The sequence below is a fragment of the Sceloporus occidentalis genome, unplaced genomic scaffold (assembly GCF_023333645.1).
Source record: "Sceloporus occidentalis isolate IW3139 unplaced genomic scaffold, rSceOcc1.0.p SCAF_3, whole genome shotgun sequence".
Classification (NCBI taxonomy): domain Eukaryota; kingdom Metazoa; phylum Chordata; class Lepidosauria; order Squamata; family Phrynosomatidae; genus Sceloporus; species Sceloporus occidentalis.
Window position 1 is genome coordinate 43,822,635 of NW_028316983.1, and position 260,517 is coordinate 44,083,151.

Sequence of the window (260,517 nt, forward strand, 5' to 3'; positions counted from 1 at the left end):
GCTCAAGGCTATGGAATTCTGGGAGTCGGAGTTTGTTGTGGGCCGCTCTGGACCCCACAACAAACCCCAACTCCCAGAATTCCATAGCCTTGAGCCAGACAAGTGCCAAACCGGGTTATTTCTCCAGTGTGGACGCAGCCTTTAACTGCACTGGCTGCCACCTGTTGCATTCTGGGACTTGCAGCCAGGGCAGCCAAAGCGGTGTGCAAACCCTACTATTTGTGCAATGCAGGTGCGTCCAAGGATGATGATGATGATGATGATGATGATGATGATGATGATGATGATGATGATGATAATAATAGGATTTATTTATATGCCGCCCAATCACTGGGAATCCTGGTTCTTACAACAGAGGGGATAATAGATGGTTCCCTGCCCTCAGGCTTACAATCTAAAAGACACGACACAAAAGGAGAAGGGAATGGTGAGGGGGAAGGGGATCAGGTCCAGCATTCTTCTCTCCCTCTGAGGCCTGGACCAAAGCAGATGGACTGGAGGGAGGGCTCTGCTTCTTCAGGCTAGCCCTGGTGGAGCTGGGCCAGCCTATTCTCTTAGTCATGCTCGGAAAGGAGGACATCTTGAAATCTCTCCCGGACGGATGACTGAAATGGACGCCTCTACATTGTACAAATAATGTAGTTTCACACTGTTTTAAGTGTGATGGCTCCAGTCAATGAAATCTTGGGATTTGTGGTTTTGTAAGGTACACTCATCCCTCCACATTTGCTGGGGTTAGGGGCACAAGACCCCCGTGAATGTGGAAAAATCACAACAAAAGCACTTTATTTTTACCTGATATAACACCTCTCTAGGAATCTCTCTGTGGTCAACATCTGCCAGTCACTGGCCACAGAATTGCACTGGAGGAACTACAGATGTGTAGTGGAGTGTTCTCTCTAGGAATCTAGGTCTTTCAGTGTGGCTTTTCGTTATAGTTGACCATATAGTTGCACTGGAGGACCTAGATGGTCCTCGAGAGAACATATTAATAAAATCTGTGAATAATCCTGCAAAAGTCAAATCAATAAATGTGGAGGGACAAGTGTAGCTTTCTCTACCAAAGTGGGCTTGTACTCTTCAAAATGTTATTCTGGAGCCCTGGTGGCACAGTGATTAAATGCCGGTGCCGCAGGCACAATGTTATAAGTTTGGCCCAGCGTTCAAAGGTTGACTCAGCCTTCCATCATTTCACAGTCAAATGAGTACCCAGCTTGTTGGGGGCAATTAGCTTAGAAACTGTAAACCATGTAGAGAGTGCAGAGTTCACTATGAAACAGTATAGAAATGTAAATGCTATTGCTACTGCTATTGCTGTATATCCCAGGATACTGTAGGATGGAGCCAGGTTTTTAAAGTGTTGTAAGACTGCATTATTTCTACAACACAGATGCACCACAAGTCGTCTTACTCAATAAACCAGGAGTGGTGCTATAGATAAGCCTTATGGGCAGAAGGAGGCACAAGACCAAATCTGTGCTTAACTCCTACCTTGAGTGAACCATTCTCAGCCTACCTCATTTAACAGGATTATTAAGAGGATAAAGGGAGATACCCTTTACACTGCCCTGAGCTTCTTAGGAGGAGGATTGGACGTTAATATACGGATCCCCTTTTATTTCTGACTTATGGCGACACTATGGTTAACTTGTTGCATGGTTTTCTTGGCAAGATTTGTTCATTCATTGTTTACCATTAAGGCGCCACCTAAGAGAGTATGACTTGCCCAGGGGGCAATTCCCCAAATCTCCCAACCAGCATTGTCAATGGATTCTTCAACTTGTAATCCCAAAAACAACTTTTCCAAGCTCTGTCCCCACCTAAGTCTTGGTTAAACTCTGTGTACCTGAAAGTACAACAATACCCAAAATCCACAGAACATCAGTACCTTTAGTGGGCTAACCAATATGCACAAAACACATGATACAAACTTTAGAAGTTCCACTGGCTTCTTCATTGTGTAAAGGTGTTAAACATCATAGAGGAGAAAGAAAAATATGACAGTGTTAGAACCACAGGGCTAAATTTTGTTAAGACAATGTTGTTCTCAGCTTGAAGGGGGAGGGTGCAAGCCCTCCCAACCTATGCCGGAAGGGTCCTTGGAGCACCCAGCAACAAAGAGAGTCAAGAGTCCAACTGTAGCTCAAAATAAGCACACCTTTATTTACCGTACGGGGTGACAGCTGCCTAGATGACAATTCCAAGACTGTCACACCCAATTGTCTTTCTTCAAACCTTTTATACACTCAAAAATGCAAGCATAGTTTTAACAACATCCTTTCTTCAAGTTACATTTTAACATTTCTTAATTTCCAGAACTAGTTCATTGACTAATTCCTATCTTCCTGCCTTCCTGGCAAGTTCCCACAGTTCTGGTTAATCTTTCACAATCCCATTGTTCCTCTCCATCTCTAGTTCGGATTGCTTGGCCATGCTATGCTGTAATCATTAAACTGCCCAACTGTCCTTTAGACTCTTTTAGGTAGTTGTTCCTCTCAAGCTAAGATAGTATGGGGTACCCAGCTTGTTGGGGGGTCAGCTGTCTGTCTGTTCTGGCCCTAAATTCTAGATGGAACCTTTTGTTGATCACTATGCAGTACTGCAGTACGTTGCTACAGGAATGAGAAAGCCTATGAAAGAGCACTGGAACCAGTGTAGGTGTAGTGGTTTGAGTGTTGGACTATGACTCTAGAAACCATGGTTTGAATCTCTACTCAGTCATGGAAACCAATTGAGTGACTTTGGGCAAGTCACACAATCTCAGCCTCTGAGGAAGGCAATGGCAAACCCCCTCTGAACAAATTTTGCCAAGAAATCCCCATGATAAGGTCACTTTAGGGTCACCATAAGTTGGAAGAAATAACTTGAAGGTGTACAACACTCACACAACATAGCTAGGAGCCTGCTGGTTTTACTGCTACTTGGACCTCTGCCTTCCAAGTGCCTTCTAAGAAGCAGAGCCCTCCCTTCAGTCCATCTGGTGCCATCCAGCCATGGAGGGAGAGATGCAGGCCCATCTCCATCGGGCCTGCCCTAGATTAAGCAAAAGAGCCCTCCATCCAATCCATCTGCCTTGGTGCAGGCCTCAGAGGGAGAGAAGAGAAGAACTGCTGGACCTGATCCCCTTCCCCACCACCATTCCCTTCTCCTTTTGTATCATGTCTTTTTAAGATTGTAAGCCTGAGGGCAGGGAACTGTCTATTTAAAAATAATAATAATTGTAACCTGCTCTGAGAGCCTTTAGGGTTGAAGGGTGCGGTATAATTACCGTAAATAGATACATAACTAAATAATACCATATAAGGAAATCTGGGACCATATTTGGGGATGCAGATAGCTTAGCAGGGGGTAGTGCAAGAGTGCGTAGCCAAGGAGAGATCGATCAAGACAGAAATCTGAATAATCTATTCACTTACGAGTGTGATTGTGGGTGATAAATCTTTTGTTTACAAGTAAACAGAAATCCAAGAAATCTGGGAACAATATTCCTTTGTCTAAGGGCATTTGTTTGACTATTCCCAACTTCCTTTCCCATTCTTCATCCCTGGAAAATCCACTCTAATCCTGAATTCTGCCCCTAGATAGATTTTACAGTATAAATACAGTATGCCTTCTTAAAGGTAAAGATAAAGGTAGTCCCTTGACATGAAACGACTGTAGGGGGTGGTGCTCATCTCCATTTCTAAGCCTAAGAGCCAGTGTTGTCCGAGGGCTACTCTGGTGGTCATGTGGCCAGCATGACTACACTGAAAGCTGTTATCTTCCCACTGAGAAGTGTTACCTATTTATCTACTTGCATTTGCATGTTTTCGAACTGCTAGGTTGGCAGAAGCAGGGACTAGCGACAGGAGCTCACCCCATCATGCAACAACTGGGCCTCCAACAGCCAACCTGCTGATCTTGCAATCAATAGAGTCAGCATCTTAACTACTTGAGCCACTGCATTCTTAGGCATCACAAATTTGTTCTTGCTTGAGGTCAAACTCTTTCATCAGCATCTCCTCTTGATTTCTTAGCTTGCTGGCCATGCTGCCATCCCTGGGCAGCTTGCTGAGCCTCCTCACTTCACGGTTTTCCTCCAGTTGGAGCCCTGCTTCTGGAATTGGTATAGCATTGCCCTCTGCAACCCCTTAATCTGCTGTCTGCTACTGCCTTCTATATTTATATATAAATTTCTGTTATCTATAAATATGACACGAGGCAGCAAGAATGGAATAGAGAACTTGAATATTCAGTTCTGACTAATCAGTGGCCATTGGTTTTAACATCTATAACTAGTATGGCTATAGATTTTTGGCTACGTCTTATAAAGCAACATATGTTGAAGAAAGGGCTTTCTAAATTAGTAAACTATTGGAGATGTAATACTGCTAATGGTTTCTTAATGAATATATTTTGGAGTTGTCCCATAGCAGTTACCTTCTATGAGGAAATAATCACAGAAGTACATTTGGTTTTGGAAGTTCCTTGATGTTTGGGATGGGCATGTTCTTTTGAATTGTTTATCCATTTCTTGGAAAAAAAATTTAAAATGACCCACAGAACTGGATGGTTTACAGTCTTTTGACTTCTAAAAGATTAATATTTTGTTACTGGAAATATCATTTTTCTCTATTTGTGATTTAAAGCATAGAAACAAAAATCTATCTGTGATATCTTTATTGGCCAACCGAAGTGCACAATATACTTGTTGCGAGCTTAGATGCACTCAACCAGATTTTTAAAAAACAAATCTGGGAAATTCTTTTCATAATCTTAGTCACTAAGTTTATCATATTTTGTGTGACATTAACAGGCTTCCTCTCATATTTCACCTTCCTCCTGCCTTGATGTTAAATTATAGCCTGCTATTTCATACAGCATAATGTATTAAATGTGTATTTATGGAAGTTGGCACTGGCTAATAATTTAGACCTGTCATCCCCCTTTCAAGTACAGCTAGAAGTCATGTGTCACAGGCAGAATAGTAAAAGCCTGGACAGATGCCACTTTTGTAGCAGCAGGTAGTCCTTCTGCAGCCAGGCTTTTGTGTAATAATTGGTAACATCTGAGAACAGTGAGCTTTTAGATTTTTATGTAGCTAATAAATTAATGCTATTTATACAAATATATAGCCCCTAGGATTTTTTTTTATCTCTGTCTCACCACCATCTCTTCAATATAGAATTACATTGCAATGTGCAGTCCTAATAGAGACCTTTAAGAAGTCAGTTCTATTTTCTCCTACGTTGGTTTTTTTTTTTTTGGACTGCAGTTGAAGAGACTTCCCATGTGAACTCTCAGAAAATCTGCATAGGAGAAATGGGTCTTTCCATACAATTAGTATTCATAATGGATATACATCACCTCCAGTATCACAGACGACAGTGTTTCTCTCAGCAGCAGCAGATGGAGAGCACAAGCGAGGGATGTTGCTGCACTTATGTCCTTGCTTGCAAGCTTTTTCAAAGCATCAATTTGGCTGGACTAAAACAGTCATGGCTTGATTTAGGTGTTTTTCCAGATTCTGGGCACCACAGTTTTAAAAGGATGTTGAAAAACTGGAGCATGTCCAAAGGAGGGCGACTAAAATGGAGAAGGGTCTGGAAACCATGAAGCCCTATGAGGAATGCCTTAGGGAGCTGGGGATGTTTAGCCTGGAGAAGAGAAGGTTAAGAGGTGATATGATAGCTCTGTTTAAATGTTTGAAATGATGTCATATTGAGGAGGGAGCAAGCTTGTTTTCTGCTGCTCCAGAGACTAGGACCCGGAACAATGGATGCAAGCTCCAGGAAAAGAGATTCCACCTCAACATTAGGAGGAACTTCCTGACAGTCAGGGCTGTTTGACAGTGGAACACACTCCCCTGGAGTGTGGTGGAGTCTCCTTCCTTAGAGGTCTTTAAACAGAGGCTGAATCGCCATCTATTGGGGATGGTTTGATTGAGAGTTCCTGCATGGCAGAATGGGGTTGGACTGGATGCCCTTGGGGTCTCTTCCAACTCTAGGATTCTATGATCCAATCCATTTTTTGTGGGTTTTTGGGGCTATGTGGCCAAGTTCTAGCCTCTGTGGCAAGCATTCTCTGAAGATGCCAGCCACAGATGCAGGCGAAATGTCAGGAATAAACTCTCCTAGAACATGGCCACATAGCCTGAAAAGCCCACAAAAAACTATGGATGCTGGCCATGAAAGCCTTTGACTTCAGTTTCTTTGACTTGTCTGTTGAATTTCCTCATAACCTTCTGCTCCCAATGGTCCCATGCCCCCTTTCCATCTTGGAGCCCCTTTCATGAAGAGTTAAACTGAAAAACGAGATAGACCCACTGTGTCTTTTGGCTGGTAATACTAGGAACCCTCCAAATGAAAGCATGGCCCCTGCCCCTTCAAAGGGCATGATTTGCAGGAAATCTGTATTTAGGAGATATTTAATGGATTTAAAAGAGCAGTGGCTGAAATGCATGTGATTGTTAAAAATAAAAGATGTGGCCCTGTGGCCTCCAGGCAACACTGTTGGAAGGAAGGTGATTTGCGGATTCGATTAGTAAGCTCTCTCTGGGAACCTCCAGGGTAACATTTGTAGGTCCTCCAGCGTCCTTTGGCCAAGGTCTGCCAGATGTTTACCATAGAGGTGCCACGGAGGACCTAGAGATTCCTAGAGGGGCTTAGGGGCGGGGCCAAGGGAGAAGAAAAACCTTGGACCCCGGATGATTACCCCAAAGAGCCCAGAGGAATGAAGGGGGCGTGGCCACGTATTTCAGGCTATATAGACAGGCAGAGAGGTAGGGGCGTGGCTTCGCGCGAGGCTGAGAAGAGAAGGCGGTAGAAGGGGCGTGGCCTCGCGCGACGCAGGGAATCTAAGCGAACCGCCTCGCCCGAGCCGAGACGGTTTGGGGCATGGCTTCGTGCGAGCCTGAGCGGGGGAGGGAAGGAGGAAACGTTAAGAGCGTGGCCTCGCGCCAGCCTAGGAGGAAAGCAATGTTTGGGAGGGCGAGGCGTTGGGACTCGGGAAGGGCGAAAGCTAGCCAAGGTGGGAAGTCGAGGCGTTGGAAAAGGCGTGGCTTCGGGTGGGAATTTGAGGCGGTTTGGGGGCGTGGCCTCGCGCGAGCCTGGGCGGTTTGGGGGCGTGGCTGGGGGGCTAAGGCCGTTTGGGGTGTTGCAAAAGGCGTGGCCTCGCGGGCCTAGGCGTTTTGGGGGTGTGGCTTCCCGCGAGCCTGGGCGGTTTGGGGGCGTGGCTTCCCGCGAGGATGAGACAGTTTGGGGGCGTGGCCTCGCTGGAGCCACTACTCCGCTGTCGCCTCAGTGGCGAGAAGCTCTTCCTCTCCCCCAGAAGCCGGTGAGTGGCGGTTGTCTCCTGAGGCTGCTGTTTTTGACGAGGCCGAGTCCTTCAGGTCGGTGGCCTCTTTTCCCTTCCCTTCCCTTCCGCACAGAAGGCAGAAGGCGAGGGGTCTGATGGGGAGGACTGGCGAGGCTGGGGCGCTTGCCGTGCCGTTACGTGCGGCTGCGGGGATGGATGGGGGTTGAGGCGGGCGAGGCGAGCGCGCCACAGGCCTCTCTCTCCCCATCTGCCCGACTTTGCCGCAGAAGCACGTCAGCCTCCCCTCTCTCTCTCCCACCCTTCCTCCTCCTCCTCCTCCTCCTCAGTTCCGTCGCCGCGGCGGCTCAGGGGCAAGTGAGGCCGAGAGCAGGCGCCTGTACCGGCTGGAGGGGGGCAGAGGAGAAGCACGTAGATGCTGCTGCCAACCTTTTGTTCCGCGAGTTCCCGCAACGCCAGGAGGGATGGATGCTGCGCCGCGGAAGGGCAGCCAGAGATGCGGGTGTGTGGCTTTGGGGAGGGTTCGCCTCGCAGCAGGCATGGATGAGGCCGGAGCCCTTGGAGCCTCGAAGGGGATCGGTGGAATGCATACATTAGGGATGCAGCTGCACTGCAGGGATAATGCAGTTTGACATCGCTTTAACTGACAGGGCTCAAGGCTATGGAATTCTGGGTATGGTAGTTTGGTGCCGCAACAAACTGCCATACCCAAAATTCCATAGCCTTGAGCCCTGTCAGTAAAAGCGATGTCAAACTGCATTATCCCTCCTTAGAGCTTGTCTTTAGTACTATGGAATATGTTCAAGGTGTTGCGTTCCAGATGCTTTTTCCTCCTGATTAATTGCGCTGGATTATCTTCTCGTAATGATGGGTTCACGTTAACAAATGTGTGAGCGATACATGTTGAAATGTGGTTAAATGTAGCAGCAATGGCTTAGCGTTTATTTGGTGGCATGCAGGCGTAATCATATTAAAAAATAAATCTCTCAAGACGAAGCAGCCTTAAATTAGTTATTACTAGGCCCAGACAGACAGGCCCAAATAAAGCTGCTTCAGGTCACTGTGGAGGTACGCTGTTTAAATGACACACGCCTCTTAAGAGGCCGGAAGCTGCGCCAAAGCTGCGCTCCGGCCTCTTAGGATGCAGGCGTCATTTAAACAGCATACCTCCAAAGTGACCCAAAGCAGCTTTATTTTGCCCTGTCTGTATGGGCTCTACTGAGGTCCAAAACCCACGGTACAAATAATCCACTTTGAGACCACTTGAACTACCATGGCTCAGTGCTAGGGAATCCTAGTTTATTGTGGCACCAGAGCTCTCTGGCAGAGAAGGCTAGATGTCTCCCAAAACTACAGTTCCCAAGATCCCCTAGCACTGCGCTGAGCCAGGGCAGTTAAAGCAGGCTTTCTGCCATCCTACTCACAGAAAACAGCATACGAACAGCAGGTTTAGACTCAGAAGAAGAAAAAGTGAAGCTAGGAGGATAAACATCAACAAGCTAAGATAGGTGGATGACACCATACTACTGTTGGTGTAATATGCCTTTAAACAACATAAAATATTTTTTGAATTCTTTGGAATTTATTATCACAACAATAAAGCAAAATAAAAGAAATCATCTCACAACTTTGTATTATGTTGCGGGTCTCCTTCTTGGGTTCTGTTCAATGTAAGTGGTCATTTTAAAACCCAGTGCTGTCTTTGTGTAAATCTAGTCCAGAATGTCTGACCAAAGGTTCAGATGAAATGGAGGTTGTCTTCTCTTGTTTGTCTTTGTTTATAAAATCAATGAGTGGGAACCATTTGTCTATGAAGGGTCCTGATTTTAGTTGTCCTGCGTAACTTGCCATTATGTCAGACAGTTTATCAAGTAGCCACAGGTCCCATACCTTTTCCCACCACTCATTTAAAGAAACCTCCCCTGTTTTCCAGCATTGGCAATTTCTATATGAGGTGCTGCAATGAAGAAATCTATAAGATTTTTATGTTTCAAATTTGAGTTTGCGTCTACATTTGTTGATAACAAAATCATTTCTGGACATAATTTTCTTCTTGTTTTGTAATCAATGAAATTTGTTCAAGTACCAATTGCCAAAATGTGTTTATTTTGGGGCAGTCTAGCCACATGTGTAGAAATGTGCCATTATCATTACAACCATGCCAACATTTGGAGGAGACATTTTTAACCATTCTGGCTAGCTTCACTGGAGTCAAGCACCACTTCTGTATAATTTTCAAGGTGTTTTCTCTAATCAATGCTGATCTGGACTTAAAAGGGGTAGAATGCTGTTGTTAGCCGCCTTGGGTCTCATTTTACAAATTACCGGCCGATTAGTTTAATCGATGTGGTGGCCAAAATTTATGCAGAATTCTTATTGTTGAAATTGGAGGATTGGGCTGAGCAAAATGTGATTTTCGTTGAAGAACAGGCAGGCTTCTGACAAGGAAAAAGTAACATGGATAACTGTTTCACCCTTTTACACCAGATTTCAAAATATTCTATAAAAGGTGGCAGATTTTACACAGCTTTCTAAGATCTAAGAGTGGCTTTTAATTCAATTAATAGGATTCTTTTGTGGGTCCCATTTTGGAAGAAAGGCAGGATATAAATAAATAAAGACCAAACTGCAGTCCATTTTGAAATGGGAATTGAAAGATTCAAATCTGTTTCCCAGATTAGTTCTATGCCATGGATGTTTTGGTAAGAGTGGTCAATCAAACAGTTTTAGATTAAAGATGTTAGTCTTATAGTGCTTTAGGAAGGGAGAACACAGCATGCCTCAAATAAGGTAAGGGCCTGTACAGACAGGCCAAAATAAAGCTGCTTCGGGTCTCTTTGGAGGCATGCTGTTTTAATGACACATGCAATGTAAGAGGCCAGAAGCTGCGCCAAAGCTACACCGCAGTCCTTAGGACTACAGCGTGGCTTTGGCGCGGCTTCCGGCTTCTTAGGACACATGCATCATTTAAATAGCATTCCTCCAAAGAGACCCGAAGCAGCTTTATTTTGGCTTGTCTGTATGAGCCCTAAGTGATCTAGGTGTTCCTCCTATTTCCTTTAATTTGTGCATAAAAGCAATTATCTGATGGAGATGAAACCAACTAGCCTTTAATGGCTCTAAATCTAAAGTTAGTTCGTTAATTGTTTTTGGTCTGCCATTACGAAAAAGGTCTCAGACAAAATATAAACCTTGTTGTTCCCATCCCTGGAAGTGATTGAATTTATCAGGGGAATAGAAAGACTTGTGGTCAAGGAAGGGGCAGATAGGAGTGGGATCTGGTGCTAGAACTTCCTTCTATAGTCTTACTGATTTAAATGACTCCACTCTGAGTATTGCTAAGTCTGGGCCCAACCTGTTTTGTTTTATGAACTGGGACTTTCCCTGTTTTCAGTGGGTCCTGCATTATTGCATAGCTGGGGAGGAGGTTTTGGTGATTTTTCTAAGCTTCTGTGAAACCTAACCATATTTCAGGGATCCATTTTTTGCTAAAAAAGGAAAATTTTGTCTATCTTCTTGCATGTATTTGAAAATGTCAACACTCTGTAATGGAATAAGTAACTGTTTACTATAGCTAAATGCAACCTTAATTATGATGCTGAGATGGAAAGTGTCTGTTTCTGAAGGTGATATGCAGGCTTGGTGTTACCCCACCCCAACTATTCCATGTCCAGAAAATTTTGAAACCATGCCTGAAATCGGAAGGAACAGATGGATGGGACAAATGGCTGAAAGAAGTGTAAGGGGACAGCATGACAGTACAGAATAAGAGAAGCAGCTGTCATAATACACCAGTTGCTAAACCACTCTCGTGTTCTCTAAGTATCATGGCTGTATTTAAACTGTACATATGCATATACACAGACTAAGGGAGGATAATTGATTGTAAATCATGAGTAAGACTAGTGAATAGAACTGTGTCTTTAAATATAAGACACAGTTCTATTCACTGGTCGTATTCTTGATTTACATGAAAAACATGTCAGGTTTGCTGCATCTCTTCAGTTCAGAAGCTCTGACTCTTGTTTAAAGCATCAGGTGTGTTTCTGTGCTTCTAAGGCTTCTAAACCATTGAGATGTATTAAGACTCCCCCTGCATAATAGTTATAGCCTTGTGTAAATGAACTATTAGGATGAATAAGCAAGGGACGTTCCAAGATAAAAAGTAGGGGAGGGCTTTTTCTCAGACCCACCACCTTTGCAGGACTTGAGAGAGAGAGCCTTCTCTGTGGTTGCTCCCAGGGTGTGGTACTCCCTCCCTGCTCTTTCCATTAGATGCTTTTATTTAGGTAGGTTTTTGAATTTTAATTATGGAGCTGTATTGTGTGAAGTTGTGCTCTCTCTCTCTCTGTCAGAATTTACATTATTCAAACTATGGACTTTATCATATGGGGGGAAATTGGGAAATCAGGGGGTTAAAAAGTGATTATCCCATGCAAAACATAATATCACAATTAAGATTTTTACACACATCGCTATTAAGCAGGCAATAATCAGGCAATAAACAGCCACAAGTCATTTTTGGGATCTCCCTGTGAATTATTTGTTGCTGTTTATTGTCTGATTCTTGCCTGTTTAATAGGAATGTAGTATGAAAATCTTAATTGTGATACTTCATTTTGCATGGGATAACCCCCGATTTCGCCTGATTTCCCCCGTGTGATAAGGTCCTTATCACATGGGGGAGATAAGGATTTCTTTTTAATTTTTATAAATTAATTTTGTTAGCTAGTCTTGAGTCCCATTTTGAGAGAAATACAAATTTTAAAAATTGTCTGCAAAAAGCTGATCACAGTACAGCAGTATTCTGCATTGGTTATATTTATCATACTTGCAGGTGAGTGTTGTAGCCATGGAGAAATGTCCAGGCCAACTCTTGGCCTCTTCTAGTCAAGGAAAGGACAGACTATGGGCTGGTACAGACAGATAAAAGACAAAGTTCCCCAGTGGCCTTGGGGCATGGGGTTCAGACAGCAGCCCGCCCCCACGCTCCTGGGAAGCCGCATGGCTGACCACATGTGTGGTGGCTTCATGGCATTTCTGCGGTGCAGCATTTACACACATTGCACTGCCAAAACCCGAAAAAAATGCCGCAGTGGCGGCAAAGGCACTTTTTCCAGATGCAAAAAGGAGTGGCTTTCTGTTGCTTCTTTTTGTGGGAAATTGTCAGATTGGGGCCGTGGCATATGGTTCCTGCAGCCCCGATCTGGCGATCAAAGGTGCGGCATCATGCTGCTCCTTTACAACCATCTGTTTCGGCCCTGTGTAACATCTAAAACATCTCTTGTGTAAAATCTATAAAGAGCAAATTTGATGTGTCTAAGGGCTCCTTAGTTGTTGAATTTGTCGCTGTGGTTCTTGAGTTTTGTTTTAAAAAAATATCCAAATGTTATTTCTTTTGCCCTGGACTATTTTCTGGCATTTCCCAGCACCAGGTGCAACATCTTATTCTAATTTTATTTTATTTATAAACATTCTATTTAATTCTAAGACAATGGGAACAAAAAAAGTATCAGTATAATTTCTGTTTTCATTTTTTTACAGCTACAGCGTACCAGTGAAGTAACACTATAGCACTACAGGTTTAAGAGTTAAAAAAATTCTAAGTGAGAAAAATTGCCCCATATCGTACCAAGTCCCAATTTTTAAAAACCTTTGGAAGAGCCCTAGGGCAGATCCAAGAAATCATTATAAACAAGTCCTCCCAAAGAATGAAGCAAGTGAATGTGGAGGCAACAAAACCTGGCAAAACTCAAGGAGCTACACTGGGAGAACTCACACTTCTTTAGACCAGTCTAAAAACTTACTTTCATTCTGATCATGATGTCAGAAAGAATAGTGAGATAAGAAGGATGCGCTGGACCCATTATAAGCTAGAATTCCAATGCCCAATGATTTGCACCTCCCACCTTCCATGAAGAATACACACAACAAAAGGTAGGGGACTGTCCTGGCTCTAGCCCTCAGCCAGAGAATAAACATGTTTCCCACCTCCCATCTCAGAAGTCTATTGCTACATGCCTGGAGAGCTGAAGAGGAAGGATCACTGATCAAAGAGCCAAACTTCTTCAAGTACTCCAAACATCTTCTCAGCAAGAGAAAAATAGTCTAGCCTTAATTGGATATAAATATTTGTTTATACTTTACACCATGTTCTGGCATTGCAAACCTTTTATCCTCTTCCTGCCCACTCTGTGTGTGTGTCATCTTTCAGACTGTGACCCTGAGAGAACAGCATATGCAACTGGTTTAATTTTGCTTAGCACTACTTAATATACGTACTTTGGAAAAAAGAAATGGAAAACAAAGTAGGAGCTGTTCTTTAAGCATGGACATTTTTTTTAAAGTACCAAATGTCAATTTTTACACAAAAATAATACAGCATGTACCAAGAAAATATTTCTGTTTTGAACTTTCTCTAATCTGTGGCTCACAACATGAATTTACTCATGTTTATTCATGAGTAAATATGGTTTCTGTCAATGTGGTGCTTTGCAGTATTGCTGGTGCTCTTAGACTGTTGCTTGTGTGTCTGTGTTCCTATACAATTTCCAAACTTTTCTATAGATCCAGCCTCCTGATTTGTACTGTGTGGGTTTCACTTATTTTCTGGCTGAAAACATTAAATTACTTGCCTTCAACTTTATGTGATGAAAAATGTCTGATCTCCTAAATTCTTGGAAATTAGTTGGACTTGGCTTCTAGCAAGGTAATCAGGGGTGTAGCTTATGATAAGGTCTCACATTCAATCTTTGGCTTTCATAGCAGGCTTGTGGAATGTGTGGCTCAACAGATATTGTTGGGCTACAACTCCTGCCAGCCTTACCTACATAGCCAACAGTGGGATGTGCAGTTCCACAATTTGTGAGATGCCATGTGTTCTCTAACCCTGATGTACACAGAAGGGTGGAAAAGATACTGTCTGAAATATTGCTGAGCCACTTTCTGGCAGTATAATGTCTACATACGTACTACTAAATTGAATGGACTAAAGGACTCAGTATAAAGCATCTTTTAATGTTTCTGCTTTAATGGTGGTGTAGCAGGAGAGTCAGCATGATGTAGTAGTTTGAGCATTGGGCTACAACTTTGGAGGCCAGGTTTTGTATCCCTGCACTGCCATGAAAATGCAGTGGGTTACCTTAGGCAAGTCTGAACAAACCTTACTACTGCTCCTTATGATAGGTTCACATTAGGGTAACCATAAGTTGGAAACAACTTGAAGGCACACAACAACAGCATAGTGTACAATATGGCTCATAAGTTTCTGATTCACAAAAACTTGACTCGGTGTGTCTGGAAGAGTAAATTTTATTGAGTTTATGGAACCTGTATAGTAAATATGCTTGGGATTCTAGCCTTAAGGTGCCATCTGAGAAACTGAAACTCATAAGTTTGGATCCATATTAAGGAGGTTGAGCTTGTTCTATTGGGCCAACTTGTTCTGTTCTCCTAAGAGACAATTCTGATCTCATTCTTAAGGGTTTAAGGAATAAAAGGAAGGCTGAGGACATAGCTCTTGGAGATAATGTAATTTTCTACCAGTAATGCTATTAGCTTGTTGTATTCTTTACTCTTAGAATAATCATTTTAAGCTAGTTGTGCAAGGGGCCAAAAACTTTAGGTGAAAGAGGCTTGTATACGGTAGCTAACTGGAGTGCAACTACTTTGTAGTGGAAAAGTAAAAGAGAGCTGTTTCATTATTATTATTAACCTTTATTTATGAAGCGCTGTAAATTTAAATTTACGCTGTAAATTCATTCTGACAGAAGTACACACAAATCTTTCCTTTATCATGTGAATATGAAGCCAGATTGATTAACTTGTTCCTAATGTTACCTCTTACTCAATTGTTCTTTCACCTCTATCCAATAGATGTTGGGTTTCTCAGAAGAAGGTGTGCGTTCTGTTTTTAAAATTAATTTTCATATTTGTTCAAAAACATAGCGACTAAAATGTTAACAGTTTAATTTGTTGTGTTACAAAGTTTGTAGTACTCCTAAGTTGTGTTATGAAGTTTGTAGTATGTACTACTATCTTTAAAAAGTATGTGTGCACAGGAAGATTGTTTATAGACTGTAAAGAGTGGAATAACATTCTCTGATCAAATTTCTTTTTTCCTAACAATTAAACTTCAGCTTGTATGAGGGCTCTTGCAATAGTATTGAAGGATGAATGTTCAAATGTTATCATAAAAGTTATTTTTTGGCATGTATTCCTTGAAGGTGGAAAGAACTGTTCTTACATCTGGTTATGAACAACAATAAATGTGTTTGCTTATTCCATGTCCTAATTGAAGATTACTGAGATTTCATACCGTGTAAGGGAAGGGTTTGATCATTTCCTGCATAAAGCTCAGAAGCTTGACCCTGATTATCCTAACCCATTATTGGAGTTCCCTTATGATTCCAGCTATGCATGTTAAGAATTAGTTTCATACATTGCACTACACTGACACCTCTCATGTTACTACCAAGGAATTGTTCATTCTTAGTACTGCCAAGAAATACTTAAATTCCATTAGACAGCAGGTATATTTGAATCAATTTTTTCTCTGAATTAGAGGAGCAATGGTAGGTCACTTTAGAGAATTATGGTTACCGTATATAGCTTTTTGTCTTTGGCATAAGGAAAGGTATCTCTGTTAATATGCCGTCTTTATGCAGCAGATTTGAAAACTCTAGGTAGGCTAGAGTCTTTTGAAATCTTTTGTTCTAAAAATCATTTGAAGTTAAGAGAATATCTTTCCATGCTTTCAGATGTATCCTTAAGGCACTTCCATACTAACCAAGAAAGGTGAAAGTAATATGTTGGAGAACTTGCAGAGAGTGAACACTCTCTTGTGTTATACAAAGCTTGTTTAGGACTATTTTTGCTCTTATGAATAAAACAGAAAAGCAAATGAAAAAACAGTAATCAAATGTCCTTGCTCACACCCAGTAGATTACATTTCCTTTTGACATTCTAGTTCAGTGATGTCCAAATTCTGGCCCTCCAGGTGTTTTGGACTTCAACCCCCAGAAACCCAAACCATTGGCCAAGGTGGCTGAGGCTTCTGGGAGCTGAAGTCCAAAACAACTGGAGGGCCAGAGTTTGGAAATCACTGTTCTAGTTGATCTCAAGGTGTTGGCACTTACGTGAAGGAACATTTCTGCCCATACTGTCCTGCCTGTGTATTAAGTTTTCCAGATACGAAATGTATTGGTGAAATCATTAATGCTTCTACTATACAAAAGTAGAGGACCTTATTTGTGGTAGTTTTGTTACTGCATGAAGACTAATGTGAATTGTTCATTATTGGTTTTTATTATTGTGCATTACCTTGAAGTGCAGCCTAGAACTCCTTGCAGTAATATTGCTGTGGGTGGATGAATCTTTTGAATAGGATGAATGCATGCATTTCCCTTATTGCTGCTGGCTGTCATAGCACCGCATTGATACTTCTTAACAATGTTTACATGGGAACTAATATAATTGAAACCAGGGGATCTTGTGTTTCACCAGTGTATCTAGAATTCATTGTAAATAATTATGTTCTGTATGAATGTTTTGACTTTATGCATCACTTCTTCCTACGTCCCTGGCTTGTCCACAGATGTGTATGTGCTAAACACTTATTAAAAAGAAGAAGAAACAGTAAAGAAACTGCTTCTCCCTAGTGGGTTACATTTGAGTTTTCTTTTGCTCTGTTATACTACTAGAAAGATCTTATTGCCCTCATTTGCTTTTGATCCTGGTTTCATTTAAGTGGTTAAGCAAGATATTGTCATTACTTTTTTTAGTCCTCCTTATGGGATGATAGAATTATGCTGATGCTGAATATTTTGTCACTGTTTGATTTCCCTAGTGTATTGTGCTGTGAAGGTTTTCTTTAGTATTAACTTTGGTGAGCAGCTCTCACCTCTCACTTCTAAAGCTTTCTGGTAGAGAGTGTTAATGAAGCATTGAGTCATATATGTAATGCTCTGCAGATGTGCATGTGCTAGATATTTTTCCCTATTTGAAAGTTTTGACTTGTGCTATTTAGGTTTGTAGAGTACTGGTATTGTGTTTGCTGGTGTTTCCATCGCAGCCACTGCATGTCGTATGGCAGGACCAATAGGAAATAATTGAGAGTATACTTAATGTGTTGTTGTCTTAATAGTGTACATGTGTGTATGTGCCTTCTAGTTGTCTATCAAATAATGGAGATCCCATGAATTTCATAGGGGTTTCTTATGCAAGGAATACTGAGAGATGGTTTTGCCAGCTCTTTCCTTGTGAAATAGAGCTTATAGCACCTGGTATTCATTAGAAGTGTCTTACCCAAATACTAACCAGAGTTGACATTGCTTAGCTATCAAGCTCAGTCAGGATCTTGTGCTCTTAGGGCAGTGGTTCTTAAACTGGGGCGGGACCCTCAGGGTGTGTGTGAGAGTTGCTCAAGGGGGGCCACAAGACTTGGATAAAATGTACACATGTGTTGAGTTAAATAATGGATTTACTTAAATAAAACTGTTCAAATTTGAACAATGTTATTTATTTATAAAATTTACTTGAGAAGACTTCCAGCTATAATTGCTTCCAAAGGTGTTTCTATCAAGAATTGATTCAGAGAGATGAATACTTATACAACCTACACGACTAACAAGTGCCAGTTTGGTTGGCTTGCTTAATATTTGTGCACAGTAAAATTATTTTGCACTTTTGCTGTGTTGAATATCTTGTGTACATCAAGCAGTAAATATGCCAATTAAACCCATTTCGTTCCTAATTTGAAAAACAACAAAATGTGGGAAAGTCAACATGGGGTAAATACTTATACAAGGCACTGTATGTATTGTCTTTGGCATCACAGCTGTTGCTGTGTACAGGTTAATTTTTTCCCCTGCCGTGGTTTCGAAACAAACAGATTCAGTAAATGTTTACTGTTGTTTTTTTTCATTCAAGTCATTTCCAGCTTATGGTGGCATCTTAAAGTAAGCTGATCTTTGGGGAGGCAGAGTTCTTGTATGGTTTATTCAGAGAAGGTTTGCCATTGAAGTTTTCTGAAACTGCGAAAGTATGACTTGCCCAAGGTCATTCAGTGGGTTTCCATGACTTGAGCAGAGATTCAACTACTGGCCTTCTAATACTAAGAAGCACTGGTTTGCTAGAAGTTAACATCTTTTTCTTCTAAAGAGGTCTGAAAATGTACTGCTATTCTTTTGCATATTTACTGAGAAATACATTCAGTTCTGTTCAGTGGCAATTATTTCTTAGTGAGGGTGCATATGTGTGCAGCCCAAAGCTGGGATGGTGTTGGTGACATTGTTGATAGAAAGCATTTGTCAATGAAATGGGGGCAGGGCAGTTTTCAGTTATGCCCTCTCTTACACTCTCCTGAGGCTAGTCTCAAAGGTGCTGCAAAATCCCTTTGTATACTGATTTCCCAGACTAACATTTTAAACTTGCCGGAAAGATGTGCAAGACCACAACAATAGATTTCTTGTGGAAGGATAAATAATAAAAAGGATCCTGCATAGGGAGAAAGGTGGGATATAAATAAATAAACTTCCCAACTATCAATGTCTTCCATTAGTAGTGGGGCCACTAGCTAGAATCCACTCCACCTTTAAAGTAAAAGATCTTGATTAGCATTCTTTCATGTTTGTGGGAAGCCAAATAAATCTGTTTTTTTTCTCAACTGATATTATAATGCAGTGTAAAAACCATGTGGGACTCATGATCAAAGAGTTTTTAAATTCTCTTCCTAGGCCATATAAAACATGTATTTAGTAGTGCATAATATGTTTGAGTACTTTTTCAGGAAACACTTTTAATTTTAAAATGGGCAATTGAAGTTAGATCAATTTACCCTTGATTCCCAAACTGAGATGTGCCTCCTCTCATCTGTAAATGGGGCATTTTATAATAATAAGATATTTTGTATTATTTCCAGATCAGTGAAAATCATATCCTGTTGAACTGTCTTTAGATTGGTAGAATAACATTTCAGTAGTTAAGCTTTGCAATATCACCCAGTGTAATTATTTCAAGTTTCACAGAATGCTTTTTTGTAATCAATAGGGCAGTGGGGAAAACTAAGATGTGTATACAGCTTGATAAAATTACAATCTTAGTGGGGACCGGGGTTATATAAGTCCAGGCCCTCAAAGAATGTGCGGCACTCTAGCTAAGCAAATATCACTGTGCCTGAAGTGTTGCCAATTCAATTATGAAATATTGCATCGTGGATGAATTGCTTTGAAATCCTAAATATTTTATTTCTTTAATAACAATAGCTGCCCTCTCTGTTGTTAAAATTTGAATTAATCATTGTTGAGATGTAAATGAACTTGGCATATAGTCCTCATTTGCAATGTGTTTACTTCTTGTATAATGTAGAGGAAAAAGTCCTGATTTGCAATGTGTTTACTTCTTGTATAATGTAGAGGAAAAAGAAAAAGAAATCTATGATTTAAGGGAAATTAAGGAATTAATAAACCAAAAAGCATAGAAATGTTAGATAATAAGGTTAGATAAGTATTATATGTTTTTAAACAATAATCAACTAATTTTATTATGAAAATTGGAACATATAACATAAAAGACAATTGCTATAAGTAAACTAGAATAAAACCTTGAATTTGAAAAAGAGATCCAGTACTGTTGGTATATAGCTATCAGGAATCAAGATGCTTCTAGTTTGTATTCTCTTTTCACTTCTGGGTCTCAGAATTATTAGACACATAGTTTTGGTTTTCACTGAGGTGGATGAAGAGAAGAATAAGATGGAGGGGAGGTGGCAGAGATTAAAAGAATGGAATGGATAAGCGTATGCTTATTAACTGGTCAGTGAGTCAAAAATCACAACAGTTGTTGGATTTGGACAGTATTATTGTAGTAAATCACTCCAGAAGGGTATCCCATATGTCATTAAATTTGTTAAATGTATTTCTTTGAATATGTGTCAGTCAAGATGCCAGTTTTAGGAGTTCTGTTATTCTGTCATCAGTGACAATGGAGAGAGATTTTGAAGCCAAAATGGTTGCTTAGCTACTGAGGCAGAAGACCAAATCCAAGCCACATGCATTTTATTTAGGGCCCATTGGAAATTAATGCATTCAAACCTAAGTGAACAAACCAATTCGAACTGTGTTTATTGTCAGACTGATTCTTTATTTGACATCTTTATGAAAATTTCATTAGTACAGTTGTTTTACTACTGAGACAGAAGACTGAATCCAAGCCACATGCATTTTATTTAGGGCCCATTGGAATTTAATGCATCCAAACCTAAATGAACAAATTAATTCAAACTGTGTTTGTTGTCAGATTGATTCTTTATTTGACATCTTTATGAAAATTTCATTAGTACAGTAGCTTTAATTTTCCGCATCTCCATAAAAGAGAACTACCAGTATAATTTAATTTGCCCAATTCTGAAGGGATCAATGAATGTCTAATAACATTATTTAAAACTGTGTACATCCAAGTTTGAGGTTGAGAATAGAGGAAACTTCTGACTTGAAAGCCTTCTTCTACTTTGTTCAGAATGTGGTATGTTCCAGTTCTCTACACATGGAATCATGGAGCTGGAAGAGACCACAAGAGTTATCCAGTCCAATCTTTTCTCTTTTGTGCTACATGGATTAATACATCATAATTAAATGAGCATAGCCACTGAAGCCAAACTATTTCTCACATCCCCCCTGAAATGCCAGACAGATGCAACAAATGAAAAGCTTATTTTCCCCAAGTGGTCACTTTCCCCAGCTGTTACATTGCAAAATTAACAGAACAAGTGAGACTGACATTACTTCACTTAGAATAATGCTTTCTACATAATAATAATAATAATAATAATAATAATAATAGGATTTATTTATATGCCGCCCAATCACTGGGAATCCGAGCGGCTTACAACAGAGGGGATAATAGACGGTTCCCTGCCCTCAGGCTTGCAATCTAAAAAGACACGACACAAAAGGAGAAGGGAATGGTGAGGGGGGGAGGGGAAGTCGAAGACTTTCACAGCCGGTGTCCATGGTTTTCTGTGAGTTTTACAGGCTGTGTGGCCACGTTCTGGAAGAGTTTACTCCTGATATTTCTCCTGCATCTCTGGCTGGCATTTTCAGAGGGTGGTGACATGGAATTGTGTGGGGTATATATACTTGTGTGACCCTTGGTTGGGAGGAAGTGATTTACATGTTAATCTGTGTGTTGGTCTGTTGTTGGATGGCAAGGTGTCAGAGTGGGAGGATATGCCGGAGGATATGTGTATCTATTTAATTAGCAATCCATTGTCTGCAGGGAAACCCCCTGACCCTAGGTCATGTTTATTTGCATGTGTTGAATCTTGATTTGGTGTTTTTCAGGAATGGCAGCCAAACTTTGTTTACTTTCAGAGTTTCTTCTTTCCTGTTGAAGTTGTCCAGGCGTTTGTGGGTTTCAGTGGCCTCCCTGTGCATTCTGACCAGGTAGTTATTGGCATGGTCCAGAATTTCAATGTTTTCAAATAGCATTCTGTGCCCAGGTTGGTTTATGACGTGTTCTGATGCTGCTAATTTTTCTGGTTGGCTCAATCTGCAGTGTCTGTCATATTCCTTGATTTATGTTTGAATGCTGCATTTGGTAGTCCCTATGTAGACTTGTCCACAGCTGTATGGCATGTAGTAAACTCCTGCTATAGTGAGAGGGTCTCTCCTGTCCTTCACTGAGCGCAGCATTTGCTGGATTTTCTTGATTGATCTGTAGATCATAACAGGAACACAATAAAAACACTGGTAGACTGTGCAAAAAGTATCTGCGAACTCCACTTCCTGGAAGATGAATGGAAAAACCTAAAGTGGGCTCTATGGGCTACCAGTTACTCCAGCTCAGACATCAGAAGAGCTGCCAGACCCAGAAAAAACCACAGGAGTTAAGACAAACAACCACCCAAATGGAAGGTATTTTTTTTACCATACATCAAATGAATCATGGACAGAATAGGGAAATTGATGAGGAAATACACCTCCAAATGCAAAGTTGAAGGCGTTCATGGCCGGCATCCATAGTTTTTTGTGGGTTTTTCGGGCTCTTTGGCCATGTTCTAGCAGAGTTTCTTTCTGAAGTTTCACCAGCATCTGTGGCTGGCATCTTCAGAGAATGCTTCGCCTGGAAAAATTGGGTGTATCTATACTGTGTGAGCCTGGGAATGCAGGAGTGATTTGCATGTGTATTGTTCTGTGCTGATGGCTGGCCTCAGCCTGGGAGGCTAATGCAAATGAGGATTAATGTCTGCTAATTGGTGATCAATTATCTGCTGGGAAAGCCCCTGGCTCTGAATGGTTTCCCATCAGGTTTGATGTGGTCTCCCTGTTCACCAAAGTCCCCATAATGGACACCATGACACTCATCCAACAGATTTTTCTAGAAGACATCACAGCCCTGTTCAAACATTGCCTCACCACAAGCTATTTCCAGTGGGACAATGGATTCTACGAACAGAGAGATGGAGTAGTAATGGGAAGCCCTCTAAGCCTGGTGATAGCAAACTTTTACATGGAACACTTTGAAAAGCAAGCCCTGGAAACAGCACCGAAAAGCCCACAACTTGGTTCCGATACGTTGATGACACTTTCACCATCTGGAGCCATGGAGAAGAAGACCTGGCTGTATTCCTGAACCATCTGAACAACATCCACCCCAACATCCAATTCACTATGGAAAAAGAAAAGGAAGGAACACTGCCATTTCTGGATGTCCTTGTCAGCCGCAAACCGAACCTACGTTTGGGTCACACACTATACCAAAAACCCACACATATAGATCAATACCTGCACAAGAACTCCAACCGTCACCCAGGACAAAAAAGAAGCACAATCAAAACACTGGTAGACTGAGCAAAACGCATCTGCGAACCCCACTTGGAAGATGAACTGAAGCACTTGGACCAGGCTGTACAGGCCAATGGTTATTCCAGCTCAGACATCAGAAGGGCTGCCAGGCCCAGGAATTCTCAGAGAAGTGAAGACAAGCAGCCACCCAAAGGGAAGGTATTTTTACCATACATCAAAGGAGTCACAGACAGAATAGGCAAAGTGGTGAGGAAGCACAACCTTCAAATGGTTTACAAACCGATGAAGAAAATCCAGCAAATGCTTCGCTCAGCCAAGGACCAGAGAGACCCTCTCACAGCCGCAGGAGTTTACCGCATACCATGCAGCTGTGGAAAAGTCTACATAGGGACCACCAAACGCAGTGTGCAAACAAGAATCAAGGAACACGAGAGACACTGCAGACTGGGCCAGCCAGAAAAATCAGCAGCAGCAGAACATGCCACAAACCATCCTGGGCATAAAATACTGTTTGAAAACACTAAAGTTCTGGACCAGACCAACCACTACCATGTCAGGATGCACAGGGAAGCCATTGAGATCCACAAACATCTGGATAATTTTAACCGGAAAGAAGAAACACTTAAAGTGAACAAAATTTGGCTACCAGTCCTGAAGAATAGCAAAATAAGGACTCAGCAAATGCAAATGGGAAACCATTCAGAGTCAGGGGCTTTCCCAGCAGATAATTGATCACCAATTAGCAGACATTAATCCTCGTTTGTATTAGCCTCCCAGGCTGAGGCCAGCCATCAGCACAGAACAATACACATGCAAATCATTCCTGCATTCCCAGGTTCACACAGTATAGATACACCCAATTTTTCCAGGCGAAGCATTCTCTGAAGATGACAGCCACAGATGCTGGTGAAACGTCAGAAAGAAACTCTGCTAGAACATGGCCACATAGCCCGAAAAACCCACCAAAAACAACCTCCACATGATCTGCAGACTGGCCAGATGACTTTTCCAAAGTAAATTTCCAAGTTCTGATTTTGAAGTACAGTTGCATTATGGTTTTATCAGTCCTTCATACATAAAGGTATTATAATCCTGTGTTTTCAGTCCGTGTTAGTCATGCAGTCAGTATACAGACTGTATAGGGTGAGGGGGAAAGAACTTGTAGTAACTTGAATGTAACCTAATTACTGTACACTTCTATGCAATTGTGGCTTTAGTGATTCTTACTTCCAGGAGAATAATTCTAGAGATAGCCTGATAATTCAGCACTTTTTAATTGTATCAAGAGTTTGACTGTTTGTTGTTGTGTCTGTTGTTGACTTTGATTTATGGTGACCCCATTGCATCCTATCATCCACAGCCCTGATCAGCTCTTGCAGATTCAGGGCTGTGGCTTCCTTGAATGAGTTGATGTATCTATAATGTGGTCTTCCTTTTTTCCTACTGCCTTCCGCCTTACCAAGTATTATTGTCCTTTCTAGTGAGTCATATCTTCTCATGATAAGTCCAAACGATAGTGGTCTCCATTTATTCATTTTAGCTTCTTGGTGTTGTCAGCACTGGCACAATAAAGTGACTTGAAACCAATATGAAGCCTACCTGTCTACATGATGTATGAGGTGAAACCGGGTGGAAATCGACATGAAACCTTGCTCCGGGGCTAAAACCCAGAACAAAAATAAGCCCTGATATTCTGCCTCAATGTGGAAAATGCACACCATTGCACATGCATATAAACAGAAAGGCACAAATGCAGAAATGTAGGAAAGCCCAGGTTGTAAATGGAAGTGGTCTGGAGCATATACTCAGGTACCAGTTAGATGCAGCTGCTAGCGCCATTGCTCACTGTATGTTTTCTCGGTTTAGTATACAGGCACTTGAGTGGCCAGCAGTACCATTGACCTGTCATACATCCCATGATGTGAAAGTACAACAAACATATCAATAATGCAGTGGATGTAATTAGAACATACATGAACCAGATAGTCCAACGGGGGACCATGGGGTGAAGGGGGGAAAGGAGGCATGTATGGGGGGCCTCCATGACTGTCCTTTGCCAAAATGTGACTGGGTGCACTGATGCACCGTTGCACCGGATGGGCAGTGTATCACTTGTGCACCTGTGTGGCAGGTCACACTGGACATCCATTGGGATGGTAGTTGGATGGAAAGAGAGAGGTAATTTCAGTCTTGGGTGGTGTGTTTATGTGATGGCATGCATGCATGGTAAACAAGCAAACCAAGAGGTGCGGCTTGATGCTGCTTGATGCAGACTGTAGGCTACAGTCCATCAGCAATGGGTTGAACAAAGATAATGATTTCCTGGCACACTGGATACATTTCAAAACTAAACCCCATTCTCATGGGAGCACCCTTGACCTGTTCATCACATCAGTCTCTGTTTCCCACATTCAGATTTTCTCTTCACCTACGGGCTAGTTTCCTCTGCCTTTGTTCACAAATGACCATAGTTAAAACTGGTCTTGCTACTTCATTTCCATAGAGAAAGAAGAAAGAATTTGAATAGACATTCCCACATACTAATGACATATATAGGTCTGTCCCTAGCTTACCACTCCACCAAATGCATCTCAGGAAGTAGACTTAAGTCTATGAAAGCTCATGCTACCAACTTCTTTCTTTCATAGAATCGTAGAAAAAGAAGAGACCACAAGGGCCATCCAGCCCAACCACCCTGCCATGCAGGAACTCTCAAGCAAAGCATCCCTGACAGATGGCCATCCGGCCTCTGTTTAAAGACTTCCACGGAAGGAGACTCCACTACACTCTGAGGGAGTGTTGAACAGCCCTTACTGTCAAGAGGTTCCTCCTAATGTTGAGGTGGAATCTCTTTTCCTGTAGCTTGCATCCATTGTTCCAGGGCCTCTTCTCTGGAGCAGCAGAAAACAAACTTGTTCCCTCCTCAGTATAACATCCCTTCAAATACTTAAACAGGGCTATCATATCACCTCTTAACCTTCTCTTCTCCAGGCTAAACATCCCCAGCTCCCTAAGTCGTTCCTTATAGGACATGGTTTCCAGACCCTTCACCATTTTATTCGCCTTCCTGTGGACACGCTCCAGTTTCTCAATGTCCTTTTTGAGTTGTGGTGCCCAGAACTGGACAGAATATTCCAGATGGGGCCTGACCAAAGCAGAATAGAGTGGCACTATTACTTCTCTTGATCTAGACACTATACTTTTATTGATGCACCCTAAAATTGCATTGGCCTTTTTAGCTGCCGCATCAGTATTAACAGGTGTTAGGTATAGTGCTACTGTTGTTGTCTCTGAAAGATCCCCTGCCATTGCTTTTGGCTGTATATTGACCAGAATGGTACTTTGAGCAAGTGGAATGATCAGTTAGGCCTTCTGGGATAGAAGATATATTTCTGCATAGTTGAAATCAGCAAGTTTAGCATGTATCACAATATTTAACAAAGGAATATTTAAAATTCTGAAGAACTTCAGACTACACTTAGTGTCAAAATGTGAAATATAAAATTGAAAACTGACATCCTGTGAAATCTGTTAGCAGGTAGGCATTGGCTAGAATGCTAGATCACTCAGGCATTGTTAATTAACGTAAAACAGCTCTAGTAGTGCAAGCATGCATGACAAGGGAGGCAGGACTGATAGTAATAACTGTACTGGACAGCCTTTTTTCTTGACAAATAACTTTCTTATTCAGGGTACTGAAACACACTCATATTCCACTGTTGATGCTGATATAGATTGGTGTAGATTTTACTGGAAGAAGCTGACTTCAACAGACTGGGAGATGAGGATTGTAGGGTAGCTTCTTTGCTCCAGTCAGTCAGTGTATGTTAAGAACGGAATTGAATTTCACTGTACACAATATGGCTGCTGGATGAAGATGCTGGATGATGGAACACAAGTGAAAGGTTGCAGCATCATGATTGACATGGGAGTGTAATCAGTCACACCATGTAGGATCTGCCCAGGATGACAAAGCAAGTGACTGATGCAAGAGGACTATTGCAGACATCTGTGTAAGGTGATCATATCATGGACAAAGTACAGTCAGCCCTCAGGTTCGTGGGGGATCTGTTCCAGACTCCCTCGCAAAAGCAAAAATGGAAACTTGCACATATTCAAGCCACATAGACTTGAATGGGAGCGAGTGGCTGCAGGCGTGCGCCTCAGGTGTGTGCCCCATTTTAATCCCTTTTGTTTGCTCCTTGTGAGTAAGTGATATGAAGTCCGCACAAACGGAGGGACAACTGTATATAAATACAGCCTATGTTCTGTGTGAGTTGCTGTATCTAGTGGATAGTTGGTTCGATAGTTGTTGGGTTGTATATTGTGCTGTAAATACTCTGTAGTAAAGATCTTGACACCCTCAATCTTACGGCATAGAGGGCTGTTCACTAGCCTCTATGCCCATTGCTGTCAGGAATGTGATTGCCGCCACTCATCGACCTTTTAACAGACACGTACTCTTATAAGTGGAGGAGGTTTCAAGACCTCTTGAACCCCCTTCACATTTTCCCTTCTGAAGCCAGTACCAGGCATGTTCTTGATGTTTTGCTCAGGTTGTTTTCTGAGGGTTAGTCTTTGTCCAGTGTTACCTCACTGCAATTTCTGTGAAATTTCACCTGCTCAGGAAGTTTTCTTGCTTCCTTAACCCTCTTGTTCAGAAATTCTTGAATGGCTACAAGAACCTCCATTCTATGTTTTGGGCCTGATGCCAAGGTGAAGCTTGGAACTTCACTTGGGCCAGCTTTGTGATAAGCCCTTCAAGCCCATTGCTGCCTGGGATCTCCGCTTGCTCTTGTGGAAGACTGTTTTTCTGATTGTGTTCATGACTGCTAGACAACTGGCAAACTCTGTATGCTCTGTGTGGAGAACTCCCTCTTGCCTCAGGTGGTGTTGACTTTCTATGTTAATGATGATATTGTTCTGTTGTCTTTCACATAAAACCTACTTCTGCATTCAAGAAGAAGCTGCATTGTCTCAACATGTCTTTTGCTTACATTGATTGGACTTTGGCTTTTCGTACTTCATAAAGAATCTTTGTGTGTTACTCTTCAGCAAATAAAGTACTGCCTGTTTTGTTGCACTCCTTCTCAAAGTGGGTATGCCAGGTATCCATCTTGCTTATTACCTGGCTTTGAAGGACCCTCCAGCTTGAATTTCAGCCCATTCCACGCTGACTGTTGCTACATTATTTTCTTTCCTGGCTACTGTTCCACTTTTTAGGGTGGCTACCTCATCACAGCTGATCACATTTATAACTCTTTACACTCTGGACTCAAGGTTTCAAACTGATTTGTATTCATGAGATCTGTATTGTATTTATTATTATTATTATTATTATTATTATTATTATTATTATTATTATCCTTTATTTATAAAGTGCTGTAAATTTACACAGTACTGTACATACAATCTTTTTAATTAGACGGTTCCCTGCCCTCAGGCTTACAGTCTAAAAAGACATGACACAAAAAGAGAAGGGAAAGGTGGTGGGGAAGGGGATGAGGTCCAGCAGTTCCTCTCTACCTCCAAGGCCTGGACCAAGGCAGATGGACTGGAGGGAGGGCTTTGCTTCATAATGGATGGTTAATCTTCTACTAGGGAGGCCTGTTGGAGATAGCCTGCCTCTCTAGTAGGATAATACATATAAAGTACATAGCAATACAGGAAATGGTTCGATAAAACAGGCACCAAAAGAACATCAAATAGCAAGCGACAATTATGCAATGCTTGGGAAAGCTTCTCTGAACAGGATGGTCTTCAACTCCGAATATTCTTCCATATTGACTGTATTTTGACATTTCAGAACAGTTCTTCTGAAGTTTTTTTTTGTGGGTTTTTCAGGCTGTGTGGCCATGTTCTAGAAGAGTTTATTCTTGACGTTTCACCAGCATCTGTGGCTGGCATTTTCAGAGAATGCTGGCATAGAAGAGAGCTGGAAATACATACACTGTGTGACGCTGGGTAGGGAGGAATTTCCATGTTAATCTGTGTATTGCTCTGTTGTTGATAGCAGGGCCTCAGGGTGGGAGGATATGCAAAAGAGGATTAGTGTCTACTAATTGGTGATCATTATCTGCTGGGAAAGCCCCTGACTCTGAGTGTTTTCTCGTTTGCATTTGCTGAGTCCTCATTTTGTTATTTTTCAGGACTTGTAGCCAAACTTTGTTCAGTTTAAGGGTTTCTTCTTTCTGGTTGAAATTATCCAGGTGTTTATGAATTTCTGTGGCTTCCCTGTTCATTTTGACCTGATAGTTGATGGCATGGTTCAGAATTTCAGTGTTATCAAACAGTATTTTATGCCCAGGATTGTTTATAACGAAATGTAAGATGGCTCTGGAAGATCCTAAAATATGGTGAAGATGGTACCATGGTACCTAGAGGGTTCTCCTTGTGTATGGAGAATTTGGAACCCCCCAGGGTCTCCTGGGGGACCAATGCAGTTGCCCACCCCTAATTTGGGACCTAAACATTAGGCCTTAAAATGAAGAACCTTTTGGTGTGCTTTGCAGTGGTGGTAGAAGCCTGAGAGACATACAAGTAAAGACAGAGAAGTGATGGTTAGAACACATGAAAGTGAGAGTTGGGGAACAATTGTGTATAAGTTGTAGAGTCTTCCCTAGGATAGTGTCTTCCAGGTGTTTGGATTAAAATGCCTAACATTCTAGCTGATTATTCCAGTGGTTAGAGATATTAGTAATTGTAGTACAAAACATCTGGAGACTCCCAGATTAGGGAAGGATAGCCAAAGGCTGTGTGCTGTTGCTTGGGAGAAATTACACCAGCGTGGGAGTTTTGGAAGCTGGAGGGGCATGGGGTAGGTGAGTAAGCCAGAACTGATTTCTCACTGATATACCTGCAAATTTCTACGATGAAGTAAAATATCATATTATGCTACATCTGGAACCAATCAGAATATAGTCCTTGAGCTGAAAAAGCAAGCTTTAGGTTTATTGTTGACTTAAAAATTAAGAATTTTGCAAAAATTAGAAATGCATGTTAACAGAAAACAACTAATATCAACATTGGCTTTTTAGCATGAGAATGTTATTAAACACAAAAGCCAAAGTGAAGCAAATCATCTTGGTGGCTTTTTAGCTATAGCTGACCCTCATAATGGTTGCCAGGTTATAGTTTGTAATGACAGTAGAAGTGAGAGTTTCCTTGCATAGTCTAAACAAGAGTGGGCAGGTACCTGAGATCTGGGAGCTATGCATGTTCTTCACCAGATCCTTGACTACTGTTGCTTCCTCTGCCCTTCCACACTTTCCTCCCTGTTTTTAAAACTTTTTTTAAAATTCAAAGTGGCCCCTTGCTACTAGAGGGTGAGAAGGGGGACAATTTTGTCATGATTTTAGTTTCTCCTTTCTTCAGCTGTATATGCTCATACTTAGGTGCGTTACAGACCGCCCCTTTGGGGCGGCCTGTAGGTGCGCCTTTCCCCAGTGTATCGGGGCCTCAGCGGTCAGAACGGCAGCCGCTGAGGCCCTGATCCGCCGCTTTCTGGGCTGCGGGGAAGCGGCAAAAGGCCGCTTCCCCGCAGCCTGGAAAGGGGTGTCCTTGGGGCTTCAAGCCCCAAGGACACCCCGCAGCGGCGGGGAGGAGGAGAAAGGGGCCACTTGGCCCCTTTCTCCCTTGCGTAGCTGGTCGCAGCCGTCTGAAGGCTGCGCCCAGTGACGCAAACCAGGAAGGAGTTCCGTTTCAGAGCTCCTTCCTGCTCCGCGGAAAGGGCGCGTTCGTTTGGAGGCGGCGCGTTCGTGACGCCATCATGGCGGCGGCCATCATTTTGTGCGCGCGGAGTGCGTACTAGGGTTAGGGGGGTGAGGAAGCACGTACTTTAATGGCAGTCTGTAACCCGCCTTACTTTCTTTTATTTTGAGACTCCACAATGGCTTCCTAACATTGCACATCCCTGACATAGGCCCGTTACAGACGGGCTAAAAAGTACACGCAGAGCGCGTACTAGGGTTAAGACGGGGCAGTGCTTCTGCACCGCCCTAACCCTAGTGCTTCAGCGGCTGCCGCTCTGGCCACTGAGGCCCCAATCTGGCAGGGAGAGGTGTGCCTACAGGCCGCCCCAAAGGGGTGGTCTGTAACGCGCCATAGTTTCCTCTTTGAGACTTTCTTGCTTCAGATGTCTCTATCTTACAGTTACACTTTCTTCAAGTTTGTCATTCAGCCTGTTCCTTACTCTCCACTCTTCCATCTTCTCATCTCTAGGCTCACTTTTGTTTATGTTCACTGTGATCCATGTCCTCTTTGTCCTTTTCTTCCTGTGTGAGAATTTAAATCCTAATCAAACTAACAACTTTCTCTTCCCTCTGAAAAGCTGGCCAGTGGGCATCTTAGTTTCTTATTTTACTTTTGTGAATATTTCTCATCAACATATTAGTATGATGTTTAGGTGTTAGATATGCTTCATTGTTACATGTGTATGCATTACTGAAAACAGATAAAAATAATAACATTGTTTATTGTTCACTGCTCCAGGAATGTTTGTGTTAGTATATCTGTTTTAGCTGTGAATGCAAATCTGTATCAGTAACACAATGTACTTTCCTAATATAGACGAGGCCCCCAGTGCTGCCTCTTCCCAGCAGCTCTTTTCAGATTTTTAATTTCTAGTTGTGTGCTTGAAAATGACATACTGTGGAGATTCTCCACAGTGTTTCTGGCTTGGAGCATTGCTGTGTTTCATATTTGCTCTTTACCAGGGCTGGGGAATAGTGGTGATTTTGGGGTTACTAATTGTCTTACTCTGGAGTAAGATATATTTTTAATGTTACTCCTACTCTTACTCCTGTAAAAACTTCTTAATCTTTTACTCCTTACTCCTACTCCCCAGCCCTGGGGAAAAGCTATGGTTACTTTGCAAGGCTGGCATCTCTCTCTCTCTCTCTCTCTCTCTCTCTCTTTCTCTCTGCCTCCCAGTCACTTCCCCAGTGCAATATAATAAAATTGTTCTTTTTGCATGTACAATATAATAATAGGAATAAGAAGTACGGTAACAAATTTTGTTTCTCCTTATTCCTACTCCTTTAAAAAAAGCTCTTACTCCTTTACTCCTTATTCCTACTCTCCATCCCTGCTGTTTACTCACTAAACATGTTTTTAATGAGCACTGAAGTCTTTTGAATTTTGTGCAGCAAGAATTGGCTATAGTAGCAGTATACTGTACTTACTTTTCTCACCTACCTTGCAGGCCCATTTCCCCTGCGTGTTTAGCATATGTTTCTTTCCTTTATCTCTGATGTAATATGCCTGGTTGTATCCACCTTGATGGTGATGAAGACCTGCAGATTGTACAGGATTCTTCCTGCAATGATCTGGGCAGAGTTCCATATGAACAGACTACTATTGTATATCATCTGTTCCTTTAGTGTGAGTAACAGAAGAGTCCAATCAGGTGCAACACTACTGAGGCCAGATCACTTCAGAGTTTGGATTCATTGTGTGCCACAAGATACCAAACGTAAAAATACTGCTAGGGGTTTCTGTTAAATAAATAGATCAACTGTTCTGCTTTCAAACCTTTAAAGCTAGCTCACTTTCTGAAGCTAATCAAAACCTGGCAAGTGCTTGGGAGGAAAGTATCATTGTTTCCTAGAAACTTTCCCAGGACTGATAATTGATGGCTTGGAGACTGGCACTAGTCCAGGGACCACCACTTTGCCCTATTCTGAATTTCTAGGAGAGGGCTAGAATATAAAGAAAACATATGAAGGATCTGAAGTGACTTATCATAGAATCATAGAATCTTAGATTTGGAAGAGACCACAAAGGCCATCGAGTCCTACCCCCTGCCATGCAGGAACTCTCACTCAAAGCATCCCTGACAGATGGCCATCCAGCCTCTGTTTAAAGACTTCCAAGGAAGGAGATTCCACCACATTCCGAGGGAGTGTGTTCCACTGACGAACAGCCCTTATGTCAGGAAGTTCCTCCTGGGAGTCAGTACATTATGTTTTTGAATGCCAGTACTGTCTGTTAACAGTTGCACAGAATTTAAGATTGTAACTTTAAGTTTGTAACATATGTATTTGTCTGTGATGCAACCTGTTAGTTCTATTTAACAGAACACTTCAGCTGTATGTTCTGAATACTGTGTGATTTATAAATATATAAGTGTCCCTTTCTTGATCCTATGTGCCTATCTTGCCCTGGATTTGCTTGTGCTTCCTCAGTACATTGGTCAGTTTTTCATTTTCTGTTGAAGCTAGAGGAAGTTTATATTTTTCTCAAAGAATATGGTTGTTGATCCCACATATTTCAAACTGTAACATTTTTTTTCTTGAATATTTAAAAACCTATGCCTTATCCTGGTGGCGCAGTGGTTAAATGCCTGTACTGCAGCCATTCACTCAAAACCACAAGGTTGCGAGTTCAAGACCAGCAAAAGGGCCCAAGCTCGACCCAGGCTTGCATCCTTCCGAGGTCGCTAAAATGAGTACCCAGACTGTTGGGGGCAAATTAGCTTACTTGCTAATTAGCTTACTTGCTGTTCACCACTATGATCTTTGGAATAGCGGTATATAAATAAAACAAATTATTATTATTAATTAGGTAACAGGGAAATAACCTTCAAGCCAGTGTTGTCCTTTCTTCAGTTCACTTGCATTTAACAAAGTGATACACAGTTGCTATCTTATATGCACGCTGTTGCCTCAAATAGTTTGTACAATAAAGAGTAGCTGTTGTTATTCCATTTATTGGTCACCTAACCTAGCAATCTTTCAGACAGTGTGTTACTGAAAGTGTCTTTATAAGCTGAATCTGTGTTACCCATTAAACAGTCGTACTGTACATGATGTTAAGAAAATGTATTGGGAATTGGTGGCATTTGATTTTGCTGATTTCTAGAAATCTAATAGTTAAATGGCATCAGCAGAAACTGGCTAGAAACACAAATGCTACCTGGTGTGTAATTAGAGCTTTGTGAATATTAAATATTTATGCCCCGCTGATTGGAGTTGATCCAATATTTCCAGCTGTTATATTTAAAAATTGTACTTAAATTGTTTATAGCTGTATTTTGTTTTAATCTATGTTCTAGATTCCTTGGATCACATATTGGCAGAAAAGCAAGATAGTAAATTAATCGGCACCACTGTTTTGCTAGAACATCCCTTTTACTAGAGGCTCTAGCTAAGCAGAATACTTCCTACCAATGCTTTGTGAATTAAAGAAGGAAGGTTCACACATCTTTTTATGCAGTTGAGATGTTTATTCAGGAGGTTGTGAATGGTGGTTGGGAGACAACAGCCAATGACTTTATGTACCTGAAGTCAGAAGAAAAGCCAGAGGATATCTATAGAAGAGATGCTATTACTAAGAACAATCTCTAACCTCAAATTTAAAGAATTTCTTTGGGCATGTTCAGCTGTTTGTTCTTAGCTGTTAAGTTAGCTTCTCCTCATGGCAGCCCTATAAATAAGAAACTTCCAAGAATCTTGGCAATCAGCAGCCCTGCTCAGGTCTTGCAAGTTCAGGGCCTTGGCTTCCTTGAACTTAGAGAATGATTACCAAGGGTTCCTGTTCATCTTGGAGAGATGTCAGTAGTGGAATGCTTCAGGGTTATGTCCTGGCCTGTTGTTCTTCAACAACTTTATAAAAGACTTGGGTGATAGAATAAAAGGCATGTATATCAAATTTGTAGATGACACCAGAGTGTAGGTGGGGGTGGTGGATACTCCAGAGAACACAATCAAAATTTAAAATTACATTGACAAATTGGAAAAGTTGGGCCAAAACTAACAATACAAATTTCTACAGGGATAAGTATAAGGTACTACATCCAGACAGGAGAAATGAAATAATAGAATTATAGAGTTGGAAGAGACTACAGCGGTTATTGAGTCCAACCCCTGCCATGTAGGAAGATATGATCAAAACACTCCCAACAGATGGCATCTAGTCTCTGTTTAAAACCCTCCCAAAAAGGAGACTCAAGCACACTTGAAGGCAACATATTCCACTGTCAAATAGCTCTTACTGACAGAAAGTTCTTCCTAACGACTGGAATCGTAGGTGGAATTCTGTCGGTAAGGGCATCATGGACTTAGGGTGTGTGTGTGACACCACTGCTCCCCAAACATCTGCCTTTTGGCAGAAACAGGCTGTGGTGTTTCCTTGCATGGGTTTAAATTGGTGAACAGATGATGTGAGTGGGATGAGGCTCAGTGGGAGAAGAAAGGAAAGCCCCCAGTTTTTAAAAATAAAATTTTAAATTTTAAAATATTTACAATTTAATTTTTAAATATCTAAAAATATTTTAATTTTTTATTTTAAAACGTCACATTTTACCAATTTTTCACGTCAATCACATGGGACTATATACATGTATATACATTTAGCCTGTGTGCATACTATTGTAATTTAAATATATATTTTAAATTTTGCTAGTTGTTTATATCACAACCATTACCATTATCTTAAGTGATATATGGGAATTATAATTTATTATTAAAACATAAGTATAAAAACATTACTAAGAGAGCTAGCGTGGTGTAGTGATTTGAGCATTGGACTATGACTCTAGAGACCAGGATCTCAATCCCGGCTCAGCAATATAAACCCACTGGGTAACATTGGACACGTCACATTGTCTCAGCCTCAGAGGATGGCAATGACATAGAATCATAGAGTTGGAAGAGACCACAAGGGCCATCCAGTCCAACCCCCTGTCAAGCAGGAAATCTAAATCAAAGCATCCCCGACAGATGGCCATCCAGCCTCTGTTTAAATACCTCCAAGGAAGGAGACTCCACTACATTCCGAGGGAGTTTGTTCCACTATCAAGCAGCCCTTACTGTCAGGAAGTTCTTTCTAATGTTGAGGTGGAATCTCTTTTCCTGGAGCTTGCATCCATTGCTCCGCGTTCTAGTCTCTGGAGCAGCAGAAAACAAGCTAGTTCCCTCCTCAGTATGACATCCCTTCAGGTATTTAAACAGGACTATCATGTCACTCCTTAACCTTCTCTTCTCCAGGCTAAACATTTCCAGCTCCCTAAGTCATTCCTCATAGGGCATGGTTTCCAGACCCTTCACCATTTTAGTCACCCTCCTTTGGACAAGCTCCAATTTCTCAACATCCTTTTAAAATTGTGGTGCCCAGAACTGGACACAATATTTCAGGTGGGGCCTGACCAGAGCAGAATAGAGTGGCACTATTACTTCCCTTGATCTAGACACTATACTTTTATTGATGCAGCCTAAAATTGCATTGGCCTTGTTAGCTGCCGCATCACACTGTGAAGAAGCTTGTCAACCCCCCCCCCCCAAAACCCATGATACGTTCACCTTAGCATCGCCATTAGTCAGAAACTATTTGAAGGCGCAGCAGTAGCAGCAAGGATTCTGTATTGTGTAGTATGGGAGAAGGTCAGTGGGTGGGGTGGCGCCAACCTTAGTTTTTTTACATTTGCATTTACAGTACATTTTGTTTTTAGCAAAATCAGTTTCTTGTAAAAAGGCATGTCTCAAGAGAGAGAAAAATGGAAAAGCAAGTTGGAAACTGTACTTTAAAACTTTGAATTCTGGAGCTGAGATGGTTTATTGTATCAACTGAAGATGACGCTGACATTGAACTCTACGATTCTACGATTCTATGAAACGGCTGTACAACTCCAGAGCAGAGCTTGAAGAGCTGGAATATATACTGGACTTGCATGAATTATTGGACTTAGCATGAGTAATTTTATTTATATAGATGTATATCATTAGTTGATATGTCTAATGTTCATCACAAGGAGCTGGTGCAAATATAATTTGATACAGGAAGTCTTTATAGTATTCTTATTGTTTCCAGTACATTGTACTTAGTGATACATAGTGTTTGGGTACTTTATTATTCTCTCCCCTTTTTGTTTTGACTATTGTGTTGTGAAACCCTCCTGGTGTATTGTTCCATTCTCAATAAAACATCAGATATTTCCAACGGCTATCACGTCACCTATTCACTGTCTTTTCTCCAGGCTAAACATACCAACCTCCTTAAGCTGCTCCTCATATAGCATGGTACAAATGTATAAATATAAGTTAGGTGACAACTGCTTTGAAAGCAGTACAAGTGAAAATAATCTATGGGCCTCAGTATATCAAAAACTAAACATGAGTCAACAGTGTGATGTGTCCAAAAAAAACATTGCAATTTTAGGCTGCATCAGCAGGAGTATAATGTCTAGCATTGAGGGAAGCAATGGTGCAACTCCAATGTGATTTGATCAGATCTCACTTTGAATTCAGTATCCAGTTTTGGCCACCATAGTTCAAGGAGAATATCAGCAAGCTGAAATTTATCCAAAGGAAACTGACCAAGATGATCCAAAGTTTGGAAATTAAGTCCTATGAGAAGTGGCTTAGTTAGCAGAGGATGTTTAGCCTGGGGAAGAGAAGACAGAATGGTGACATGATAGTAATCTTTAAATATTTGAAGTCTGTCATGTAAACAATGGAGCAGGCTTGTTTCCTGTTGCTCCAGAGACTAAAATATCAACCAGTAGATTCAAATTGCAAGAGATTCCTCTAAATACTAGGAAGAACTTGCTTAGTATCAAAGCTGTTTCCCAGTGGAGTAGACTGTCTCAGGGGGTGGTGGACTTTTGTTCTTTGGAGGTCTTTAAAAGCAGAGCTGAATGGCCATCCCTGATGAGTGCTATTCATGTATTTTCCTGCATGGCAGGGGGTTGGACTGAATGGACCTTGTGGTCTTTCCTAACTCTATGACTCTATGACCAATTGAAAGTAGAGAAATTATTTGTTGGACTTTTTTTAGAGTTCACCCATAAGATATCCTTAGGGATGTATGTGCCTATTTATTTAGTGAGTATAATTGTTTTGCTCAAGACTTTTACAGTGCGCCTGCGTCATATGCGGGCACCTTTTACTCAGCTTCCAGCTTATGCTGGAAGACCCGTGCCATTTAATGAATGGCGTGTGTGACTGCGGTGCTTGCGTCGCCGTGTACACAAGCCCCATTATCTTTGATGGGACTCAAGCATAGGCGGAACTTGCCTTACGCGGCAGGGTCCAGACGAATCCCAGTGTAAGGCAAGGGACCACTGTATATTTTAACTTTATTAACAGTCAAAGAGTAGAATTTAGCTCAGGCTTGCTAGAGAGTTTAAGAACAATTAAAAGGGCTTTTCTGGTTATGTCTGTAGCAAAAGGAAGAAGTAGGAAATAGTAGGGCCACTGTGTAGAAGACAGCAAAATGCTAACACGAGATAGAGACTTATTTACCTCAGTCTTCTTACATAAGAAAAAGGGTGCTCAACCTGAGGAAAATGGAACGGATGCTTCCGTAGAGGAAATGCAGCACAGAATAAGTAAAGAGGTAGTACAGGAATACTTGGTTAATCTAATCTAAACCAAATCTCCAGGGCCAAATGAATTACATCCAAGGGTATTAAAAGAACTGGCAGAAGTAATCTCAGAAACATTGTCAATGATCCTTGAGAATTCCTGGAGAACAGGAGATGTCCCAGTGGACTGGAGGAGGGCAAATGTCTCCCATCTTTAGAAAGCGAAAAAGAGAAGACCCAAACAAGCCTGACATCAATACCAGGAAAGATTTTAGAGCAGCTCATTACACAGAGTCTGTAAGCATTTAGAAAGGAATGCCATAAGTGTAAAATGTCAACTTGAGTTTCTCACAAACAAGTCATGCCAGCCTAATCTTACCTCCTTTTTTGATAAAAGTACCAGTTTTGTAGATGAAGAGAATGCTGTGAATGTAGCATATCTTGATTTCAGCAAGGCCTTTGACACAATATTCCCCACAATATTCTTTCAAACAAGGTAGTAAAAAGTGGGCTAGACAATTCAACTGTTAGGTGGCTTTGTAATTGGTTGAATGGCGTAACCCAGATGGTGCAGAGCAATGGCTCCTGTTCATTCTGGAAAGGTTGTGGTGGTCCATTTTGCCCATATTGTAATAGGATTTCTGTCAATATTAAGGATTTTCCACCTCCCATTGCATGGGAAAAGATGTTAAAAGTAATGTTTGTCTGTGTAAATGATAAAGAAAAAAGAGCAAGTTGCTAAATTCTGGGCTTCAAACCAACTAAACCTATATATAATGAGAAAGGAGGTAGTCAGCCTTACAGCTGTTCTTTTAGAACAAACAGAAAAAATTGAAAAGAAAAGTGAAATTGGTACATATAATGTTTGGGTGGCAGGAAATCCTGTCAGTTTTGACTTTCCAAATTAAGCTGTTTTGGGGCTCACTACATAAATTGGAGTAGAGAAATATAAGCAATCTGTGTGCAGTGTCTATGAAAGCAGAGAAAAAGTAGCAGGGAGGGGGTGATTTGCTCATAGGAAACCATGCTGAAAGAAATCATGTGTTGAATACAACCCCCAGGAAGTGTGAGAATATTTTATTTACAATAAAGTGCTAGTCTAACAGGTTTACTCTGTCTAACAATGCCTATGTTGAACTAGTGCATTATATTCAAACAAAAATCCACCAAACAGTAATATCTTTATTGGCCAACTGAAGTGCACAATATACAAGTTGCAAGCTTTCAGAGCTCCACTGGTTTCTTCATCAGGCAAGATGTTACATGCCAAAGAGAAGAAAAATTAGATGTTAGTAAGATGCCTGCATTTTGTTGTTTCTCTCCTTAGTTAAGATGGTACAGGGAGGGTGTCTTCAGCAGACTGGCCCCTCTTCCTCTGGCCATGCAGCAATTGGGCAAAATCCAGGAAATTTAAAGTCAATTGCATAACAACAAAGACTCCTTTATGCAAATGGCCAGAGGAGGGGGGGAAGCCTGCTAAAGATACCCTCCCCATACCATCTTAACTAAGGACCAAGTACAAATACCAGGTTCAGATGGTACAAATACCATATGCCTTATGACAGTTGTTCCTCATAAGGAGACAGTGTGTCATTGAGATGATTATGATATGTGATGATATTTTGGTGAGTAGTATGTAACTACATTTGTTAATTGTTTAACTTATAAAATACAAAAGAAATACAGCTGCATGTTTATTTCAAATTTTCTGAAATTCCAAAGCTTAAGAGATTCTAAGTACTAATGTTGATCTGCTTACTTGTTGTTTATAATTTTGGTTACCTGAACTCTCATGGTTGTAAATATAGCTAGATCCAATTTGACAAGGTAGGGCAATAACCTTTAATTCTTTACCCAAGAGATGCCAATGAGAGAACCATGTTTTGTTTTGTTTTGTTTTTTAAATTCTGTAAATCAACATGCCTTTGTCTGTTTGCTAATTCAGTGGCCTTTGGTAGTTCTCCATATGCTGTTTTCCTCAATGATATCTTTGGTACCATTCCTACCTATGGTTGGTTGCAAAGAACATATAACCCCCTTGTTGAAACAAGTTCACTGCCTCCTGTTTCATTTCTGGATGCAATTCAAAGTGCTGATCGTGACCTGTAAAGGCCCTATGGCTTAGGTCCAGACAATCTGAAAGACTGCATCTTTCCACAGGAGTCTGCCCAAATTAAGAGACGGTTTCTTCTTGATTCTACCACCTTCACAGACACATTGGAGAGGACGTGGGAGAATGATTTCTCAGTGGCCCCTTCCAGGCAATGGAACTTGTGGTTATTGGGGATTAGGCTGGCTCCTTCCCTGCTGTCCTTTACCTACAAGCATTTGGTGACTACATGGCTATGAGGAAACATCTTTAATGGGGTCCATGTACTGCATTTGTCCTTGTCCTTGTTATGGGTTGAAATGAAATATTGTTTGAAAGTGTTGGTGTTTTAATATGGTAGATTTATGTTTTAACTTTTTAATACTAATTTTTAATTCACATAGCTTGTTTTAATATGTTTTAATTCATTTGGGTCCCATATGTGAGAAAGGAGAGATAGTTTTATACTTCAAATAAAATAAAATAAGTATATTGAACTCCTCAGACCAACCAACAAACAAAAAACTCAGGTTGCTTACCAGTAACTTACATCTGACTCCATAACTGACCATTATTTCCTGCTTTCAGGTATATCTTGCTCTTAGGATTACAATTTTGAAGCCACTGTAAATAAACAATATTCAGTTCCCTCAAGGTAAGTTCACAATAAAAAGTCTTCCTGTGGAATGGCAGATTACTAATTTCCAGGCTAAAGCTCTGCAAGGTTCTAGAGAGTGTGTTGTTGTGTGCCTTCAAGTCATTTCTGATTTATGGAGACCCCAAGGTGAACCTATCACAGTGTTTTCTTGGCAGAATTTGTTGAGAGGGGTTTTGCCTTTGCCATCCTCTGAGGCTGAGAGACTGACTTGCCCAAGGTCACCCTGTGGGTTTCCATGGTCAAGCAGGGATTCAAACCTTGGTCTCCCAGAGTCCAAGTTCAACACTGAAACCACTATGCCACACTGACTCTGTCTTGAGACAGTGCATAGATCCTAATTCTGTATGTGTGTCTCTACAGATGGTCGCTTGAAGAATATCAGTTTATTTTTTCAAACATTTCTAGATTTCTTGACAAAGAAATTAGATGTGCAGATTTAGTCTCTTTCTCTCCCCCCCCGTGTGTGTGTGTGTGTGTGTGTGTGTGTGAGAGAGAGAGAGAGAGAGAGAGAGAGAGAGAGAGATTTTATATTGCTTCAGCCGGTTTTCTGTTTCCTGTCTTTGGTGGCCAAAAATTAAGCTGTATAATTGAGGAGGTCCCAGCAGAGTAAGCCAGTAGGGAATCTTTTAACTTCAAGATGACTTAATTAGAGTTAGTTAGTTTAAGACACCCCAAATGGGACTTCTTTAAATTCATACCCAGAAGGATTACTGTTCAGTCAGAACTTGCTTTGGTGGCAATTTCATAATTGCCTGCCAATGTCTGAATCTGGCTATGAAATACCAATTGGTTCTCTGACATTGCATCTAAACTGCCTAGCTGTCATGTTGATTTCTTTTCTTAGTTGAAATAATAACAAAGTGAAATAGCCAGTAATTTTTCAAAATGGAAAGTAATTGAAGGCTTAACTCATCCTGGGAACATGAAAGTTCTTGAAATGCGTAATTGTTTACTAATTTTATCTGCTAGTTCAGGTAAAGCACTAAAAAGCAACTGCATCAGTAAATGAGCAGAATATATATAAAGTTCTACCAGAAAGTGTAAGGCCAGTTAAGATGCAAGCAAATATCAACTTGATTTGCTTGTACGAGAGAGTATTTATTTCTTCCAGTTTTTTGCACTCTCCACTATTGTGGGCCAGGGCTTTTGAAGCTAGCTTTCAGAGATGAGTGGAACTGAACTCATGTACAGTTGGCCCTCCGTAGTCATGGATTCTGCATCCATGATTTCAGCTATCCATGGCTTGAAAATATCCCCTCCTCCCAAAAAGTAATCCAAAACGCAAACCTTGATTTTGCCATTTTATATATTTGTACATAATTGGACTTAAGCATTTCTGGATTTTTGGATCCATAAAGGGTACTGGAATCAAATCCCAGTGGATATCAAGAGCCCACTGAATATTAATAGATAAGGCTCTTCTAGTTGCCATTGAAAGTGGTAAAGCTATGTTTAAAAGAATTAGGTAAGGCCAATAGTACAGTGTAAACATAATTGTTTACATGTACTGGTCTGATGAGGAAATGTGTGGTTGGGAGAGAGATGAACATGAAGAATATATTTCCATAATCAACATCAGTTGTGGGCAACTATGGAAGGCTAGGGAGCAACATTAGGTCCCAGAAGAGCTAGGAGGGCTGCACCTCACCCACACCCCTCCTGTAAAAAGATATATCAACTTTGGGCCCCCAAATGCTCTCTGAAGGACATGCAAGCATTCTCCTCATGTTTAGGGGATTTTGGGACACCTAGAGGACATTTCATTTTGAGGCAAAAAAATAAATAATTTAGCAAACATTTGTTTAGACTGTCAGGGGTCCAGAAAAGGCTTCCAAACATGGCAGAAATGCTCTTTTTACATACCTAGAGGTCATTTGGGGGCAATTTATTTGATTGTTGTGGAGCTCTGGGGGCCACTACACTTTCCCACCCTTGATCTACATATATTCATACAGATAATATTTTTTTTACAGAACAACAACATCCTTTGTGTTGTGACAGAGCCACTAGCCCTGACCCCGTATGAGAAACCAGATCATTTATAAATATAGAGGCGAGTTAGGATCAGTCTGTCCCCTCATGTTTTCCAGTTGCGGCCGTATCTCTAACTACCATACAATTGAATGAGCTAATATTATTGATTAGATTGGTACACAGGGTGATTTTGATCTCACTTAACGTGTAAGTGGATTTGAAACCATCCTTTTATATGTGTTGAAAACAACCCAGGTTGAGAACTACAAAAATCCACAATATTGAATTCTGAGATCAGATTAATTATATATCATAAATTAAAGAAAATTGTTGCCCCCAAGATGATGTTGAACTATAATTCCTGTCATGCCTAACTGTGTTGTCTAGGGCTGATAGAAGCTTACATGGACAGTCCCAAGCTTCCCCAGTCTGGTACACCATGTAAGATAACAGCTCTGAAATATAGTCTTTGATATGATCTAACTCAAAAGACACCAGACCTTGCCTGTTATTGTAAACTAAGTAGGTTGAACTTTGCTTAGTACTTGGATGGGAGACCATCAATGAACACCAGGTGTTGTAGGCTATATTTCAGAGGAAGGAACAGGCAAAACCATCTCTGAGTATTCCTTGCCTAAGAAAACCCTATGAAATTCATGGGGTGCAATTGGTTGGCAGGCTACTTGAAGGCACATGCAGACACACGATATGTTCTTTATATATAACGGTTACACAGTTTTGGTTGCTTTCAGCTAATCGGTTACTCAAGATTTTTGACATGCTGTAATACAGAACTTTTATTATAATATTGATATTATACAGTTTAATTAATAAAGTACTCTTATTGGCACCATAGAGAGGAACAAAAGAAATACAGTGGGACCTTCCTATATGTGGGGGATCTGTTCTGTGCTTCTCACGTATGGGGAAAAATATGTACGCTCAAATCCCATTGGTTTCTATGGCGGCACGCTCCATGCGGTGCTCTGCACGTGCTTGCAGCACACACCCCATTTTGTCCTTCCGGGCTTGCTGTATGCATTAGCTCAAATCCACATACAGCAAGCCCATGTATGGTGCGGATGTGCTGTACATCAATCTCCCAAAGTCAAGACAAAGAGAGGGAGAAAAATGGAAGTTAAACAGAAAAAATCCCTTTCAGTTCAAATGTGTTAGACCTCATTACAGTAGTAGGGAATGAGCATTCAGGTTACTGAGAAAGGATGTGAAGAAAGATAGTGTCACAGGTGAATTCTGCAAGTGAGCTTTATGTATGAGGAACAGTAAAGAAGAAAGAACAGAATTGTTTTAGGAAACTGGAGCCTTGTGAGCAGTTGAAAATAATGGCCAAAGGCAGGAATATATTGCATTATTGGGAGATGGGGTGGGGGTGGGATTAGCAAGGCAATATCCTGGATGCTAAAGAGGAATTATTCCTGAACTCATGAGTGAACAGAGACCCAGTGTAAGGAATTGAGGTTTGGTGGAAGAAGACCATTGAATAGTGCTAAACATGGTATGCCAGTAGTAGCCAAGAAAAATTTCAGTTATGCAGTGTGGGAGATAATCTGAGTGTAAATAAATTTTTGTTGCATGAATTGGGGAACAGCTGAATTTTGTCATAGTGTATCAAAAGCAACGTCATGATAGCAACAGATTTAGTGTAAGAGGCAAGGGAAAATAAGACCAAAGCTTTGTGTCTGATCAAGATGGATCAAGATTGACCTGGTCTAAAGAATATGTGAGGAGAAGAAAGCTTTAGAAAAAAGATGAGAAGTTTTGCCTTGGATGTATTAATGGTTGTATACTATGGCAATGAATTCTCTGGATAGAAATATCAGGCAGTTGAAACAGAGGCAACTGCATGAAAAAGAATATAGGAAGCAGTTTTATACTTAATCAAATCTTTGGTCCATCTCTAAACCATTATTGACTGGCAGCAGCTTTCCAAGGCCTGAGGTAGTGTTCTTTTTTAGCACTACACAGAGAAATTTGTTATTCTCTGGGGTCTTTCATGCAAGTATTAAGGTGGCCTTACCCTACTTACTTTCCAAAATAAGATGAGATTGGATTTGTTCTGGTAGTATGGTGCTTCAGAAGGAAGTTCTAGTGAGAGAGACAGCTGCTGTCAGCATTTATATGGTATTGAATGCTGCAGCAGTTGTTGAGGTAACAAGCCACCAGAGAACTAGAGGGACAAGAGTAGATCCTTCTTGACCCCAGTGGGCAAAGAAAAAGTACAGTTCTCCATGTAAAAATGCTATGTGAATGATTGTGCAGTTAATCTAAAAATGAGGACAAAATCAGGTCATAGAAATAAGAATGAAGTGAACAACCATTTCAGAGTCAGTAGAAAGATATGACAAGAACAGAAAAGAGATATTTGTAGATAATTTGTTAAAGATTGATGAGAACAGCTTCAGAGGAAATAAACAGCTCAGATTGTAGGGAGGTTCAGGGAGAAATTAAAGGAGAGAAAAAATGAGTAAGTTCTGAAGTGGGTTCTGACGTAGGTTCAGAAGTAGGTTCTGAATTTTTGAGGCAAAAAAGCAACAAGGAAATAAGATTATAATAAGAGAGCAAGAGGGGTTAAGGTATGTTTCTTCAGGGAAAAATCCCAGCAAATTTACAGTGGGGAAGAAGCCAGAGAAAGCAATTACCATATATACTCAACTATAAGTCGAGCTGATGTATAAGTTGAGGGTAAAACTTGGGGGGATGTGACAAAGGATCTAAAGGATGAAGCAAGGAAAACAATGTCAAATAACTTACAAAATTCCAGCAGGCACAACTGTTTGTGCTCATACTAAAGGCTGGATGGATGAGAGAATAGAGGGGGTCAGTGTTTCCAGGACAGATTATGCTCTTGGTTCCTTGTTTAATAAGAGTTAAAGTACAGTACCTACATTAACCCTTGGATAAGTCAACTCGGTTTTTTGGGGTCAATTTTTTGACTAAAATTTCTAGACTTATACATGAGTATATACAGTATGTGATGGAGAAGAGGAATCATGACAGGGTGGATGGGAACCAGGAGTGGATTTGATCAAAACGACATGTTGAGGAATTGGACAAGATTCAGTAGGACATTAATGCTAAATAAGAGGAAAGAAGAAATATTTTTTTGGAGGGGGGAGGATAGAGGAACTAAAGCAAATAGTTTCAAGAGTCTTTATTTTGGGAGGCAAATTATAGGTGGAGTGGAAGAGCAATTTGGGAGGAGATAAGAGAAAACCTTATTAAGGCATCAGAAGAAAAGAAAAGACTCCAGAGATCATTAGAGGGGTGAATCATGATGGTATGGCAGGGAAAACTACAAAGGAGGAAGAATTTGTAATAGACAAAATTAGTTTAGCTCGCTTTTTTGTTCTCTGGAAGACATTTGTGAAGACTACAGTGCAAATGAAGAGATTAAATGGGAGGAAGAACTGTGCTGTAGATTAGAGAATAATTTTTTTAGAGAGTATGAGAAATTCATAACTTTTAGATGGAAACCGTAAAGTTCAAGGAAGTGAGCAAAAATGATAGAAGAAAGGGGGGCATTGGCTGCATGGATGGAATGCAGGTCCTAAAAAGGAACAAAGGTGGGAGGAGAGTTTGTGTAACGGAGGCAAAAGGATGGTCAGACAGGTGAAATTCCATAAGAGATAAGTTAATAACAGAATTATTTGGGTGAAGTCAAGACTGTGCCTAGGGGCTAGTCTACACAATTAAAATATTCCCCATTCCAGTCGAATAGAGTGCAATCCAGCTACCCACAATTTGTAGGAGTTTGGGCTTTTTGTGGAGGATGGGTAACCTCCTTAAACTCCTCAGAAAAAGGCTTTGCAGTTTTTACTGGAATATCCATGGAAATCTGCAGAAATAAGCTTTATTGCACGTGTGGCTGTCCGTCTGGTTCACATGAATTCAGATGGCTTCCCATTTTTGTCATAGGGAGGTTGAATAGATACAAATAGATGTGAATTTGAACAAGAAAGTGAAGACAATTAACCATTAATGCGAATGCATGAAAATCCACAGCAATATACACAATAAAAGACTAGCCTAGGGCAGTCCATGGAACAGATAGTCCAAAATCAAAGACAGGATGGGAAATAGGTTGGTGAAAGAAGATGGTAGGTAACTTTTGTTACCTACTATTTTATTGTAATATATTTTTACTGTTGTAACCTGCCAGATTCCTAGTGATTAGGCAGGTTATAAATAAATAAATAAGTTGTTGTTGTTGTTGTTAGTGAGATTTAAATAAGATATTTTAAACTGAAAAGTAAGGTGAAGATACTGTCAAAGGAAAATGACAAGCCAAGTATCAAAATACGAGATAAAAGTTGAGAAATAGGCTACAGTGGTGCTACAGGGCAGTGACAAAGAAATGAAAGCGGGAGCAGAGTCCTATAGAATGAATCCTGAAGACAAAGAATGAAAAGGCTGGGACTGGGAAGAAATGGAAAGCATCTAAACCCATCATATAAGGAAGACACAGATATATACTGGGATATAACAGTTGCATTAAAAAGGGAGAGTTACCAAATTAATTGACACTGGTGTATTTGACATTTCCAAAGAAGCCTTAATGGGAATTTAGTTGCAATAATGCTTAGTGCTGTGCTAATAAAGGCTGTGACTCATGTTTTGCTTCTAGGAAAGAAAGAGGCTCTTTTCGAATACACACGTGGCCAGCAGCCAAGTGCCAGAGTGTTATATTTCAGATTTTCTTACTCCCTCTCACTCAGGGACTTCTGAGAAATGAAATTACAGAAATCTGAAAAAGAAACAGTGTCCATGAAAAGGCAAGGACTTGTAAAAATTGGGAAATGATGCTAGATCTCAGGAGCATTCCTCCTCATCACTTAAAATGTTGTGAGCCTTCAAGTTGTTTCTGACTCATGCTGACCCTAAGGCAAACTATCACAGATTTTTTTTTACAAGATTTGTTCATAGGAGGTTTGCTATTTCATTACCCTGAGGCTGAGAGTATGTGATTTGCCCAAGGTCACCCAGTGTTTTTCATGGCTGAGCTGAGAATTAAACCCTAGTCTCCAGAGTTATAGTCCAACACTCAAACCACCACACCACACTCTTATAATATTGTTTTATCATCTCCTCTGCTCAATTGTTCTTTGGATAGTCGTATATAGTATCACATGCACGTTATCACCTTCTGCGATAGCATTTTTGAGAATTTGTTGAAAAAAATTGGTTAGACTTGCAGAGGTGGCTATCTTCCCATGTTGGAAACAAGGTTGAGTTTGTTCTCTTTTTCTTCTAGTTTCCATAAACAGAAAAGATACATTGTTCATCATAGAATATAGCTTTGTGATGTTTTGTGTTAAATTTATACTGTAGGCCTGGGCTGGTGTCAAAATCCATGGGATCCATGACACCCAATCTTGACCCTAAGAACCTATGATAGCCCAGACCTCTCATTATGGGTTTATCAAGGGTCCCCTGCCGCTTCCAATTGCTTTTATATTATTTTATTTTTTAATCCTTTAGTGCTTGCTTTTTTTGGTACCTTTGGGGCTGGAGAGGTCATAAAGAGCTTTCCTGAGCCTGTACACCTTGCCTTCCTTTGCATCATCAAAACCAGGTGCCTGCTCCATGTACTCCTCCTCATCCAGCCTTGTGTTCAAGTAAGCTGTTTCAAAGTCAAAGTGCCTCACCACTTGGCCCTTTCTTGCTGCCAATGCCAACACCAACCTGGGACTTTCTGGCTTTGCAGTTGGGGAGAATGTTTTATCATAACTCTCAAAATGCCGTTGAGAGAATCCCCTAGCTACCAACCTGGCCTTGTGGGTCCCATCTGGCATCTCCTTCCTCTTGAACACCCACTTGCAACCTACGACTTACTGGTCTCCTGGCCTTTCTACCACTTCAAACACCTCCCTTTTCACCAAGGATGAGAATTCACTCTCCATTGCATCAAACCATTTCTCCTGTTCCTCCCTGGGGTAGATGAGAAGCTCCTGGTAGCTCTCTGGATCATCAGCCACAACATGGCACACTCAGGCATTTTGCACTACAAAATGATCAGGTGGCCTTCTGACTCTCTGAGTCCTCCTGGGGATGCTGACTTTTGTGTGCCCCTTATCATCCTCACTGTCACTACTGGTCTGCACTCCTGCATCTGCAGATGGCACTGTCTCAAACTTCCTGACAGTGATGGGCAAGGTCTGTGTACCTGTAGTAACCTGGAGGTGCTAGGCTGGCCTTCTGGCTTCGCCTGTGGTGTTCCTACCCCTCCAGTTCCAGTACTGCCTCCTTGTTGCCCCACTCTCACAAACACCACCTGGTTCATGTGGATCTTCTCCTACCCAGAATTAGCAGTCCTGGACAATAGAATGTGACCATTCCCCTGGTAATAATGAAAAGAATTCCCCTCATAAACCAACAAACATCAGTCTTCCATTTGGGGTCACCAGCCTTTCTGAATTTTTGGGGAACCAAGACATTGGCATATTGCCCAAACACCCTTAAGCTAAGATTGGGTGGCCTCCCATACAACATGTAGTAGGGCGTTTGTTTTATTGCAGAGTTCCACACACGATTAGTGATGTTGCAAGCAGTCAAAATGGCCTCTCCTCAGAGTCCTTCTGGGGCCCCAGCATCCAGCAGCTTATCCAGTGACTTTGATCACATATTGTACAACCTGCAGGGGATGCCTTTTCTAGCTCTTTCCTTTTCGTCTCTTTGAAAGAAGGCCTTTAGGCCCAGAAAAAAAAGGGTTGACCTTTTGGGAATATTTTGTCTGAGTTCTTATTTGTATATTTTGCCTCTGTATTTGTATGTGAATTTTGTACCTAGGCATTGAGTGAGGGGGAATTCTTTGAGTATCACCAGTTTGCTTTCTGTTAAAATTTGTTTTGCTTGTGGGGGCAAATATGTGGTACGGTGTACATGAACAAACATAAGGTCCATCTTATGCTTAGTTTCTTAGGTAAGTTACTTGTCCTATGTGTCAAAATACACTTCCTTATTATGTGACTAGGCAGAACACATCCCTTTGACAGAAATTTTGTAATGTTGCTGACTACAGTTTTTCAGATTTTAAAAATATTTGGGAAATCTTGGTTGAGACCTACTGGAGAACTTGAGTGAGGAAAGATGGAAATATGCCTTGGCTATTCTGAAAGACCCACAAAGAATTTTAAGCAGATCCTACTTCTTTCAATCCTTTAGTCTTTAATCAGTATCCTAAAAGTGACCAGTACAGTGGCTGGCATTGATAAGCCTTTAAGGACATGTGTAACATAGGTCGCCTTTTCCATTTATCCACTCTGCAAGCCAAATGTATATTTCCCCCTTTGTTACTGCAGGGATATATAGTTGTGATGGAGCAACTGTTTTGCCTATTTTATTTATTTATTTATTTATTTATTTATTTATTTATTTCATTTCATTTCATTTCATTTCATTTCATTTCATTTCATTTTTATGCTGCCTTTCTCCCAAAAAGGGACCCAAGGTGGCTCACAAGATAAAACACCTTAAAAACAATTTTTAAAATAACACAATTAAAACAGTATAAAATTAAGATTAAAAACATACAAAAGTTAAAATACACACTCTAATACAGTTACCCCATATAAAAGCCACCCTGCCATGATTTTAAAAAGCCTGTCTGAATAAAAATGTTTTTTTACTTGCCAGCAAAAGGCCAGCAGGGAGGGGGCCACCCTAGCCTCCTGTGGAAGGGAGTTCCAGAGGGTGGGAGCATCCATCAAGAAGGCTCTCTCTCATGTCCTAAAACATGATTGGCAAATCTTTTTCTGCCTAAGGGCTGATTTAATTTCAGGGAAGTTCTTAGGCACTATGTTACAGTGGTAGACAGGGCCAAAATTGGCAGCATACTTCAGCAAGCTTTTACGGTCAGTAGTTAAGCTTTAGGAACATGGCATTTCACCCTTTTAGAATGATAATAAAGGTAAAGGTAGTCCCTTGACATGAATGACTAGTTGTAACTAACTGTAGGGGGCAGTGCTCATCTCCATTCCTAAGCTGAAGAGCCAGTGTTGTCCAAGGACTGCTCTGTTGATCGTGCGGCCAGAATAACTGCATTGAATGCTGTTATCTTCCCACCGAAGTGATATCTATTTATCTACTGGAATTTGCATGGTTTCAAACTGCTAGGTTGGCAGAAGCTGGGACTAATGACAGGAGCTCACCCCATCATGCAACACTTGGGCCTCGAACTGCAACTTTCCTATGTTCCAGTAGTCAAAATTGTCATCTTAACCACTAAGCCATTGCATTCCTGGTAGAATGGCAAAATCTGTACAAAATCTGGGAAACTGCAAAATGATGGTGTTAGAGAGAAGAGGGCATGGCCATCTGGAAAAGCCCAGAGGTCTGGATTTGGCACCAGGTCTTGAAGTTCCCAACCCCTTACCTAAGAGGTTGCTTGAAAAAATAGGAGTGGTCTGGCACAATGAAAAACGCCCTATATAAATTATGACCACATAAGCAGATTTCTGCAACACTTGTTTATTTTTTATTTAACACATTTTCATACTACATTTTCATTCTTTAGGGTATTTCAGGATGGTATATATTCATCTAGACATAAACACAGTAATAAATTAACAGATAAAACAATAATAAGAATATTGTCTTCCGAATATTGTCACCTGTCTAGAGCTGGATGTGCCTGCTGCTCATTGCCTCTCGATGTATTCTCACATCTTAACTAATGGCATACAGCTGGCAGGGCTTTCCTTCCTGTCTGTGAAGCCTCCTGGCAAATTTAGACATTAATGTGAATTGACAAACTAGAGACACTTTTGCCTGTCTTTAGGTGCAACCGGAGTATGCTCCATCTCTCTCTTGTGCTGGGAAAGGCTTGATTGCTGCTGTTTCCTGGCTTCTCTAGAAGAAATTAATTATATCTATAGGATAAATATGAGCTATGTTTTTGGTGCACAGTCACTTCTGCTTCGGTGGTTGTTAAACCAGGCAAATTTTGGCAGCTTATCTAAAAATCCTAGCCTTTGTCTGCGCCACTATGTTTTTGTGGCAAAAGTATGTCAGCACTCAACAAAAGTAAGGTAATTGAGACTGTGGTTTATTTGGTTATGTTAGAAACAGTGGTACCCTTGTGACCTCCTTTACATCTACATGCAGATGTTGCGCCCCCCTTTCCTGACATAATAGATGAATAAAAATATTTTGTTTGTTTAGTGTGTGTATTTTCATTTGCACATTGATATATATTCATATTATAACATTTTATAAGGAAATAACATTTCAAATTAGAGCAGTTTTATTTAAGGAAATTCAATTTTTAACTCAACACATTTTAATTTTACACATAAAAAGATTTGGGAAGAGGAGGTGGAATCAGGGCCTCCAAGTCTCACCCTCCCTTGACCAACTCTCGTGCAGTCTTATGGGACCCATCTCACAGTTTGAAAACCACTGGGTTAGATCCACTGGACTGGTGTGTGCAGTTGGACTTATTATGCCTTAGGTGGGTAAGGTTGATTATTTGACCAAAGTGTCTGAAGGCTTCCTTGTATGTTTTGGACTGTGTGCTCTCTCTGAGGACCCTGATCTAAGGGAGTGGGGCTTCTGTTGAGAAGAAGTGAGTCACTTTGTTGCATGTGAAGCTAGCAGCCCACTAGCTCTGTTCAGCTGCTGCTTCAGCTTCTGGAGGTCTGTCTCTAGAGAGACAGGAAAAGAAGGTAAGTTTGTGTTTTGAGGGTTAAGAGATGGGAAGGCCTGGAAAAAACCTGGAAAAAATTGGGGGGAAAAGTTTCCCCCATTTTTTTTCCTGAAGCCTTTTTGTTTTTTCCTGAAAAATTGAAAAAAGGAATAAAACTGATTATGGAATGTTTTATTTTAGCATTAGGAATGAAATCTTTAAGATTCTCCAAACAATTTCTAAAAACTATGTACGGTATCAGATTATTCCAATTTCTGTGCACTGCATTAGGACAAGCAAGCCCTAGGTTACAAACTGAACTCTCCAATGCAAGAGCAAGATGAATTTCTTCCTTTAGCAGGCACTGAAAGAATCTGGTCTATGTTTGGAAACACTAAATCAGGGGTAGGCAACCAGCGGCCCGTGGGCCGGATGTGGCCCGGCGAGGCCTTGGGACCGGCCCCAGCCCGGTCCTGCCGCCGATTGCCGCTGGGGCCTTTGGCCTCTCACGCGCAGGGGCAAGGGGGGCAATTGTCTATAGATGCCTCAGAAACATGCATTTATATTAACATTTTTAAAAAAATCAGCAATTTTTTTTGCGTGTCATCCACTTTTTTTTGAAAAAGTGTCCACCATTTGAAAATGTTGTCCTACATTTCTCCTGGTTTATTTATTTATTTAAATTTTTTTTAAATTTATTTATTTATTTTTTGGCTTCGGCCCCCCAGTTGTCTGAGGGACAGCAACCCGGCCCCCGGCTCAAAAAGATTGCCTACCCCTGCACTAAATCAAGAAATGAACTGACATGTGAAAGGATAGAGAAGCTTGCTTCAGTCTGGCAAACCTTTGTTTTTTAGAAGTCCATGATAACTGTGATGATGAGAAACATAATGAAGCAGAAGCAGAAGCAGAGACTGATACTGATAACTAGGGCTGCATCCACACTGCAGAAATAATGCAGTTTGACACCACTTTAACTGCTGTGGCTCTACTATGGAATTCTGGGAATTGAAGTTTTATGAGACATTTAGTCTTTGTGAGAGAGTTATGATGACACAAAAAACTACAATTTTCAGAATTCCATATCATTGAGCCATGACAGTGGAATATTTCTGCAGTGTGGATGCAGCCAGAGCTCAGAAAATGAGTCTGATTAAATTTCAGTCCCTTCTCCCTTCCACACACTTTCCCCACTCATTCTTTTTATGGGAATAGGTGCTTTATGTCTATTTGATACTGTGCAGAGGAAATATAAATAATTTTCTTTCTTACTCATGTTGATGATTTCTTTTGTTTGTTTCTTGAATTTTTTTTTTTTGCCTGTTCTACATAAACTAGCAAAACCAAAGTTCAGGAGATTATTACTCCATTTGTTACAAATATATTTTTTAAAAAAGTAAATTCCTTTTGTAATAATGGTTTGAATACACTATATACCAATTGTGATAATGTTATGCCAAATCAAATTGTTTATAGTCATATTTTATGTTCCTAAAGTAACAGAGTGCCTTTCAATCTTTAAAAAGTGCTAGTGTTGCATTTTTTCAATTTTTTTTAAAATTACCCCCCTCCCCAAAAAACAAACTGTTTATTTCCCCTTGGCTACAGAATTTCTGGAAAGTTTACATCTAGTCAGGAGTGGCTCAAGACTTCATATTCTCCATTACAACCATGGGTCTGTCCCAAGTGCTGTCTGGCCCTATTCATGCTACTGGGTATACTCAGTGCTGGGTGGGGTGATAGTGATCTCCGAGTGGAGGAGCCGTTTGTGATTTTTTTTTTTTTTTTTTTTTTTTTGGTCATGGACAGATCTCTACCTGGTAGGGTTTAGATGTGCTGGAACTTAGAACCTCTGCAGGGTGGAGGACTCAGTAAGATTGTGCATCCCCAGAAGTGTATGGATCCTGGGGAATTTGCTGCTGCTTTAGCAGTAATTCTTCCGAACTCTTGGTCGACCTCTGGGACAGGAGGATCTCCAGAGCAGTGGACAGGATCACTTCCAAGTGTTCTCTCTCATGACTAGAGCCAAACTATTTTCCAGGGAGCTGTTGACAGTAGAAAAGTGAGACAGTGACTACAGTAATGCATCTGAGGAGGAAGACCAAGCCTATGAAATTTTATGCTACAACTTTTTTCACACAGTCTCAAAGGTGCTACAAGATCTTTTTGAATACTGATATTTCTGAATAACATGGTTATGTCTAAATTCTAGATAATTGTTGGCAGAAAACCTGGCACTGATCTAATGCAGACAAGAGCTTATCTAAAGACCTACTGTGCAGGAATACAGGGTGTAAAGATAAATTTCTTCTCTGCATCCAGTGCATGTGCAAAGAGCTGGAGAATTCTGTCCTGCGTTTGTTGTTGTTGTTCAATGATGATGATGATGATGATGATGATGATGATGATGATAAGATTTATTTATATGCGCCCAATCACTGGGAATCCAGGCGGCTTACAACAGAGGGGCTTTTTGTGTTTGTGCCTGTGCCTTTACCATCTGGGCAGCAGCTGAGGCAAGGAACTTGGACAGGGGGCGGGGCCAAGGCCTCTGAGGCTTCTTCTGCCCTGCTGCATTACCACCAGCCAGCTCCAAGCCAAGCTGAGGCTTTTTGTGTTTGTGCCTGTGCCTTTACCATCTGGGCAGCAGCTGAGGCAAGGAACTTGGACAGGGGGCGGGGCCAAGGCCTCTGAGGCTTCTTCTGCCCTGCTGCATTACCACCAGCCAGCTCCAAGCCAAGCTGAGGCTTTTTGTGTTTGTGCCTGTGCCTTTACCATCTGGGCAGCAGCTGAGGCAAGGAACTTGGACAGGGGGCGGGGCCAAGGCCTCTGAGGCTTCTTCTGCCCTGCTGCATTACCACCAGCCAGCTCCAAGCCAAGCTGAGGCTTTTGTGTTTGTGCCTGTGCCTTTACCATCTGGGCAGCAGCTGAGGCAAGGACACGCCCCCTCTGCCCTCTCGCCGGACCACCGACGCCACCAGAGCTGCGCCTTCGGCCGGGCGGCCTCCTCCCGGGGTGTCGGAGGTGCGCATCTGCGCACCGCCCCGGGAGTGCCGCCCACGGACTGGGGAGCTCCGCGGCGGGACCCCCCTTAAGACTCTGGGCTTGGCTTCTGGCTTTGGCGTTTGGTGGCCAGGAAGCGAGTGGGCCTTTAAGGAACAACTGGGGGGAAGCAGGGAGGAGCCCGCCAGGTGAGAGCGGCGGGTACAAAAGCCGGGCAACCGGCGCCTCCTTGACACGCCCCCTCTGCCCTCTCGCCGGACCACCGACGCCACCAGAGCTGCGCCTTCGGCCGGGCGGCCTCCTCCCGGGGTGTCGGAGGTGCGCATCTGCGCACCGCCCCGGGAGTGCCGCCCACGGACTGGGGAGCTCCGCGGCGGGACCCCCTTAAGACTCTGGGCTTGGCTTCTGGCTTTGGCGTTTGGCGGCCAGGAAGCGAGTGGGCCTTTAAGGAACACCTGGGGGGAAGCAGGGAGGAGCCCGCCAGGTGAGAGTGGCGGGTACAAAAGCTGGGCAACTGGCGCCTCCTTGACACGCCCCCCTCTGCCCTCTCGCCGGACCACCGACGCAACCAGAGCTGCGCCTTCGGCCGGGCGGCCTCCTCCCGGGGTGTCGGAGGTGCGCATCTGCGCACCGCCCCAGGAGTGCCGCCCACGGACTGGGGAGCTCCGCTGCTGCGGAGCTGCGCAATTGCGCAGCTTTTATTGGGCGAAGAGGCTTTGGATTAGCCTGGGAGCAGGGGATGCCTGTGGTGGCTAACCCCTGCTCCTCTAATAGCCATAGGAGGGTGGGGGGAGGATAGGGAAGCGGGGGATGCCTGGGCCGGGGATAACATCCTTGTGAGCGGGGCTCCAATTGAGGTTGTGTGGGGCAGGGGGAGGTATGGTGGTGGGAGAAGGGACTGGCGTTCCAGGGGAAGGCGTGATAGATGCATCATATCTATCCCGCCTTCCTGTCCCCCTCCCAACCAGAAGGACCTGAGGGTCACTCCAACCGTGCCACAAACCCTGTCGCTGCTCCTGTGCAATGCCAGGTCTGTCAACAACAAGACCCACATCCTCCAGGATCTGCTGGAGGACTCTAAGTGTGACCTGGCTTGCATTACCGAGACCTGGCTGGGGCCTGATGGGGATGCGGTGTGGGCTCAGGCCCTGCCCGCTGGGTTCTCGGTGAAGGATCAGCGCAGGTTAGGTGGGCGGGGGGTGTGTGGCCTTGATACATAGGAACACCGTGTCCCTCACCAGGAACCACATCCGACAGACCTCCTATATCGAGTGTATTTACCTGACCCTGAAGGCTAGGGACAGTCTAGGGATTCTGTTAGTGTATCGGCCACCCCGTGCATTAGCGGACTCCCTTAACGAGCTGACACAGCTGGTCGCTGAGCTGATGCTGGAGACGCCCAGGCTTCTTGTCCTGGGCGACTTCAACATCTCCCTCACGGCCAGCCATGTTCCATCTGGTGCGGCTCGGGAATTCATGGAGACCATGGCGGCCATGGGCCTGTCCCAGCTGATACAGGGTCCTACGCATTGTGCGGGTAATACTCTTGATTTGGTCTTCTGTTCGGAGGCGGAGAATCCGTGGGCGGAAATAGTTAATGTTTCCCCCCTGTCATGGACGGATCATTTCCTGGTAGAGGTGAAACTCAAGGCCTCTACCCAGATCCCCCCCGGGGGTGGTGGACCTGTTAGGATGGTCCACCCTCGAAGGCTGATGGAACCTGAGAGGTTCCAAGAAGCCTTAGAGGGGCTCACGGTTGGAAATGACGGCGACTCTGTTGATGCCCTCACCGGTATCTGGAATACCGGTCTTTCTAGGGCTATACACAGGATCGCTCCCAAGCGCCCTCTCAGGCCCGCTTCCAAGCGTAAGCCCTGGTATACGGAAGATCTCCGGGCAAGGAAGCGAGCTCTGCGACGGCTAGAGTACCGTTGGCGCAAACACCTCCGCTTAGACGACAAGACTCTCCTAGACCAATTGTTAAAGGACTATGGAGAGGCAATACGAGCAACAAAGAACTCGTTCTATGGTGCTCGTATTGCGTCCGCTGAGTCGCGTCCGGCAGAGTTGTTCAGGGTGGTCAGGGAGCTAACTCAGCTCCCTCCCGCCCTGAACCAGATCCTTGAACCTTCTAAGGCCTGCTGTGACTTGTTTAACGACTTTTTTGCGGATAAAACTTTTCATATAAGCGAAGGTCTGAACGCCGACATTATAGCAGAACCTAGAGTAGAAGTGTCCAGAGCCTCCGTGGACTATGTTAAACTGGATCAGTTTGAGTTGGTGAGTACCGAGGATGTGGACAAGATCCTCGGAAGTGTCCGGAAAACAACCTGCTCTCTTGATCCCTGCCCCTCGTGGTTAGCAGCCCAGGGGGGACCGGCGGTAACATTGTTGTTACGCCGGATAATTAATACATCTCTGAGGGATGGGCTATTTCCATCGGATCTTAAATTGGCCATTGTAAAACCGATCCTAAAAAAGCCCTCCCTCGACCCCCTGGTTCATAATAATTATCGGCCTGTTTCGCTGCTACCGTTTTTGGGAAAGGTGATCGAGAGGGCGGTTGCAATCCAGCTTCAGACGGTCTTGGATGAAACGGATTATCTGGACCCATTTCAAACTGGCTTCCGGGCGGGTTACGGGGTTGAGACTGCCATGGTCGCCCTGGTCGATGATCTCCGTCTGAGCATCGATGGGGGAAGCGTGTCCCTGTTGGTGCTCTTGGACATCTCAGCGGCTTTCGATACCATAGACCATGGTATCCTTCTGGGGCGCCTGGCAGAGGTGGGGATCGGGGGCACTGCGCTCCAGTGGTTCCGTTCCTACCTCTCCGGGAGGTCCCAGATGGTGCAGCTGGGAGACGTGTGCTCTGATGAGAGGCCCCTTAAAACTGGGGTCCCTCAAGGAGCCATTCTGTCTCCCATGCTATTTAACATTTACATGAAACCGCTGGGAGAGATCATCCGGAGACATGGGGCGCGGGGTTATCAGTACGCTGACGACACCCAAATTATTTTCTCTATGTCTCCGACTGATGCAGTGACCGGGGATGGCGTCTCTCCTCTCGTGGCCTGTCTAGAGTCAGTAATGGGCTGGATGAGGGAAAACCGACTCAAATTGAATCCAGAGAAAACGGAGGTACTAGTGATAGGTTCCCCTGGTCCAGGAATGGCGGTGGTTCCACCTGTCCTGAACGGGGTCACGCTCCCTGTGAAGGACTCCGTGCGCAGTCTGGGAGTGCTCCTTGACTCGTCGCTTCACCTGACTGCTCAGGTGAATGTGACGGTCAGGAGCACCTGTTATCAGCTTCGGCTGATTCGCCAGCTGCGCCCATACCTGGCCCAGAGGGACCTAGAAACTGTTGTACATGCTCTGGTAACTTCGAGACTGGATTTCTGCAATGTACTCTACATGGGGCAACCCTTATACCAAACTCGGAAGCTGCAAATGGTGCAGAACATGGCAGCCCGGCTGGTCACTGGTGCTCCCAGGACCAGCCATATAACACCGGTTCTGAAAGACCTCCATTGGCTGCCCATTCGCTTCCGAGCCCAATATAAGGCGTTGGTAATCACCTATAAAGCCCTAAATGGCTTGGGCCCAGGATACCTGAAGGACCGCCTCTCCCCGTACATTCCGCCTCGCACCCTCAGAACGTCTGGGCAGCAATTACTGAAGGTGCCTGGGGCTAGGTTGGCCTCCACTACACGGAGGTCATTCTCCACAGCTGCCCCAGCCCTTTGGAATACGCTGCCCACCGAGCTCCGCTCGTCTACCACCCTGGCCCAATTCAGGAAGGATTTAAAGACCTTCCTGTTCCAACAGGCATTCCCCGAATAAAATCCTGTGGGCCTCCCTCCTCTTCCGTGGCCAAGAGGATGGGCTATGGGGCTTTTGTTGGTTTTTTTTTCTGTATGATTACTGTTTTGTATTTTAACTCTTGTCTTGATGTGTTTTGATTGTATTTTAACCCATGTTGTAAGCCGCCCTGATTTTTAGAAGGGCGGGATATAAATAAAAAATTTATTATTATTTATTAATAGACGGTTCCCTGCCCTCAGGCTTACAATCTTAAAATAAAATAAAAATCAAAATAACCATAACAGATTGGAAAGCTGGAGCAGAATGATCAAAATGAAATTCAAATAAATGTAAGATACTATATTCAGATAGGAAAAATGAAAGGTAGAAATAAATATAGGATGAGTGACATCTGGATTGATAATGTTGTACACTCGTCCCTCCCCGTTTGTGGACTTGGAGTCAGCAGATTTGGTCCTTTATGGATGGCAAGCAAAAAGGGACAAAATGGTGCACGCAGGAGCGCGCCACCATTATAACCAATGGGGCTTGAATATCTGCAATATTTCCAATTCGCCAGGGGGTGGGTCCGGAACAGATCCCCTGCGAATTGGGAGGGATGAGTGTATATGAAAATAATTTGGGGGTAGACCAGAAGGTAAACATGAATCAGCAATGTGATGTACTAGGCAAAAAAGCCTATGCAATTCTAGTCTGCAGGAACAGGATTATATTGTTCAGATCGAGGGAAGTAGTAGTGCCACTTGTTCAATTTGGACAGACCTCACCTGGAATATTGCACCCCACTTCAAGAAGAATATTGTTTCCCACTACTTTGAAGACTACAACAGAAATGAAAGAATTCAAATGATAAAGAAAGCAATTCCACTTAAACATTAGGGCAGACTGCTTGAAGATAGCAGCTGCTTGACAGTGGATTAGACTGCGCCGGAGGGTGTTGAGCTGCCCTCCTTTGCAGGTCTTTAAACAGAGGGTAGTTTTTTGTCGGGTTTTGGGCTATGTGGCTGTGTTCTGGAAGAGTTTATTCCTGATGTTTTGCCAGCATCTCTGGCTGGCATCTTGCTGGTGAAACATCAGGAATAAACTTTTCCAGAATACGTCCACATAGCCTGAAAACCCCACAAAAAACTATGGATTCTGGACGTGAAAGCCTTCAACTTCCAAGAGGTTAGATTCTGAGGAGTGCTTTAATTGTGTATTCCTGCATGGCAAGGGGTTGGACTAGATAACCCTTGCAGTCCTTTCCAGCTGTATGATTCCCCACTTATTTCCAAAGCAGGCTCAGAGCTCTCTTTAAATGCAGAGAGAATCAAAGCACTTGACTGAATTGAGGGAGCCATAGGAGGGAAGGAAATCTTCTAAAAGCAGGCAGAGGCATAATCTGTGAGCAAAGCTTTTCCATCCACATAAAAAAGGACCTGGTTACAACTCAATACATTTTACTGCCTTAGAATGGTGGTATTTATATTTATTTATGTATTTCACTTCTATGCCGCTTTTCTTCAAAAAAGGGATCCAAGGCAGCCCACAAGATAAAAACATTAATATGTCACAATATTTTTTTTAAAAAAAAATCATTAAAATTGTCTCGTTAAAATAGTATAAAATTAATACAAAACATGCAGAAGTTAAAAACAACTAAAACACAAACCCCATATAAAAAACCACCCTGTTCTGATTATATGTTAAAAAGCCTGCTTAAATAAAAATGTTTTTGCTTGCAAGCAAAATACAAGGAAGGAGGGGGCCAACCCAGCCTCCCATGGAAGGGAATTCCAGAGGGAGGGAGTAGCTACCAAAAAGGCTCTCCTTCATGTCCTCATCAAGTGAGCATGCAGTGATGGGACAAAGAGAAAGCTTTCCCCGGAAGATCTCAGAGCTCTAGCTGGTTCATATGGGGAGATGTGGTCTCTCAGATAGTCTGGACCGGAGCTGTAAGGACTTCATAGGTCATGACCAACACTTTGATTGTGCCTGGAAATGAACCAGCAGCCATTGAAGTTGTTCCAACAAGGGCGTTCTATGCCCCCTACAACCAGCCCTGTCATCATTCTAGCTGCAGTGTTTTGGACATGCTGAAGTTTCTGAACAGTTTTCAAAGGCAGACCCATGTAGTTCAAATGGAATGTAACCACGACGTGTCACCGTGAATCTGGATCAATATGCAAAGGGATTATGTAGCACCTTTGAGACTAATAGAGAAAAAGAAGTTGGTAGCTTTGCATTCCTGTTGCTATTCACACATACAACCAGCACATGCATAGCTATAAAGGTCTGTTCCTAGCATGACACTCCATGCATCTGGTGAAGTAAAGTCTACAAAAGCTTATGGCACGTTACTGACTGCCGGACTGCAGCGGTCTGGCTCCACCTCCACTTGCAGCATCCGGGAGCCGCAGCGGCCAAACCGCACGGCTCCCGGATGCTCCGAGGAAGGAGAGCAGAAATCACGCTCCTTCCTGGACCCCAGAAGAGACGCCACAAGGCGCTAGTCGCGCACTCGTGGCGTCACTTCCAGGGCACGACATGCGGATGCACAGCGTCTGCTACGTCAATATGGCAGCGGCCATGTGGAATGGCTGCCGCCATTTGTCACGGACTCTGTCCGTGATAGGGTTAGGGGCGTCTGGAAGAGACGCCCCTTTTCCAAACAGGGACGTCCCTAATGGCAGTCTGTAACCCGCCAATGCTACCTATCTATTTCAGTGTCAAAGGTGCTATGTACAAGCGTTTGTGACTTCACAACAGCTGGGTTTTCAGGCTTACCTAAGATCAGCACTTTGTGGGTTCATGTAAAACAGGTTATTATTTGAGGTTAAGGAGCATGTAGTTGCTGATTATTGCAGTTGCTGCAGACCAATATGTTCTATTGATGCACAGGGACAGCTAATGGTAAATGCTACTTTATTCATTTTCCAAATAAAATGAGTGGTCAGAACCCTCCTTTTCAGGAATACTGTTCTTGTCTATGTTCCAGAGGGTGAAATTACTTCCTGCCATGATTCAGGTGCTAAGGCAGGGGGCATAATGTATTAAGATTTGCAGCCAATGTGTAGCATGGCATAATTAATTGTCTCAACAAGGCTTTAGTGTGCTATAGCCTAGATTTCAGCAGTGATGCTTAGTGCCAGTGACTCTGAATAAATTACCACTTGTAGTCATTATCTGAGTAATGCAGAAGAAGAATTATGTGTTCCAGTGTTGAAAAAGTGGGTGTTGCTGTAACTTCATGGTTGTACAATTTCCATAGTGATGCTGGTAATTGCTTATTGAAACAGGAAACCCCCACATTTTGATGCTTCATTTTCGGTATCTCATTCAATCAACACTTGCAAATGACAGTCAAGTTCCATTAATTTGATGAAGGGTTCACTGTTCCATCAGTTCTTCTTGCTTATGAGGTTTGCTTGAGACCACTTGCCTATCTGTGTCCCCACAGTCCTTAAGCTTGCCTATGGAAAGAGTGGAGTTCTTCTTGTATTAATGGAAGCTGTCTGTGCAATTTTTGTTATTTTTGTTGTTGTGTATTTTGAAGTCGTTTCTGACTTATGGTGACCCAAAGGTGAACTATGATGGAGTTTTCTTTGCAAGATTTGTTCAGAGGAGGTTTGCCATTGCCTTCCTCTGAGGCTGAGAGCATGAGACTTGCAAAAGGTCACCCAGTGGGTTTAATGGCTGAGCAATTTACAAATGTGGAAGAAGTAGGCTTGCACCAGTTCTTCCTATGGAGGCTGATTTTGGAATGCTTGCATGTGCATGCTGTTTGCAAAGCGAGCAGAGAGGAGGGGAAAGGGGGCAAGCCAACTATGGAGACTTGTTGCCTTTTTCCCTCTTAGCTTGCTTTGCAAGCAGTGTGACAACAAACATGCAGTCAATCCAAGGTGAGGCTCCCTAACAGTTCAAAGAAAGCACTGCTTGGTGCCTTTTCTTTCTCCCTTTGCGTTCAGTCTTCTGGTATTTCTGTATTTAGTCCTTACTGCTTCTAAGATTGCTCCTTCAATTTGTGTTCAGTCATTCATGGTGCTTCTGAGATTGTGGGCTGTGCATTTCATATGTTATTATTGTAGTGTATTATTGTGCAGGACATTAAATATAAGCTTTAGTTCATTTTACTGTAGTGTGTGTATATATGTGTGTGTGTGTGTGTGTGTGTGTGTGTGTGTATATATATATATATTGTGTTACAGTATTTAGCTTTTCTGCACATTCAAAAGTGATATATAGTGTGTTATTTATATTTTTCAGCAACCAAAATGCAAGCTAAAAGAAACCTGGGTTCCACTTTTCAACCAGTTTCACTTTCTGATAGTGTTCTAGTCCCTAACCAGACAGATAAGCGGAAATGTCCTACATTGACACTTGCATAAGTTTGACATCTGCCTTAATGTTTTAAAAGGAAATGCAAATGTGTCAGCAGCCCTTCTCATTTCCAGAAAGAGGAACATTTACCCCTGCTTAAAGCTGAACTTTCATGTTGTGTTTTTGTTCATGGTTTATTATCCAGCATCTGTGACAGAATTTTAAGGCCATTGATCTTATTTGTATAGAGCAGCAATGTCTACTTTCTTACATCCTGTTACTTGTGTGGCACTAGCATTTATTTGACATTATTTAATTATTAAACGAATCCTTTGGATTTATGTTAAAGTGGAAGTTTAGAATCTTGCTTCTAAATAATTCCACCGCCACCCCTTCTCATTTTCTCCAATGGGTCCGATAAATTGGTGAAAGTTGGGATTGTTGATGGCTATTATTCAGGATTTTAGTTAATGTTAGAGTTGATTCTCTCCTTATGCTCCTTGTATTCCTTGGCATTTATTCTTTCGTTCTTTTAATTTAAGTGTTTGTATTACTCAACGTCTTTGTATTACACACCGTTCTTCCGACCACCGTCCCTCTGAAGGTACTTTAATTCTTGACTTAGTTGAAGTATTGTTAGTATGCTTATCTTTTACTTTTCAAAACTTAAGTTGTTCTATTGTTGTTTAAATCATTTAAACCATTTATCTTTATTTCTTATTTTTTACTTTATAACTACATAACTACTGTGTATTGCATCCATTGTCTTTTTATTTCTTCTTGATCTTGTAGTATGTTGTTCTGGTCATAGAGCATCCCAGCCCATGATCTGAATTTCCCTTTGAGTTCCCAGATCTTGTGAAAAAGGTCTCTCGTTCTTTTTTTGTTAGTGTCTTTTATTTCTCTGTAGTGATTATTATAGTAGCTCTTTTTATCTTTACACACATCCTTGCATGCATGGTTTTGGTTATATTCCTATATCTCTTTTCTTTTGCCTATTTCCTTTACTGCTTGGAGTGTTTTATCTGTTATCCATTGTTCCTTCCTTTTCTTTTTGACCACCGATAGTGTATTTCTGTATTATTCTTTGATTATGTCCTTGGCTTTTGTCCATAGTTCTTCTGTTTCCCGGTTGATTATGCTCAGTCGTGAAAATCTGTTTCAGTAAACTCTGCTGAGATATTGTTCATTTCATATTTTGTTATGATGACTGGTTTTATTGTTTCTTCAGCTTTATTCTACAGCAACTATAGGATCATAGCATTAATTTCTCATGCAAGCAAAATTATGCTCAAAGTTTTGCAGCACAGACTCTAATCATATGTGGAGAGAGAAATCCCGGAGGTACAGATGGGGTTCAGGAAAGGAAGAGGCAATTGAGATCACATTGCAAACATACACTGAATAATGGAGCACATTAAGAAATTTCAGATAAAAATCAGCATGTGTTTTATAGCTTTGATTATAGACTATAGTAAAGCCTTTGACTGCATAGATTATGAAAGGCTATACATGGTGATTTTTCTAAGCTTCTGTGAAACCTAACCATATTTCAGGGATCCATTTTTTGCTAAAAAAGGAAAATTTTATCTATCTTCTTGCATGTATTTGAAAATGTCAACACTCTGTAATGGAATAAGTAACTGTTTACTATAGCTAAATGCAACCTTAATTACGATGCTGAGATGGAAAGTGTCTGTTTCTGAAGGTGATATGCAGGCTTGGTGTTACCCCACCCCAACTATTCCATGTCCAGAAAATTTTGAAACCATGCCTGAAATCGGAAGGAACAGATGGATGGGACAAATGGCTGAAAGAAGTGTAAGGGGACAGCATGACAGTACAGAATAAGAGAAACAGCTGTCATAATACACCAGTTGCTAAACCACTCTCGTGTTCTCTAAGTATCATGGCTGCTTCTTCAATTTTAGCCTTTTTCCCCCTAATAAAGCTTTTATTCTTAGTTTTGAGTCTTCTTGTGGGAGTTTGACAAGAATTCAATTTCTTTAATCAATTCCTGGCATTTATTTTATTTAATTTTCTTTTGTTTGGAGCTCTCCTGTATAAACAGACCTCTGAGCACTGCTTTCAGTGTGTCCCACAGTAGCACTTCAGAGGTGCTTTCAGATCTATGTTCTAGATAAAAAGTTTCTATTGCTTTTTCTATGGTCTTTTTTAAAGGGTCATACATAGGCTAAACCACCAAGACTTTGAAGTCTGGGAAAGTCCTTCTGGTGCCCACTCTAGTATTATAAATGAATGGTCTGACTATAAGATTGGATTGATTGTGGAATTTAAAGTTTTGCTTAATAGGGAGTTGGAGATAAAAAGTGATCAGTTCTAGAATATGTCTTATGGACTGGTGAGTAGAAGGTGAAGTCTTTCTCTGTGGGGTGTAGAGATTTCCATGGATCAAGTAGTTCTGCATCTTTAATTATCTGCATCAACGGGGTTGGGCCTATATGTTTAGGAAGTTTTGATTTATCAAGATAGGAATGCATAACTTCATTAGAATGCCCTCCCAACGCTATGGCACCAACAGCCACTTCACTTAGATAATGTAGAAAAACTGACATAAATTGGTGCTGACCTGTATTGGGTGAATAGAAGATGCTTAGAGTGTAGGATTGGCCAAAAAATTTCCCCCATCAGTATTAGGTAGCGCCCAGCATCATCTCTAAATTCATTGTTTACCACGAAAGGGCATGATTTGTCCAGGAGAATAATTATCCCTTTGGCTTTTCCTGTGCCCCCCACTACATACTGGTTTCCAAACAATTTTTTTGGGAGGATGGGATCAGAACCTTTATGGTGTGTTTCTTGAAGGAATAAGAAATTTGGGTGTTGTTGTTTGATTTGTTTTAGTATTTTCTCTCCCTCCCTCCCTCCCTCCCTTTTTGCTGAGCCTAAGCCCTTAACATTATAGGAAATGACTCTCAGGGATGCCATGTAATACTATACTGCATTGTAAAGAGAAATTTCCAATTTGAGAGTTACAATTTGAGGATCTAAAAAGTTCAATTTTGCCACATTTGGATATCTTACAGGTTTTTCCCTAAAGATTTTAAGAATAGTCTTGGGATGTAAATAAGCATTCAATAACATAACAATATGGTTAGCTACTAACAGTGAACTAAGAACAGTATCATGACCAAGAGGAGTGGAAGACAGGCGTCTCCTGTTCTCCCGATCAGAGTCAAACTTTTTGATCTCTGGAGGGATAGGGGCAAAAAATATATTTTCGTTGTAAGATATTATTTCCTATGTTTTTGGCCCATCCAGCAATTAATTTTGTTTATAACAGTTTGCTAAGAAGCAAGGAATATCAAATTTTAATATAGCTTTGTACAGGCTTGTACAGTGTGCCTGCGTTATACGTGGAGGCGCTATATGCGCACTTGAGCGTATGTGCTCAAGCTGCGGGGAGCGTGCAGGGTGCAAGGGGTGGGCGGGTAGTGCTGTGCCGCCGCGTGCAGGAGCACCATTCAAATGAATGGGGCTCGAGCATAGGCGGAATTCGCCTTAAAGGGGGGGGGGTCCAGAATGGATCCCCAGGTAAGGCGAGTTTCCACTGTAGTATGCCAGGTAATTTAATAGCTGTGTAGATAGAAAAAAGAATAGTTTAGGCCCAGCTGAAGCCATCAGTTATTAGCTGTGAAGAAGTAGATATACCAAATTGCCCACTTGGTGTCCCCATGTGGATAGCTACCTCTCTAGAACGAATCACTGTCATTAAGTTTTTGAAGTTCAGCACCCAAAATTGTGGACAAAGGTGACAGTTGGTGATGCAGGAACACAAGCCTCAAGATGGCACCTGTGGGGGTGCTGCTAGGCTTGTTCCACAGCCAGCAAAGTTTTTCAAAGTACTGAGGATCATCACCATGTATTCCTGAGGGTTTGCAGGGTGCCTACACTGAAGCTGGAGGGTTGATTGAACTTCTTTTGTTTTTCTTTTCTGCACTGTCTGCCATTGTGTTCCTTAATTGCTATCGCCTTCTGGGGTCTCATTAGGTCTAATTGAGCAGATATTTCTTTCAAGATCTGTGGGTATTGTGATGCCAAATGTCTCAAAAATTTGCATCGTTTGGGCTTCTGTATTTTATTCCCTTGGAGAGCAAAATAGCTGTAAAAGGCTTGAGGGATTGTCTTTTTCTTAGTGTCTCCATTGAAACATCTTGGCACACTGTTACTTTATACCCCTCATAATTAACATCTGCAACTCTGGACAGATTGCTCAAAACTAAAGTTTTCTTAGGAAATCTTGCAAATCGCATGATAATATCCCTGGGGGCCTTGTTAGCCGGCCGCTGCGGCTTTAGGGAGTGATGCATGCATTCTGTCTGATGGCAATAGATTTAGCTCAAGATTTATTTTATTCATCCATACAAGTATTGAATCTTGCAGAGAGGAGGGAGTCACTGATTCTGGAATACCCTTCAGACAAAGGTTTACCCATTCTTGATTTTCCAAATCCTTCAGCTTATTTTGCAGCTGACAATTTGCTTCTTCTAAGGTGCAGATTCTCTTTTCATGAGATCCTTGTTGGAAGGCAGCGTTTGCTTTTTCCTCTATATCTTGGATTTTATTTGAAATCTCAGAGAATTTCAAACTAAATGGCTATAAAGCAAGTGAAGATCTCTGAACAAATTTAGACATAACTTTTCCAGTAATTCTGGAAAGGGAAGGTCGGAGACAATAGGAGATCCAGGGTTCCCCATTCTACTTGCCTTATTAGAGCCACACGTCATGTTGGTAGTTATCAGGCCTCTCTCTTCTAGTTGTGGTTTTCCTTCTTTTACAGGTGTGCAAAAATTTGTATTAAGTTGATCAGTTGCCATTTTTAATGTAGACATAAGTGCCTACTGCATTGTTGATTTTTAAGCTGAAATTCTTGCTTTTATTTATAATTAATAATTAGGGTTGAGGTGAGCTCTTCAGCTATGCTTCCCCCATGTTTGATGACTGGCCATGCCAACAGAAAAATATTTTGATTGACAGTTGACTGTTGACAGTTGAGAGTTGGTAGTTGGAAGGTTCAGCTGCTGCTTGTTGGCTGTGAATGACGGTTGGAGCAGCAGTGTTATTGTTGTGAGCTACTGTGGATTAGTTTGTAGTTGTGAGGCAGACTTTGAAGCTGACTGAAAGTTAGAGAGGAGTGTGTATTATACAACAATGCATGTTGTATTATATTGTACATATTACAGTTGTAGATGAAAGCCTCCAGAACTTTGGATGAGTCTGTGATTGTTTCTTTTACTTGTGAAAAGTGGTCAGTGCACTGACAATATCAATAGCTGGTTTTTTAATACTCTGTTGTGTACATTGTATTTGGCTGTAGCTGGGTGATTTTTACCCAGACTGTGCTGGGAGTTTGCCTTGTCCAAATATTATTATTAGTATCTGCGGACTTGCCATCCGCGGATTTGAGCATATGTGGATGGCAGAGGAGGCCATATGCAGAGCATATGACTTTGGCAGAGGAAGAAGGAGAAGGAGAATGAGGAAGAGTGGAGAAGAGGAGAAGGAGGAAGAAAAGGAGGACAGGGCAACAGAAGGAGGTAAGAGGAGGAGGAGAAAGTGGAGGATGTGGAGAAGAGGAAGAGACATAGGAGGAAGGAATAGGAGGAGGAACAGCAGAGAGGAGGAAGAGGAGGTAGAAGAAAAGGAGGTCGAGCAGTGGCAGCATGATGGAGGGGGAAGAGGAAGAGGAGGAGGCAGAAGAGGAAGAGACGCAGCTGCGGCAATGGGGAAGGAGAAGAAGAGGAGGAAGAAGATGAGGAAGGAGGGATGAGGAGGAGGAAGAGCTGTGACAGCAGCAACGGGGGAAGAAGAGGAGGAGGAGAAGAGGAGGAGGAGGCAGGGAAGAGGAGGAAGAAGAGGTAACTCCCTGCTGCATTTTGCAGTGAGAATGGCGAGGCTGGCATTGGAGAGGGAGTGGGGGCAAAGTGCCATTGTCCTCAGTGGTGGCACGGCCACATGGCTGCACCACCATTGAGTTCTAAGGGACTTGAACATCCATGGATTTTGGTATCCGCGGGGAGGTCTGGAACAGATGCCCCACGAATACTAAGGGCCCACTGTACTAGCTGACAATTACTAGTGGAAAATATCACAGACTTGGAATAATGACAAAGGAAGGTCAGAGAATAAAGTGCAAAGGCAGGCTTTACTGCTGAACATAAAAACTATGGAGGATCTACATAAATTCAGCCTAGAGGATGTGAAATCAAAATAGTCAAAAATTTCCCATTCTTTTGACAAAACATTTATTAGAATGGAGACTGTGGTCAAGAAATAAGATGATGATTAGGGATGGGTAAGGCAGTTATGAAAGAATTAGATAAGATCCTAAAGTGCAAAGATATACAACTGAGCACTAAAGTTAGAATTGTCCAAGCCATTGTATTCTCCATCACCATGTGAGAGCTGGACAGTGAAGAAAGCAGATAGAAAAAAAATCAATGTATTTGAGATGTGGTGCTGGAAAAAATGCTGAAGATACTGTGGACAGACAAAAAGCCCCTTTCTTCCCCCCCCCCCAAAAAAAAAAAAAAAAAAGAGCCCTTGAACAGATCAAGCCTCATCTCTCCCTGGAAGCCAAGATGATCAGCTGAGGCTGTTGCACTTTGGCCACATAACAAGGAGACATAAATCACTAGAAAAGACAATAATGCTAGGAAAGGTAGAGGGTGGTAGAAGGAGAAGAAGACTGCATGCCAGATGGGTAGACTCAATCAAGGAGGTCACAGGCCTGAACTTGCAGAACTTAAGCAGAGCAGTGGAGGGCAAGTGTGTTTGGAGATGTCTCATCCATAGGGTTCCCATGAGTTGCAGTTGACTTAAGGGCAGTTAAGAACACAACATTATTTAGGATACCTGAATATCAGCTCCAGTATCACAGGCAATATGGGTCAATATATTAGTCGTTGGAAAACATGGAATGGAGGGTTTTGTTGCATTTGCTTCCCGATGGTGAGATTCCTATTGATTTCTGGTTGGCTGCTGTGTTAACAAAATGCTCAACTGTGTAGGATTGGGTGGGCAAAGTGTGGCCAATGAGCTGAATGTGCCCCCCAGGCACTTTTCTGTGGTCCACAGAGTCCTGTAGGGGTCACAGCTTTCCTTTTCCCTTTTTTTCTTAAAAAAAAAAGGGGGGGGGATTTTGTCCCAGGATGATGCCAAAATGCCCTCTATGCATTTTGGGACATTTTGCTATGTTTTTTGCCTTCCTGGGCCATTTTAAATCCAGGAGAAGCCTCTTTTAATAACAGGGTTTGTTTAATATTTATAGTAGTGTTTTTGAAACAATATTTGCATACTAATTAATTGCTGACTATTTTCCCAGAGTATGCGTATGTATTTTCTTCTGCTGGTTACATCTGGTATCTTCATGTCAGGCAAGGTGCTACTGAAAATCTGTTCACAGAAATGCTTAGTAAATATCTTGTATGAGCAGTGGAAATCTTTCAGCCTGAATGATTGTTAAAGCATGATAAATTTTCCCTTGAGTGTAATTTCCATCAGTTTAATGGCTACATTCTCCCTGCAGCTAATGGATGTGTATGTTTGGAGATGGGTATGGAGCACTAAGTCTTTAACAAACAATTGAATCCTCAGTTGGTGACTGATATGTTTGGTGTTAAAGCATTCCATTGGACTCTTGTAACACAATGCTTGAAGTGGCTAGTTAAGGATGATTAAATCACATGGAGTACATTGCAGTATAATTCCAGTGCAATGAACTACTGTAGGTAGGTAGGTAGGTTGCCCCTCTTGTTTAGGACAGGCTGTAGCTCAGGGGTAGGCAACCTGCGGCCCGCGGGCCGGATGTGGCCCGGCGAGGCCTTGGGACCGGCCCCAGCCCGGTCCTGCCGCCGATTGCCGCTGGGGCCTTTGGGGGGCAATTGCCTATAGAAGCCTCAGAAACATGCATTTATATTAACATTTTAAAAAAATCAGCAAATTTTTCCACGTGTCCTCCATTTTTTTTTAAAAAGTGTCTTCCATTTGAAAATTTTGTCCTACATTTGTCCTGGTTTATTTATATATTTATTATTTTTAAAAATTATTTAATTATTTATTTTTTGGGTTCGGCCCCCCAGTTGTCTGAGGGACAGCAACCCGGCCCCCGGCTCAAAAAGATTGCCTACCCCTGCTGTAGCTAGTACACTAGTTGCAATTGGGCCCAGGCACTCAAGGTACATATAGTCCACTTTGGCCTCCAGTGGCAAAGATGGATCTCATGATTCTGAATGAGTGAAACTTGATGTTGTATTCACAGTTATGAGGATCAGCAATCCTCAGATCCCCTGTCTTGCTCAGATTTGGCTTCAGTTTATTGGCTCCCATAGAACACTTTAGAACTTTCATGGTCTCATTGGTCCAAAACACACTGCAGAAATAATCCAGTTTGAGACTGCTTTAACTGCCATGGCTTGATGCTAGGGAATTCTGGGAACTATAGTTTTGTGAGATATCTAGCCTACTCTGTCAGAGAGGTTTGGTGCCACAATAAACCAAAATTCCCAGGATTCCCTATCACTGAGCCAGGGCAGTTACAGTGGTCTCAAACTGGATTATTTTTGTAGTGTGTTTTGGACCATTGACTCACACAAATGCGGCCTCAATAGTGCCTCTTTTGGAACATTCTAAAGTGTTCTGACAAGGAGTAGTAGAGCTGAGTGTCATCAGAAATACTTTTATTTATTTATTTATTTATTTATTTAATTTAAATAAATGTATTTATATGGCTTCTAAGACCTATTTGTATAAGCTTTTATGTTTATTCAATAGCTCCTTCTGTTACCTCCTCCTTTCTTTCATGTTACTCTTTTGTCCTACTTTTGCTCTTTGGAATCTGCTGGTTCTTTCTGCTTTTTAAAAACATTTGCTTTTCTCTTTTACTTAGGTCATTTTCATTTTCATTTTTTAGCTGCTGTTTATGCCCACAGCATATTATTGAATTTAAAATTTCTGATTTTTTTTAAAAGATTGGTTTATTCCTAATGGTATTATATATTTTTCTTATTTTCTTTGTTTTAAAATTTTCAGTTGATTTTTTTGGGGGGTTGAGGCTTGTATTGTGCCAAGTTATTGTTTGTTCTTTCTTTTTGCCATCAACCAACGTCATTACATTTTTTAAACTGCAGACAATATCTGAAATTGAAGGAAGTCCAATAATTCAGAATAATAAAAAGAAATAATTGAAACAAAATATACTAATATTTCACTGTGAAAATGTGATGGAATGATGATAGTATGCTTGAATGAAGGTAGTCAAAATATCACTTAATTCTCAGAGAGAACACATGGAAAATGTGCAGCCAAACAAGATTCAAGTTTTAAAATATGAGGAACTGGTTCATAGAATCTATAGATCAAAATGTCATATCTCAATGAAGAGTGGTAGTGCAATAGCTAAAGTTATTTAAAGCCTATTGTGCACAATTGGCTGTTACCAGCACCCATCCCCTTCTGAATGATCTAACTGAGGGGATGGGAAATCTGTGTTTTTAAGTTTCAAGAAAGAAGAATTGTGAAGGATTATATGAACACTGTTCTAATTTGTACCGTACTATGTTCTTTCTCTACAGATGCTAGATAAAGAATGAAAGATGAAGAGTCTTTGGCAAACACGCAAATTTGTATGGAGAGTGGCTAGTTTGCCCAGCGCCACTTGAAACTTCAGAAGCTGTTGGCTGATGCAGCCAAGCTGACTTTTTATTAACATTATTAAGAAAAGGAAAATGTTTCACAGCCTTTCTAACACCTTTAAATCTCTCAAGACAGAACTGATGTTAGTGATGAAAGAAAATAATATATTTTTCTGAACAACATAGAGCTCCATGCCATGGCAGGGGGCCATCACTGAAGGGATCTGAAGAATATCTGTCAAAGGTTCTTGGAATGACTCTCACAGGACCATACTGGCAATTCACTCTGGGGATCTTGCTGGCCTTAATTACTTTATGTATTCAACATTAATAATGCTGTAATGACTTTTCAGACTTTTTAAGGTGTCATGTAAGCATAATTTGTTTGCAAAATGAAATGGGAGGTTTATGGACCTTGCCATGCAGCCTGCATATAACAGCTGCTACATCCTGCAGTGGGTTACAGTAACCATGTGACATTAACTTGCTGTTTCAACAGCATTAAGACACATTTTGAGAAGGAATTTTCTGCCAAATTCTGAGCTTTCTGTATCGCAGGGCATTTGCCAAGTCTTGCCATGATGTGTGAGGTAATGCCTACAATCAGTGAAAGTGACCCCTTGGGGTCACAGCCTGGCTCTGATTCTGATGCCAACTTTGAACAGCTGATGGTGAACATGCTTGATGAGAGAGACAAGCTGCTAGAGACACTTCGGGAAACACGTGAGACTCTGTCTGTGACTCAGGGCCGGCTACAGGAGACCTTGCATGAGCGAGACCAGTTACAGAGACAACTGAACTCTGCTCTACCTCAGGTAAGAAAATAAAGAGTTTGTGGCAAAGAGTTTGTGGCAGTTGAAAAGTATGAGGGCACCTGGCATGTAGTTTTGTATATAAATTCTAATTTATATCTAAACAGAGCTGGGAAATAGCAAATAACAAATTACTTCTAATTCCTTCCTCCAATTAATAAAGGAATAATTAAGCTACGTTATGATTGTAATGTAATGAAGGACAACTTGATTCTTTTTGCAGTATAACTGCAACCTTACTAAAAGTAAAGACTGAAGTAGCAAATAAGCCCCACTGACTTCAGTGAAACCTCTTGGTAAGCATGTTCCAGATTGCAGCCCTAATCATGGGTAATGGGAAGAGTTTTGCCATTCCTTTAGAAGTAAGGTTTTGAATAAGACTTTGCCATTTTTAAAATGTCCAGACTTTAAATGGTCTTGTTCTGATAATGTCATATTACAAATATTATCTATTAAAGCACTGAGTTCCATTACCCTGGATAATGGCATAAGATTTTAAAAAAAGATTTAAAAAACCCACCAGAAATTGTGAGCTTTTTAATACATTGAGATATCTTGAAATACTGTCACTGTAGATGAAAACAAGAATTTTAATTGTTAGAGGAATACTGTTTAATTGTTAGAGGAATACTGTGAAAACACTACTTTGTGTGTTATTGCATAATACTCTTCACTCTTAAAGCCTGGAGGTTGAATGTTGCCTGTGCTAAATGTACACGGATCGGAAGTATCATATCCTTTCCCTTACTAAGAAATATGGCCCTGAAGGCCAACAGGGCTGTTTTCCATGGGTGTGGTGGAAAAGACAACTTGAGTGTGTTGGGCTAAACCTCCCCAGCCCCAGAGAGTGTCTTTTGGAGAGTCTGTAGGGTCAGAACTGTGAGAGGTATGGCTGTTTGATTTGAGTGCTCTGGGAGAAGGCTTGTTTGCTTGTGTACTCATTGGAAGTCTCTTGAGTCTGCTGACCTAAGGCTGATGATAGTGTGAGCTGAGTGAAGGCATGATTATGTGCTCATTAACATTCTGTTGTGCTATACTGTGTAGTTCCAGGTCCCCTTCCTGAGCCCATGGCCTCAGGAAGGCATAGCTTCTGCTGAGAGGGAATAAGTCCAAGACTTGCTTGAGGAAGAAGATAGCAGCCACTAGCTCTCTCAGTAACTTCAGACCCAATTCTTGCAAACAGGTGAGGCCAACAGGGGTGTTTTGCACAGGGTTGTGCGGGGGAGGCCCAGAGTTATGTTTTAGTGCCTACTTAAGACTACTGAATACAGACTATGAGGGAACTGCTGCACTCATCTTCAACACTGTATGTTGAAGGATTTGGGTTGCTTCATCTGTAGCAAGTGCAGGTTGGTTGCCCTTTTGGTACAAAAGATTCAGTAACTTGAGGCCATTTATCCACTCTTCAGTATATTAAGGAGCGTGAGGTTGGGGTTTTTTTTTGGACAGAGCAGAACAGATGGTCCTGGTTGAGGAATGCACAGGGGATGTCTTTCAAGAGGAGGTCATTTCCCATAAACAGGATGTAGACATTTGGAGGAAGGTGACACATAGAATGGACTCTTGACTCTTGAAGCTTCCTCCCTCATCAGTATGAAGAGTGGCAGTGGCAGTCCTCAAAGAATGTCCCTGACATGAGACCTTGGAAAGTTGAGCACATGGAATGACTTCTACCAAACTTTTGTGGAAGTGTGTGGTGGTAGTAGGGGACTCTCTGCTGAGGGGAACAGAAACAGTAGTTTGCAGGCCTGACGAAGTGTCTCTAGAGGTGTGCTGTCTTCCTAGGGAAAAATGCACAAAACATGCTAAATAAGATGGTGCTTCTTGAACCATGGTGTCAAGTTTCAAGATGATGGATTTTTGGCAAGGGATGTATTGCACCTCACAGCAAGGGAGAATGGCCCATGATCTTAGATGTCTCCATACTAATAAATACTAATAAATAAAACTTTAATTTATGTCCCGCTTTTTGTTACCACAATCAAAGCGGTGTACAACCTTTAAAAAAATACAATATATACAATTCCCCCCCTTAAAAAAGGATTAAACAATTCTGTGCATTAAAATTACAAATGATAAAATCTAAAAACATACGATAATAAAATAACGGTGGATTGAGTCTTCGCTTATATATGTCTGTGGGGGGAGAATTACATGCCCAGGTTCTATTCCGGGAAGGCCTGCCAGAAGTGATCCGTCTTGACAGCTTTCTTGAAGCTCTCTAGGTTGGCAATTTGACAGATCTCGTCCGGCAGGCCATTCCATAAAGTGGGAGCAATCGAGGAAAAAGTCCTCTGGGAGGTTGCCATCAATCTGGTCTCTGTGGACTGCAACAAATTCCTCCCAGAGGATCTGAGAGTACGGGGGGGGGGGGAGTTGTACAGAAGGAGGTGATCCCTTAAATAGGTTGGGCCCAAGCCATGGAGGGCTTTAAAGGTAATGACCAACACCTTGTACTGTGCCAGGAAACGAATAGGCAGCCAGTAGAGTGATTTCAATATAGGTGTAATATGGTCACTCCTAGTTGTTCTTGTAATCAATCTGGCTGCCATATTCTGTACCAGTTGAAGTTTCTGGACTAGGCACAAGGGTAGCCCCATGTAGAGCGCATTGCAAAAGTCAAGTCTTGAGGTTACCAGTGCATGTACTACAGTTTCTAGGTCACCCTGTTCCAGGGAAGGGTGCAGCTGACGTATCAGCCGGAGCTGATAACAGGCACTTTTGACCGTTGCATTCACCTGATTTTTCATCTGAAGCGAAGAGTCGAAAAGCACCACTTAGCTGTGAACACAGTCCTTTGAGGGGAGTGTGAACCCCTCTAGGACTGGAGGTTGCTGCCCGATACCTGGTTTGGGGGCCCCTACCGTAAGTACTTCTGGTTTGTCTGGATTCAGCTTGAGCTTGTTTTCCCTCATCCAGTCCATTACTGCTGCAAGACATCGATTGAGGGGAGAAATGCCATCTGTCATCATTGCTGATGACCAAGACATGGAGATGTATATTTGGGTGTCGTCAGCATACTAATGCACAGAACATGCGAAATAACACAGCAAAACAAGTATGATATAATAGGCATAACTGAAACCTACTGGAATGAGTCTCATGATTAGAATGTAGCAATAGAGTGGTATATCTTATTTCAGAAAAATAGACTGAACAGTAAGGAAAGAAGAATAGCATTATATGTCAGGGATATTTACACTTATGAAAAGATATATGACTTATATCCTGGAAACCAAGCCATCTACCTATTAACTTCTACTAGAAGAAAGCCTGCATTCAATTAACATAACTGTTTCTCCTTTTATTCTTAATATTAAATGTCTCCCGGTATGCAGTTTTCTTTAAAAAGAAAGTGCTGAGATTGCAGATCTTGCAGTGAGTGATGGGATGGAATGCAGCTAGCATAGGAACATGAACAAACAGGAAAAAATGTTGGTATAGCTGAAGAGACTTGGTTTAGCATGAAATACAGATCCAGGTGCCAGATGCGCCTCAATGTTTTTTTAAAAATGCGGTCACAGTTTGCTGCTGGAGGTCAGCAGCAAATTGCTAAGTGTGCTCTTAATCAGTGGGAAAATTCATTATAGTAAAAGAGCTGATCAATATCATACAGTATTTCAATTTTCTAGTATATTAATTAAAATCATATTAATTAAATAATTTTAATTTTTAATTTACTTTTACAATAAAGATGAGTTTTACACAGTTATGGTTATTTTACCCTTTTAATACTAGTAAATTTTATTGTATTAATTACATATAAGTAGGTTTGGGGAATTTAAAAATATTAAGAAATAGTGAATTTAATGAATTAATGGAATAAATATAACTTAGTGGTTAGGCATTTGAGAGTACTTGATTTATTAATGTCAGAAATGTAATGAAAGTTTTAAAAGTTAAAAATGAGTATTTCTGCTGCTGTTAGATCTGTCCCAGTGATGCCTCCAACAAAAAAGCTTTTTTAAAAAGCAAGCAAACAAAAAACTAAAATTTAACCCTCAAGTATTTGGCTCGACCAAAAAGTGGCCCTGGCCCCACTATGGTTGTTGTTCATCCTCATTTAAGTCCATACTTAGCATACAGATCCAAAAGATAACATTTTCTTTGTTGTAGTAAATGTGTGAGTAGCATTTAAAATATACTGGAACATAAGCACATATATTAGACCTGTTATTCTCATGAAAGTTACCTATACCGAAGATTCTGGTACATTGTTATGGATTGGTAGTGCCTGCAGATGGTGCTAGAATCTAGGGATGATCCCAGAGCTGGTGCCAAATATAACCTTTTAGTACATTTGTATGGAGTGCCTGAAGGTGGTAGTAGAATCAAGGGAAGACTTCAAAGTAAAATTTCAGTCTATTTTTGTTGTCTTTCCATCTCTCCTCACAATTTGTTGGAATTTCCATTGTTCATTTGTAGTGGCATAAGACTTGCTTTAGGTTGACTAATGCTGAATATACCCCCCCCAAAAAAAAAAAAAAATAATAATGACCACACAAGATCTACAAGAATTCACCCTAGAAAATGAGAAAATTGAAAAAGTTAAAGCGTTCCCATACCTTGGTCAAATATTGATCAGAACTGAGACTGCAGTCAAGAAATCAGAAGAAAACTAGGGCCCGTTAGAAAGGGGCGTCTCTTCCAGATGCCCCTAACCCTAGCACGGACTGAGTCTGTAACAAATGGCGGCGGCCATTCCACACTGCCGCTGCCATCTTGACGTAACGGACGCTCTGCGTTCGCACGTTGCACCCTGGAAATGACGCCACGAGTGTGCGACTAGCGCCTCACGGCGTCTCTTCCGGGGAGCAAGAAGGAGTGCGATTTTCACGCTCCTTCTTGGCAGCGTCCAGGAACCGCGCCGTTTGGCTGCTGCGGTTCCCGGACGCTGCAACCGGCGGCAGTGCGAGACAGCCCCTTCTGGGCCGTCTGTAACGCGCCTAGGATTTGGGAGGTCTTCTATGAAAGAACTGGACAAGATCATAAAATGTAAAGAAATAACACTGAATCCTAAAGAGAGGGTCATCCAAGCCATAGTTTTTCCTGTCACCGTATACAGATGCGAGATCTAGACAGTGAAAAAAATTGATATTAAGAAAATCAATTCATTTGAAATGTAGTGTTGGAAAAGAGTACTAATAATTATCATGAACAGCCAAGAAAACCAACAAACAGATCAAGTCTAAACTCTCTCTGGATGCCAAGATGACTAAAGTGAGGATTTTGTATTTTGGCCACTTCATGAGGAAAAATAAATTATTAGAAAAGACAATGATGCTAGGAAAGATGGAGAGCAGCAAGAAAAGACGAAGACTGCATGCTATGTGGATAGACTCTATTAGGAAGGACACAGGGATGAGCCTGCAAGTCCTGAGCAGAGAGGTGGAGGACAGGGAGTCTTGGAGCTTTCTTATCCACAGGGTCGCCATGGGTTGAGGCTGACTTGAGGGCAGCTAACAACAACGACAACAACAACAACAACAAATTGCTTTATTATGTACTTTTCCATTTGATTCCTCCCAAACAGGTACAATCCTGGCTGTTAATGGATATAGAGCCCTTTTTTGGTTTTATGGTACTCCCTCTATACTGCCGATATTTAAAACATTGTGTAGCTTATCAAGGCAACTGTAATAATGTGTGTGATTTCCTTATTGTTGTTAACTGCTGTCAAGTCACAGCCCTGCTCAGATCTTGCAGTTTCTTTACTGAGTCTATCCACCTGCAAATGTAGTTTTCCTCCTTTCCTATTGCCTTCTACCTTACCATTATTGTCTTTTCTAATGAGCTCTGCCTTTTCATGATCTGGCCAAAGTATGACAGTCTCAGTTTAGTCATCTTTGCATCTAGGGAAATTTCAGACCTGCTTTATTCTAGGACACATTTGTAGGTCTTTTTAGCATTCCACAATATCCGTAGAATTCTTTTCCAGTACCACATTTCAAATGAGTTGATCTTCTTCCTATCAATTTCTTCTGTGTCTTGTTTCCCCAACCATAAATAGAGATTGGAAATATGATGGCATGGACAATCCTAACTTTAGTGTTCCTTTTTTACACATCAGGATTTTGTCTAGTTCTTTCATAGTCTTGCCAAGTCCCAGTTTTCTGATTTTTTCACTGTAGTCTCCATTCTGATAAATAAATGAAGCAACTTTATTATTCAGTGATATATTTTTGAAGCTTCTGGAACTTGTCTTGTTCCTTCATAACTGCCCTTCCAGGTCCTACTCTTCTTTTGATTTCTTGACTGCAATCTGTATTCTGATTAATGACTGAGCCAAGGCATGGAAAATATGAACTATTTCAATGTCTTCATTGTCTGCTTTAAAGTTGTGTGAGTCATTAGTGGTCATTATTTTTGTTTTTTTTAATGTTCCACTGTAAACTTGCTTTTGCACTTTCTTCTATAATCATTCCAAGTCTTTGCTTTTACACATTTCTCACTCCATATATAGTAAAAATCTTTGGTTGTAGAATTTTGAGCATCACGTTACTTGCATAGGAGATTAATGCAATGGTACAGTAGTTATCACAATCCCTGGGATTGGAATGTCTATTGAACATTTTCAGTCTGTGAGCTATTCTTTTGTTTTCCATGTTTGTTGACAGATGTTAGTTAGAAAAATCCTGTCTCTGTAGCTTGATGCAACTCTGTCGTTATGCCATCTTCTCCGGGTAATTTATTTTTCCAAGTGGGCTGAGTGCAGCTTCCACTTCAGTCTCTAAAATTATAGGTTCCTCTTCAAGTAGTCCTTCCTTGAATAGATCTGTCACCCTTTTTTATATAGTTTTTCAGTATATTGTTTCCATACTTGGTCACGTCCCATATTCTTCTGCTGGTTGTAGAACATGCCCACTCCTGGTTTAAATATCACATTGATTTATCAGATCTTGTGGAAGAGGTCTCTTCATCTTCCTTTCTGTTGTTGTCATCTTTTTCTCTGCATTGATTATGATAGCTGTTCTCTCTGTCCTTGTGCAAAAGTAACTGAACAGTTGCATTTAGGGTTATGATCCTATTTTTGTGCCCATTTACTTTTGCTTCTCATCTGCTCTAACTGCTTGAAGAGTTTTATCTGTCATCCATTGAGGCTTCTCTTTCTTTTTGTCTGCAGATAGTGTATTTTTACATTCCTGCCTGACAGTATCCCTGGCTTCAGTCCAGAGTTCTTGTGGCTCCTGGTCACCAGGGTACTATAAGAGGTGTGAAAGCACTTGGGCTTCACACAGGCCTTAGGATGATGACCGATTGATTTCCCATAAGCCATTTATTAAAAGATATTCTGCCCAGTTCTAAGTAGATAGAGCAAGCATTTAGTTATGTGCAAAAAAGATCAATAAATCTTCTGCTTTGTGTGTGTGTGTATTGTACAGTACTCCCCCCTCCCCATAGCTAATTGGTCATTGAAAAAATGCTGGGGTAGCTGTGTTGGCCATTTAGTAAATTGAAGCAAAAAACAAAACAAAACAAAACACCAGTGATACCTTTATTGGCCAGCCTAAATACACAATATACTTGTTGCAGGCTTTCGAAGGTCCACTGGCTTCTTTATCAGGCAAGAAGTTATATACCAAACAGGAGAAAAATTGGAGATGTTAGTAATATTACATACCAGACAAAAGGTTTACTGGTCTTTTTTGCACATAACTAAATGCTTGCTCTATCTATATATTACTGGGCTGTATATCTCTTAGTAAATAGCTTATGGAAAATCCATCTGTATTCATCCTAAGGGCTGTGTGAAGCCTAAGTGCTTTCACACCTCTTATAGTACCCTGGTGACCAGGAGCCAGAAGAACTCTGGACTTAAGTCAGGGATATATGTTGGCCAATAATTGGTCATTGGTTATAGTACATGGCTTCCATGCATAAGATTCAATGTTTGGTGTCTTCAATAGGTTAGAGAAGACCTCTGTGTGAGGCTTTAGATAGCTACTGCTAGGTGAAACAGAAAATTCCTGGTCTGCCTAGTGTGTTTCTTATGGAAGTATGGCAGATATCACTAGAGTATTTAAGCATCTTAGGAATCTTGGAGAGCAAGAGAAAACAGAGTGAATATTGTGGTGTAGTGGCCATGTAAACCCAGTGGGTCTTGCTAGCAGTAACACCAAGGCTCTGAGTTACACATACAGGTTGCCAGACAGAAAACTGGAGAGTCTTCCTATAACTTTAATGGTTGTGCAAAAGAGGGAATTTCAGCTGATGTTGCTTGTTATGCAATTAGGTAACACACTGGCGGAAATCCCCTCTTCTGTACAAACATTAAAAGCATAGGAACAATCTTCAGTTTTCACTCTGGCAACTCTACTCCGAAAAGTAATGAGCCCAGGATTTGGAATAACCCTGGAAGTCATGTTCTAAGGAAATAATTTAACAGGTCAGCTGTGAATTCAAAACTAGGCCTAAAGCTTGTTTTCAGAGCTTGACCAAGAAAGTGACAGTTAAGTAGCTGACTCTTAGTGAGAGTGAAGTGTTTGTATTCTTTGAAGGAAAAAAACTAATCCAGAAATATATCCTATTTTATGGTCCTAACAACCTCAGAGTACTTCATGTTCAGTTGAGCAACAACAGAAGTATGCAAGGTTTTGGCATGGCTGAGAGAGCCAAACACTCAGATAGACTGCTTACAAGCCTAGTACGAGCCCTTCCTGGCCCTGATACATTCTGGTCTTGCTGCTTTCTCTCTGAGCTGCATGACGTTTTGCCCTCTGGCAGTTCCCCAGCTGGGTCAGCCAGGTCTACTCATCTAATAAATTGCAAGCTGGTCAAATGGTGTCTTGGCCAATAAGTGGAGCTATGCTGTGGGTAATTTTTACATACACTCTTCTTTGTGGTCTCTCGTGCTCCATACCCACCTCTTGGACTGAGTGCCCCAGCTCTGGTGTCTGCAATCCGCTATGCTGAACAGCTGGGCAGAGAGCATGCCAGGTCAACTAAGGGAGGGTTACGCCTCTTGGGCTCTGCAGCCGCTTGGATTAAGGGGCTATGCGGATTTACTATCTGCTCCTGCTTCAATTCCTCTGCCTCCAACGATTTGTATAGGGAACATGCAAGCAATGCAGAGCAAACTAGGTCATTGCGAAGGGACTTTGTGCATCTGTGAGATTCTCTGGGGGGAGGCCACTGGCTCTCCTAGCTCTTTTTCCTCTCTTACCAAGCCACACTGCTGCCTCCCCTAGATCTTGAAAGGGGATGTGATTAACATAGGTGGCAGATGGGGAAATTCTGTGAGCTCCAGATGAATCCTTCTGACAAGTTTTTTGCTGACACTGTTCCAGTGCCCAGACCTCCTTCTCTTCCTGGGCAGAAAGACTCTGCAATAAGCAACTTCCTGCTGGTTTGAATCTCACACACAAAGGCCTGCAGTGGAACATGGAACCTAGGCTGCTTCTAACCTCCATCTCTGGATTTAGTTGCTACTCTCCCTTCAGCCTGGCAGAGCCATGGATTTACAGATTGAGCTGGCCATGATTCCCCAGAATGAACACAGGGAACAAATCCGTAACCATCCATCTGTCCAATGGCACTAATTTCAGCATGTTCATGTATCAGGTAAGCAGGATTTACCTTTAAGTACCTGACAATTTAAGTTCTTCATCTGCCCAGGCAAATGTAGGTACTTCAGGCCCTTTCAGTAGTTCTGGATCTCTCTGAACTTTAATGAGCAGTCTGTTTACTGTCAGTTCTACTTTTTCCTTCCAGGCATTATCTCTGGACATGGATCCATGTTGGTTTTTGTTTCTGCTGAAAAATGGAAATGGCAGTGCTTATAAGCTGCTGTAGAGGTCTTCCTAGTAAGAAGATGGTAGCTCTGTCAATGCTATCAGTTATGTCACCAACAGTTACAAAAGAGGCACTATTTTCTAGGGTTTTTGCTGTGAACAGCTCATGCTTATGAAGCGTGTCTTAATAGGATAGTTTTCATGTGCACATGAACTTTGGTGCTACTGATTGAGACTTATATCAGGTGTCATGTTCTTTGCTGTAGTTCAGTTGGATGAACAAAGAAACTGCAAATGGGAAACAGCTGAGTAAGCATGAGCACAGAGTCTTTTATTCCCCACCCCCCACTTGACAGTTTGAAGTTGCTCAGTGAATTTGCTGCTGCCTTTACAAGTACAACAACCCAACTTTACACATTGCATGGTTCATGCGAACCTGAGGCAAGAACTGACATTAGCATAGTGGCAGACCTTAGGTGATCTGCTTTATTACAACTAGTTTACCAAATGGCCCTAAGGATTCCACAAGTACACGGTCAGGCTAAAAAGATCCTAGGATGGATGATCACCCAGAGTCATAGCAATGGATAACTGATGCTTCAAAATTAAGGGGGGGGGGCTGGTGTCATACTTGATAGATATGTATGGTTGACACAAGAATTTGATCTGTCAAAAAATATGTTTAGTTTGGACATTCTTTCTCTTCTTTTCTTGTGTGCAAGTGTGTATGTACACACAGATACACATGCACACACACACACACATATATGCATACATATGTATCTCAAGCATGCAATGTACAGAAACTTTGGGACAAATTACTATTGAACTGTTCTTATTCATAGAATACATGTTTACTTTTTGAGCTTCTATAATTTGATCAAACCAATTTATCATTATCAAATTATCATTTTTTTCATAGTGTTTTCAGCTTTACCTTTTAGAAGAGGTAAAAGTAGTCTCTGAGAGGATATGCTTGCATATATTATACTGTGTTTGTGTTAGATTTGTCTAATTCGTATTGCCAACTAGATGTAACAATGTGTTAGATTTGTCTAATTCGTATTGCCAACAAGATTTAACAATATATTCTTTTCTGTCTTAAATACCTAAATAGTTTTGGAAACAAGCTGTGATGAACAACATGAGTTCTGCCTGATAAAGTCACTCTCCTTCCCCCCCCCCCCCCTGACATGCCACATATATACAAAAATGTTCACATATTTATCTAGCTTGCATTTTCTCTCTTCCTAGCCTAATCCTCTAGGGTTTTTTTCTTGACAGTAGGCAATTGTAATGGGCTTGTGGTGAAACTAATACTCAAAAGGAATTAAATTCATAGAGGATAATTTATCAATGACTGCAAGTCATGATGACTACATATTATTTTCAGTACTAAAAGTAGCATGCCTCTGAATTGGAGTTGCTATGGAACAGCAGCAGGAAAAGATACTCCTGGGTTACTCTATTTTGTTTTGTTTTTTAAAATTCATTAGCGAATTCAGTTCACTAACCCACAGTTTGGCCCTCAAATTCAATCTTTATCAGAACAAAGTAAAACCCTGACTGCCAAAATGGAAATCCAGTAACCTCTCTGTTGCCCTCATGTCTTATTGGAATTAAATCCCAAACAGTTCGGAATAGAGAAACAGTGAAATTAAAGCTGGACTGTAAAAAAAAAGATATAAAAATCCATATACAGTTGTGATTACTATATTTGACAAATTGAAATTATTTGGGCCCTTAAACCTATTGGAATTGGATGAAATATTTGTTATTCTGATAAAGAGAAATCAGTATTTCATCAAATTCCAATATGTGCTGCTTGTGGTTTTCTGTAAGCCTCTGGATAGCCACTGTAGGAAATAGGATGCTGGAGTGGTTCTACCTCTGATCCAGCAGGAAGATTTTTATGTTCTGCAGTGATAGACCTCAGACAGTTCGGATTGTTCTTATGATGAGCCTTAAGGAAAATGGGGCAGGGCTCTGATAATTTTAGAAAACGAGAAATCCACTTTCTAATTCATGTTATTAACAAGATGTTTGTTTTATGTTAATGGTGCTATAAGCCCTTTGCTTCTATGAACCAAGGGACACCATAAGAACAATAACTTAGACTTGGCATTTATGAAAAGCTTGGAAATTGCAATTCTGATTCATTTGGACATTCGGTTTTATTTTAAATTTCTCTCTATCCACATTGGGATATTTATTCTCTATGATGCCACATCAATAGCACTGATTGCTTCTGCATCTATTTTGATTCATAAAATTAGACTGGCATAAACAGTAATTCCAATTAAGTATTTAAAATGAGTTTAATATCCCAGCTGGACTCAATTCATTCCTTGAATTTATTTATTGAAATACATTTTTCTTTATTTAAGGATTTTTTTTGGGCATTTTTTAAAATGAGGCTTTTCCTTATGGAAATGAAGAATTGTCATTGGAAGTCCAATATGCTGTACACCCTCCTCTGTTATTCTGTATCATTGATAGATGTAAAGAAAACATAACTGATACTGTCAACATTTAACCTTTAATCTTAAAAATCCTCAATCAAATATAATTCTTGCTCCAAGGGGCAAGATGGGAGAAGCACTTAAAAGGTAGCCTATGATCCATAGAATTTTATAAATCAAATTTGATAAGTTCAGTTGTGCAGGAAAGCACATTAAATATAGTATAGATTTTATGGCTCAACTATGAAGTTTACCTAATAATTACTTGCTTTCTAATAATTCAGCAGACTCATTCTGCCCTATGTGAAGTTTCTGCATCTAGATTTTTTTTTTAGAGTTCTTAACTACGGCAAGATTAGGCATCCCTGTTTCACTTTCTAATCCATTTATAGGTGTCCATGCCTAATCTGGAGAGCTTATTGCTGTGCAGTTTACCATTTGAGGCCTGGGAGACCAAGGTCTGGCAAAGTCTAATCTAAAATGTCTGTTGGAAAGACTATAAGCTTATAAAGGATTTCAGTAAGTTGAGGAGGAAGAACTTGTTAAATATGTCCATATGACAAACCTCTTTGAATGATTCCAATGAGACCAGATAACAGAGTTTCAAAGAATCTCAAACTGCTTCAAGATGATGTCAGCTTCATCATCAAAGAAATTTCCCAAATCTGGTTCTGATTGTGTTAAAGCTCATAATATTATAAACAGTTAATCTCCAAAGAGCCATAGCCTTTTTGTTGCTTTGTTCCTACATGCTGCCAAGGGTGTTTATAGATACTTCCTTCCTCAAAGGGGGAAAAAAACCCTACAGCCCTGTTATTTAGGTGCAAGATTTGCTAATTAATGAAATCTCATTCCGAGATGAGGGATCATAAGAATGATTTCATTCAGATATAAGGGTTGTTGTTTTTTTTAAGGAAAGGGGAGATATATTTAAAAAAACCCTTACCTTCAGGCAGGACATGGAGAATCTAGCTGTTACTGTAGCTTCAGCTCTGAACCTGTGCAGTGTAGACTTTTTTTGTAGACTCGGGGACTATGCCCCTAAGGGGCGGCCTCAGGCATCTCAATTGTTACCAGATTGGGGCTGTGGCAACCATACGCCACGGCCCCGATCTATCCTTTCCAAGGTGCAATAGCTGCAGCACTGTGGCTTTACGGCGCTCCTTTGGCTCTGCGTTTTGCGGATGCAGCATGGGAGGAGTGCTGTGATGCCACATGTCATGCAGTGCATGGCATCATGCTACCCTGGGGGCAGAAACGGGGTGTGTGTCGTGGAGACGCTATGCCCCAACTCCATCCCCAGGCCGGCCCAAACGGCTGGTCTGCACAGTCCCTCAGTGCAGACTTCCATTCAGAAGAATTGATGTCACAGGTGGCACAAAACAGATTGAAATGTCAACAGACACTCATTTCTTTTAATTGGATGTGGTGTAAGATGCTTCTACATTTTATTTATGATAGTATAGTGTTTATAACTGTACACTGACTGGGGCAGATCTGAGTCAATGTATCTTTAGTTCATCATTCTCTATAACAGGGGTAGGCAACCTTTTTGAGCCGGGGGCCGGGTTGCTGTCCCTCAGACAACTGGGGGGGGGGCGAAGCTGGGGGGTGGAGCTTCCACCCTCTGGGGGCGGAGCTGCACACCAGGGGTGGAGCTTCCACCCTCTGGGGCGGAGCCGCACACCAGGGCGGAGCTTCCACCCTCTGGGGGTGGAGCTGCATGCTGGGGCGGAGCTTCCTCCCTCCGGGGGCGGAGCCGCATGTCAGGGGCGGAGCTTCCACCAATGTCCCGCAAGGAGAAGTAGGCATGTGCCTGGCCTCTCCTCCTCGGTCCCATCCTTCGGCCAAAGCCCAAAAATTAATAATTAAATAATTTTTTAATAAATAAATAAATAAATAAATAAATAAATAAAAATAATTCCTACATACACTGCAAACATTATATGAAGTAAAAAACAAAATGGGAACATATACAATATTCAAAATGAAGAACAAGAACAAGTAAAGTTAAATAAAAATTAGGAAATCCAGATCAAATGCATGCACACTGTCTCAATCCAGAAAGGAGCAAGCCAGCCCATGTGGAGGGATTTTGCAAAGAGAATAGCAAGGGATATAAGCATAAGAATAACAATATTTGCAGCATGCAAGCTACCTGAAAGTCAGAAAGCAGAGGGAAAGCATAGAGTTGGAAGAGACTGCAAGGGCCATCCAGTCCAACCCCCTGCCATGCAGGAAATCCAGATCAAATGCATGCACATTGTCTCAACCCAAACAGCCAGCCCATGTGGAGGGATTTTGCAAAGAGAATAGCAAGGGATGTAAGCATAAGAATAACAATATTTGCAGCATGCAAGCTACCTGAAAGTCAGAAAGCAGAGGGAAAGCATAGAGTTGGAAGAGACTGCAAGGGCCATCCAGTCCAACCCCCTGCCATGCAGGAAATCCAGATCAAATGCATGCACATTGTCTCAACCCAAACAGCCAGTCCATGTGGAGGGATTTTGCAAAGGGAATAGCAAGGGATGTAAGCATAAGAATAACAATATTTGCAGCATGCAGGCTACCTGAAAGTCAGAAAGCAGAGGGAAAGCATAGAGTTGGAAGAGACTGCAAGGGCCATCCAGTCCAACCCCCTGCCATGCAGGAAATCCAGATCAAATGCATGCACATTGTCTCAACCCAAACAGCCAGCCCATGTGGAGGGATTTTGCAAAGAGAATAGCAAGGGATGTAAGCATAAGAATAACAATATTTGCAGCATGCAAGCTACCTGAAAGTCAGAAAGCAGAGGGAAAGCATAGAGTTGGAAGAGACTGCAAGGGCCATCCAGTCCAACCCCCTGCCATGCAGGAAATCCAGATCAAATGCATGCACATTGTCTCAACCCAAACAGCCAGCCCATGTGGAGGGATTTTGCAAAGGGAATAGCAAGGGATGTAAGCATAAGAATAACAATATTTGCAGCATGCAAGCTACCTGAAAGTCAGAAAGCAGAGGGAAAGCATAGAGTTGGAAGAGACTGCAAGGGCCATCCAGTCCAACCCCCTGCCATGCAGGAAATCCAGATCAAATGCATGCACAATGTCTCAGCCCAAACAGCCAGCCCATGTGGAGGGATTTTGCAAAGAGAATACCAAGGGATGTAAGCATAAGAATAACAATATTTGTTAGCATGTGGAAGCTACCTGAAGGCCACAGAACAGGGGAAAATGCATGCACACTGTGTCACAAACCACAAAGGCACAGGTAGTAGGTGTAGCTTCCGATAACCCCCCCTCCCCCAATGAACCAACCTCTTCTCTTGGCTCTGACTCTTTCTTTCTTTCTTTCTTTCTTTCTTTCTTTCTCTTTCCTTCTCTGCCTCCTCCTCCTCCTTCCCCCCCTCCCCGCTCTTCCATGGGGAGAGGGCTGAGGGCAGAACCAGGAGAGCCAGGAGAGCCAGGAGAGCGGAGCCAGAAGGTGAAGGGCAGGGCCAGGAGGGCGGAGAGAGAAGGGAGAGCCAGGAGAGCCGAGCCTGAAGGGCGAAGGGCGGGGCCAGGAGGGCGGAGGGCGAAGGAGGAGGAGGGAGGAGGGCGTCGCCCATTCAGAGGCCTGGCACGGCCCTGGAGCCCTCAAACAGGACTCTAGGGAGCACACTGGGCCTGCTAGATGGGCGCTGCCATTTTGTTTTTAAAAATGGTGGCGAAGTCTCGCGCGACCTTTGTCGTCGCGCGAGACTTCGCCACCATTTTAAAAAACAAAATGGCAGCCAGAGCGGCGGCAATCGGCGGCAGGAGCGAGCGGGGGCCAGTCCTGGCGCCTCCGGGGGCCGGATGTGGCCCGCGGGCCGCAGGTTGCCGACCCATGCTCTATAAAGACCTAGATGTCACTTTTGTGTTTGAAAGCAAACAGTTGTAATCAGTCTTCATAAAGCCATAGGTGAAAAGGTCTTTAATCTGAAAACAGATTAATGTAAATGTTTGTTTAAAAATAACAATATTGTTTTTAGCATAGGAAAAAAGTTCTGTACACACTATTCTTTGCTCAGAAGGATATACTAGATACTTCCTGTTTTAATTACAGGATTATGGGAAGCAATTTCCTATGAACAACAACTCATTCTGAAAGTCAAGCTGTTAGTATGCTAGTTTAAGTATGTTAAAGTGTCCAGCTTTCCTCTTAACCATACAAGGCTGACAAAAATAATTGGCAAGTTGCATCAAGTAAAATTTGTGTCTTGCCTTGATTTGTTTTTATATTCAGGTAAAAGGTGTGAGCAAATTCTTTTTTATTTTACTTCTCCCCTCACACTTCACAGAGGACTTCAGAGCCTCAGAAATTAAAATTATACATGACATTTATGTGATGGAAATGAAAGAAGGATGATATTAGGGTACAGGAAGAGTAAGAAAAATAAATAATATTTCTAGGTGAGAAGAAAAGAGAGCAATGAAGGGGAAGGTGAGGTTTTTTTTTACACTCATTCTAGTGAAATTTCTTGTGAAATTTCACAGGCTTTTTGCTAGTCAGCTTTAAAACATAGCATCCATAACATCATAGGTCTGCCTACATTAGTGGTTACTATAGGGCTATAGCAATAGCAGCTTCGTTTATATACCATTTTATACCACCTAAGCAGTTTCTAAACGGTTTACAACTGTAAGCTAATTGCCCCAACAAACTGGGTATTCATTTTAACGACCTCGGAAGGATGCAAGCCTGAGCCCAAGGCGTCACCAGGGCATCTCTGGAGTAGCTTTTATTAGCAAATAAGAAAAGAGTTTTAGCATTTTAAAGAGATCTAGAATGTCTTTCAAAATATATACAGTTCCTGTTTTGTTTTGCATCTTACCTCTGCTATGCATTATTTACATAGTCTTGAGGATATATGATTGATTATCTCCTCAGAACTGGGAATAACTGCCTGGCCTTCCCTGGTGGGAGTGTGACACAACCAAGGTTGTAAAGTGCAGTGCAAAACAAACAATGATAAAAGTAAGGAGAAGACGTGTGGGTGTGCCTTCAGGTCATCTGTAGACTAATGGTGACCCCATGAATTTTGTAATATTGAACATCAAATTATCATCTACCTATTACTGAAATTAGGAAGGGGGATAAAACATGTTTGCTTCTAAAAAGGAAGCTGTATTAATAATCTCTTACAAGAATCTCTTGTGTCCCCTTAAATACTGGCAAATATTTCATGGTATATGCTTTCATAGACTAGAGTCCACTTCATTGGAAGCTTCTGTCACAATAGATTTGTTAACTTTATGGTACTGTTAAGCACTCCTGCATACCCCCCATGCTGTATTTTGTAGTCTTCATATTTTGAGATCTCTTATTTGGAGATGTGGAGCAGCATGGAGAAAGCCAGTTCTTTCCTGCTCCATTTTGGCTTTCTTTTATCTTGTGATAAGGCTGTAGCCTCAAAGGTGCCACAAGATCCCTTTTCATACCCCTTTACACGTTACTAATTTTATTGCAAACCTCCTATTACTGTAATGCATTATGTTCTGCAGTTTTTGAAAACAGTAGAAATTTCAGCTGTTCCAAAATAGGAGAGTAAGATGGAACTGTTCATTTTGATCATATGACACTAATTTTAATCTGCACTCACTGATAATCCATTAGTGAGTTCAGTTCCCAGCTCTGGTTTTAAAACTTTCCTGAAGGATCAGGTCTTTCTATATTTACCCAAATCCTAAAATGTTCTTCAGTGGCTCTAATGAGGTGCTGCAGGAACAATAAAAAACAAGATCTATTTCTGCTTATGGAACTCACTTGTATTTCTTCTTTGAAGCATGATTTTATTAAAATTAACTGGTTTTATTACTGGTTTAAAGGTAAAATGCATTCAGGAGTGGTTTAAAATAGTTGTCTTCTGCACACGACTAATGCCTTCAGTGAACAACCTTTATTGAGTTTTGTGTAGATCCAAGTAGATAGGCATTTACATTTTCCATTAATTTTTTTGAATCCTCTTACTGAGTGCAGCATTTTGTATGTATACACCCTGCTACACTCCTGGTTTCTCAGTGGGGAAAAAAAGGAATACACAGTAGGATTCCAACAACTGCTTAGAGTGTCTTGATTCTTATGCTACAGTGTCAGGCAGAGATAATGCAAGATGACTATGTAAATCTTGCCTTGTTTGCATTCTGAAGCTCAGGAATCATAGAGACAGGACCACTCATTTCCCTTTGAGGTATTTCAAATGCTCTGCCAGTAATAAAACCTCAATTCACCACCGTCTGCAGAGGAAGCTTCATCAAGTATCTCAAATGGGTAGGCTCTCAACGTGTTTCCTATTTTGGGTCCCTGTTTTGAACTTTGCTTGGTTCATCCCTGCCCTTTCTGAGGTAATCCCTGCAGCTGTCAGAAATTTTCAAATTGGCATTTAGCTTTGTAGGTCTTCTGGTGTATGGAAAAGACCATGAGGAAGGGAGCAATGGCTGGGAAGTTTCTGCCATGATTTGAATTCCTTTATCCTTCCTTACCATCTGCTTTGGTGTACAAATCCATGTACTAGTAGAGATGCTATGTGCCCCAGCATAGACATCTCCACAGCAATTTCTGTGATGTTTGGGTATCCAGCCAAGTCACTTTTCTTAAGGTAGGGCACAGTGTGAGATACAAATACTGAAGAGAGATTTTTTGAAGACTATACTGAGTTACTTTTACCCTGAGATACATCGCTTGCCCTCTTGCTAAGTTACAGATAATGAAAAACATAAATTGTTACTTAGTTATTATCACTGTTAATTTGTTGGGCATAGCAGGAAAGGCAATGAAAAATGTACTGAACATTGTTATTGTTTGCTTTCTTCATGAAGTGGCCAAAATACAAAATCCTCACTGTAGTCATCTTGGCATCCAGAGAGAGTTTAGACTTGAGCTGCTGTCAAGTTGACTGACTTACGGTGACCCTATGAATGAGAGAACTCCAAGTCACCCTGACATCAATGGACCTGCTCAGGTCTTGTAGACCAAGGGCTGTGGCTTCTTTGACTGAGCCTATCTGTAATAGTTTTCATTTTTTCTTATTGCCTTCTACCTTGCCAAGCATTATTATCTTTTCTCATGACTTTTGTCTTTTCATGATATGGCCAAGGTACAACCATCTCAGTTTAGTAATCTTGTCTTCTAGGGAAAGTTCTTATTTGATTTGCTTTAGGAACCATTTATGTGTCTTTTAAGAGTCCACAGTATCCATAGAACTCTTCTCCAATACCACATTCTTCCTATCATCTTTCTTTCCTATCCAGCTTTCACAACCATACATAGAAATTAGAAGTACAATGGCATGGACAATCCTAACTTCAGTATTCAATTATATACACTTCGCCCTTGCCTTACTTGGGGATCCATTCCAGACGCCTCTGCGTAAGGCAAATAGTTTGTATGCTTGAGTCCCATTGAAAATAATGGGGCTTCTGCATGGCGTGCGGCGCAGCGCATGCCATTCTAACTTCTGTTGTGCGGCTGGTTTGATGCAGAATTCAGAGCAGCCAAAAGAGACCTGGCCAAAAAGATAAGGGAATATTGGGGTGTAGAAAGATGTGCTGTGTCCACCACAACCACCTGCAGAGTTGAACCACGTCGCTAGGATGCCAGAGAGAAGGAATCTGAAGAGATGTCTGCAAAGGTATTCAGGCCAAGAAGGAAAATATTCCTTTACCACTGCAAACGGCCTTGAGCTCCTGGCTTGAGAAATAATGACAAGAGCACTTCAAGCCTTCACTCTACACAAGGGCTTTAATAAATAAGTTACTTTGTCAACCAAACAACCATAACAATAAAAACAGAGAGGCAGTTACTCTTACACCAACTGTCATAACTGATACTCTCTCACAGAAGGACTGACAGCATCAACATTCCATAATACAAGTGTCAACTGTCAACTGCCACTGGAACTGTAATAGGTTCCGCTACAGCTCTATCTTGTGGACACATAAATGTCATTTCCTAACAGGGAATCCCTTAAAAATCCATCTATAAAGAACATGGGAAACGTAATTAATTTCAGGCTGAAATATAAAAGTCTTTTAAAAGTTAAGAAAGCAAATTGCACAAAATCTCAGTGGCAGGAGCTGGAACTTGCAGCAACAGAACGGAAGGAAGGCAACATGGCTCGGGCCTGAGTTACTTGTGGAAGCGCTTCTCCCTACATAATCCGCCCTGCACATCTCAGAACATCTGGGAAGTTCTTATTAGAATATTATAATACCAGGTTAACGACAGCTTCACATAAGGCATTCACTGCTGCGGCCCCAAGATTATGGAATGACCTACCGAAAGAGATCCATCTCATTACTACCTTAGAGGCCTTTAAGAAGGCACTCAAAATGGATCTCTTCCGGCGGGCTTATCCACTGAATTCCATATAAAAAGGTTATGACGACTGCTCTTCCTTGACACTGGTTGTTGGTTAATGGACGAATTGTCATTTTTAGAGAACTAATAGGAATTCTTGCTAAATTCAGTGTTAGTATTTTATTTTGTATTGATTGTAAATTGTACTAAGTGTCTTTTAAGGTTGTAATCTCATCTCGATCTGTGGGAGAGGCGGGAGGTATAAATAAACTATATTATTATTATTATTCAGCAGAAACTGTTCAAAGCATAAATTGATCGTAGATCAACACATCATAGAACAAACCCAACTATTCAGATATCTGGGCATTGTTTTCAATGAGCCTCTTTCTTGGAAATGGCATAGGGAGGCAGTAAAGCTGAAAGCTGACGAAACAGTTGGAGCACTGCTGAAATTCTATTACAACCAGGGTGGTCAGCTGATTGAACCAGCTCTAAAAATCTTCAACAGTAAGGTTATTGCACAGATGCTTTATGGTGCAGAAATATGGGGCTTAGATATCCATTGGCAAAGCCTTGGAAATAATACAGAACAAATTTCTCCAAAAATTTTACGCCCTACCAACTGGAACCCCTGCAGCTTTCTTGCGTACTGAATCTGGCTGCCCATCAGTTAAAACAAGAGTAAACTGTGCACAGATAAGGTACTTCAAACAAATTGCCACCTTATCAACTAACCATCTTCCTGCATTGTGTTACATGGAAATGTGTAACAACCAGTTCTGGAAAACAAGTCTTCAAATTCTTTTACATAGTTATAACTTCTTTGAGTTGAACACTGTTTTTGGCATGGATAAGAAGCAATTAAGAGACTGGCTATTCTGGACTGATTCAAGAAGAGATTTACAGTCAATCAGGACTTCAAAATTTTCCCCATGGTTCTCCGTTTTGAAAACAGAACATTTTAGAGACAGATATTTGGCCAAACTTAAACTGCCTATTTTAAGAATTGCCTTTACTGAGCTGCGATTTCAAGTAATGCCAACTGCAGTTTTAGATGGATGCTACAACAAAGTGCCATTTGAGAACAGATTATGCATCTGCAGTCATTCTTAGGTGGAGGACATTGTCCATTACATGCTAATTTGTCTATTGTATAGTAATCCTAGAGAGAAATTCCTAACACCCCTGCTGACAAACCAAAGTGGGAGCTCTCTAGTAGATTTGGTTCAATTTCTTTTGAGTGACACCAATGACTATGTAACACACAGAGTGGCAATTTCTGCCCTGGCTGCAAAAAAGATTAGGAAGAGAGAATTAAATAAAATTGCCATAAATTGCCATGAAGACTCAAAGTATTAATTAGATTTTTATGAAGGAAGTATATCAATATTCAGAAAAGTCTTTTCCCCCTCTCTCTATCATATCAGTAACAATTTTTAACTGCACATTAAATTGATGGGATGTTTTTCTCCCTTTGTACCTTTGTGCCATTTGTTTTTAAATATTTTATGTATTTTGATAAGCTTTTTGTCATGGCCTTTGGCTAGCACAATAAACGTTTAATGAATGAATGACTGCAGTCTCTATTCTGATTAACGACTGAGCAAAGGCATGGGAAATCTTGAACTATTTCACTATTTTAATTGTCTGCTTTAATGTTAAGTGACTCATCAGCTGCCATTATTTTTGTTTTCTTAATGTTATTTTGTAAATCTGCCTTTGCACTTTCTTCCTTGTCTTTCTTCAGTAATCATGCCAAGTCTTTGCATTTTTTCTGCTAGTAGTATGATATCATTTGCATATCTTAAATTGTTGATGTTTATTCCTGCAATTTTAACTCCTCTGTCCTCTAAGTTTAAATCTGCTTTACATATGATATGTTCAGCATTGCAAGTTAAACACTGTAATAAAATGCAGCCTTTCCTGACCCTTTTGCCAAGTGGAAACCATTCAGTTTCTCTATATGCTGTTCTTTTGGCCTAAGTACAGATTACAAATCAGGACAATACTATGTTGTAGCACACGCATCTATAGCAGAGTGACCCATAGTTTTTTTTTTATGATCTACACAGTCAAAGGCTTTGCTAAAATCTATATAGCACAGGCTGTTTTTCTTCTGAAATTCATTGGTCTGTGCCATTATGCCATGTATATTTGCAGTATGATCCCTAGTGCCTCTTCCTTTCCTAAACCCAGTTTAGACATCTGGTGTTTCTTGCTCCATATATAGAAAAACCTTTTGTTGTAGAATTTTGAGCATCACTTTGCTTGCATAGGAGATTAATGCAATGGTCCTGTAATTACTGCATTGAAAATAGTGGTAGGCAAATAATATCTGCTCATAGTACCATTTCATTCTCTCTCAGAATGTTTTTAGGTTGAGTTCAACCTTAACTGCCTCTGTCAACACAAGACTCATGTTATATTGACCAGACATGAGATTAATTTGGGAGCCATAAATGTCCATGTGTTATATAAATTTGTCTTTAGAAGGTGTCCAGATTTGTGCTTTCTTCAATAGTGCCAAATGGACTCAATGCTCTTTATCAATAATATATAAACATTATTTTGCTATAAATACAGAGTTAGAAGATAAAGATAAGTCTACTACAGGCTGGGTCCCCCTTATTTGGAATTCCAAAATCTAATTCAAAAACCAAAACTTTTTTTCACAGATGACTGAGATAGCGACACCTTTGCTTTCTGGTGGTTCAGTGTACACAAACATAGTTTCATGTACAAAATTATTAAAATTATTTTATAAAATTACCTTCAGCCCATGTGCATAAGGTATATATGAAATATAAATGTATTTCATGTTAACACTTGGTCCCATCTCCAAGATGTCTCATTATTATGTAAATCTATGCAAATACAGGTATTCCAAAATACAAAACACTTCTAGTCCCTAGCCTTTTGGATACTCAACCAGTAGTATATGCCTATCTTGGATGTAACTAGTTCAAAATAAGTAGTGTGTTGTAACTAATTATCTCTCTCCTCACCAAAAAAAGAGAGACATAATCAAATTCCATTATAATTGTAACTTAATGAAGAACAACCTTATTCATTTTGTGATGTAACTGAGTTTAGTTATTCTAATTACAGATGTGTGACCTCATTTAAAAGTGTATTATTATTATTATCATGTTTATTTATAAAGTGCTATAGGTTTATACGGCGCTGTACAAAGTAGATAGTCAAAATACAGATACAAGCCTGCCTGTGGTGTACAGTCTAAAAACAATAAGGGAAGAATTTATAGAATTAACAACATGTCATTAAAATAATTATAAAGGACTATAAAACAGTGGACATCAACAGACCTACTCAACTGTGAAAGGTCAAATCACAAGTTGGAAAGCAACCTTAAACAAAAATATCTTCAATTCGGACTTAAAAGTAGATCATGAGATGGTAGTCCGCAAGTGAATGGGAAGGAGACTCCAAAAGTACGGAGCGGCACGGGAAAAGGGACAATTCTGAGACAAGGATGAGGAGATCCTTGCCTGTGTCAACAGCCCTGAGACCCTGGAACGCAAAGCACAGACAGTGCTGTAAGGGGAAACTAGTACTGACAAATAAGGGGAAGGGGCAACCTATGCAGAGCTTTAAACGTTAACAAAAGAAGCTTATAACGGACTCTGAAAGGGATTGGGAGCCAATGGAGAGATGACAACAGACGGGTAACATGATCATAATGGCAAGCTAATTTGGCCAAGAGAAGTCTGCCCACAATCTTTGTGAGAGCCGTCTCTGTGGAGTGGAGTGGATGGAAGCCAGACTGAAACTGATCCATAATAGGATTAGTAGAAGGTACTCGAGACATTGGAAATAAATGGCATGTTCCAGAACTTTGAGAGAAATGGCAGAAGTGAAATAGGGCAGTAATTAGAAAGGGAAAGTGGATCAAGTGAGGGTTTCTTCAGAATAGGGGCGACCAAAGCATGTTTAAAGGCAGAGGGAAAGAGACCAGTAGAAAGAGAAAGATTAATAGTGTAAAGAAGGGAAGGGAGAATAGAAGGGGCGACAGATATTAGAAGATGAGAAGGAATTGGATCAAGAGAACAGGTTGCTGGGTTGTCAGAATTCAACAACTTGGAAAGTTTGTCTACCGAGACGGGAGAAAAAACAGACAATTTTGTCAATGTGGAAGGATGAGAAACTAGGACAAAGGAAGGGTCAAGAACTTCAAAATTAGAATGGATAGATTCAGTCTCAGTAGTGAAATGAGTTGCAAAATCATACTGAGAAAATGAGAGAGGAATTGGTGGACAAGAAGGTTTTAACAAGGAATTCAATGTAAAGAGACGAGACGTTGAGGCCATCACTCATTAGCACTAATCAATGATACATAATAATTGTGTTTTGCCATGGGGATAGCACGCAACAAAGAAAAGAGAACAAATTTATAATGGATAAAATCAGCCCATTCCCTGTTTTTTTCCCTCCATAAACGCTCGGCTGCTCAACAACAGGAATGGAGATACCGAACAATAGGGGTGAGCCAGGGCTGTGGTTTAGTGGATGATGTTGTGTGTGTGGACAGAGGGGCAAAATGATGAATTGTTTCTGATAAGGTTGAGTAGACTAGAGAGAAAACTGGATCCGGACTTTAGGGAGGATAGGGAGGAGCCCAATACCTGTCCGAACGTCTCAGTGTTGACAGAGTCAATCTCTCAAAAGTAATGACGTACAATTCAGCAAGGTGGTGGTTTGTGAGCAAGCATGAACGAAATAAGATAGTGATCGGATAACAGAAATTCATTAGCCACATAATTAGTAGTTACACACTTTTTAGTGAGAACTAAGTCAAGGCAATGTCCAAGGGAGTGAGTGGGTGAATTAGAGCAAAGTTCAAGACCAAAAAGAAGATAATAAGGAGCTGAAACGTGTAGCTGCGGGATTATTAAGATCATGCATGTGGATATTGAAGTCACTCAAGATTGAAGTTGGGACTTCATCTGAAAGAAAAAAATGTCAACAAAGCATCAAATTCAGAGAAGAACTTGGTGGATGGTCCAGGTGAATGATAGATGACTGCAACCTGCAGCTGTAGAGACGAAAAGAGTTTGATAGTCTGAAACTCAAAGGAAGAGAAGCAGTACGTTTGAGGGGGAGACAGTAATTAAAAGTGGCATGAATTAGATAACAAAATTCTGACTCCTCCCCTCAAGATGACTTGAATGGGCCAAAGATAGTCCACCAAACAAGAGAGCAATGGAGGTTACAGTATCATGGGCAAGGAGTCAGGTTTCAGTGAGGGCAAGAAGGGGAAAGGATTTATACAGCTGATTCACAGTTCTACAGAGAGCAAGTGAAAGGAAGCTGAGAATGAGGGAGACACCTAATAGGTATCAGAAAAGATAGCAGGAGTCATGAAAGGGAGAAAATTAATAGGGTAAGAAAGAACAGTGGATAGAAGGACTACAAGGAAGGGAAGGAAACTATAACAAACAGTGAGCCGTAACATTGCTTGACTTAAATGCCATAGATAATCAGATGCTCAGATAACTCAATGGTAGCCCAACCAATAATCAATTAACTCGTTGATTAGTTCCTCTTTTTAGGTCTGCTCCTATAGCTGCATGAATCTTCAGTTCAATGATGGTGATTAATGTCGATACTTTCCAGTTCAGATTACAAAATCTGATTAATTTTCACAGGGGCTATCAGTGATGTGTATTCGCCTACTGTTATTTAAGGTAATTATAGTCCTAATGAAGTAGAGAGGTGGGGGAAGAATATCACATGGTTCAAGTGCTGGCTTATGCTGTGCCTTTTAGTCTATTGTAGGTAAGGAAGTACACAAAAGAATGTTCTCTACCACAGATCAGCAGCTTGTAGCATTCAGATTTTTTAAAAATTATGTAACTGCTGGAGTTAAGTGTGAGAAATGGGAAACAAAGAACTATTTTTAGAAATTGTAACTATGACTGCAGCTAGCTACTACTGGAATAGGGATTTGGAACTGTAACTGTAATTATTTTTAAAATAAACTCTCCCAGATGCACACCAGGATGTTTTCATCTCCATGACCAAAGTAGTGGTTTTATTATTAAATCAATATTTAACTAGCTGGGAAAGCTTAAAAACTGAAAGTATTACATCAAATTGAAATTAAAAGCTCAACTTAAAAATGTTAATCATGTTTAGTTTTACGGTGTCTGAGTTCTACTGCTGGAAAAGCAAGCACACATATTGATAGTTTTTAAAAAGTTGTTCCAAATTTTGCTAGCTATAGGAAAAAGAAAAAAAAAGGAACCATGTTTCTTCTACTGTGCTATGTATATGATAGTAGCAGCTAGCATCTGAACCTCAAACTGTTTAATGTGCAAAGTATTCAGTTGACTACCATCATGTAGTTGCTTTCTTAAGTAAATAGTTTGAAATTCTTTACCTGCTGTTATTCTTCTGTCTTTAACTATATAAAATAGATACTGTGACAAACTCTTACCTAGACAAGGAGTTTTAGTTGGACCACTTCTCCTTTTGGGCATGAATTCTGGTAGCTGTTTTTCTTTTATTTGAACCTCCAGGTAAAAGATTGGTTTCAATAATATTTCATTATACAGGACAGTAATTACTGTACAGTGAGGCCTTTGTACATCCTGAAGTGGTACAAAAACCCACTGTAGGTTTCTAGACTGAAAAGCAACCATGATTTTCCATTTAATCATGAGTATGCTTCCCTAATTATACACTTTCATTCTGGCAACTTTCATAATCTTACTGGTAACAGGTACCCCAGAACTGGCAATCAGAATTTCTTTTAATGCTCTTGGCAGTGATGCTAATGCAACCACATTTTTGTACTGCTGCTCATGTTGGGAGAGTGGGACTACCTGGTTCCAATTATCTTCCAATTGTAGAATTATGATTGCCTTGCAGGAATTTGCAACACTGACCAGGGAACTCAATGCCTGTCGAGAGCAGCTGTTGGAAAGAGAAGAGGAAATCTCAGAGCTGAAAGCAGAGCGCAATAACACAAGGGTGAGTCGAGAATGAGTTTCAGTACTGGAAATACCCAGCCTTGCTGATAGCTTGACCCAAAGAGTTCCTTTTAAGGAGCAATAGACTTAACTTCACCCCCTAGACAGAACATAGTCTGGCCTTACACAAATTTCCTTTCACTCTGTCCATTGGATGCATCCAGATAAGGCCTGCTGTTTACTCCCTTGATTAGATTTAACAGGACAGTAAGCTTTCTGTGGAATTTCCCATCCAGTCGATAGAATCTGAGAGGGGACTTGTATTCTTGATTGAATGGGAAGGTTTTATTATAATCTCTCTAAAATCCAATTTAATTTCTTTACAAGGTTGCTATTGCGTTTTGTTCTTATTACAACACATCTTGTATACATGCCTGCAGAGACTGTTCAGTCCTTTGTACCAATCATATTTACCCTGTAATTCACAAATCCTGGACCTCCAGGTTTGCTAAGAATCCCAGTGCATAAATCCAAATTTCCCTCTTACTTTTTCTTCAGCAACAGTTTTGTGGTAACTTTTAGAATGTAATATACTGATTTGTTTTTCCCTTTGTTGTGATGGTGCCTTTTTGATGGCATGCCTTAAAAGTGCAGCTGGAACCTAGTTGAGAATTTTCAGTTCTTTATAGTGGCTTTAAGTCAATGATTGTGAAAGTATAAAGAAAGGGCAAATATCTGAGCAGCACAAACTTCTTGTTGATCACTCAGATGGTCTGTTTTTGTTGTTTCCATCTCATTATATCAGCTCTTGGAGCAAACATCACATTAGGTTCTGTAAGAAAAAAAATCCTTAAATACAGTATTTAGCTAAAATATACAATATTCATTTACTCACAACTTTCTTAGATGTTATCCATCTCATGAATAACTATATTCATGAGATGAAGAGCAAAATGATGCTCTATAATTTATAAACTGCTGGTATTCAATGATGCACAACACTTACTTAGAGTGTGCATCCTGCTTAGGTTAGTTTAATAAAGCTAAATGTTGTCAACAGGTAGAGATAGACAATTATGAAAATGATTTGCGAAATCATTGCTTCCTAGTGTATGCACACACTTTTCTTTTGTCACATAGCTGGGGTTTCAGCAACCCCTGTGTCAAGCTGCCTTAAATTTTCTGAACTACCTCCAGCCATATATATTTTTTAGAATCTTACTTATGTGTTTTTTATAAAGGCCAGCAAAGTTAGCCAGGTTCAGAGGTTTATTAGAACTTGCCACCAAGAAGAAGAAGAAGTGAGCTTTACAAGTCCTGAAATAATTTTTCTCTCAGATTAAAATCTGAGCAGAAGAAGATACTTTTTAGTTTCCAGCTTTTGAGTGGAGTAGAACCTTATCACTCCATATTTGAAAAGAAATTGAGATGCTTTCTAAATTAATCTGAGCCAGTGTGACATAGTGATTTTAGTGTTGGTTCAAACCTTTGCTTGACGATGCAAAACTACTGGAAGTCACATTCTTTCAACTTCAGAGGAAGGCAAAGGCAAACCTACTCTGAACAAATCTTGCCAAGAATACCCTGTGATAGGCTTGTCTTAGGGTCATCATAAGTCAGAAATGACTTGAAGGCACAGAGCAACACAATAATTAAGGGGCAAAACAGCTGCTATTGCTATTGCTATTGCTATTGCTATTGGTGGTATAACCTGGCCACACTTTTGTAAAGGTCTGACTTCACCTAATGAAGCAGAAAAGCTGTTGTCATATTTTACATTTGCTTTGATTTAAGAATAATATGAATTATTCCTTTCCTTTCAGCTTTTGTTAGAACACCTGGAGTGCTTGGTCTCAAGGCATGAACGCTCTCTGAGAATGACTGTGGTGAAACGACAAGCCCAGTCACCATCTGGGGTCTCCAGTGAAGTTGAAGTTCTGAAAGCACTGAAATCTTTGTTTGAACATCATAAAGCACTGGATGAGAAGGTCAGGTTTGTTTTACTTACTGGTGTGATAGCGAAAGTGATACTCAGTTGCTTAACAGTGTAGCATTACAGGACTGTGATTGCCTGATGTATTGCCTTTGCACAACATTTTCCTGCAGATCTCTCTTTAGCCCTCTGATTCTTTTGATGAGTGGTGTGTGATCTGAGTCAATGGCTTGCCCTTTGAAGAGAATTCTAGATATTAGTGTTTTATATCACAGGAAGCTGAGTTGAATTTGTGCAGTTGTCCCTGTGAAGGAATATTTCATCTTTCTATTTGGCCCACATGAGCTTCAAATCCATTGGCTTCTCCAGTAGTTTTCTGCTTTAGAAACACTTTATATATTTTCTGCTACTTATCATGATACACAGTAGTCTGAAGATTCCAGATGTAAAGTTCTTTCTTCAAGAATTATAGCCTCCTTCAGTTGTATTTCTTGTACAGCTTTCTGGGATACCAGGTTCGTGGATCTGAGTGAAGTTATTCTGCACTCTTCTGAAGGACAATTTGGGACATTTGCTGTACAGTGTGCCCACGTTATAATCTGTTTTAAAGATGTGAATACAGTCTTTTTATGATTGATTATGTTACATTTTGCTCTTGGGCCAGTAAGCTGACAGAACTATCCCTGAGATTTACACATTATATTTGTTTTTTAATTTTGAAATAACAAGCATTCTTTCTCTCTTGCATGCTCTCAGGTGAGAGAGCGCCTGCGGGCAGCACTGGAACGAGTAGCTACATTGGAAGAACAGCTGTCCAGTGCCCACCAGCAGGTAAATATCGGTTTGCAGATTCCAATCCACATTTTACTGAGATGCTTCTCAAATGAACTGAGACTACTGATTGTGTCTAGCACATGCCCTCTGTCTCTTGTATCACAAGTCATGGAGAAATAATGTGCTGGCATCTTTTGGTCATGTAATATCTTAGGAGGTGAAGAAGAAGCAGAGAAGCCTGATAGGTAGATGAGTGCAAAGTATGAGGTGATTACTGCTTCTGAAACACCTAGGAGTTTATGCAGTAATAAAATAAATATTGACATTAAGAAAGATAAGCTTGAAGCTGTTGTGATGAGAGAGAATTGTAAAAGACCACTTTGTGTAAATGCACTTGTTAGCATTCTGCAAACAATAGCAATAGTACTGAAAGAGGATGGACAAATTTTTAAAATGATTATATTGCAGTAGCATTGTATTTCTATAGCCTCCTTTGCCACCTGGTGTATTCTAGATATTTTGAACTAAAATTCTCAGAAGCCCCAGTCAGCATGCTTAGTAACTCAAATAAAGTTTAAGAAGGGAAAAGATCAAAACACACTCTAGTTAGCAATGGGGTTATTAAAGATATTGAGGGAAAATATTAAAAGATTAAGAGCGAAAGGAAAATAATACACTTTAGCTACTGTTTAGCTAAACTAATTAATTCTTGATTTAACAAAAATGATGTGGCAGTTCTAGACCAAGAGCATGCACATTCCACATATTACAACCTATGTATTCTGCTATATGTATACAAGACATGCACATTTTACAAGACAAGTTATAAAGTTAATAAGGGGTTAGAGACCTAATTTCAATTGTTAGTACCATCCAAGCTAAGAATCAATTGCTAAATGGTAAGTCAGCACTTATATAATTTCCATTTATTTATTGAGTCAAAACTAGCATTTGGATTTAGACTTTAATAGGTTTTACACCTTGACAAGGTACACTTAAAGCACCATGAATATTAGAATACCCATGTCAGAATATTAACTGACCCATCACATGAAATCAAAACTCTGATATTGGTGGGAGGAGGAATGATTATTTAAATTGATATTGCGTGCTCTGCTAAAACACCTTGCTTCAGTTCAGCTACATAACTTAAGAAACAATGCTAGTTATGTATAAATATGTCATAACATAAAATCAGAGGCCTCACATTATTTTAGGGCAGTGCAGTTTCCCTCAGTTAAATGCCCTTTTCACATGTTGGGTTTTTTGTTCACTTCTTAAGGTATGTGGTTGAAATGGAACGTGTTATTGTGTCCAGGTTTCTCCAGCATCCTCATACACAAAGAGCAAACCAGCTCTCTCAGTTCCATATAGTGTAGACAGGTATGTCTTAGGGCCAATCTAGATGATATATATAATGCATGTATATGTTTAAGGTACCTGACAAACTTTGTTTTAAATAACTGTAGGAAGTCTTGTGCAGGATTAGGACACTGAAAGATAGGGAAAGGGGTTCAACCTTTTCTCCCTGCATTACAGTTCCACTGAAAATGGCTTACTCCCACTCCATGCTGCTGCTGCTACTGCTGCTGCTGACACCTATGGCTGCTTCCTTTCTGGGACAAGAGCAACTTCAGATTGGGGGAAGTTTAAGTCAGAAGAAAGATGTAAACTTTCCTCCTCATTTCTTGTGGTTCTGCCCCCTTCCTCTGGCTTCTAGAAAAGAAAAAAAGTCCTTGGAAATATAGGTGTAGTACACACGGTGCTAAAGCGCCATGCTGATGCTGTACTAAAGTTAAGGGACCACGTGGCAACTGCATGGTCCCTAACCTTAGTATGGCATAGCGCCGTAACAATGGCCTTGTGTATATGGGCACACCATTGTGATGTGACAGATGCATAGCATCCGCACGTCACACTGCTTCTGTGATGGACACACTCGCGACTTCCGCCCTGTGGGGCAAAAAGAACAGTAACCCAAGTAGAATTACATACAAGACAAGGCTTTCTAAATACTTACAAAACAAGTCAAACATCTGCCTGTGAGGAACGTGTCTCCCCAAATGTCATGTCGGGCATGTGGCAGTTTTCACAAGGGGAGGTGGAACATATTCTTTATGAGCTGTCAAATTATTCTTTTTTTCAAGTTGGATTAATTAAATAATAACATCCAATTTGATACTATAATTTTAAGGTTTTGTAAGTAGATGGAGAGTCTTGGCATGCAAACATATAATTCTCGTTCTTACTGTTATTGTATTCTCTGTTCTCTAAAGATTCTAATTACATATGTAAATTAATATGACCAGTGTTCATGTGCAGCTTCGGTATCCATTTGATTTATACCTTGTCTGTAACTCTTAATGTATGTGTTTTAATGTATTTGCAAGGCAGCCATGCAAATTCTGGCTGTAAAATGCATTTTACCTTTTGGATTAACATTAATTTTTTATGCATCATTTAGCTCTAGCTCTCTTTTATATTGGGATTTTTTTTATTTTTAATGATAGGCTGCTTTTAGAAGCATCAAAATGCTTAGTTTCAGTGAGAGAAAAGCATCAAGACAAATTTCCCAATTTCTGTTTGTCCTGCACTTTTGTTTTATGGCAAATTTAAATGTAAGTATCTATTTAAGATATATATTTTTCAGGTAAGTGCTCTTCAGCAAGGCCCCTCCCAGAGGGAGGCACCTGTGGGAGAAGATGAAAAAAAGGGTGAAGTTAAAGAATCAATGCAGAAGATACTTTGGAAGGTGAGAGACATCCTTCTGGCAAGAAGAGGGTATCTATGATGTCACTGAAATACTGTGTATCTACAGATGTGAGTCAGTTGATGAACAATATTTCATGAGATCCTTTTGCTTACAGGGAGAGTTTGTATTTACTTTACTGTTTTTGATCTTTGCAGTGATATAGAAGTTGAACAATTGCCCAACTTTTAGAGTATAACTTGTTACAAATGCCTCATTTCCAGAAAGCACCTCTGCTACAGTACAACCCCACTTGGGGCTTCTAAACACTTTTAAAAATAGCTTAAAGCTGTCGCTGAGAAAGCTGGATTGGGGCAGTGGCCACTGCACACTCCGGCCTCAGTCGGTCTTTTTGAGCCAGCCAAAGGCTGGCATTTCCTGCCCCTCCATGGCTTTACGGCACTCCTGCAGCGAGCAGAGTCTTAACTCCTCACTGCTGAAGCACCCGGAAGTCAGCCCATGTGTGGGAAACTGGGCGACATGAAGCTGGCTTCTAGGTAGCTTTACAGTGTGCGGAGCAGAGGGGCAGTCTGATTTGCCCCTTTTCAGTCAATTTATACTTATTTCAGTTTATAAATCAGAATATAATAACTATACATCTGCTCATTTGTTGTAATAAAATACCTCAATTTTCACTCCTCAAACTGTATACTCATTAAATCCCTTTCTGTTCTTTTCAGATATTCCACAAATACTGTGCGCCCGCGTTATATGCAGGCGTACTTTACGGCGGATTTGAGTGTACGTGCTCAAGCCATGGGGAGCGCAAGGGGTGGCGTGTCCCATTCAAATGAATGGGGCACGCGCCCATGGTGCCCCGCACGCTCCCGCGCTGCCGCGCACGAGCCCCAGTCAAATGAATGGGGCTTGAGCATAGGCGGAATTCGCCTTATGCTGGGGGGGGGGTCTGGAATGGATCCCCTGCGTAAAGCAAGAGCCCACTGTATATTCTGATTTCTCAAAAAAAACCAACACAACCCCCCCCAAAAAAAACCCCGCCACAAAAAACAAAAAACAAAAAAACAAACAAAAACCCTGATCTGTTCCTTAGGGGGGAATTTGGGACATGTTGTAGATATTTTAATATGTTGTGAGCCGCTTTGATTGTCTCATCACAGAAAAGTGGGATAAAAATAAATGTTTTATTTATTATTTTATTATTATTTAATAAATATGTTAATTTATCCATTTCTGCTACGTCCAATTATTTTTTTAACCACTTGGTGGACAATCAACTCTTTCCCAATATTTAGCATAAGCTATTCATGCTGCTGTCACCATATGCCATATTAACCTTATATGCTCTTTTTCTCATATAGAGCCTTAATAAAAAATCCCAAGTAAAAAGCGTTCTGGTTTTAATTCTGATTCAACTTTCAATTTTTTTTGGAAATGAAATCTAAGCATCATCCAGAATGTTTTTACTTTTTTACACTTCCACCACATATGGAAAAATGAACCAACTCTCTTCTTACATTTCCAACAATTGTTGTTCACCTCTTTCTACATTCCTGCCAGTTTAACCATGGAGAGATAGCATTCATATATCATTTTCAAAAGTAATTATTTCAGATCATAAAAAAGAGTATACTTAAGATTTTTTTTGCATATAGTGAAACCATGAAATTTTTATTCCTATAAGTGTTTCTTTTATATTTCCTTTTTCTATTCTTACATCTATCCAGTCTTCTATTCTGTCTATTTTCCTTTCCTTAACTCCTTATCTAACAATCTTCTCAAGTTCTTTGGCAATTTCTTTTCCATTATTATTGGTGTTATTATTGAGTCTTCATTCATTAAGTCCTTTTTATGTCTATAACATATTTCTATTAAATTTTTCATAAGTGGGTTTCCAATAATTTTTATTTCTTTCCTAGTAAAGTTCTTAAAAAATATTCCATATTCTCATATCTACTTCCTCTATATCTACTTCTAACCATTCTAAATCTATCCCACCAGACATACCTTCCATCACATATCTCAATTGATTAGCCTCATAATATCCTTTTATATTGGGAAGGCCTAACCCTTCCTCTCTTTGTGTTTTATACCAAAATTGTTTATTTAATCTTGTTCTTTTACCTCCATTACAGAATATATTTATTAGCTGTTGCCATTTATTCAGTTCGGTTTCCAACACTTTTAATGGTATCATTCTGAATAAAAATTTTAATTTTGGTAATATTTTCATCTTGATTAATGCAATTCTTCCAAACCAGGATAATTGGATTTTTAAAAACATTCTGCCAATTTTTCTCCACTTCTTTCCTTAGTACTACCAAATTCTTATCTTCCATTTCCTTTAAATCTTTCGTTATATTTATTCCTAAATATTTTATATTACTTCTTAATCTTATCTTTAAACTTTTTTGTTTTATAAACTCAGATTCCTCTTTTTTGTATAATTAAATATCATCATTTCTGATTTATTCAAATTAATCTGTAACCTTGTCATTTCTCCAAATATCTTTAAATGTTCTTTTATTTTTCCCAATCTGTCCAATAAATTTTTAATAGTTAATAATGTATCGTCGGCAAATAAACAAATTTTATGGTTTTTTAAAAGTCCTATTCCTTCTAAACTATTATCATTTCTTATAACATTCGCTAACAACTCTATAACCATTACAAATAATATTGGTGATAGTGGACACCCTCCATTACTACTTCTGTTGCTTTTCCTAATTGGAAAAAAATGGTTATGTAGGGAAAGACAGGCTAGTAGCACAGTGTGTTCTGACTAGGAGCTGTTTTTCGCAAACATCTTTTCTTTTATATTGTCAGTGTTCGATTTCTGCTTTCAGGTACTGGTCTTTTGGCATGTGGGAAGTTAATTTTTAGCAATATCACTTGTTGCTGTGTTGCACTGAATATTATATACTCTTTGGAACTTAGTTCTTTGTTATGTCACTTGACAGAGACTCCCAAATGGCTCTGTACACGCAGATGATGAGGCAAGCCATGCTGTGGAACTGCAAGAACTTCTAGAAAAGCAAAACTTTGAGCTAGCACAAGCTAAAGAGCGGATAGCCGCTCTGGCTGCCAGTGTTGCTGAGCTGGAAGAAGATTTAAGCACCGCCAGGAGGGATCTAATCAAATCAGAAGAAATGAGCAGCAAGTACCAGAGGGATCTACGAGAGGTTAGAGAACTATGTTCCAGCAATATAAGTTACATCACAGAGGGGAAAACTCTGAATCTGTTTTAAAATCCTTATAGATTTTGAAGGTGTGGCAAAAACAGAATAGCCTGAGTTTGTGTTTGCGGTGTAATATTGTTAGCATTTATAACACTGGGTCTTCAATGACAAGCAGTTGTGTCATAGCTAGAAATACCTCATGCCTTCTCCAGCATGCCCTGAAAATTACTTGAATTTTGAGCATTAAGGTAGGATATTTAAATCTTTGTGTACTTTAGGAAAGGGTGAAGGGATGGCAGGAGGGGCTCTTATCAGCTGCATTGTGTGGCACTAAATGGTGCACAGGCCATTATTTCTTCTTGAGAATCATGGGAACTTACCATAATAAAGCCCTTTGTATTTGACACTCCTCCTCAAGGTAAGGCATTTTAAGTAGTTAAAATTGGGAGAGGGTTTCAGGGAAGACAAATAGGTGGTGGAGGAAGGATGTGGGAGAGCTTGAAATGTTAGGATTAAATATTAATTTGTCAGTGTTGAATATTTGAAATTAGGAAGTTAATGCATTCTCACTAACACTAATAATTGAATTTATTTAATCCATTTCATTGTTGTTAATTAATTTATTACTTAATCCACTGGTTTTCAGAACAGCCTGTAGGATTTACAGAGAAATAACATGACGGTTTTCACCATTAACACACACTAGCCCTGGGCACACTTTGATATTGGCTCATTTAAAAGTGTCCTTTTTGTCTTCTCCCAAGGGAATTTTTTCTAGATGGACTATATAACACTCATAATACATTTGTTGTACGTTGATATAGAGAATCTAGCATATATGGAAACTGTCAAGCTGAGAAATACTGTCCTAGAATCATAGAACTGGAAGAGACCACAAGGGCCATACAGGCAGTATCAAAGCACCCCTGCAGATAGCCATCCAGCCACTTTAAAAAACCTCCAGAGAAAAAACCTCTTCCACACTCCAAGGGAGTGTTTTCCATTGTTGAACAGTTCTTATTGTCAGGAAGTTCTTCCTAATGTTGAGCTGGAATCTTTTTTCCTGTAGGCTGAATCCCTTGCTCCGTGTCTTATCTCCTGGAGCAGCAGAAAACAAGCTTACTCCATCCTCAATATTACATCCCTTCAAATATTTAAACAGGCCTGAAAGACGGAATTCCATCTTACAACATCTTCAATTACGTTTTGTCAAAGATGTACATTTCTCTTTTCCCCCTCCACCTATATACACACTATTTATTTGCGTTTGATGTACCTTATATATTAAATAGTAATAAGAAGTGATGCTAAAGATAGGTAAGGAGTGATATGTATATTTCATCTAGAAGACACTGATCCACTTATAAGTGCAGCACAAGTGGATGGGTGTAGATATTTGTCAGCGAATCAAGAATAGAAGATTCTTAATGAAAAATGTTTTCAGTGCTTACCTGAAAACAAACAAACAAAAAATACAATTTTTTTTACAAAAAAATCTGCACAATTGAATCATGGCATGCTTGGTTCCTGCTCACTCTCAGTCAAAAAGCAGGGTATATAAAGAACATGGTTGAACAAATATACTTATTCACATTTCTTGTATTATTAAGTTAATGAAAGAAAGTTATGCTTGTATTCATTCATTTTGTTGTCTGTCTCTGTTTCCCATGATACATGTAAAATGTTTTCAGTAAAGCTTCAGGAAATAACCAAGGTAATCCAGAGACTGGTGACTGTCGAAGCAGCCCAAAATATGCACTCTGGCAGCCTGGGCTTTTTGATCCTCTGTGTTGTTGTGTGCCTTCAAAGTCACGTCTGATTTATGGTGACTCTAAGGGATTTTCTTGGGATTTTAATTGAATTTTAATGGAATTTTCTTGGTGTGATTGTTAAAATGCACAAGATAGCCAGCAGTGAACCATATAGCAATAGCAAGTACATTTCTATACTGCTTATCAATGCACTTAAAGCACTCCCTAAGCGGTTTACAATGTGTAAGCTAATTGCCCCCAACAAGCTGAGTACTCATTTTAGCGACTTCAGAAGGATGCAAGCCTGAGTTGAACTTGAGTCCTTGGCTGGTATCAAATTCGCAACCTTGTGGTTTGTGAGTGGGTGGCTGCAGTACAGGCATTTATCCACTGTGCCACCAGGATTCCTTATATTATGCATTTCCCCTAATCCTAATTCTTCCTGTCCTTGTAAGAGCTCAGGCTCTTTTGAACTGACAAAGAGAATACCAGTCCACTGCCTAACAAATTCCAGTAACCTACATAATTAACTCATTAAAGTGTAGAATTAACAACAGTGTTAATCAGGAAATCTTTAGAGTTCAACAGAGTTAGGGGAAAAATCTAATGAAATAACAATTTTACAATTTAATTAATGTATTTTTTTCAAAGCTTCAGACCTAGGACTCTTTGAGTTAGGCCCAGCTTGAAAAGTAGTCTGATTTGGTATGGAATCAGCCTATTTATGCAGGGGAGTTTACATTTTAAGATTTCCTCTTGTTCATCTGTGCTGTACTCTAGTTATAATGGGATCCTCATTTTGCTATGAAGCACCGAATGCAGGAGCTGACTTTTATCAGTCTGTGGTATTACTTCTAGTTACCTTGTTCATATAGAGAGTTGTGACAGCTTCAGGGGCATACAGTTGCAAAGTAAGTGATTTCTTTCATGCCTTATCCTTCCAGGCTTTAGCACAAAAAGAAGATATGGAGGAGAGGATCACTACTCTGGAGAAGCGCTATCTGGCAGCCCAGAGAGAAGCCACTTCCATTCATGACCTCAATGACAAACTGGAAAATGAACTGGCCAATAAAGAGTCTCTCCATCGCCAGGTAATGGGCCTTTGCTCCCATGCCATCTAGAATACTAGGGGCAATCTGGCTAAAAGGTATACAGGATTTCTGTTTGAATACTCCTTTTGTTTCCTCAGCTGGACGTTTTGCCTAAATGCATCTTCTTTTTAACCTATGGAATTTTGTTTCAGAAGTACTACCTCTTCCTTCACTCCTGGTACCCACTGTTCAGCTGGGCAGTTGAGTTTGGCTATCCTTAAATATTTTTAAATATACTGTATGTCTCACTGAATGAAATAAATTTCCATGGCACTTTACAATACCACAAAAATAGCATAACATAAAAAATGAAAAAATAAAGCAATGTTTAAAATAGCAAAGTTGTTAAAAGAATGAGTTTATTAATTATTTTAATGAATAGAATTAAGAAAGTGAAAAAGCCTAGTGAAATAAATAAAAATCTCTTTGCCTGTTGTACTCTCTTCTTTGTGGAGAATGTTCGACAAATAGGATACTACATCTGAAAAGGCCTACCTTGGAAGTACCCAAAGAAGGCACTTCAGATGCTTATCTGATCAATGAAATTCACATGGGAGCAGGTTGCCATTAAAAAGCCCAGGTCCCAAGCCATTCATTGTGTAGGTCTTCTTGTCACGGAGACTTGACCAGCATCATCACCTCTGGGGGTTCTGTTGGTGTGCCCATCCACCCTGCTGCCCAACTGTCCCCCTGCCTGAACCATTGGAGGTGGTCCAACCTCTCTAAAAAAAGCAATTGTAAGACTTTTGTTGAAAAACAACATCACTGGACCCCACCTAGGTAACTAATGGCCATTGTCTAATCTCCTCTTTCTAAGTAAGGTTCAAGAGCAAGTAAGGTTCAAGGGCAGCACAGCACAAGTACAAGCTTTCTTGCATGGAAAAGATTACCTGGATCCATTCCAATCTGGTTATGGGATAGAAACAGCCTTGGTGGACCTACACCACGAGTTGGGCTGGGGGAGTGTGTCCTTGTTGCTCCTCCTGGATCTTTCAGTAGCACTTGGTTCCACTGACCATGGATTGTTTGGTTGATATATGACTTGGGAGCATTGTTTTGCAGTGTTTCCATTTATTCTTGGCTGAACGCTCCCAGAGAGTGATGTTGGGGCTCTGTTGTTCAGCCTTTTGGTCATTAGCATGTGGGGTCCCATACTGTCCATTGTGTTTTTTAACATCTACATGAAACCACTAGGAGAGGTCATCCACAGCTTTGTGGTTGAGTATCATCAGTATGCTGATGCTATCCAGCTGTAGCTCTCCTTTATAACTAGTGGCAATGAGGCTGTGGTAGTAATGGATCATAGCCTGGGTGCAGTAAAAGGTCTGGATATCAGTGAATAATGTGAGGATTATTCTAGACAAGATGGAAGTGCTTCTGATCTTTTGGAGGGAGTGCAACTCCATCCAGAACAAGCTGTGATCCCAATCATAGATTAGTATGATTGGGATCACAGCCTGTTCTGGATGGAGTTGCACTCCCTCCAAAAGATCAGAATTTATAGCTTGCAGGATGCTCTTGAACCCAGTGCTGCTCCTGGAAAGCCAGGTTGCTGCAGTGGAAATGGGTGCCTTTTTTCTGTTTTGGGTGGTGTGCCAACTGTGTCTTTCTTTGGGAAAGCAGATCTGGCCATAGTGGTTCATGTCTTAGACTGTTGTAATGTAGTCTATGTGGGTTTGCCCTTCACAAGTGTTTGGGAGCTGCAATTAATGCAAAGTGCAGCAGCCAGATTGGTGTCAGGTATGCATTTTAGAGACCCTATAACTCTGTTCCTGCAAGAACTGCACTGGCTTCCAATTTACTCCTGAGCAAAATTCAAGGAGCTACAAAGCCCTAAATGACTTGGGCCCAAAATATATGAAAAACCACCTCCTGCCATATGAATCGGCCAGAAATTTGAAACCTTCAAAGGAGGCCATGTTACGTGTCTCAACATGTTATGAAGTTAGGTTGATCGGCATATGTAACAGGGCTGTTTCTGAAGCAACTCTTTGACTGTGGAACTCCCTACCCAAGGAGGTTATGCTGGCTCCATTTCTTTTAAGCTTCTGGCAGGCAGCCAAAACAATGCTGTTCCTCAAGGAATTTAATATTTTAAATTACTGTTTTAACTGGATTCTGTGATTGTTTTTAGACTGATTTAGGAGTTTTTAAATAGTGTTTTAATTAGTTTTTATTTGTTCATCATCATGGGGGCTTCAGGGGCTCTTGGGAACCCTTGTGGGCTGGGAGGTGATACATAAATATTTCAAATAAATAAATACCTAAGATGGACAGGATTACAGTTCTATGAAGCATTTGTGAGAACTTACTTTTCATAGGCTATACTTTTTTATTTCTTTAAAGAACATAATATGCCAATGTTCAGTTTGTAAAACCTTTAACAAATGAAAAATAATCACAAAGTTGCACTGCAGTTTATATAATGAAAACAGTTTAAATAATTTAACAATTTAAAACAGTTTAAATAGTTGAAAACAATTTAAACAGTTGAAATTGACATGTAGTTTCCATAGTGTTAAATATATGTGCCACCACAGAAATGAGTCTCCTCTTTGACTCACACTTGAATATGTGCATTAGACAACATGGCTGTGGTACATGTTGGAGCTGTGTTTAACAGTCCCATCTCCATATATTAATTACCAACTTTCTGCATTTGTTCTGCAGTGTGAGGAAAAGGCACGTCACCTCCAGGAGCTTCTAGAACTGGCTGAGCAGAAATTGCAACAGACAATGAGGAAAGCTGAGACTTTGCCTGAGGTGGAGGCTGAATTGGCCCAAAGGATAGCTGCACTCACCAAGGCAAGTACAGCAGGAATTGGTACCCAAGTCCAGAATGCTTTTAGAGTTTAGCTTCTGTCCAGGTTTTACAACTTTCTTGGGATTGGAGAGAGTGTTAGAAGACATAGAGCTGTTAGTTATGTTTGATATGACTTTTACCTCTCTCTGTTGCATCCATTGGGTGGTTGACATGAGTTATCTTTTCGGATGATGGCTTCTGATAAGAAGATTTTTAATATTGTAATAGCTGATCATGCTGGGTTTTCTGTTTTGTGACCACAGATTATGAGGTTAAAATTTATTCCTCAAGGATAAAATAAAACAAACTGCTGTCAAAATGCACAGAATTGCTTGAGGTTAGGTGAGTTTGAGATTGAGAACCATTTATTGTGGCTGTGCCATCATAGTCAGCTATTTTCATGAGGACATGTCTTAAGATAAGAATTGTAGCATGGATTCAAACATACACAGTTTGAAAATGTTCAAAAAAAGTATAAATTTCAAATATCAAACCTTGATTTTCCATTTTTTTAATAGGGGACACCATTTTGCTGTGTCATTATATTTAATGGGACTTGAGCATACACAGATTTCGTTATATATGGGGGATCTTAGAACCAAACCCCAGCTTATAACAAGGGTCCACTGTACAATCTTGTGAGATTTATGCAAACCTTGTTAATTTGATAAATACAAACAGAACTGATATGAGTAAGGAAGATGCTAAAACAGCGTATAGCAAAATGTAGGCTTGTTCTGAAGCAGCAGGGGCACTGACAAACTGAGCTGCATGCCCAAAAGGGTTGTGGCCACATATCCAAAGTTTGGACCATGAGATAAAAGAGGAACTTGAATAAAAGGGGTGGTGCCTAAGTGAGTAGGGCTCAGAGTAAAATACCAGAAATATTGCTATGTATATTTAACATGTTTTAAATAACTAAAAATTACTATTTCTCTAACCCACTTTAGTTATTTATTTACTTTATAATTTGTGTACTGTACTTCAAAATTTATAATTTCTGTATATAATTAGTGTTTTGTCCCAAGAGCGATACTATGGACTTTGGGTGTAGCAAGACTTCTGGCTCTTAGGAACACAGCCTGAACAAAAGACTAAACACAAAAACATGAAATGATCTCCTTTTTCTCAATAGTCCTTCTTAAATACCTTGCTCTTTCTTCTTGGTGGGTTTTATCTTTCTTCTTCTGTGGACTTATCTTTGTCAAAGGAAAATACTCTCTCCAGGTCTGACTTGGCTGAAATCTTACTACACAACCAGTGTTGCCAACAAGCCTCGGAGATAATTCCCGGAAATGTTTGTCCAAAACCCGCTGAATCCCCCCAGATCACATGGAATATTCAGTCACAATTCCCGGAAAATTCCCATAATGTTAAAATGGCAAATGTTTTGCAAATAAACGTAAACATAATTGAATAAAAATAATTGTAACTTATTTCAACCCTGAAAATCACCATTGAACCAAACAAAGAATCTTTCAGTCCTTTTAAGATATTTATTTTGACATGAAGGGGGTTCAGAAAGCTTTGTGCCAAATAGAAAAGTGTTAGGCTGCAACCGCACTGCAGAAATAAATCCAGTTTGACACCCTTTTAATTGTCATGGCTCAGTGCTAGGGAATCCTGGGAATTCTAGTTTTCAGAGACATTTAACCTTCTCTCTCAGCAAACTCTGGTGTGACAACAAACTACAATTCCCAGGATTTCATAGCACTGGGCCATGGCAGTAAAAACGGTATGAAACTGGGTTGTCTCTGGAGTCTGGAGTGAAGATGCAGCCTGAGTTAGGTCCAAGACACACTGCAGAAATAATCCAGTTTGAGACTGCTTTAACTGCCCTGGCTCAGTGCTAGGGAACCCTGGGAAGTGTAGTTTTGTGAGAAAGAGCTCTGGTGCCACAATGAACTACAATTCCCATGCATCTGAGGAAGTACGCTTAAGTCTAGGAAAGCTCATGCTGCCAACTTTTCTTTCAGTGAGACTCAAAGGTGCTACAAGATCTCTCTGTCATCATCACCATTATTATCATTATTAAATCCAAATGCAGCTGAAGAACTGGACTTAAATTAGCAACACTGATATCCTGTAGACTCATTCTCTAGGGCTGTGATCTGGAAGCGTGGAGGCAATTCCCTTGTTCAACCAGGGAATCCTGGGAATTGTAGTTTGTTGTGACATGTTGAGACACTGCTTTTACCGGCAGCCAGGGCTCCATGCATGAAATTCTGGGCTTGGTGGTTTGTTGTGGCCAGAATCCCATCATCGCAGGGAGCCTTGCAGTTAGAAGCAGTGCCAAACTGGATTATTTCTGCAGTATGGATGGCAATGGAAAAGGGAACGAAAAGAGAGCCACAAAACAAAATTCTGGGAAGATAGGGCAGGGATGCCAACTTACCAGGTGCTCTGCCCATGCTCAGAGGCATATTTAACCACTAACACACACACACACACACACACACACACACACACTCTCTCTCTCTCTCTCAGGGACATCACATTCACATCACACAACCCAAATGGTCCTGACAGTACAACAACGACCCTGAGAGGTAGGCTTGGGGCACTCTGCCCAAGCTCAGGAATTCAGAAATTCAGATGTCACTCTCAGGCACACACAGAAGTCCACAACATCAAGCCATGATACCATGATCAAGTATTGCCTTTGTGTGCCTGAAAACTTATTTCTTACTTGGAAATCCAAGGCAATTGGGATTAAGCCAGCCAAGACCCCTCACTCCCTGCCTCTCTCCAGCACTGCAGCCACTGTGCTTTGCCCCTGGAGCAAAAGAGATTCCACCTCAACATTAGGAGGAACTTCCTGACAGTAAGGGCTGTTTGACAGTGGAACACAAACCCTCAGAGTGTGGTGGAGTCTCCTTCCTTGGAGGTCTTTAAACAGAGGCTGGATGGCCATCTGTCGGGGATGCTTTGATTGAGATTTCCTGCATGGCAGCGGTTTGGACTGGATGGCCCTTGTGGTCTCTTCCAACTCTGATTCTATTACTGTGGGCTGCCTGATGCTTACCTCTGCTGTATAGCAAGATTCAAATGTCCCATCCTGCACTCTTACCAGCCTCTAGTTTGGTGCAAAGTTATTTTAGATTTAAATTCAAACATCCTCTTGTGTATTCATTTATCATTACTCCAGCAACAGGTCTGAGAGCCTGTTTCCAGCATCTCACAGGTTATCAGTTTGTCATCTAAATAGGTATGCCACCCAATCTTTAATTAAAACAAATCCATCACAGTGACTTCTTACATCCCTGTATTGTAGGGACTTATGTCTGACTACTGTATACATAAGATTTTGTACAAAAACACATCTTTCTCCATCCCAAATTCCCAACACTTGTAAATATTGCTCACTACTTGGAGAATGTCTTCTCTGTAGGCAGAGGAAAGGCACGGCAGTATTGAAGAACGACTTCGGCAGCTGGAGACTCAATTGGAGGAAAAGAACCAAGAATTGTCACGGGTAGGTTGGTTTCCTTATGGTACACAATACCGGACTTCTTGTAATGTCTAACACTTCCCTTACAGCAAACCAGTTCAGGTCAGGATATTGTTGCAGAAAGTATACCTATGTCTCATTTTCAAGTGGTATCAGATACCATATTTTCAAGCATATAAGATGACTGGGCGTATAAAACGACTCCCAACTTTTCCAGTTAAAATATGGAGTTTGGTATATACACGCCGTATAAGACTACCCCTCTTCCAATGCACACCAAATAAAAATTAAAAAAACATTAGATTTGATTTCAATATGGTAATTTTACTTCAAATGCTTATGACATGCAGGTACGTAGCAGGAAAACATGTTGTCTACAAAGCCTGCTTAGATTGGTCAGCTCTCCTTGCCTGCCCAGCCCTGCCTGTCTCCAAGACTATCAGAGCGGTAGCGCAAACACAGCTCTTTTTTCCATACCCCAGGTGTCTCAGACACCTGCAGCTTGCTCCGCCCTTCACTTACACCTTCCCAGTGAGGCACCCCCTCACCTTGTCATCAGGACTGTGTTAAGTCACTTCTTTCCATGAATCCTAGTGAGTGGATTTTCTTCTACCGTACTTGTACAGTGGTTGCCGCATATGGTGGGGATGCAGCCGCAGTCGTTTGTGAGCTCCCCCACCATATGCGGCGACTGCAGATTCTCCAGTCCAGCTTGGAGGTTTCAGCACCTGCCCTATAAGACAACACCCAACGTATAAGACGACCCCTACCTTTTGAGAAGATTTTCCTGTGTTAAAAGTAGTCTTATACGCCAGAAAATACAGTAATGACTGTACTGTGAAGAGCAGCTTCTCAATTGATCTTGGCAAATTTTCAACCACATTATTGCAGCTTATTTTTTAAGGGATGGATTGTAATGTCATGTTTAAAACTGTACTATGCAGTTACACAGGAAAGTTTTTCATAGTTCAACTCTGTATATGGTATAGTTACATGGAGCCATTCAGATGGTTGCTGTATTTGTGAAGTGAATTGAACTAATAAGGTAAAAAAGAACACTCTGTAGTCCTTTTCATACTAGCAACTTGTTTCACTACAGAAGCTGGATTTGTACCATCAGTATGCTACTGGGATTGTAACACTATGTTTAGTGCTTCAGTTTGGGTCCCGTGATTGTAGCAGACACCCACACTATAGCTTTCAGTTTTAGAAGGCCACCCAGTAACTACATCAAACAGTTCCCTACACTCATGCTCATTTGGCTGTTTCTCAGGAGGCTGTTGCCACTTTTCCCCATTCTGCAAGTCCCACTTTTAGTACAGGTTTTTGCAACATTACTTCAGATAGTCCCGTGGTCTTTCTTGCTGCTGTACTTCTATAAAGACAATACACAATGCATTTAAAAAAAACAAAAAGAAAGATTCAGGGAGATCATGATATTCCCCAGGGAAAATGTCATCTGTGGTGTACTCTGACCTCCTTTCTACCTCCCTTGATGGAAATAAAGTAAAAATGGGGTAATCACATCTCCTGCACACTCCAAATACACACACTTGATCCCTGCATTGAGATACTTATGAAAGGGAAAGTAAGAAAACCCAGAACAATACTGTGAACTGGGCAAACAAATGGATTATTTTTGATGGCAAAAAGACTAGGATTGCTGCAGGAGGAAAATTAAATAGCAGGAAGCTCATGCAAAAAGGCTCCCTTCTTGCTGATGCTAACATACCATTCTGTTATAAAAAGCCTTGCATGAAAATAACCTATGACTCCACTCTTACCCTGTGGCCAACTCTGGCTTTGTTTACTAATCAGATAGTTTTCTGAGAAACCATTTTAGGTGCTCCTAATACTTATTCAGATAAAAATACTGGCAATAGTACAATAGTTGACAGTGAAAGATTTTGTTATTCTTATATTCTGGAATAAAATATAAAGTCAAATTGATTGTATAGATCATTTCTAATTTTTGATGTGATTAATATTCATACAGATTGGATTCTCTCAAGTGGTATAAATTGAAGAAGCAGAACAAATTACAGAAAGTGGGTCCTCTCTTAAATCATTCGATCAGAGCTGTGCTCTTGGAATGGTTTTAAAGACTTCTATACATGAAAATTGTTGTTGTTGTGTGTCTTCAGGTGGTTTCTGACTTATGGTGAACCTCTCATAGGGTTTTCTTGGTCAGATTTGTTCGGAGGAGATTTTGTAAAATGGAGGGTGGGTTATATATGGGTTATATAAAATGGAGTGTGATTTCTGGGATTCATTAATATTTAGTGTTATTTTCTGCAGTCTTTGGGAAAAGCAGTTTGGTTGGAATTACTTGGCTCATCTTGTCCTACAGGCTCGTCAGCGGGAGAAAATGAATGAGGAACATAACAAGCGGCTGTCTGATACTGTAGATAGACTTCTGAGTGAATCCAATGAACGGCTTCAGCTTCATCTGAAAGAACGGATGGCAGCCCTTGAAGAGAAGGTATTAGAACTGATCCTTTCACTATGTTGTATTCAAGAGGGAAAAGATAATGTTTTTGAAAATTGGAATTATTGGGGGAGGGGGTCTAAAAAATTCACCCTAAAACAGTTGAGGTTTCTGATTTATCAGATAATTCCTATTCTTGATCAATTAACTCTCAGTGCTAATATACAAACCAAGGATTCTTCTAAAAGTAATATCAGGAAATTGTTGTTGGTAGAGTATCATGGAGACCAGTTATGTAGAAAAGGGTCTCAGATTTGTTGCTTTGAATTTTCACTAGCCAGTTCAGTTCCCTTTTATTCTAAATCTTTTCACACAATCAGAGTGCAGTGACCTGTCAGCTATCTTGCACATCTTGAAAAATAATAACTGTTTTCAAATAGAGGAGCGGAAAGTCTAATTGGATCATAGCTGTAGGACTTTTGATTGTATTAAAGCAGCCCTTCTTCACTTCAGGATTTTTCCAGTAGTTGGGATGCTGTAATCTAAGAAGTGCTGCCAGTATATGATAAGAGATCTAGTTTACATGTAGAACATCTAGGTGGGCAACTCTTAGGGGCTGAAGCACCACAATGGCCGTCAGTGGGATCTTGGAGGGATGTATGTCCACCTACAGGCACTATGGTTGACATCCTCTAGTTGATTTCCATTTTACTACCTGTTTTTTTTAAAAGGCCTCTTCTGGGCCTAAATTTTTCCAGGGGTTTAAAAACATGGCAGAATTAGCCACCATGCTCTCTAAATGGTGGGTAGGTGACCATTTTTGACTCCAAAATGTATATGTTTTAATTCTCATATTGAGACATGATTCTGAGGGGGCTTGGCATCTAAAAGTAGCTTTGGGGGCTGCTGGACATGTACAGCAGTCCAAGCTTTTTCTTTCCATCATATACAGTTAATGCTCTTGAATGAAAACACCTGTTTTTTTATGCATCTTTATTAACTTCTAATTTTCTTGTTACCTGAGTTGTTTAGAAGCCTTCCCACATGAATAGCTAAAGTTTTACTTGATTATGAAATAATTGGGAGCTAGGATGATAGTGAGGACTACTTGATTAAAATCTGCTGATCAGAGCATCCAAAGCATATCTCATGCCCTGTCTTGCCTATGTTCAACTCATTGTAAATTGCCAGCCCTGCTATGTTAACAGTATGCCTGTGGATGTACTCACAGGAAGGCTTTATTCATACTGCTTTCTACCTACCATTTTCAGGAAGTGCATCTTCAGGAAACTCCTATGCAGGCATCAAGTAGTGCACATCGTGATAATCAGGCTTGGCTCACAGCCATGTATGCAAAATCTTTTCTAGCTAATGAAACTAGAATTTAGAGTGTCAGTGGGCCACTAGCTTTTGCATTGCTTCATTTATACTGACACTGAATAAGAGTTTTTCACATGCATTATGTCCAGGAAATGGATCCAGGTATTGCATGTATTATATCCAGGACAGGATTCAGTGCAATATGGGGGAGTAATATTCTGGGCTGAAAGCCTAATTGTTTCCCACTCTTCTTCAGAAAGAGTGCTTTCTGGATGAGTTTTGGCATTGATAAGTATGTGACCTTTGTGGCCACTTCAAACTATTTTCATTTGATAATACTAATTTAAAATATTATAAAGCTGAAAGTATTTCACTTACACTGTGTAAGTAATTTACTTGTAAACCTGTACACAGCTTTCTTTGAGATTGCTCAAAGTACTGCATACAGCAACATTTTACGACATTTCTAGCTTGGCCCTCAGAAGATGTTTCCTGCAAGACAGACTTTTTAAATATAGTGTCACTGCACCATATGTGAGCTCACCATACTCAGACTAAAGGTCATGCGGACAGTGAGCCCATTTTTGATCAATGGTGCACGCACAGCACAACGCACAGGAGCACGCCACCATTCAAAACAACGGTACTTGAGTTCCCACAGCATTTCTCTTACACGGTGGAGCAGGGGGTCCACTGTATTCATCTTTCACTTGGTGTTCAGTGGTTATTTACTCTGGTATCCTCATCACAGGCTCCTGTGAACTATTGTTCAAAGAGTCCTTGCATAATAGGTTGGATATTGTATGTAGAGAGTTTTGAATCTTGAAAACCCTGTCAAGTTTTTCCATAAGGCCACTTGAGCACTTTTATCAGGTTCTTTCCATAATTACTTACCTTTGCTTTTTAAGAACACATTGTTGCAAGAACTGGAAAATACTCAAAAGCAAATTGAGGAGCACCAGCATGACAAGGTAAATGCCACTTTGGGGCATTGTGCAAGGAGTGGCAGGCATGTTGCTTAAGTCCATTTTTACTGCTTGAAATAGCATGTTTGAAAGGTGTCAAGTGATTGTGTTGTGATGGTTAATAGGTACAGCAGTGACTGTTTAAGGGCTTTATCATATATATTCATTATTACACAATTTACTACCAGAACTTTATGCTTCCCTGTTGGTGCCTCTATTGACAGAGAACTAATTCCAAATTCCACTCTTTTTTTGTGAGCAGGATGTCCTCACAGAAGACTACAGTAGCTCTGTTTTGTCTAGTTGAAAGAACATTACATAAAAAGTAGAAAGGAGAAAGTTAAACTGTGAATGACATATCTCAAGTCACTGAGACACATTGATATGTTTATGTCTGTGTAATGACCAATATTTGCCAAGTGGTGGTAGTAGTGATTTAACTTTCTCCATGTTTCTGCTGACTGACTTCTCAACTGGAGAATTCAATATATCAGATTGCATTATCAACCCTCCATGTAATCGTGGATCTCCAGTGTGGAATGTCAGCTGTTAATTAACAGTGAAAAGAAAGAGAGAAAGAAACAAACAATAATAACTAGGACACTTTCCAGATTATAATATTGACACAATGGATACTTGTATGTGAAGGGACCTTGTAGCACCTTTGAGACTAACTGAAAGAAAGAAGTTGGTAGCATGTGCTTTTATAGACTTCAGTCTACTTCCTCAAATGCTTGTTTTCATTTTCCCTTTAAGGTTACACTTCTGTTTGAGAAATGTCTCCTGAGATTTCAAACTTCACTATGTTTTGGTGCTGGGAGAATAGATGTCTATTTAGTCCGTGACTATTTCATATGCAACTGGCATGTGGTGGTGTGGCTGTCACAGTCACCAACCGAATTGCAAGCCAGTGGAGATCTGTTTGCCTGCATAGCTGATCTCTGACTAATTTGTCTTTAATGGACAGTATTAAATCCCGAAGACTGCTATCTCAGTTTAATTTTTTTCTCACAATTCACTTTTCTCCTCCTCCTCCTCCTCCTCCTCCTCCTCCTCCTCCTCGAGCCATTTCCCCCAATGTCTGGGTGAGGAGTACTCATGCAGGAATATTTTAAAAAAATAAAATAAGGGTCTGCATTTAAGTTGTTCCTCTGAACTTTCCTTATGTTTTCCCTCTAGGGCCCCCTCCAAACAAACAAACAAACAAACAAAACTGAGCTCAAGAATGTAAAACAACATAGTGAGGTGCAATAAACTGCAGTATCACATTATAAACAAGATTTCTACTCCACCTTATCTTTAACGTGAAGTCAAATATCTGCTCTGTGTACTATTGGAAAGAAAAATTATAATGGAGGATTGTGTTAAGTGATAAAATGGAAAAGCCCAGCCTTGGTGGTTAATTCTGGCTGTGGTTCTGAGTTACTTACTGAGCGATCCTTTGCTAGCATGATCAGAAACATTTTCCAGATAACACCAGGAATACATTTAGTGTCCAAGTGGCATCTACTGTGTTTATCGAACAGTCTGGAATCAGAAAGTGGCAACCTTCCCACCTTATCTCTATCTTTTTGCTTTATGTCCCTTTCTTTCCCTTGCTTTGCCTCCAGCATGATTAACTTTACCTTAAATTGCATGAAGTGGTTGTGCAGATGTGCTAATTGAATTCAGCATAATTGGCAATAACTACCTGTAGAGAAACAATTTCTTGTTTTGTTCTAAACAGAGGAGGCTGTCAGATGAGATTGACAAACTGAGATTAGAAATTGGCCAGTTAAAGACCAGAAGTGGATCTTTCCTTGATAGTGTACATACAAGGTGAGGACACTGTTTCTTTTTTGTAGCATGGTATAATGTTCAAAGGATTCAAGAATTTATCTGTCAGAATTATTACACTGATGTATGTATGTACATACACATGCATCTGAAACACTGGCTCTGATTGTGTTAAAATTTTTGTAAATTTCTTATTGATAAAGTGTTTCTCACACCTTTGAGTTCTGCACATTGAGCCACCTGTGTTTGGAGCCCACCAGTGTTAAATTCAACTTAAATAAATGTTTTGGCCAATACAATATTGCTTTAATTAAAAACATTTTATGCCAGGTAAAGTGCACATCTTTAGTTTATTGAATGGTTGCATCATACAATCTATTTTGTGGTGATGTATTGTTTCAGTTGATTTGTTGATAAGTGTTAGCTGTGCAGATTTAAAAAAACTGAGGCAGGAACACCTAAATAAGTACCCATAAGAAAATGTGTACATGTTTTTCCTTCTCTCAGTGATATCTTTAGTGTGGAAAGAAACTGCTTCCTTTTTCTTAGCCTCCCGGTTCCAGCCTGTTTAAAAATAAGTGGGAGATCAAGCACCCTTTTCTCTTATATTCAACTGGTAAAAAAGAGTAGTTCTGTAGTGGAACGTATTTTTTGCAGGTTCAAAAATAAATAAATCTCTTTTCAATCCCTGACATATTAGATGAGGCTGGGAAAGTTTCCTGCCTGAAATTATAGAAAAAGAGAAACATTGGCATGCTGTGTATGCAGTACCATGTTGGACAACATCTAGGGTGTGGTGGTAGAGGGTTTGCCACTGCTTGTGCTAGCTAAGAAAAGTGAGAAGTTGTATCATCCAGCATGGGAAAGTGCCAGGTTTTCGAAATGGGGAGGGGGGGTGATCAGAAATGTATCTTTGGATAGAATGAGGAGCTCCAAAAACTGTCATGCTCAGTGGGAACAGAGTGCTGGCTAATAGGGGTTGAGTGGGTGGTGGAGGCTGGAGGTGAGGTGGAACAGCCAGCTTGAATCCCATTTTGAGAGAAAGGTGGGATATAAAATCCAGTCAATCAATAGGATGAGGTATCCTGGAAAAAGGTTTGTTCAGCTGACTAGAATCTAAACTGGAATAATCTAGACAGCCACATCTACAAATATCAGGAAGCCTTTCCATGTTTTCCTTTGAATTTTTAAACTGTCCTAATGCAGTTCAAGTGAGAATAAAATCTGGTTGCTTGCCAGCATTTTGTGATCCAAGAGAGAGCACACCTGTGTTACATGCCAGCAAAAAAGATCAGGTAGCATAACACCTACTGCTGTCTAACTATTAATTTCCTAACTTTGTTGTTATTGCTGAAACCTCACTGGTAGGTTGGAGGGCTGATGTCTTATGAGCTTCAAAACAGCAACATATGAAATGTGTAAAATAACTGTCACTTAAGTGTATAAAACAGGGTTAAATTCACAGCTAGATTGTGACAGATTATGATCATACTTGAGTACAGACTTGATATCTAATTGTCTGATTTGTCCAAAGCTGTTATATGTTGATTTAGTTAGTACATTGTTATCTTAAGAGTTTATACATGTCTTTATTTTTACAACACAGAGAGACACTTTCCTCTTGATTGCAACCTTTATACCATTAGTGCAGCTTTGAGGCCCTGGAGGCTATTTTTCAAGTTTACCAAGGGTTGATCACCCAAAGGAATGGGACTTGACTGGAGATGAGGGGCATGAAGAAAGGGGATATTTATGTGGCCTATGCTTAGAATATAAATAAAGAAAAAAATAGCTGAAAATGTACAGAAATGTCCATTCATTATAGCAAAAAATGACTACTTTCACACACAACCCAATTGTATTTTTTATTTACTTTATATTTAACTCTAGTGTTTATTTCCTATTATTATCTTTTGTTATCTCATCCCCAATCACTAAGATCACTTACTTGTAACTACTTGTTGTTAATTCATTGAAGACTAATTAGTTAGAATAATTCCTATAATCAAGTTTCCCACCATTAGTTCTCCTAATTCATTTGTATGTAATTTGTATTTAATTTTAAAGGATTTGTAAATGAACTTACTCATTTCCATTTTCAGTATTTGGGAATTTCTTATAGGTAGGTGGGTGACAGAAATAATTGAATGGCTGTATGTAATACAGAGCCTATGTTAGATAAAGCTGCGGATGACTTTGGCAAGAAATTGTATAATAATGTGTGATACACACAAAGAGAAACTCAGAGGAGGAGGGTACTTCCAAAATGCCCTCAGGGTTGTCGGTTATTGCCTTCCCTTTATCTTTAATTAATTATTTTCCCTCTCTACAGTATAATGTTGAATATTTTTAGAAGTTTGCTATTCAATTGAGGCAAATTTTGAATTTCAGTGGCAAACTAAATTTTGCCAAATGTTGACAAAGTTTGTCAACAGGTTTAATTTATGGAGAGGCACTGGTAGGCTGTAATGAAGGGGTTGGAGGGTGGCACTGTTAAGTAAATATAGGTGGGGAACCCATTTCTGTCAGGGATTTGAAGGGTTAAAACACAGCACACAGGGAAATGCTTGATGTGTGTGTTTGGCCATGAGCATTCAGCAGAAGGACAAGGTTGATTAGCACAGCTGATGCTCATTGGCTCAAGGACACTTCAGTGTCTACATGCACGTAGCCATGGATGATGAAACCATGTGTCTGGATTGCACAGGTGACACTTGTCATGGTTACACACAGGAACTCACTGGGTTTGGGAGACCACATGGTCTGGAGTCTATATAAACCCAGGGGTTGCAAGTGATAGCTTGTGGGTTTGTTGTAGGAGTTGGTTTGGTATTGTTTGGAGTTTTGGAGATCTGTATTTGTATTATAGCACTGTGAATAAAGAGCACTTCGGGGACCTTGCTTCTCTGGTGATTTATCAGAAGAAGTCTTGCATCGCTTTGCTGAGTGTCCCTGGAGGTTCCTACATTGCTTCAGTTCCTGGAAGACATCCAGTTGCTGTTATCCCAATTGACTTTGGAGCCATGCTTCAGCTTCTAAAATTGCTAGCTGGTCTGATTTAACCCCAGGACTCGTTTGCGTTGCTGACAGTGGTTGTTGGACCCCAGCAGTTGCGCTGACAATTTCTTCCTGAGGACTTAATTTCATTTTAGAGAAGTTCTTGGATTATTATTATTATACTTTATCTACAGCATTTTAGTGCTGTAGATTTACACAGCGCTCTACATACAAACAATAAAATTGATAAAAATGGAACCTGCCAATGACATGCATACATTCTACAAAATACATATAAAACAATAGATAATAATATAAAATAGAATTAGATAAAAATAAGCAGGCAGCAAATTAAAAAACATGAAATATCAAATCAAATGTTAGATAACAATTGGATAAACAATCACACAATGCCTGGGAATGGTTCCCTGAACAATATAGTCTTCAACTCAGTTTTGAAACTGGTTAAAGAAGTGATGACCTGTGCTCATGGGGGAAGAAGGTTCCAGGAGTGAGGGGCAGCAATTGAGAAGGGACAAATCCGGGATGGGGCAGTGGAGATCCTAGGCTGGGATAGCAGACCTTGACTACCAGAACGGAGGGTACGGGTGGGAATGTGAGGAGAAAGAAGTTGAGATAAATAAGGAGGGGCCAGCCCATGCAGGGCTTTAAAAGTTAACAGCAGAAGCTTACACTGAATACGGAAGGGGAAGGGGAGCCAGTGAAGGGATGATAATAGAGAAGAAACATGGTCAAAGCGGCGAGCCGATGTATGCAGCTGAATGCTGGACAGAAATTAAAGAATGGAGGTGAGAGAGAGGGAGCCCTGCCAGAAGGAGGTTACAATAATCTAGTTGTGAGATGACCAGTCTTGGCAGTAGAGGCCAAAAGAAATGGATGAATTTTAGCAATATTGTAGAGAAAGAATCTACAGGCCTTGGGTGTGGCCTGGATCTGGGGGATATACGACAGAGAAGAATAAAAAATGAAGCCAAGACTGCAGGCTTCCTGGACCAACCAAATAGAGATGTCGTCAACAGAAACAGAAAAGGAGAATTGAAAGGTGGACTTAGGTGGAAAGACAAGAAGCTCCGTCTTGGACATGTTGAGCTTCAAATGCCTATGGCGCATCCACTGCAAGACAAGATGAAACTTGCTGTTCAAGCCCCGGAGAAGCTCAGAGGTGGAAAGATACAACTGAGTGTCATCAGCGTACAGATGATAGGAAAAACCAAAGGAGCTGTTAAGTTTTCCTAGGGACAATGTGATAAGAGAGAACAGTAGGGGACCCAAAACAGAGCCCTGGAGAACTCCAACAGATAACAGAGCAGAGGACAAAGTCTGACCACCCGTGACCACTGCAAAAGATCTATCTAACAAATAAGATTTAAACTGATCAAGAACCGAGTCCGAGAACCCGAGGTCAGAAATTATATCAACTAGGAAGCAGTGATTCAAGGTGTCGAAGGCCGCAGACAAATAGAAAAGTATGAGAACAGAGTAAAGGCCATACACCTTGGCCTGCAAAAGATGGTTGGAGGTCTTGGTGAAGGCCGTCTCTGTAGAATGCCGCGGGCAGAAACTGGACTGAAAGGGATTGAGAATGGAGTTGGCTTCAAGAAACTCAAGACAGTGAAAAATGACCCGTTCCAAAACCTTAGAAAGAAAAGGAAGAAGAGAAATCAGATGATAGTTAGACAAAGAAGAGGGGTCAAGAGAAGATTATTTTCAGAACTGGGGAAACGAGAGCATGTTTAAAGTCTGAAGGAAAGGAGCCCGTAGAGAGAGAGAGAGAGAGATTAAGGATATAGAGAAGTGAGGGCAGAAAAGAAGGGGCTATAGAGATGAGAAGATGAGAGGGAATTGGATCAAGAGAACAGGTTTCAGGTTTGGAAGAGTTCAGGAGCATAGATAGTTCATCCAAAGAAACAGGAGGAAACACAGAATTTTTTAGTTGAAGGTGCCAGAAAATTAGTGGTAGAAGACAAATCAGGAAGAACTGTCTCAGATTGAATAGTGGTGATCTTAGTGATGAAATAGTTGGCGAAGTCACTAGGGGAAAATTATGAAGAGACAGGGGGAGAGGAAAGTTTAAACAAAGTGTTGAAGCAGGGGAACAAATGCTGCAGGCGCCTCTTGTTGGCGCAGATCAACGATTTATAATAATTTTGTTTTGCCATAGACAGGGCATATGAGAAGGATAAAAGGACAAATTTATAATGAATAAAATCGGCCCACTCCCGGGACTTTTTCCAAAGACGTTCGGCAGCTCAAGAGCAGGACCAGAGGAACCTAACAATGGGAGTAAGACAGGGCTGAGGCCTAGTCATAGAGGAAGACATGTGTACAGATACAGGGGCAAGGCTGTCAAGAGTTGAAGAAAGAGTGGGGTTAAATGAAGACATAGCTGAGTCAGCAGACTCCCCAAGAGATAGAGAAAAGAGAGATGAATCCACGGGCTGACTGAGATGGTCACAATTAACAGACTGAAGATCACGAAAATAGTGTTGGAACAGTATGACGAGGAGGTGGGATATAAGTAAGAATAAATGAAATTAAATGATGATCAGACAATGGAAAATCAGCTGCCAAGTAGTCAGAAATGACACACATAGCAGCAAGAACTAGGTCAAGGCAGTGACCGAAAGAATGCGTTGAAAAGTTGGAATGAGGTTGAAGACTGAAAGAAGCTAAAAGGGAGTTAAAGTGAGATGTTGAAGGATTCTTGGGATCGTCAAGGTGGATATTAAAGTTACCTAGGATCAAAGAAGGGGCTGCATCCGATAGAAAAAATGTCAGCCATGACTCAAAGTCTGAAAGGAACTGGGTAGCAGAACCAGGAGGGCAACAGATGACTGCAACCTGCAGCTGTAAAAGAAAAAGAGAGTCTAACAGAGTGAGACTCAAATGAAGAGAAACAATAGCTAGGGGGAAAAGAAAGAACTTGAAATGGGTAGGAATTAGACAATAAGATACCCACTCCTCCTCCTCAGCCCTCAGGGCGGCTTGTGTGGGTGAAAGAAAGACCGCCAAAAGAAAGGGCAGCGAAGGTAGCAGTATCATGGGCCAGAAGCCAGGTTTCAGTAAGAGCAAGAAGATTAAATGATCCAGAAAGAAAAAGATTGTGAATTACTGTCGCTTTCGGAGCAACAGAATGACAGTTGCAGAGTGAACAAAAGAATGGAAGCTGGGTGATAGGTAGGGGTTGAATAGGGATCAGATTAGGAGAAATGCTTGGAGCCATGGGAAAGAAAGGTTTGAGTATCCAATAATCAACAGGAGAAAATGCAACAATGACAAGAACAGAAAAATAAAAGCCAACAGTGCTTGATAACATTGCCTGAACACAACAAGACATGAGAGATCTAATAGATAAGGAAGGGTGACTTTGGAAGCCTCTGCCCGATGTCCCAGCTGCTGAGGATGGTGGAAAGAGGGATGGCTAAGAGCTCTCTGCTTGGCGTCCCAGGTGTTGCTCTATCCACACCCCCTCTCACTGACAATCTGAGAGGGAGTGTGGCTAGAGCAACACCTGGTATGCCAAGCAGAGGCCTCTTAGCCACCCCTCCTTCCACCATCCTCAGAAACTGGGATGTCGGGCAGAGGCTTCAAAAGTCACCCTTCCTTATCTATTAGAGGATACATTCCAGTGGTGGAACAAAAAACCATCCAGCATATTTTAGTTTACACCCATCATTAACACAAACTAGATCTTAAAGAGGCATATCAGCCTTTTAGAATGGGAAAATCATCAGTATTATTGTGGGGATAGGGACATGGCCTTCTGAGAAATCACAAAGGGACAGAATCAGTCCAAGGGCCAGAGGTTCCACTCCTGCTTGTTTGCACTATACAGCAAATGATGCCATTGTCTCCCTATGGTTGTCCACACTTCTTTGAGTTGCTGGCATATTCAGTTTAAATCCAATTCAGGTGGCAGAAGTAGAAGATTTCTCTCAGGGAGACATTGAAGAGCTACAAAAACCAGTGCATTGCAATACTGGGTAACATGAACTTTTAGAATGGCCTAGAATAATGCAGCTGTAGATCTTGTTTATCACATAACCAGGTAGGCACATTATGATTTGGACTGCATGTAATTTGTATGTTTTTTGACAGATGGTCAAGCAGCTTAACGATTGTTTCAGCATGCACCTTCTTGCATCTCAGCCCAAAATTACCTTTAAAAAAAAGCAGCAATGCTTTTGTTATAGAATTAAATTTGGATCCATTTAGTCCCAAAGCTCAGCTGTCTTACACTGAGCTAAGGAGCAGGAATTCCCCAGTTATTTATTTCTCCTACTGCCCCTGGTAGTTCCTCACAGCTCTTCAACTTGTTCATGACTATAAATACCCAGGATTTCAGTAATAGATAAGATTTCATCTTTTGCTAGCAACACTTAACAGTGTACAAAACAGTTCTAGAAACTTCCCATATAGGAATGTGCTAACAAATGAAACATGGCTGTACTTTGAGTCAAAGGGTCAAAGATGAATGTGACTAATATCAGCACTTGCTAACTCATATCATGAGAGGTTTTCTTGTCATGCATAAGCAGAGAATGGTGTCCCCACCCCCACCCTGCCACTGTCAAGTACTGTGAGGCCAGTTGGTAGTACTGGAAAGTCTCACACTCAGCTGTCACTTTGCCTTTGATCTTGTTCTCTCCAGATTGAAATGGGGCTCTTAAGCTCAGCCAGTGTGATGAGAGATGTGTTGGTAACATGCATGGGATTCTAAGTGTGGCATGTCACTAGCTAACTAAATAAACATTTAAAATGTTATTTGAATATGATGGTGAATTTGTTATTACAATTCAGATTAAATATATATGCATAGGGTACATTAAATTTCAAGCTTGATTTTAAGTAACTGAAACTTAATTCCCAATTCTCTTGACCCAGTGAGCCTATTTCAGACTTTAACTAGCTAAATGTGAACTACCTATTACTTTCTAATCAAGGGAGCAGTTAATTAACATTCAAGGTGAAGCTCTTCAACATTTGGATTTTCATATACTGCATTCTGAAGTGCTTCTTTAAGTTAGATATTGGCCTCAATTCAACAAGAAGAAACATGGAAATGGCAGCTGCATTTGTTTCCCAGGGCTGAAAGCAGTGAGCTGCAGCACACCCTTGCTCCATATACTTTGAAGGAAGTGGTGTTTTCCTCCTTCCTTAACTAATGTTTGGTGGAACTGCAGACCCACCTTAACTGCTTCACTTTAAATTTCATTGTTGCATTAGCTTGTGGTGTGGATTTTTTAAAAATTGTTTATTTCTTGAGAGCTGTGGTGAGTTCATTTTGTTGCAGAAGGCAGAGAAGAAATATTGGTAAAGAACATACTCTCTTTAGCCTTGTAAAACACACAGAACCCATTTCATCTAATTAGATTGGATGCTGTTGAACAATGGAGTTTATCACACTGAGATTTATGCAGCTCAGATCCAGGGTGTCTCCTGGTTCAGCAATGTGAATTCACGTTGTAACGTGAGTGTTTTATCACACCTGGTTGCCCTTCCATTGCCCTTCTGAATCAAGGGGGAATCGAATCCAAGGCAAGTCACGTGATGTGAATTCAGGCAAAGCGGAGTGAGTGCACATTGTATTACCACACCGGTGCATACCATGAGGATTCACTTGATTTGAACTGGGACCTTGCACATGCTCAGTGGGGCTCTGAAGGCATCCTGAACCTTTGCACTTCCGGGGTGAAGAAGGGAGCCTGGTTCCACTTTCATGTGAATGACAGCCTGCTTCACGTTTCTTCCTCCTTTCTATTTTCCCATCCCTGGCAGCCAAATTCAAAGAGGTCCTCCGTGTCTGAGCCCCCATCTATTTCAGCTATATCTACATCTATCTTCCTGTCATTCTCCTCATCCATTTCAGCCACATCTATATCCATCCTCCATGTCAGAGCCCCCATCCATTTATTATTAACAATAAAAAACCTTATTTTTATCCCGCTTTTCTGTGGCGAGATAATCAAAGTGGCGCACAGCATATTAAAATATCCACATTTACAACATTATGGCCCAAATTCCCATCCTTAAAACAGCGTTAAACATGTTACAATTAAAGTATCTATTAAAAACACAATAAAAAAATAACGAGGACAGAGCAGTATTATTATTCACTGTAAAATAACCAGTGTAGAAGCTGCAGGTTTACTTGGAAGTAAACCCTTTGGATCTGAAGGAGACCCATTTTGGAGGATTGCAGAAATGGTCCAGTTTCCCTTTTTCTCCATGCTCCCTAAAATACCACCTCCCTGAATCCACTCTCCTTCCCTTTGTAATAGTTTCCTTCTCTTAGGTTGCATCCGCACTGGGGAGATAATCTGGTTTAACTCCACTTTAAATGTCCTGGCTCAGTGCTATGGAATTCTGGGAACTGTAGTGTTGTGAGACATTGAATCTTGTCTGCCAGAGAGTTCTGGTGCCTCAGCAAACTAATAACATTTATTATTATTATTATTATTATTATTATTTTAAAAACATTTTTTGGATTTTAAAAAAATTATTATAATTACTCTCCATGCTCCCTAAAATACCACCTCCCTAAATCCAACCCACTCTCCTTCCTTTTGTAACAGTTGCCTACTCTTAGGTTGCATTTGCACTGGGGAGATAATTCGGTTTAACTCCACTTTAACTGTCCTGGCTCAGTGCTATGGAATTCTGGGAACTGTAGTGTTGTGAGGCATTGAGCCTTCTCTGCCAGAGTGCTCTGGTGCCTCAGCAAACTAATAATGTATTATTATTATTATTATTAAAATAAATTATTGTTATTATTTTAAAAATAATAAATTATTGTTAAAATTATTATTATGGGAGTTGGAGTTTGTTGTGGGGTCCTTGGCTCGAGGCTATGGAATTCTGGGAATTGGAGCCTCTGCCCCAGCCTCCGGTGGCCCCCTCCTTTGCTCCCATCTCTCCCTTCACCCTCCTGTTTATTCCCTTCACACCTGTCATTTAGATGTAAATCTATCTCTAAATGCGCTCTGCTTCATCCAAATGTGTCACCTATCTCTATATGCCCTCTGCTTCATCCAAATGTATCACCGGCAAAATTATTATTATTATTATTATTTTGCAGTGAAAGAATTTTTAATAGTAATAATAATATCAATGAAAAAATTTATTTCGCTGCAAAATAATCAGTGTAGAAAGCTGCAGGTCTACTTGGAAGAAAATCCTTTGGATCTGTAGGAGGTTGCATCTGCACTGGGAAATAATCTGGTTTGACTCCACTTTAACTGTTCTGGCTCAGTGCTATGGAATTCTGGGAACTGTAGTGTTGTGAGATTTTGAGCCTTCTCTGCCAGAGAGCTCTGGTACCTCAGCAAATTAATAACTTATCATTATTAAATAAATAAATAAATAAATTTATTATTTTAAAAACATTTTTGTTTTTTTAAATTATAATTATTATAATTATTCTCCATGCTCCCTAAAATACCACATCCCTAAATCCAATCCACTCTCCTTCCTTTTGTAACAGTTGGCTACTCTTAGGTTGCATCCACACTGGGGAGATAATTCAGTTTAACTCCACTTTAACTGTCCTGGCTCAGTGCTATGGAATTCTGGGAACTGTAGTGTCCTGAGACATTGAGCCTTCTCTGCCAGAGAGCTCTGGTGCCTCAGCAAACTAATAATTTATTATTATTATTATTATTATTATTATTATTAAAACAATTTATTATTATTATTATTATTATTAAAACATTTTTTGTTTCTTTTAATTATAATTATAATTATTCTCCATGGTCCCTAAAAATACCACCTCCCTGAATCCAGTCCACTCTCCTTCCCTTTGTAACAGTTGCCTCTGGTTTAACTCCACTTGTACTGTCCTGGCTCAGTGTTATGGAATTCTGGGAGTTGGAGTTTGTTGTGGGGTCCTTGGCTCGAGGCTATGGAATTTTGGGAGCTGGAGTTTGTTGATCCCCTCAGCCTCCGATGGCCCCCTCCGTTGCTCCCATCTCTTCCCCAGCCTCCTGTTCAGTCCCTCCATCCCTGTCATCTACCCTTCCGAGCAACGGAAGCAATTGGGGCAAAATTGCAGCACAGCATCATGGGAAATTTGCCTCTTTGTGGGGGTGTATTGGGAGGGAAGCAAAGTTGCATTCCACACCAGACCAATTCAGAGTGAAATCAAAGTGAGCTTGAATATGAATTCTGTGAATTCGCTTTTGTACCCAATTCACCAAAATGAGGAGTCACTTTGGAATCACTGCGAAAGTGCCACGGAAGGAGCTCCCATAGAAATGAATCTCGTCTAATGACACATTCACGTTATGACGTGAATTCGCATCGTTGAACTCGCACTCACGTCGGATCTGAGCTGCAAAATCTCCAAAAAGCTCCGTGTGATATACTCCAATGTCTTTCCCTGCCTGTGCTGGAGAAGACAGAAAGGATAATTGATTCCCCCCCACTTTAAATGGGACTAATTTTAAAAGGTTTCATGTACTGAGTAGATTGAGCTATGGTGAAAAGAAACGTTCCTTTCACCCTACCAGCTTTGGACTACTATTCCTTAGTACCAGTTACCAGTACATAATGCTGTCTGAACCCTCAGTTATCCAACATTTGTTAATCTGTTTTTACTGTGTATGTTTGCATATAGTCTGTCAGTTAAAGTATGTGTTCTTGTTTTCCCAGTTTAAGATTAGCTGAACGTTTGGGCTTTTCCATACAATATTTAGACAAATGATATTGTACTGTGTATTTCATCATGTGTGTTCTGTTGCTAATTTTGGACATTGACTAAAAGAACAAGAGAGAAACCATATTAATATATATTTAAATTGAGAACTTCAATTTAAAATGCAACTCCTGATTATACTAAATAAGAATGATTTGAGGCACTTGATCACTCCTCTTTATTTTTATAGGTCCCTTGTTGGAAGTACTCCAGATCTCAGATATCCCCTGAGTACCATGGTGCATGTAACACCTGAACCCTTTGGAACACCCTCCAGCCTTCACCGGGCACCAAAGAGCCGATTTACAGCTCTGAGAGAAGAACCCTCCAAGGTAAAACTCCTGATGTTTGCCTTGTTCCAGCTAATCTCTTGTGGGTAGCTCCAGTTACGTCTGTATCTTGGAACATATCACAAAATCTTTGTGATGGCAACAGCTGCAACAGCTGTCCAGGGCCTTTAAAATGGGGCTTTGGCCTTTCACTTGGCAGTAACAGCTGCAGACATAACCCCCTTGAAGGAAAGAGGCTCCCTGTTGTGTAGAAAGGCTACTGGACGATGGCCAGGACAATACTTAAGTGATGGGCTTATGTAGATGATAGTGAGATGAAGTTTCAAAGGATCACTGCCACACTGTGAAATCTGGTCAAGAAAGAAGCCTATTGTAGCCCTTATGTTTTATTGCTTGGTTGGGCTGTGGTGTTGATACATTTTCTTATTTCAGTGTTTGTTTTTAATTATTTTTATAAACCATGTTGAGATTTGGACTGAAGGCATATGCAAGTTTTAAATCATTTCTGGGCTGCTCAAAACAGGACTTGTTTAAGTATTGTAATTGTAACTACACTTTGGGAAGAATTAAAATGTATTGAGTAGGGTATTTGTTGTTAAATGCTTTGACGTTCACTCTGACACCCTATTATAGGGTTTCCTTGGCAAGGTTTATTCAGAAAATTAAATCTTCAAAGGCCATTGACCTCCTGTTAGGCTGAGAGAGTGAGATGTGTGCAAGGCCACCCAGTGAGTTTCTGTGGCTGAGCAGAGAATTGAACCCTGGTCTGTCAGGGTTTTAATCAAACACTATAATCATTATACCATACTGGTATCCTGGATGGGGTATGTGCAAATTGATTTTTCAAAGTTTCATGTCACTGAACCTGTATCATTCTTCATTTCCATCCATTCAAGACATTAACAACAGGTGGAATGAAAAGTTATTGGCAGCTGTCAAATGTCTTGGGGAAGCTTCAAGAATCCATTTATTTTAGTTTGTTTATAGCCTGCCTTTCTTCTGTTCTAGAACTCAAGGCAGTCAATATATTTTTGGAATGATTTAATAATAATAGGATTTATTTATATGCCGCCCAATCACTGGGAATCCAGGCGGCTTACAACAGAGGGGATAATAGATGGTTCCCTGCCCTCAGGCTTACAATCTAAAAAGACACGACACAAAAGGAGAAGGGAATGGGGGGGGAGGGGATCAGGTCCAGCATTCTTCTCTCCCTCTGAGGCCTGGACCAAGGCAGATGGACTGGAGGGAGGGCTCTTCTTCAGGCTAGCCCTGGTGGAGCTGGGCCTGCCTGGTCAACTCCCTCATAGGTCGGAAGATGACAGTTATGGAGGGAGGAGTCTCTTCTTCCAGGCTAGCCCTGATGGAGCTGGGCCTGCCTGGTCAACTCCCTGGCAGGCCGAGGATGGCAGTTATGGAGGGAGGAGTCTCTTCTTCCAGGCTAGCTCTGATGGAGCTGGGCCTGCCTGGTCAACTCCCTCGCAGGCTGGAGGATGGCAGTTATGGAGGGAGGAGTCTCTTCTTTCAGGCTAGCCCTGATGGAGCTGGGCCTGCCTGGTCAACTCCCTCGCAGGCCGGAGGATGGCAGTCCGCATTTTGCTATTTCTCAGGTAGCCAAATTTTGTTCACTTTAAGGGTTTCTTCTTTCCGGTTGAAATTATCCAGATGTTTGTGGAAGCCATTGAAATCCACGAGGAATAGCAAAATAAGGACTCAGCAAATGCAAATGGGAAACCACTCAGAGTCAGGGGCTTTCCCAGCAGATAATGATCACCAATTAGCAGACTCTAATCCTCTTTTGCATTAGCCTGAGGCCTGCCATCAGTACAGAACAATACACATGCAAATCACTCCTGCATTCCCTCACACATTATATATACCCAACTTTTTCCAGGCAAGCATTCTCTGAAGATGCTAGCCACAGATGCTGGTGAAACGCCAGGAAGAAAATCTTCTAGAACATGGCCACATAGTCCAAAAAACCCCATAGGTTTGCAATAAGTTGTATATGACTTGAAGGCACACAACAACAACAACAACAACAACAAAGTAGCCAGGTCTAGATTCATATCCAGGGGTAGCAATGTTGGTCATGTAGAAAAGTACAATAACATCCCAAATCCACAAAACAGTGATACCTTTGTTGGGCCAACCATAAAATATATGTTGCAAGCGTTCAAAGCTCCACTGGCTTCTCCATCAGACAAAGGTGTTAAAAATATTTTTTTATTGATATTTTTATTCATTGATTATTTGTATGTACAATGCTGTGTACATTTACAGCATTATAGAAATAAACTATAATAATAATAATAAATAGTACAATAGCACAGGAGAAAAAATTGACATCTTAGTCACAAGCCTGCATTTTATCAATATGTTGTTGTTGTTGTTGTTCTGAGTATGAAGATATCTATGCACTCCTCCTTCTGGCCATGTGGTACTGGGAAACAAAGTATTTTAAAGTCCAGAAAATTTAAATTACATTAGCAAAACAAAAATATACTTCCTATGAGATCCAGGAAGTCTCAGCCCTTTGTGAAGCCTAGATTTCATAAGGCAAAGGAAACAGTAGCTTATGGCTGATAGGGAACTGGCATCTTCTGCACAGACTTACTCTTGCATACCAGACATTTCTTTCGGAAGACCAGATCTACAGATCCATGAGGCTCGGTTTCAGCATAGTCCCATCAGGTTTGGTTTGGTGAGGGGGATGGATGCTAAATGGAGTTCTCTTGTCTTGTGTTACAGTTATGCAAATTACATTCCTCCTTTTGACTCCTTCTTGTTGGTATGGAAGGCTGTTATTGCCTTGCATTTAATCCTTTTTGTTTATATTCAGGACTGGGAGCTTGCCCAGCCAGGTGGGGTTCTGGCCACCACAGCTCACACTTTTGACAGTGACCCAGAAATCTCTGATGTCGATGAGGATGATCAGGAAACAGTCTTTAGCTCCATGGATATGCTGTCTCCTAGTGGCCATTCTGATGCCCAGACCCTTGCCATGATGCTTCAGGAACAGTTGGATGCCATCAATGAGGAGATCAGGTATGGAATGTACTAGTCTATTTCATGTGCACACTCTATATATTTGACTTGAACCTCTTAGTGTCCAGCATACTGAAAAATGACTAAACAAATTAAAAAATCTGTATGGTTAGTCCCAAAGAAATGCATAAGGTAGCCCTAAACAGGATTGAGAATACTTGAAAAATGAAAAGAGAGAGAGAGAGAGAGAGAGAGAGATTCAGTCAACATCTTAGACGCTAAGATGAATACTGAAGGTTTTGGTATTTAGCAATTTCACATATACTCCTTATTGGAAAATGATACAAGCTTTTCATTCATTCATCTTTAGTTTTACCTGGCGACCTGAAAGTACATAAAAGTTTTGAAATAAAAAAGAAATATAGAAATAAAAACAAATGTAGTAGTATATCAAGGTCAAAATAATGCACCATTTTAGCTTTCTTTCTGGGGACCATATAAAAAAAAAGTTGAGGAAACAAGTACAAACTAGGAGGAAGATGTAACTTGTAGACCAAGTTCATTTGCCTCAGTGTAACTATGTAGGGGTAAACAATGCCATTCTATTTCTAAACACAATTTAGTAATATCTCAGGACTTATCCTTATGTGGTGAACCAACATTGTACAAAGAAGAAATATATCCTACTGTAGTGTGTTCATGGCCATATTTATTATATATAAGCAAATTAGTACCTTACCTTTCATCTCCACTACAACCTCTTAGTGTGTGTGCATGTATGTGTTTGGTAACCCCATTGCAACAATTTTGTCACTCAGATATCCTCAAGTTAAGCTTTTTACAAATATAAACACAAACACAGAAGGCTTGGTGATTTTATTAAAGATGTGCCTAAAGTCTGTGCTGAGAAGCATCAGGAATCTGGTTTAATTTTGTAATGAAATTCAACTTTGGTTTTCTGATTTGATGAGAAATATAGAAAAGGGAGGGATGGCTTAAAGCATGAGTGTGCAAGGAGCAGCCTACTTACCCCTCTAGAAATAGAATCGATGCAGTAGGTCCTGGAGTGGCCCTCTGGAGAGGGGAAGTAGAAAAATGGGGAGAAGTTGTTGCCTTCTGGGTGGTGTGTGAGATCACAGTTCTAGGTTGGGTCTGTGGGTCAGAGTCATTTGTACCCAGAATCCTTGAAAGCCTTTATCTGTTCCTGCATAATATGGTTCATAAACATGAAGGAATCACAAGTGATGCCTATAGACTTAAAAAGATGTTAACATATATTTCCAGCATTTCCTCGGAGCATAGTGAAGTCTCCTTTGCAGGTTTTTAAACAGAGGTTAGATGGTCATCAGTCAGGGTTACTTTGATTTGGTGCTCCTGCATGGTAGGGGGTTGGACTAGATGGCTCTTGAGGTCTCTTCCAACTCCATGATTCTATGATTTAGCTGAATTTAAAATGTGTTTTCTCCTTTAGAATGATCCAGGAAGAGAAGGAATCAACTGAGCTGCGGGCTGAACAGTTGGAAAGCCGAGTCACCAGCGGTAGCATGGAGGCCTTAAATTTAACACAGCTCCGGAAGAGAGCATCTATTCCTACCTCCCTGACTGCCCTGTCCTTGGCCAGCTCATCTCCTCCTGTCAGTGGTCGCTCCACTCCGAAGCTCAGTTCTCGCAGCGCAGCTCAAGACCTTGATCGAATATGCAGCATGACTCTTGTAAGCAGGAAAGAGAGGAGGGATGATATATTTGCCCAGAAAGACAAGTGGGATGTTCAGTTATATGCTGTGCTCTCTTTTTAAAGTGCTCTCCTTGCTTCCTCTCTTAGCTTCCTGCTGATCTAAGTTGTAGTAAACCTTTTACACTACTAACAGATGGGCCTCTGCCTAATTTTAAGCTAATTTCTGTTCTTTTGTGTTTCATCTTTATCAGCCTAGTGACTTGAGGAAACATCGGAGAAAGTTACTTGTGAGTTTGTTAGTTCCTTCCTTCCTTCCTTCCTTCCTTCCTTCCTTCCTTCCTTCCTTTTTTTTTTTTTTTTTTTGAGTCTGCTCTTGTTTCTTTTCTGTAATCCAGTTGCTAACTGTTTTCTTGCTAAGCCTACAATAACTATGTTAAGCAGTTCTAGTACACTAACATAGTGGAGCTGGCCATAATCTTGAACGCTTCTGTATTTTCAGAAGTGTAGCAACACATGTTGCAAAATATTTATTTGTGTTAGGCAGGGATTCTTAACAAGTTTACAATCTCTAAAAGCAACTAGAACATTTCTGTAGGTTCTGCAACCCAGGGAATTTGACTTTACCTTTGTTAATGTTTCAGAAAGATATTGCTTTCATGTATCTGCTTCCCTTTCCTCATACCTGGTATAAAGCAGTATTCAAATTCTCCTTACAACAGAAAGGGAAAAAATCCATGAGGAAGAATAGACAGGAGGCAAGCTTATTAATTTTTCCCTCTACTCTTAAGGCTAAGGGTAAAATCAAGTTCTCTAGGTTGTAGTCTACCAGTTATCCTCTTCTGTGAAAGACAATTATGCTGATAATATTTTGAGTAAGAGGTATTGCATAGGAAAGTCATATTGTTTCTTCTGACTGTTGGGTCATACATATTTAGACATTTTCAAAAGGGTTGTTCTGGGGGGGGGCGGACTTTTAAAGCTGTCTTCAATCTAGGATGAAGGTCAGTATGCCTCACGTCATTGGAAATAGGTTTGCATGTTTTTTTACTAAGAAGATAAAGTTAAAAGTCCTAATTTTTTTGTGCCCAGAATAAAAATAAATAAAAATATAATGTAGTAGAGGTGTAAATATTTAAAACTAGGATATGAGGAGATGAAAGGGCAAAGATAAGGAGAATGAAATTCTGGAGGGCAAGTTTGAATTTAAAACCTGACTGACAAACACAAATAATGGTTAATAGACAAGAAGATATTGCCAGCCAAACAGTGCTTTTTGTGAGAGATGGACACTTTGTTGTCCTTAGTTTTTTCATCAGTCAGATTGGGCCTCATGTTCCTTCAGGCAGACCACAAAATGGGTGTGCATAAGGTGACTATATAATTGTCATGGGCACCTGATAGGATAATATCAGGTTAAGGATGGAACTGTTGTGTGAGTATTTTCTAGCTCAGGATTCCAAACTTTAGTGGTCAGAGGAACAAGAGATGAATTTGAATTCTAAAATGCATCAAATGAAAGGATACTGTTTTGACTGCTAGTATCTTTATTAGAAATAATAATAATAATAATAATAATAATAATAATAATAATTTATTTATTTATATCCCGCCCCTTGAGGTCAATCGGGGTGGCTAACAGCAATAAAATACAATACATTGTACATCAAAATTCCCTCCCCCCTTAAAAAAATTATTAAATCAGTTATAATTAAAACCAACAAATTAAACAACATTAACACATACACATTATTACAAGACAAAAACAGAACAAAACAAATAAAACAGTAAACTATGGTAGCATTTCCGGGGAGGACCTTGGAGACTCTCATAATAACAATAAGGTTCCTGAGGCTCGGGTTATCTGTTCCGGAAAGGCCTGCCAGAAGAGATCTGTCTTGACAGCCTTTTTAAAGCTGTCTAAAGATGTCAATTGATGGATCTCGTCCGGCAGGTCGTTCTATAATCTGGGGGCGACAACAGAAAAAGCCCTCTGGGAGGTAGCCGAAAGCCTAGATCTTTGAGGCTGTGTGCGGGGAGGATTATATGGGAGGAGGTGGTCCCTGAGATAGTTTGGACCCAAGCTATTTAGGGCTTTAAAGGTGATAACCAACACCTTGTACTGGGCCCGGAAACTAATAGGCAGCCAGTGGAGGGACTTGAATACCGGAGTAATATGGTCCCTCCTCGATGTTCCTGACACTACTCTGGACGCCATGTTCTGCACTAATTGCAGTTTCCGAATCAAGCACAAGGGTAGCCCCATGTAGAGCGCATTACAGAAATCTAGACGTGAGGTTACCAGCGCAACAGTCTCGAGATCCAGTACAACAGTCTCGAGATCCCTTACTTCCAGAAAAGGGCGCAGTTGGCATATCAGCTGAAGCTGATAACAGGCACTCTTGACTGTCGCATTTACCCGATTTATCATCCGGAGCGACGAGTCAAGAAGCACCCCCAGACTGCGAACACAGTCACTAGAGGAGAATGTGACCCCATCCAGGACTGGAGATTGCAACCCAATTCTTGGTTTTGGGGCAGCTACCGTGAGCACCTCTGTCTTGTCCGGATTCAGTTTCAATCTGTTTTTCCTCATCCAGCCCATTACTGCTTGGAGACATTCATTGAGAGAGGAAATGCCATTAGAATTCGAGGCCAACGAACGAGACATGGAGAAATAGATCTGGGTGTCATCAGCGTACTGATAACACTCAGCTCCATAACTTGGCCCTTCAGATGTTATTGGGCTACTAGCTCTTGCGAGTATAAGAAGTGGTAATGCGTTTTGGAAGTTGTCCAAGAAGATCTGAGGCAGGGCTTCCTATGCCTGACTTATGCTATTCCTGGTCAGTACAGAGACTTTGTACTGCCTGACATTTTGAGGGTTGGTTTATATTCCTATTTCCTTCTGTGACCTACACACTTCTTAGTACTTCGGTAGATTATTCCTACATCTCCTGCCCTTCTGCATTCTGTTGTGGGATGGGCAGTTAAAAACACATACAGTTGACCCTTCTTATACACGGAATTTTTATACACGAATTCAGGCATCCACGGTTTGAAAATGTTCATAAAAAGTATAAATTTCAAATGTCAAACCTTGGTTTTCCCATTTTTTATAAGGAACACCATTTTGCTATGCCATTATATTTAATGGGACTTGAGCATACACGGATTTTGTTATACACGAGGGATCTTGGAACCAAATCCCAGCAGATAACAAGGGTCCACTGTATCCTGTTTTTCAGAGTTGCTTTTTTTTTTTTTTTTTGTAAGTGGTTCTTCCAAATATTTGGCCTTTTTTAAAACCAGTGATTCCACTATTTGTGTGGGATTGAGGCTTGATCTATAGGTGCAAGTAAGGAGTAGATATGTTTGCATCTGCAAAATTAATGTCTGTGAACATATATATGACTTCAAAGAAAGAGTTATTTTCATCCATGTTTCTTTTGGCAATTCTTGAGAGGGCAAAAAAGAAAAGCCCTTGAAGACTGGGGAATGGCAAAATTCAAGGAAATGTTCAAGGGGAATTAAGTCTAGCTTTCTTTAATGTTACATGGGAGGATTAGGCTTTCTTTTCTTCTTTTAGTTCTACAAAAAGCATACTTCATGCTGGTCATAGAGGACAACAAAGCTCTCTGTGCAGCATCCATCCTGACTGTATTTTCTGAAGGCTAGACTATAAGAGTGAAGGTGGTGCTGTATGAGCATTGCTATGATCCACCCTTTGCGAAATATGGGTGGGATTAATGCTGCACAGAGAAGTTTATTTCCCACTATGAACAACACTAGTATTTATATCCTAATATTTATTTCCCACTTTATTTCCCACTATGAACAACATTCCCTGTTGTTTTATTTTATGTTATTTTTTAAAAGAAAGGAAACCTTCAAATTCTCATGTAACACTATTCCTTCCCCTTCCCAACAAAATCAATTTCTTCAAATGGGAAGTCGAAGGCTTTCATGGCTGGCATCCATAGTTTTTTGTGTTTTTTTCAGGCTATGTGGCCATATTCTTGAAGAGTTTATTCCTGATGTTTCGCCTGAGGCCTGCCATTAGCAACAGAACAATACACATGCAAATCACTTCTGCCTTCCCAGGTCACACAGTGTATATATATACCCAACTCCTTTCCAGGCAAGCATTCTCTGAAGAGGCTAGCCACAGATGCTGGTGAAATGTCAGGAATAAACTCTTCTAGAACATGGCCACATAGGCCCAAAACCCCACAAAAAACAATTTCTTCAAATGTTTACTGATGCCTCCAGGAAATAGTAGCCTCTCCCCCTTGAATATTTTCAATATTTTTGGGGAGTGGGTGGGTGGAAAGAGAATTTCAACCTGGTTTTTGAAAAACAGCTACCCATTTTGCTTTCAAAATCCACTCTCCAGAGTTCACAGCATAATTGCAGTCTGGCTGGCTATGGTAGTGTGCAATATACCCCTACCATTTCCTGCATGTTTCCACCTGCTTCTTTCCTTTTACCTGTCTTTGTATTCAGCCTTAGTGCCTGCCTGTGATCTGCTCAGTTTAAATGAGTTTGGACACAATTCTTGTTTCAGCAGTGCTGTTCTCCCTCAAGTGTACATGTCCTATGGCCTTTATGGAAGCATGTTTGCTCCTTGTGCTTGGATGCTGTTTGCAGTGTCAGATTCTATTTATTTAAGGAGAATGTGTTAAAGGGGCAGCCAAAACAATTTTTCATTGATTTCCCAGTGTTTGCTTAGCCTGACAAAAATGATGTTGCTACTAACAAGAATCATAATATTTTTCTAAGACAGAAAAGCTAAGGCTATGTTTTATGGGAGAACAAAATATGATTACCACTTAAGCTTCTGTTTGCCTTGACCTATGCATGCATTGGTCTTTAAATCCACTCCTTCAATTGCTTTTGCAAAAGGAGGCTTAAGCAAGGCACATGGTCACCATCAATGCTTGGATTGCACTGATTGGCAGGAAATTGCTTGGCCCCCAACCCAGAGAGTGGAGAACATTTTAAGGGTTCTTCAAGGATGGCCCTTATAACAGTGGGAAGCTACTTTAGAAGTGACAATGCCAGATGGAATTACATGAGATTTCCATCTAAATGATGCCAGCTCTTAACTGCTTTCAGAGATCTGTAGAGTTTGAGCAGTCACACTCAAAGATGGCTTTGGATATATGTTAACTTCAAGCTGGAGCACTGGCCTTGAGTTGGCAGAGGCTGCTCTCTTCATTGTTAAGTGTTGCTGACAGGTTGCAACCTGTCTCCCCCTTCCTGCTGTTATCGGGCTCCATTCCTTCCCATTAGGGCTACTTCACTCCAAATGACACTGGTAATTGCCACTCAGTCATCCAGGCCTTTGGATTAGGGCATGCAGTGAGCAGCAGCCTCCATGACACTCTGAATGCATGTGACCCTGTTCCACCTTCTCCTTTAATTGAACTGGCAGGTGAGCTATGCCAATGGTGAGTGTGTGCTAGAGATGGGAGGGTGGTGTTCAAACAGGGATCTGCAGTCTGACCTCACATTATCTGTTCAGTCACCAGCTGGTCGAGATGAAAGTCGAGAAGATAAAACTACCATAAAATGTGAGACTTCTCCTCCTTCCTCACCCAGGACCCTGCGTCTGGAGAAGCTTGGACATCCTGCTCTAAGTCAGGAGGAAGGCAAGAGGTATAGGGGTGTGGCAAGGGATGAGAGAATGAGCTCTCCCTATTGTAAGTGGCAGATATACTCCATTTCAATAAGCTAAGAGGTGGATCCAATGTTACACAATAGTTCCCCCCAAACTTTCCCATTTTAGTTGGGAGCACAGTGCAGAGGAATGGGAAGTACAAAACCATGTTCTATAGTGTACAATGCTACAGAAGCATTCTGGAGGATGTGCTAAATGCTTATTTTGACTCCCCCTCTGAGGACTGGAACATGAATTGGCACAAGCTGTTAGAAACCTGGATGTGCATATATTTCCATATAACTGAACAGATTATGGATGCCAGTAACTCTTCAGAATCTCCTATAAGAGGATCTGATTTCTTTTTTGTACAGCAAATATTGATGGTACACAATTGCATTGTTAGACCTGATAAGGGCAATGCCTGTCAGATGATGGGAGTTGGTGTGGAAATGTAGCCATAAAATGGATTATAATCAAGTGGGTGGGCAAATACTGAAGTATAGCACTTCTTGCTTTTTGCTTACTAGACATGATGATATGTTTGAGATACTGGTGCATATTTATCTAATGGCTGCTGACCAGTGACATTCCCTATGCCATCAATAGGGAAACTCAAGCTGGCAGGCCTAATCTGGCCTACAAAAGTCTTCAGCCTAGTGTGTGCCACTTCAATAGGTCTGCCTTTTTATTTGACATGATCTTAATCCTCATTGTAATATACCAGATGACAAGGTTTAAACCTTCCCATGCACACTACAGTGGAGATGAAGATCAAGATCCTTAAACCTCACCAATCTGCATGCTATAACAGGGTTGAAAATTATGTGTCCTCTTCTCCTTAGCTGACTGATGTGAATCATCATTTATGAGCAGAGGAAGAGAGTTTAAATTGTGTGTGTGTGTGTGTGTGTGTGTGTGTGTGTGTGTGTGGTGGTCTCTATATGAGACAGTTGGGTATTTGCATTGGGTCATACTCACTGCTGGCGTGCAGTAAAACTTTGTCTGTTTGCCATAAACTGTGTATTCACCTCCCTCTGTTGTCTAACAGTATTTTCCCCTCTCGTGTTGACAACATGGTAAGATAAATAGGCAGCTTAAAAAAGCATAAGATTGTTCAGATGAACAGTTTGTAAAACTGGGAATTTTGACTTCGGATACTTCAGTGTATAACAATGATTTATCTCATTAACTTATACTGAAACGGAACTCTCTTTCCCCCTCACTTTCTTCTCCCCAGTGGTTTATCACAAACTTGGCAATGTCTCTTTCTCTCTCCCCCAAAGAGAGGGCCATTGGATATTCCACTGTGAAAATTACTTGGAACATTTTGGTAAAAGGCAGATACAAGGCTGACTTCAGAGGGGGAATGTTACCTTCAGTTCTTTTTAGATGCTGATAGTATGAATCTCTTGCTTTTTCATTAGTTCTTTGGAGGACCAAGCAAGTAACCCCAGCAGCAGTAATAGCAGTCAGGACTCTCTGCACAAGGGCTCCAAGAGGAAAGGCATAAAATCTTCTATTGGACGCTTATTTGGAAAAAAAGAAAAAGGCCGCTTGATCCAGCTGAGCAGAGAAGGTGCTACTGGGCAAGGTCTCTGATGCTCTATTCTCCTTCTAAATCTCATGTCATAGGGCGATATCTGGCCCTTATGGGTTTCCCGGGTGTTCATATTCTCTTCCCCATAACTCCATCACATATCAGTTACCTTCTCCTAAATCTTAGTTACTGATAGTAAGAGTTGTAAGCTAAAATTTTGTTTCCACTTTTTTGCTTTTGGCCTCACCCATCACTGGAATGCAGTCCCTGATATGTGTCTGAAATTGAATTTGGATATTAGGCTTAAAGAGATTATCTATCCTTTCTATAAAGCTGGAGTAAGCAAAGCTTGACCTTCCAAATGTTGCTGCAATGCAAATTCTAGCATTTCTGACAACTAGCTTAGGGCTGATGGGAACTGCAACAATTTCTGGAGGGTGACTGGTTACCCCTGCTCTAGAAGATCCTTTCATACTGTGATGATAAGTTTTTTGATCTTTGAAAAAAATGTAGAAGTCAATAAGATCGGTACTCAAGATTTCAGTGAAATCTGTTTTTCTCATTTTCTGAAGAGTTTTGATACAGTTGTTGAACATGTTTACATAAGGCCCATGCAGGCTCTTTATAAATAACACAGAACAAAGGGGAAGGGACAAAAAAGGAATTGTTGAATTAAGGTGCTTGGAGAATGGAGATGAGAAGCAGGTCAACACAGAGTTGTAACAGAAGTCCACTGAAACCAAATAATGCAATCCAAAATAATTTAGACTGCTTAAACAATGTGGAAATCATTGGAATTGTAGCAACTCAAGTGAATTCGAAGGAAGGATTTAATTTAAGAATTTGAAATGAGAAGTTGGGAAAAGCACTGAATCATCAGTGAACAGTTGATGATTGATGGAAACAGTTTGGAATATAGTGAACAACATAGTTGAAAGCACAGAAATAGAAACAGGTGAAGCAGTGAAAGGTTGAATTTGATGAGCATGCTGCTTCATTCAGCTAGTTCACTTAAATTGAAGTATCAGAAATAGAAAAAGTAGCTCATTTTTTTCTGTTGTGATTCTTGGCTCTTGATTCTTGTATATCTGATAAACTTACAATTATAATCTACCTGCTTATGGACCTAAATTTTATGGGGAACAAATACTACTTCATTCAGCAGAGTGAGCTAGACAAAAACAAACAACGAAACAAACAAAACCCACAGAGCATGAAGATACATAAAGCCAGAAGAAGGCAATACTCAAACCTGAAATGGCATAGCTTTAGCAATTAAAGAAAAAAAAAAAGGAGAATTAAGCATGGATGCTCTAGCTATGTGAAGGCAGTGCTTTCTTTTTTTTTTTTTGGGGGGGGGGTTCCTTCCTGTGTATTGTTTTTACTTTTTCAGTAAAATGTCAGCTGTTTTCATATGAGAACAAGTGAGGTGATAGAAGTGGGGCTGTGACTGGTGACAGCCTAAATAGGTAGTAATGATGCTGGGAAAGTCTGGGACAGTATACCATGATTCTTGACAACAGTCATGCAGTGAACTGAAAGAACCCATTGAAAGACCCAGAGGTTAGACAGAAAAGTTGCTGTGATAAGATAAACAGGTTTAAGGACAAAGTAAGCTTAGCTATGAAGGGACATTTGAAAGAGGTACATGACAAGGCTGTGAATTGTATAGGTTAGCAGTAGTTGACTGCATTCATTTTGTACCCTGCCTTTCTCCCAATATGAGATGCACATTGGATCACATTGTTTAAAACAAAATGCAGCTACAGATACATTTGCTATTATACACAATAACATCTACAAGTGTATATGCATTTGCATAAGGATCACTGTGAATTCAGAGGATACTGACAAAGTTTTTAGTATGGTTGCAAGTCTGAAAATCTGGTTAGATAATTTGGGTTATTTTCAGATTTAAGGTTTCTTCTATATGGGTTTAGTCTTTGTAAGTCATTAGACCAGGGAGCTCTTGTTTAATTATTTGCTGTGTTTCTCAGTTATATTAGCAGATTCAGAGATCAACATACAGGATTCTCTTGGTCTTGGCAAGCTAGGTGCTCAAGCAGAGAAAGATCGCCGGCTCAAAAAAAAGTGAGCATATCTTCTTTAAGATTCCCTATAAATATATATATTTGTATTTATGTATTTATTTTATTTGGCTACACTGGTCACAGAATTTTTACAGGTTGTAATGTAGGGAATTCAGAGAAGTATTCTAGGGAAAATCCTCATTTCATATGGAACACTAGCAAGGTTTATTGGATCTAACCACCCATAAGACATTGACAAGTTCCTTTCTTCCAGTTGTAAATTGTGTAACATCTTTGGGAGATCAAATCGGGTACAGGCTGAGTATCCCTTATCATGAAGTCCAAAATCCAAAATTGTCCAGTGGCTGAGATAGTGACACCTTTGCTTTCTGAGGCTTTAGTGTACACAAAGTTTATTTAATGCACAAAATTATTAAAAATATGTATAAAATTACAATCAGGCTATGTGTATAAGGTATATACAAAACATGCATGATTCATGTTTAGATTTGGGTCCCATCTCAAAGATACCTCATTATGTATATGCAAATATTCCAACATCTGAAAAATCCAAAATCCAGGACACTTCTGGTCCAAAGCATTTTGGAAAAGTGACACTCAGACCATACTCTCCTTCCTACTGAGGAAACTCTGCTGCAGAAGAGCTCCAGGGATCATTATACTTGTACAGAGATACAAATGGAAGGTTAACTTGAATAGAATATTTGGAGGACATAGAGGGATTCCCCAAACTACACATTCTCTACCTTTTCAGTAATGTCCTCTATATATAGTAGAATTTCTTAAGGGTACGTTTATCACTTTACAGATGACCAAGCCAGGCTTCTTCTAGAATGGCTTTGAGGAACTTCCCAAGAAATAAAAATAATGGATTTTTTTTTTTACTTTTAAGTGCTGTACTTGTACACTTTGACTCAGACAACTACACAGTGTTCTATTCAGGAAATGAAATACATGAAGGAACAGGGTGGCACTCATACTAAGGAGAGATGTGGCAAAAGCAGCAAAGGGATGTAATGCCAAATCAGACTGAATCATCTCAGTAAGGCTCCATGGAAAGCCTATGAAAATTACCATAACTCAAGGATATGCACCAACCACAGATGCAAAAGAGGAAGAAATAGTGAGATTTTACAAAGGAGTCCAGGAAAAAATTGACAACACATCAACACAGGATGTTATCTAATCAAAGGTAACTGGAATGCCAATGTTGGAAGCAAAGAGGAATCAAAAACAGTAGGCAGATTCAGATTAGGCAAAAGAAATGAAGCAGGTGAGTGTCTGATAGATTTCTGTGAAGCCATCAATCTATTCATTGCAAACACCTTTTTCATACAGCCAAAGCGAAGGCTATATACACCATCAGATGGACAACACAAAAACCAAAAAGATTATACAGTGCGCCCTTGGCTTACGTGGAGGATCGGTTCCGGACTCCCCCACGTAAGCCAAATATTCCATATGCTCGAGCCCCATTCAAGTGAATGGGGCACGTGCACGTGGCACACGCACCATTCATTCGAATGGGATGCGCCACCCTGCGTGCCCCATGCACTCCTGCATGGCTCTACGTAGCTTTTCCCATAAGCTCAAAGCTGCGTATAGCATGCCCGCGTATAACGTGGGCACACTGTATAATCAGAAGCAAAAGATGGAGAAGCACCGTTTGGGTGGCCAAGACTAGACCAGGTGCTGACTGTGGCACAGATCATGAATTACTTATTTCAAAAATAAAAGTAAGAAAAGAACAAAAACAGTGATCATACCAACATATGATCTAAACAATATTTTAGCATAATTTATTGTCAATATAAAGAACAGATTTGAACTACTATGAACAATAGACTGGGAACCAGAAGAACGATGGTCAGAAGCAAGGGACTTATAAAAGAAAAATGCAGACAGACACTTACAGTAATCAAAAAGAAAGAGAAGAAACCATGGATGTCAGATAAAATGCTACAAGCAGTAAAAGAAAGAAAAGAAGCAAAACAAAAGGGAGACAGGAACAAACGCAGAATCATGAATGCTACAGCTCAACAAATGATGCAAATAGATAAAGAGAAAAACTACAACGATCAATGCAGAGAGATAGAGGACAACAACAAAAAGAGAAGAATAAGATCTATTCGTTAAGATCCAGGAAATCAAAGGGAAATTCAAACCAAGGGCTGGGACGCTCTATGGCAATAAAAACAACATAATTCAAGATTAGGAAAGAATAAAAAGATGCTGGATGCAGTACATAGAAGAGCTATATAAAAGAGATAACAAAATGAATGACACATGGATCAAAGAGTCATATGAAGATGACCCCCAAATTCTAAAAACAGAGGTGGAAGCAATTAGAGAAATGGGAAAAAATAAATCACCATGAACAGATGATATTCCAGTTGCTTCCATCCAAAGTAACAGAATCAACACCAGTGCTAACAAACATATGTAAACACATATGGAAAACAAAATGATTGCCAACAGATTGGAAATGATCAATATACATCCCCATCCACACAAAAGGGGATACAAGACTGCCGCAATTATAAGACCATGGCTCTAATCTCTCATACAAGCAAAATCATGCTCAAAATTCTGTAACATAGACTCCAACCATACGTGGAGAGAGAAATCCCAGAGGTAAAGCAGGATTCAGGAAAGGAAGAGGCACTGGGTACCACATTGCAAACATATGATGGCTAATGGAGCTCACCAAGGAATTCCAAATGAAAATCAGCATGTGCTTTATAGACTATAGCAAGGCCTTTGACTGCATAGATCACAAAAGACTATGGAACACCCTTAAAAACATAGGAGTGCCAACACATCTGATAGTCCTACTGAGGAATCTTTACTCAAGACAGGAGGCCATTGTCAGGACAGAACACGGAGAAACAAAATGGTTCCCAATTGGCAAAGGGGTCACACTAGGCTGCATTCTCTCACCCTATCGGTTCAACCTGTGTGCAGAACATATACAAAAAGTAGGATTGGGCACAGAAGAAGGAAGAGTGCAAATAGGAAGAAGGCATTTCAACAATCTAATACATGCAGATGACACCATACTACTAGCTGAAAACATTATATACTTGGCACAGCTACTAAGGAAGATCAAGGAGGAAAGTGCAAAGGCAGGCTTATTGTTGAACATAAAGAAAACAAAAATAATGGCCACAGAGAATTTACACAGATTCAACCTAGACAGTGAGGAAGTAAAAATAGTAAAAGAATGTTCGTACCTGGGATCAAATATTGACCAGAGTGGGGACTGTAGTCAAGTAATCATAGGAAGACTAAGGCCCCATACAGACTGGCAGTTTACGCCGATCTGTATGTGGACTAGGGTTCGGCATCCACATGGCAGAGAAACCTAGTCCACTGCCCAGGCGCCATCATAAATGAATGGAGCACACACCCACTGTACCAATGCAAGCGCAAGCCCCATTATATTGAATGGGGCTCGAGCTTACGCGGGATTTGCCTTACGCGGGAGGGGTCCGGATCACCTGTGTAAGGCAAGGCTCCACTGTACAAGCCATTGCATTCCCTATTACCATATAAGGATCAGGATACGAAGAGAATGAATACATTTGAGATGTGGTGCTGGAGAAGTGTGCTGAGGTTACCATGGACAGCCAAAAAGTGAAACAAACGGAGCATATCAAACCAGAAATCTCTCTGGAAGTCAAAATAACTAGACTGTGGCTGTCATACTTTGGCCACTTCATGAGAAGGCATGACTCATTGGAAAAAATAATAATGCTAGAAAAGATGGAGGGAAGCAGAAAGAGAAGAAAGCCACATGGTAGATGGGTGGACTCTATAAAGGAGGTCATAGGTATGACTTTGCAGGACCTGAGTAGAGCAGTGGTGCATAGGGAGTCTTGGAGATGTCTCATCCACAGAACCGCCATGGTCAAGATCTACTTAAGGGTGGATAACAACAATAACAACAACAACTTGTATTAAACTAAGAAAGAACTAGACACCCAAGTGCAATATGTGACACCCAAAGGATATGCCAAAACCTCTGTTGGTAAACATGTTGGAAAAGATTTTATTTTTTTAAATTTTTAAAAATAATATTCTTTATTAAATTTTACAAAGAATAAAAATAAAATCCATACATCCTCCAGTCCATGAGTCTTCATATTGGAATTATATAAACAAATAAGAAAGTTTCCATCCCAACTGGATTCTGGGACCCAGGTCTATCTTCCAAGTCTGTCGTCTAGGTCTGAGCCTAATTGATGATTGTCTAATTTGACATCTTGCATTTTGTCTTGTTGTCTCATTTTGGTTTATCAAGTCGTAACATAAACTTCAATTTTCTCACCCTCACATCAAAATTTTCGGATATATTTCTCCTTAATTTTATAAAATCATAGAATTTGAGAAAATTTTATAATACAATACAATTTAACTGATTACAACACTTTTATATATGTGGGATCCTCTCTCTTACTAAAAATTAACAAAAATTGGCATTCCAGTGAGTCAAACACACGTCTAACAGTTCCCTATGATTAGAATCGAAAAAGGAAAGGAGAATTAGGAAGCTTATAAACATGGTTCTATCCTGTAGTTACCAATAAAAACTGTCCAAATGTGAGAGATGTCATATTTTTCAAATATCAATTAGCGTTAAATTAACTTTCCATTCTCTTTCTAAATTCTGCAAAACCTTACCCCATGTCTCCTTCCTTTTTCTTCGGTCCTGATTTTGAGCTAAACACGAGATTCTGTCCAGTTCTCTGTACTCGTTTACTTTAAACATCCAGCTCTCCCATGATGGAATTCTACTAGATTAAAAATTAAATTAAATTATGGAAATTATGGAAAAAGATTTTAAAGAACATCTTAGATTATGGATGGCACCACTGTTGCTCTCATATTCTTGCTCCATTCACAATATGGTTCTTGTTAAAAATTAGTTGCTGAGCACTAAATCCAGAATGTTATTTATAGCACAGTGTCCTTTGTCCATGCTGTGGATGTGGAATACGCTTGCTAGAAAAATCTTTTAAAAGTAGTTAATTTTCTTTTTTCTTTTTTCTTATTTAATGCAAATGGCTTTGGATCAGCACTGTAGCACTGGCTGTAAACTGGTGGAATCCGTTGTTAGCAAAGAAATCATTGTATTATTGCTTATTCTTCCAGACATGAGCTTTTGGAAGAGGCTCGAAGAAAAGGCATCCCCTTTGCTCAATGGGATGGCCCAACTGTAGTCTCCTGGCTGGAGGTAAGTCGGTCTCAAAACTTTCAGTTTTTTAGTTTCAGTTTAGTAGAATTCAAAGATATAGCCATGTTAGTCTGTAGAATAGGTATGTAGAGAGAGATTGTAGCACCTTTGAGACTAACTGAAAGAAAGAAGTTGGCAGCATGAGCTTTCGTGGACTAAAGTCTACTTTCTCAGATGCATTTGGTGCTTCAAAGGAAGTAGATCTTAGTCTATGAAAGCTCATGCTACTACCTTCTTTCTTTCAGCTGGTATCCAGTAGGTCAGGGATGGGCAACTGCCAGGGATTGCACACAGTTTATCAGATGTGGTGACAGTTTCACTACTTGGATCTCTGTGTGCTGTTTTAGATCCAGGGAATGCCTTTGTTAAAAAAATGAAGTAAAGTGGAACTCAGATTCTGGTTTATTTCCTTCTTAAATCACTGGTAAGCATGCTCTGAAGTTTGGAGAGCTGCATCCTTCCATTCTGGCCTCCAGTGGTCAATTTGGTGGTCCAGAATTGGCATTTCATAACTTTTAAATTTTCAAAAGTAATATTATCTGACAAGGTTTTCTGAATGAAACAATATGGAAATAAGTTCTTGCAGTTTCTTTAGTACTGTGCAATTCATATAAAATATATCTTTTAATTAACTTCATTAGAGGTAAATATCAACAGTACAATATTATACTCTTATATTACAGTATAATATTATACTCTCTTGTGTATGTGTGTGCGTGTGTCTTTGTATGTAGTTTTGCGGAGTTGGCAAAGGGAAGCCTCATCTTGCTTTCATCTGACACAGCTCTTATATTTAAAACAGCATTTTCTCAGTATTATGTAAAGAGTTAAATAATAGCCCCTTGCCCAAGTTCCCATCTATACTATCAAATAAGATTCCAATTACTTACCTATTTCTTCATTATATTTATTCATTTAGTTGCCCAGACATTGCAAAAGTCTGCCGGAAAGTGTGGAGGGGGGTCAGGGTGAGAGCTTAGTTCATCTATGGAGAATCTAAAAAAGTCATGACCTCCTCCACTTTCCCCGCCCTAGAAGGGAAGTGCCAAAAAGCTCTTGAGAACCAGAGAAATCAGATCCCTGACTCCCCTGTAATCTTCCTACCCCAGTGGAGACGTTCCAAAGAACCACTGTTCCAGCAGAGAGGACAGAGTGGATTGGAACATATTGCAGCTTCTCCTGACCCCTTCCACTCTTCCTGCCCTGGCAGGGAAATGTCAAAAAGCCACTCTTGTGGTGGGGAGAGCAGACGAGATTTTGCACCTTTTCCTGACCCCCTCTAATCCCCCCACTCCAGCAGGGAAGCACCACAGAGCAGCCTCCACCACAGGGAGAGCAGAGTGGATTGGGCTTTCTTCAGCTCCTCCTGACCCTCTCTCCACTGTGGTGGAGAAGCCTTTAAAAGAGCTGTGGGAGAGAGACCACAGCCATAGTTTTCCTCAGGCTCTTGCAGTATAGACTAAGCTCTCAGACTGACGGAGCTTAATCTGTGCCAAGAAAGCTTGAAAGAAGGACCCATCCCCTCTGTTCTCCCCATCAGGGAAACCCCAAAGAGCCACCACTGTCACTATTTTTTCCAATGGACATTTACAAAAGACCACTGCCACTATTTTTTCAAGTGGACATTTACAAAAGGACAGAAACAGCACTGTGGTGGACAGAAGTGCCACACTGACTGTGTATAATGTTTGGGTCTATATTTTGGCATAAATATTTGCAGATGACACCAAATTAGGAAGAACTGCAGAGAGATTTTGTCAAAATGCTTTTATGTTTTTTAAGGGCAGAGTGGTAATATTTTATAATAGACTGGTTTCCAAAAGTATGATCATTACTGTCACAGACAGGTTGGATGTGTTTTGATATGGCTGACATAGGATACTTATTGGATAATATTCATGATAATAATGTACTTCTTGTATGATTAAAATTTAGATTTGATGTTTGGATTTGGTTTAAAGTGTTATTTGTTTTAATTCATGAAAGGATAGGTGGGCATCTATCTACATGGTCTTATCTAGTTTTTCAAGTAGGAAAAAATGGCAGGAATGGTGTGTGTGAAGCTAATTAGATGAAAATGCTTTTTGTTTCGTCCATTTCAGTTTCAACATTTTACTTGCATAGGACTACTGGAGACAGCTGCAAATAGCAAGATGTGTTTTTTTTTTCTTGTCATAAAACTGCATTTCTTTTTTGTATTAGGTTTTTAATTTATTAAACTAGCAATGTCATATACATTACTGGGCTACTACCGTGGTAGGGAGATATCAGTATTCATTTCTCCCCAACTTAACTAAAGGTCTGTGAGCATCTAAACTATCTGGTTTAAGAAAGTTGAAGGATTTTGTCTCTCATCCAAAACTATAGCTAACATGTCTAGAGATGTAAACACAAATTCATCTGTAACCTCTTATGTTGTAGCTTTGGGTGGGTATGCCTGCCTGGTATGTCGCAGCATGCAGAGCAAATGTGAAGAGTGGTGCTATAATGTCTGCCTTGTCAGATACAGAGATACAAAGAGAGATTGGCATTAGCAATGCACTTCACCGATTAAAACTGCGCCTTGCAATTCAAGAAATGGTGTCGCTAACAAGCCCGTCAGCTCCACCCACCTCAAGGACAGTAAGTACTTCGTGTGATTAGTAAACTAGTCTTTCCAGCCTTATTTAATGTTAAGACTGCAATTTGTACTCTACACTCATGAGGAAGAACAGAACCCAAACCCAGAAATTTTTGAAGAAACACACAAGTGCAGGTTTGAACTCAAAAGCAGAGTTCTGTACAGCACTTCATTCTCCATGTATCTCTCAGAAAATATGGAAAGTTGTATTCCTCAGGTGAAGTCCAAAACTGATCGAAGTAAATTTAGAGGCTTATCACATGAAGCTCCACTCCTACTACAGTTGTGTTATTTGCAAAAATGATTTTTAATTGGGATTACTCTCTTTCCTTTGCACTTTCGGAACCATTTGGGAGTACAGCATCTGTTTGTGCTAAAACTGTACCACACACAGCGTTTGGGAATGCCCACACACTGTCTTCTCCAAGACATTATTCCTGACCCTTTTCATTGTTGACACATGTACACACATACACACACAGATGCCTCCCACTAACATGTGTCATAGTGTTGGAGAGACAGATAGTCTGTTGCTCTTCTGCTTCAGCTGCAGGTGTTGCCTTTCCTAAAACCACCCTCCTCTCAAATTTTAATCTTTAATAATCTTAATCTGATCACAGTGAAGGAGTGAGGACTGCCCTGGACAGTCTGCAGTGCCACTGGGGCTTAACACTCACCTATCCTCTCCACACCCCTGTCACGAGAGCTTCCCCTAAGCCTCAGAGGAACTTGCCAGGTCATAGCCCTGCCTCTTCGATGGCTTCTTGCTTTGCTCATAGGTTTGCTCTGGGTGGGCAACAATGGGCCCTGGTATGCTTGGCCAAAGAGAAAAGGGCTGACCTTGGGACCTGAATGCTGCCATCTGAGTCCCATTGCTGGGCCATTCGAAGCTGCCACCATTTGTAGGAACAATCAAGTGAGTTAAATGTTGAATAAAGAGACTCTTTCTTCCCTGATCTCTATTATGTTTCCCCACCCAAAGCATGCCTGCTAGGCTGCCCTCAGACCACCAAAATGGGCTAGGGGTTTTGCTTGATTTATATTAGCATGTTTATTTGCTGAATTGTAGTTGGGGGTCTGTGGCCTGCCCTTCAAGATGGTTTTGTAAAATGGCTCAAAGGTATTACCCATTACCCCTACCATTATCTCTGTTAGCAGCCAGTTTTAAAATAGCTCTCCCAGCAGTTCGGTCATATCTTTCCTTTGAGTTCCTTGCTAGTTGTCAGAGAAGTGTCAGCAGGCACAGATACATGGAAAAGCAGGTACTTGCATATTCCCCCCTTTTTTTTCTGAAGGAGGAGGGCCACAACAAGGTAACCCAGGAATATGAGACAAGCAGAAAGATTAAGTGAACTGAAAAGTTGACCATGAAGAAAATAGACTGAAAAGTTTGGCATGAAGAAAATAGGCTAAGTTGTAGGGCTTTTAATATGATATCTTCAGTCATTTCCATCCAGGTTGCTTTAGGGCAAAAATCGTCTTTATTTCAGATGCCACAATTTTTTTCCTTTAGAAACTCTGTATATTTAGAATTAAAGGCATTGCTCTTTAATAATATAAATTGGAGATTCCCAAACTTCCAGGTATTTTGGACTTCTACTCCCAGAACCCCCAGCCACCACAACCAATGTCCAGGAGTCCTGAAAGTTGAAGTCCAAAATGCCTGGATGATCAAAGTTTGGGAATCACTGGTACAGACTGAGAATGTCTTTTCATGATGTCATTCTCGTTGCTAGAGCCACTGAAAACTATGCCCAGATGATTGTCACAGTGAAATGTTTTACTGATAATTCCTTCCTTCATCTGATTCATATTCCCTGCTTCCCATGCCTTTATCTGACCAGTCATCTGGAAATGTCTGGGTCACACATGAAGAAATGGAAACAATGGCAACTTCAACCAAAACGGTAAGTGTTTCCTGTGTAATATTTTTGCTTTCATAACTTGTCCTCATCCTCATCAAAAATTGACAGAGAAATCATTATGCACCTGATCAAAGTAGAAGGCTTTTAACCAAATATACTTGCACTTTATGGTTTTTGTAACATAGAATCTTATCACATGGAGGGACTTACAACAACAACAACAATAATAATAAATATTTATTTATATCCCGCCTCTTCCGCTTTGAGGATCGAAGCGGGTAACAACAAAGTTCATACAATACACAATAATAAAAACAACAAGCCCCACAAGACCCCATCCCAACCCTCCTTCCCAACTATAAAATTAAACAGTAAAACATGGTTAAAAAGCACATAACAATACATCAAAAATTAAAAACAAAAATAAACCGCAAATAATAAAAATAATAAAAGGAAAATAATAAAAGGAGGGGGATTCAAATGGTTCTGGACATTATAAATCGGAGAAGGCCTGCCGGAAGAGAAAGTTTTTTGTCACCTTTTTAAAAGCCTCGAGTGAGGATAATTGGCTAAAACGTTGCCGAACTGTTGCAGAAGCGCGAAGGTGGTGGGATTGTCCATCGCACTTCTAAAACGTAATTGAGGCTTCCCACTTTCCTTCCATTGACAAAGAGGGCTTCTCTGTGCATGCTTCGTCGACGGAAGGAAAGCGGGAATCCTAAATTACGTTTTAGAAGCACGATGGACAATCCCATCTTCGTGCTTCTGCAACAGTTCAGCAATGTTTTGGCCGCGTAAGCCTTTCCATGTGATAAGAGCCATAGTTTACACATAAGAGGCTGGCTCAAATTTAACTAAATGATTGACTCCTTTTGTATGAATAAGAATTTTTTTTTATTTGAGATACTGATAATGTTGTTCAAGAGCCAAACTAATTGTTTTTTAAAACTTTCTTAGGAATTCTCAAAATCATGAATAGGTAAGGGTATAAATTGCTGACATAATAAACAGCTGTGACACTTTCTATAAGGTGAAAATAACTAATGAATATTCAAAAATCCACCCTGTGTCCATGGTAGCTGACTTGTTCTACTAAAGGCACTCTTTAATCTATGTCTGAGTGCTGGATGGCTAGTTACTGTGAAGTTTGCCCATCCAATATTTGGTTTTTTTTTCAGACTAGTGGGTGTCAATTGGCAGTTTTGTTTCTCTTGTTTAAGTAGCAGGTATTATTACTATTATTATTATTATTATTATTATTATTATTATTAACCTTTATTTATAAAGCGCTGTAAATGTACACAGCACTGTACATACAATCTTTTTAATTCTACAGTTCTGGAGACCAGGGTCTGATTCCCAGTTTGGCCATGAAACCCATTGGGTGATCTTGGGCAAGTCACAGGCTCTCAGCCTCAGGGGAAAGCAATGGCAAACCCCCTCTGAAGAAATCTTGCCAAGAAAACCTCATGATAGGGTTAACTTAGAGTCACCATCAGTCGGAAATGAAGACCCACAACAACAAAAGTACCTCATAGGGTAGATTCCATAGCTCATACAGGTATAAAAGTAAGAAGCATAATCACCTATCAGATTTTGGCAATTTGCTATTCCTTCACTATTCATTTAATTGTGTGGTGGGGATACTCTTTGTGAAACTCTCCTGATTATTTTGTCTTATTACATACAAAGGCTACTTTTATCTGAAATATTGTCACTCAGCATGGTGATAACTGACTTCGTTTGTTATTTTGTTGACATGCTGCATTGTTACATGTAGGACACTGAAGAGGGCAGTTGGGCACAGGTGAGAGTTCTGCGTTATATTGTGTGTTTTTTAAAATTGTATTTGGGAACACAGAGTTATGAGAATTGGCTGAACCTGACAAAATTGAGCTGCTCTATGATATTCAGATCACCTGAATTGTTGGAGCACTTGAAGAAATTCCTGAATGTGTATCATTGAGTGATCTTTGAAAACAGATACAAAATGCTCTTAAGCTGTCTTACCCTTCCTTTCTAGGTAATAATACCTGATGTAGTTTTCAAATGGAAAAAAGTACAGAATATAACTGTTTTTTTCTTGGGGGGAACAGCTGAGGTCCTACACAACCCTCCACGTGGTTCTGTTAACACTACAGTATTACAAAACATGCACAACTGCTTTGATGATTTACTTCTATTTCTCTTCTTAATTTTAGCAGGCGTTGTTCTTAGCCAGATTCTGCACTCCTCTAAACCTTCATTTGTTCCTCTGCATTGGAAGCAAATGCCTATAGCTTTATTCTTTAATTTTCCTTTTCAGATATTACCCTTTTAGTCGAGTAAGAGGAAACTTAATAAAGTCATGTCTGGTTTTCACATATTATTTTTCTCTTACTGGATAGTGTAAAAGCAAATTAGGGTCTCAGACAACCCACAGGGGCTGCTGTTGGGCTGTGTTGGGGGCATGGTGTTCAGATGACACACACCCCGAATGCAGCTGGAAACTGCCCCAGGCACTGCTCTTTCCCAAAGAATCGGCACAAAAAGGAGCAGTAAGGTAGTGCTCCTTTTCGGCGCCTGGTTCAGGACTGTGGCTGTGATCCTGATCAAGGTTGAGCATGTGCAGCTGCCATGGTCCTGGGGCAAATGGTGGCAAGCATGGACCTTTTGTGCCATTTGCTTCGCCCCAGAGTGGAACTAGATTTTATAAGGATATTTACCAAACTTTAATTTCCATACCTTTCAATAAGATTTTCATAGCATTTTGACCTATTGTTACTGTATTTAAGCATGGTAAGGAATCCCATTGCATAAAGCCTTCAAACTTCCATACATTATCAATGAATTTATGCGCAGGAATCTGTACAATTTGCAGCATTACTTTATTATTATTATTATTATTATTATTATTATTATTTATATAGCGCTGTAGATTTCACTTCTTGTGAAATAGTGATGTATATCTGACCAAGGGACTGAAAATGAAGCCCACATGTTCTTTATTTTATTTGTAGTTAAGGTTTTTGAATTGTGCTGTAACATACATGATGGTAAGCAGCCAATGTTCCATTCACTGCCACTGTAAGAATAATCACCTCTATTCCCTCAGGGCCTAAATTTGCAAGTATGTGTAGTCCATTTTGTAAATTTTCTTCAAGGCCTCTTTTTGCAAAGTACATTATGGAATCTTGAATAACATTTGATGGGAACAGCTTTGCAATCACCAGTTGTATGTCAAAATATATATTTGAAAAATATTGTTCAAACTATACTTCAAATCTGATTACAGTTTCTTTCAGTGGAACTACTCCAGAGAAAATGGCAATCAAATCAGCTATGTAGTATACTGCCTGGGTCTTGCCCTGTGACATGATTAATGATCATAATAGTATGAGTAGTATGAATAGTGATTCCCCCCCCCCCCCCCTAAATCCAAGACATGAGGCTTCAGTAGATTTGCTAATGGCCATTTCTAAATTCCATTTCTGATATACCCAGTTAGGATTCTGTCATTGCTTCTGATAGTTATGTGTTTATATTATTTTTTTACTTTAACAGACCCTGGCTTATGGGGACATGAATCATGAGTGGATAGGGAATGAATGGCTTCCTAGCCTAGGTCTCCCACAGTATCGCAGCTACTTCATGGAGTGTCTTGTAGATGCACGAATGTTGGATCATTTGACTAAGAAAGATCTTCGAGTTCACCTGAAGATGGTGGACAGTTTCCATCGGTAAGGGAATGGTTTTTTTAGAACATGTCTCATCTCAGTGGAGCAAGAGTCCTCTTGCAGAGAAATAAAATTGCCTTGTTTTCCTTGTTTTCCTTTTTCCCCTCTCTAATCTGAATTTATTTCACTTCCTTTAGTCAATGTCACAGGCATAATGCAGAGCTTTTCAAAAGCAAGTTTATTGCAGTGTTTCTAGAATTATTACATATTCAAGATTAATGAGATGAATTGAATCAGTAGCATATTTTTTTCCACAGACTAAAATTCAACAACAACATGGAATTGGAGGTGATTTGAAAAATCTGTTGATAACGAAGACTTTTTCCTCTCAGCATAATTGAGCAGAGGGACAGAGCAACACTTAGGGTTGTGGATTATACAATGATCTAAGATTGATACACTGCATTATTTAATTCATGTTTCAAATGGGACATGGAGCTTTAGTATGAAATGCCTTGAAATAAGTGATGTTTCATATTGTTGCAGAACAAGCCTACAGTATGGTATTATGTGCCTGAAGAGACTGAATTATGATAGAAAGGAGCTGGAGAGGAGGCGGGAAGAAAGCCACCATGAAATTAAAGGTAAGTAACAGTGCAGCCCATTGCAAATGCAAAACAATCATTCCATAAAACTTAACAAAGTTTCATCCTATTCTCCCTTCTTGAAATGTGATCAATGCTGTTTTCAGAGTCGACCTTTTCAGTTGTTAGGACAGGAGGTTGATATCCCATCTACCTCCTTAACTTCTAGAAATGTTCTAATCAATAATTTTTCAGTAAAATTTTAATCTGTACATAATGTATACTAGAAGTTCATAATATTTCCAGAATTCATTGCTTCATTGGTCCTTTTCCCCAATGTCTCCTTTGTTATGTCGTGCTCCTTTGTTTTTGCAGGGATTTTGTTTTGTTTTTTACTTTTATTTGGCATATAAAAATTCTCCCAAAGTTATCTTCATTAAAGAGATGACCCGAAAGGAGAATTTTGGTTGATAGCTCCTTTCCCTAGAACCAGTAATTTCAAGTTTCTAAACATATAAAAAGGTTGTTATTTGTTAATGAAATAATTTTTGATTAATTGTTTATCTGCTAGTAAATGAAGTAAATATTCCTGATTACATAGGTTAGCTGTCTAATGGTAGTGTATTTTGCCACTTAAACCTATCTGGTAGTTCTTTCTCAAAAAACCTCCTCCAGGTCTTCCTACCATCTCAAGCTAGCCAAGTTTGATCCAGGAACAACCTCTTCGTATTGAATGATCATCCCAGCAAAGTGTGCTTGGCACTAATTTGAAGTTTCTTCTGTGCCATATGAAAGTTGTTGGTTTGTTTTGATCACTGCCCTTCTCCTCTCTGTTTTTTACTCCTGAATGATAGTGCTAAAGTCTTGAACCAGCTATCTTGAGTTTCATATATGGCACTAAACAAATGAGTGTGCTGAAACTGTAGAGTTTGAGGAGCAATGTTTATTTTCTCAGGGATAAACTGCTGGAAACCCTATGAGCTATTTGTTTACACAAGCTGGACTGTCCTTCTTTAACCTTATTGCTTATACAGTTGGCCCTTTTTATACACAGATTTCAAAAAAAGTATAAATTTCAAATATCAAACTTTGATTTTCCATTTTTATAAGGGACACCAGTTTACTATGTCATTATATTTAATGGGACTTGAGCATCCACGGATTTTGTTATCCATGGGGGATCTTGAAACCAAACCCCAGCGTATAACAAGGGTCCACTGTATTACAGATGCCAAAACAATGTATAATTAACATTTTTTCCTACCAAGGAATTTACTGAGCTTAAATATTCCCAATGGTAGTTACATTTGTCCTGAATATATGACTCCACTGTCTTCTAGATGTATTAGTCTGGACCAATGATCAAGTAATTCACTGGATTCAATCTATTGGGCTTAGAGAGTATGCCAACAACATTATTGAGAGTGGAGTCCATGGAGCACTCATAGCTTTGGATGAAAATTTTGATTATAATAGTCTGGCACTTGTGTTACAAATACCAACTCAAAACACTCAGGTAGGAAGAAATATTTGCACTGATGTTTACAAATTTATTTATTTATTTATTTATTTATTTATTTATTTATTTATTTATTTATTTCAAAGATTTATATCCTGCCTTTCTCCCACAATGGGGTAAAGTTTACATGTTTCTGTCTAAAGATGCAATTCTAGCCACTGTGAAAAATAAGAGTTCTTGTAAACTTCTTTTATAATATTCAACTGCTGCTTCACTCTTTACACATCACCTGCTTTCCATTAATTTAGCTCTATCCTGTACCACTCTAGTAATTTCCTAATTTTATCCAGGTATCTTCCTTGCCTCCCCCCTCCCACTTTCTATTTATTTTACCAACATTTTATTTACAACTAAACAGACTAGTCCAGATTTTTTTGCTTTCAGTCACACAGCCCAATCACACACATTAATGTTTCCTCTGTTCTCCAGGCTTCCTACCTCTCAGTAAAAAGAAGTGTTAAGTACCATTTCCAGATCAGCTTATAATAATTTTCCTTAATTCGTACCGATAGATTTTTCCGATGTCTTTGTTCCCAAATTGTATTCCATTCATTTTCATAAAATTTACATCCTAATTCTTCTTCCCATATCTTTCCCCAAATATTTTTGTTTATTTTTTTCTTTTATTTTCCATTAATATTTTATAAATTTTGCTAATTATTCCTTTCATATTTTAATTTTCCTCTAATTTTTTCCTTTCTGAATTATTTGTTCAAATTGCATATATTTTTTCCTTTTCTATATTATTGTTCTTCCAGTTTTTGAACCATTGTTCTATTTGCTTCCTACCTCTCAGTAAAAAGATGTTGGAGAACCAGTCACTGAACTGTTAAAAGTGGGTAGCTGTCCGAACAGTGGCCACCCTCACATCTGCTAGTGCCACTTTGAACTAACTTCTAAGATTCACCCCTTTTTCAAAAATCCATACCTACAATGCTCAGGAACTCATGAAAATTAGATCTAACTTTGATCTTGTAGAAGCAGGCATGGGAATAATCCTGTAGCAGTACACTTGTCCCAGAGCCTTGGTGTTTTATGCCACGTTGTAAGGATTTCTTCCATATCCTCATAATCAAAAGAGTTTTGCTTTTATGAATTAATGTAAGAAGACAACAGTAGCAGACCAAGCGGCCATTTTTCCAGCTGACTGTACATTTGAGCCCCAACCTTTCATTTGCATTTTGATTTTCATAATTTTATTTATTAATTAAACAATTAAATAATAGTATTACAGATTTTTAAAATAATACTCTCCATGTGACTGTCTTAGTACTTTTCTCAAACTTACTCTTCATTATCTCACAAACAGTGGCTAACTTGTGGAACTTACTTCCTAATAAACAGGCATTGATGTGCACATTAAATCTTGGATTTGCTTCTTACTTGGCTTCAGGATCAGAAGTATAGTCCTTCCTTCCTTCCTTCCTTCCTTCCTTCCTTCCTTCCTTCCTTCCTTCCTGTTAAAGAATAAAGCCTGATGTAAAATGTCCCTTCCTTCATTCCTTTTTTGAAAAGTTCAGACCTGTTTGACTGGCAAACATCAAACTACCATAAAGAGGGGGAACTAGCACAAAGATAGACAAGCTATCATTTTTTGCATTCACCATATCAACAACTGAACTATCTTTGGTGGGGAAGCAGTGACTGAGGGGAGACACCTCTTTTCCCCCTCCAAGTGCTCTGCAGGCATAGCTGGTGATGGCAACACTTGCTCATTACCATCACCACAGCTGCTTTTCTTTCCTAGCCACCATTTTTCCCAGGTCTTCTTTGTACTGCTTTTGTGAGGCAAACTGAAGCAGCGACATTGATTGAGCACCCCACCCCACTCCTGAATGTACTAAGAAGGCATAGCAACTTGGAAACAAAGTTGTGCTTCCTCCTTTTCTTTGCTTTCCCCTCTTCTCCATTCCTCCACTGATTATAGTACTTGGCCTTTCATCTTTCCTTGCTTGTTTGATTCCTACCAGTGAAACAGGTCAGAACTTTTTAATTAAATGAACAAATGATCTATGTAGTCTAGTATTTTGTTTCTCATTTCAGCCAGTTCATGCTCTGAGAAGGCTATGAACAAGGCATGAAAGTAAATGACCCTCTCCTGTTTGCTTCCTGAAAGCTCACCCAGAAATTTAATTCATTCTTATTTCTTTCATAGAAGAATGATGATTATACTGTAATTGACTTATACCATGTATCATTGAAATGGAAAGTCCATATGCGAATTCTTTTGTAAATAAATGTGAGATATGTCAGATGGTGCTACAGTAGTTTTCAGGATTATTTCCTTTTGATATATTACTGTATTTTGGCTTATCTGATGTTATTTTCAGGCACGGCAGGTGATGGAGAGAGAATTCAACAACCTGCTTGCCTTGGGCACTGATAGGAGGCTTGATGATGTGAGTACAAAGTACTATCCTCTGACTAAATCATACTGGGAATTTGATAAATATTGGGCTCATACGATCAGCTAAAAAACCAGTGAAGCAAATGGAATACTGGAAATAGGATTGGGTTTGCACTTAAGGAACAGCACCTTGCTCAATTTCTGTGTAGGAAAAGTGAGAATGGATATGCTAAGCTAGGGAGATTCCAGGTTGCAAACAGATATGGCTACAAAACTGCATGGTGAGGAAGAGTTACAGCAGAGGCCATCCCTTTATTTCTTGTAAGAGGAAGGATTGGTGCTAAACAGAACCCATACTGTTTGCTTTTCTTTTTTTAATCTACAAGGGAACTCTGCTTGATGTCATGAACTAGGGAATTATCTCCAGCAAACCTGTTCTTTTAGGAAATACTATATAAATAAAGCATCCCTGTGTGGATGTCCCTGTGTTAGTTTTAGCTTACACCTCTTTCAGATAAACATGATTAAAATCTCAGCAGTCATATGGTTTTGCATACATTTACATTCAATCCACTAGTCAAAATGGTACAAGTCTGTCTGTAGACAAAACTTTGGTCGGTGGACTATGGAGTTTGTTCCCTAAGAAGTAGTAGCAACCATATGTGTTTTTAAACTACTCTGGACAAAGCTCTGAAGACCAGTGATGTTGGAGACACTTCTGACTTCAGCTGGGACCTCGTAGCTTTCCGTTATCATTTCTCCTGTGAATCAAATCCCATGAGATGTGGAGCTGCTCTCCTTTGTCAAGAATGAAATAAAGTGTCCTACTACTGTAACAGAAGCAAGTTTTCAGTCAAACTACTCTGGAGGAAAATCATTTGTATGCTTTGTGAATCAGTGTCACACTGCTTGATGTACCAAAGTTATTTGTATTAGTCAGTCAATAAATGTAAACACTGGACTGGAAATATATTGAAGAGTTTCTTTAATTTCAAAATGTGCAAATATCTTGCTATACATACAAGACTATCTGATTGAAAAAATATCAACACAGTTTTTGTGGAACCTAATGGAGAGAGGGAAGGTGGGAGGTGGAGACATGGTGCCTTCTGAAATATTTTGAAACTATAGAAGATACTATTCTGTCAATCATCCAAGTGCCAAACTATATATGACAGTAGCCCAGCCCAACACAGGCTATGCAGAATCCTTTTGAGTCTTGAATCTTTGTGGAAATTAGTGGCTCAAACAGAAAGGATACCAATTCCTGAATGAGTTCCATATTTTGGAGTAATTTTAACATACCTTTTATTCCTTTATTTCTTTTAATTCCACTACACATCTGAATGATTATCTAAGCAAGCAGCTATTTTGGAGTGGAGTTATTATGCCACCAAAATGGGCCATGGGACAGAGTACTGTATTTTTTTTAAAAAAATGCCTATAATATGCATAGTAGCATTCCAAGAGCAAAAGTAAGCATGTGTGTCTCATGAAGATATAGTCAAGGGGCAGGCATCTGCAAAAGGGGATAGAATCACCTCCTTGGACAGGCCACACTGTTGTGACTGGAAGTGGTAGCATTATCCTTCTGGTTTCAGAATCCAGCATAAAGGTGTTTTCAACAATTTTCTTGGATGTTCTGGATTGTGGAAAGTAATGAGTGGTAAGGGGAACCAAACCACACAACATATTTTATGTAGTTTGTGTGGGTTGAATCTGAAATTGGGCTGAATTTATGTGTGTGTGTGTGTGTGTATACATGCACACACATTTTATTTGAATATGGGGATTTGGTGAAATATTTGGCAAGTTTCAGGCACCACAAAATGGCATCCTGGGAACGGAACCTAAAGATATGCTTCTGCTGGAGACTTGTTAATATATGGGCCCGAACAGACAGACCAAAATAAAGCTGCTTTGGGTCACTTTGGAGGTATGCTGTTTAAATGACACACGCATCTTAAGAGGCCAGAAGCTGCACCAAAGCTGTGCTCCAGTCCTTAGGATGGCTTCTTAGGATGCATGCAGCATTTAAACAGCATACTTCCAAAGTGACCCGAAGCAGCTTTATTTTGGTTTGTCTGTTCGGATATATTTTCCAAGATTTGTGAGAGAGCGAATGACAAATGTATGTACCATCATCTCTAAAAATATTATCTGTGTTCTGTCACAGTTGTACACGTTTGGCAACTTTTGCCCATTAGCTTCTAAACACAAATATCCCTGTGATAATTATATACTAATAAAATGGATTGCCCTTTATGAACCTCTTATCTTATATTAATTGGACATATGATAGAATGGACTCTGTATTTTTCCCCTTTGTTCTTGTGTGCTTTCAAGTAATTTCTTGCTTATGGCAACCCTACTGAGGAATGTTCTAGGGCTGAATATGTGCGACTTGCCAGAGTTACCTGGTGAGTTTCCATGGTCTAGCAGGGAATTGAACCCTAGTCTCCCAAGTTGTAGTCCAATCCTCAAACCACTACGCCAAGCTGGCTCTTGTATTTTTCCTACACCAGGTTTTAAAAATGTTATGGAGGGTAGGGAACAAATATAGAGCAGAAAAAGAAGCTTGCATATTTAATTTTTCATTATATAGTGAGATTTCAGCCAGTTTTGATACATTGGATTCTGTGACATCAGATCTTTTGAGATAGTGATGTATAGGTAAGTACAGTGGTCTCTTGGAATTCACTCTACTGGTAGGTATCCATTCAAATAACTGTGAAGAAACTTACAGTCTCCTCTTCAGGAATGGAAGTGGATGTTCTGAATGGTTGTCACAAAGTGACCAATGGTACTACTAACCAAAAAAGGAGCACATGTGTATATAAATCATATTTGAATTCCAACCTGAAATTTTGCAGGCACCAGTATTATTTTGTTTCTGGTGCCAGGTTTAAACATTATTATTGCCCCAGAATGTAACATTGTTGTAATTTGCTGTTGTACTTACTTTTGGTAAACACCCTAGAAGCATTGCTGGGGGGAGAATGTATACCTTTTGAAAATAAGCAAGCCTGTGTTTGGCCAATATGAATTTAATACTTAGTCCAGTAAATTGTAGTTGATTTCAGTATGTTACTGTGGTGGGTGAGATATAGTTGGGGAGCAACTGTAGAAACACAAAGAATATGAGGTAGGGAAGATTCCTCATACTCTCTGTGTTGATACATTTTCTCCCACCAACCAAATTTCAGCTCTGAGAGGGAGTGATTAGTTTGGCATCTCTTTCAGCAACTGCATTGCTGAGCTTTCAGTCATTTCCAGTAGTCAAGATAAATAAGTGTACCAGAGAGGCAGTGTGCTACATCAGAAGGAAGGATTGGGGAGAGAAAACTGAGTTGCCAGACAAGGGGGGAGGGTAGTATAACTTGCAAATCGACATTGTCTTCAAATTTCTATTTGTAGCAGTACCCAGAACTCCTTTGATTTTTGTGTATATGGTGAACCACTGGAGCTACAGAATAGACAGCTCAGTTAAGAAATTTTCATAAGGTCATGGGCAGCTATCGCCACCCAGACAGCCAGTGGGCTCCAATGGAATGAGTTCCAAGTCAGGCTAAGATATGAGTGGCAGCATTATGTATTATGCCTTGATTGGCACTTTACTCCTCAGCTCTTGTTTGACATGGAACCTGAGATGAATCCTATATCTCAAAGACCTATGTTCATCTGTTTCTAATTTGTTAAGGCCTGTGCACCATAGCAAACATCTTCAAAAAATCTCAGAGATGATCCAATCCAGATTTTTGTTCTCCACTGCCCAAACTTCTCTAACATGATTGTATCCTGGAACCTTAGAACAGGGAGACACTAAGGGAACATGTAGGAGAAGAGTGAGCAAAGTGTAACCAACAGGCTGCTTGTGCCCCCCAGAGTTTCATGGGGGGAGTCTATATTTCTTGCTCAAAATGCCCCACAGTGGTTTTTGAGGTGTGGGGGAAGACATTTTCACCATATATGGAGGCCTCCAGGCTTCTGGGGGCATGGTGGCATTTTCACCACATGGCAGGAACCTGGATTAATTTGACTCTAGAAAAGCTTCTTTTTTTTTAAGCAGGGCATGAACAGGTTACTTTCATACACTGTGTTAAAAAAGGGGCTCTCTTAGTCCTAAAATGGCCCAGGAAAATCTGAAAATATGGTAAAAATGCTCCCATACCCACAAGAGCAGGGATTCCCAAACTTTTTGACTTGCAGAGCCCTTATTTCTATGGCGAAGCCCCTAAGAGGCCTACCCTATCTTACAAGTTAATGGCATTTAGGAGTACACTCATCCCTCCATATTTGCTGGGGTCAAGGGCACAGAAACCCCATGAATGTGGAAAAAACACAACAAAAACACTATGTTTTTACCTGAGAGAATACCTCTCTAGGAATATCTGGGTGCTTCAGCACAACTCTGTGGTCAACATGTGCTAGTCATTGACTTTAGAATTGCACTGGAGGAGCTACAAATGCCTAATGGAATGTTCTCTATATTAATCTCTAGGTCCTTCAGTGTGACTTTTGGTTAAAGTTGACCATAGAATTGGCTGGTGGACCTAGATATTCCTAAAGACAACATATTAATAAAATCTGCGAATAATCAAATCCATAAAAGTCAGCCACAAATGTGGAATGATGAGTGTATATATAAGAGTATATACTTATTTAACCTCATTCAATTTTTCTTTCTTTCATTTTCCTGGAGTGGCTGGGAAGCACCTGGGAAGCGCACCCTGAGCCCTAAGGTCTCCTTGGAGCACAGGTTGGGAACCGCTTATCTAGAGAATATGTGGAAGCAGAGGATGAGGCTCTCTGAGGTCTAGCGGGAGACCAATGCAGTTCTGTAGCCTTCCACAGTTGCTCACCCTGATGTAGAGGAGTGTGACTGAATATTTATTGATTTTCAAACTGTATTTATATTATCACAGCTGTTGTAAGCCATTCCTTGAAGGCTTTAACCTTAAAAAACATATTAGAAATACCTAAATAAAATAAACAGAAAGTGATCTCTTTCATAGCAAAATCCTATAGTCTTGGGGGCGGGGAGCCATTGATTTGTTTTGTGAGGGGGAGAATAGCATTTTGTATGAGATACATATTTAGTATGATCAAAGAACATCATTCTGTTACTGAAACAAGCTGAAGGAAAATAGATAACATGTGTAGGTTGAAGGTAATATGGCAGTGTTACACACACAGTGTCAAATTTTAAATGAGATGGGAACTATACTGCCTTCCAGATGTTGTTGCAATTCCCAACATTCCTGCTGCTGGAGTTGTTGTAACATGCAGTCCAGCAATATCAGAAGGGCTACGCAGCCCCTACTTCTGACTTGAACACTAAGATTTCATCATGGAACAGAGAGTAGAAATGTCACTTGCATGATAATGTAGCACATCATTAGTGCAACAGAAGCAAGAGTTTTATCTAAAACATTTATATCCTGTCTTTCAAAAAAATGGCTAACAAAACAAGTGAAACATAACAAAAGATACAATTAAAATGCATGACCTGATGATCCAGACAAATCTTTTATCACATCACTATCCTGTGCCATTCACTGAAATTTCACAGGTGCTAAAGACAATTACATTCACTTACTGTTTTCACCCTTGTTTTTCCATCCCTGGTATGGGCTTTTTTCTTACTATGAAAAATCCATTAAGGCGAAAAAGGTGGGTTACCTGCACAGTGCCTTCTAACTGCTCAGTTTCAGGAGCCTTCTGAAAATATTTTGAGTTGCAACAGTACATTACATATACATAAAGGACCTCTTTCCAAGAGAAAAAAGAGAGAGAGAAACAGCAGCAGATGAATGGTTAGTAAAGTAAGCAAGTTTTAGTCAAGCAAATCTGAAGGCTTTCACATCATGACAGAAGACCATCAGAGAAGGAGGAAGATGGACTTCCCTGGGCTGCATCAATAGAAGTATAGTGTCTAGATCAAAGGAAGTAATAGTTCCACTCTATTCTGCTCTGATCAGGCCCCACCTGGAATATTGTGTCCCGTTCTGGGCACCACAATTTAAAAAAGATGTTGAAAAACTGGAGCATGTCCAAAGGAGGGCGACTAAAATGGTGGTCTGGAAACCATGTCCTATGAGGAACGACTTAAAGAGCTGGGGATGTTTAGCCTGGAGAAGAGAAGGTTAAGAGGTGATATGATAGCCCTGTTTAAATATTTGAAGGGATGTCATGTTGAGGAGGGAACTAGCTTGTTTTCTGCTGCTCCAGAGACTAGGACCCGGAGCAGTGGATGCAAGCTGCAGGAAAAGAGATTCCACCTCAACATTAGAAGGAACTTCCTGATAGTAAGGACTGTTTGACAGTGGAACAAACTCCCTCGGAGTGTAGTGGAGTCTCCTTCCTTAGAGGTCTTCAAACAGAGGCTGGATGACCATCTGTCAGGGATGCTTTGATAGAGATTTCCTGCATGGCAGAGGGTTGGACTGGATGCCCCTTGCAGTCTCTTCCAACTCTATGATTCTATGGGCAAAAGGTTCAGAGCCTGGATGCACTGACTGGAAAAGGTCTAATCCCAATAGCCCCCAACTCTGGAACACTCAGGAAGCTTTCTACTTGAGAGAACACATTTTGAGAAGACAGTCCTTCAGTGAACTATTCACAGCAAATTAAGAAAGATAAGGAAATAGCAATTTTAATCTAAAATGGTGATTCTTTTTAAACATGTTTTTATTATCCTAGTCTTTATTATTGAAACATTGTATACCATGATCTAAAACTCAATTTTTGAAGCAGCTTACTTCAGCTATGCTGTGGAATTAATGCAGTTTGGCACCATGTGCACTACCATGGCTCAATGCTATGGAATTCTGAGATTTGTAGATTTCTGAGGTATTTAGCCTCCTCTCTCAGAGAGCTCTGGTGTCACAGCAAACTACAAATCCCAGGGTTCTATTGGATGGAGCCATGGCAGTTAAAGTGATGACAAACTGCATTATTTCTGCAGTGTGGTAGCAGTCTTTGTGAGTACAGCTGAGCAGCTTCCCCCTTCTGATCCCACAGTTTTTCAGAATATTACTTACTGTTTTTACTTTCTGTTTTGGTCAAGAGGTATAAAATAATCATCTGGCTGCCAACAGAATTGCTGCTCCTGCCACTTGCAGCAAAACGAACACCTAAACTCACACTTTTAAAAAATTAAAGCATTTTACTGTGTTCTTCATCCAAAAAGACTTCTAGTGCAGTTTAAATGCAATCAGCCTCTTTTCTTGGGTTTATAATCTCAAACTGGATCCACACTGCAGAAATAATCCAATTTGACATTACTTTAGCTGCCATGGCTCAGTGCGATGGAATCCTGGGATTTGGAGTTTGGAGTGGCACCAGAGCACTCTAACAGAAAAGGCTGAATATCTCACTAAACTACAAATCCCAAGATTCCATAGGATGGAGCATAACAGTTAAAGTTCTGTCAAAATGGATTATTTCTGCAGTGCAGATACTGCTTCAGTCCTAGTGGGGAAAGCATGAAGCTACTGCCACTAGCAGTGTGCTGGGCCTCTATAAGAAACCTGTTAGAAGTTTTCTCCTACCCATGATAAATCTGATTAAATGGTCTTCCCAATTTCTCTTTCCTTGAACAAGGTGAAGATTTTCAAGACACCATTTATGCACACAAATAAGAGTGTATAACACTAAAATTCAGCAGAACATAGTAAAACAGCAAAAACAAATGGGTAGATTATAAAACATTTTCTGAAGTAAGAACATTTTTGAAGCATAGTCTGAAAAGGGAAAGACAAGAACTTATCAGACTCCCTGGAGAGAGATCTCCACAACTCTGGCATCACTACAGAGCCTACATTCTAAACCTGTGGTCCATGAACCCCTAGAGAGTCCATAAGTAGGCTTTAGGGTGTCTCCAAACTGGACACAAAACTAAAGAACTATTTAATGTTATTGTCTTCCTGTTACTGTACTTTGAAAATTGTGTGTTGGGGGGGTTCCTGGGGAGGGGTTCCATAGTTTTTGTGACATTCTGATAAGGGTCCAAATGGTTAACAATGCCTACTAAAGAGAGAGCTCTCCAGTCATGTTCTTCATTAAGCCAATCTGTTTTAATTGTAAACCAGACAGCAGAGATTCTGATGTTAAGACCACCATTTTGGATTATGCTTCAATATCTCTTAAAATTGAGGGTGTTGTATATGAGTGAATATCAACCATGATATTCCTAATGTTTAACCCCTTTGGCTTGCCCGGAGTCCATTTTAAAGGGGTCGGACTTGTTTTGCTAACCATCAACACAAAAAGTAGCCTTAATGGATGCTAATATTTGTTGTTGTTAGCTGCTGTCAAGTTTACTTCAACGTATGGTGACCCTGTGAATGAGACCTCCAAGTCACTCTGTCATCAACAGGTCTTGCAAACACAGGCCCATGGCATCTTTGGTTGATTCTATCCCATCTATTATGAGGTCTTCCTCTTTTTCTTCTGTCTTCTACCTTACCAAGCATTGTCTTTTCTAGTAAGTCATGTCTTCTCATATGTCCAAAGATCAATAGTTTCAGTATAGTCATCCTGGCTTCTAGGGAGAGTTAAAATCATAGAGTTGGAAGAGACCCCAAGGGCCATCAAATCCTATCCCCTTCCATGCAGGAATAATCAATCAAAACACCCCCAACAAATAGCCATCCAGCCTCTGTTTAAAAATCTCCAAAGAAGGAGACTACACCATCTTCCAAGGGAGCATGTTCCATCGAACAGCTCTTACTGTCAAGAAGTGCTTCCTAATGTTGAGGTGGAATCTTCCTTTAGTTTGAATCCATTGCTCGGGATCCTATTCTCTGGAGCTACTCCATCTTCAGTATGACATCCTTTCAAATATCATCTCTGAACTTTCTCTTCTCCAGGCTAAACATACCCAGCTATCTAAATTCAGGCTTGATTTGCTCAATTTTTTTTTCTGTCTTTGTAGAACTCTATTCCAGGATTACATTTCAAGTTGATTTTCTTCCTCTCAGCTCTCGTCACTGTCCAGGATTCACAACCATGCATAAAAATTGGAAATACAGTGGCATGGACAATCCAAACTTTAGTATCTTTACAATTCAGGATCTTGTCTAGTTCCTTCATAGCTTTCCTTCCAAGTCCTAGTCATCTTCATTCTGATTAATGACTAAGACAAGGTATGGAAAATCTTGAATTATTTCAGTGTTTTCATTGTCTACTTTAAAGTTATCTGTGGCCATTGTTTTTGTTTTCAACTGTAAACTTGCCTTTGCACTTCCTTTATTGACTTTCCTCAGTAATTTTGCAAAGTCTTTGCTATTTTCTGCTAGTAATATGGTGTCATCTACATACCTTAAATTTTTGATGTTGCTTCCTCCAATTCTCACGTCCCTTCCTTCGAGTCTAATCCTGTTTTACATATGATTTGCTCAGTGTACAGGTTAAACAGATAGGTTGGTAAAATGCAGTCATGCCTGACCCTCTTGCTGATTGGAAACCATTCTGCTTCTCTATATTTTGTCCTGATGGTAACATAGACCAAAACATACTGCAGAAATAATCCAGTTTGAGACTGCTTTAACTGCCCTGGCTCAATGCTAGGAAATTTTGGGAGCTGCAGTTTTGTGAGACATTTAGTCACCTCTGTCAGAGAGCTCTAGTGCCATGATAAACTACAATTCCCAGGAATCCATAGCCCTGAGCCAGGACAGTTAAAACGGTCTCAAACTGGATTATTTCTGCAGTGTGTTTTTGACTATAGTAAGTGCAAATCAACTTCATTTAGTATGAAAATGGAACCCTTTTTAAAATTCAGTTTACTGATTGGCATCTTAGAAAACCTGATCTCATAGATACTCTAAGACATATTAAATTGCTCTGTTAAGTCAAGAGGGTGAAAGGGTTTTTGTTTTCTTTTTAAAAATCATGTTAAATGGATAGGACCTCAGCTCCCTGAGAGTTTCTTTATGATATCCTTCCAACAAAGAGTTTATTGTTTCAGGATAAATTCTTGGTCTTAATGTTTTCTCCGACAGCAAGTTTGTGGAACCTAGGGAGGCTAGATGTATGCTTCCTAGATCTCCTAGATTTGATTTTGGAAATTGATATTTTGACTTCTAAAGCCTACTAACACATGTCTAGCACCCATTCCTTTAGGAGGGAGAGGTTTGTTTGTTTTTTAGACTTCACGTCTTTGTATATTGATCTCTTGAGACTGTTTTACTCAGTGCCTATCTTCCAGTACGTTATACTGACAATATTTTTGTCCATTGGTTAAGTCACTTTTTGAGTACATACTACATATGATTTGAGGTGGAGAGATCACACAACCTCTTAGGTTTTGAACAAAAAAGAGTTTAGCTAGAGTCTTCTGGGTGGCTATTTCCAGTTTCCTCCAAGGATGGCCTGTTGGCTTCTACCTTAAACTTGAGACATCCAAGACCACCACCACCTGCCTGTGGGGGAAAGCTCTAATATCCTCACACATCTTCATACTACATAAGAACCTATCCTCAGACACTTTGGTAAAACAAGAGAGAAAGAAATATGTTAGAACGTAGGCCTGTGTGTGTTTTACAAGAGATGAACAGTTTCTTACTGTATACAAACTTGCCATTTTTGCCCTCTGCAATAAAAGCATGCTTGAGGCCTCTGCTTTACACTGTCCTATACCTGCTTCTAGAGCTTTTGTACAAATGGCCTCAGGTAATTCTACACCTTATTTATGGGCGGCGGGAGTGACTACTTTAGGAAAATGAAGTTTTTCAGGGGTGGGGTTCACACAGCTCATTTTATACTTAAATTTTCCTTTCCTTTTCAGATGCTTTGCAGTCTTTCTAGGGCATTTTGGGAGGGAATAGCAGCTGCCACAAACAAAAAAGGGGCAAATATTTAGAGAAAAAAAATTGCAACAGGGCTCCTCTGTATAGATGAGAGAAAAATATTTTTTTAAAATATAGGGAAAGTATTGGGAGGGTTTGCTCAGGACCAGGGCCAGCCCTTCATTGGGCAGAGTGATGCTACTGCCACAGGAAGCAGATTTGGGGTGTAATGAAAAAGTTTTTGATGATTAGTGATTTCACTGAACATCATTGTTGCTTTAACCTTGTAACTTTTTACTCTGTTTTAATTAATCTGATGTATTGTTGTGGTTTTTATATGAATACTGTTTGTAAATTGTACATTGTGTAGTACTCTGTTGTAACCCGCTTTGATCTCCCAGGAAAAGCAGGCTATAAATAAACAGTTTATTATTTTATTATTAATGCGAGAGAAAAAGGAGAGGTGCTTGTGGGATTTTTTGACTGTTCTACCACAATAACAGTTAGCTTTGTGTCTTGACGAATGAATGAGGATGCTGTTTGAGCAGTGCAATGTATTGGTCCAACCTTGCGCAAGCCTATATTTCCCCATATGAGCCCACCTGAGGCTGCATTTGCACTGGTGAAATAATCCAGGTTGATGCCACTTTAATTGTAATGGATCAATGCTATAGAATTCTGGAAAATGTAGTTTTGTGAGATTTAGCCTTCTCTGTCAGGGTACTCTAATGTCACGACAAACTACAATTACCAGAATTCCATAACATTAAGCCGTGACAGTTAAAGTAGTGTTAAAGTAGATTATTTCTATGTGTGGATTAATCATGAGTTTTAAGATTTTTGAGAGAGGACTTTCTTTCTGTTCCACCACCTGCACAGGCTCATCTGGTGAGAATAGGGGAGGGAGCAATGACACTCTCTCCCAAGGGAGGCTCAGTTGGCACCTTTCCTGCTCTCTTTTCTCCAGCAGCCAAAATCATTCCTATTTACACAGATCTTCAGCCTTTAGCTGAATGGTGTAGTGGAATATGCAAATACAGTGGGCCCTATGCATCCACTGGGGTTTGGGTCCAGGACACACACACACACACACACACCCCATGGATATGAAAATCCATGGATGCTGAAATGCCATTATATACAATGGCATAGTCAAATGGTGCTGCTTATATGCAATAGCAAAATCAAGATTTGCTTTTGGGAATTTGTATCTTTTGGGAATATTTTCAAGCTGTGGATAGCTGAATCCATGGATAAGAATCTGTAGATATGGAGGGCCAACCGTATTTGAAATCTTCCATTATAGAGTTGCATCATGAACTAAGTCATATTGTTATGGGCTTTCCTGGGTGTCCTTGTGGTTCAAGAGCATTGCCGCATCTCTATTGTGTATAACTACTTCATCACTCTGCTTGAGACATGGTATAATTTTGCTTTTCTTTTTTACAGGGTGATGACAAGACTTTTCGGAGGACTCCCTCCTGGCGAAAGCGTTTCCGTCCCCGAGAGTTTCATAGCATCAACATGCTCAGTGGGTCATCAGAAACTCTGCCAGCAGGATTCCGAGTCACCTCCTTAGTTCCCTTGCCACCTCCTTCAGCACCACCGAAGAAAATGCCACCAGAAGGTGAGGTTCTAATGCGCCTCTGCTCTTGTTCATGAGAGGTGAAAAAGACCATTGTCTGTATGTTGCATGGCGTGTCCACTGCTCTGCTTGCTTGAGCAATATCATATAACTGCTAAACAGATCTCTTACCTTAAAAAAAACACAAAAAATAGAACTTTGAAAGGTTCCACCTGCAGCTGATTCCAGAGTGAGAGAGTTTTGATAATGTTTTGTTATTTGTACTTGCTAAGTATCCATGCCTGAATTCTGTACATTTGGAAATGCATAGTCCTTTTAGCCTTGGGTTTCTAATAATTCCTTTGTTCCTTTAGCCTGGAGTTGCAATTATAAAAAGAACCATAGAATCATAGAATCACAGAGTTGGAAAGGCCATCTAGTCCAATTGTGCTGTGCAGAACTACACAATCAAAGCACCTCTGACAGATAGACATCCAGCCTTTGTATAAAAATCTTCAAAGAAGGAGAGTCCATCTGTTTATTTAGTTTCTGGCAAATCTTGAAAGAAGAGTCTGATGGCCTTGGAAATTGGCCAACTTAGAAATATACAGTACACAAACAAACGTAAACAATTTCAATGGATACCATTGCCCATCCTCACAAAACTAAGCAGCAACTCTCTGTCCAAGCCAGATCCATAAATATTACTTTGTGGCCTTTAGATTTTATCTTATAAAATCATTTATTGGTCTGAAATTTTCTTCCATTATCACACTTTGAATTTATACAACTCTGGTGCCAGGTTTCTGGGGATTTATGCATGTTCGCAAGTTTGGGTAGTTGTTTTTAATAACTAAAATGCAATATTTGCTCAAATAAATCATCTAAATCTTGACATCCATAATAAGTCAATCTAGGCAGTTAATCAAGGCAGCAGAGGTTTAATTGTATGCTTTGTGTGAGAGCTGTGACCTCACTAATTGCATGCCTTTGTGTGTTGTTGCTGAATGGTTTGCAGTTGGTGCATCTGGGTCCCAAAGACTGGAGACATCCACAGTTCGCACATACTCCTGCTGAGGTCCCAGGTAAGTTTAGAAAGGAGGTCAGAGCAGATGCAATCCCAAGAGTCCATAGAATATGCAGAAACTAATAGATGAAACCAGCCTTTTCATACAGTATAGAACCTTGCTGCTCTAGCTTTGTAATTCTAAATAGTAATCTTGTGATTTGTCTTAGATTATTTGTGGGGAAGCTTCTTGCATTGCTGCTTCACCATTTTATGATAGAGCTTTTGGAAGCAGTATGAAGATAAAGGAAGTTGCATAGGAATTGTTTTTCCCCATGTGAACTACAATACATACAGTATGGTCCACACAGTGTCTTCTGGTTCATGCCACACCAGAGGGCTCATTGCAGTTGCTGTGTGGCTGATGTGAACCAGATTTATTCAGCCAACAACCCTGGCAGTGACAAACCTTTAAAGGCATGGCCTTTAATGCTTTTTTAATTAGCTGTCTTGATTTTTGTAATAGATGTTTAGTGGAGCCAGGACACAAAGAAGTATAGCTCTAAAACTTTTTTGAGAGCTGAAGTAATGATCCCATCTGCCACATCCTTGCTAAGGGCAGGATTATCTTCTGTGGGCCCAAAAGGTTAATCAGCAGTCAAGTAGCACAAAGAGGAGAGGAAGGGGGGGGGGAGAGTTCAGAAGCTTCTGCAACTACACACTAACTTGGTCCAAAAGTGTCACCCGTTGCTAACTCCATGTGTCTAGCCTCCTGTTGTAATGTAAGCTGGGAATGGTGTGCAGTGGAGTGGGAGGAAGGGAGGGAGAATCAGTAAGACCAAACCTGACAGTTCTTGGCAGATGTAAGGTCTGTCTCTATCCCTTTCCCTTCTTGCCCTCATAATTTCCCTGCCTCCTCCAGGTTTGTCAGATTGTAGTCCCTCTGTTTTCCTTTTTCATGCTCTGCTGAGCTGTTTTTCTTCCCCAGTGCAAGGAGTTGCATGACAATATAAATATCTCCCATGCATCTCCCTGTGTATCTATGTACACATCTCTCTCATGCCCTTTTTTGTTGTCTTGTCTGAATTGGGTTGCCAGGTGACCTCTTATTATTTTCCTTATTTGAGGGTTGGCTTTTCTTTTGAAGGCTGGAAGGACTGAGCAGGACACACAAAATCTCATATTTTGGGTATTGACCTTTTAAGAAAAGAGGAGGCTGAGTTGCAGGAAAAAGCAAATATGTTGGAACTTTACCAATAATACAGATAATTAGACCTGCCATGTCCCTCTTCTTTGCCTTAAAGCCAGTGGGTATTTTTCACTGAGTACCTCAGCAACCAACCAAAACAGGCAAGGGAAGAGCATAGTAGTGTGTTTGGGACATGTGCCTGAAGACTGCCTAGCTACGGTACTTCCTTTTCATCTTAGTATACAGTACATTCCAGACAGAGGTTGACTGAGTAGCGGGACATAATTGAGGATGAAGCAACAAGCAAGCCATAGTTTCAGACTATGGGTGGGTGCATATCTGAATAAAAGTAAGTGTGTGTACGTGTGTGTGTGTGTGTGAGAGAGAGAGAGAGAGGGGGGGGGGAGTGTGTGTGAGAGACAGAGTCTACCTGTAGAGAGTAATATTCAATTTGCATTAACAATGCAGTCTACAAGAGTTCAGTGGAACTTACTCCCAGAAATGAGTATGGGATTTTAGTTTATATGAGAAACCCTAAAAGGCTTCTGAAAATGCATTGGTTTCTTTATAGCAATCATGTTTTTCCTTCAACTGTATATGTTTCGACTAATTTCATTCCATTTATCTTCTAAAGCTGAAGATGTTGGCCTTTATTTTTCCCTCACCCTGCTTTTATCCTGGCAAAAATCTGTGAAGTAGCCTCAGATTCTGGTTACTTTTAATTTTAATCATAGTTGTCAAGCATTTTGATATGATTAAAATTGATAAAGCACTGTTGATGCATGCTCCAAAAGAAACCAAATAATGGATTTCATAAAGACAGTGGTATATGCTTCACGTAACTTATTATCTGAAATAAATAATTTTTATTTGGTATTTAGATTTTAAAAAACCACTTTATTAATAGCCATTTCATAATTGTCAATCCTGTGTATCATGAATTTTGACTGTTCAATATTGCTGTTTTGAAAACTTAACAACCCTACATTTGAATGAGGCAATGGGTGTGTTTCCTTCCTCTCATTCTCTTTGAATTAATTTCTGAGTGCATGTTTCCTCTGTGTGTGTGCTGCCTGCTATAAAAGGGGAAATTGTAAATGGAAACTTGGATTCAGAGATTGCCCTTGCTACATATGTCGTTATTTCTCATCTGTAAAATGGCTGGATATACAGTATGTGTTTAAAAATTCCTTCTACATGCTTAGTTTTTTTTTTTCTACACACACATGCAACTTAGATCTGCAAATATGAGCCTTATTGCATGAGAAAAGAAAGCCAAAACAGATTGGGAGAGTAGCAGCTTTCTTCTTGCCTCTCCACATGCTGTCATTGCACTTAATGTTCTCCTTCCTGAAGGAAATGGTTGTAAAAGTGTGCCTTTTGCCAAATTGATTTTTCCAGAACCACAAAAGACATGCTTTTATGACCATCTCCCTTGGGAAGAGAATAGACACAATTTTACGACATGTAGAGAGACACAGAAAAGGCCACTACTCTTCTGATCCATTTTGGCTTTCTTTTCTTATGTGATAAGGCTCTTAGCCCACTTTTTTGGAGCTATTTTGCTCTCTCTCTCTCTCTCTCTCTCTCTTTGTTTGTGTCACAGAACATGAGTTATGTTCTGATTGCCTGGCTTGTCTTATGACTTGTTATATTAGAATCCTTTTGTCTGAAGCCCTCTCAACTCCACCAAAAACTTATAGGCTCTTTTCCCAGCCTATGCTTTAATATCTTCAATTTCTCCCAATTGTCACTCAACCTAATTTTCAGTATTTTCTATATTAGTTGTTGTTATAAGGGGCTACAAGTCCCTTTCCTCTTGGGTAACAACCCTAGTGCCCCAATGTCTATCTCAGAACAAGAAGGATGGGGGCTGCCCCCTCACCACCGCTCCTTGGTTTTGGGCAACAGTCAGTTGGTCAGCAGCATCTACCTCAGCTTTGCCCAGCCCACCACTATCACCACTTCCTCCACCTCAGCCTCTCATGTGTGAATACAGCAGTGGTAGTGACCTAGGCCTGCTCTTTCCTTTTGCTCATGCTAGCCTTACATCAAAAAGAAGGCCAGCTGACCAGTGCTTGATTGCTGTTCTCAGGAAGATTGGGTGCAAAACGAGCAATGACTGAGCAGCTGGTATAGCATCAACCAAGCAGCCTCTCACCCATGCCAGCTTTGCCACAAAATCAGCATGGGCGAGAGGGTTCTTGGTCACTGCTTGGTCGCTGCTCCCCAGGGTCACCAGGTGCAAAGGGAGAAGCTTCTCCCTGGCGAGGAAGGACTCTCAATTATTCTTTATTCAGGTGGAGAGGGATACAGACAGCTTCCCACTTTTCTCTCTGGAAAGGAAAAACTCTCAAGCCTTCACTAGGGCAGAGCGGGGCTCGGCCAATGTGTGTGTAGGGGGTTTACAGAGGCTACATACTCTGGGTTGGAAACTGGAGTTGATGGCGAAAGAAGCTGCTTTGAGACGAAGGACTCTTTCCAAGAATTGACTCTGGATACCCTTCCCCAAGAGATCTGTCTTCTCCACAGAGTTTCAAGTTATCCTCCCCTCTCCACAAATATTGTTTCTTCTGCCACCTACCTCCTCCCTTGACCTGTACAATGAAAAAAAAAGCAGGGGCAACAGAGTAGCTCCAACCTGTCAGCCAAATCCCAGCAAAGCTCACATAGCTTAAGCAGGATCCCAAATTTGAAAGCTAATGTGTACCATTTCTCCCCCTCCCGCCACCATGTACTCTAACACCTAGCTCCAGTCAGCCTGTGTGTCCCAAAATGTTGCCACTCTGAGCCACCGATGTGATTCCCTGTGCCCAAGCATCACAATTTTCCAACCACTGCCACCACTACTAGTGAAGGGAGTGAGCTTGTGTGGGCAGGCAAAGAGCAGGGAACACCACCACATGAAGTTGTATGGTTGTGAAAACACACTCAACTAAAGGTGGTGGCAGGTTTGGGTGTGCAACGCTGGTACCCTGGTGAGATCAAACTCTTTACTCAAAAAAGGCTCTGAAGCTAGGGTTGCCATAACCCGGTTGCAACCGGGTTTTTCCCGGTTTTGGCGGCACCTGCCCGGTCACGCATAGGTGCAGCCAAAAACCGGGAGAAGCCCGGTTGCAGCAGGGTTGCTGGGCAACCCTGGGGCCTCGCTTCCCTCCTCCTCCTCCTCCACCACGCATGGCCGCGCGGAGGAAAAGGAGGGCAGCGAGGCCTGGGGCGGAGGAAGCTGCAGGGAGGCGGCGCCTCTTGGGGCCCGGGGCCCAGGCGGGGAGGGAAAGCCTCCTTAAGTGGAGGCTTCCCCTTGCGGCTTGGCCTCCGCTCCCCGCCGCGATTGCCAGGGAAAATGTAGGTCAGAATTTTCAAATGTAGGACACATTGTTGTGTGTCCTACATTTGAAAATTCTGTCCTACATTTTTCCTGGTTTGGAGGTCCGGCGCTATGGCAACCCTATCTGAAGCTGAATGTAAAGTCCAAAAAGGGGGAAAATTTAATTTAAAGGACAAAAATAAAGAGTTTTCTCCTCCCCAGCTCTAGACAAAAGATACTTTACAGTTTCAGCAATCTTCAGGGTGTCATCTTTCTGGGTCTGATGTCGGTTTGCTCTCCTCACTCAGTGGAGCTGGTGCAGGGTCTTTCAGCTCCTGAATTCCTTTATTCGCTTGCTGATGGTAACTAATTTGGCTAAATTGGTAACTAAAATGGCTAACTTGGTAACTAAAATGGCTAACTTGGTAACTAAAATGGCTGAGGTGTAAGAAATGCCCTTTCCGGCTGTCTGGGCCTGTTTGCCACCAAAAGACAGCTCCAAAACTAAAAGCTTCCAGCTACAACAGAGCATGCTGGGAAAGGGCAAACCAAACCTGGAAATAATGCAGGGGAATCCTACAGCTCCTCCCACAACTAATACAAAGAACTTTTCTACACTAAACATACTATGGCCTGAACCAATGTGAAAGAAAATGCAGTGGGAGATTCAATCAGTCCTGGCAGGACATCACAATGGTATTTTTAAGAGATCATGAAAGGAGAAGTTTCATGCAACCCTCATCACCCTGTCTTCCTTGCATGCCAATACTTTGGCTGAAGACTGCATTGCTGCCCCCTTTTCCCTCACTGCCCCCTTGGATCTTTCCACCCCCAGGGGAGCAGTACTGCCCAATTTAATTCAGTTTAATCACTGGATTAAACAATCAAGGGCAATTAGACAAATATTACACCCCCTACGTTAACTTCTGATTCCATATTTCTTCCCTTCTGCATGGAGGCTTATATGGAAAACCTGCCTTCAGATTATGAAACTCTCTAAATAAGGTTGGCCAAGTCAGGCTAATCCACTTTATAAGTTTACTTTGAAACTAAAGTGCCTTACTGAACTTCTTGGAAGAAAAGCGGAGTTGAAATATAAATGAACACAAATGGTGGGGTGCTAATAGTCTATTGCAAAACACTTTGGATCTTAGCTATACACAGAAAAAATGTGATTTAGCAAATAGATTAGCTAGCTAGACCAAAGTATTCAGTTTGAGCTTCAAGCCATACTTTCCAGAGAAGCTTCATTAAAAAAAAAGACCACAAAAAACTAAGTTGTTTGTGGGCAGATCCCATTTATTTGCAGAGCACTGACCATTTGGATGTGGTGTTGTTACAGAATTTGTTCTCTGCACAGTGAAAAATTAGGCAGTCTTCTTCAGTATTGTGAAGTCAGTAACCAAGTGATGCAAATGCCTAATATGTTGAAGAAATCTCAACACACCACAGTAACAAAGGGGGATATGTTGAATAGAGGGCTAGGAAAACATCTATGGAAATTAATATGACAGCTGTTGGATAAAGATAGCAGACTTTATCCCTTCTGATCCAAGCAGTATCAGCAAACTTCCACAGGCAAGAGCAGACTTGGTCCTGTTCATTTGGAATTTCCAGAGTAAAACTAAACTCATGAATCAGCCATTGCTGTGCTTGTGTCTTGTACATCTTGCACAACCGCCTTGATTGCATTTTGTAGAGAGGTGGGATATAAATAAATTTTATTATTTATTATATATTCTGCCATTTCTGTGCTAATTAGCAGAGAATCTGAATCCTTGCTGGAGACTAGCAGGGTGCCAGTGGGAGAACTCTCAGATTTTATTGGAATTTTTAAAAGTTGGAAATGTAGTGAAAAAAATGCCTTTACATTGCATTTGCGCTAGATAACAAAAAAAGGTTATGCTCTTCATTTGTATATTGAAAAGGGGGTGGTGGTGGTGGTGGTGGTGGTGGTGATGGTGATGGTCATGGTGATGGTGATGGTGATGGTGATGATGATGATGATATTTATATTTATTTGTATCCTACCTTCCACCCAAAATTGAGACTCAACGTTGCTCACAAAAGAACAATACAAAACATAGAAAAAGTGAGCATTAAAATTGAATTAAATTATTTACAGTATTAAAACATTTCACACCTCAAGTTAAAGGAATAAAATGCAATTAAGATTAAAAAAAATCTTTAAAACAGTTCTGTTAAAAAAAATACAGCACCCCTTAGCCCCTTTAAAACTTTCTGTTTTAAAAGTCTGTCTGAATAAAAAGGTTTTAGCCTGCTGCCAGAAGAGCAAGAAGGAGAGGACCAGTCTCGACTCACTAGGAAAGGAGTTCCAGAGTCTAGGGGCAGCCACAAAGAAAGCTCCCTCTCTCGTGGCCTCACCAACCATGCTTGTGATGGTAGTAGGACCAAGACTGATGATCTCAGAGCCTGGGCAGGCTCATACAGTGAGCTAGGGTCTGCTAAATAACCATATCGGGCTTTATAGATCATAAACAGCACTTTGCATTGTGGACAGAAATAAACTGGCAGCCAGTGGAGCTGCTTCAACAGGACCATAGTATGCAACCATCCCAGTTAACAGTGTGGCTGTAGCTTTTTGGACCAGCGGAAGTTTCCAGGCATGCTTCAAAGGCAGCCCCAAGTAGAACACGTTACAGTAGTCTACACTGTCTAAAGGAATGAGTGCTGTTGGTGCACAAGCTTTAAATGTACAAAATGAACCTCCAGGTTCAAAGCTGAGTCCAGTACACCCAAAGTATACCCAGACTGTAAACCTGTGTCTTCATGGGCATGTAACCCCATCTAACACAGGCCGAATCTCAATTCCCTGATCTGCCTTCCAGCTGACTAAGACTCTTTCTTATCTGGATTAGATTTCAGTTTGTTTGTCCTCATCCAGTCCATTACTGATGAGACACACTGTCATCTTGGATTGGGAGGAAATATGGCATTTGATGCCCCAGAACTCTGGACAACTTCACCCAGCTGTTTCATGAAGGACAAAACAGAATCTCAAGGGACTCCACAGGCGAACAGGCAGGGGCTTCAAAAAAGAATCCCCCAGCACTATCTTCTGGGTTCACTTCTTCAGGAAGGAATAGAGCCACTGGAAAACAGTGCCCCCAAGTCCCACCCCAGCAAGGCAGCCAGAAGGATGGTATTAAAATCCACTGAGAGATCCAGCAGAACCAATGTGGACACACTCCCCCTGATCAGTGTCATGTGTAGGTTATCTACAAAAACAAAAAACAAAACAGAAACTAAATCTAGCTCTGTCCCATAGTCAGGCCTGAAACCAGATTGAATGGATCTAGATAATCTATTTCATCCACAAACTATTGGAGTTTGCTCAAAAATGGTAGAATGCTGGCTGATAATTACCCAGGGATGAATGCTTTTTCAACACAGGCCTCACAACTGATAAAATGATAGATAAAACAGTACTTTTCCCATTTATTTCTAAAAATCATAGATACTGTAGTCATTGCTAAAATAATGATTTTTATATCCATTTGCACTTATTTAGACATCAGATGTTGAAACATTTAGCCATACACACACTTTCATAGATGAATTCTTCACTGGGTCTATATTATTTTAATGTTTATTTAATCAGGGTGGGTTATATTTGGGATAGTGAATACTGTACTGAAATCCTCCTCCTTCTTCTTGCTGTGTGCCTTCAAGTTATTACCGACTTATGACAACCCTAAGGCGACCCAATCCTAGGTTGTTTTTGGCAAGAGTTGTTCAGAGAAGGTTTGCCATTGCCTTCCTCTGAGGCTGAGAGAGTATGATTTGCCCTAGTGGTTTTCATGACCAAGCTGGGACTCTAACCCTGATCTCCAGAGTTGTAGTCCATTGCTCAAACTACTACACCACACTTTACCCCCAAACCCCTTAATTTACTAATAGTCAAAATAGTTCTGATCCTTAATATATATGTAATTTTTTGTAACACTTTCAGTTTGGACATACCTGCCCTGGGTTTCCAATTCCTCTTCCTCTTCCTGCTTCTCCCTCCCTCCTCCCTCTTTGTTCTTTGGTGCCTATCACTTTTCATGCAAAGTCCTGACATTCACTCCACCTGACATGGAGTGAAAACTCTGGCAGGGGTAGAAGGGGAGGTGGCAAGGGAAGGTAATTGTCAGATGAATATACTGTCTCCTTGTACTGTTCCCAAGGGAAAAGCCCTAAATTACCTGGATAGCGAGGAGGGAGGAGGGAAGGATAGGTACTTTAGATTTTGAGTTTAGCCAGTTTACGTAATTAATATCAACAGGTTAGTTCTTATCTCTGGAATCCCCAATCTGTCAGAGAGGTTGTATGCAAATTGAGAATTAGCTCACACTTTCTCTGACTCTCTTAGATGCTTTCTTAGATGCTTTCATGTAATTGAGAATGGTGGCTGGTGGAGAAATAATTTTTTTTAATCCATGAATTCAAGAATCCACAGCTTAAAAATATTTTTAAAATATAGAAATTCCAAAAAGCAAACCTTGATTTTTTCATTTTATATAAGGGACGCCATTTTACTAACCCACTGTATTTACTGGGACTTGAGCAGCCACCAAGTTTGATATCCACGAGTATGAGGAGGGGGTGGGGGGTTCCTGGAACCAAAGGGCCCATTGTATATTTGTTTCCCCCTTCTAATCAGGGAAAGAAACAGTGTTCTAACAGTTCTAACAGGGTCACAGCTGCTGTAGCTGAAAAAGTTGTATTGCCAAATGAGAATAAAAGCACACATACAGGTCAGATTTGCCAATGTATAATATGTTGTTTCTCTGTTTGTTTTTTGCAGCACATTCCCACTATTTGTATGGTTATACGCTGGCTCCTTTCCGGGAGTAGGCCAGAGACCAGACTATGCCTGCTCCTTGGCTCCAAAGAACAGAAGCTACAGGTGAACCAGTTCAGACCATAGGCCAAAAGGACACTGTTTCTCCTGCTTGTACACAATTTCTTGGTTTCCTGTTTGGTGTCCTTAAACCCCAGTTATATCAGTGGTGTCCCATTTATCCCTCCCCCTTCTCTTGGCTTTAGACTCAATCTCAGAGAGAGAGACTGAGGGGGGGGGGGGGGACAGGCTTTTCTATCCCCAAGTCTATCTTGTATGTGATGCTGTGAACTTGAGATAGGTCTGGTAAGACATGAAAGCACCTTAATGCTCTTCTGCAGTAGTCCCTGCACCAAGATCTACCTGTACTTCATCCTACCACTATGCCTGAGAGCAACAGTAGCTGTCTGTTCCTACAGATAGTTTGGACTGAATAAGACAATCACCAAGGAAACAATTCTATGAGAACAAGGAAAACTGAAGTTAGCAATCTCCCTTGGGTGCACCAGCCTTCTGCTGAGGCTTTCAGTCATGCTACAGGTTACGAGCTGCCTATGGACAGTATTGGTCCTTAGATAAAAAGGCCAGGGTTAGAAACAGAGTGGGGTAGTGATCCTTAATGGAAGATGAGGAAGAGATTAGCTCTCAAGCAAGTTCGTATGTCTTCCAGGCCCCATGTCTGTTTATTAAATGAAATCAGATTCTGGGAGTACATGTGATGTCCTTACATATCTCTGTTGGGTGCACAGTAATTACCCTATTTTCCCCTTGTAGACAAACAGAAAATCTCCCTTTCTTCTCTTTGCATTTACAGGTAGCCTATGATTCAAAAGATTCCTAGCTGTTACTGTTTCTCCTCTCTAGGGTAGGATCTGTTTGTCTCCTCATGCTGCCTTTTGCCTTGTGTGGCCCCCTATTACTGACGTGGTATTTCTTGGTGACTGGAATGCCCTATACTCATACCGTGCTGTTTGGAAGTGCAATATCCAAGAGACTGTACATTTGCAAATTTTTTTTGGTGTACAACTTGCCTAATACAGTATTAAATATTTTTTTAATTTAAAGAATAAGTGATCCGTTTATATCAATAACCTCTTTCTTTTGTCATATTGGTACTGCATGGATTCCAAACCCTGCAAACAGGTCAGGAATGGATGTATGTTTGTTCCAATAAACCAGATTTTAAAGCAAGGTTGATTGGTTGATAATTCTCTTTTTCATTAATACATATTCTCTCTGTACAATCACAACTAGCTTTGGACCATACATCCAAACTGTTGGACTGGTAATGACTGGAATGATCATTATACAAGTAAGTTGTTGGAATGGAGGTTTCCTGATTATTCTGTTTTCTGAATTTAGAGATCCAAGGAGCCCCAAATGGTTGTGAGGAGAGGACAAATCCATATGGACCTCCTGTGTTTTCATTCTGTAACATTTTAAGGTTGTGATCTTGAAAAATTTACTTCACATCCTTACGTCCATGAAAAGAGCTAGCACTTGATGTCAAACTGAGTATCTAGTTTTAGGATATGCCTGCATTGATGCTGCTTGTCATATTTTGCTTGATTTGCTTTGTTTTGATAGAGTAAAGAAATGGAAACACATTCCATCAAACATAGAATTGAAAGGAGAGGAGACCTTGAATTGTGTGTACAGAAAATAATGTATTCTCAATGTGTTTTGAGTGTTAAGACTTTTCCTTGGTGTGACTCCACTTCAGTACTCTCAAAGGAAACCAAAAACAGTATTTTATACCATCTTAAAATAATCTCAAACAAATAATCTTTTATTTATTTATTTTTTAAAAAATCTTACAATAAGTTAGCAAAAAATACAAAAAACTCAACTCCACACAGTAGAAAAGACTTCACTGGCAGCACTTTATGTGGCTTCTTTGCCTGGAAATTGCAGACTGCCAAAAGAAGTTGGTCAAACAGCATCTTTCAAAGAAAACACACACACACTTGCACACACACAAAATAATAATAATAATAATAATAATAATAATAATAATAATAACAACAACAACCATTGGCCCCCAAAAGACACAAAACTTCAAAAAACCAGGTAAGAAAAAAAAGCCACACTGGAATCCTTCCTTAACATATAAAAGTGGTGTCCCTTCTCTCACCCTCCATAAGTGTTCTCAATAATGCATTAGGATGCTTTTCATGAACTAAATGCAACCTAATATCCAGAGTAGGTTGGATCTGCTTCTCTAGGGAATTACAATACTCTGCCTTTCTGGAAACTAGGCAGATATTTAATGATTTCCAAATCATTATGCATCTTTCTCACTAGTTTGGTTCTGATTTACAGGATGGGATGTGAGTCTAGAACCACTTTTTAAGGCATATGGAATTGAATAAGTGGCTTCACTGATTAAAGACAGTGACTGGCTTTGGAAATAAAATAACATCCAATGTTAGTTGGGAAGGAGAGCTTTCCCCATTAGGAACATCTTCCAGTGTTAGTAAGGAGAGCAACTTCTAACCATAAAGTCCTAGTTGTCATGTGTCTTCTACCCTATAATCTGCTGGTGATGGTTTGAAAAAGATGGCAAAGTGGGTGTTTTCTGCATCTTCAGTTCTGAGACCTCTCCTCTTGGAAGACATCATCCACAGCAATGCTGTCAACAATCGAAGACAGTGAATGAAGATTACGGTCTTCAGAAGAATCATCATTCAGCAAATGATCTGAAGAGAAAATAGGGAATGACCTTAAGCAAGTGATGATCTCTGAGAATATAGTCACTGTGGAACAAGAGTTGGGAAGGCGGGATCATAAGGGGAAATCAGTCATGAGCTGCTTTTGGCTACAATCAAGGTTAGTACTTGTGTGTCTGAAATGTGTCAGCCCCATAGTGAAGCACTCATATTTAATAGCCAACTGATTAGTTTTTGTCAGCACTAATTGTTTTTCCAGAAAGGGATTTGCTTCCAGATAAAGAACTTCTCAAGGTGATAGGAATAACTGAAGTATTTGATACGCTTTCTCTACTCTCAGTCCATCTCCAGAACTGTCCCTCACTTGTAAATTGCAGCCCAAAGCAGAGATTACTGGTAGCAGTACTTTTATTTTTTTACTTTACAGTTGACTAGATTGGTATCCTTGTGTGTGGATTAAGAAGACTTTAACTTTCTCACTGCAATCCCAGTCCATAGAGGGAGATAGTGGTTGTTGGTTTTTTTACTATTTTGCAATTTGCATTAAAAATACATTGTGAAATACTACTGTTAAATTATCTTAAAACTGACCGTTTGTTTTTAGCTTTGAGGTTCTTGTGAATCTCCTCCCTCACTGTTTTTGGTTGGTTGATGTAGGATATGTTTTACCTCATAGAAAATATGGGCATCAGGGCTCGTTTCTTACTAACATATAGCCATGCCAGTGAAAAGTTTAATATTACAGTACTGGAGAAATTTCTCACACAGGTACTAGTTAGGTCACACCTTAGGGGTTGGCTAGAAAGGTACTTGGAAAGAAGCTCTTTATCAAAATGTTTTATTTGTTTCAGAGAGATCCTCCTCCTCCCCCCAAAGTTTCTAAAACTGACCTGTATTATTTAAAAACAGGATCAAAAAGAACACTATGGCCCGTTACAGACGGGCACCCTAGGACGGACTCAGTCCGTGCTAGGGTTAGAAAGGGGTGTCTCTTCCAGACGCCCCTAACCCTAGCATGGGCTGAGTCTGTACAAAATGGCGGTGGCTGTTCCACATGGCCGCCACCATCTTGACATAGCGGACGTGCTGCGTCCACACGTCGCGCCCTGGAAATGACGCTGCGAGTGTGCGCTTCAGCACTTGCGGCTTCTCTTCCGGGGCGCAGGAAGGAGTGCGATTTTTGCGCTCCTTCTTTGCAGCGTCCGGGAACCGCGCCGTTTGGCTGCTGCGGTTCCCGGATGCTGCAACCGGCAGCGGCACGAGACTGCCCCTTCTGGGCTGTCTGTAACGCGCCTTTGTTTTTTTTTTAAAAATCCTGTTAGAGTAACTTTCAATTAGTTTTATACAGATATTGCAGTGGTGCAACTTTATTCTAGTTCTAACCAGCAAACTTTAGTCTTATAGAGTAGTCAACACACATTTTCATACACTGGCAACTAAAGGGGGAAACTGTTCTTCTTAAGAGCTATGAGAGCTTTTCTTCCAGCAGTACAGCAGCCCAAGACAGAGTGACTGATATGACAGCCTGTCTAACATACACATTGTCAATAAAAAGGATATGTATTAATAAAAAAGACAAAAGAAGATACTACTTTTCATAAATTTGCATATAGTGATTTATGTGTATAGATGTGCATTTAAAAAACTGCTGTAATTATAACACAATATAGATGTTACACAGAAATGTAATACCATAATGCTGAAGCTTCTGACTAAGTGACCTGTGCCTGATCAATCTGCTGTGATGGTCAACTTGAATTTGTGTTCTTTGTTCTTTATGTTCTTTATCTTTAAACCAAACTTTGTTTTGTTTTAATAAAAAGTAAACCCCTTCAGACAACAACTTCTGATACAGGACTATCAACTGAAAAATAGTACACATTGCCACTCTAATAGTGCAACCTCAGTTTCAAACCAAACCATCATGTCTAAATGCAGAGGTAGAAGAGAGTGCAGCAGTGTGTGGTGAAGGATGTCTGAGAATCATATGGTTGTTGGACTGCAAATCCTCAGTATTGACTGTTCTGACTAGGGCTGCTAGGCTGTTCTTTGCAATCACAACCATATCTGGACGGCTGCATGATTCCCACCCCAGCTGTAACATGAGCATGTAAATAGGAATCAAGAGTTGATTAATAATTTCTAAAGCTAACATTAAAATTTAGTTGGGGGCTCAGTCTCATTTGTCATGTGAAAGTACAAATTATGTTGTTAAAACAGTATTGAAACTCATTGTGTTTAGAAAATAAGTAGAAATAAAACTTTTACTTGAAAAGGCTGTTGGAAGGGAAGAACTTTTAGAATCTGAATGATTCTAATTCAGATGTACTTCAAGGAGGTGTTTACACAGTTTTTATTGTAAGGAGATCACTGAGTCACATAGAACACTTGCCTACCTCTTCTCCATCCTGCCCCCCTCTTTTTTTTAAAGATAAGAATATACTTCCTGTGGCTGGAAGTAGTTTTCTAGAGGCCATCCCAATTTTCACCAGCCTTGCAGTTGTTTTTGAGTTACATATTGTTTCTAGATCCATCGAATGAGGTGTTTGCAACATACATATGCTTTAAAGATGGAGGGAAGCAGAGGAATCTAGGAAAAGTTTTGGGGATTGGTAGGCTGGGGTTTTTCCTTGAAAGAACAAAAGGATTGGACATTGGACAGAGGGCAATATGGTCTTACCTCCAGGATGAGCATTGAACTCCAGCTGGGTGCTCCACTCTGGACTACATGAAGTGCTGCTGGGTCCATGGTCACTAGCCACCTGGAATGAGAAGATAGAGGCCTTTAGAAGTAATTGTATTAGGGCTTCCAACTCTGACGGCAAAAGATTTTGGAAAAGTTTAATTTTTGAATCGAAATAATCAAGATTTCCCAATCAGCATGGCACTCTCATTCTCTGCTCCATTGATTAAAGGAAGTTCTCTCTTGCATCCCTTGTTCTTCCCAGAAATATATATATAATGGTTTCTCACTTGTTTCTATACTTCAGATAATTGTCAATGAAAATAAGTTGCAAAGGCATTTTATTGGTGCACTATATGGCAGACCCAACTAAAATGTGGATGTCCAGGAATTGGCCAACAAAGACCATGCACTTCAGTCATTGTTTCTGGCAGGTGGTGCTACTGCAGCAGGATACAGTAGTCTGACAACCTCCTTAAAGTGGAAGATCTGAAACCCAGCATAAGCTGTGAAAGTTGTATAATGAGCATTGGATGCTAGAGTATTTGACATGATTGCTTCCTGTATATGATCTATGAAATTATTCTCAGAGAGTTCACTCACAAGATTGACAAAAATTAGAGACTGGTTTTTTTAAAAAAGAAAAGAAATATTTCTGTGGTACTTTTAAAGACAAACATTTTTATTAAGGTGCCACAGCACCCTTTATTCTTGCTATTGTACAGAGTAAAATACTCTTTAGAGGCTGATTCACCTGAGCCTGGACTGGCATAGTGAGGTACAAGCTGAGTGAATGCAGCTTACATTGATTCTGCTCACAGAGTAAGATGTAAAAGTGTAGCTGCACATTTGCATCACCAGCATGCACATGAAATGAGCTATTTAAATATTTGGTTTTATTAAGAAGGATCTTTTCCAAGAAGTTACTCCTTTACTGAATCCAAAGGAGCAACAACAATACAAAGACAAACAATACTTTCTGATATAGCTGTGATTTGCTATTTTCTTCCCAAGCCATAACATGCTCTAAATGTACATTAGAAGGAAAGACCTGTGAGATTGAATCCAGTGCCAATACTGCAACAGCCTAGGTCTGTGCATATAGCCATAGGTGTAGGATATGCAAGAGGGGGGACAGATAAGGAATAGAGTGAGAATATCACCTGCAGCTGTTCATAACTCTTTTTCTCTTCCCAAATCAGGCTGAACGAACATTACAGAGCTGTTTTTTTTTTTTTTTTTTTTTTTTTTTTTTTTGCAGTATGAGAACATTTGGCCTACAAAAAGTAACCTACTGATACTAAATGAGTGGTTCTCATTCTGCTCTGACAGATTCAGAAGACAAGCTTACAAATGAGACAGGAATGACCAGAGGAGTTGTCTATTGCCACTAGGTCCCTTTCCAAATATACAGTTATAGCATTATGATTCCATTATAACTGCCATGTCTGCTATGGAATCTTAGGATTTGTGGTTGCATTAATTATTTAGACTTCTCAGCTAGTATTGCCCCAGGATTCCACAGGATGTTTCCATGGCAGCTAAAGTGGAATCAGTGCTATTATTCTGTATTATGAAATGGTCTGCAAATTTTCCCACACAAAAACCCATTGGTGCTCATGGTACTTTGGCTACCACTACAGCACTTAGGCAGAAAAAATTGAAATGCATAGATGGGTGGCACTTAGCTTGACAACAATAATGAAAAATAGATCTAGGGGTCTTAGTAGACCACAGGGTAAACCTGAGTCAACAGTATGATTCAGCAGCTAGAAAAAAGGCCAATATAATCCAAGACTGCATTGATAGAAGTTTAGTATCTAGACTGAAGGAAGTAATAGTACCACTCCATTCTGCTTTGGTCAAACATCACCTGGAATACTGTATCTAGTTCTGGGCCCCATGATTCAAGAGAGATATTGACAAGCTGGAACGAGTCCAGAGGAGAGTGACCAACATGGTGAAAGGTCTGGAAACTCCCCTATGAGAAGTGGGTTAGGGACAGGGACGTAGCTAGGATTTTAGGAAGGGACGGGTCCAGACTAAGTGCCACTATTATAATGGGGCTTGGGTGCAGCAGCGCAGCAGCACACACCATTCATTTTTCTAATGGAAGGGGGGGTCCGGACCCCAAGAACACCCCCCCCCCGGCTACGTCCCTGCTAGGGAGCTGGGCATGAGATGAGATGGTTAAGAGGTGACATGATAGCCATGTTTAAATATTTGAAGGGATGTCATATCGAGGATGGAGCAAACTTGTTTTCTTCTCCTCCAGAAACTAGGTCACACAGCAATGAGTTCAAACTACAAGAAAGAGATTCTACCTAAACATTAGGAAGAACATCCTGATCGTAAGAGCCATTTGACAATGGAATATGCTGCCTCAGAGTGGTGGAGTCCCCTCCTTTGGAGGTTTTTAAACAGGCTAGATGGCCATCTTTTGGGAGTGCTTTGATTCTGTATTCCTGCATGGCAGAGGGTTGGACTGGATGGCCCTTGTCTCTTCCAACTCTACGATTCTAAGATTCCCAATGTTCACAAAAATGGATGCATTATTTGTGTGGCAAATTTCCCATGCATGAAACTTAATCGCTCCATCCACTGCTGGTGATCAAAAATGCAACTTTAATGTGTGAGCTACTCATTCATGGCTGAGCAATTATTTTGCTAAAAATTTGACCATGTAAAATGGAGAAAAGGGGCAGAGGAATTAGAATGATCCCATTAAAGGTAAGATGCTTCTCTTTGGTGTCTAGTCAATCTATTAAATATTACAAATTCTAGAAAACTTTACTAATTTTCTCCTCCCCAAAGATGTATAAACACAAAAAGAATTGTTCCCATCCAAGTCAGTGAAAGGTCAAGAATAAGCTATTACCAGCACTAAAGAATGTGTTTTGATTTCAGATAGCAGCTAGTGTAAAAAAAATGTAAAAAAAATTGTACAAAGTTGAAAGAGCAATCCTACAACCCAGAGGTAGCATTCCAAATGTTGGATTACAACTCCCAGTGTTCCTCACTATTGGCTATGCTGTCTAGGGCTGATGAGATTTGTTGCCCAACAATATCTGGAGGAGTGCATTTGTCCACTCTTGCTGTTGGAGTTTGCCTTTCTGGTTGCTCCCCCCCCTTGTTTTCCACAATGGTTTTCCTCATTTGTACTGTAATGAGAAAGTAACACAAATTATGGCAAGTTCAGAAAGGATGCTTTGAAATAAACATTGGGAAAGCCCCTCAGCTTCCAGGGAGCCTCAACATAGGAAAAGCCCAGAATGCTTTTCAGGCATCCATTTATCTTCTAATTATCTATCCCTTAGAACTGAAGGTCCAGGCTTGTACCCAAATGCCCTTGTGAATCTTTAAATGGTAACCGGTTTGAACTCAACAGGTGTCCAACTTGCAAGTCCTTTCTCATTGGCATGTGTATTAGAACTTGTTTCTGAGGTGTCATCTGTTGAATAAAATTCCATCCACTGGTCACTGGGGTTATAGGGGTGGTGTCAATGATTGTCCTGCTACTAATCTTGATAAACTTCTCTGTAGGCAAGAAAGGATGCATCAAAAACATCTACTGAAAAATTCTTCATTGTGCAATACTCTTATAGCCAGGTGAATATTGCCATAATTCTACTACACTGAAGGTATAGGCGAATTGCACTTCATGTGCTCAATTAATTTAAGGAGGACATACTAGGACAGTCACTATTGCAATTGTACAAAAACACAATAGAGAAATGTTAGCATATTCTAGAAATCTACTCTCTGTCTGTGTCAACTGGGAACATGAGAGCTATGAAGACATGCAGCAACATGATACTGGAATTTGTTTATTTATTATTGCAGTAAATTGATGTAGAATGGAAATAATTTTTCATCTGTATCAAATTCTAAGAGTGCTCAAGTTCCCTATTCAGTTGCCTTAAGGCACATATGTTATCAGAATGCAATGGGAAACATGGTGTATGCCAGATTACCCACCAGGTGGTATTCTATAAATCATAGATTTTGAACTACAGCTCTCATAATTTCTAAACCATTGGCTGGGGCTGATGGGAAAGTCAACAATATCTGAAGGATACCATAGTAAACTGGTGCATCCTACTTCCTGTGTAATAACATCTGCAGAAAACCCCAAATAGTTGTATGCCATTTTACTTTTATATGGCTGTTGGGGAGAATAGGTAGAGTGGCAGTCAATCATTGGAGCTAGACAGTTCACTATCAGCTTGGGACCTGAGCACATATTGTTGAAGGCCCAGAGGTCAAGCTACTCACTCTGTAAGAGAGGCTGGCACAGTAGCACTTTGCTCCTGTCTCTGATGGCTGTGTGATGGGCAGCATGTACCCTTCCCATGGCACTTACCACTGGCTGGTTGTTGGTGTTACAGTAGCGCAGTTCCCTCTGGTCCCGCTCCTGTTGGTTCAGGGTACTGAGCAGAGCTTGTAAGCGTTCAATGTATTGGATGGCACTACGCAGAATCTCCACCTTGGGAAGCCGCTGGTTTGGGTTCAGTAAAGTGCTCCGTTTCAGAGCTTCAAAGGCCTCGTTGACTTTTTTCAGCCGGCGCTTTTCCCTCAGGGTGGCAGCACGGCGCCTGTCAATGGAGACACTTTTCCTCTTACATACTTTGCACGCCCAAGGCAGGCACTGTCCAGGACTGTGGTCTGGTAGGACTGAGGAGACCTTCTCCTCTATCCCAGCCCTACCCTCAGGACACAGGTTCACAGCCGCTCTGTCTTGGTAAGCTGCCTGCTCATAGCCGTGTAAGCGAGGACTCAGGTAGTTCTCCCCATCATAAAACCGTTGGTCTGTGAAAAAGTATGGGTTGGTCTCTAACAGTTCCATGGTGAGCGTCTGACAAGGCAGAGCTTGTGTTAGGGAGTGAAACGCAGGCCTCTCACACCAACTGCTTGGTGGCATTTAAACCCTGTGCGGGCATTAAATCACAGAGATAAATATAGCAAACCTCCAGGAAACCTGAGCTTGCCCTAAGCTGCTGCTTCGCATCAAAACTTGTCCATCTGATTTCATGTACTCTCCCTGTGGGGATTAGTCTGCTGCTTGGGGCAGTGGTGTGGCTAAAGTGGGGCGGGGGTGGGGGTGGGTAGAGGATCTGGCATGTGCTCCAGAGAAGTCCAGCCGCCTCTCAAACAACAGCTCCATTGGATTATTTTCACTTGCTCTCCTACAATGATATTGATGATCAGTCAGCTCCCTTAGCTGGCAGCTCTGTGCGGCATTCCTGTCTCATCTGCTCCTTTCAATTACTGCTCCCTGCCAGCTTTGAGGCCTCCCATCCCATTCTGGAAATGAGCAAGCCACAGACATAGGCACAAAGGCAGGTCCACTTGTTCTCCTCAGACAAAGAAGAACTGCTCACCTTCTGGCACCTCGAGCTCTGCTTTGGCCTAGGTGGTATGCTTGCCACCATTTCGTTGTGGACTCTAAGGAATTCTATGAAGTGAGAAGCAGAAAGTCAGCAGGTGAAACTTTCCTGATGTTATAGCTCATTAATGGATAAATTTCACCTGTTGTTTATTGCCACCTGTGTGGCTATTAAAGCCACTTTTGGTCCATTTTGGTACCTTTTTAAAAATGGACAAAAAAGTGTCTTTAACAGCCACACGGGTGGCAATAACCAACAGGTAAAATGTATCCATTATTGAGCTATAACATCAGGAACATCTTAGGCCAAAAATAAGATCTTAGACAAAAAATAATTAAATTTCCAGACATTTCCAGCTAGATTACTGTATTGTGTTCTATGATCCAGAAACTTCAGTGGTCCACCATACAGCTACCAGAGTTCCTGCAGGGGCTGGGAGACTGGCGCGTGTGTCTTTTAAAATTAATGACATTATTTGCCATATAAATTAAGTGCTGAATCCCAGATGCTGTTGTTTGTTTGTTTTTAAGCACTGAATGACCTGGGACCAAGTCATTTCCAGGATAGTCTTTTTTCATATAAATGTGCACTAGGATTTCATTCATTTACACTAGCTTCCCCCAGCTGGGTGCAGTCCAGTTGTCTTGGATATGTTGAAGAAAAAAGGAAAATGCACATGTAGCAAAGAAGAATTGTGCAGTGTGATGGGGGAAAGGTGAGATATCATCATCAACATCATCCAGTTGATAACACCTAGTAGACTATGAAACTGATGACAACAACTACAACAGTTTTTCTTTAATTGGTAGACTTTAAGGTGTGGAATGGCCACAAAAATAGGTGCATGTCCTCTTAAAAGGGAACTATTGCTTCACTGAATTTGAGTAATGTATAACCAAGAAAGGGTAACAAATGCTACTTTACCCCAACTAGAGAGCAAAAACATGGAAATGATTTTTTAGTACTACTGTATCATTATTTCTTGATACCATACAGAACACAGATGTGCCACCCTGTGTCTGAAACTGCAGTTGGATGTTCAGAACAAAGAAAATGAAAGTTACCAATGGCTACTATCTGTGATGGCAACAGATTTCCTCCAGCACTACAGGCACTATATCTCTGACAGTCAGTTGCTGGGGAACATAAGTAAGCAGGAGGCTGCCACTGCATTCACACCCCACTTTGTGGGCTTCCCAGAGGCAATTGGCTGGCCATGATGAGAACAAAATGCTGGACAAGATGGAACTTTGATTTGTTCCAGCACAGCTCTTACAATTTTACAAAGACATTTTTTTCATAAGGTGAAGAGCAAGGATGGGATACAGGAAAGAGTAATCAACTAATGCTATCTGCTTGGTCGTTACTGGCAGAAATAGCTATGCTTAGCTTCTAATGCTTGAAATTATTTTGCAAATCATTATAACCTTCCCTTGAAAGACAGGGAAATAGGGGCACAAAGTGAGAAGATGGCACACCTGCTGAACTTGGAAAAGTTACTGAGGACAGTGCTCATGCTCGCTGGGAGGTATAGTACAAAAAGTTAACTTTTCCAAGTTCTGCACACCAGAGGATACACAGGGACATTTTATTAGCCACTCTGTGTGCTTGTTAAATATTCTGAGCAAATAAGGGTTACAAGAGTACAAGTCATTTATTCATAATTGTTCATTTCTACCTTTCTCCCATACAAGGCACAGTGCATGTGCTGGTCCCATTTTATCCATGCAACAGCCCAGTTCAATAGAATAGAACAGAGAGTATGCCCCAAATCACCCAGAGCTTGGCTGATAAACAATTTTAACACAAGACTTCTGTCTCTAAATCTAACCATTATACCACAATCCAAAGCAGGCTTTCTTCCTCACTTTCTCTTAACATTGTTCTGATTTTGCAGGTCTAGGCTGTACTATATAGTACAGAGGGGGGAATCATGTGGCATCCAAATGATAAAGGCATGGACCTCCAAGGCTCCATCACCATTGGAAATGCTAGTTAGGCCTGCTGAGATTTGTAGCCAACGGTATCTGCAAGTGAACCGTTCCTTAGAAAATACTGTTGAACTCAGTAACATAGCTAGGAAAAGTTACCTTTTTGGATTACAACTCTTAGAATCTCCTAGCCTTTGGGGGAGTTAAAAGTCAAAAAAGGTTACTTTACCAAGTTTTGCTCAGTAGGACATTTGCCTTGATATGCACAGAACTGACCACTTAAAGAGTCTACCTACCATCTGCCCTGAGTACAGCTTCGTTCCAGGCCAAATACCAGCCAAGGGACTGGTCAATGGAAAGAATGTCTGTCCCCCAAAATGTGGTAACATTTTCCCTTTCAAAATCCCCCACCAAGAAGGGACTTTCTATTTTACTCACATTTCTCAGCCCACAGTCTTAATAGGGAGGGACTTTAGGCAGATTTCTAGCATGTTTCAAATTTGCCCCTGTGCAGTTAGAAGTCAAACCATCCTGGGATCCATCAGAGAAGTCTGGGCCTTTTTTGGAAGTACATAACTGAGCTGCCAGTCAATACTGGGATTTTATGTTTAAATTTAAACAGCTCAGAAATGCCACTGGTTTGAGAATGTATGTATGAATGTATGTTATGTATAATTTATGCAAATTTTAGCTGTATTCCACTGAAGTAGCTTTGATGTCCCAACATAGATATATGTCACTCAGAAAAACAAATCTACTGTCTCAAATCAATTGCAATAATTCATCACTCTAGTCCATAACACGTTACACATATCACATGTTCATGTACTAGTTGTGGAGGACCAGACCAATAAAATAGTTGTATAGAACAGCAAATTTCAGTAAGTGCAAATTATGCCATACTGCTGCAGAGTAAGAAAATCTGTCAAAATTTTAGGAGCTTTGTGTCCTCTTTTAATAGCACATAATCTTGCAAGTGTCATTCATTGAGCTTTGTGTCCTGATACACTGTCACAACTCAACAGCCCACTTCACACCACCTTGTTTTTGATTGTTAGAAATAAAATGTACAGCTCTTAGTCTTTCATGTTCTCCTTCCCCTTCTGCCTCTTTTACATGTGAAAAGGGGAGTGAAAGTTCAAAGTAAAATTTCTGAATTGTATTCCAGCTCAGGGTACTGAAGTCTGTTCTAACCAGAGATAGTTAAATGACAACAACAACAAGCCCCAATTTAATTCCTGTTTGCCTTAACCCAGTCTGGTTAGGACAAAACACAGTTCATTGAGTTTGGGCAGGAGAGGGAACTTTGGTTTGTTTTTAAAATGAAAGCAAAAGTTTTCTGTTTCTCTCTGCTCCTCACAGATACAAAATCCACAGCTTGGTGAAACTGTGTCTTAACAATTTAAACCATGGTCTTAACAATGTAAACATGGTAGAACAAAATGGCGCCTGGGAAATGGAGCCTCTTGTTGTTTTCATAGCTCCCACATTTTCTACAGAAAAAAGTAGAGAATCACACTCCAGGAAGCAGAATTCAAAGACATAACTGTTTCAGTATGGACCAGTATGCAAAGGCATCGTGTAACACCTTTGAGGCTAACTAAGGAGATTATCTCACATGACTTATTCCATTTTATCCCCAATGGGATAGACGTGCATTTAACTGTCAATGACGGATCTTATTGCATTCTCCCATGGCTGGGCGTAGGCAGCCTATATGCAGCCTGTCCTTGAAAATCTGCAAGATAAGCCTGGGTTGTATACAGGTTGCATGAGGGCTGCATATGCCCAGCCGTGGGAGAATGTGGTAAGATTAATCATTGACAGTTAAACATACATCTATCCCTTCGAGGAAGACAGGATAAGTTGTGTGCGATAATCTTCTACGAGAAAAAGTTGGTAGCATAATCATTTATAGACTTAAGTTTGACATCTCTGTCATGTGGGTCTCAACAGATGTGATTGTATCAGAGAGCTTGGATGTAAAATATGGCTCTGGAGAGATGTAAGAATGTATAGTGGTTGGTGGGTTTGTGATTTAGTGTGGTGGTTAGATGTCTGTCTTGTAGCTGTATGGCAGTGGTCAGAAAGTGAACTTGTTCTGTTGATAGTTCCAGGCTGATATTGATGGAAGGTGGAAGTTGTTGAGATCCTGGTGAAATGTCTTGAATGAGTCCTCTCCAAGAGTCCAAATTATGAAGATATCACTAGTTTACATCAGGTAGAAGAAAGATTTCTGGATGCAGGTGTTAAGGAAGCATTGTTCCAGGTCAGCCATGAAGATGTTGGCATATTGTTGTGCCATGTGCGTGCCCACGGCAATACCATTAACTTGAAGGTATATGCTAATACCAAAAGTGTTCTGTGTGAGAACAAAGTGGCAGACCTACCATCAATTTCAGCAACTGAACCCGGTAGTGAACTGAAGAATATGAGTGATTCTCCCAGAGGTTACCTAAGAAAGGGATGTAAACCCTTCATGTAGGGCTAGTTCGTAAACTCATATCCTGTGTTTGCTGAGAGAGCATGACTGTCTCAAGTAACTTACAAGGTAGAAAAACATATGATCTTTCCATTGAAACAAAATAAAAAGAGGTACAAATATTTACAGAATTACCTTTATGAAGCTTTAGCATAAAGATATCACATAGAACCAATAGAAAGTTATCTAACAAGATAGTTATTCAACTTCCATAATGGAAGAATCAAATAAAATAGAGACTACAATTTTTTTATTCATTGCTGTTCCAATATTTGTATTACCAGGAAGAAGGCAAGAACCCCTGTCCACTTGCTTTTTTGTAATATTCCCCATAGCTATTGATTTTAGAATGCAGTGGTAAACATGATTTAGCAAATTTGTAGAAGTCACAGTGAGGCTTATGTAATTTATCAAGGCCTCCACATTTTTTTCCTCCTCTATTGGTGTTAACTAATGATGACTAAAGTAAATGTCTAATTTTATGGTAATCTGTCTAATAGGTTGATCACAACATCCATGTGAACCAAGCTGTAGCATTCAATGACATCTTCCTTCCTAAATCTATTGCCCTCCAGATCTTCTACAACTCTCCTCACTCAAGCAGCATTTCCATTAACCATGTGGGCTAGGAGTGATTGGAATTTTAGTCCAGCATATTTGGAAGGCACCTACTTATGAACAGTCTTATTCATGGATGGTTGCATCACACCTAGTTCAATAGTGATTTTTTTTTGGGGGGGGGGGTGTTTTAAAAGCAGTTTTCCAAGTTCTGCATTTATTTGCTTTACGATATGTGTGTTTGTGTATGTGCCTTCATCTCCTGTCAACTTATGGTAACCTCATGAATTTCATGGGGCTTTCTTAAGCAAGCAGTTGCTGTTGTTATGTGCTTTCAAGTTGTTTTTGACTTATGGAGACCTAATGCAAACTTATCATGGGGTTTTCTTGGCAAGATTTGTTCAGAGGCCAGCAATATTCCTGGTCTAATTTGAAAGATATTTCATTCAATAGGCCATGCTCTGATTGGTGGACAACAGAGTTCTTAGCATGGTAAAACTACTTTTGTTAGGCCTCATTGGTCACACCAGCAGGAAACAGATTTCTCAATCCCCTCCCCACATTCCTGTGCCTTAAAACAGCAGCTTGATGTGCAGTGGCTAAACATTCCTGACATGGGAATAAAGTCACCAGGAAAGCGTTGTTTGTTTAATTTCTGCACATCATGCTGCTACTGAAGACAAAATGACAGATCTAGTAAATAAACAAGCAAACACAGGCAACCCTGGATAGGATCAATTAAAATATTCTCACAAGGCATGTTCTTCCCCACTGGAAAATGAAAAGTAAATTGAGCAGTTGGGAAATGAAATACTGCAATATGTTGCAACTCCTATAGTTATGAAAATTCCTCTAGGCTTTTTGGAAGCAAAGGAGGCTTGGAGTATAACAAATAATTTTAAGATCAGGAAGATACCTTGGTTGTTTTGTTGCTCTCTTTTAGAAAACTATTTCTTTTAAAAATATCCTTCCATGCACTTTCTGTGTTTGCTGAAGGATTTGCTGATATGGATCATTTATCTTTGCTCTTTGATGCAAGGTTGTCATCTTTCCTTTTTTAAAAAAAGCAGGACTCCATGGACTTATGAAGAACAAACAGAGCCTTTTCAGTGCTGGCACCAAATGTCTGGATCTCTCTCCCTAGGGGAATCCCCTTCCCTATTCTTGTGGTGCTAGCTTTCAGGCAGCTAGCTGAGATGCTTTCATTTTAATTCAGAGAGCATCTGAGGTCATTTTTGGCTCTTATGGTTAATGTTTTTCTGCAGCAGGCCTTTGTATTTTGTGGCTGCTTCTCTTCTGCAGTACCTTTATTTATATGACCACAGCTGGGCATATTTTCTCCTGCTGCTCCTGCTCCTCAGTTAATTTATATAGTACCATACATAAATACTATTATACTGAGAAGGTCTTACTCCCCACAAATCTCCACCGCATGCATTTAGGATTGCAGTGTTAAAGTGGAATCCCATGCATGCTTACAAAGTGGTACAAAGTATAGGTTCAGTCTGCAGGAGAAACTGGAGTCATGTCTCAGGGTGTTCAATTGATGGATATTTCATTGTGTGTGTTTTTTTTTTTAAAAAAAAAACCTAACACCTTTTTGCCTGTGTGTGTGTGTGTGTGTGTGTGTGTGTGTGTGTGTGTGTGTGTATATATATATATATATATATATATATATATATATATGCTCACTGCCTTCTTCAGTGTCTGTTTAGACTCTAACCTCAGAATTTTTTGGAGCAGTGAGCAAGAGAAATACTTTGGTTTTTATTTGTTTCCTTTCTTTTGTCCTGGGTTCAAATACATTTAATCCGACGTAAATGAGAATTTATTGTAGCTTTCCTCTTGTTTGGTTAACTGCTGGCAAGTTGACTTCAAGTTATGGCAGCCCTATGAACGAGAGACCTCCTGGTCACCCTGTTATCAGCAGCTGTGGCTTCCCTGACTGAGCCTATCCACCTGTAATGTGGTCTTTCTCTTTTCGTGTTATCTTCCATCTTGCCATGCATCATTGTGTTTTCTGATGGGCCATGTCTTTTCATGATATCCCAATGTATCCTCAGTTTAGTCATATTAGCTTTGTGGGAGAGTTCAGGCTTTATTTGATCTACAACCCATTTATTTGTCTTTTTGGCAGTCCATGGTATATGCAGAACTTTCTTCTTTGTACCCTTACAGTCTCAGAACCAGGAAAATTAATTTCTCAAAGCAGCTCAATCTTGTAACTCATGGTGGTGTCTAAGGAGTAATTTGTTATTACTAGTTGCAAACACTGTTTGGCTACTGCTCACTATGTGAAAAAAACTGCACCTTAGGTGTGGATGCAATTGCCCTTGGCATGAAGCTGGAAGTGATACTGGGTAGAGCTTGGTGTTTTTTGAATGTACTGTTTTCAGTGTGCCAGGGCAAAGAGAAGCAGTGAAAGTCTTTAGCCCAGAGCTTGGAAAAGTTACATTTTTGGCATATACAACTTTCAGAATTCCCTCGCCAGCACAGTCTGTGGTATTTCAAACTCCACTCCCAAATTCTACAGGTTAGGAACATGAGAAGTTACTTTAAACTGAGTCAGACTTTACATTCATGTAGCCCAGTACTGTTAAGGTAGCCCTTTCTCTCCACCTGGCTTTCAGGCAGGATCTTTTCCTAGCCCTACCTAGATATCCCTGGTATTCCTTTATGGGCATCCATCCAAGTACCAACCAGGCCTTATTCTGCTTAGCAGATGGAATCAGACATGATTCAGCATGTTTAGGATGGTATAGTATTTAATGTTATTTCGGTATTACCTCCTTCAAATTAACTTTCAGATATTTTCCTTTTTGAATTTCCAATTTGATGTGATTCATACTAGCAGAACATGGCTTTATTCTGAGGCAAGACTGCCAAACATTATCATAAATAACAATAGAAGAATGCTGTAAAGCAATAGCCACATGGGCTGGGAGAGTTGACCATACTCTTATCTAATTCCCCAAAACACCCCTCCCCAAATCAAAGTGTCTAGTCACTCAGAGCCAGTTAGGTTATTTTGGCACCTGAGGCAAACTGTCTGATGAGCACCCTCTCTTTGGCAATAAAAAATATACAGAAAATGATCAACAGTACATAATGATTTCTTGCACTTTTAGTTCTACCTTCCTCTTGAACCTGGATCTCATACCTCTCTGTCCTTTAGGCATAGCACAGTCCTACAGCTAGGCATTCCCTTGTGCCTATGTGATATTACAGATACTTGCACAATGCAGCTAACTGAACAGTTTCCTTCTTTTTGTCTAAACCTGGATAAGTAGAGTTTGGAAGCATTACTTTTCTAGATTACAGTTCGCAGAATCCTCCTGCCAGCATTTTCAAGCTAGGGGAGTCAGGTAGCTGCAGTAGCCCCCAAAAGGAATATTTTCAAATTGTAAGTGTATACTTGGCAGGGTAGCCCTTAACAACTTTCTCTTTGAAAGATTGCACTGAGTAGGGCCAAAGGGCAAGTGGAGCTGCATATGTCTTAACTCTCTTAAGACAGATCCTGACCTATTCAAAAGTCCCAGATTTTGTTATTCATTTCTGATTTTATACTGGGTTAAAATAAACCAAGCCTGGATCATACCAGGAGCTGACAGAAAGTATTTTGGGATAAACAAATGTGTATGGATCTCTAAAATAAAACTAGAAAGAATAGGAACAAAATCTTGGCCTCTGGACTTTTCCAGTTTGGATGCACTCTTACAGAGTTTTTCCATTCTTTTTCAGCATTGGGAGGAGGCTGCTGTGTGGAGGTGGCTTCTATAGCTTCATAATTCCAAACTGGCCTGAAGGATTAGGACTCTGCTGCCGGCTGTCAGGTTAGACCATGATGGATGTTCACTGATGGTAACAGCACAAAGACGACACTGTGAGAGCAAGAGGCGAACGTGTTCCAATCCGTCATGGGCTGGCATTTTTGTGTTAAAAGGAGCAGAGCGGCTGGAAGGAAGGCCCTTAGTGGGGGCAAGTAACAATCCAGGAGGAATATTAGCCACAGGGCAGAGACCAGTCTCATGTCAACCCTCATCCCCAAGCATATGAGTTAAGGTCCCTCCATGTTTGCAACATCGCCCGCATCAATTATGGTCCAATAGGTTTAGTTGGTAAAATTTGCCTGTTATGCAGTATGCACTGAGTTGATTTCTTGTGTGTATGCATATGTGTAGAGTTGAATGAATTACTCGTCACAGAACTTACTGTAGAGTTTTGTATGTGGCATCATGGGGAAGAGTGGGCAAGAATAATATTTGGGAGGTGTGGGTGGCTCAGAGCTGAAAGTCATTCTGCCTCTGTTGTGCCAAGAAGCAATAAACTCTTAATTGAAGAAAAAAAAAGAAATAGGGTTAGTCTGGGAACTTTGGAATGGAGGTAATCCAGGTTTCTCAGCATCACACAGCAATGCCTATCTAGGTATTTGATCATGGACCCAAAGTTGTTAAGACAATTATAAAACAATTAAGATTTCTTCATTTGCTTTCTGGGATCATTCAGTTCAATAGAATTCCTACTATAGTAAATGACTCAGTCTTTAAAGTGTCAGTTTGATGGATGAAAATGGGCATCCTTTTAAAGAAAAACTACTGAATTTAATGCAAGGAAAATCAGAAGAAAAGTGGTCATAGGAACCTGTGCAGACTTCAGAAAGTACTTGCATTTTCAAATAAAATTATGTCACTTACATGGTTCAGCAATATCCTCTAATAAGTTCTGATGCTACCAGAATCTAGGTATGGCTTAGGCATGGGTGGTTTAAAAAAATCACCAGCATGACTGCAAATTTAACAACTTCCTTTTTGGAAAAAGGAACTACAGCACAACCCCAGTATCCATGGATTCAGTAGCTGTGGTTTCACTTATTCACATCTGAAAAAATTCATTCATCTAGGCATTTCTGTGTCTTCCGGTGCAATTCTATGCTTAGCCTCTGGTCCAAGCATACCACAGAATCATGCTGGAAGACCCAGACATGCCTAGAGAAGCATTCCCTCTGGGCATTTCTAGGTCCTCCAGTATATTCTATGGTACACTTGGGTGAGAAATCATTCATCTTATTGAAAATAATAGAGTTCCCTATTATCCACAGTGTCACATATCCACTGGCAGTTTTGATGTTTTGGAATGTAACCTCCACAGATATGGGAGTCATACTGTAGTTTTTAATTTCCCTATCTGGATATTTAGCCTTAGGTCATCCCTTTTTGATGAAAGTCTCAGTTCTCACTCTTCTCTCCCTAGCTCCCAATGTCCTTCTGGAACTGAATTAAACAAACCACATCCAATGTTATGCTCTTGCCTTTTAGCACGTCCCAGTCTCCTCCCATCCAAAGTGTACCCTTCTCACCAGAGATGCAAGCTTTCATCAGCTTCAGCTTTTCATTAAGACTGATCAATGTGAGCAAACCTTTTATCATGCCAGAATTTAATTGGTTGGGACATAAATTAAGAGCACACTATTTTTAAGGCGTTTGTCAATATCAGAGAAGGAAAAATAAACACTTATAGCCTTTAATCAGTCAAACAAAATTTATTTTAAGCTGTAAGCTGTTTTTCTTTCACTGTCTCAAAAATACACTGGTTGTTTCTAATATGCACATATATTTTCATAACCAGTTGGTTAGAGAGAACATGATTGGTAGTTAAAATAGTTGATAGCCTTGCTGTCTCTAACAGGTGTCTTTTCCATCTCTTACTGTATGGATCTTTCTAGCAGAGCAAACTGGCAATGTAGAAGGAGAGCAACCGGTCCCATACTCACCCATCCACAGCATCTTGCAAAATAATAATAATAAATAAATCTCTTTTGTAAAACATATAAAACCAAATTTACTTACAAACTACTTGTTCATAATCATAAAATGGGTCTTATAGAGGACAGGAAGGGGAGAAGAAAATGGCTGCACAATACAGTGATGAAAGAAAAGTGTGTGTGTGAAATAGCAAACAAAAGTCTACAAATATATAAACTAGTAATTAGTATAAGCATCCAAAAATTGCCAATTTTAATATATTGAAGATCTATCTTCACAATTGTTTGAGGATTTGCATCTGTCACCCGAATTAAAGCTGCTGCTCTCACCATTCTTCGCATCGCACCTCCACCTTTTTTTTCTTTTTTTCCACCCCTTATCTCTCTTCCTGTTTTATTTAGTTTTCACACAAAAAAAGCAGAGTTTGGAAACAATACTTTTAAGAAAAATGAATATAATGACAATTGGATAAGGGGCATGAATAGAATAATGCGCTGGAGCCCAGAACACCATCCTACCATTGCTCAGTTACAGATAAATTCTATGTGTATTTATTTTCATACTTCTTTAAAGTAATTTTCCAAACTCTGCAAAAGTAGCAAAGCTTTTAATTCTTACCCGAAGCCCAGATGACGGACTATTATATGAAGTCACACAGAGCTGTAGGTTGTGCTATAATATGTGTTGAGAATCCCCTCCACTAAGAATAACAGTGCCAGCTTTTGGCTTGTGCTAATGTTCACCAGCTGGTTGCAGAAACAATGTATTATTATCATTAACTGGAGTGCCAGTTTCAGATTTGGGAGGAGGGGCACTGCTGGCAGGCAGAGGAAGAAGCAGCATGCTCCCCTTCTATATTGCCATGCAGGCTGCCACCTACAAATCCTCTCCCAAGGGCCAGGGAGCATGGATATCTGGCATTGTGGAGTTGGACCCATGGTCTAGCTTACACAGGGCCTATCACACTTGATGAATACCACACAGGAACAGGATTTTAAAAGTAGAAAAAACCCACAAATGCGGGATGTTTTTCAGATGGATTTGCGCCAAAGAGCAATAATACGAAAATAAAGCAAATGGAAAGTCAACAGAAATGACACCATTTTACTTCTGGGAACTTCCCAAAAGTAAAAAGGTGCCTTTTTTGTCAACTTTCTGTTCACTTTATTTTTGTGTTATTGCTCTTTGGAAGAAACGTCATCTTAAAAACATCCCGCATTTGCAGGTTTTTCCTACTTTTAAATGCCGTTTCTGCACGGGATTCTTCTAGTATGATAAGGTCCTAAGTGTTGACTCACTATTCAGCATCTGATTTAACAGGTCTACTTTAGTTGACACTGTTGTATAGCAATCTAGCTGTACAACAAATCTGGAAGCATATGCACAGTTTTGGCTACGGTGTAAGGAGCTACCCATTCATATTTTTAAAATACTGTTTCACATTTTTAAGTTTAAAGCTCAAAGATCTAGCATGGAGTTTTGGTAGGTGAACCTCTTTGAGCTCTTTCTAGTAGCCTCTTGTTGGATAATGACATTCGGTGAAGGCCCTCTGAAGATGATCCTATGGGTTATTCAGACATTGTTTTTGTTAGCACAACTATGCAAATAATCTCACTCATGCATTCTGGTTTTGTTGTTCACACTATTCTTTTGGTGTCGGAAGGAATAGGTTCCTGAAAGAAATGGATTTTTCTAGTAATGTCCTATCTGTGCCTGGATTCATGTGCTTTGTTTATTGTGAAGCACCTAAACTGCTGAGAACCAGTGTGGTGCTGTGGTTTCTGTGTTGGCCTACAACTCTGGAGATGAGGGTTCAAGTCCCAGCTTGGGCACAAAACCCACTGGATGACATGCTCTCAGTCTCATGGGAAGGCAATGGCAAACCTCTTCTGAACAAATCTTGCCCAGAAAACTCCATGGTAGGTTTGCCTTAGGGTCACCATAGGTTGGGAATGACTTGAAAGCACACAACAACAGCAACAAACCTAAAGCACTGCTAGTACCAATTTAGTTATTGCATCCTAAAGAGGGCATAATCTGAAATAAATATCAGGGTATTTAGTACCTGGATGATTAACTGGAGAAGAGAAAGCCCTTCTAGAAAGAATACAGGGGTTGGTCTCTTTTGGTTTATACTTTGTATTTATTTAAATGCTTCCTGAAAATAAATTCAAATTGAGGTAATTATCAGGTTTCTCCCCCTCTTTCAACAAATTTACATGTTTTGAAGGCCTTTATGTTCAACTCTAGAAAAAGAAAAAAAAATACAAATTGATTTCAGTAATATAATCCAAGATGTGAAATACAAATGACACTGTAAATCAGGTATACTTTTTGAAATTAATCTCTCAAAAGCAAATTCTGTTCCATATTTCTAGTATATTGTTTCTGTTACTTGGAAGTACAGAAGACATTTTGGGATAGGGTTTCATGGAAATATTTTTGAAGTTGTTTTTCCCAAAGAAAACAGAATGATTTGAAAATACAATTGAACTGTTTGTTATTTTCCACCTTTTTTTAAAAAAAAGTGAAATGTCACACCAGTGAAACAATGTGATGGAGAGCTTCATAGAAATCAAGAGAGAAATTTGAGAAGGAAAAAGTCTACAAAATATCTATCTATCTATCTTGGTGGAACACAGATGGCAAGCACATACTCTCCAACTGTCCTGAAAAGGTAGGGACAGTCCTGATTAATATCTCATTTGTTCAGCTGCTTTTAAAATGTGCCAGTTTCTCTCTCCGCCTCTGCCTCTGCCTGTTTGTCCTCAGCTTAATCAGTTGCTGCAAACAGAGTTCAAAATGCAAAAGTGGCTTGCATTCAAGCAACTCAAACGGGGAGGAGAGGAGGAGGTAGAATCTTCCCTTTGAGTAGGCTCTGGCAAAAGCAAACTGCTGCAACCTCTCCTAGCCTGTGTTTTTTTCCCTCTTCCACATTAATAACTTTTACCCAATTTGACCACCCTCTGATGTTCCTTGGCCACACACGTCCCAGTTTTCTTCTGTGAAATGTTGGCTAGTATGGAAATTTGAAGAGGATAACAGTCCACAAAATGTCTATCTCAGGGGACAGGTGAGGATCCACCACTGAGGATCCTCTAGTCCCAGTGGTTTTCAGTTGTGTGTGATTATTTGACACATCTCCTGATTCTACCAAGACTCCAGCTTCATCTTCGCATATAATGCAAAAAGAACATTTTATGAAAACAGTAAGAGCCCACTTCTTTTTGTCTGTACAAGTGATTGAAAGATATATTTACACTGCATATAGTCAAAAGTGATTTGGAGACACACAGCAACAATAGTAAGGACTCCTCCCAAACAATATTATCAATGGTCTAGAAATGGTTTGTCTGTCTTCTCCTTCCCTTCACCTCCCCCCCCCAATCAGTGTTTAAATAACATCCCCCCTTCTGGGCCTTTATCTGCTACCCTTCTCCTCAATATCCAGGTCCCTTCCACTTTCCACCCACTTCAGCATACATTATGACTGCTTTGACAATGACAAGTTGCAACATATTTTGAAACAGCTGCTCTTACCCTGCCCCACAATACTAGACGGACTCCACCCGCCCTCGCACCCCCTCTTGTGGAATGTGGGACAGGCCCTTTCCTTGTGCTGACACACAAAATTTCCAACCGTGCTTGCTCAGGGGAGACTCAGGGGAGCCTGAAGTGAAGGGAACAGATGCTCTGCAGAAATGGAGTTGTAGCAACAGTTTCTCCTTGGGGCTGCTGGGCGCAGGTGATAGTATATAAAGTCTGTAAGGATTTGCACAGCAGGATATGGGGTAACATCTTCTTCCTGCTTCCCAGAACATACTTACCTATGTACTTTCTTGTCTTGGTCAACCAGAACTGCGATTGAAAATGGTTCTTTTGTAATTACCCTTGACAAAAATGAAACAGTGGGCAAATTAAAGGATTGAAGTGGGTGGACGCACACTTAACATTATTATCCTGCAGATCAGCTTTGTTCCAACAGGTGTTAGCATTCTTTATGTACTCACAAAGAGAGATTAAAGGCAGGTTGAAATGATGAATGTTCCCCATTCTGCCAATGCGTACTTAAGGATAGAACATTGGAAGGTGCTAAGAGAATGTGGCTATGATCCAGCACAGGGTAAAACAGACTTAAGGGCATTATCTGCACTGATTTTATGAAGCCCACTTACCTTTGTTTTGGATTGTGGGTTAAAGTTTTCTGGGATCTTTCAAAGGCGAGATGGCAGGTTACCAAAGGATGTTTCACATTACTGTCATGGCAAAACTGCCTTGAATTGCCCTTGGCAGGGCCATAGGAAGTAACAGCTAGTCTAATGAAGGTTCCAGTACTTCTGGACAGAACAGCTACAGCATGGACAAGGAACATGCTGTCAGATGTTATTAGAATGCACCCACCATCTTCCTTCTTCCAGTCTAAATACTAGTTAGGGCTGATGGGAGTTGCAATCCAGTAACATATGGAGGAGCATGCTTTCCACTATACTAGTTTAATATGTCTTTAATCCATGCATATTCAATTATTTTCCATAATATGATGGCTGCAATGTTGATCTGGCTTAAAGATGTATGAAGCTCTACACATAAAACAGCAAGAGAATATGGTTTTTTTTTTCCTTTATGAATGTGTGGGAGGTAAATGGGATGAAGTTGGGTGGGGTTCACAGTCTGATACAGAGACTGGATGAGGATTTCACAGAGCCTGAGGAAATTACTTTTGGGGCTACATCTCTCAGAATCCCCCACCCAGCATGGATCATTCATCTGCTTTGATCCATATCCCACCTCTATCCACCTCGCAATGCACTGGCCCTCTGTACTGAAAATTGAGAAGACGGATTATGGTACTGACTCAAAAGGCAGAGGTTTCATGTTGGTGGACAGAGTCTTATTAATCTGTGGATCTCCTGCATATATTGATCCTGGTTTGAGAACCATTGTTTCTCATGCTACTGTCAAATCAAGTGTTAAAGGCTGATCTTCAGAGTGTGATGTGTCAGGATGTAAGTAATCCAGTTGGCTCAGTTTATGGGGGAAGGAGTTGAACTTGAAATCTGTATGCACAAATGTAAAGGTACAGCTGCCATGAGTGCAAAGCATTATGTCACACTTAATTTTCACACTTAAGGGCCTGAACAGACAGACCAAAGTAAAGCTGCTTTGGGTCACTTTGGAGGTATGCTGTTTAAATGCCACACACATCTTAAGAGACCAGAAGGGGTGGAGTGTGGCTTTGGCGTGTCTTCCGGCCTCTTAGGACACATGCATCATTTAAATAGCATACCTCCAAAGTGACCCAAAGCAGCTTTATTTTGGTCTGTCTGTTCAGGCCCCCAGTATCACAGAAACGGAGTTAGTCCTATCACTAGCTGCATGTGAATCAGGATACCTCAGGCAGGAGATTTTGAGTTCGAGGGCAGCAAATTGCTGATTTATTACAATTATATTTTTGCTGCCATGAAGTGCTAGAGATGGAGGTCCCTCAGATACTAGATGCCTTGATTTGTGAGGCAAGGACACTAATGCTCAGGGACACATCTACTTCATTAATTGAGGTATTCCTGTAATAAAAAATCAATTAAGTTGTCAATTAACTTATGCATTTTCTAATGAAGTGGGTAACTTAATTAAATTTATTTTTTTAACTGAATTGATTGATGCCAGTTGGATGTTTAAAATTAACTTAATTCCAGAATTAATCAAGTGATTAATTAAATGAGAGCAACTATGATAAATATTAAAAATTATTTTTCCAACTGATTCTTTAATAAGTGCAAAACGCTATAGGAATCCTTGTGGGTTTTTTTTTGTTTTGTTTTTGATTAGCATATAAAAATTTAGTTAATTCCAAAAGTAAAAGATTTGCATGAACAAATAGAGGGCTGGTCTTCTTTGCATCCAGATAGCCTTCCTCTCTTCTACAATAATCACAACACAGGACATCCAAATCTGAGCCAGGAAACGAAATTTGGAACCTCTTATGCCTTGGATTTGGAATCTATGTGCAAATCAGCTAAAGAAAGTGGGAAGTGTTGGACTGGGCTAGTTTGCTAGGTGATGGATTAGGGTAGTTCCCTGGGGCATTGGAGATAATTTCATATAGATGATTTTAATACTATTGCCATGATTGTAACTCTGTTCCCACTTTACCAGGTATCAAGTTGCAGTGGTATCACTAGGGTTGGCATCACCTGGTGTGGTAACTCATGGTGTCACCCCCCCTCCATTGACCTCCTCCTTTATCACACCATACAAAATTCTTAGTAATATATTTTGTACTGATGTTACTCATAAATTGTAATTCATATATATCATTGAATGTAGTGGCAAGAGTTGTGACATCAACAATTAGCAAAATTAAAATGATACCTTTAAATTACAGTATTATACTCACAGACTAAGTATATTTACATGTAGATAGTTTCATGTGGCTAAAGTGAGAACTTGGTAAGATGTGCTTTTTTCAAAGGAAATTCTAAAACAATTTTTTCATAAAATTATTTTTTAAAAATATATAATTTAAAGCTTAAATTTTATTTTAAAAGCTGGGGCCTCTCTTTTCTCCTGTCACTGAGCTTCATTCCACACACACTATCCCTTTAACATTTTGAAGGGATGCAGGTGAATGCCACAGCCTGTTTCTGCCCATTTCTGGCAGATGTCACCTCCCTTAGAGTGTCACCTGATGTGGCTTGTGCCCCATGCATCCCTCTAATGCATCAATTTGCATGGAGAGAGGGCGGTCCATTATGCTGGCAATCAGAGCATAAGTGAATGATGTTTCTGTCAATTTGGGGTGGGGGAACAAGAGAAGTAACATAGTCCCGTTCTGCACGGGCGGAAAGTACGTGCTCGGCACGTACTAGGGTTAGAAAGGGGCATCCTTTCCGGATGCCCCTAACCCTAGTGCGCGCTGAGCGCGTAGAAAATGGCAGCGCCCATTCTACATGGGCGCCACCATTTTGATGTAGTGGATGCTTAGCGTCCGCACGTCGCACCTCAGAAATGACATCGTGAGTGCACCATTGGCGCCTTGCAGCGTCATTTCCGCGGCGCAAAAAGAAGCCCCTTTTGGGGGCTTCTTTTCCGGCCGCTGGGAAGCCTCGCCGTCTGGAGGCTGAGGCTTCCTGATGGTGGAAATGGAGACGCCGGCAGACCGCCCTTTTTGGGCGGTCTGTAAAGCGCCATAGTTAAACACACTTAACTAAGTAGCTGATATTGACCTACATTAGAATTGAAACATGTACTGTTGTCCCTCTGTTTTCAAAGGGGATCCATTCCGGACCCCCCCCCCCCAGCAAAAATGGAGGATTGCACATATCCAAGCTTCATGGGGCATGTGCCCACAAGTGCACACAGAACGCATGCCGTGGGGGCATGCCCCATTAGAAACAACAGAGGTCGCCCCTTCATGAGCATTCAAGGTTGCGGATCCCATATCCGTGTGTTAGGAGGGGCGACTGCATTCTGAAACATAAGTTTTGATTGCCTAAATCTGAATGAGGAGAAAACTGCTGGTAGTGGAGGAGATCAACAGAACTATGAATTGAACTGAAACATATATTCTGAATATATATTTGGGTTGCCTAAGTCTTAATTTAGAGAAAATGTCAGGGAGATAAGGAGGTCAACAAAGCTGTGACTCACCATCTTGAAAGGAGAAAGAGAGAGGGAGGATTCTCAGTGTGGCCATGATCATCTGGGAGTTTCCTGGGTCAGATGAGGCTGGTCACCTAGTTATACTGATCATCAACACCATTGCATTGCTATCTATATCTGATCAATGGGATTGCTTGAGAGACAGTGTGAAACAAAGGATAGGCAGGCAGGGAAGCCCTATATTGCCTAAACTAAAGCTTCCATTATTTTTGTAGTGAAAAGGAGATAAAGGTGTGGAAAAGATGTTTGACTGGAGCAGTATTTTTCAAACAGGTGGTGAAGGAGAGTACATTAATAGGGGGCAGAGCAAAAGGCAAAGGAAGAGAAAGCTTTCAATATGGTGGATGAGAAACATTCAGGCAGCTGTTTCTTTCTCTTCCAAGCTCAGGAAATAGGTCATGAGAGAGCTTTTTTGGCTTTATGCTGGTAAGGAGTTTAGTGCAGGCTTTTAGTTTAAAAAGCAATTCAACATAAACCTAATAGTTAAACATTCCCACTTCTAATGTAAAGGAGATTGAACTAGATTTTTTTTACAAAGTTTATTAATTATTAAATACATGCACTAATCCTTTTCTATTGACTTTTCAACCTCTTCCCTTCCCTTCTGCAGGCTTCCTTCCTTTAGGAGCCAACAGTGCATCTCCAGAAGACACCAACAGCTCAAAGCAGTGGTGGTGACCAGTGGCTCCCATGTCCATGAGGCTGTGAATCTGCTCTGGCTTTTAGTCTGAACTTTAAAAGAGTTATCTAAAATGTTGAATTAATCTGAGAGTACAGCTCAGCTCTGTGGCTAGCTCTTTATAAGTCTGGACTCTGCAAGATTCCTATTCCACTCTCCTGAAAGCCACCTGCAGCCACCATTACAAAAAGATAGAATGGTACTCTCCTAAGATGTATGGTTGCCAAACTTTCTGTTTCATCTTCTTTCTCAGGGTTGCTTGCTTCAGTTTTGATTGCAGAGAAATTGTGGTTGATAAAAACAAAGACTGACAAAAACAACTTTTTCCTGTCCCTAGATATCTGTACAGTTGGTTGGCATCATGCTCTGCAGTTTCACGTTCCAGATACTCATGGCCCAGAGTCTCAGTGATTGTCACAAATGCTCAGCAAGGTAGATACAGGGACGTAGCCAAGGGGGGGGGGTTCTTGGGGCCCGGACCCCCCCTTCCATTAGATAAAATGAATGGTGCGTGCTGCCGCACCGCCACACCCAAGCCCCATTATAATGGTGGCACTTAGTCTGGACCCCCCCCCCCCCCCGTTCCCAAAATCCTGGCTACGTCCCTGGTAGATAAGAGCAGCAAGTTGCAAAAGTCCCCCTAGTGTGTTGTGCAGCTAATTAGAAGTCATACATCAAGCTTACAAGTATTGCCAGTATACAAGTATTGTCAGCAGAAATTACAACCAGGCTGCACACTACACCTCCAAATTATCCCATTTCTCAAGAGGTTTTAGAAAAAGACCTCTTTTAAACATGCATGTAAATGACATAAATGGATTGCTTTATCTATTGTCAGTGGATCTGGCCAAAGACTAAATAATTTTGCATAACTATTCTTATATGATTATTTTAAATAGACAAATAGATAGTCAGTGAGTGAGTGAGTATGTTGGATCATCTCTCTCTCTCTCTCTCTCTCTCTCTCCATGCATCCATATTGCCTTTGTTGATTCTTTTGCCCATCAGAGTGATGTCAATAAACTAAATAAAAATATTCTTTAAACACAGACAGCAACTTTAAAAGCAAATTTTAAAAACCATTTTTAAAACCACAGGCCAAATGTATTAATACAGCTTTACCGCCTTCTGGAAATTCATCAAGGGTGAATTCCTTTTCTGCTTTCTGGGGCAGGGGAGATATCAGTTTAGATTGTGCTAACCCAGAGATTACGAGAAACGGTGATTACTTCAATTGTTCACTAGGGCTTGCTGGCCCTGGTGTATACAATGGGCAGTGAAACAGGTGGTTGTTACGGGGGACAGCTTTGAGGGAGAAGGATTCTGAGTGATATGCTGCTGCAGCAGCACCAACCAAAACTTAAAGGAATGACAGCTGTCTGGGCATGGAAATGATCTAAGGAATGGAGAAGATCTAAGGGGAAAAGCAGGGCTTGCAAATGGCCATTAAAGGACAAACAGTCCGATAAGCCACTTCAAAAACATGTATTTAGAATTTAACTTCATTTTATATAGGCTGGCATCTTGTTAGATATTTATGTCATTATAAACTGTCTTGCAATCATGTGATGGTGAATTGTGATGTTGTGCAATGCTGATATTCTCAGGAAAGGAGCAGAGATATTATGCATCTGGGATCACCATGCAAACAGCATAGTCGTGTGGCTGCTATACAGTGAACCCAGTGCAAGATGTGTCCTGTTACAGAATATGTCTCTATGGACTTCAGAACATTTTGTGCATCAGGACACATTGCTCAATGATAATTCTTGTAAAAATAACAGGACAACTTAGACAGTGCCTTGTTATACATTTTCACGATCTGCTTGTATGGTTGCATATCATGTCTGTGACATAGTTCCATCATTGTAAAGTTACACATTGTAATCTCTAATGCAGGATATTGACTGTTGTATTCAGTCCACAGATTGAGAAAATAACATTTTTGGGCTGTAACTCCCAGAATTAATAGAATTAGAGAGTTGGAAAAGACCCCAAAGACCATCCAGTTCAACACCCTGCCATGAAGGAATACACAATCAAAGCATTTTGACAGATGGGTATCCTGCCTCTGTTTAAAAACCTTAAAGAAGGAGATTTTTCCGAGGCAGCATATTCCACTGTCAAACAGCTCTTACTGTCAGGAAGTTCTTCATTATTATTATTATTATTATTATTATTACTACTACTACTTTTATTGATATAGTGCCATAGGTTTTACATAGCGCTTTACAAAGGAGAAAAACAATCCAAAATAAAAACAAAAGCCTGCCAACGATGCACAATTTAAAACCACAAACAAGATTATAAAATTAATAAAATATTACTATAACAAGATTAAAACAATACTATAACATTATAAATTAATACAAATAATATGGACAAAAATCAAAATGAAAGTTGGAATGTTTCCCTGAATAGCATAGTCTTCAATTTAGACTTAAAGTAGTCTAGAGAGGTGGTGGTCCGCAAATGCATGGGAAGAAGATTCCAAAAATAGGGGGCAGTGTGGGAGAATGGGCATATCTGAGAAGGGGCTGAGGAAATCCTTGGCTGAATCAGCAGCCCCGGATCACTAGAGCACAGAGCACGAACAGGAAGATAGGGGAAAACAAGTGCTGACAAGTAGGTGGTGGCCAAACCGTGAAGGGCTTTGAACATTAGTAATAACTTATAACGGATTCTGAATGGGATCAGGAGCCAGTGAAGGGACAACAATAATACGGTGACATGATCATAACAGCGGGCAGAAAAAATTATCCTAGTGGCAGTGTGTTGTAGTGAAATCAAGGGGGCAAGATGGGAAAGAGGAAGCCCAGTTAGCAAAGAACAACAGTAATCCAGGCAAGAATTATGGTTAGGTAGAATCTTCTTTTCTGTAGCTTGAAACCATTGCTCCTTGTCCTAGACTCCAGAGCAGCAAAACACAAGTTTGCTCTATCCTAAGTATGACATTCCTACAAATATTTAATCACAACTATCATATCACCCCTTAACCTTCTCTTCTCCAGGCTAAACATATCCAACTCCCTAAGCAGCTCCTCATAGGGCATGGTTTCCAAACTTTTCACTGTTTTGGTCATCCTCCTCTGGACATGCTCCAGCTTGTCAACATCCTTCTTGAATTGTGGTGCCCAGTGAGGTCTGACCAAAGGAGGATAGAGTGTTACTATTACTTCCCTTGATTAGACTCTATATTCTTATTGATGCACCTAGAACTGCATTGGCTTTCTTAGCTGCCGCATCACATTGCTGACTCATGTTCAACCTGTGGTCCACTAACACTCCTAGATCCCTTTTGCATGTACTGCCATCAAGCCAGATGTCCCCTGTCCTATATCTCTATATTTCATTTTTATTGCCCAAGTGTAGTATCCTACATTTCTCCTTGCTGTTATTCATTTTGTTAGTTTTGGCCCAGCTTTCTAATCTGTCAAGGTCATTTTGAATTCTGATCCTCTCCTCTGAAGTATTAGCTACCCCTCCTAATTTTGTATCATCTGCAAATTTGATCATCATGCCCTCTATTACATCATGCCTTCTATTCCATCATCATCCAAGTATTGATAAAGTTGTTGAATAGCATTGGGTCCAGACAGAACTCTGAGGCAACCTGTTAGTCACTATTTTCCAGGATGAAGAGGAGTCATTACTGAGCACTCTATGAATTTAGCTGGTTCAACCAATTACAAATCCACCTAACAGTTGCATTGTCTAGCTAGCCCATATTTTACTAGCTTGTTTGCCAAAATATCATGCAGCACGTTGTTGAAAGCCTTACTGAAATCAAGGTATGCTGTATCTACAGCATTCCCTTGTTCTACCAAGCTGGCAATTTTATCAAAAAAAGAGATCAGATTAGTCATCTAGCATGACTTGTATTTCTGACTGTTAGTAATCACAGCATTCCTTTCTAAGTGCTTACAGACTATCTGTTTAATGATCTACTCTAGAATCTTTCCTGGTATTGATGTTAGGCTGATTGGATGGTAATCATCCAAGAGCTCCGTTGGTATTCTCCAACATTTGACAGATGAAAACCAGGATACACCACCAAAGCATTATCAAAATAGTAAAGCATGTTATAATAAGAACACACCAACTAGGAGAGGCTACATTCGTTTGCTTTTGCATCTTTCCCTCTCCCCACTGCTAAGTTAATTGTGTGAAAATTATTTTTGCTCTTTGAACTCAGCTTGCAGCCTTTGAAGTAAGCTGAGTGCAAAGGGGGAAAGAGGAAGGAGGAGAGAGAACCTGAGACATTTTAAAAGCCACCTTCGATCTCATTGTAAGCCGCCTTGGATCCTATTTTGAGGGGGGTGGAGTGGGATATGTGTAATAAATAAACAATGCAATAAAGTGTGACAGCAGAAAATTAATTGGGACTATCCCTGCCAAGCTGGGACAGCTGGAAGATATGCATCAGTCTTTCCTCAGTCCTGTTTCTTTAAAATTATACACTTGTTTCAAAAGGCTGTTGACTAGGAGAGAAGACAGATCTTGTTTTATGGCTGTACCTCTAGTGGCCTTGTATCCTACCTGACAGAGAAAAGTCTTCTTTTTGAAGGCATCCTCTTTCTGAAGGGCTGTCCAGTCAAAGGCCAGTTTAAAGATAAGGGACTGTGAAGGAAGGAGCTGGGCAGGCCTGATTGGTGCCAACCTATCACAGCTCTGATCAAATATGGGAATTAAACTTGTTTTAAATCTGGAAATGTGGGGCACATTCAGTATAATTGCCCCGTCACTGTAAGTTGGCAACTCAGAGGTCCTGGAAGTGCAAATATCTTTGTGGAAACACTGCAGAATGTCCTAGAAAAGGTGATTTCAGAAAATGAAAGACCTCTGCAAGGGAACATTGCTCCAGGTGGTAGACTTCAGAGACAACCAAGGTACAGAGTCTGTAAACATCAGTGATGGTGCTGAGATTATGATGGTTTTGGCATCCACCTCTGAATGGGACTCTTACGACGTTTGGAAATTTGAACAAATGTGAATTCTAACAGGACAAGCTTGTCTGACAAAGCTGGCAAGATACAAGATAGTGACTGCAAAGGGAAAGAAAAGAGTGAGGATGAAGGAAGAAGTGAGAAGAAAGCCCAAAGGAATGCCTGCAAGACTCAGATAAAGCATCCATCTACCATCAAGTGTTCACCATTAGTCATCAGTATTCAAAGAAAGGAGACTACCTCCATAGACTGGACAGCTCCTATTCACTGGGAATGAATAGACTGTGCACTGGAGGGACTACCAGGCAAGAGCTTTTTAAATGGACAGATGCTATGAAAATACAGAAGACTGTGCTGGGTACAAGACTTCATTAAATCAATTGCTCTGTTTGCAATACTTGTATAATACTGTGTGGGCTATGCATTGCACCTATCATAATATGAATTTGAAGGGAAGGGTAAATATTCTATTGACAAATATGTTTGTGATGTCTAACTTATATGGCTTTAGTATGTAGCGAGATTTTGTAGCACCTTTGCAACTACCGGTAACTGAAAGAAAGAAATTGGCATCATGAGCTTTCATAGATTTAAGTCTACTTTCTCAGATGCATTATATGGTTTTAGTGTTTAAACATCTTAAGCATGTATTTGAAACTGTACATGAATGGAATGGAGTATTACTATGATTTATGCTTAAATGTTATAAAAAACAAAATATATTGAAATTTAAGAATGTTAATGTGAATAAATGGGAATGGATATATTTGCATATTAAGAAAATTGTGCCAATATGTAATGTATGACATTGCAAAAGGAGTATGCTAAGCATTGTAACATATTTAATCCTTTATTTGTGTTAAGGCGCTAGACCTCATTGCTCTTAATTGAGACCTATAGGGGTCTCAATGACCTCTGAAGGAGGGGCATGTGAAGGAAGGGGCTAGGTCATCCTGGATGTTGCAAGCCAATCACAACTCAAAGAATGCTGTGAAAGAGGAGCTTGTCGGGCAGAAAGGATACAAAACTGAGACTTGCCTCTGACAGAAGACAGATAGGGGAAAGATGGTATGGGGACAGAGAAAAGCTGTAATAGAGAACTGAATAGGGTTTTGGGGAGCTGTGAATAATTAGATAGTTCAGGGGTTCATGTGATATCTAAGTGTATCTTAATACACTTCTACTTATTTATTCTTTATTACAACTGTATCTGGCCGTTCCTGTGACATTTTGATAGAAAGTCTGGTCATGGCCTAGTGTATCGACAGAACAACACAGCCACTTTTTGACATAAGGATCACCTTGAGATCCAAATGTCTGATTCAGGGAGGGATCTTGAGGGGGTAGAGGGCAAAGTGAATGACAAGGGTTTGGAATTGTGGGATCAGATTGGAGAGGGGATCTATCACAGGGGCATTTTCACCAAAGCGTTCATCCTCATCCTAGCAAGTAGAAGGCATTAAGAAGCTATTTTGTCTTATTCTTCATGGTATATTTTTCCTCCAGAAAGAAAAAGAAAGACATAAAAGGTAAGTGAGGGTTATGAACAGAGAATTAAGCCTTGTAAAATTAGATGATTGAGACATAGTGATAGTAGAACAAAAAATCTGAACTGCATAAATAACCATAAAAAGTGAGAGTAGGAGCCTAGATGTTATTTATCAATAGCACATAGACTTGAGCAGACCTAAATTTCTCTCAATGGTGAGATGTAATCTTGTTAGTAGTACATGAAAATATTATTCAAACACGTGTTTTCTTTTTCTTGCCCTTCCCAGTAGGCTCAGGCAAAAGCAAACTGCTGCAGCACCTCCTTGCTTGTGTGCTCTTCCTCATTAATAACTGTTGCCATCCTTGATGTTGCTTGGCCACAGGCGTCTTGGTTTTCATCTGTGAAACGCTGTAGGTTTTGCTGAAATGAAACTTGAAGCAACTAGGGAGGCTTCTCATTAAGCAAAACTTCTATGTCGAAAGAGTTTAAGTGAGGCTAACAAAATTGCTCAAGAATGGATGAGTACCAGAGCTTTGAAACTTAATTTTGGGGGGTTACACCCTATAGGATCCTCCAGCCAGTGTGGCTATTGGACTTTGTACACAGACTTAGCATATGCTCAAGCTGGTGTTTTGATTTTCAAGCTGTGCACAATGAGAAAAGTTGACAACTAGGACCAATTTAGCATTTAATGAGTCTTGTTACCTTCATCACAGGGGCAGAACAGATGGACAGAAAAAAGTGACTTGATCCTGCTTCTTCCCAAAATGGGTCAAAACCCCACTGCCCGCACGGCCCATTCCCAAGGTGAACTGAATAAGCATGGGCCGACTGCATGGTGGGGCATTAAGCTATACCACTGGATAATTTTTTTGTTGCCTTTCCATCATAGATGCACACTGTCGCACAAACATACTACCTGAGACTCCCAAGAATCTCCCACATCAGCCCAGATGCTATCCCATTGCATGGCTGTCCCTTAGATCAGCCACACAGTCACACAAGCGATGCTCCACTGGTACAGGGCATCAGTGCATTGGTGTGAGAGTAATATGTTGGCAAAGCATAATCATGGAGGCCCCCTACATGCCCACTTCACCACGCTTCATCCCATGCCCCCGCTGGACTATCTGCTTTGTGTATGTTGTAATTACATCCATTTGAATTGTTGCACTTTCATTGCTTTGCTTTGCCATAGCCCTGCATTCCCCACGGGGTTTTTATATGAAGCAGAGAAGATGTGCATTTTTTGCCTTGAGTCAGACTATCCTGGCTTCTTTTTGCTCTTGTTTTTACCTGAGTACGGCTTCAGTCTGGTTTCCAGCCCCTTTCACAGCATAGGTTGTCTAAATGCCCTGCCTTCAAAGCGGGTGGAAACCTCTTTATTTGGCCCATCTGTTTCACCCCACAGAGATTACTACCAGAACCATCCAAGTCCAACTTTCTTATGTAAAGAAGGAGGGGGAGGGCATTTCTGCTTGCCTTCCTTTCCACAACCAGAAGCCTGATGGTAACTACCAAGGCTCTTCCCCTTCCGCTTCCATTGATTCTCCTCATTCCTCCTCATGAGGCAGCTGCTTCCCCACCCTACCTCACAGACACAGACCTTTGGAATGATAACTAAGCTCCTGAATGTGAGACATGCTTTGGGCCGTGTCCCACACAACACAGTGCATTGTAAACATACTGAGTCATGGTAGGATTCTCAGCTGTTAGGTTGCTGAATGTGGTGCCAGTGCCAAGGAAAAGGCTACCAACCTCTAAGCTAACACATGCTCTGGCTTCGGTCACAGTAATGTCATCTCACAGGTCAAGGCATGATGAGCTTGACAATACCTCTGTTGAGGCTAAATGTTGGCCTGGCCTAGCTTGCCCTGCCTTTCCTGAGATGGAACTCCTTTAGATAGCTGTATATTAGTTTTCCCCACCCCTACGCATCCTATTCTTTCATCCCTCAATTTCTCTGTCTTTGATCTTTCTTTAGAGCAAGTCTGATCTTACCATTAGAAATTTGGGGTGTCTGGAAAAGGCAGAAATTTGTTAGAGATTTCATTCATTATTGTGTGTGTATATGCCTTGAAGTCACTTGTTGACTTATGGCTACCTAAGGAATTTCATATGTTTTTCTTAGGCAAGGAATACTCAGAGGTGGTTTTGCCAGTTCCTTTCTTTGAAATACAGCCTACATCACTTGGTATTTTGGGCAGTCTCCTATTCAAACAATAACCAGGGCTCACCCTGCTTAGCTTTCAGGATCAGAATGGATCTGGTGCCTTTAGGGTGTTTAGGCTCATTTTCTTTTATTATTACTATATATTTTTTGTAGGGAGAATATATCACAGATAATATTCTGTCAGCAAAAGTGTTTAAATTTGCTAGATCTGGATTATCCCAGGCCCTGAAATTTCGGGTCCAGAACCTGAGATCTAAGTATGAAGTCACAGAAGTCAGCCTCTGGTGATGTCACAAGTCTGATGTTATGGGGCAATCCCTTATGATGCCATTAAGCACGATCCTTTACCTATCAAAAGAAGTTGCATATAGCACACCATTCAAATGTTTAAAGAAATCTAACTTTTGAAGAATGCACACACATGCAAACATACACACTTATTTTTCCTGGCTCTCACCCTGTGATTTCTTCTTCTCAGCCTACTCACTGGAGAAGAGGGGCCAAGCTCCAAGATGGAAACTCTAACAGGCTCTCCTTCTAGCCTGTTCAAAATGCGTTTTCCTCTTCATCTAGCAAAGGCTTTCTTTAGATTGGCTGTAATGCTGAACAATTATCGGTTTTCAGGCATTAGGAACACATGTCACTTTTAGCTTTGCTACCATGGTAGTTATAATTTTTGCTTGCGTGGGAGATTAGTGTATGGTCCTATAGTTGCTGCAGTCTTTTGTGTCTCCTTTTTTGTGGATGTATATTGATCATTTCCAGTCTGTTGGCTTGGCTATTGTTTTGTTTTCCATATCTGTTGACATTTGTTAGTTAGCACTATAGCTGACTCTGTCAGCGTGGATTGCATTACTTTGATTGGAATATAATCTGTTCCTGGCTATTTGTTTTTCACTATTTCCCTTATTGCAGTTTCTACATAGCTTTTTAGAATTTGGGGTTCATCATCATATGGCTCTGCATTCCACATGAAGATAGGAACAAAATCAATTCATTTAATGTGGTGCTGGAGAAGAGGATTCAATAGACAGTCAAAAAGACAAACAAATGGGTCCGAGAGCAGATCAAGCCAGAAATCTCCCTGAAAGCCAGGATGACAAAACTGAGGCTGTTGTACTTCAGACACATCATGAGAAGGGAGGGCCTATTGGAAGAAACAATAATGCTAGGAAAGGTGAAGGGAAGTAGAAAGAGAGGAAGACAGCATACTAGATGGATGGACTCCGTTAAGGAGGTCACAGCTATGAGTTTACATGAACTAAGCATAGCAGAGGAGGACAGGGAGTCTTGGAGATGTATCATCCACAGGGTTGCCATGAGTTGAAATCAACTTGAGGGTGGTTAACAACAACAATTAACCATGCTAGGCAATGTTAAATATGTATAAATTTATTCAAATGAGATACGGTGATACAAGTAGATTATGTAGGACAAAGCAGGTTAATATAACTTCTTCCTTTCTACCTTTCAGTTAATCTCTTTGAGACTCACTCTACAGTATTACTGAGGCAGCAACAAACAATATGGGGGGGTGGTGGAAATGGGGGCAGTCAATTTCTATTTCTCTGCTTTGCACAGTACCCTCTAGTGCAGGGGTAGGCAACCTACAGCCCGCGGGCCAGATGCGGCCCGGCGAGGCCTTGGGACCGGCCCCAGCCCCGTCCTGCCACCAATTGCCGCCGGGGCCTTTGGGGGCCAATTGTCTATAGAAGCCTCAGAAACATGCATTTATATTAACATTTTTTAAAAAATCAGCAAATTTTTTCACGTGTCCCCCATTTTTTAAAAAAGTGTTCTCCATTTGAAAATTTTGCCCTACATTTGTCCTAGTTTATTTATATATTTAATTTTTTTAAAAAAACAAAACAAATTTATTTATTTTTTGGCTTCGGCCCCCCCAGTTGTCTGAGGGACAGCAACCTCGCCCCTGGCTCAAAAAGGTTGCCTACCCCTGCTCTAGTGGGACCAAGTTGTAGGACAGATATACATAGGGACTTAGATTAGGGAATGGTTAAAAAATTGTGTCAAGTTATTTTTCAAGAATTTGAAACATTTACGAACATTTATGAATTCTTTCATATCTGTCGAAAGATTTTGAGGTTTTAAAAAACTGACTATGAAAGAAATTGAAAATTACTATCCATCCAGGTCCAGAGTTTTGAGTGTTTAGCTTTAAAAATCTAGGTTTGAATTCCTTTGTATTCATTTATTTATCCTGGTTACTGATGAATGAAAATTGCCACCTCTTTTTCCCCCCATGAGAGTCTCCTTGTCTGTAACATCTATTATATATGTGGGTACAGCATGGTCCTCTCCATGCTGAGAAGAGCTGTGTGTTCAGAATTTGGCTCATCAAAATGAGGGATAAATTCCTTTTAATTTAATTGAATGAAATTTATCCAAATTCATACATTTCTCACACTTGAGATGGAAAGAATGGGTGGTTTGGGGAGATAATGTAGAAGAAAGTAAAAGTGACAGGTTTTCCGACCCTGATGTAAATGTGTAGATAGAGCTATAGATTTAGAGCTTGGAAAAGTTACCTTTTCAACTACAACACACAGAATTCCACAGAAAATGAGATTCTAGTAAGTATAATCCTCCCACCACCAAGTAATGTTCAAGTTCTGATTTAGATACATCTCCTGCATTTCTTTCTTTCTTTTTTTTTTTGGGGGGGGGGGGATCCAGCACTCTCTTCTTCCATTATTTTCCCTTCTCAGTGTAGTACTTACATAATGACCCAGCTCAGTCAGTGCCAAGAGATTATTTAAATCTACCGTATATACAGTCGGCCCTTCTTATATATGGATTTTTTTTATACATGGATTCAAGCATACACAGTTTGAAAATGTTTTTTAAAAAGTATAAATTTCAAATATCAAACCTTGATTTTCCATTTTTTATAAGGGACACCATTTTGCTATGTCATATTTAATGGGACTTCAGCATACACAGATTTTGTTATACACGGGGGCATCTTGGAACCAAACCTCAGTGTATAACAAGGGCCCACTGTACACATGTATAAGCCAACCTCATGTATAAATCGAGGGAAGGTTTCAGGGTCAAAATCCTGGATTTTGATATAACCCATGGATAGGTCAAGGGTAAAACTTAGGGGGCTATAAGGAACGATGGAAAGGGGAAAATATCACTTCTGTCCCTCCTTCTCTGGACCTCTCCCAACCGATTCCCAGGTGCTGGAGGAGAGGTTTTAACATCGGATTGAGAAAGGAAGCAAGTGGATTTAAATGGAGAGGTTTTTCCTTAGGAAGCCTGGTCTTGCAAAAGAGAAGTAATTGGATTTAAATGGAGAGGTTTTTCCTTAGGAAGCCAAGGCTTGCAAAATGGAGCAAAAGAGAAGTAAGTGTTTTTAAATGGGGAATTTTTCTGCTAGGAAGCCAAGGCTTGCAAAACGGAGCAGAGAGAGACGCAAGTGCTTTTAAATGGGGAGTTTTTCCACTAGGAAGCCAAGGCTTGGAAAACAGAATGGAGAGGGGAAGGAATTGGTGTTCAAGGGAGAGTGGGGTGTCAGGCTTGCTTGCTTTGGGGCTCTTCTGAGCATTGCTGATCGGTTGACCCTTCTATAAGTCTACCTCAAAATTTTAGGGGCAATTTTGGGACATAAATTTCTCGACTTATAGTTGAGTATATACAGTATGCCCAGGCTTTTGACCTAATAAGTGCTCTAACAAAGCCAAGTTCAACTAACAAAATAAAGAAACCATAAAGCAGTAATTACAATGGCAACAACAAAACAAATCATTATTATTGAGGTTTGGAGAGAGTGACTTGCCCAAGGAAGCCCAGTGGGTTTCTATGGTTAAACAAGGATTCCCGGATTCCTAGTCCAATAATCAAACCACTATGCCATGCTAGCTTTCTGATTCAATGGGTTTGCTGTAGTTGGGCTACCAATAGAATTTAGGCCAAAAGATCTTTTTTAATTGGGATTACTGGAAAGATCAGGCCAAAGCATAAATGGTGTGTGCCACCTGATCACATTAAAACTCAGTGGAAGCTCTTCTGTATTCATTACCATGTGAACAGAGAACACATTTTTGGGGGGGAGCAGAATAGCAGGATAACAGGTGCTTCAGAAATACAAGGAGTTGTAGTGTGGATTCTAATCTTGTTTTGCTGCAACGGAGAAACATGGAGACACCTTTGCAAATTATACTCAAAACTATGTTCAGTTGTTCATTAAACTATCAGACTTGTTCATAGAAACAGGAGAGGTATTTTTGGGAACCACCCACAGAAGAAATCTTACCAGAAAGTCTCATGATAGAGTCACTATAAGTCAGAAATGACTTGAAGGCATCAGCAACTCCAACTAAAGTGAACTCATTAACTCATTGGCATTTACTAACATGTTGACTCAACATTTAACAATTGGAATTGGTGGGATGAACCAACAGGATTTTACCCAGTGAATCAATGGCATTTATTTACATGACAGGGGGTTGAATTGGATGGCCCTTGAGGTCTCTTCCAATTCTATGGAGTTTATCACACGAAGGAGATTGAGAGTGGGAAAAGTGTGTAATTCCGCATAACAATTTCACACAACGTGGCACAAGACCGGCCATTAAAGTGGTCAGAAAGAAGCATTAATGCGCATCTTTTTACATTTGGGATTTCAGTGACAATGCATTTCTGATATCACTTTATTTGCGTAATTGTGTGTGATAATTATTTGTGCAGTTACTCACCATTTCTGCTTCATTATGGGATGCTTTAAATGAACTTTAATCTCTCTTTAATGTCAAAATCAACCCCAGTGTGATAAACTCCTATGTTGAGCCATCATTCAATGATTGATTAAATGGAGTTACTCTAGTTGGGGCTAACAATGGGTTAATGATATATGGCCTCAGGAAGATTACATAAAACCATGGGGGCCAATAATTTAAATTTTAGAAGTATAACTTTTAACCGCTGTTTTTCAATATATTTGATAGATTTGTACCTAGCAGGTTATTTTCATTCACCCCACTTACCATATTTAATTATTTTTGCTGCCCTGTGAGATGACTGGGAATAATTTATAATCTTTAATGCAGGCTGTAAATCAGTAAAGATTATTTGCTTCAGTTGCTACTGATCATTTTTCAGATGACAGAGTGTGAGTGTGAATTTTGATATTTTAATACCTACATTACATGACAATATTTTATTGGTTTATGTGGTATGTTAACTGCAACCCTATCTAGATTTAGCTTAGCAACAGTGTCCCATGTTCTGGTAACTCTTCTCTGTAAGATATTGTATATGAGGCACCTTGAAAACAGCTCAGAAATTCAGTTAATTTAGAATAGAGCTCCTGGGTTCATGTCGCACCAATATATTGCCACCTAAATTGGCTTCCAGTCCCATTCTTACCAGTGTGCGGTGCTTGAATTTAAAGCCGTAAATGGATTGGGGCCAGAGTATCTCTCAAGGAACATCTTCTTCTATAGGAACCTGTGAGAACCCTCAGGCCATCTTCAGAGGATCTTCACTGAATACTTCTACAAAAATAAAATAAAATAAAATGGCTGTAGGAAAGAGGATCTTCTGAGGCCCCATTCTCACTAGCCCATTTGCCCTGGATAGAACTGGGCAGATCCGGTTGCCCAGTTACATGTGCCCACTACCCTTTACCTTGATCGGGGCAATTTGCCCCTCTGAAGTTCACACTTGCAGTACCGCTTTAAAATGGAGCCTCCTTTGTTGTCAATCAAATTCACCTCTGCTTTCGTCAAAGGTGACATATCCTACATCCATTGGTGCTTTCCCCCCTCCTTTTTTTTTTAAAAAAAAAAAAACCTGGTGGTAGTATGCGCATATTCTGTCAACTTGTCAAATTTAAAAACCTTCAGGTGTGTGTGTGTGTGTTGTGTGTATTTGAGTCATTACACATTATGGCAACCCTAAAATGACCCCATCCTGGGATTTTCTTAGCAAGATTGGTTTCGAGGAGATTTGCCATTGTCTTTCCCCTGAGGCTGAGAGAGTGTGACTCCCCTAAAGTCATGGGTTTCCTCAGCCTTCCAGTCTCCCCTCCTTTCCAGCCTAATACTACAGCCCTTGCCTTCCCCCCCGCCATGCCATCCTGTTCCTGTCACAACAAAAACAATAACAAATGTCACTTGCAGGGGAGGCCACCTGAATGCCATCTCTGCATCTGCTTTCCCTCCGATTGCCACCCCAGAATGCCACCTCTCCTTACATACATACATGTAGCACAAGCATTTACACATCGTATCAATTTGCCAAATTGAAAGGGAAACATTTGTAACATTTGCATTGTAGCATTCGCATATTACACACACAAAAATAATTTTTAAAACATGCCACTTGCAAAGTGACCTGCCGTGCCAGCAGCAAGCAAACAAAAGGGAAATATAGCACAAGCAGACACATTCTATCAACCTATAGAACAAGCATTCACATAATCTGTCACAACAACAACAATAATAATAATAATAATAATAATACCTCACCTCAGAATGCCATCTCTGCATCCTTCTTCCTAGCTTTCCCTCTGATTGCCACCCAAGAATGCCATTACATACACATATGTAGCAAGAGCATTCACACATTGTATCAATTTGCCAAATTTAAGAGGAACACAAACATTCACATATTCTGTCACACACACAAAACAATTAAAAAAGAATGACATTTGCAAAGTGAGGTGCCGTGCCAGCAGCAAGCAAACGAAAGGGAAATGTAGCACAAACAGACACATTCTATCAATATGTATCAACCTGTAAAACAAGCATTCGCATAATCTGTCAAAAATAAAATTACAAGAGAGAGAGAAAGAGAGAGAGAGAGAGAGAGAGAGACAGAGCGCTGCCTGTGAGAGGGGAGGCATGTTCATCCCTCTGACCTAAATCCCTCCCCTGAACTTGACCCGATCACGACTGGGGCCAAATTCACATTTGCTGGCAGCAGGGAAGAAACGGGTTTTTCTAAAAGACACAGGAAATAATCCACTTTCGGAAAAACTGCTCTAAGGGGGAATCGCCCTGGTTTGGGTGTGTAAAACCCTAAACTGGTGCCAATGGGAACTTCCAACTTTTAATCTGGGTTACAATTCAGTACAAAAGGTAGTCTGAATGGCCCCTTAGTTTATCTTATTTATGGGTTACCTTCACCAAAGTGTCTCTTCTGTCACACTGTTACATCTTCATGCTCTCCAACATTTCATATATGAAAACTGGCTTCACTTGAAGCCAAGCAACATCAGAGTGTGGTCAAGATGGCAAAAGTTATTACGTAATAAGGCAGAACATGCAAGCTGGAAGAGATGATTTTTCCCTGAGCCTACTGTGCTAGGTCAGAGTCTGCTGCTGTCTCTCTGCTCCCCACTGCTGTTCTGAGTGCAAACTACATTTACACTTTGAACTCAGTTTGACACAGCTGAAGTAAGCTCAGGAAAGGGGGACAGTGAGAAGAAGGAGGAGAAACTGGGACATTTTAAAGGCATCTGAAAAGGTAGGACAACAGACAATTAACTGGGACTGTACCAGCCAAATTGGATAGTTGGGGGCCATACATTTCATATTCTTCCAGGCATTTTACAATTTAGATTTCATTGCTCTTTTCATATATGTTCATGCGCTAATTTGCTTATTTATTTTGTTTCTCCTATAACTTTTAAAATTCTTCCCAGTGCCAGATAGTACAATAGCACAAAGTCAGTCTTCAGCAGAAGAGTGGAATAGCATAACAATTCCTAACTACATGAGTGTAGATTTGCACTACAGAAGGATGAGGTAGGTTGTCAGGCCAGGTTTATTGTAGAGATCCAGATTTGAGACATAAAGTGGCGTTTGTTTTAGCTGAGCACAGCTAGGCATACACATTTTTAGTGTAAAAAAGAAAACGTATCATCATTTTGCCTTGAAAAGTCATCTCTGGGGTGGAACAGATGAGCAGGAAAAAGCAGCTGGAACTTGCATTTTCTGGAAGCGGGTCAAAATCCCGCTGTCTACACTGGTCACTTCCAAGGTAGCCAAATGGCCCAACCACACGCCACAACTTGTGCCACTGGTAATTTTTTTGTCATCTCTGCCACCATGCATGTGCACCATCACACAAATTGCCTGCTGCCTAGATGCCATCCCATTGGATGGCCACCCCTTTGATTGGCCATACAGTTGCACCTCCAATACTCCACTGGTACATGGCATCAGGGCATTGGTGTGCCCAGTAAAACACTGGCAAAGCACAATCATGTCCCCCCCCCCCCCCACATGCCCTCTTCACGCCATGTCCTCTCTTGGACTATGGTTTGTGTATGTTGTAATTACATCCAATTGAAGTGTCACACTTTCCCTTTTTTGCATTGATGCCCTGACCGCATGGGTACTCCAGTGCCATCCTTTTTAAATGTGCACCTGCATCAGTGCATTTATATGCAGCTTTAGGGTTAAGATTAGGATGGTCTGCTCCTTCAGAGCTGCTCTCACATCAGGGCATTTATATGCAGGTGGGCATTTTCTGGGATAGGTCGGAATATCCCAGCTTCTTTTTGCTCCATTTTTTAATAATAATAATAATAATAATAATAATAATAATAATAATAATTTATTTATTTATATACCGCCCTATGGGAAACCAATTCGGGCGGTTGACAACAGTAAAATATAAAATACAACAATTAAAAACACTTTATCCCTCCCCCCCTTAAGACAGTATTAAACAGTATAACATATTAAAAACACAATATCAAAGCATAAAAACAACAATTAAAAACTAAAACCCCTGATATCCCTGTGTTGATCCTCAACCATCACTAAGATGGGGCCACGGGAGGAATGAGGGAATCAGGGAACCTGAGCCCCAGAGCATGGCTTCAATCTGCTTTCTGTCCACTTTGGAGGCATGTGCCATTTAAACCCCTGCCTTCGAAGCATGTGGAAACCATTTTATTTGGCCTGTCTGTTTCACTCTTCTGTTGATTTTTGGATACAAAGAGGAAAGAAAAACCCTCTTTAGCACAAGAGGAAAGAAACTGGTTTGTGTGAGCCATCTGATGGTTGCACCCTTCTGACCTTCTAGAACATCTCATAGGCCCCATACAGACAGGCTAAAATAAAGCTGCTTTGGATCACTTTGGAGGTATGCTGTTTAAATGATACATGCTCCTAAGAGTCTGGAAGCCACACCAAAGCCACGCTCCAGTCCTAAGGTCTGGAGAGTGGGTTTGGTGCACCTTCCAGACTCTTAGGACATATGCATAATTTAAACAGCATACCTCCAAACTGACCCGAAGCAGGTTTATTTTGGTCTGTCTGTACAGGCCTATATTGTCCTTGTTAAATTCTTAGGTGAGGGGCAGTAGATCCATTACTGTGGGAGCAGAAAATCCACTTTCAGTTTTACAGCTGGTCTTCCCTCAGCTGCCCTGTGTCATACATGGAGTAATCCTAGTGATGAACCTCAATTGGGATTTGGGAATAGAATCCATCATCTGGATGACTCCCCCCACAGCTTGCACTTGCTTACATTCCCTGTGTTCCTTCAGTTAAATTTGAATTTGTAGTTGTCACATGTGCTAGAACTTGTTCCTGTTAAATCAAAGATGTAAATGCATTCTCATTATAATTTTGCTGCTTTGCAGGGGAGAAGAATCATACCTGCTTCAAGGTTTCAAAGCTAAGTGATTCTTATGGAGCACAAAAATTTGCCAGGAAACAAAAACTAGATTTTATGAATCTGTCTTCAGGGCCTGTTTTTAATAATCATATGCACTCTCGTCTTGAAGTGAGTGTTCCTGTGTGCTGTTCTTAATGCCTCTGAAAGAAAACCTGCAATGCCTGTCTCACCATTAACAGCTCCTCATCACCCATGAACTCTGCTTATGCAATGATTTGTCACAAGAGGGCAGCAGCAACCTACTGAAATCAGCTGTGATTTATAATGGGTTATCCTACATTAAATTCTTGCAGGCTAAATTTAGAGGCTACCAACACAAAGGCTTTGTTTGCCATGTGGTACCTGTCACACCATAATGTCCACACAAGATGTTCAATATTAACATCCTAAGGCAAAATGATTGTAGTTTGGAGAAGGAATCCCAATTCAGTGGATGAGCCATGCCATATATACTAGGTTTGCCGGATCTCAGAGCACCAGCTAAAATCTTTCAGGGAACTGTCTCTCCACCCAGTTCTCCTGACAAGGAGATAGTTCTCAGGGAAAGCTGCTCTGGAGGAGGAGAAAATCTGGGTTGTTTTAAAATCCAAATAAATACGGTGGCTTTAAAGCCTGCCCATTCATCCCTACTCCTTTCCAACTGGGAGCAGGGCTCAGTGTGAATGTATTTGTTCTGCGCTTGTGCAGTGTTGGTGCATCAAGAGCCAAGAACAAGGAGACGGTCTGGGAAGAGAAATCGGGGTTCAGATGCTTGGGCCCATTGTCACATATAGAGCAAAGCAGGGAGTGGAATACAAATGTCTATGACTCATGTGCTTCCTTGGGCACATTCCCACTATGATTTAAAACAAATCACTGATTGGGTTATATGACCGTTGTTCCCATTTGAAACCAGTTCCAATCCTACTTTGATCGATTACCGTCACAAAAAGCGAGGCAAGCACAAAAAATCCTGTTTTTCCAGAAACTAGTTTCCTAGCGGTTCTTTTGAAAAGAATTGATTCCAAAGTGTGTTCAACAAGTGGGAATTACAGGTCTGAATTGCATCATTCTGGAGGGGAGGGACTAATGGCAGAGGGGTGCTTACCATCCTTCCTCAGTTTTGGGTAGATCCATAATCCCACCCCCACCCCACCCCCAGTGCTTCATTTGTGCTTGGGGTGTGACCTATGGGGCATGATTTTTTTTAAAAAAAAGATAAAATTGATAGAAGATTCGATTCACTGATTTTGCAACTACTTGCAATCAGTGAGGCAAGTAGTTGCAAAACCAAGGAATCAAATATCAATTTAAAATCAATTTTAAAAAAATTGATAGAAGATTGGATTCATTGGTTTTGCAGCTCATAGTGAGGCAAGTAGTAGCAAAACCACTAAATCAAATCTTCTATCTATCTATCTATCTATCTATCTATCTATCTATCTATCTATCTATCTATCATTCCCAAATAAACACAGTAAGAGCTGGTGGTAAGCTGTGTGGAATGTGAAACCTAGCAGGAATAGTGGCAATTGCTGCAGCTGATGAGAACATTTTGCTCCCTGACCAGCTTCCCTCTCCTGCAAATGTTTCCCCTTAGTAGCTATATTACTTGGTGAGCTACATTTTACTTCAATTCTGAGCTCATTTTACTCAGAGTTGTCTTCCTGCTCATTTGTACCATCAGCTGACCTGGAAGCAGTTCTGACTTGTCTTCCAATCCTTGCTTCTGTGATTTTGCAAGAGACTACCCCTTGGACTCAGGTTTTAGAGAAGACTCAGGCCTGATACAGACAGCCAAAATAAAGCTGCTTCGAGTCACTTTGGAGGTATGGTGTTTCAATGATACATGCGTCCTAAGAGTCCAGAAGCCGCACCAAAGCCATGCTCCAGTCGTAAGGACTGGAGTGCAGCTTTGGTGCAGCTTCTGGACTCTTAGGACGCATGCATCATTGAAACACCATACCTCCAAAGTGACTCGAAGCAGCTTTATTTTGGCTGTCTGTATAGGGCCTCCGAGAATAAGATGCTACTGGTTTGGCAACCCTGACCATATCTATAGAAGGTACCAGGTTAATTCACTGGTATCTTCAAAAGGACAGTTTCAAAAGGACAGGTAGCCGTGGGTGATGGGAAAGATCTCTGTCCGAGCCCCTAAAGTGTTGCTTCCATTTAGAGCAGACATTACCGGCTAAGGTGGACAAATGGTGGGACTAGGTATGAATCAGCTTCTCTCATATATATATATGCATGCATATATTGAGATATAAATATAAATGTGCGTGTGTGCATGTAGAATGCAGTCCTTACAAGGAAGAATGCATAAAATTTAAATATGAAATACAGCAAGACTGAACTATAACAAAACAAAACAAAAAAGAAAAGAAAGAAAAATTCACTCACCCCGCCACATTTGTATCTTTGACTTTTATGGCTTTGATTATTCATGGGTTTTATTAATACATTCTCTATAGGAATATCTAGGTCCTATGGTCAACTTTAACCAAAAGTTACACTGAAGGACCTAGAGATTCCTAGAGAGAACACTCCACTAGGCATTTGGAGCTCCTCCAGTGCAAATCTGTGGTCAATGTCTGAGTTGCACTGAAAGACCTAGAGATTCCTAGAGAAATGTTCTCTCAGGTAAAAACAGAAATGTTTTTTGTTAGGTGTGGTTTTTTCCACATTCACGGGGGTCCTGTGCCCCCAACCCCAGTGAATGTGGAAAGACAAGTGTAATTTTAAACATTGCTCATTTTGAATATAACAAATAACACACCTAATAAATAAAAAGCCATCCCTTCCAGCAGCTCATTGATTTTAAACCAGCAAATACAGAAGGAAAATAAATCATGAAAAAGCAACTGGAAATACCCACATGAGTAACCCTAGCAAGCCCTCATTTGTTTTGATTTTGATTGGAGGCCAACAGGTATTTCCATTATATCTATCACATTTCTATTCTGCTCCCTATCTTTCCTGATTTTCAGGATCCTACTGTTTTAATTACTCCTAGTTTGCTCCTGCACAGATGTAGTCCAGGAAACAACAATTCCCACCACCCTGATTGCTTGCTACATGCTCCCCAGGATCCTTCTGCCCAGTGCCCATGTCACAGTTGGTCACTTCTGATCCTTTTGGTTAATTGGTTCTTGGAAGAAATGGCTGATGGAGCCAGACATTTTTGGCAAGCAAAATCTCTCTCAAGGTGTTTTAGATTGCACTGGGAAAATTGTGTTCTGCTTGTTCCAGGAAATTTTACTGTACTCCCCTTTACACCCACATCTACAGAAGGTAAGGATTTAAACTAAAATAGAAAAGTTTCCATTCATATCTCTCTTGATCCTCTGCACGCGTCACCCTACTCTTTTATAGTAGGACAAAATTTCCTAGCTGCCCTATTTAATTTACAAAGTTTCCTAAATATTACGTCAATTGATTTGAAGCTCTTAGAAAACAGAGAGCTATGTGTATTTAGGATCAGGTTCTCAGAGGTAACCTTTCTAAATGTGTAATAGCTCCACATCTTCCCCCCCCTTCGCCTCCTTCTCCTCCCTCCCTCCCTTTTTTTTATAAAGCATCTGTTAAATTTTTGTCAGCCCATTATATCTAGTTACTTAAGTAGATAGTTCCTGCCTACCTAGTTGTTATTATCTTGTGGTGGGTGGGTTCTTAGGTTAACCAAACCAACAAATACTTAGAAAATTAAATATCACCACCATTGTATTCCATCTGTAAGATGGGTATACTTTTCTAAATGAATGGATTAGAAAATTTTACAAATGATTGCCTTGATTATATTCTTCATATATATCAGATGCTGTGACTTAATATGCAGTTTATGGATGAGACTGTGTGCTTGAGGTATTGTCTCTTTGTGTTAGTGATATGTTGTGCTAGCTGGTCTAAAATATGGTAGACTAACCAGTGGCAGATAATGTGAACCCACCCATGCCACTGTAGTAAATCAATTCTGGACTTTAGTCTAAACTCTATAGAAGCTATTCAAGGTGTTAAATTTACTTGAGGGATATGTACAGCATCTTTGATAGCTTAACTCAAGTTACGACTAGAACCCAGAATAGATTCACTGCTCTGCTGACATAGAAGCCAACAGAAGTGGTAGCTTCATATTATCTCTGGGAGCCTACCTTCTTTTAAAGTCCGAATCCCACGCTTGTTAAAATGGATTGATCTCAAAGTGAAATATGGAAGTGTACTTTAGCAGTTCAAAGCTCTCAAGGCAAAATCCTAACACAGTGTCCATACTTTAACTTATGATGAGTATATTTTTCCTCCAGTTTGAGTCCTTCTTCATAAAGCTGAGCATTACTGTTGTAGAGCCTTATATTATGCATATTTATTCAGAAGTCAGTTCTACTTGTGTTGAACACAATTTGAGCACACAAGATTGTAGTGTTTCCACAGATAAATTTCCTGCCTCCCTCCCTCCCAGTATGCCTAGGGTTTACTTCAGATAAAACTAAAGCTATCATGGAACCTCGTTTGAAAGTGTGCAGAAATCCTTCTCTGATCTCAGGAGTCAGAACATTATGGAGGCACCAGGACTTAAAGGTCAAATCACTTCCCACCATCTGACCTCGTCACCCTTGCCTTTTGTTGCTTGCTCAGTGAAAACATCTGCAGAACTCAAGAACATGTAGACATTTTGGTGCCAATCTGGGTGGCCTAACAAAGGTATTATGTTGAGGTTTTTTTTTTCCTTATAGCCAATGTGGCTACCCTGGCTTTTGTAAGCCTTAAAGCTGTTGTGTGTTTTCAAGTTGTTTCTGACTTGCCAACCCTAAGGGCTTTCTTGGCAAAATTTACTGAGTAGGCTTATCAATGCCTTTCCCTAGTTCTGAAAGAGTGTGAGTCGCTCTAGGCTACCCAAAGGGTTTTCATGGCTGATTAGGACTCCCAGAGTCCAAGTCCAACACTCAAACCACACCACCATGTTGGCTCTCAAGACTTAGATTCGTAAAGTTTAGGAAGCTGTGTCTGGTAACTTCCTGAAATTTGGGGGAGGGCATGTTTTGAGGTGAATCATGTGCTGTGGCTGAATAGTCAAGCTAACTTTCTGTTTTATCAGTAGAGGACATATGAGGACCAAACTAAAGTTTCTATGGCAACATGAACGGCTTTCATTATGTCTATTTGAGCAATGAGCCATTTATCCCTGGGCGGTAAATGAACAGGTGTGCAATAGTAAAGCAGCAATAGCAGTAGCCAGCTGAGGCCAAGATCTGACTTCCTGAGACACACTTATCAGAATGTGAAGAAAGGAAAGAAAACTAAATTCTTTTATTTACATGACTATAGCGTCACTCTGAAGCATCGGTCCTGAGTATACTGTTCTTTGTCAGAGAAGCAGGAACTCTGGAGGGTAGCATCATGCCTATATTTCCCTTTTTAGCTTACTCCATTTCCCTCTGCAAAAGATAAATTTCACTCTTTCTTCTCCAGGCTTGAAAGACCTTGCCAACTCCATTCAAGCACAGTGAAACAAAACTGCCTTTGAAGAGTCCCCAGGAAAATCAGGTCATCTTCCATCACGTAGCTGTTACTTCTCACGTCTCCCAGACGAATCCCACCAGCCAATATGCCATTCTGTTTGTGTGTACCATGAAGTGTGCATTGAATGGTATGAGAGTTTACCTCCATCCACCCCCATCCACCCCCCAACACACTCCTAATTAGTATAGAAAATCTCGCCATTCTCTAGGGAATGTCAATATAAAATGTTGCCTCTATGCATCATTGTGGCCAGGAAAATGCAACATCTGAAAGAAGTCATGCAAGTCTTACTGTCCACCAATGATCTTACCACACCTGTCTAACAAGGTATGCTTGTAAAATAGATTAGGTTAAATTATCTCAGTGGTTATTCTGCCCTTGGAAGTTCTGAGTGGAGAGCACTTTGAAAGAATTTCAACATATGTCCCAGAAAGTGTAGCCTTCCTTCTAAGTTTTTAAAAGAAGGATTGGACATAAGAGATTTCTCTTCTTTTCTTTTTGACCAAATTCTTTCCCATCTTTCTATCTTTCCTTAACCCTAGAAAATCTATAATGAACAAATAGCTGAGTCCTTTCATGGTTTACACAGATGAAGTACTCTTGGCATTATGTTGAGTGAGTTTAGAAGTGTAATCATGTTTCCTCAGAAGTAAAGCCATGTGTCCAGTAAGTACACTTTACTGTGGAGAATTAGTTTCCCGAAGATGGCTTTATGATAGGAGAATTCAACACAAGGCTTGTCAGTCCCAGTCCAATACTATACCTGCTATGCCACATTGATCGTTTCCAGTGCTTCATGCCCTGATACAAACCAAACTATTCTAAACTGAAAGTTCTTTACATGAAAAAAGGTCTTTCTTGGTGCTCCTATACATCTTCCTTGGCTGTCCACAAACCCACGAGCTGCCACAGAAAAGCTCTACTGGTAGTTTTCTTTCTAAAGACTGTGTCACCCATACTGCTTTCCCCCCTGGGAACCCTGTCCCTTTTCAGGTTTACGTCTGGAGAGCCTTCAGACCACTTACTGCATCGAAACCTCCAGATCACCAGCTGACAGTTTTGCCTTTTTGCCTTATTTCCATATTTTTATGCATACACAGGTAAGGGGCTGAAGCATATGCCCTGATGGTCTCTTACCGAGGGAATTGATCTTATTTATGCTATAAACTGCAACATACCACTGCTATTGATGGAAAATTTTGGCCTGTTCCTGCCCTGCACCAAACATTAAATTTGTTATAAATGGTATTAGGAATTACTCTTGGAATTATTCCCAGGAGGAAAAAAATGAATAATGTGAACTCTTTTCAGTGATGACTGAGATTAAGAAAAGACTCTGTTAGTGGAAGCATTTCAGTGAATTAAAATCAGAAGGATGCTTCTTTATAAATTGATTTGGGGCAGGGAAAAATGCTGACTTCTGCATTAATACTTTCCTATCGAATACATTAATCTCATTCAGGACTTTGGAGGTCACTTTTCAAGGATTGTGGGGGGTGGCGAGAGAAGAAGGGATTGTTTTGCTGCAGGCATATCAAACAAAGAGAACCTGTCTGATTATGGAAAGGGCAATGCCAAGGGTACTGATTGTGCCAAAGACAGTTTTCAGAGTGAGGCCCTGCAGTTTCTGATGCATCAGAAACTCACCTGTTTTGAATTAATTTGACTGGTATATAGCTAACAGTACTGAGAATTTTTTTTTTATTAAACTATCTATAGCCCATTTATTATAGCAGGATTTCAGGATAGTGTACAATAAAACAATAAACAATTTAAAACAATTTGCTAGTATAAAGGTCTTGATCTTCCTTTGCACAATAACATCATAGTATTGATTATGCTCAGCTGTTAACAGGGCCATCTTAACCTTTTGGTTTTATTTCTAGCTGAAGACATTTGACTGAATGATGTCAGGATTTATGCAGAATTCAGAGACATAGCTGTGTTACTCTGGAATATCAATATGCAAAGGGATCTTGTAACATCTTTGAGACTAACTGTGTGGAAGGAGAAGCATGATCGTTCATAGACTTGGCCTACTTCTTGCATCTGAGGAAGTAGACCAAGTCTATGAAGGATTTGTTCAGTTGAAATAGAGTTGCCATCTTTTCTTCCAGCTAACAGAAATTAAACAGGATCAGTACTTACAGCTGTTTAGTACAGGTATTTGCAGTTCAGGCATCTGTGAAATATCTCTGTCTCTTCATATCCCTTTTCAACATTTTAGTGCCTATGACACAGCCTCAGCTGTGTGAAGGCATCTTTCCCCAGTATGAATTTGAACTGGGTACTAGTCCAGCCCACATCTGCACTGCTTGTCTTCCACACTGGGGAGAACAGTATGAGGTGAAACAAGAAATACAACAGAAAGCACGCAGAAAGCACGCTGCTGTTCTACTGAGAATTAAGATAGCACCATTGAGAATCCTTCAACCTTTTCTCATTGAATAGCAACATCCATAATCAGTATTCAAGATGATGAATTATTTCTGAATTCCTAATAGCTCTGCTGCAATGGGGTACCCTTGGTTCAAAGACCCATTCTTGTGCCTTCCTTGTTGCATCTTGTTTTTGTTTATCACCATGTAGATTTCACAATTACTGCAATTATTTTTTTCTAAAAGACAAACAGCATCCAACCAAATATTTATTCTAACAACCTAGTTCACATTTTAATTAAGTATTTCTTTACTCTGAGATACTTAATTAAAATGGTTCAATCAAAGGACATTTCCAGAAAGAAGCATCAGTGATTCTGCATGCATACCTGGAGAATTTTTCATAATACTTGCAGAGAGCTTTCTTCTCTGCTAGTATCAATTGCCTTCATACCAGTCATTCCTTCTGAAGCTTGAGTCACAGAACCTTTCCCCTTATGGTACATTTGCAATTCATATGGGTCACAGTTTCAAAAAGTTACAGTTCTGAACTACATCTCTCAGTCCAACAGCTGAGTGACTCTGGAAGTTGGAGTTAAAAAGGCAAACTTTCCATGCTCTGGTGTGAGTGAGCTTATATCCCGCAAACAGCCTGCATAACACCTTTATATCTAACTTGGCACAAATCTATATGCTATGACATGATTTACTGTGAATTGCTGAAAAATTTACTTCCATTCTCATGCACTTTAAGGATGAAAAAGAAACAATATATTCAGGTTCTGCTTCTCAGAGATGTTACCTGTGATGAATGGGGTTTGTCATGAGAATTGCCTGCAAATCTGAATGCCCTCTTTCTTGTGCTGCGTAACTACTTTCATCTGCAGAAACAACCACTGATGGCACACTGAATCATTCTGTGCTGTTGGGAATAAAGCCAGAGAGAATCTGTCAGCTTTGAATGCACAGAATGTCAAGCAGGCAGAATACAAAATGGAAACAGTTTGGAATAGGCAGCTGGAAAACTGGGGTCAAAATTAGCCAGATAATTCACATTGCCTCTCTCCATGGATGTTCCTGATTGCAGGTAAGGATGGGGAGAACTGCTTTGAGTTTACATTATAATATGAACTTATCTACTTTTGGACAAATGAGCCAGTACTTGAAATGGTTGCCCACTGAAATTTGCAGTTCTCTAAATTTCAGGTGCTAGAACTGTAGAATTCAAAGGGACACAAAATATAATCTATTCCAACCTCTTCTAATGAAGGAATCCATAGATAAAGTATCCCTGAGAAGTAGGCATCCATTCTATATTTAAAAACCTCTAACAAAGGAGAGTCTACCACCTTCTAAGGTGTTTCTGTGAGCTGTCAAACATATCTTACCCTCAGGAAGCTCTTCCTAATATTTAGTTGGAATCTAATTTTTGCAATTTGAATCAAATGGTTCAATTCCTACCTTATGCAACAACTGAAAACAAGTTTGCTCTATCTTGTATGTGATAGCTCATCAAATATTTAAAGATTGCTGTCATATCATCTCTCAATCTTATCTTTTCCAGGCTAAATATACCCAGCTTCCTCAACTGTTTGTCACAGGGCTTGCTTCCATCTCCTGGATGTGTTCTAGCTTGTCAAAATCCCTTTTAGCCTGTAGTAATGAAAGCCAGCATGGTGTAATGGATTGAATGTTGGACGATGGCTCTGGAGACCAGTGTCCCTGCTTGACCATAAAACCAATTAGGTGACCTTGGGAAGGTCATATGCTCTCAGCCTCTGGCTAGGGCAATGACAAACTACCTCTGAACAAATTTTTGCCAAGAAAACCCTATGATAGTTTGCCATAAGTCAGAAATGACTTGAAGGTATGCAACAAGTCATTGTCATTGGACATAGTACTCCAGGGGGTATTTAACCTAAGCAGAATAGAGTGGTATTATTACTTTGCTTGATCTGGACATTGTATTTTTGTCAATGCTACCTAGAATTGGATTAGCTTTGTTGCCACCATATCACATTGTTCACTCATGTTTACCTTTTGGTGTAAAAGGTTCCTAGATAATTTTCACAGGTACTGCTATCAAATCAGGTACCACTCATATTTGTACATTTGATTTATTCTGCCTAAATGTAGAACCTTATATTTACCTCAGCTGAAATTCATTTTGTTAGTTTCTGTCCAGTTCCTCAGTTTGTTGAATTCATCTTGAATCCTGATTCTATTGAAAACATGCAGGGGTAGCTGTGTTGGCCATTTAACAAGTGCAAGCAAAAATCCATCAGTGATACCTTTATTGGCCAACCAAAGTGCACAATATACTTGTTGCAAGCTTTCAAAGCTTCTGTTGCATTGGCTTCCCATTTCAGTTTGGGGACCCTGCAAATTTGATGAGCATCTCCTTCATTCCTTTCCTCATTTATGAAGAGTTTATACAACATTGGGCCCTGAACTGAACACTCCAACAACCCATTTGTCACTGCTGTCAAGATGATGATGAGCCATTGGTAAGCACCAAATAGATACAGAACTAGCTTAAAATGTCTTGTCACATTTATCTACAAAATTATCACGAGAAACCTTGCTGAAAGCCTTACTGAAATCAAAAGATGATACATCTGCAACATTCTCCAATCTACCAACCTGTAACACTCTCTCTCTCTCTCTCTCTCTCTCTCTATATATATATATATATATATATATATATATATGAGATAAGACTATCTGACATGACTTCATTTCGAACAACCCATGCTAGCTTTTAGTAACAACTGAATTCACTTCTAAGTATTCACTTATTATATAACAAGGGCTGAGATCCTGCCTCATTCAGTAGATGGATCACAGATCTGTCCCCAGGAGAAGGAGGGAGACCGCTTTGCAGCATCTGGCTATAACTGATATATGCTAATAGCTACACCCTCCAGGAACAGCCATAACCTCTAGGAACAGCTTCATCTTTCAGGGCCTGCCATATATCATAACCATAAAGGAGTGCAAGAAACCACAAAATGTGGGACATCCAAGAAAAATATAGGACACAAGAAAATAAAAGCTTAAAACACGCATAGAAATGTAAATTAATGGTTCTTAGTTCTGTTCAAAATGGTGGACATTTTGGAATTCCTCCAGGACAGAAGGTTGAAATACAGGGCATATCCTGGAAAAGGAGGATGTCTGGTCACCCTGGTCCTCTGGCAGTCCCAAACGTCCTGGGAAATGATGTTATAATTGTGCATCCAGCTATAGGAAAACAGCCAGCTGCTACCCCACTCCCCCCCCCCATGGCCATTTGGTGGTGGCGGTGGTGGTGGGAACTGTGGCAGGAAACAGGTGAGTTCTATCAGCTGCCATGTGTAAGTTGGATATAGATCTGCATATTTCACCAACAGGATGACAGCCGATTGTTCCCAAGCATTTTCCTAAGACGATTTCTGTTTTGAACTATTGTGCAATCTCTCTCTCTCTCTTAAAGTGCTAATAGTAAGGATGAAAAATACATAAAATGTATTATATTGGCCAAATAAAGTTTAAAATGCATTTTGTTAGGGATAGTCCTTGCAAACATATATTTGAGGCAAAACCCCCTCAGGAAAGGCATAGACAAAATGTGTACAAATTTTCTACATTTTTAAAATTAAAAATTCCCAATGTTTAAATTCAGACTGAAGGTAAAAGTACACGAGGAGGAGGGAGAACAGAAAGTGAGAGAACCTGCAATTCATTAGTTCATTTATTCCTAACCCTAGGACATTCTCTTGCATATTAGTCTTTTTTTCTTTTGTGCCTCTCCATTGGAAGACCTCCTCATCTTTTCTCCAGGAGTCCAGTCCCTGCCAGCACTTTTCCTTTGAAATATGTTCACTTCCTCTGTGGGGATTATAGGAAGATCTTGGAAATAAGCTACTGAAGTGGCTAATAGGAACTTCAAAACTACCAGGGAATTGAGAGGGAAATAGATTGGGAGATCTGGGCCAACTTTTCTACCAGAAGAAGCTTACTCATTCAGGTCTTTATCATACTACAGTAGTTTCCTTCCCTTTATCCATGGGGGGTACATTCCAAGACTCCCAGTGGATGCCTGAAACTATGGATAATGACAAACCCTAGATCTGTAATGTTTTTGGACCATGACTGACTATGGGCAACAGAAACAAAGGAAAGTAAAACTGCAGATGGGGGGGGGGGGGAGAGACACTGCATTATATTTTTGGACTCTGGCTGACAGCAGGTAACTGAAAAATTAGATAGTGAAAGTATGTATAAGGGTGAACTACTGTGTATAATTATAGCACTTAGATGCCACTTTAACTGAAAGGCTTCTTTGTATGCAATCCTTGGATTGTTGTTCCACAGGGTATTTAGAATTGCCATTAGTGTAATCCTCTACACATGAATGTGTGTGTGTGTATGTGTGTGTGTGTGTGTGTGTTTGTATGTATGTGTGTGTGTGTATATATATATATATATATATATATATATATATGAGAGACTTCTTTGTTTTTCAGCTACACAAAGTGCCTCCATAGACAGTGGAGGTTCTCCCTCTTTATAATGTCACTCTCTACATTTAGAAGGAGACAAAGGAGTGGGAGCTGGACAAATGAAACATCAATCAAATTCATTTAGAAAAATATAATAATACCCCTCCCTTTAAAAAAAACCCCGAAAGCTGACATTTTAAAGCCTCCTTGCATAAAAACTCTGTACTTATCTGTCTAAAGAACTTCTAGTCTTTATTCCTTCAAAAAGGAATTTGTTGCTTGCAAATTTCAGCCAGGTCTGTCATATAATAAGCTTTCATAATCATAGACTGTAATCTTCAGAAAATGAGTGAAAATATGGCTTCACTTTGGATTTGAACCTAAATGCTTTATCAGTCTAAAGGAACCCTATAACCAAACTGGGTTCAGAAATGATTCCCCCCCCCCTCTCTGCACACCACCACAAAGTAGCCTCAGATATGGTAGACTTTCCTCCTAAAAGAAGCTGTTTCAGCTCACCGATCATTTTGACTGCTACTTTCTGAGAATTTTCCAGCTCTGTAAGTCCTTTGAGATGTGATGACCAGATGTACTGATTCACTTACAATATATTCTAATAAAAGTATGTAAATGCATTGTGATATTTGGATTTTTTCTTTTCTGTTTCCTAATTTGCCTCTTTGAAAGCTGCTGTGCTGTGGGTGGATATTTTTATAGAGTTTTATCTGCCACAAAATCCTCTTTTCTGGTCAATCAGTTCAGCATTCCACATGATAGGCAGGCTTTTTATTTGCCCCTGAAGTCTCCTCTATGTCTTATGAATGATAAAATACAATAAACAGAGAAAGAGTTGGTGTACAGGGAACATCCTACTGCTCTAAATGATCTTTCACATTTACATTGTGATTTTCTCAACTATTTCTTGTAGCCACCAGCTGGCATTCACTGTTTGTGCTGAAGTTCTTCACACAATGTTATCTTTAAAGAGGGTGGTATTGTGATGGATGGAATACCAATTCCTAGTGGAGGACCCAAAGGAATTATGTAATGTACATAATGTAGAGCTAGTGTGGTGTATTGGATTGAGTGTTGGACTAGGACTCTGGAGATAAGGGCTCAAATCCCAGTTCAACCATGTAAACCCACTGGGTGACTTTGGGAAAGTCATACTTCATCAGCCTTGTGGCAAAGCAATGGCAAACCCCTTCTGTGAAGTAACTTGCCAAGAAAACCCCGTGATAAGTTTAGCTTAGGGTCATAATAAGTTGGAAACAACTTGCAGCCACACAACAATAGCAACACATAATATAATAATTAATGTAATGATGGATGATATTACCAACATCAATGATTTATTCATATAGTGCCTAATTTCATATACTTGCTATTTTACCTGTGTATAACATAGGGAGAGGGAGAGAGATCACTAGTCTGATAGACTGAAGAATAATTCCAATATGACACCACAGTGCAATCTTTGACACACTAGCATATATTTGGCACATGGTATACCTTTCCTTTATTGGGGTGAGGAATAATTTTTGTTTATATGGAGATTACAGTATAAAGTCAGCAAAAGCGAAGTCTCTTTCCCAAAAAACCTAGCTCAATTCATAATTCCTACAGTTCCCATAATATTTGAGCACAGCCCCTGCTGGTGGTGGGAACTTTAAGAGTTATAGTCCAAAACATCTGGAGGGCTTTAGATAGTCTAGATTTATATTTCAGATGACAGAGGGTATTTATGTTGAGGGTATAACAAGTATCAAAACAATAATGGCTTTTGTTCATATTCATGTCTTAATATATACTTTATAGCCCTTCCCCAATACTCCTCAAAAGCTCCTTGGGACATCCAAGCAGATGGCTGTCTCAGGGACTGTAAATTTCTATTATATGGATGGCACAGTTTTTTTAAAAGGTAAAGGAATGTCAACAAATATTCTGTTCCATATATTTAGCATTCATTTCATATGGGTGGTGATTGGACCTTTGGGCCCCATCTGTAAAACAGGAATTGTAATTATCTTACAACAGACCTTGTTGTGAAGATGAGTGTGGAAAGGACCTTAAAATCCAATTATGCAAATATTGTCTAGATTAAATTTTAGGCTTCAGTTAGCTTTGCTTTTGTGCTTCTCTCTCCTTATGTTTCTTTGAATGGTGATAAGATTTTCCTTGTCTCTTCCTCTTGAGTAGGATGGAAAGACCCCCAAATTCTAATGCCAGTGGTGGGATCCAAAACCTCTCTCTGCAAAGTGGCTGGAAGCTTCCACACCTCTCACAAACTGGTCATCCCTGTTGTCCCAGTAAATGTAACCTAACCCATCACTATAATTGTGGGCACCACAATTCGAAGAGGATGTTATGTTAAGAAGCTGGAGTGTGTCCAGAGGAGGACGACCAAAATGGTGAAAGGTCTGGAAAAGGTCCCTAAGCCCCTATGAGGAGAGGCTTAGGGAGCTGGATATGTTTAGGCTAGAGAAGGTTAAGAGGTGCTATGATCGCCCGGTTTAATTATTTGAAGGTGTATCACATTGAGGATGGAACAAGCTTGCTTTCTGCTGCTCCAGAGACTAGAACATGGAGCAACAGTTTGAAGCTAGGGGTAAAAAGATTCCACCTTAACATTAGGAAGAACTCCCTGACAATAAGAGGTGATCAACAGTGGAAGATATTCCCTCGGAGTGTTGTGGAGTGTCTTTCTTTGGAGATTTTTAAACAGCGGTTAGATGGCCATCTGTAAGGGGTGATCGTTTGTTTCTGGATGGCAGGACTGGATGTCTCTGTGATTCTATATCATTAACCTTCATTTTTCTGGACATGAACTCACTCTCCTCAGCTGTGTTGCCCAAAATAATGGCAGGGTCTGTTATCACAAAAGGTTTACTTCACTATAATCAATCAGATCTGATTTCCGTTCTTCTACTGGTTATGCAGAATGGACAGTCTTTCTGGCTTGCATAGGTAATGACTCACCTGCCTCCTGCTGTCTTGTTTTCCAAGTTATATATATAAAAAATGTTCATTGTACAACTCTTGTGTTCATATTCAGGAAACAGTCATGTGAAAACCCTCATGTTGGTTGTACCTGTTATGGTTAAATGCACCGCTTTGTTTTCTACAAAATCAATGGTCAGGCTTTGCAAAGATTTATCCATTTATCTCTGAGATTTTTTCCTGGCATATGCTACTATATTTTTCCTCACCAGTGACCTAATTTCCACTGTACACAGTTTCGGCATTATAAGATTGCTTTTCTGGGATGCCTATATTTTTAAGAACTGACTTTTAAAACAATGGCTTGGAACCTAATAATGCAACTCTACTCATATCTGTTTGTTAATCAGTTCCATAAGTGTGTACAGACTGAAATCTTTGTTTATGTGGGAACATTCACAGAAGGGAAATTTCCCCTCTTCTCTTCCCAAATTCTTCTGTCCTGTTCCCCCAACCCCAAAAATTCCCAGAGGGTTGGATGGGGCAGGGGGACTGAAGGGAACAAGAGAATTGCCCCATATTAGGTGAACTCCACACAATTTTAGGCAATTCTCCTCTCCCCAGCAGCTTAAGGTCTAAGCTCATGTGTCCTTGAAAGGATTTCTGTATAAAAATATTTGTTAATAGCTGCAGCCTGTCTATTCCCCACCGAGGTACTGGAAATCAACTCAAAACAAACTTTTAAACTAGAAAGTCAGCTCTTAGCTGTTCCATTGTTTTTGCATTTTCCTGCTCACCAGGCAGAATTTTCTTCCTTTGTTTTCTTCCTTCAGAGATCTCTTTTCACAAGCCTAGACACATAATTAAAATACATTTCTATGGGTTTTTGTGAACACTTTTCAAAATATATGCTCTGTGTGTGTGTGTGTGTGTGTGTGTGTGTGTGTGTGTTTAAATACTCTTTTTAGGATATGGAGTTCTATATGTTTCTTTATCCATTTTGAGCTGACTTTTGGGGTAGCTTATATTTTATGTGGGACCCAGTGTGGTATTGTGCTTTGAGCGCTGGACTAAGGGGCTGTGCAAACAGCCACCCCTTTTTCAGCCAGATTGGGGCCGCAGCAACTGCACGCCATGGCCCGATCTGGCCTTTCCAGGGCACAAAAAGGGGCCACAAAAAGTGGCTCCTTTATGTGCCCTGGAAAGGATGTGATAGCTGCGGTGCCACGGTTATACAGCACTTCTTTGGTGCTGTGTCTTGTGGATACAGCATCAGAGGGGCACCATGACACCGTGTGCCGTGTGGTGCAGCGCACGGCGTCATGGCACCCTGAGGGTGCGGGGGCATGCGTCATGTAGATGCTACAGCCCGACTCTGTCCCCAGGCCAACCTAAAGTGCCCATCTGCGCAGACCCCAAAGCTCTGAGATCAGGCTTTAATTCCCCACTTGGCCATGGAAATCCACTGAGTGACCTTAGGCAAATCACATACTCTCAGCCTTAGAAAACCCCATGATAGGTTTGCCTTAGGGTTGCCATAAATTGGAAATGACTTGATGGCACAAAACAACAAATATTTTATGTATGTTCTATCTTCTGATGTATATGTATGTCTTTGCCATTTATAATTTGAGGTCGGTTTTTTTTTTTTTTTTTTTGCATTTTATCATTTCATTTCATCACTACAATCTATTGAGTTTATTTATTTAACTGTTATGGGTTTTTTGTTTTGTTTTTTGAATCTTTGGTTGAGACCTTTCCATTTTTTAAATAGTAGTCCTTCCAAAGATGTACCTTTTCCCAGCCCTCTCCTCACCAAATTTCATGAATCAGATTTCATGGTCTAAATGTGTTCATGGTTCATGTTTAGGTTCCTGAATTTGGTAATTGTATGACAAATTAATGAATTTCTCATCCATCCTCAAAAAGTTACCATTTTTATTTCTGATTGTAGTGGCTGGACTTGGGAGTAACAAAGCTCTAGAAAGAAAAGGAAGAGGTCTCAATACAGGCTTCTTATCAAAAAATGTGGTTTATCTCCAGAGCAGAAAAATCATCCCATCAGCTACATCTCCTCAAAGGGCAAACAAAATCTGACACTTTCTGTGCAGTATGGGAATGGCATTTTTCATTGTACACAGGGAATGTAAGAACACCAGCACCAGCTTGAATCTGAGTGTAGAAAGATCTATCACACAGAAATAGACTTAAGTAAGGTATAAGATACTGGATGCAGGAACACTGAAATGATTTTATTTCTGCTGTGGTCTTCTAAGCTCTGAAGTGAAGGAAGGAAAAGAGAACTAATGATCAGTTTGTGGTTAGACTTGTGCAATAATGTGAAAACAATTTTTCTCTCTATTATAACTGTACTGAGCACTCATTTATATAAGGCACACATGCTAATAAAATAATGTGCATCATTTGTTCCAGGTGCTGATCTGACTTCTTCCAGACTCCCTCATTTTTCAACATCCACCCATTTATCATCATCATTATTTTCTGACTACTGACCTTTCTAACCAGGAAAGAACTCCCCAGTCCTGTAGTAGAGTATTCTAGTGTCCTTATGAAAATGTCATGTGGCTAAGTGTGATATTATGGCCCAAATCTTATTAGTCCCAACTAGGATAGAGCCGTTGAATAAATGGAAGCTACACACGCGTTGATTTACCAACATCCTGTTGATTCAAGAGGTCTACTGTAGTTAGGACTATCAGTTGAGTTAGTCCATTGTACCTGAACTCAGGGCTGGACCAGCTGGGATAGCAGATGCCACAGTCAGTGATCCAGTGCAGGCACACTGCCTTTTGAAGTGCAACCATTCATCTTGACAGTCTCCAAAGCCATACACCCAATCACAGCTCTAAAATCCTAGGAGATGCATTGATCCATATCAACAAACCAATTCTAGCAGTTGTCATCCCCACAATGGGCAGATATTTTGTAAAGCTAATATCTCTTAACTGTCCTTTCAAGACAAAGCGACCTCCAAATCCTTCGTATTATAGCTCACAAAATATATATATTAGTAATATTCATTTCCCACTCCAGCTATTTTGAGGAGTGTAGCTAAATTTATTTATTTATAATCCCACTTCATCACCAACATTGGGAGTCAAGTTAAAATAGGCAGATCTACAACTCTAATGATGCAACTCTACCCAGAAGTCACAATATGTAGAAGTTAAAATATAATTAATTTATTAATAGAATTAGAAGTAATTTAAAAACATACTGACTAAAAACAGCAAACAGAGATAATACAGTCTTTACTTATCTCCAGAAGGACACTACGGAAGGCACTCTCTCTAGGGTCCAAAGCAGACTGCAGGAATAATCCAGTTTGAGACCAATTTAACTGTCCTGGCTGAATGCTAGGGAATTCTGGGAACTGGTTTTGTGAGACATTTAGCCTCCTTTGTCAGAGTGCTCTGGTCCCACAATAAGCTACAGTTCCCAGGATTCCCTAGCACTGAGACAGGGTAGTTAAAGCACTCTCAAACTAGATTATTTCTTCAGTGTGTTTTGGGCCTAAGATAGAAGTTCCAGAGAATGGGAGCTGACACCACGAAGGCCCTCTCCTGTGTTCCCTTCAGATTTACCTGTAAGGAGAGAAGGGACTTGGCTGAAGATCTCGAGCTATGGGCAGGTTTGTATGGGAGAATAAAGTCCTTCATATGCCACTATACTGGCATTTCAGCTCTGAAAACCTTCATCCCATAACACCAGGGGCCCAGGCACATTACAGAATTGCAGCACTATTATTTCACTTTAACTGCAATGTTTCCATTCCATGGAATTTTGAAGCTTGCCATTTGGTGAGGCACTGAAGCTCTCTGGCTGAGAATTTTAAAGGCTCCTCCCTAAATTGCCAGTCTCAGGATTCCTTGGTGGAACCAAGCCAGTTAAAGTGGAATAATGGTGTTTAAATTCTGGAGTATGAAGGGACAATCAAAGAGCAAGCCACCAAGGCTGGTGTTGTTTGGCTCAGTACCCAACTAATTTGCCAAAAATGAATTTTTTCCTTATGTCCCCTACTGGGCGTGCAATGCTACCATGTTTCCATGCTCTTCTCTCCCCACCCCATCAACCTTTAGGTCCAGTAGATTTTTTTAAAAAGAAAATCTAGACATAAACTGGAAATTTCCTGGCATTTTTAGAGGAAAAATCAGGAATTGGGGGAGGAGTGGACCTCCAAAATCTCCTGTCCAAATTCTAGCAGTTGCCTAGGTGGCTACACATAAATTCAAAGATCCTAACGTCAAACTTGAACATCTTTGGACATATTCATTCTCCTAATCCATTCACAGTTGTGTATTTTGCTGGTATGGTAACAAAAATAAAAGTTGACTGGGATTCCGTACCGTTCATATCTTGCCCAGTGCCATTTCTATATAGGAACAGATCGTGCAATACGTTGTGGACCACACTACTTCTTATACAAATATAGGGATAGCAAGCAGTTTTCAGAATGCTTCTTGTATTGATGGAATGTTTACAATTAATCCTGCCATGATCTTCATTTTAAAAAATGTCTCCACTGTTGTCATTTGGTTATGAGAAAGAACACTTCATTTCCAATTACCATTCTGTCCTTTATTAAAATTCAGAGAGCAAAGCTGAAGCAATTGGTGTGATGATGACATAGCTCTTCCACTGATTTCCTTTGGGTTTTGTCTTCCCGTTTTAATTAGCTTCATTTTGCATCATCACCATAATCTTTTAAAATT

The 260,517-nt window shown here is 40.4% G+C and overlaps 2 protein-coding genes across 14 annotated transcripts; one reads left to right on the plus strand and one right to left on the minus strand.

Annotated features, from left to right (window-relative positions):
* The first annotated feature begins 6,792 nt into the window (after positions 1-6,792).
* Positions 6,793-193,589, plus strand: PPFIA4 (PPFI scaffold protein A4). 13 transcript variants are annotated; one of them, XR_016280398.1, is made up of 31 exons: positions 7,169-7,314; positions 73,479-74,353; positions 101,739-101,840; positions 103,603-103,767; positions 104,469-104,543; positions 107,137-107,238; positions 110,154-110,375; positions 113,068-113,214; positions 115,885-116,023; positions 119,413-119,492; positions 121,819-121,950; positions 124,125-124,187; positions 125,908-125,999; positions 137,858-137,999; positions 140,800-141,005; positions 142,417-142,657; positions 142,872-142,907; positions 148,145-148,278; positions 149,707-149,873; positions 151,817-151,910; positions 157,025-157,106; positions 159,528-159,728; positions 161,571-161,633; positions 163,372-163,398; positions 165,135-165,310; positions 165,794-165,891; positions 167,172-167,347; positions 169,681-169,749; positions 181,940-182,117; positions 192,367-192,468; positions 193,267-193,589. XR_016280398.1 is itself a non-coding variant. In XM_089514242.1 (30 exons), exons 2-30 carry the CDS (start codon positions 74,117-74,119, stop codon positions 183,129-183,131), a joined length of 3,705 nt encoding a protein of 1,234 aa, XP_089370368.1. In that variant the 5' UTR covers positions 6,793-7,008; positions 73,479-74,116; the 3' UTR covers positions 183,132-183,139. The 13 variants fall into 13 exon arrangements, 12 of the variants coding, with proteins under 12 accessions (XP_089370368.1, XP_089370370.1, XP_089370365.1 ...); XM_089514242.1 differs by lacking the exons at positions 7,169-7,314; positions 192,367-192,468; positions 193,267-193,589 and adding exons at positions 6,793-7,008; positions 183,073-183,139; XM_089514244.1 differs by having other exon boundaries at positions 192,367-193,589.
* A 781-nt stretch (positions 193,590-194,370) lies between these two features.
* Positions 194,371-202,675, minus strand: MYOG (myogenin). The gene is made up of 3 exons (XM_089518553.1): positions 202,118-202,675; positions 197,752-197,833; positions 194,371-195,101 (listed from the first exon to the last, which is right to left on the minus strand). Exons 1-3 carry the CDS (start codon positions 202,673-202,675, stop codon positions 194,989-194,991), a joined length of 753 nt encoding a protein of 250 aa, XP_089374679.1. The 3' UTR covers positions 194,371-194,988.
* Positions 202,676-260,517: the final 57,842 nt, after the last annotated feature.

What these genes read in the sequence shown, in the direction of transcription:
- PPFIA4 (XM_089514242.1), top strand. Translation starts at nt 74,117, where the DNA reads ATGATGTGTGAGGTAATGCCTACAATCAGTGAAAGTGACCCCTTGGGG. An exon ending in CTGTAGTCTCCTGGCTGGAG is followed by an intron (nt 157,107 to 159,527) that starts GTAAGTCGGTCT and finishes CTTATGTTGTAG; the next exon opens with CTTTGGGTGGGTATGCCTGC. An exon ending in TACCAACTCAAAACACTCAG is followed by an intron (nt 167,348 to 169,680) that starts GTAGGAAGAAAT and finishes TGTTATTTTCAG; the next exon opens with GCACGGCAGGTGATGGAGAG.
- MYOG (XM_089518553.1), bottom strand. Translation starts at nt 202,675, where the DNA reads ATGCCACCAAGCAGTTGGTGTGAGAGGCCTGCGTTTCACTCCCTAACA. An exon ending in ACACCAACAACCAGCCAGTG is followed by an intron (nt 197,834 to 202,117) that starts GTAAGTGCCATG and finishes TTCTCATTCCAG; the next exon opens with GTGGCTAGTGACCATGGACC. An exon ending in GTTCAATGCTCATCCTGGAG is followed by an intron (nt 195,102 to 197,751) that starts GTAAGACCATAT and finishes TTTTCTCTTCAG; the next exon opens with ATCATTTGCTGAATGATGAT.